Source organism: Onychostoma macrolepis, chromosome 20 (assembly GCF_012432095.1).
Source record: "Onychostoma macrolepis isolate SWU-2019 chromosome 20, ASM1243209v1, whole genome shotgun sequence".
NCBI lineage: Eukaryota > Metazoa > Chordata > Actinopteri > Cypriniformes > Cyprinidae > Onychostoma > Onychostoma macrolepis.
In genome coordinates, this window is record NC_081174.1 from 26,336,245 (window position 1) to 26,624,602 (window position 288,358).

The 288,358-nt window shown below is 36.3% G+C and overlaps 17 protein-coding genes, 1 long non-coding RNA gene and 1 pseudogene across 30 annotated transcripts in view; 6 read left to right on the plus strand and 13 right to left on the minus strand.

Moving 5' to 3' along the window:
- Positions 1 to 435, minus strand: part of LOC131526877 (DBH-like monooxygenase protein 2 homolog) — a 6,534-nt pseudogene extending 6,099 nt beyond the window's left edge.
- A 7,623-nt stretch (positions 436 to 8,058) lies between these two features.
- On the plus strand, positions 8,059 to 28,292 carry snx9b (sorting nexin 9b). 2 transcript variants are annotated; one of them, XM_058755635.1, is made up of 19 exons: positions 8,059 to 8,361; positions 10,586 to 10,672; positions 10,800 to 10,874; positions 12,591 to 12,689; positions 16,204 to 16,275; positions 18,682 to 18,844; positions 21,538 to 21,676; positions 22,474 to 22,555; positions 23,035 to 23,160; positions 23,250 to 23,367; positions 23,451 to 23,581; positions 23,721 to 23,827; positions 23,916 to 24,019; positions 24,604 to 24,681; positions 24,894 to 24,970; positions 26,335 to 26,424; positions 26,629 to 26,743; positions 27,293 to 27,384; positions 27,476 to 28,292. In XM_058755635.1, the coding sequence occupies exons 1-19, from the start codon at positions 8,350 to 8,352 to the stop codon at positions 27,521 to 27,523; spliced, it is 1,815 nt and encodes a 604-aa protein (XP_058611618.1). In that variant the 5' UTR covers positions 8,059 to 8,349; the 3' UTR covers positions 27,524 to 28,292. The 2 variants fall into 2 exon arrangements, with proteins under 2 accessions (XP_058611618.1, XP_058611619.1); XM_058755636.1 differs by lacking the exon at positions 16,204 to 16,275 and having other exon boundaries at positions 8,061 to 8,361.
- Positions 28,072 to 49,288, minus strand: si:ch211-203k16.3 (fibrinogen-like protein 1). The gene is made up of 9 exons (XM_058755637.1): positions 49,260 to 49,288; positions 49,042 to 49,179; positions 43,080 to 43,230; positions 39,695 to 40,208; positions 36,686 to 36,920; positions 33,423 to 33,560; positions 31,823 to 32,039; positions 31,470 to 31,665; positions 28,072 to 30,083 (listed from the first exon to the last, which is right to left on the minus strand). The coding sequence occupies exons 4-9, from the start codon at positions 40,037 to 40,039 to the stop codon at positions 29,937 to 29,939; spliced, it is 1,278 nt and encodes a 425-aa protein (XP_058611620.1). The 5' UTR covers positions 40,040 to 40,208; positions 43,080 to 43,230; positions 49,042 to 49,179; positions 49,260 to 49,288; the 3' UTR covers positions 28,072 to 29,936.
- Positions 47,267 to 51,391, plus strand: pomcb (proopiomelanocortin b). Of its 2 annotated transcripts, none has more exons than XM_058755638.1 (3): positions 47,267 to 47,398; positions 49,077 to 49,196; positions 50,171 to 51,391. In XM_058755638.1, exons 2-3 carry the CDS (start codon positions 49,077 to 49,079, stop codon positions 50,684 to 50,686), a joined length of 636 nt encoding a protein of 211 aa, XP_058611621.1. In that variant the 5' UTR covers positions 47,267 to 47,398; the 3' UTR covers positions 50,687 to 51,391. The 2 variants fall into 2 exon arrangements, with proteins under 2 accessions (XP_058611621.1, XP_058611623.1); XM_058755640.1 differs by lacking the exon at positions 47,267 to 47,398 and adding an exon at positions 48,814 to 48,932.
- Positions 51,392 to 51,993: 602 nt separating this feature from the next.
- Positions 51,994 to 89,605, minus strand: efr3bb (EFR3 homolog Bb (S. cerevisiae)). Of its 5 annotated transcripts, none has more exons than XM_058755059.1 (24): positions 89,516 to 89,605; positions 88,834 to 88,994; positions 72,860 to 72,936; positions 71,233 to 71,360; positions 70,967 to 71,117; positions 67,378 to 67,499; positions 66,389 to 66,538; positions 62,805 to 62,939; positions 62,400 to 62,478; positions 61,807 to 61,942; positions 59,921 to 60,079; positions 59,720 to 59,831; positions 59,483 to 59,534; positions 59,217 to 59,389; positions 58,838 to 58,913; positions 58,531 to 58,692; positions 57,540 to 57,671; positions 57,375 to 57,442; positions 56,781 to 56,908; positions 56,263 to 56,354; positions 55,887 to 55,935; positions 55,636 to 55,742; positions 55,461 to 55,510; positions 51,994 to 55,365 (listed from the first exon to the last, which is right to left on the minus strand). In XM_058755059.1, exons 2-24 carry the CDS (start codon positions 88,838 to 88,840, stop codon positions 55,260 to 55,262), a joined length of 2,451 nt encoding a protein of 816 aa, XP_058611042.1. In that variant the 5' UTR covers positions 88,841 to 88,994; positions 89,516 to 89,605; the 3' UTR covers positions 51,994 to 55,259. The 5 variants fall into 5 exon arrangements, with proteins under 5 accessions (XP_058611042.1, XP_058611041.1, XP_058611039.1 ...); XM_058755058.1 differs by having other exon boundaries at positions 89,423 to 89,596; XM_058755056.1 differs by lacking the exons at positions 88,834 to 88,994; positions 89,516 to 89,605 and adding an exon at positions 85,864 to 85,902.
- A 5,353-nt stretch (positions 89,606 to 94,958) lies between these two features.
- On the plus strand, positions 94,959 to 107,379 carry si:dkey-206f10.1 (adenylate cyclase type 8). The gene is made up of 18 exons (XM_058755054.1): positions 94,959 to 95,897; positions 96,090 to 96,239; positions 96,396 to 96,526; positions 96,759 to 96,870; positions 97,014 to 97,141; positions 98,118 to 98,276; positions 98,471 to 98,672; positions 98,799 to 98,984; positions 99,894 to 99,994; positions 100,113 to 100,317; positions 100,548 to 100,646; positions 100,730 to 100,902; positions 101,000 to 101,081; positions 101,223 to 101,381; positions 104,632 to 104,778; positions 104,863 to 104,955; positions 105,066 to 105,186; positions 105,636 to 107,379. Exons 1-18 carry the CDS (start codon positions 95,007 to 95,009, stop codon positions 106,061 to 106,063), a joined length of 3,567 nt encoding a protein of 1,188 aa, XP_058611037.1. The 5' UTR covers positions 94,959 to 95,006; the 3' UTR covers positions 106,064 to 107,379.
- LOC131526685 (uncharacterized) lies at positions 104,724 to 105,743 on the minus strand. The gene is made up of 3 exons (XR_009267516.1): positions 105,629 to 105,743; positions 104,992 to 105,134; positions 104,724 to 104,862 (listed from the first exon to the last, which is right to left on the minus strand). It is a non-coding gene; the product is annotated as an uncharacterized LOC131526685 (long non-coding RNA).
- Positions 107,380 to 108,336: 957 nt separating the features above from the next.
- On the plus strand, positions 108,337 to 124,675 carry parp1 (poly (ADP-ribose) polymerase 1). Its single transcript, XM_058755055.1, has 23 exons — positions 108,337 to 108,613; positions 109,338 to 109,500; positions 109,630 to 109,745; positions 109,829 to 110,043; positions 114,738 to 114,819; positions 115,221 to 115,337; positions 115,514 to 115,690; positions 115,786 to 115,960; positions 118,508 to 118,648; positions 118,903 to 119,145; positions 119,672 to 119,737; positions 119,853 to 119,985; positions 120,193 to 120,388; positions 120,685 to 120,813; positions 120,934 to 121,017; positions 121,128 to 121,250; positions 121,331 to 121,459; positions 121,552 to 121,650; positions 121,835 to 121,987; positions 122,445 to 122,572; positions 123,197 to 123,258; positions 123,569 to 123,683; positions 123,828 to 124,675. Exons 1-23 carry the CDS (start codon positions 108,491 to 108,493, stop codon positions 123,907 to 123,909), a joined length of 3,051 nt encoding a protein of 1,016 aa, XP_058611038.1. The 5' UTR covers positions 108,337 to 108,490; the 3' UTR covers positions 123,910 to 124,675.
- On the minus strand, positions 110,065 to 112,824 carry LOC131526684 (adenosine receptor A1-like). The gene has a single exon (XM_058755061.1). The coding sequence runs from the start codon at positions 112,385 to 112,387 to the stop codon at positions 111,221 to 111,223; it is 1,167 nt and encodes a 388-aa protein (XP_058611044.1). The 5' UTR covers positions 112,388 to 112,824; the 3' UTR covers positions 110,065 to 111,220.
- Positions 124,676 to 127,787: 3,112 nt separating the features above from the next.
- Positions 127,788 to 135,583, plus strand: lin9 (lin-9 DREAM MuvB core complex component). Its single transcript, XM_058756918.1, has 15 exons — positions 127,788 to 127,899; positions 129,013 to 129,045; positions 129,168 to 129,259; positions 129,702 to 129,806; positions 129,917 to 130,047; positions 130,352 to 130,477; positions 131,730 to 131,887; positions 132,106 to 132,239; positions 132,348 to 132,473; positions 132,979 to 133,080; positions 133,161 to 133,241; positions 133,328 to 133,453; positions 133,602 to 133,784; positions 134,423 to 134,520; positions 134,681 to 135,583. Exons 1-15 carry the CDS (start codon positions 127,869 to 127,871, stop codon positions 134,784 to 134,786), a joined length of 1,632 nt encoding a protein of 543 aa, XP_058612901.1. The 5' UTR covers positions 127,788 to 127,868; the 3' UTR covers positions 134,787 to 135,583.
- A 108-nt stretch (positions 135,584 to 135,691) lies between these two features.
- mixl1 (Mix paired-like homeobox) lies at positions 135,692 to 137,619 on the minus strand. The gene is made up of 3 exons (XM_058756919.1): positions 137,248 to 137,619; positions 136,942 to 137,150; positions 135,692 to 136,466 (listed from the first exon to the last, which is right to left on the minus strand). Exons 1-3 carry the CDS (start codon positions 137,345 to 137,347, stop codon positions 135,795 to 135,797), a joined length of 981 nt encoding a protein of 326 aa, XP_058612902.1. The 5' UTR covers positions 137,348 to 137,619; the 3' UTR covers positions 135,692 to 135,794.
- A 9,473-nt stretch (positions 137,620 to 147,092) lies between these two features.
- zpax1 (zona pellucida protein AX 1) lies at positions 147,093 to 152,549 on the minus strand. Its single transcript, XM_058754884.1, has 21 exons — positions 152,398 to 152,549; positions 152,251 to 152,327; positions 152,060 to 152,155; positions 151,850 to 151,974; positions 151,633 to 151,773; positions 151,458 to 151,556; positions 151,214 to 151,378; positions 151,049 to 151,145; positions 150,609 to 150,826; positions 150,384 to 150,537; positions 150,094 to 150,302; positions 149,900 to 150,017; positions 149,583 to 149,782; positions 149,404 to 149,518; positions 149,132 to 149,301; positions 148,948 to 149,060; positions 148,733 to 148,863; positions 147,767 to 147,956; positions 147,499 to 147,637; positions 147,331 to 147,430; positions 147,093 to 147,224 (listed from the first exon to the last, which is right to left on the minus strand). Exons 1-21 carry the CDS (start codon positions 152,421 to 152,423, stop codon positions 147,148 to 147,150), a joined length of 2,760 nt encoding a protein of 919 aa, XP_058610867.1. The 5' UTR covers positions 152,424 to 152,549; the 3' UTR covers positions 147,093 to 147,147.
- A 1,134-nt stretch (positions 152,550 to 153,683) lies between these two features.
- ttc32 (tetratricopeptide repeat domain 32) lies at positions 153,684 to 158,297 on the minus strand. The gene is made up of 3 exons (XM_058754885.1): positions 158,131 to 158,297; positions 157,794 to 157,960; positions 153,684 to 155,311 (listed from the first exon to the last, which is right to left on the minus strand). Exons 1-3 carry the CDS (start codon positions 158,244 to 158,246, stop codon positions 155,184 to 155,186), a joined length of 411 nt encoding a protein of 136 aa, XP_058610868.1. The 5' UTR covers positions 158,247 to 158,297; the 3' UTR covers positions 153,684 to 155,183.
- Positions 158,298 to 159,972: 1,675 nt separating this feature from the next.
- On the minus strand, positions 159,973 to 171,949 carry LOC131527237 (matrilin-3-like). Its single transcript, XM_058756185.1, has 6 exons — positions 171,751 to 171,949; positions 168,151 to 168,726; positions 167,096 to 167,221; positions 160,725 to 160,823; positions 160,422 to 160,491; positions 159,973 to 160,347 (listed from the first exon to the last, which is right to left on the minus strand). Exons 1-5 carry the CDS (start codon positions 171,905 to 171,907, stop codon positions 160,436 to 160,438), a joined length of 1,014 nt encoding a protein of 337 aa, XP_058612168.1. The 5' UTR covers positions 171,908 to 171,949; the 3' UTR covers positions 159,973 to 160,347; positions 160,422 to 160,435.
- Positions 161,549 to 162,792, minus strand: LOC131527239 (matrilin-3-like). The gene is made up of 3 exons (XM_058756186.1): positions 162,474 to 162,792; positions 162,139 to 162,291; positions 161,549 to 161,911 (listed from the first exon to the last, which is right to left on the minus strand). Exons 1-3 carry the CDS (start codon positions 162,685 to 162,687, stop codon positions 161,745 to 161,747), a joined length of 534 nt encoding a protein of 177 aa, XP_058612169.1. The 5' UTR covers positions 162,688 to 162,792; the 3' UTR covers positions 161,549 to 161,744.
- A 218-nt stretch (positions 171,950 to 172,167) lies between the features above and the next one.
- Positions 172,168 to 177,053, minus strand: laptm4a (lysosomal protein transmembrane 4 alpha). Its single transcript, XM_058757083.1, has 7 exons — positions 176,824 to 177,053; positions 175,825 to 175,945; positions 175,547 to 175,623; positions 174,512 to 174,634; positions 174,320 to 174,415; positions 174,140 to 174,238; positions 172,168 to 173,271 (listed from the first exon to the last, which is right to left on the minus strand). The coding sequence occupies exons 1-7, from the start codon at positions 176,947 to 176,949 to the stop codon at positions 173,197 to 173,199; spliced, it is 717 nt and encodes a 238-aa protein (XP_058613066.1). The 5' UTR covers positions 176,950 to 177,053; the 3' UTR covers positions 172,168 to 173,196.
- A 3,323-nt stretch (positions 177,054 to 180,376) lies between these two features.
- Positions 180,377 to 242,177, minus strand: mark3b (MAP/microtubule affinity-regulating kinase 3b). 4 transcript variants are annotated; one of them, XM_058755437.1, is made up of 19 exons: positions 241,326 to 242,127; positions 232,608 to 232,799; positions 232,019 to 232,072; positions 211,404 to 211,452; positions 202,602 to 202,667; positions 202,379 to 202,449; positions 199,260 to 199,316; positions 197,689 to 197,925; positions 197,189 to 197,308; positions 195,426 to 195,525; positions 193,191 to 193,303; positions 191,884 to 192,034; positions 191,597 to 191,808; positions 190,516 to 190,619; positions 188,579 to 188,758; positions 187,453 to 187,722; positions 186,607 to 186,633; positions 183,406 to 183,450; positions 180,377 to 181,906 (listed from the first exon to the last, which is right to left on the minus strand). In XM_058755437.1, the coding sequence occupies exons 1-19, from the start codon at positions 241,374 to 241,376 to the stop codon at positions 181,561 to 181,563; spliced, it is 2,445 nt and encodes an 814-aa protein (XP_058611420.1). In that variant the 5' UTR covers positions 241,377 to 242,127; the 3' UTR covers positions 180,377 to 181,560. The 4 variants fall into 4 exon arrangements, with proteins under 4 accessions (XP_058611420.1, XP_058611417.1, XP_058611418.1 ...); XM_058755434.1 differs by lacking the exon at positions 188,579 to 188,758 and having other exon boundaries at positions 241,326 to 242,099; XM_058755435.1 differs by lacking the exons at positions 186,607 to 186,633; positions 188,579 to 188,758 and having other exon boundaries at positions 241,326 to 242,091.
- A 4,396-nt stretch (positions 242,178 to 246,573) lies between these two features.
- clic5b (chloride intracellular channel 5b) lies at positions 246,574 to 265,237 on the plus strand. 2 transcript variants are annotated; one of them, XM_058757081.1, is made up of 6 exons: positions 246,574 to 247,203; positions 260,061 to 260,170; positions 260,538 to 260,663; positions 261,117 to 261,223; positions 262,324 to 262,505; positions 263,256 to 265,237. In XM_058757081.1, exons 1-6 carry the CDS (start codon positions 246,694 to 246,696, stop codon positions 263,418 to 263,420), a joined length of 1,200 nt encoding a protein of 399 aa, XP_058613064.1. In that variant the 5' UTR covers positions 246,574 to 246,693; the 3' UTR covers positions 263,421 to 265,237. The 2 variants fall into 2 exon arrangements, with proteins under 2 accessions (XP_058613064.1, XP_058613065.1); XM_058757082.1 differs by lacking the exon at positions 246,574 to 247,203 and adding an exon at positions 253,640 to 253,855.
- Positions 265,238 to 282,204: 16,967 nt separating this feature from the next.
- Positions 282,205 to 288,358, minus strand: part of runx2b (RUNX family transcription factor 2b) — a 124,888-nt gene continuing 118,734 nt past the window's right edge. For all 3 annotated transcript variants that reach the window (XM_058756776.1, XM_058756775.1, XM_058756774.1), the window contains one exon: positions 282,205 to 284,988. In XM_058756776.1, the coding sequence (XP_058612759.1) occupies positions 284,501 to 284,988 (488 nt within the window). In that variant the 3' untranslated portion in view covers positions 282,205 to 284,500. The remainder of the gene's footprint in view (positions 284,989 to 288,358) is intronic.

The window sequence follows — 288,358 nt, forward strand, 5'->3', positions numbered from 1 at the left end:
TATCAGTCTCAATCTTGAGGATGTGAACAACTAAGAAACCCAAATATAAGATAAAATATAATTATGAATGTGATTCAAAAACATAAAGAACAAAATATCAAAAGAATATAACTAGTTGTAATTTCACTGTTAGTGACTCTGACAGTTATCAGTCTCAGTCTTTACCGTGAAGTAACTGCCTTTGGGTCCAACTCCTCCAATGACGATATCGGCTCCAGTCATTCCTCCTTTGGGGCTGAAGCCAAAACTGACCCAGCCGCTGGTGTTGACCGTGAGCTCGAACAAGATAGAGCCCTGGATCTCATCAAATCCCCACTTCAGCCGCACCTTGTGCTCGAGGTCCAGGTGTTCAGAGAAAGGCAGAAGAGGGTCTTCTTGAGCCCAGGACCACTGGACTGAAAGCAAGAGCAGAACAAGAGATAATGTGACCATGTTTCCTTTTCAAAATCTGACACATGCTGTCTTTGTAAAATGTTTGAGAAGGCAGTGACGTGAAACTGTCCTGTAGTCACTTTATCAGCCCTCTTTAAGCTTTCTGTAAGACCTCCTCATCTGCTCTTAGTTCTCCTCTCACTCCGGTCTGGTGAATCAGGTTCCTCATCACCTGGTGTTAAAGCATTATTGGTAGATTGACTGGCCGTCGGTATCGCCAAAGCCCCACCACGCCCCACACTTATTAGTGCTATTGTTTAGTTGAGCTTTTCCGTGAATTCCATGCATCACCATTAGAGAAATTGTTTGAATTTGGTTTTCCATTTATTCTGTATTTGACTTTTGAATGACCTGTGCACGTATCTATCAGGTGATCGCTGCCCAATATATGTCCGCATTCACCTCCACTCTTCACTTCATTCTGGTGTAATCTGGAAGTGGTCATGCAAAGAACAATCTTCAATAAGTAAAAATGTCAGCTATACTGAGAGAGAGGGGCTCAAAAACGAAAAACTTCAAAGTCAACAGAGCAAAGATATGAGTTAGTCAAGGGGGTTCAAGTGTGTGTGATCATGAATGCACAAGAAATACCTCTGTTTGAAAATGATTATTTTCCATAGCAATACATGCAGCAAAATGTTGTTTTCAGCTGTTTGCTAAACAGACATTATCTTCCTCAAGGGGAGCTTGTGGGCTCATACAGCCGAATTGATCCACATTCAGATCTTAGGACTTTTTCTTACTCTCTTACATCTTACTGGAGATGTCTGAACTAAATGTAATAAAACAATTGGCACCTGACATACTAATTGAAATTACAGCTACCACAAACAATTTTAAAAAATCAAGTAATCGCAACCGACTGTGTTTGGTCTTGATGAGAATAGTAACAACGCTGCTGGCTGCTTCTGCAGTGTTGTGAGAAATAGCTAGTATATTTTCTTTTTTTTTTTTTTTTTTTAAATAACAAACAGGCATTATCATTATTGAAATTATTATTGCTAAACACAAATGCAATAAATTCAAGCAGCACATATTAAAAAGAAAGAAAAATATAAAAACAAAATACTTAGAAATAATAAATATTGAAATATAAGCAAATTATAACATAAATGTGTTTATGTATGTATGTGTTTATATGTGCTTATAAATAAAATAAATAATTTTACCCCATGGTATTCCTCCCAGGTCACAAGCCACGCCCATTTTAGGAAATCCACACTTTGTACTTGCTTTCCAAACATAGATATGTATAGATATCTGTGTACATATCTATGTTTCCAACCGGTGTTACGAGATTTTCGTTTCATTGGGCGAAGCATACATGAATATTCAGGAGTTTCCTCGGACATGCGCATGGAACTGAGAATTTTAGTTGAGACATAGGTGATAAAATATAAGAAAAAAATTGTGTGTTCCAGGGAAATTTTTTATATATTTCTTATTTGATAATCAATATAAAAGTAATAAAGAGAAAACTTATTTTTGGTGATGTTTCTGTATGTGATTACAATTTTTTGGAGATATCATGAAGTAGGCCTAATCAAAAGTTACAGCATTTGGAACCAAGGTAGTCATTTTGTTAGCCCTTGACAGTTTTGAATTTGAAGTAATGCCTCACTCAAGTTTAGTCAAAGTCCCAAACAATTAGGGTTTCTAAGTCAGCTAAAATGGGCCAAATAAGGTTGTAGCATCATATCTCTTTAAATGTTTACAGAAAATCACAATAACTGATCTTGCATTGCTGCTTCAACACTTATTGACATGTAACAATCATTTTTATTGGTCTGAGTTTTTTAAGGCGGGCAGGGCAGAGTGTTACATGAAACTTGTCAGAGTAATTGTAAGGTAATTGAGCCTGACATAGAAAATTTCATTAATCACTAATAAGGGTACTAAAGCAATTATAAGTAAGCTTACCAACAAAGCAAAGGTTTATGAACAATGTTTTGACATGCTTTTTCAAATAAAAAAAGTTTAATCTATAAAAGAAACTTTTATTTTTGTGAAAAAGGTCATTTTAGGTAGAAATGGCTGGTTAAGCTAAAATGGGCCACAATTTTCAGCTAAAATGGGCTGCATACACACACACACACACACACACACACACACACTTTTAGAGCTATTGATGGTGAAAATAGGTTTATAGGCCTAGATATGTATCCATACAAAATCTTAACAGTCTTTTAAAAAAAATTGCATTGCAGACAGTATGGCAAGAGGACAAGAAAAGGAAGGAAACAGAGAGACAAGAAGAGAAAGGGAAAGAAAGGAAGGAAGATGTCAGTAAAATGGGCTGCAAACACACACACACTTTTACACAGAAATTGAGGGTGAAAATAGGTTTATAGGCCTACTGTAGATATGTATCCATACAAAATCTTAACAGTCTTTAAAAAAAATACAAGCATACACACATGCACACAAAAGACACCAATGCACAGAAACACACACCTATACAAAATGATCAGTTCATTTTTAATTGCATTGTTTAATTAAATATTCATTCAACTTTCTATTTAATGAAATACATTTATGGTGTTGCTATGGCACACTAAAGACAATAGTGTCAATGTTAAAAATAAAATGATTTAAGCTGAAATTAACTGTGTTGTTCTCTTTTTATATTGGCCCATTTTACCTGAATGTTGTGCCGTGGGTCAAGAAGGTACCTGCTGATACTCTAACTCTCATAATTTTAAAACTTTTATACTTTTTCACATTTAAAAAATATAAATATATTTAAGAGACCCATGCTAATTTATAAGAATATCATTAGATCTCATACATAGCTTATTTGATGGTATTATAAGTCATTTACCAAAACGTGGCCCATTTTAGCTGACTTCACTCTATGCTTGTTTTATTCTACTCTGTGACCTTTCAAATGACACACGACTATCTGAGCTGTATGATGTTTTTGACATATTAGAGAGAAAAAAAAAATTCATATCAAAACTTTTTTTTTCTGTTTATCAGCAAATAACTCAGCACTACTTAGAGGAGTTAATCAAAGTGGCCATGCATTGTAAAGGTCAGTGTGGGAAGGCCAACCAGTTGGAGTGGTAAAGGAAATGACGTCCTGTACAAAATGTTGGTGCAATAATCAAAAATTGGTGGTTTATTGGAAGGTGAAAAAATACCATCAAGTGCATGAGGAAACAAAAATAAATAAAAACTGTACAAAAAGAAACAAACAGCAACAATGTGCTTTCTTTGGCTACACCAAAATGGCCCAAGTATCTAACATTGCTCAGTCCGAATCAGAACCAAAGACAAAATGTAAAACTGACTTCCTTTCAGCTAGCAAGCCTATTTATAGGCTAATGCCCCTCCTACAGGGCATACCAACTGGGGAGAAAACAAACAAAATTGTCTGTAACAAACAAATGAAATAATGTAAATATCCAGCACAACCAGACTTAAACCCTCCGAACAAGTAAAACAACAACCATTAACAGAAGATAGTTTACCAACAAATTAAATGGAAAACTAACTGTTCCTAATTTCTCCCCCCCTCTGACATCACAACAAAATGGCAGCTTCCACAGGAAGTGAGGTGGCGGTTGTTTTAAAAACCAGTTGGACCTAGATTAAGGGTTTGATTGTACAGAGTGTGAACCTGGAAATTTAACTGAACAAGGTTTGTAGAAAATTTATAGAAAAATAAATATAATCACCACATGTATTGTATGTACTGACCTTTTGTACTTTTTAGAAAAACTGTGATTTAAGGAAAACTATCAAGAGTTGAAAACTAGAACAAACACAGCAGTAACAAACTTAGCCTAAACAAAACAAAAACAATAACACTTTCCTGGTGTGTACACAGATGTTAATTTGCCGGCAATGTCCAGTACAAGTGAAATGGGTGTGTTTGTAAGTCCAAGTCTATCGAGTCAACAGGTTAACCTGTGACAGTCAGACTGTAAACTTTTAAATGACATCTATTTTGTGTTAATCTAGGCCAGGGGTGTCAAACTCCAGGAGACTCAGCCCTGCATAGTTTAGTTTCAACTCTAATTAAACACACCTGATCCAGCTAATCAGGCCCTTCAGGCTTATTTGAAAACACCGGTGGTATACACTCCAGGGGTGTATTCCAGAAAGCAGGTTATGTGACATACCTGGGTATGTTTGAGGCTAAGCGAGCGGATAACCTCAGCTTTCGGTTCCAAAATCAGAGGTTACTTTCAGGGTATGTAAGTAACCATAGCAACTTGCTCTCTGAAGATAACCTGCTCAGGAGCAGGTTATGTTCCAGGGTTAGTTCACTTCAGCGCTATCAGAGCATGTATGATCTACTGACGAGCCTTCAGTGGGTGTGACAGATAGCGCACAATATTACATATTATTACAATACAGTTATGTATATAGCCTACTATATATATATATATATATATTAGTTGTATGCTATTTTAATGATAAAGCGCTAAAATAAGTAATAAATGAGGTTAGCCTATATTGCTCTAATATGGTTATATTTTATTGGCATATATAACAGTTATCTGTATAAATTATAAAACACTACTATGAAAATGTAATGTTTAATTTATTATATTAGCCTATACATATATTTATTACATTTTATATTATCATCTCACACATGGATCGGCATTTTCTATAATGCATTTCTATAATAAAAATACATATCTGATATGACTTAATATACGGTATAATTAGCATCAAACAAACAATATAATTCTTATTCTCAAGGATTAAAGATTAAACGGAAAAAAAATAAAAATGATTGCAAAACCATCAATTAGGTGGCGATATGCACTAAGCATTAGGCCTACATGACCTTTGAACAAAAGAAGAAAGAAGCATTATGGCGCGCTTATTCTTTGCTTATTCTATGAGTCCGTTTCCATAGTGACTCGTAGATTGGTCGCTCTGTTGAGAATGTCTTGAGTCTTAATCAGGAACATACTCCGAGTTGAATGAACTTACTCCCGGACGTGTTTTTGGAACCACATACCTCGAGTAAGCAAGGTTTGGGGTTAATCAACCGAAAGTTCAGGGTTTATCTGACGGTAAGTTAACCATGCTTTCTGGAATACACCCCAGTTTAGAGGGACTACTTAGCATTTGTTAAGAGTTGATAAAAATGGTTGGATGCATTCGAAAGCTGAATTTCTAAGCTTTACATTTTACTTGCCAAGTGTTTAATAAAGCTCTCCTGATTTATTCAATTCATAGGTTTAGGTATTATTTACACATGAAAGATGCAATTGTATTGTTTTGATTTTGTACTCATTTTAATCATGAGAATCTGTTGTAAATGGTGCTATGGTGCTCTTTTCCACGATCGGAGCATGTTTCGTGAAATGTCAAGCATAAAGCCCATGTAAAGGTTTTTGGGGTTTTACGTGTTATAACTCAATGAGGAGTATCTTTAGATCTAGATGACAGATTATGGTGGTTTGGGCCCTTTTTAATCAAAAGAATTTTCTAAAAAAACTAATGATAATTATGCTTGTTTTATTTTACTAACTATATTTTTTTAGTTAGTATTTAGTATTTTTTTCCCGTTGGTTTTATAGGGTTAACAGAATATATATATATATATATAAGTAAATATATTTTCAGCGTTGCGCAAACTTATAAGGCCTATAAAGGAACTTATGCCGAATAATTTTGTAACAGTTTATAATGTTTTTATTAGTTTGCATGTTTTGTGCAGCCGACTGACTGAATGATTGCAGACATTCTTTGTGTAATGTTAGCATAAATCACAACAAACTTCAGCTTTTATACATTTATTTCAGTTAGTTGTGCTGTAGCTTATTAGTTATCATTTGAGTGCAACAACTGAAATAAACTTGTAGAATAAGCAACTAATTTGATGTTAGCAAAATTCTATTTACAAATGTTCATAAGTGTGCTTGGGCCTGTTGTTACTGTTTATACTATTGATACTGTTTTTTGTTTTTTTTTTACCAGCAGATTTAACAAGGGTGTTTACATCACACTCTCTTGTCTCCTATGGTGTCTTGTTTTGGTGCATAAAAATCTTTTTAGTTTGATAATATCAAACACACCAATGTTATACCAACATCTAGTTAGCAAAATCTAATTAAGGCCATAATCCAATCTTTATTCTTTAAAAAGTGCCTCTAATTAAAACCTAATTAAGAATATATATGTTTATGAAACTTTGACACATAAATTATGTTGAATGAGTATTTGATATGCATCAAAATAAACCATGCATTTGTATCAGTGATCACCATGATCATACATCCAGGTGTGCAACACATGGTCAGAGAACATATGACAGAGAATAACATCAGTGTAGGTTGCAAAACGTTTATTAGGCCACTGATATGGTGGTGAATGTTATTTAAATCATTACCAGAGGAAGATTGTTTAAAATGTAAAAGGTAACAGAAGAGCGAAGCAATAAATAATCGAAATGGTTGTTGGTGCACGTCTATCTACACTATTGGAAATCAGTGCAGATGTAATCATCCAGATGTTCTGAAATGGACCCTTAAATCTTGTGATAATCTTCATTTGTAAATTTATATTTGTTTGCAAAAGTTTAAATGTTTTATATTGGAAACATGAAAAAAACAACCCGAGAGGAGACAGTTCACAACCAGACAACATGAGGAATGCTGAATAGTCTGACTGGGAACGGGGCAAGTTAACACATGGATCATCACATCAGCATACAAAAAAGTCCACAGATACATTTATAAAGGTTTATTTCATTTGTTGCAGGCAGTGATGTATTCAACAAATGATAATTAATAAAAGACCGTTTTAAAGCATTGCAAGCTACAAATTAAGAGCACATCGAACTGAAATTAAGTAGCTGAGGTTTACTGTGCTTTACCCTAACGTTACACAAAGAATGCAATCATTCAGTCAGGGACGAAAGTTAGAACTAACTTATAAAAATATTATAAACTGTTACGAAATGATGAACAAATGCAGTTCAGGCATAAGTTTGTCCAACGCTAGAACATTACATTTACCTTTTTTGCTGAGATACAAGGAGCGTGAACTAAAATTCTCAGTTCCACGCGCATATGCCCGAGAAACTCATGAATATTCACGTATGCTCCGCCCACTGAAACCGAAACAAATTCGTAACGCATGTCGTTTTCACCGCTGTCATGTATTTTTGAAATACTACACATCTCCACTAGAGGCCGCTCTAAACTCACACATCTGTTGTTTCAGCCCGCCCTCTCAGGTTGAACTTGACGAAAGTTAAAAAAGCTGACAGAGTCAAAAATGAAAACATTTATGGGCACAAAAGCTAAAATATCTACTTGAACAAAACAAAAACTTAGTTCTTGTATTTATCCCTACTTAACATTAACATTTCTTTCTTATTATTAGTCTAAAAGGTGATCCTAAAAGTCCTACACTACAGTCTAACATACTATGGATTATATAGCCTATTACAATATATGTAAATATAGCATAAGCCTTATGCTATATATGATAATATAAAATGTGTTTATGTATACACTACATAAATATTATGTGTACTATTATTTTTAATAATAATAATATATATAATTTTTTTATTTTATTTTTTATTTTTTTGGTTATACACACACAGCAGCTGTGAGTTTTTTTTTTTTTTTTTTTTTTTCAGGCCACTCGATCAGTGAGTTTGTTTCCGGTTGTGTCTCTTAAGTGTAACACACACAGCTGCAGTGAAGTTGAACTGCTCATGACTGCTGGAAACGACGAGTTTGGATTTACACACATTTCTGACCCACTTCATTTGAGTCGGCTGGGTTCTAACAAGATAATAAAGTGTATTTGGTGATGTAAATGAACTATTTTGTGAAGGATCGTTTCTGACAGAAGAAAAAAATGTCTGGATGAAGAAGAGAGAGTTTATCGCCATTAAACTGCAGGTTTCTGTAATGACTGGTTAATGTGTGTATAATGGAGACGAAGGTAAGGACTTATTTGTCGTATTTTTGTTTTAACTTTGTGTCTGATCTGTTTGTAATTTCTTTGCACTGAGATCACACTGGGTTTGAACTGGCAAAGTATTTCCAAACACACGCCGATATATTTGCTCTTAAGTGTTTATAACCGTCACATGCATCATAACTGACCCGTTTAACACTCAGAAATGGGTCTAATATGTATCTTTTTGTTATTTTAACGATGTTTAAGGCTTTTTGGTGAACGTAGGAAAATATGGATCATTAAGAGTCTTGTGACATTTTAGTGAGGGCATGACGTCATCCGCAATGCATACTGGGATATGTAGTTAAATTTTTAATGAATCATTCACCAAGTTTGGTTAATCATAGAACCAACACACTAACTAATTACCCGCGTAAGTGAGAGCTTAGGTCTCTTAATGTAAATTCTCCTCGGGATAATATGTTAAGTCTTATGGGACCCATTAATGTGAGTCTGTCATATATCCATTTAGGTCTAAATACATACTCAGATATTGCTTAAAACAGATAATATTCCTGGTCAGTTAGTGTACTTTTAATGCCTCAAAAGTGAAATAGGTTTGTGGTAATTTCAGCATTTTTTTTTGTATATGTTTACCTATAAATGACCTCAAATAAATTTGCTTTTAATTACTTTTGTGTCTGTATGAATACTATGACTTAACCTTAAAAACAAACTTGCTTTAACCGTCACACCTTTAATTATAAGAATGACATTTACATTCATTTGTTTATCATAAACGGGGCTAATCTGAAAATTACATTATTTTTTTTTCTGTCTGTACCTTTAAAAACAATAGTATTTGTGTTCACAAAGTATGATTGTAATTTTAATTGTAAAACAATTTTTCCTGTTTATTTGACATAATCTGTATTGTAAAAAGCACTAAACAAATAAAGGTGACTTGACTTGATTTAAAATTGCATTCAGTTTTAATTTAGCTTTATTTAATTAGTAATCACTTTGTTTTAATATAGTCACCCTGCTTTAGTCTTTAATTTAGTCCTGCTCCCTTGATTGTCTATATGAGGATGTTTCTAATGATGGAGGGTTTCATGAGCTCACTGCAAGACTGCCATTATGAATGTTTCTGTTATTTGTCTTGCATATTATAATTTGTATTTCATCGCTTGTGTAAATGGTTATGCACATTTATGACATCAGATGATTCGTGGTGTATCCATCACTGTTTTTAAAGTGCTGTATTTCATTTGAAGTGAATTATCTCACACACAGACTCTCTATGTCTGAGAATCGAGGAGTCGTGGCTTGTGAAGTTCTACATAGAGAGCCTGTCTCACTGTTCATACAGACCTCACTGTTTGCCATTTCGATAGCTTCAGGATGTGTGTGTTTCTGTGTTCCCTCTATGTGTGTTAGAATAACGGGAGCTTTGTGGAAGGTTTTTTTTTTCTCAATGTACTGTGGAATTGATTCTACTTTGTGACCATTTGTATGCTTTTCATCACAAATATGTGCTCTGTATAGTTCTGTTCTAAGTTTATTATCTTTTCTTTCTTTTTTTATAATTGACCCTAAAAGTAAAGGAAAAGCAGGAAATAAGATTTTGCATTTAAAAAGCTAATTAATAAAGTGACTTTAAGAACCTTTCACCCCTAAATTCTTATTACTGAAAAAACATCCTGTTTAAACTAAATCTTTTTCTTTCTTTTTTTTCTTTTTTATTAAACTCAGCATTAATTACATTCAGAAAATACTACCTTTATGTGTACTCAAATGTACCCTAGAAATCTACTTCAATTTAATTAATTATCATTTTATTTATTTCATTACAGTAATGAAAATGAGGGTTTTTGTCATTGTGCAAAAATTGCAGTGGTCAAAATAAGCTTCAATTTCTTTATATGATATATAATTTAATGTTCTTTTTTATGATTTTGTGCTAAAATGACCCAGAAACTTCAACCGTTTTTGTGTGATTCACCAAATTGCAATGGTGACATTTGCTAATGTGAAAAGACATTAATTTGATTGATTATAATTTTTTTTTTTTTAAATCGCAGAAACTGTGTTAGTTAAATGTTAAACAGGTTAATGCTGAGGTCATGTGAAGTTAATGGTGTCCAAAAAAATCCAATCAAACAAGTCTAGCTGGTTCTGTTATATTAATAATTAATGATTGTCTAATACATTTGGTGTCTGTCTATGCATGTGTTTTATTTACGCATGTTTAATCTCCACCCAGGCACAGGTTTTATATGATTTCACAGCAGAGCCTGGAAATAATGAGTTGTCGGTTCGAGAGGGTGAAACAGTCACAATAACCAATCAGGTGGGTTTATTTTACTTTCATAACGTTTTATAACACCCGACTCTCCGTGTCTGCTCGGAGTTGTTGCATTTGTATGGATGGATCAAAACCTTCTTTCTAAATGTGATCCATTCTCTTCTGTTCCCAGAACATTGGTGGAGGATGGATCGAGGCAAAGAACTCCAGAGGAGAAGTCGGATTGGTACCAGAGGACTATATAGAGGTAAGCAGTGGTTACCAAAAATGGCTTTTACAAAGGTGACATACTGTATGTGTATTCTCTACTTTTGAAAAGCTTGGGGTCAGAAAGAAAGAAATTAATACAATTAATATATATTCAAATAAATGCTTTTCTTGAACATAAGAGACTTCTTTAAAAAAATAAGTCTTACTGACGGTAATGGTTATAACAAGATTTACAACATGCATATACAAACGTAAAAGAACGTTTATTTTACACAGTAGATACTTGGATACAACTCAGAAATATTTAAAAACAGAAAATGTGCATACTGAGGTTCTGATACTATCTGTTTATCAACTAATATTTCAAAACATTAGCTGATTAAGTACCTGCTCGTCTTTCATTCTGTGTGATTAAAGTATATAATGCAATTTTATTATTTGCTGTAATACACATCTGGCAGTGTTTTGAAACCAAACGGACAGAGAAACTATCGTTGCTGGAATGTGACCTGTTTGATCAACAGGAAGTGTTTTCTTTTCCTGTGGCCAGCCAGATTTGAAGCGTGTTAGTGTTGTGTTCATTTACAGGCTTAATGTACGGCTGAATGAATGTGCTTGCTTTATTTTATAATACTTGGTATTGAAAAATAGGATTTTCCTTGCTCTTTTAAAAATACAAGAGTTACACCAGTATTGTTTATGGAAAATTAAGCCAAAAAACATTGAGAAATCTGAATGTCCAGTTGTTTATCAGTATAGGTGCAGCGGTATCATTGTGTCAAAGTGCATCATACTGTGTAGCTGAACATAATCACATTATAGAGCCATCCTGAGGCAGTCGTGCACATGGAGACCTGGTAAACAGTTTACTCTCTGTATAAATAGGCTGTGGAGTGATTCCGCCTGCTGCTGGCCACAGACATACATTTCAATTTCCCTCCTGACCTGAACTCACAGCTGCACTATCGTACATGCACACGTGCTTCCTTCATTTCTCTGTTCTCAGAGCCAAACAAATGACTACATGTTCACACTTCTCCAAATTCACATTCTTTGTGCACCCATATTGTTGTGATATTTAATGCTTGGATTGTGATGCTTTGTTTTTTTTTTTTTTTTTTTTAAATGGAAGTAAAAGCCATTTCTTAAATGCTTATGAATAAAAAGTAGGAAAAATAACTGAAAATAGGCCTTTAATTAGTCCAGACTTTCATATAAAGTCATCTGGGGGCAATATTTTGTCAAATGAGTGCCTCAAAGTGAGCAAAATATTGCACCATACTAAACTAAAACATTAATCTCACATTTCGAGTTGACAAAGTCAATCAAGGCTTATGTTTTTTGAAGATTAAAATCTGGATATATTTAATCCTCAGCCTCGGCACCAAATGTGTCTGGAAATGTCACTTTTCTTTGACTTTCAACTATTTGGACTTTGGACTAGTTTGTCTATGCATCTACCAGCAACTGTAATGCATGAGATATCATATTCCCAGATGTCGAGCAAATTTTAGGGGTAAAAAAAATGAAAATAAATATTTTTTACAGTAAAGGTGATAATTTAAGAAAGGAAACATTATTGTATTATGCTAAAAACTATTATTATATACTAGAAAATCTAAAATGTTTTACAAAACTTACATTTAGTCTCAAATAACATAAAGATCTAAGTTAGTGTACCAACAACACCCTTATTTAATTCTGATTTTAAAAGGACTGAGCCTTGTGAATTTGTCTCTTCATGTTCTTCTAGATTAAACAGGCTCAACCTTTTACCTCTGGAGGAAATGCAGCGCCCCTCGATCTCTCGTTCTTTGACAGTCACACACCGGCCCCGGCCAGCACCGCACAGGTAAACCATCATGATTAAGATGGGTAAATTTCACATGTGAATCGTTCAGTCTGTTGACTAATGCTTCACATAAACTGGTCTGTTTTATTTATCATGTCTGTTTAACACACTTTTCTGATCATTCTCTGTGTAACACTCCTTCTCTGTGCTTTTCTCCCACTGTTTAACTTCCTGAGAGGAAGTGAGCAGGAAGGGAGATTTCAATTCCGAAGCATAAAACGTCTTACTCAGAATGTAAAAATGTGTGTGCAAGCAAACTCTTAAGACTGAGAATAAAACATCCTGTGTTGCTTATTCCAAGGATCAGCGAGGGGCCAAATGTGAAGGATGATGATTTTTTATTAACATACAGGATGAAGTGTTTGGATTCTCCCATATGGTAGTGAGGTACTGTGGGTTTGGCCTTCAGTGCTGAGACTGAAGTTTTCCTTGAGTGGGTTTTTTGGAGGAACCATGACTTGATCAGCAGCATTTTGAAGAGTGGGAAGCCTTTAGTTGGAGAGCATTTGTTTCCAGAGGCCCTGCCATTGGCTTTAGCTTTGAATAGATTTTAGCAGTATTAAAGACAACATGAAACCACTTTCATCTGACTTCCATTAAGTGACACTTATCAGAACATTCAGCAGGGGGTGAAACATATTAGAATGTTAGAATACTCAGGACATGTTGTAGGGCTGGATAATTAAGCGTAAATTAAATCGAAAACCGAAATTCTGAACCTCTAAACGACGTGATTTTCCCACGCCGGTTATTTAGGTTTCTCAGTCCTTTCCCCAGGGTTGCCAGGTCCGCAAAACAAAACAACCCTGATTGCTATTCAAAAGTAACCTAATCGAGTTTTTTCTCTGACTTTCCCCCTCCGTCGTGTGTCCCCTCCATCAAAATTGTGCTAAGGGCGATTGTTTTAATTTAAAAAACGAACTAAAAACAACCCTCAGCAGCAGCCCGAAGCAACAAAAACCTTGAACGCAGAGTCATCTGAACAACCAGAGCAGTGTAAAAATATGCTTTTTACTTTTTTTTTTCATGTGAAAATGTCTTTTTTACATTCAAACTGAAATGTGGCTTTTTTTATAAGACATTTTTATTTCACGAAATGTGTGCTTTGATTTCAGTTGTTCAAAATATTCAATCAATAACCATAAATAGTTTGTGTCCTTCAATTATTTTAAAATCACAAAGATAAGAAATGCACTCTTTCATTAGAAAAAATATAAATTTTTGAAAAACGCTTTTGACTGCAGTGTCGGACCAAGTCCCAAAACACACTTGTAGCCAATCAGCTGTAAGGGGCATGTCTTGTAATGATCGAGAGAAGAGAGCGCTCAGTTTGAGTGCACAGGACTGATATACAGTAAGCAGATCGACTATAGATAGAGAGAGATGGCAAATTAAAAAAGAGGAAAATATAGGAGGAACAAAGCATTAAAAAGAAGGGTTACAATCAGGCAAGAGGAAGGACACGCGTAAATATCGGAGTAGCTTTTTGAGATAAACTATTTTTTGATAGGCGAGTAACGTTGATTTTGCATTGTTTCACACAACTTATCTGTGTTGGCTTATGTTTGAATATGCTTGTGTGTCATCTCTGCTTGTTTCCACGATTGTCGTTGCCATGGTTGTGTACGTACGTGTTGGGCGGAGATATCAAAATAGGGGCGAGGTCCTGTTGAGGTATGGGTGTGTTTGTTTTGGTGCTTTCAAATATCAACACTGTTTGGCAAAAATCGCTTGGTGCACCTTTAATAGTTGAGCATATTCACAGTACAAACCTTGTCTGTGAACTATGAGGGAAAATTAATAAATAAATACATAAATAAAATAATCATTCATTAATCATAATCAAGGTAAAATATTCAGTTAATCGAGATTTTGATTTTAGGTGATATCGTCCAGCCCTAATGTGTTGTTAAGTTGTTGGCTTAAAATTGGCTCAAAATTATGAAATTCTTTTGATTATGAATTATGACCATAAATAAGATCAATGTTGAGTTCATGTTGTCTTCAAGTTCATCAGAACTGATCATGTGAAACCATCCCTGAGGACAAGCAGTTGTTTATGGTGTTATCTCAAAGCCTGAAGCTGATTGGCTGGTCAAGGGACAGACTTTAACCTAGTAGCTGTAGTCTGCATGCGCTCAATGAATCACTGATAACAGATGCGAAACCAGCAGCAATGCTAGATATTTATGAGTCATTGTAAAATGTGTGGCACAGTTAACCACAGACGTCCCTGTAGTCTAAAATATTAGTCAACTCTCTCTAGATATTTTTTATTTGTGGATCATCAAGTTAGTGAGATATAATATCTTGCTGTAATTGAGATCTGCATTGACAAAACAGCAGGAAATCCACATTAAAGCTTGTCCTGGCCAAAAACCACCCATTTGGATAGAAGATGATGGGGGGTGGGTGTGGGTGACGGTGACATTAATCGTTTTGTTTCTGTGCACTCAAAAAATATTTAGCCCTAAATTATGTTTTTGAATTTGGATTTCATTTGGATTATACTGTTTTAACATGAACTAATAAATTTACTATGATGCATATTTAATCATACAGAAAGGAAACAGACGAGAAACAGTCTGCACCTAAAAAAATTAATAAATCAACAATTTCCATTTTTTATATTATTAAAATAATCATATGCATATATATTGTGAAAACAATTACATTTTAGTTAAGTATGAACATGGTTAAAATATGGCTAGCTGTGGAACAAGCATTATTCTGTTGGTTAAAATGAATTAATTTGATTAATTAGGTTGTTAAAAACCTAATTAGATTTATTGATCAAAAATATATAAATTTGAATTGTGTATTTAAAACACATTCAGTTTATTCGTACAGAAATATTACCTGTTTTTTGTTGTTGTTGTTTACCTTTTTCCTGTTTCATTTATTTATTTACTTATTTAGTTTGTTAATTCCTGTAGGTTAAAATTGTATAATCCAAATGGATGGAATATTAGATGAAATTTAAATACATAAATATTAAATTTAGGCCAAAATGTTTTTTGAGCGTGTACCAGTGGAGGGCAGGATTGTCTGAAATTGATCATACTACAATAATTGGCTGGTGTGAAAACAATTTAAAAAATGGCGTAGCTGTGTCTGTTCAAGGTTGTACAGACAACATAATAAAAAACTGGTGTTTTTTTGAGTGCTGTGGCGTGTCATGTGAAGTCAAGACCTCTAAGTAATTGCTCGAGTTGTGGTTTCTTTTGATGATACAAGCATTTTTCTGAAATGCGTCAGAAATGAAGTGGACCCTGATGGTGAAGTTGCATGACTGTGTATTAGCACTCTGCTTTAAAAACTCTTTGTTTGATGAATAATGTTTTGTGCTGTTTTTTGAACTGTGTGTATTGTAAACCCTTGCAGGTCTCAGCTGGGCCTCTCTGCTATTGAAAAAAAATCAGTGGTTTGATGAAGAAGGTCTTGTCTTTAGGGTCATGTCAGGGTAACCCTTCCCTTTCAGCGCTTTATGATGATGTCCCGTCTTTCCCCTAAGGTGGATGTAGCTCAGCCGGAAACCCCAGTCACCCCAGTTACCCCAGGATTGTCCTCCACCTCCCCTGATGAGGTACCCTAAATGCATTTGGCATGATGGACGCCACGCATGCTCGATTTTGGAGCCCTCACTAACAAGACCAAAACCTAAACACCCTGTTCTCGGGTCTGAATGCTTTCAAATTGAATCAGACCCCACTGATCACACCAGACAACTGCAAATCACACATCGATCAAACTGATCAGCACTGTTTCAGCGAAATGGCTACATCACTGTCTATCTGCCAGCTTTTAAAACATAAATGCGATGATTCAGTCAACTACTGGATAGCTGCTTCTGATTTATGTTGCAGAATTTGCTTTTTATGTTACAGAAATTTTTTAAATTCTTTTCTATCTACATCACAGTTTTGTTTTTCATGTGTTTATTGTTGAACTGAAAGCTGGTCTGGTATCAAGACTTTTAAATTCAGACTGTGCTTTTAGCTACCTGCAAACAGATAAACACCAGGCCCGGCACCAGGATGCATTTCTTTATTGTAAAATGTTACAATTATTTGTTATTAAAGCATATACGTTCACAAAAATACTTAAATTAAACAGAAAAGCAAGCAGGTGCCTGGCAGCCAATACAAATAATTAATAACCGTTTCCTTGGCTAAATCCTGCGTTTGGACCAGGCTCGGTTGCAGAATCACATCACGGTGTGCTTCTGAAATTATTATCTTCATCTGTATAGTTAGCTATCTCTGTGTCGTACATGCCGCTTGTCAGGCATGAAAAACAAGCTTTATTTAAATTCTGAATATATTACCGTATACGACATGCAAGGAGCGCTCCCTTCAAATTTATTAAAAACTGTCACTCATTCATCACGATCTTACAAAGTTCCGTTTTAACCAATGAATGTGACCATTTAAAAAAAAAATAGTTTCATTGTGTGAAGTTGCGAGCATGATAGAACTCGGCGCTGGACAAAAAGCACCGAGTGTGTGGTTTCCAACCTAAACACCTCTGATTGGCCATTGCGTTGTAGAAATCAACAAACATGTTTGTGATTGGCAACTTTGCTCCCCTCTGCGAAAATGCATTGTAAAATCATTTGATGCTTTCCAACGCAGAATGGCAAATACACTGAATTGTTTGCCAAATCTAGTTCGTTACACTATTATGAAGAAAACAGATCCTAGATCAGGAGTTATGGACAGCTTTTCCATCTAAAAGCAATCAGTTAGACTATTTTACACGCTAAACTAAAGTCCGGCCGTCCCCCTCGGTCCAGAGGGGGGGGCACAGGGATGTCCGTGGGGGGGGCAAAGCCCCTCCAGCCCCCCCTCTGGCGCCAGACCTGGATAAACAGTATGATGAACTGAGAAAAAGCAGAAATGTTTAACACATTCTCTAAACAAAAATGAGCCCTTTATTGAATTAAGTTAAATGTAAGTCAAATAAGTGGAGTCTGAATCTGTATCGGCCAGAAATTTCCAAAACATTGCCTTCCAAATTCCAAACGCACATGAATCCACATAAACACACTTTCTAAAACCAGCCTTTCATCGCATGGTGCTACATTCTCAATGCATGACATGCGGTTTTTGCATGAGCAAATAAGAAAGTAGGCAACCAAACAGATAGTGTTTGACTCTGATGCATGTCTGTCGTCGACTGCGGTAAAATAACAGAATGATATTTGCAGCTATCATTTGACATGCATTTGCCAGAAATCGTTTGCCGTGCTCGGAGCAGTAGGTCAAAGTTTTTCAGATGTGATATTGATTATGACTAGATGATAACATGAATGAGGCTCGGATGATGGGTTTATTTTGGTGGCCAGATGATGATCCGGAAACACAGAGCTTATGGTTTGTGTCTCTGTGGCTCTGGGCTTTTGTGTCATCAAGGCTAGAGGTCCATTGGGAGTCAGTTGTTCAGTGTTGACAAGTTGAAGCGTGCATCAGGAAGGTAAACATCTCTTTCCTTTCAACATGTCCGTCTATATGAAAAAAATAGCTGCTCAAATGGAGTCTTTCACAATAATATAATAACAACCAAAGGTTATTAGAGTGCTTGTCGTCGGGCTTTTGTATCTGTTTTTTGAGAGTTTGACAGTTAAAAGGCCTTTTTCGCTCAAAACCACATCTGTGTACTTGTGTTATAGAAGATTAAGCATGTGCAATCATAATGCATACAATCTAAAGAACAAAAGAACACTCGACTGACCTCAACCAGCTGAACATTAATTAAATGATCATAAATTATGTTCAAGACAGACTAATTCTATGCTGTGGAGAAGATTTTGGGACTCGAGTGTGTGATGAGGTTGTGGTTAGGACAGTCATTTAGCCTTTTAAAATGATAATATTGTTTGTAAATGGTTCAAATGCATTGCTTGGTCTGAGACCACTTGTGAAAAGGCTCCGTTTTAATGCTTTTTGTTTCTTACAAATTGTAAAGTTGTTGTTCTTTTTCCTTCTTTCAGACAAGTAATGGTAATGACCCATGGGCAGTGTTTGACAATAATGCGTCTGGAGGGTTTTCTAATAACTGGGCAGCTCAGCCAGAGGGCACAGAGACCGGGAAAACCAGCAGCGATGCATGGCATTCTGGAGGACACGGGCATCCACAGGCCTACCAGGGTCCAGGTAACAACTCAAATAAACCCATGTTGGATTATTCGGTCTAAACCAGTGGTTCTCAAACTTCTTGGCTTCAAAGGCATGTCGTTGTCCACAACAACTTGTCCCTAGTTTTGTTTTCAAATTGGTTTTAATCTTTAGGACCTCATAGTTTTTGTACATTTTTATTAAAATTACAATAATTACATTTCAGAAATATTAGAAGTTGAATGTTTTTCACGGATCTCACTCTTTTTAACCAATCAATTTCCATAACTCTTCCAGTCATTCTTGATTTAGTGGGAAATAATTAAGGATAAGGGTTTTTAAAAACATTCACAATTACAATTTCTACCAAATAAAACATTTTAGAGCTTAACATAAACTCTAAAAATGTATATTAATTATATAAATGTGACCCTGAACGACAAAAAAAAAGTGTAAATTTTTCAAAATTGAGATTTATACGTCATCTGAAAGCTGAATAAATAAGCTTTCCATTGATGTATGGTTTGTTAGAATCGGACAATATTTAGCCGAGATACAACTATTTAAAAATCTGGAATCTGAGGGTGCAAAAAAATCAAAATATTGAGAAAAACGCCTTTAAATTTGTCCAAATTAAGTTCTTAGCCATGCATATTACTAATCAAAAATTACGTTTTGATACATTTACGGTAAGAAGTTTGCAAAATATCTTCATGGAACATGATCTTTACTTAATATCCTAATGATTTTTGGCATAAAAGAAAAATCGATAATTTTGGCTATTGCTACAAATAAACCCCAGCGACTTAAGACTGGTTTTGTGGTCCAGGGTCAGAAATGTCCATGGTGGTTAAAGATTTTATTAATTTAATTAAAAACTAGCACTTTTAAAATAAGGCCTCATATATCCAAGACTTTGAATCCCGTTTCTTCAAAGGAAAAATAAAAACAGTTGTTGAGGTGGTCAGTTGAAATAAGAAATATTTTATTTTAGTTGTTTTAGCTTATTTTATTGCTTATTTTATCTGTCTTATTGTGTTCCGGTCATTTTGGCCCGATTTCTTTTTTCTTTTTTTCCCCCCCGAAAATGTTAGTTACTGTTATCACATTGGACTAAAACTTACTGATTTTGTTCACGAAGGATATAACAACAAAAAGTGTGGGAACCTTGGATGTTATATAGCATAATTAATAATTTGCAGTAATTTCATTCTGTTAAATGTCTTTCAATGCAGTTTGTCTTGTTGCTTTTGTTTTAAATGGAAAACTGAACACTACAACCACAAGGCAAAAATACTTATCATAATGTTTATTCCTCACTGGGAGCTATTACATTCCTCTTTAATGGTTTCGGTCCAGCATATTTAGAAAACAAGAAGCCTCTGCAGCTTGTGAGGAGCCAAAGTGCTGCTTATTGTTACATGGATGTTCTTGGCAGGTTTTTTTATTACCAAAACAAATGACAAGAGCTTAAGAATGCATTCATAGTGGAAAACTAGCATACTGTGCATATTTTCTAGTATTTTTTTTTTTTTAAGTTGGACAAATTAACTTCTATTAATTTTATAAAAGGCATGAAAGATGCAGTTGATATTACTTTCATTTGTGATACCAAAAATGGAAAGGCAGGATGCTTTTGTGGAATGCGTAGTATTTAGCATACATTGTTGTATATGTAAGTATGAAAAAATATGAAAGTTGTTTTGCGAATAGTTGTGGAATATGTGGGCGTGATTCAGTGATCTCATCTGTTACTTTGAGTCATGTGTTAGACTAAAGTTCGCCAGCAATGATGTCATCTCTGGAAGATCATCAGTTTTGGTCCGTTTTAGAGTCATAAGGAGCTGAAATTCACCATTTCCATGTGCTAAAAAAAAGCAGCTTCTACAAATCTGTGTCCTATAAAGTCAAGCAGAACATGTGGATTTGTTTTAGAGATGTTTTCCCCTGAAAACGGATTTATTCCCACAAGCAAGATGACTCTTTCACCGAATTACACATCAACTCATAACAATCTAGGAATTAAATATGGTTTGATTTTTCCACTGAGCGCTTGTGCAATCAGTTTAATAGTTTGAAATGGAAGTGCATAATGCACATAAGAATGTGTAGAGGTGATATTTGTTGTCAAAAAGAAACTTATCGTAACAAATAATCTTTTCCTTTTCTCTGAAGACATTTACCCCTACCCATGTCTTATCGATCTCTCAGGTAAACCATGATATTCATGTGAGGGCTTTAATGTGGTTTTAATAACAAGCTGCATGAGCTCAACCGGTACCAGAAACTCTCAAGAATGTGTGCGAGAGTGTTTTGTAGGGCTTTTCTTGCTGTGAATTTTGTTGTTTATATAACGGCCTCAGTTTATGAGCATTTTTTCTAGTGTAGAGTCTTTTATGTCCCAGGGGTTTTATTAAAACTAACACATTTAAGTGTGTGTGTCTGTATTTTTCTTTTTTCTTTTTGTTAAATGGTCATATAAAAAATGACTTCATTTATTTTTAATACTTTTAAAATACCTTTTTTATATAGATTTTGTTTCACCCAGACTTTCAACAAGTTTTGAAAAAAAGGCAGTTTTTGCACAAATTACAACTTAAGATTCGTCAGAGTTTAGTTAGCATGGCTAGCATGGTCCTCCTGAGTGTGTTTGAATAACTAACACCTGGTTCTTCTTACCATGCTTTTTGTTTTGAAGTATGTTTGAAGTGTGTGTAATGACTGTTTATAAGGTGCAGAGGACGATGAGTGGGACGAGGAGTGGGATGACGTGAAGTCTTCAGGTGGCTATGCTGAATCTGAGGCTGGAGAGGGCGGGGCTATAAACCGAGGCGGAGCTCATGGTTCATCCATGAAAATTGCCCTCAACAAGTAAGTCAGATCAGGGGGTCTAATGCTGTTTCATGCATTCAGAGTTATTTACACTGTTAAAGAGATGCTAAACATGGCCAAAGTTTCAAAAACCGATTTGGACATATGATGGAGTATTTCTGTGTCAAATACAGTCCTTCCAGGTTTGTATAAGTTTCTGAAAGTGTTTTTTTTTTTTCCAAGCATGCTCCTTCATGACGTCATGAAGAGTGGAATTCCTTGTATGGGAACTTCCTAAGAAGAACGTCTCTAACAAAGTGTGGTTTTGGTTGTAAGGGAAAGATGACCTTGTTTAGCTTCCCAAAGAACCCACCGTTATGTGAACAGTGGATGCAGTTTGTTTTACCGGGGCAGCAATGGAGTTAGTTTCGGTCATTTCGGTGATGAATGTTTTATAAACAAGGCCCAGTTCGATCCTGTTCGATATCGTTTGATACTGAAAGATGGAGCTGTCCCAGTGATAAAACCGTTTATGATTCGGATTTACAGGCAGTAAGAAAAATAGCATCAAATTTCTGTTTTGTTGGCAGCAAGTGCTCGTAACTCTTTAGCTCCGCCCACAGCGTGCCTCCAGAAGCTCGGCTGTTTTTGGAGAGAATCGTAAAGCTGTATCTTTCTTTTATAAATATGATGAAACTAAAAACTCTTTGGAGATATTAAGAATGCAATACTACTCTATAGGTACTCAAGATTAACATGAGATTGAGCGAAACTGTGTGTGTTAAGGTCCCCTTTAATTTGATCATTTTTTAAATCATTTTATTACGTCCGTTGTAAAAAGCATCTTCTCTTTGCAGATTCCCTGGCTTCTCCAAATCAGGTCCTGAGCTGTACCTGCTGTCCAAACAGCCTGCCAAAGGAACCAAGTTGCCTGTTTACGTAAGCCACTCTTTAAAAAGGTCTTAAAGTCTCAATTTGCCTTTCCACAAATGAAATCCATAGTCGTGGCATTAAATGTTGCATGCACTGCAAAAAATGAATATCTTTCACAGAATTTTCCAATGCAAATATCTAAACGTCCTTAAAATACATTTACTTGAAATGCAAAAAGAAAATAGTTGAAGACTTGTTTTCTGAGAAACTGAACAAAATTAAGTGAGTTGATGCTTAAAACAGGAACAAACATCTTTCAATGAGGAATAAGAGTGTGATTTCTGGTTTAAGTTGATATTTCTTAGTACACTGGCAGATATATGTTCTTGTTTTAATCATAAACTCATTTAATTTTCATAAAACAAGACTTCTTATGTAATGTATCTGTTGTATTGAGAGTTTTCCACATACATGGCTCCATAAAGAGTTTTAATTGCCATATCGTTTTATATGATGTGAGTGCGTATATATATGCTGTATTTCAGGGGGGAGAGGTTGGCGCAGTGTGGGCGTATCCAGACTATCAGCTGGACTGTGTTGTCGCTGACCCTAAAAAAGGCTCCAAAATGTACGGCCTCAAGAGTTACATTGAGTACCAAGTCACACCCACTGTAAGTACAGAAACCATCACGTCTGCATGAACATCTCCATGTTAGTGATTCTAGCTGATGTTGTTTCATGTGATCCAATGTTTCCGCAGACCACAAACAAGCCTGTCAATCACAGATACAAGCACTTCGATTGGTTGTATGAAAGGCTTTTGGATAAATTTGGTTCAGCGATTCCAATCCCCTCCCTGCCTGATAAACAGGTGACAGGTGAGCCCTTTTATTACATTCTGTTTGGTGTAAAGAAGTTTAAAATGGAAATAACATAAGGTTCATTAATATCCTCTTTTTAGGTCGATTTGAAGAGGAATTTATAAAAATGCGCATGGAGAGGCTTCAGGGTTGGATGACGCGAATGTGCCGGCATCCGGTTATCTCCAGCAGTGACGTCTTCCAGCTGTTTCTCTCCTACAAAGATGAGAAGGTAAACCCTCTTTTTTAGCATTAAATAAATATATAGCTGTTGATTAATCTGTTTTTCTAATATTCAGTGAATTACTGTAGATTTTGAGACATGGCCTTTTGTTTTTGTTACAGCATCTTATTATAAATCTGTGTTACAGGACTGGAAAACGGGAAAGAGAAAAGCAGAAAAAGACGAGACAGTCGGGGTCATGATTTTCTCCACGATAGAGCCTGAGGGACTGCCAGACTTGGACCTGGTTGAAGTGTAAGTCCTACAGCCCACCTCAGGATCACTTCCCTGATGGAAAATCTAGCTGTTAATAAGTTCATCTGTGTTGTCTTGTTACTTTCAGAGAGCAGAAGTGTGAGCTGTTCAACCGTTTCACCAGGGCGATGGATGACGGTGTGAAAGACTTGCTGACAATAGGAAATGAACATTGGAAACGCTGCACAGGCCGTGAGTATGACTTATGAACACTCCATAAGCCTACATGTGAATATATTTATATAGAAAATTGTATGCGTATATGTATTTTTGAAAGAAAATAATACTGTAAAATAATAATATATTCAGCAAGGAAGCATTAAATGAATCAATAAAGCTTTACATTGTTACAAAACATTTCTAATTCATTGTTGTTCTTTTGAACCTTCTATTCGACCAAATCAGCATATTAGAATGATTTCTGAAGAATCATGTGACACTGAAGACTGAAAATTCAGCTTTACATCACAGATATAAATTACATTTAAAAAAAAAAATAATAATTTTTTTTTAAAGAAAAGTGTAATAAAATTTCTGTACCGTCTTTTAAATGTATATCACTTTAAGCTATTTCTGATATTTTTGTACTTCAGAAACAGGGGCTCGTACTTTACTGTCCAACTTTGAAAAACAAAATTCAACTGGAGTGCATTTATTATTTTATTTTATGTGTATATATATATATATAAAAAAAAAATCTCTGCAAATGAAATGCCATACTTCAAGTTTTAAGAGTCTCAAGCTGATTAGTCTTATTTCTTGTTTGTTTTTCTCAGCCCTTCCAAAGGAATATCAACGGATTGGCAAAGCTTTCCAAAATCTGTCCTCAGTGTTCACCAGCAGTGGATATGAAGGTATCTGAAACCGTTTGGTTCCTCTTACTAAAGAAAATTAATGAGAATAAAAAAATTGTTCTCTTTTTACCATCTGGCCTAGTTCTGAGAAACTGTGAGCATATTCTTGTTCCTTTTTCACTCACCTCACTTAAGATTTGACCAGCAGTCTTTGCATTATATGTTCAGCCATTAATATTTTTGTTATTCTTAATGTGTGGTTTGACTCGAAGGAGAGGCTACGCTCACAGATGCGCTGACGGCCGCAGGAAAGACCTATGAGGACATCGCTCAGATGGTGGCAGAGCAGGTATTTAAAAAAAAACTGTCTCAGTTCTCTCTTATATTAGGAAGTTATGTCTCGTACAGCTTACGTTATAGGAGAAGTGTGACTGTTTGTGCATTAAAACAGCCTTATATTATAAGCTGAGTGTCAAGATGCTTTTGAAAGAAGTCTTATATGCTCATTAGGTCTGCATTTATTTGATCAAAAAGACAGATAAAATACTTGTTTTGAAATATTACAATTTAAAAGAACTGTTTTCCTATTTTAATATATTTTAAAATGTAATTTACTTAAATTGATTTTCAGCCATTACTCCAGTCTTCAGTGTCACATGATCCTTCAGAAATCATTCTGTTCAAGAAACATTGAAACTGTAATTCAATTTATATTTTTGTGGAAACAGCGATACTTTTTTCTTTTTTTTTTTTTCCAGGATTCTCTGATGAATATAAGTTGAAAAAAGAACAATTTAATTAAAATAGAAATCTTTTTATAACATTAGCAATGTCTTTATTGTCAATGATCAAAAGTATTTCTTTACACAAAAAAAAAAAAAAAAACGTACTAATCCCAAACTTTTGAATAGTAATGCATGTAAGGTTATCACAAAATAATCAGGATCAGGACCCTGAAAGCAGCTGTATCGGTGGAAGGAAGCCATAGTTATGTGATCAACATTTATTTAGCCTTGTGTTATTTATCTTTAACCTTACCACTGAAACACACAGTGAATGAAAACTTGCTTGTTGTTTGGCCTCCAAACTGTGTCTGGTAAGTGGCTCTGTGTCGCCAGTGCAGCCTTGAATATAGCTCTGTTAACCCTTCATGTGATCTAGGACTGAAATGGAAATTGTCTTTAAAGATATTAAAATGAAAAGTGCAACAGATAAATACTACCCGTAGTGTTTTACTGTTTACACTACAAATGCAATATGTGTTTCTGAATGTAATTAGACCATAGAACCTTTTTTTTTTATTTTATTTTTTTTACCCTTAAATGCTGACTGCGTGTGATTTGGATCACGTCAAGTGTAAAGAGTCAAACTGAAGTTATTTTGTCGGTTTACATTGATTTCATTTAATTACATTTAATTCAAATTTAGCTGTTGTCCAATCAGATTAGAGGACTGGAACTGAATTGCCTGTTGTTTAATGATTAATTGAGTCTAGTGTAAGTAAGGGAATGCTATTTTCTCCAGCCGTTAATGGCTGTTTTAGTCCAGTTGAGTTCTGATTCTTGTCTGCGAGTGAGAGTGTTTTCGTGCGTCCGCATGCATATGTGTGCAAGTGACGCAAACGTTTTGTGAGCGGTTGAATGTAGTGACCCTGGGTGTGTTTGTGCACTGTCTGATGTAATCATTCAGTTTTGTCTGTCTTTCTATCTCTAGCCCAAGAAAGACCTTCACTTCCTCATGGAAACTAACAATGAGTACAAAGGTCTGCTGGGATGCTTTCCTGACACTATTGGAGTTCACAAGGTAAACCAGAAAGAGTGACTACTCAGACTAGCAGTCCTTATAGACTCAAACTCTGTTTTAAAGCTTAGTGAGCATCCTAACTGTCATAGAACCTCATAAGTGAGCTTTTTAGGCAGTTCACTAGGCTGTAGATTATATACAAAGATATGAAAATTGGAGAATTGATTGGTTGACTGTATTTTGAGCCCTCTTTCTTTCGCACAGGCTGCCATAGAGAAGGTAAAAGAAGCGGATAAACTAGTGGCCACCGGTAAAATCACCACCTCAGAGAAGATCATCATGTCTAAACGTGCCAGCACCATGTCACACGCTCTACAAGGTATGTGACCCCAAAACCACCTTTAAAATGATTACATTACTGAATAAGTCATAATTACACTAAGTCTTACATGATGTTAACACAACATTAAAATGCTGAAAACATAACTATAATTTTAACCCAACAGACACAAACAGAATTTTCAGCATCATTACTCCAGGCTTCAGTGTCACATGATCCTTCGGAAATCATTTTAATATATAATATTTAATATTTTTGTGGAAACCATGATAAATATTTTTTTCAGGATTCTTTAATGAATAGAAAGTTCAATACAACAAAACGTTTATTTTTAATAGAAATCTTCTGTAACGTTATAAATGTCTTTATTGTCAGTTTAATGCATCCTTGCTGAATGAAAGTATTCACTTCTATCAAAAGAATTGATAGTTTATTTTTTTCTATTTTTCACAAATGGTTTTTAGTTTAGTTTTAGTTCAGATATTTAGTTTTGTTTTTCTACCTATAAAAATTAAATTGAAAAAAGAAAAATCCTGTAAAATCAAAACTTTCAAGCGATGAATTTGACACATTCTGTCCTCTATGCAGCGGAGATGAACCACTTCCATAGCAACCGTATCTATGACTACAACAGGGTGATGCAGCAGTACCTGGAGCAGCAAGTCAAATTCTATGAGATGGTAAAATGTCCAAACAATAATAAAAGTTAAAGAGTGTTTCATAATGTTTGGAGATGTTAAACCGTTGGAATTGTTTTTTATGTTTTGGCAGATTGCAGAGAAACTACGACATGCTCACAGTCAGTTCACTACTATGTAACGGCAGAACGGCCGCCTCACTCGTTCTCTCTGTTCCTCTTATATGATTATTCTCGTTCTGTGTTTCTGTTCATGTTATCTGTGTCATGATGTCAGTGCCATAAAAATATCCTGTTGATCTCAGGCCAAAGATAGCGTCAATCGGTGGCCAAGCTCAAGTGTTTTTAAAAAGCAGCTACAGATTCTGACTAAAAAATATCAGATTAAATGGGGGGCTTTAATCATTATAGTTATGTAGTTGTTGATTTGGATGTTCCAAGTTCTGTTATACACAAAGAGATGTAACATTACATACTTTTATACAAGTGATCTAAACATATATTCTGGTGCATGCATGAGGCCAAGCCAAGTTTGATTGTGCCTTGTTTTGTAGAGAAAAACATGCTTTTTTTTCACTGCACTTTACTGTGGCCTTTCAGATGCATCATCCTGTTTGTTTGGTCACGGCCAAAAACAAGCCCAATCATTTTCTTTGGAGGCTTCTGGAGATGATAACAGGAGGGCTGGTCCTTTTTCCCCCATAAGAGACATTTTTGATGTTATTTTCTCTCTCCCCAAAGCCAAATTACAAACAGAGATCGTGCTCAGCTTGATGCTTCCACCTCAGTGCAATTATCACCAATTTCTTATCCTGTAAAAATGAAATCATACTCCATCTGATGCATGTTGTTCGTATATTTTTTTATGTATAGCAGTGTTTGCAAGTCTTTTGCACACAGAATTACAAAACAATTGAGATTATGATTTAATAAATACTGATTTGTATGCTATGCGGTGGATTTGTTTCTCTGTACGAGTGTCTGAAAATGAATGCAGTCTGAATAACAAGCTTGAGATGGAGGCTGTGTCTCAAAACCTAGCACGCTGCCTACCTAAATGGTGACTCTGCTTGTATAAGAAGGCTGTTTTGTTAACAGCGAAGTTGGTTCTTAAGGTTTGGAAACGGAGCCCGGTGAGTCAGCTGCGTGTTTATGGTGAATATGAATGAGGTTGTCTCAAAAGATGCGTTGTTTTATGTCTGAATGTGCTTCACGCACAAATTACACCAATGTTTTGTGTGATTTTGTAGTTTATTAGTTTCACATTGGAACAGAAATCATTTGCAGGTAAATGTATAATAACATACAGAAATAAGTATATATTTAAAATGACCAGTTTAACAAAGGTTGTAGGGTTTCCTGTTTATTTCACTCACTTTTGGCATTTCATAAACTATATATTTTGTGCTTTCAGTACAGTACTGTACATCATGAACCTACAATATTATTACAGGCATATTTCAAAAATGATTTTTTTTTTTTTTTTTTTTTTTGTGCTACAGTGTTTTTGGCTTTGGTTTTTGGCTTCTTCTTTTTTTTCGTGAGGCCTACAGTCCCCTTAATCAGGGGGCTTTTTACCTCGAATAAAACCCTTTTACATATTTTTGTATCGGTTCTCCACTTATTTAACCTTCATGAAAAACTAAAAATCACTAAACTGAAGTCTTTTTCTCTCAAAGTTTTTTGATAATGTCAGGTATTCTACATAATTATGCAAAAATTCTAAAATATTTGAATATTTAAAATTTTTTATTTTATAAAAGTATATACTACCAGTGAAAAGTTTGGTCAGTAAGATATTTAAGAAATTTCACTTTCCATTTATTAAAATATCCTGAAAAATACAATATTAAGCAGCACTATAACATTGATGAATGTTTCTTGATCAGCAAATCGGCTTATTAGAATGATTTCTGAAGGATCATGTGACACTGAAGACTGAAGTAGTGATGCTGAAAATTCAGCTTTGCATCACAGGAATAAATTATATTTTAAAATAGAAAACAGTTATAAATTGTAATAGTATTAAAATTTTTACTTTATATTTGGTCAAATAAATGCAGCCTTAGTGAGCCTAAGAGACTTCTTTCAAAAACGTTAAAATATCTTACTGATGGCAAATTTTGAACGATAGTGTATATTAGATTAAACGGTATCATTATTAATCATGTAATCACGCAATGATCCTATTTATCAGGGTGGTTTTTTTGGGGGGGGGGGGAATCAAAAGAGCCTTTGGTCACACTGTACGCTACAGAAATGAAATCTACTTTTAATACACATTTATAAAATAAGTCAACAAAATGTTTATTTAAATTTTAAAACCATGGGTATATAAAATATAGGCAAGTAACATACACATTAGAACTTACTGAATGGCAAACACTGACTTTTACTGTCTCAGCAGCAGTCCTTCTCTAGTCTTTGGTATACACCTAAAAAATGGTTTCACAGCCTCCTTGAAGACATTCAGTCCATGCACAGATTTTCCTCTGTTTCACCATGGAAGAATCCATCCGTCCTGTGTCGCTGTGGCTCTGAGAACTGTGATTGGCTGGTTGACGTACGGGCCCAAGCTCATTGGTTGGGCCTGATTCAGGGTGACAGATGCTGTCTGAAGGTTTTGGGTCGGATCATCATGCTGACCTTCTTTAGAGAATAATAATCGGAATCTTTCCAGGTGTACCACACAATACCGTCTGGACCAAGAGGGTTCTTCCCCTTCAGTGAGTAGCGGCCGCCCTATTCATCAGGATCACAGAACATCATCAGAGATCCTTTAGCTTCTGATTTGAGTATATCTTTACACTTTTTAAGTCTATGCATTTATTCATACAGAGAATGACTTGAACACACCTTTTATTATCAGTATGTTTTTCTAAATTAAAATTAATTTTGGTAATTTTGTGTGGTTAAAAATGTCTGGTTGATGTAACAGTAATGAACTTGAATGATAATAGATTTGTCATATGCCATAATTGTATTATTTATCTAGTTACACAAAAATGTCAGGGTAATATAACCAACTTGCAAAAACAATTGTGCTGTTCAAGTGGCAAGAAATTCATAAAACATCAAGTTATATCACAGACTCAGAGAGGACTTTTGTAGACCCTCATAACTTGTTAGGTCAGCATGTGTTGATGTTCAGGATCATTTGACCCTTTGAACTTTGAAAAATTAATTTGATTGAATTTAAAGATGTCAAGCAGTAATTTTTCCTAAATCATAAAAACTGTTTTAAAAAGTAGTTAAAAAATCAGGTTATCTCCAATAACCCAAGGCCAGAGCCATGAAATATATATATATTTTCAATACCTAAAATAAATGTTAACTGAAATAAAATAAATTAATAAAACTGAAATTTATTTTATATCACCTAGTTGCTGAGCCAACATTTCTCATTTTGTTTAATTGAATGAAGTACTAAAACAACTAAAATTAAATAAAATTAATAAATAAAATTAATAAAAAAACTATATAGACTTTTTTTTAAAGTAAAACAACAACAAAATCACTAAAAATAACTCAAATTAAAATGAAAGTCTAATTCAAAATATTAATAAAAATTATGATAGTATATCAGTGGTACTAGAATAACACTGCCAAAAACTCAAAAATAGCTACTTTAAATAAAAAAAATAAAAAAAAATTAAATTAAGATTATGCTAAAATATTACACACTTGCAGGTTAAGTGTCAATTTATGAATGATTCCAATTCAGTTGTTTTTTATATATGTGACCCTGGACAACAAAACCAGTCTTGTGTCAATTTTTTTAAATTGAGATTTACACATCATCTGAAAGCTGAATAAATAAGCTTTCCATTGATGTATGGTTTGTTAGGATAGGACCATATTTGGCTGAGATACAACTATTTGAAAATCTGGAATCTGAGGGTGCAAAAAAATCTAAATATTGAGAAAATCGCCTTTAAAGTTGTCAAAATGAAGTTCTTAGCAATGCATATTACTAATCAAAAATTAAGTTTTGTATATAGTTTAATATATATATATATAGGCAAACCAAGGATTCAGTGCCTTACTCAAAAACAACAGTAACAGCTCATGATTCAGCACTTCTGGGCCGTAAACCTTTGTGTCTATAACCAACAGGCGACATCATACCTTGTAGTAGATACCATTGAGGTTTGCGTAGAAACACTGGTTGTACCACCAGCCAGCGTGGGAGATCTCGGCACAGATGTTGCCCGTGTCAGGTGTACTAAAGCTCTGCTTGTCATGGTACCAGCTGAAGGAGTCCTCCACTGTCCCGCTGAAGCCCGACACATGCAGACGGTACTGAGTGCTCTCGTCCTCCACACTGTAAACATACACAAATTAGAAGTGCTGATTTTCCTCACAAACACAATGCTGATAGTTCATCAAGGGTTTAAAGTGTTTTCAATTAAAAGGCCAGATGTTTAATCACTATTTCCTTTTGAAGTCCTTCCAGTCAGTCAGTGATGGATGTTCCTCACCTGAAACTCTGATAAACAGCGTGTTTGTGTTTCCCGCTCCAGTCCTCCAGGTCGATACGGAGGGCATAGTCTCCCTGACTGGTCAGGTCATGGATGTGTTCATTGCCCAGCCAGTATTCGGTGTGCAGGTCTCCAAATCCCTCTTTATACTCCTTCCAGCTGCGGTCAAAGTTCACGGAGCCATCTTGCCTACGCTGGATCACAGTCCAGCCGCCACCTGAGACGTACATTATGCATGGGCTCCAGTTATGACCATGTTTTTATTAGGAAGGAAATGTAAAAAGAGTATACATTCAAGCATTCAACAATCAAATCTCTTTTTATGAGTTTAATGCACATGCCAAGTCGTTTGGTTTTCATCTTATGACCACTGCAATTATACTTATGGTCAGGAAGTGTTTTGTAGGTCATCAAAATGATATTTGCACATCCTATTTTAAGCCTCAGAAGGTTCCTCATGTGCCCCAACGGTGCTATTTCAGCACAAAACTGAAGTCTTATTAGACATAAAAGATAAGTAATTTAGATGTTCATATTCAGAGGTTCTTATGAAAGTCTCTACATTTTCCTATAAATGATATAAAAATAACCCAATGATTCATCCACAGCAAATTTCCAGCAAAACATTTCAAAATAGAGGACAGCAGGCCACAACAATAAGCATCTACTTTCACTGACAACATTTTCACTCCCCCCCCACACACACACACACACACACACACACAATGGCCAAAAAATGGTAACACTTTACAATAAGGTGTCATTTGTTAACATTAGTTAATGTATTAACTAATATGAACAAACAATGAACAATACATTTATTGCACTATTTATTAATCTTTGTTCATGTTAGTTAATAAAAATGAGTTTTTCATTGTTTATTCATGTTAGTTCACAGTGCATTAACTAATGTTAACAAGCACAACTCGTGATTTTAATAATGCTATTAATTAAATGAATGTTGAAATTAAAATTAGCTAAGATTAATAAATGCTGTAGAAGAATTGTTCATTCTTAGATCATGCTAAGTTGCTAACTAATGTAGTTAAAGCTGCAGTCCGTAACTTTTGGCGCTCTAGCGGCTAATAAACAGAACTGCGTTAAATTAATTATAGTTAATTCATATATTTGAATTTGAACAATTTCTATATACATTTTATAAAAATATGTGGTAAAATAATTAAAATCTAAATCTAAATATCTAATAAATATATATGAACAAATTAATTTTAGCACTGGCATATTTTGTAGCAGATATGATATATAGTTGGGTTTCATTTATAAATGTGTGTGTACATGTTTTAACTTAATATACATTTAAATATTATATTTAATTATAAGCATATTTACAAACAAGATAAAAAATAATAAAAAAAATATTTTTTTAGTAACATGCTTTGTATAAGTGATGATAGAAATGATATAGATAGTTGGATTTAATATTAATATATATAATTATTATTTTTCTTTTATTATTATTGTTATTATTATTATTATTAAAGATCATCAAGATCGTCAGCTGACCCAAAACACCGGATCTGTCTATCCTTATCGACGAGTCCTGGACAGTCATTACTGCACGTGTTGCGTGGTTTCTTACCGTCCGCGTCCATATCGCAGTAGACTTCCACAGGCATGGCCCCTAGTGAGGGCACTACGGTGTAGATCCCAGAGCGACGCACTCCGTTATAGTAGATGGAGGCACAGTCGATGGGGCAGTTCCTGACATGCTGCACCTCTGGAGTAAAAACACATACAACTATATTAACATAATTCATATAAAAAACATATATTGTATAAAGGGTAAGCAATTTCAGTTCTCATTAAACAACATGAGATGATGAAGAGGTCATAAGTTTGGCTGTCTCATAAACTGTGCTATGATTTGTCACCCTCTGTTGGTTCAGGCCAGTAACTTAACCATAGTTCAATACTAGCTAAAGACTTAAAGGGATAGTACACCCAAAAAAGAAAATTCAGCAATCATTTACTCATTCTCATACCCATAAGACTTTGGTTAAACTTCGAAACACAAATTAAGATATTTTAATGAATACTTGATCTTTTTAATCCAAGATAGATGTCAATAAAAGCCTAAATTAAATCTGCTTGTCATATAAAGTGATTGTATGTCTTCCTAAGACTTAAATTAAATGCTTGTATGGATTCGTTTTAATGACACTTTTTATTACCTTTTTGAATTTTTAAAGTTTTGATTATTGGTTTCTTAATTTGTGTTTGAAAGATTAACCAAAGTCTTATGGGTTTGGAATGTCATTTTGTGAGTAAATGATGAAAGGAACTTTAATTTCTGGGTGAACTATGCCTTTTATGCACCACAAGAACATTGAAAGTCATGATAGAAAAGAAAAGCTCTGCCAAGTTCTACTAAAATCGTGTATACAATATATTGGGCTGGTTTCCCGGACAGGGTTTAAATGAAGCCAGGAGAAGGCTTAATCTAGAATAGTTAATCATGGTTTAAAAAATGGCTTTCCGAAACACATAAGTACAGATCACTAACTCCTGGACTATGGAGTCCTGAACTAAAATAAACTAGATTAATTTAAAACCAACTGTGCTAATCTGAATTAGCACAACAGAGGTTGCCTATAAAACATGGAATGAACCAAGAAAAGCCTAAAATTGTATGTAACTGAGAAGCAAATAGCAGCGGAAAAAAGACTGCAATCAAAAAAACAAAATAAACAAACAGAAAAATGTTACTGAACAAGAGAAAACTTTTTTTAAAGCAAGCTAAGTAAACTGCACATATCAGGTGTCGAATAATGAAAGAGGAATGCCTAGAAATCTCTTTGTAATGAATTCTTGCATAAATGATTGCAATCAGCTGTTGTTCTCAGTTTTGCAACATTTTATTATTATGATTCCTTATATTATACATAAAGCAGCTGTTTGAAAGAGAGAGAGAGAGAGAGAGAGAGTCATGGTCAGAATTATATTGGCACCCTAAAAAATATGATCAAAAAGTAATTGTAAAAATTAATCTGTTTTGTTTGTCCTTCTGATCTTTCATTAAAAAATCTTTTCAACAAAATCCTATTATGAAATTTTTTTTTTTTAATCTAATACACATTAGCCACAATTATTTGTAGTCCTAGAAATTATTATGAGTAAAATCCCTGAAGATCTATATTCCCATTCATATTTTTTAGAACACCAGGGTGACTAGAACCATATAAATTATCCAGCCATGACTTCCTGTTTTTACAGGAATATATATATATAAAGAAATATAAAGAAAAACAAAGACTAAATTCCCTTAATCATCCATCACAATGAGAAAAAATAAATACATAAATAAATATATATATATATATAAATAATGTGCAGCAACAGATTGTTGAGCTTTACAAAATATGAATTCAAGAAAATACAATTTCAAGACTATTCAAAATAGTAAAAAAAAAAAAAAAGAGCTAAAGTATTGAATATTTTATTTCCACCATTAGGACAATAATAAAGGGACTCTAATCAACAGAAAATGTTACAAATTAGCCTACAGTATATTGTCTGTGTCTATATTGTCCTAATGCAATGTGAGGAAGATAGTTTGAGTGGCCAAAGACTCTCCAAGGATCACAGCTGGAGAATTGCAGAAAATAGTTAAGTCTTGAGGTCAGAAAGAATTATAACGGGCCGTGGTTGGATCTTCCAACAGGACAGTGATCCAAAAGGACCATTAAAATCAACACAAAACTGGTTCACTAAGCACAAAAGGAAGGTTCTGCCATGGCCGTCCAGGTTCCCTGACCTGAACCCTGTAGTAAACTAAAGAGGAGAGAGTATCAACATGGAGCTGGGAATCTGAAGGATCTGGAGAGATTCTGTATGAAGGAATGGTCTCTGATCTCTTGTCAAGTGTTCTCCAAAGTCATCAGGCATTATCGGAGAGACTCATAGCTGTTAAACTGGTAAAAGGAGGTTGCAAAAAGTATTGAATAAAAGGGTGCCATTTTTGTGGCCAATGTCTGTGCATTAGAGAAAAACACTTCTTTTAAAATGAGATTTCCCTTCCCTTCCATTTGACTTCTATGAAAGTTTAGGGTTTTGTGTGTGGGTTTTTTTTTGGAATAAAAAAACTAAATGGTTAACAGTGCAGATTTATTTTCACAGGCTGCTTTGTTCATATCTACCAACAGTGCCAATAATTTTGATATATAAAGAATGGAAACACAACGTTAATCTGAAGTTAAACCTGCCTCCTGGTAGGTTTAATTTAAACCTCAATTTAGTCCTGAAGTAGCTCTATTCTTCCTCCAGGAAAATCAGCCTATTAAATTCTGGACTAGACTAAGTCTAAGACTATTTAAAAGCATGACAGAGAAAGCAGATTTCTGTTAATCTGGTTTAAAGGGCCATTTTAGTCTGGGAATAGGCTTAATCTCTGTCCGGGAAACTGGCCCATAGTGTTTAAAAAATAAATAATAATTAATTAAATATTATATTTTCATTAATTATGGTTAATATTATATATATATATTAGAAATATCTTTGAAGATTACTCAAAGCTTGGAATGACATGAGGAAGAGTAAATGATGAAAAATATTTCATTTTTGAGTAAACTAACCCTTTAAAGCATCACAAGAAAAATTGTCATGCTAGAAATGAAATGCTATGCTTGTGCACTTTATGAGATTAAAAGGGGGTGTCCACACTCTTTTGACTGTGTATACAATATATATTCTGTTTTGGATGCTGGCAAGATGTTATCCCAACCAGGCTTCTAAACTAGCTGACAGGAACGGGCAAGTCCTGATTTTGGATACTTATTGGTTAAGAAAAAAATAATCATGCAGCTTTGAGATAAAGCTTTTCCAAATTTCCCAGAGGTGGCTTACCGGGATGCAGGGCTTCCTGTGCACTGAGCATTGGGCTGGTGCGGACTATGTTGATCATGCAGCCCGGGTTACGCCTGACTTTTTCCACCAGCAAGGAAAGGTTCTGAATCTGGGCCTGGAGGTCATAGATCAATGAGCCCTGGATGTGCAACAAGGTCGTGGCCTCTGCGTAATGATCCTCCAGCTCGTGCAAGCGCTGCTCAATAGATGAATTATTACGGTTCTTCTCTTCACTCTGTGAAAGGTCAAATAGACAAACATCATGACTCCCAATCAAAAAAGTGATGTGAAGAACAATTCTTGTTAGCTTTTGCAAAATGAGACCTTCTCAAGTGGTTGCAGTGTATTGTGTGTGTTTGCGTTAAAGGCCAGGAGAGGGAGAGGCAGACAGGATCTGTCCGTGTGAATCATCCCCTCGTTTAACAGCATGAAGAGCTTAAGGGTGCGTACTAATGAAGGCACGTGGAGAGCGGTAAGGACTCCGGTGTTAATCTCGTTAACCCTCGGGTCAAGGAGACTTTAGGCTGAAAACCGTCAAGCTGAGTTGGCCGGAGCGACAAGGAATTTACAGAAGCGCTAGAAGGGAACACTTACTGTACAACAAAGCACTAGCGATGGCATCAGATGGCAATACTATGGTATTGTGTACCACGGTATTTAGCGATTATGATATACCATGATATTTACATAGTACTCCAAGGTACAGTACTTTCAATAATACTATGGTACTACCACCCTTACAAAAAAGTACTGTAGTGGTGCCATGCTACACAACATGAGATGATAATACTATGGTATTGTGAAATATAACATGGTATTCAAATTCAAGTACATGTATTTAAATGGTGCTGTTATGGTAAATGTCCAAAATACCATGCTAAATCCAAGTCCAAAACATGGTAGTACTAAGATACCACGTCCAAAAAAAAGCATATGTAAAATATTAGTGCATAGTATGTTACCATGGTACAAAACTATAGTATTATGCAAGTCAACAAACCATGGTATTACCATAGTAAATGTCTAAAAACATGATAACCATGACCATAAAAACATGGTAGTATCATAGTACATATCTTAAACACAAAGGTTGTCCCATGATACCATGCCCCAAAAAACCATGGTATATGTAAAATAGTAATGTATAGTATATGTTTCCATGTATATCCTAAAACCATAGTATTTTTATAACACTTTATAGTCATGTCAACATACCAAAAACTGTATTATGTAAAGACCCAAAAATCATGGTACTAACTTGGTACTTCATATCATGTCCACAAACAATGGTATGACCATATGTCCAAAACACATCATGGTACATCCATGGTATTTTTTTTTTTTTGGTACATGCACAAAATTTTGCACATGACAGAAATCAGTCAAATTACATAAATACATGTTTGGGAAAATAAAGTGATTTGATTGAATAGCCTCAAAACCAAGTACAAAAAATGCAATACCATTGTACACTTGGGTACATTTTTATTAGTGGATACTGGTAACTTTTTAAGTATTCATAAACATAAACAATTACTGTATACAATTTGTCAAACTATCATTATTGATGCATCATTTATAAGGTGTTGGAGAAATGTTATAATTAGAAGAATAAGATAATTAGATTGAATAGATTATAAATAAATAATATTTGTAAGAAGAACAATTATAAATAGCTAATAATACATCAACAATTAATTTAATTATTCTACATTATATTTATAACAAATCGAGTGCATATGAGTCATATTTGTCCCTCTGGATGGGTCTGAGATCGAGGATGTGGACTTGAGTGTGTGAGGAGGACTGTATTTATGTTGATGTTCCACCCATGAAACCGATTCTCATGTATGTCTGTTCTTCATCTGTATTGACTCAACAGCCAATGCCAAACCTGTAGGTCAAGCTTTCTGGTTACCTGATTAAGGTAGTACTTTCTGGCCAGAAGTTCTTTTTACGCGAATGTAGTATAGACTTCATCCTAAGATTGTTTTACAGACAAAACTCTGTGGAAAAACTGTAGCGATGATATTTAACTACATTTTCATTTCCTTTGACAGTAGCTCAGCCAACTTTTGGCTCTTTTACATCTGATTCCTTATATTGAATCGGTTTGTCTCAAACAGCCTGCTAAAAAAACACAAACAAACAATAGAAGCCCAATAGAAACCATGACAGAAATTCCAATGGTTTCCATTAAAATATCATTATAAACCATTAGCTTTTTCCAGTAAAACCATTAAAAAAATTCCTTTTTGTAGTGTGTTTTGGGTATTATTCCAATAGGATTTAACATCCCAGCAATAGAATCCATCACATACCAGTAGACACCATTATAGTTTCCATTAAAACCAGTACAATTCCCATCATAACCATTAAAACCATTACATTTTCTATTGTGTTTTGGGCAGGGTTCTATTGTTTTTTTCAGCAGGGAGCAATTTTTTCATAGTTGGTATTGAAAGGTCCGAATCATTCTAATGAATCATTCCGTCCCTCCTAGTGTAGGAAAGTTTGAATCATTCTACTGAATTCGTTCGTCCTAAACGTCCCTCTCTCACAAGCAGTGTCAGAAATCCGAACCATAGGTTCATTAGAACCTGAATCGGTTCATGATCGTTCATCCTAAATGGCCCTCTTTCTCATTAGTATAGCGTCGGAAATTTGAAACATTTGACTGAATCGGTTTGTCATAAACTATCACTCTGGCATATCAAAATCATTTAAGTGTATCCTCTAGTTCTGAACGTCTCTCTTTAGAATGCAGCATTTTAAATAATCCTATCATTTTATTGATTTGTTGAGGCCTCAAGAACAGATTCAAAAAGATTTGTTAATACTCTACATGGCATATTTAGGTCTTACAGCAAGTACATGTCTTCTATTACATCTAATTTGGTTATACATTAGGGACGTTTCGTTGTAAATGTAGGGTACAGTTCACATTTATAATATATATATATATGGAAACAAGGTAAATCCCAAAATTTTCATGCATTCTTGACTCACCTGCAGTTCTAAGACTTTGACTCGATGACGGTGGTTGCGAAGCTCTTCCTGAAGTTCGGACACTGTCTCCCGCAGGGCCAGAATCTGCTGTTTGCGTTCCTCGTTCTCATGAAGCCAGTATGACACCTCATCCGTACAGCGGAACATGTCCGGGCAGCGCTGGTCGTCCAGCTGGGGTAGTGTGGCCATGAGTCGACACATGCCGTCCTCCAGGACCTGATTGCTGTATTCTCCACACTGTGCCGTACTGACCTGATGCGTGTGCAGTGAGTGGTCATCATCGCTCGCACTTGTTGCCAGAAACAGTACAGCCAGCAAGAGGGGCGAGAGAGGCCTGCCCTCCATGTGATCGCTTCGGCTGACCCCCCTTCCCACCTTGTTGGAAGGACCCTGGGGGAGACGGCCAGGGTACAAGCTCTCTGACCTCCAGTCTCAAGTCTTGAGGAGAACTTGTCACACAGGAACACGGTCTAGGTGTTAGAGTCACTGTATAGACTCGGTTTCTGATGCAATTCTGAAAACAAAGCCAAAATCATTAAATAAATCTAAATAAAGAAATATTGTGTTGTATTAGCAGCAAAAGTAAACAAACAAATAAATAAATAAAAATTACTAAATAAATATGTTTTGCTGTATTACAATCTATTTATTTATTATAATTTATTTAATAATATTTATCATCATTTACATACATAATTATTTTATTTCATGTTTATTTTTCTACCATATCTTTTTAATAATTTATTTATTATTAATTGATTTAGATATTTACTATATTTCTAAAATGTCTTATATTTAAATGAATAAATATACTAATTATTTTATTTCATGTTTCATCAAATTTTATTAGAATTGATTTATTATTTATTTAGATATTTATTAAATCTTTAAAATGTCTTATTTACATTTAATATACTTAGTTATTTCATGATTGTTTAAATATATATTTTATTCAAATTTCTTATTTATTTAGCTATTTACTGTTTTTAAATTTGTTTACTTATGTAAATATACTACTTATTTCTTAATAATTATTTACATTATTTAATTGTTTACATATAATTGTATTTTATAATTATTCATATTATCATATTTTATTAGAATTTATGTATTTATGCAATTGCCTTCTGGATCAATATTGGCTGCTTATTGGATCAATAAAGGTAAAGACACAAGAATATCACAGAGACATGAGAAATCATGCAAAAATTACGTGGACATCATGGCAGCGAGTCTATGTGCAAGTACCACTTACACTTTCTTCTGAAAGTAAAAATCTAATTTTGAAGCCACTCTCTAATTCTTAATCAAAGTACCTTGCTCAAAGATGAATCATAGTTCTGCGACCCACACACGTTATGACGTCATTAGAAAAAGTTTGGCGAGATTGTTCATGGTCTATGATAATAACAGTAGATCTTTTATTTTAAGCACTCGGCGGTGTGACATTTCAGTGCGCTCATGCCAGAGAACTATAGGTCAGCTGTCAAAAACCACACTGTACTGAAGATGCTCTCTTGGGTTTAGGCTTAAGGGGAAAATAACATGATCTGTCATAAAGTCTCAATGTGATATTTGAAATAAATCCCACAAACACATCTTTAGGCATGTCCCTGCTCTTATTAGAATTCAGCCTGGTTGTCCTGATTAAGGCACAGGTTAAGGTGCTTTGGTGGCCCGTGTCACTTTTCTATGTGCTTATGTAGGTTCAAGAACACGGCAGCAGTGAAAGCACTTAACCTGGAAGAGGATGGGCATACTAAAAATAGTCAGTGTCACATTTATTCAGGAAATACATCAAAATCTCACTGAAACAGCTTGAATGTGAGAGTGAAAGTGTGGAATAAATTAACTGCACAAAGCCCAGAGCTGAACCTTGAATTCCCAAATCACCTATCAGTCCACATTAGTGGCTGACCTCATTGACGCTCGTGTCTGAGACATGTTTTAACTAATGTTTTAATCTAAACCTTTCCTCCGAGAATGGAAGCTATTACCTATTAATGTCCATGGTTTTGAAATTAAATGCTCAACAAGCACATATGGTTTGGTGTTCAAGTGTCCATATACCATACAGCTATTCCATACAGCAAGTCATTTGTTTTTTATTATTTTGCCCCTCTAATTTCCTGTTCCATTTTCATGTTTCATTCTTTAATGTCTTATTTTACTATTTTTATTAATGTAAAATAGAATTAATATTTATAGTCATTAATGATAATTAAATAATAATTAATATAATATTGTATGTAGTATAATAATATAAATTTAAAATATGTATATTTTTAGTAATTTAATCAGTAGAATATATATATATATATATATATATATATAATATAATAATTAAAAATACCAATTATATATATTAAATATATGTATTTTAGTCATATAATTATTAATAAAATAAATGTATTATATATATATATATATATATATATATTTACTGTTTAATATAATAAATTATATTTATACATTTAATATACATGCATTTTTAGTACATTTTAGTACATACATAAAATCTAATTTATATACACACAAACTAATATAATATAATAATATAACCTACTTAAAATTATTAAATGATTAATATTATTATTCGTACAAATACACATATTACAAATTATTAATACATTAACATTTGTTTTATGTATATATCCAGCATTATACAAATAAAATATACATAAAATGTAATTTTCTGCATTGTATTTGCAATAACATTTTGGTGTGGCTTTAAGTATACAAATACATTACAGGGCAACTGTTTATGCAAAATTATACCTATTGTTGGAAACAACCCTTTGTTTCACCGTCATTTATAGTCTGCATGCAGAAACAAAACCAATGCATTTTCATGTATTCCATCTCTCCTGTCAATCTAGTTCAGCAGGTGAACTCAGAAAGAAAAACGTGCAGGGAATGCCTTGATCTGACCCGTACTTTGCCTTGAGTAGACCTTTTAATGCTTTAGTATCATGTCTACCAAAGCACCTCGTGTCTCTGATCCAAGCCTAGTGCACTAGATCCATCAGAGAAATGCTGAATATGCCAAACCACATTACAGAGCAATGCCTGAGAGCCTTGAGCATTGCAGCATGAATAAAAGAATAACACTGAGAATCAATCATATTGATAAAGCATCCCATGCCTTAGAAATGACATTTTGATTAGAAGTGTGAATGTATATCGGTTTGTTTGGAGGGCGTTTGATTTACCCATGACTCCACACCTCATGCATCACACCATCTCACATGAGAGATTTCCCAAACTATTTACAAAGCTGTTGACGCATTGCTGATACGCTGTTACGTGCAGCGGTAACATTTCCCATAAGATGTCATCAGCAAGTAAGCTCTACAGGGAAACGGTGACAAGGCTTCATCTTTACCTGTTTCAGTGGTCGGAGACGTCCTGTTTGTCTTCTGGGGAAATACAGACGTATGCTGCCATCCTCGCTCGCTCTCTTTCTACACCTTAAGTGTTGCAGGATGGCTGATACGGTGGGCATCTTATCCTTGTAATCCTCTATAATTGGATTCCTGATTAGAAGAAAGAGAGGAGAGACAATCCAGACGCTCAACTACAGCCACTCAGACTATCCTTACAGTATATGTCTGAACAATCACACAGTTAATGTACCAAATTATGTTTGTTTAGGAAAAAGCCTGCTGTATCGTATTTAACAAAATATCCAAGGCCTTTAAATGATCAACATGATCAAAAATTTGCTGAAAAGACTTGTACGCATTACGCAATCTACTACACTGTAAAAAGTGATAAGTTGACTTAACTTAAAACAAATTGAGGAAACCCGTTGCCTTAAAATTTTTAAGTAAATAATAAAAAAAAAAAAAAAAAAAAAAGTTAAGTGAACTTGACAATTCCCTTAACTTATTTTTTTAAATGATCATTTACTTAAAAATTTTAAGGCAAAGGGTTTCCTCAATTATTTTAAGTTAAGTCAACTTATCACTTTTTACAGTGTACATGCTTTCTGTCGTCTGATTAGTAAATGCTTTTTTTAGTAAATAAAAGGCATTTCTGAAACTTCCACTTGTCTTTTTGAAATCTTAACTGATTTTTATCAAGTAAATTTAAAAATAACTTTTATATTGTTAGTAATATTTCAAGATGAACACTTACTGGACTGAAGCAGCTTAGGTTTACGTGATTATCCATATATCCCCATATTTATAAAAATCATGACATCAGGCATTTGAGGAATGTTTATTTGCTCGTTTCTCAATCATCATTGTATTGCATTATATTATATGTTCTGCACCCACAATAAAAACTACAGAGCTTTGACTATTAAAATAAGAATTTAAATATCATATTAGATATAGAGTGACAAATTATATTTATGTGCATTTTATATAAGCAGTCTGATTTACAAGCTGTCAGAATTTCATCCATTTAAAATTTCAAAAATGCATATTTTTGCTTAGTTTGAATAAAATGGAAAAGGTCAGATTTTCGCTTTTAAACACAAGATGCTCTTTGGAACACTATCAAATATGTACAAATATGTTTGTTGTTGTTATTTGTAACATTGCTGGACTGAATATTTGAACCAAAAAAATGAATTTCAAAATATTTTAACTTTTAGTTTAATTTGTAATGGGAAAAAAATGCATTTTCTAGTGGTCTCTGACGTTTGGACTTTGCTGTATGATACTAAGTTAAAACTGTGAGTCAAGCGTTGCACATCACATAAGGTTTGTTGTGTTTGCACGGCCCTCTAGAGGCTCTGCTTCCACAGAGAGAGACGTTTGAGATCCTGTTAACTAATTATTCTGATCTTGTCAGCACATCTGATCTACAGTTCAGTTAAAATGCAGCATCTGCTTATCCAAAGCAAATTGCACTCAAGATAAACATTTTATTAGTGCAGTGCATTCTCAGTGAATCAAACCCAACTTTGCTGTTGCTATAATTTTTGTTAATGTTTTTAATGACATTTTATTTATATATTTTCTGTTTTCTTTTTTTATTTTATTTTTATTTAAAGCTTTGGTAATTTTGTTGTGTATCTTTTCTTTTTTAAATATGTTTTTATTTATTACATTTTTAATTTGTTTTTATAATGTTTTATTTATTAGTTTTAGTTATATTTGTACTTCAAGTTAAAATAAACAAAATGAGAAATGTTGCCTTGAAAACTAGTTGAAATAAAGTTTTTCATATATTTATCATTTTATTTCATTTCAGTGATACAAGCAATTAAAAAAATGTTTTTATAGTTTTAGAAATGTTGGGACGTTTTTAAAATTTGAATAAAATGAACATAACAAATGTTTAAACTGAGAAATTTATATACATTAAAAATTTTATACAGAAAATTAGCTCATTTCAAATTTGATGCCTGCTACAATATAGTTCAAATAGTTGGGATAACTCTCAAAATAGTTGGGATGGGGGCATGTTTACCATGGTGTAGCATCTCCTCTTCTTTTCAAAACAGTTTGAAGATGTCTGGGCATCGAGGTTATGAGTTTCTGGAGTTTTGGTGTTGGAATTTGGTCCCATTCTTTCAGTTGGTCCCAAATTTCTCCCAGTTTGTGGTCGTCTTTGACGTATTTTTCGTTTAATGATGCGCCAAATGTTCTCTATAGGTGAAAGATCTGGACTGCAGGCAGGCCAATTCAGCACCCGGACTGTTCTACTACGAAGCCATGCTGTTGTAATAGCTGCAGTATGTGGATTTTGCATTGTCCTGCTGAAACAGACGTCGTCTGGAGGGGAGCATATGATGCTCTAAAACCTTTATATACCTTTCAGCATTCATAGTGCCTTCCAAAACATGCAAGCTGCCCATACCGTATGCACTTATGCAACCCCATACCATCAGAGATGCTAGCTTTTGAACTGAACGCTGATAACACGCTGGAAGGTCTCCCTCCTCTTTAGCCCGGAGGACACGGCGTCTGTGATTTCCAACAAGAATGTCAAATTTGGACTCGTCTGACCATAGAACACTTTTCCACTTTAAAACAGTCCATTTTAAATGAGCCTTGGCCCACAGGACACGACGGCGCTTCTGGACCATGTTCACATATGGCTTCCTTTTTGCATGATAGAGCTTTAGTTGGCATCTGCAGATGGCACGGCAGATTGTGTTTACCGACAGTGGTTTCTGGAAGTATTCCTGGGCCCATTTAGTAATGTCAATGACAGAATCATGCCGATGAGTGATGCAGCGTCGTCTGAGGGCCCGAAGACCACGGGCATCCAACAAAGGTCTTCGGCCTTGTCCCTTACGCACAGAGATTTCTCCAGTTTCTCTGAATCTTTTGATGATGTTATGCACTGTAGATGATGAGATTGGCAAAGCCTTTGCAATTTGACGTATTCCACAATCTTTTACGCACTCTTTCACAGATTGGAGAGCCTCTGCCCATCTTTATTTCTGAGAGACTCTGCCTCTCTAAGACATCCCTTTTATAGCTAATCATGTTACAGACCTGATGTCAATTAACTTTATTAGTTGCTAGATGTTCTCCAAGCTGAATCTTTTCAAAATGTCTTGTTTTTTCAGCGCTTTGTTGCCCCCATGCCAACTTTTTTGAGACCTGAAGCAGGCACCAAATTTGAAATGAGCTCATTTAGTGGATGAAAGTGTAAAATTTCTCCGTTTAAACATTTGTTATGTTCTCTGTTCTATTGTGAATAAAATATTGGCTCACGTGATTTGAAAGTCTTTTAGATTTCATTTTATTCAAATTTAAAAAAACGTCCCAACATTTCCGGAATTCGGGTTGTAGTTTTTGTTACTGCTGCTACACGCAAGCCATTATATTTACAATGGACACTGTTACATTTGTGTTACAAAAACTCTTTATAATCACTTAAAATATACCGCAAGAGCATCACCAAACCTTGAGCAACTATGATGCTGTTTTTAATCACATTCAAGTCTCGTGTTTTTTTCCCCCTGAATGACTAAGAATTAAAGTCACTCTTTTCTTCTTTTTCAGTGTATTAATGTGAGTGAGAGTGAAATTTAAAAAAAGAGTAATTGATTTATCACAAGTTACCACGACAACACAACATTAGCTTTCCTCCATTGTTAGTAATTACATTTGCTGCTGATGAACCTTGGGGCATAAATGGGCTTCATTAAGAAAAGAAGAAACAAATAGAAGCGAAAGAATAATTGTTCAGCTTGAGCTAAGCACTTAAGGTAATGCACATCTGGTCAGTCTGATCGATTTGCACACCGCTTGTATGCTGTTCCGATTGACAGGGAATATGTGATGTAAAATTACGTCATTCCACCTCAATTTCCTGAGTTAATTTTTGAATTTAGTTTCCAGGTGTCTCAAATGACGATCCATAATTCACCTGCCGTGTCCTGTGGATGTTTAATGTGTCAAAAACACAGGTGTGAAGATGCCCAAAAAGTATGAACGGTTTGTTTTTTATTAGTAATTTCCCCAATGCAACCACCTCCCCCCACCCACCTCAGCAGAGACCCACCTAATCATCTTCCAGCCTTGAGGGGTTGCCATGCACCTGTGAGTATATAAGAGAGCAGAGCTCATTCAGAAAATAAGAGAGAACAAGAGAGAGAGATCCATTCACACACGCCAGAAAAAAAAGTGCAAACCCAGAGCAGTGGAGGTGAGCTTGATAAGAGCTGGAGACCCAAAGAAGAGTCAAAAGAGGAGATTCAGAACCATAGAACTCATCTATAAATTCAGAAAGGTAAGAATATAGAATTTGAATGACTTTGCATTTGAACCATTGAATCATTGGTTAGTACTGTATCTGCTTATAAAGCTTCATTTATAAACAGTGTCACAAATGTGTCATTTATATATATATATATATATATATATATATATATATTTTTTTTTTTTTTTTTAACAAAAAAAAATTATAAAGTTAATTAAACAGCATGCATGACTCAGAATTCAACTTCAGAATTAAAGACAAAAGCTATAGATATCGATTAGCTTGAAAATTGCTTTTTATTGGAAACAACTTCATTACTATTATGTATAAAACTGATTTTTATGGTAAGCAAAGCTATAGCTTTATAAACTTCCTCACTGAATTACATTGACAAAAATAAAAATTGTCATTTGAATTAATACATTTAAATAATGATTATTATTAATACTAATTAGTATTTCTGTTTTAATTATTATATTTAATTTTTCATTCATTAAATATTTTTGTTGTATTTTAAACAAAACATATATACTTGTATTTTTTAAAAAGTTCTTCAGATAAAATTATTAAAATTAATTTGAGAAGGATCTCAAAAAAGCTGATCTAAAAATGTAATATGTGAAATAATAGATTTTAAATAATGATTTTTGTTTGTATTATTAGTATTATTTATGAAATGATCAAATATAAATGTGTTGTATTTAATATACATTTTTGTATATTTAAATGTAATATTTAAATTACTATTATTTACAATTATTAATACTATTTACTATTACTATTTTAATGATTAAATAATTTTGATGAATTTAAAATAAAACATACATTTTGTATTTTTATTTTCGTTTCATTTTAAAAGCATATGTTTATGTGTGTTTCTATAATAATATGCATTATTCTATATTAAATTACTGGGGGGAAATTAAAAGAAAAATATTATATTATAAATATCACTCATTTGATATTCATGACCATGGTGAAATCATATCCAATAATGAAGAAAAAAAAAAATCTATAACTTGATCCACTTGGTCTGATTTATAAAGAATAAAATATGAATAGACCTTTTTTCCCCTGTGAAATGGTGTAATATCTAATAGGATCATCAAAGGCTTTTGACTAATTCTGAGTTACTCATCATCATCCATACAAAAAACAATTTCTGTGGACTTTCATGGACAATCTTACTAATGAGTCTCAAACCTGCAAGACTACAGTCTGTTAACTGCAGCTGATTTATTTCATCGCTGACGCAACACTGCGGCTGACGTCGTGCTGTGATATTAATGGACCTCACAGATCTGTGTGTGTCATGACATCATCATAAAAACCATAAAAGGTCACGTACGAATGAATAGAGTAGATAAAAGTCTCTAAGTTCACTTTCTTTTAAGCATCCTGAACAAAGTCACCAATTAGAGAACGTTCAAATATCCGTGCCCTAATATAAAGAAGCTTTTTGAAGAGACATCCGTCTCGTAACCGTACGTGACCTGCCCACACGCCGTGATTGTGTGAGGACAGTCTGAGTGACTCTGATCCATTCAGCGCAATCAAATCAAAGGTGATTCAAGTGAAATACCTGAGCAATAAAACTCGTCCTTGACTTTATATATAGCTCAGTATCAGCCGTTTTCTTTTCAGCTTTCCATTCTGAGTCATACGAATGATACCTGAGGGATGATCTTGTCTTGTTTCTTGTTTTCAGATGCTCTGTCCTTCCTGGCTTTTGGCTGCAGCAGTCTTGTGTTTTCACAGTCCATATGTAGACGGCCGCTGCTTGGATTTGATAGACTGCATGGGCCTTAAAACTAATGAACAAAAATGGGTAAGATTCGTTTTAAGGCATTAATAACATGACTTAATAGATCATATTAAAGATGCACACTACCATTTAAAAGTTTGAGGTCAGCTGAAAGAAGCTCACCAAAGCTGCATTTATTTGATTCAAATACAGTTATTAGTTATATTGTGAAATATCATTACAATTTTAAATTTTAAAATGCAGTCCTTAAATATAAAAATGTTCTTATATGCTGATTTGGTGCTCAAGAAACATTATGTTGACAACAGTTGTGCTGCTTAATATTTTTGTCGAAACTGTGATAGAATTTAATTTTTAGAGATCTTTGATGAATAGAAAGTTCAAAAGAAAAGCATTTATATGAAACAGAAATATTTTGCATTATAAATGTATTTACTGTCAATTTTAGCAATTTAATGCATCCTTGTTGAATAAATGTATTCATTTCTTTAAAAAAAAAAAATCTTACCTCAAACTTTTGAATGGTAGCAAGTTGTTAAATTATAGTGTTTTGTCTTTGCAGTCATATGTAGACATATTTATATAATTAGCAATCAAACAGATCACAAACCTAACAATAATTTGATGTCATTAAAATCTAATTAAAAAGCAATTAAATCTAAAAAAAAAAAAGTCATTGGGGAAAAAAATAAATAATATTTTGCACAGGTAAAATAAAGAAAAATATTTTTAGAAGCTTTAAGACATTATTTCCTAAGATAATTAAGCACATTTAAAAATACTAACACTAAATTAAGGTAAAAAAGTACATTACTACATTTCAGATAAATTAGTATGAAATTTTTCTTTCTTTTGTTTATATTATATTATAATACATATTCTTAACAAATGTTATGAGATTCACCCAAGTATGGTGTAATCAATACACCATATCAAATCAAACTATCTGAATGCACCATAAACAAATGATCTGTTAAGCTTTGTACAGTCACGAACAACATCTGCATCCTCTCTCGTTCTCTGTCCTGACTCTACAGCAGTGTATCAGGCAGTGCAGATCTTCCAATTACGGGAGAGTTTCTTCATCTGAACAGCAGAACCGTGAAGAGGAGCTTGAGGAAGAGAGCCTGAGTTTGGGTTTGCTCTTATCAGCTCTGTCTCCTGATTCAACCGAGCTCCGAGATGCCACTGGAGAAGCCCCTCACAACGACGAGAGGAGGTCTTACTCCATGGAGCACTTCCGCTGGGGCAAACCCATGGGCCGCAAACGCCGACCCGTCAAAGTCTTCACCAGCAGCGCTCTGGAGGAGGAGCCCGAGGAGTCGGCGGAAAGCGTCCGTGTGGAGCGAGGGCAGAGCAGCACGCTGGACGTTCAGCAGAGGAACAATGCCAAGAGCAACGGGAAGTATCGCATGACTCATTTCCGCTGGAACGCCCCACCTGACAAGCGCTATGGAGGCTTCATGAGGCCGTATTCGGATCAATCCCATAAGCCCCTGCTCAAGCTCATACGAAATGCCATTGTTAAAGACGCGCAGCAGTTCAGAGATTAAGAGAGAAGAGAATGGACAGAATGTTTGGTGTCAAAACATTTAAATGTGTAACATGCAACCTTAATTTAAAAAAACAAAACAAAACATGCTGAACCAAAAAGACTGTCCAATGTAGAAAAAAAAAGGAAAAAGAAACAAACTAGCCAAATCACTTATATATTAAAGTCAGGGGATATCACATGACTACGAAAGGCCCATTACTTAACATTTACAATTCATTTACATGCTCGACACCATAACTATCACCTCTGGGATTTAAAAAGTAAGCATATTCAGAAATGCCAGCTGAGATAGTTTTACTGTAATATACTGTACATGAAATACATTAAAATGAATTTGCAATGTTGCCAGCTGTGGATTTCTGTGTTTGGATGGTGAGTTTATCCTCGAGTCCAACAACTGCCAGTTTGTGGACTGATCTGGACTGATTCATGTTGGAGGCAGATAGAAGTTCACACAAAAGTGAAAATTCTGTCATTATTTAATTTCCAAACCTGCAGTTTCTTTTTATCGGCTGAACACGAACAAAGATATTTTAAATAATGTTGGTAACCAAACAGTTGATGTTAACCATTGTCTTCAATAGAATTTTTTTTATACTATATATACATGATATCATCATGGCTACCGTCAACTGTTTGGTTACCAACATTCCTCAAAATATCTTCTTTTAACAGAAGAAAGAAACTCGTCTATAATTTTTACTGCATATTATAACATTTTGATGTCTAATATAACATTTTTTAAATCTGGAGCTAAAAGGAAATACAAGCAGAACCATATAATTTTATAATAACTTAATACATTTATAATATAGGTCATAGCATGAAGTAATTCTTGGCTTTTGGTATCTGAGCATTTATACCAAAGACCAGCAAAAATAACTGGAGTATTCTAAAAATTCAATATTTAGTATTTCACTAAATACAATTTAAATTGAGAGGAAAAGAAGAAAATTATAGAGATATTTTCTTAAAAATGATAGTGTCTACAGCAGTGAGACTAAATGGACTTCAAATAGAGACTTTTGCTTAAATTTTCTGCTTCTCAGATGTTTCTCCTGGAAAAAAAAGGAAAGGGAATTGGGAATTTGTCTGTCAGCAATTAAAAGAAAGTCAAAGATCTCATTACAAGCTCAAAAATTTCTCATTAAACTCTTCCAAGACCAAATCATCTGATCGATTCTGCTAAACAAAACCTTTGAGCATTAAAATTGTCCTCTGGATTGTTTCAGCACCCCTAACTTTAAACATTAAAACAGTCTAAAAAACTGTCCCATTTCAAAGCTTTTAGAGTTTTGTGGCAAAAATGTCAAATGTGCACACTGCGTTGTATCGAAAATGTTTTATTGTCTATTTGCAGTTTAACCACAAACAAATCATGGGGAAAACTTTCATCCAGACAGAACGTTAAAGAAATGGAGACACTGGTACTGATATTTCATCAATGCTACACATGAATATAGCTCTCCATTTCAAGACTCCAGCTACACCAGAAATGACACTTGAAATGCAGAGAGATTATAATTAATGACTAACTTTGACATGTCACAGCCCAGAAATTAATTAACTTAATTCTCGCAAATATTAAATTCATTACTAAACTACAATGCTGAAGAAATGTGAGATGCATTTACAGAACTACTGAGCATTTATATCAGTCATATTATCGGGGCAAGAGCTATACTTCAGATTCATTTCAAGGGAATAATTATATTTAAAGAGCAAATGCATTTAATACTAATAATACTGAGAACAGCAACTGTCTACTACTTCTGTGATAAAGACACTACTGACTACAGGCATTATAGCATTTACTGCTTAGGTGTCTGGTAATTTGTGTTGGAGCACTATAATATCTATGCTCTATCTGTATAATACAAATTAATATTTAATCTGCTGTCATACTTGGCCTCCTGTTATATGGTCTTAAAAAACATGTAAAGTAGCACTTAAAACACATACTGTATGCAGCCACCAACTGATGACAAATAATAGTTGCATGAATCTTCTAGTTAAAGCACAGCAGTTCAGTTCATGGCACTGTAAAAATCCACAGCCATACAAAAACATTCCACACAAAAAATGGGACCAAATGCATACAACATAAATGTCTGTTAGCCGAACATGAACAAATAAATCTCACCATTTACACCACCTCAATACAAAAGCCAAAAAAAAAAAAAAAAGGCTTGAAGTATTTCAACAAATGATGAAAAATATAAGTATTATTCTTAATTTATTAATAGGTTCTTGACTATTGGCCAATTGGTGCAATTTTGCATAATGGACTAAAACTGTCTATGTGACCATGACAAGCTTTTTTTTTTAAACATTTTTAAACATTCCATAGAAGGTAGCTCAGGAGCCTCCAGTTTAAGCAAGAAAATAAATTAAAAAACTTAAAGAACAATGAACTCGTTGAGACAGAAATTAAAATAGTGGAAGACTTGTTAAATATGTTAGCTAACTAATCCGAAAAAAAAAAAAAAAAACTTGGATTGCAGATTAAAAATAATATAGAAATTAATATTGTTGCACTGCTTGTCTTGTTGCTATATGCAGACTGTTTTCTATGTTATAATGGACTATTTCGCTAAGTAAGCTAATCAACAAATAAGATTAAAGTGTTATGTCCACACTGTAAAAAAGAAAAGAATAGTTGAGCCAACTTAAAATTTTAAGGCAACCAGCTTCAGCTGATTTTTGAGTTTATTTTTGTGGGAGATTCTCAAATTTTTGTTGTATAAACTTAAAACGGTAGTTGAGAAAACTCAAAAATCTGCTGAAGCTGGTTGCCTTCAAATTTTAAGTTGGCTCAACTTTTTTTTTTTACAGTGCATATATTTACTGATTTGGTAAGCAGCCGTGTACTAAGCAGGATAACGTACAGACAGATGGTCAAAACTTCAAAATAAACCCCCGGCTGTATATTATCCTTTAAATATTCTACTGTATTTAGACACACAGATCAGCACTGAAATAACAGTCTCTGCATGATCTGGAATATTGTAGAGCATCGTGTAATTCAAACGACACAGCTGGGGGATTGTGACCAGGATTGTGATGCATGGCAATGCTGCCGTTCCTGATGGACTGTTTTTTCTTCATTTGTCTCTGAACCCTGAAGCTAGCAGTCAATCACAAAAACAAATCTGCCATTATGAGTTTTGCAAACTCTTTTAAAATGGAGACATGCTGCTTAGTTCTTCATGGGGAAATGCACACACATACGCACTGAGTTAAACCAGAGCAATCTAAAACAAATAAACAATTATTTACATATATTTATAGATCTTATAGATCTTGTCCGCAACCTTATATACACACAATAAAAAATGATGCTTGTGCTTACAAAATAAAAATAATAAAAAAAATAGTCTGATGCCACAAGACTAAGCACAATGTAGCAGGCTACAGACGCTAAGCAAATGAGTATGGTTAGATAAATAAAAAAGTGCTAATTAAACAGTTCCTTCAGCAATAGAGATCCTTAACACACTTAGCATGTAAACACAAGCAGAAGACAGACATCACCTCCAGCGATCTGAATGCCAGATATCTACAGAACACAGATTGCTGTGATAAGCATAAACTACCAATAAAAAGTTCATTTACTAAAGACTCAAACTACTAGGAACAGAAATTAGCACCAAGTAAAAATCATTTGAGAGACATTTTGTGCAACAAATGAGCCTCATTGATACTGATTGCACTTAGGTAGAAAGGTAAATTGTTTGATTTGTCAAAAGATGACAGTTTCCCCTTTTTCTCAATATAGAACTATGAAACTACACTTTAAAAAGAATACAGTTGAATCTAACAGAAATCTAACAGAAATACGGTCAAATTAATGACCATTTTTTGACATTATCACATTATTTTTATGACAATTCAAAACTATCTTCAAAGTCTTAATATTGTAATACGTTTTTTATTTTTTTTATTTAATACAAATTTAATTTTGTCATTTGTAATGTAAAAATGTGCAATTACTGTAGTTTTATTAACTAATGCCATAATTTTTAAGTGAAATCAGCATTACAATAAGCATAAATAAAGACATGAAAATTCCTAATGTGTAAATAATTTACAATTGAACTATTTTTATTTTCACATTAAATGTGTTCGACTGTCATGAAAATAATGTCACAATGTAAAAAAAAACCTTTTGTTTATTAAAAATATATTATTTCTTTCTTTTGATTTTAAAGGTGGAATATGACCCAGGTATGCTCAGGTCTTACACCTCTGTCCATTTGGGTGTTTGCTGCAAATACATATTTATGTTAGCTGATTTTATTATGGAAATGCAGCGTATGAAAGAATATGTGGAAAATATTTGTCAATAGGGAAAATCCTTTCAGTAGTAGTTCAATTGTGAACTGTCTACAGTCACCTTGTAGACAGGGAACAGGGGACAATACAGCGATGAGGTTTATAGTATAAAGGAGGGCTGACCTCTTAGTATTACTGTATTAAAAACATCAAAATATAATTTAATACTTAAAACCCTCCAGCTCTCTGCACCACTGGCTGCTACTGAAGGTTCCTGAATCCTGAGTTGAGCTGCACTAGTAAACGCACAAGTCTGGGAACTTCATCTCATAAACGGGGACAGAGCGACTCTGGGTTTGGCCGTAACTTGATGTGATGGTTCCAGATGGACTCGGAGGAGGCCTGCAAGCCAGAAAGAGTGAAAAGATAAGATTTATCAGCACAAACATCTTTCCGAGAGACGGCTGACGTTTAAAATGAGCCGTGCTGCAACCTACCTGATCGTGATTTCAAAGATTTGATTAAGTTTGCTCTGCAGCATCGTAGCCTGGGAGGAAACAGAAGAACAAGTATTAGCCCTAAATTACAATATTGAGCTGATCAGTGTTGGAGAAGACAACAACAGCACACATTTTCATGAAATAAAGGGAAAAGTGCTACAAGTTAACTTACTCTGGCACCACAGTGGGCAGCTATTTCCTCAAAGGGGGCCTTCTGGAACTTCTCAACAACCTGCCTCCTGCGTTCCTTCTCCTGTTCCTCTACGCCTACGCTATCCACTGGAGAATACACACATACTTTAACACCGCTCAGCTAGCAGAGAAGTTAACAAAGCAATAATGATGGAAACGATTGCATGCAGGTTCTGAAAATATCTGCAGGGACAATTTGGAAAAAATTCAATTCTCATTAAATCAACCTACCGATGGCGTTTTTTAGGGTTTCAAATGTGATTTCTTCAGCTGGTGTTCTCTGTAGGGAAAGAAAACAAACATCAGAACAATACTGTTGCCATAATTCAACTATATCTGATAAAACCTTACTCTGGGGACATCCATAAAAGTAAAAAAAAAAAAATACTGTAAATATATTATTATAAGTTATAACATTCTAATATATATATAAAATCTATAATCAAATGTAAACACATACATATCCATCTTTAAACCAAGTCCTGTAGTAAAATGTTTCTCCTCACCAGTAAGAAATGTTTATAAATTTTCCTGTTATGTCTTCATTCAAATATAAACACACCAAATGTGGGTTGTAAGGATTGTATATTTTCATGTTTTCATTTACCTCCTCTTTCTCTGGACTGTTTCTGGACTCTACCTCCACCTGCAGAGATATTGTTTCTCCAATGCTCTTTCTTTTTGACAGCCGGTCCTCATCTAAGGGAAGAGGGTGGAATTAATCAACTGTTTATGAGATCCATCTCTGTCAGTCGGCTAATAAGCAGAAACAACTTTAGACTAAAGCTAATCAGACTAAAGCTAATCAGTTAATCTGCAATGCAAATGCCTTGATTGCATTGGCTACAGCTGGAGTAGCTGCTTATCTACAATAAGAATTGCATTGTTTTCTGGAAAACAACATCAAAGGCACACGTAACGCATTAGGAGTGTGCCATGTGACGTTTTCAAGTCAAAAAGAATATTCAGCAGGAAACAATGAAGAGCAGCTATCCACTGGGATTTGATTGGTGTATGATAATTGTGCACAACTGAGACCAAAGAAAATAAAAATTTTCTTTATAAAGAAAATCAACTTTGATTTTACATGGTATATGATGTGGCACCAAATGCTCATCTATGCACCTGTGAACTGTGGGACATAAGGTGTAGCTAGTCGCTCAGTGTTGTAGCCGCTTCCTCCAAGAACCTCAGTTATCTTGGCCTGTTGGAACAACAGCTCTCCTTCCAGCTTCTCCAGTGTCTTAGGAATCCTGGGAAATCAACAGAGAACAGGCAATTTATGATAGCAAATTATAATATTGTGAAATATTAATTAATCAATTAAAAAACTGTTTGAAAATGTTCTATTTGAAAATGTCATTGATGATTATGGCAAAGCTGAATTTTAAGCAGTCAATACTCCAGTCTTCATTGTCACATGACCCTTCAGAAATCATTCTAATATGCTGATTCGCTACTCGAGACATTTCTCATAACACTGAAAACAGTGTTATCCTGCTTAAAATATTTTTGTCGAAATTGTGATATTTTTTCAGGATTCTTTGATGAATGAATAGAATAAGCATGATAGATGAATAGCATTCATTTGAAATATGAATCTTTTGAAATGTTATAAATATCATTATTGTCACTTCTGGTCAATTTAATGCATCCTTGCTGAATAATATTGAACAATATATAAATAAAACAACTCTGATGACTCATAGTTTGTCTTACTTTGGGTTTTCAATGAAGACATCCTCAGGTAACAGGTAAGTACTTTCTTTTTGTCTCATTTCAATCACCTGCAAAAAGGTTTGTACGCGTTATTCATCTAAAATTTTACTTCAATACAGTTGCCAATAACTGTTAGTGACAGAGAGACTCCAGAGTGGCACTGACCTCATGAACGTGCTGGCAGAACGCTGGCACTGTGGTGAGCTGACTGATGAGATTGAGGTAAGCAGAGGACAGAGCGTGAACGGCACAGCGGTTATACACCGGTAACGCCTCCTCACTGCTCAGAGCCAAGTCCTGGACAGAAAGCAACACAGGAAGATGTGAAAAAATACTGAAATGCATCACCACTGAACCATGTGGCTTATAACGAATCAAAAAACTACATGTTGAACATTCAAAAACTCACAAAGATGTTGACTTTCTAATTTAAAAACTTAAATGTCAGTATCACTTTGAAAGAAACCCTTGTGTCAGATTTGGTGACCCTGCTGTATATCCGCAGCTGTTAATTTAAGACCCTAATGCTTTATAGGATATCAAACAGAGGTGAATATGGGTAACATTAAAGCCATTGTGTGTGAAACAGAGGGAGGTAACAGATTTTGGTAACATCTTATGCTGCCTTGTCAGATTTGGTAATGCTGCTATATATCTGCAGCTGTTCATATCAGAGCAAAATAGTTTTTAGAATATATAATAGAAGAGATTAGACATCACCAAAATGAATTTGGGTAACATAAAAGCCACTGTGTGTGAAACAGATATTGGTAACGGTTTTTGGTGACCTCTAACGTTGCCTTGTCAGATTTGGCGACCCTGCTGTATATTCACAGCTGTTAATTTAAGACCAAAATGTAAAATAGAGAGGGTTAAACAGCACCAGAATTAATTTGTGTACATTAAAGCCACTGTGTTTGAAATGGAGTGAGGTAACAGATTTTGGTAACCTCAAATGCTGCCTTGTCAGAATTGGTGACCCTCTGTCCAGCTGTTTCTATCAGATTAAAAGGTTTTCAAGGATTTGACACTGTAAATTGTGAATTTTACAATACCAATACATAACCTTAAGGGTAACATATTCATACTAAAAACCACAAAACCTAAAATTTGATTTCAGGGGGAATTTAAGAGCGTAAACACAATGAGGGCACACCTGTAGAGCGAGCGCCACACGGATCAGGTCCACCACCACCTCTTCGTTGGCCAGCTCCATGCTGATGAGGGCCAGGAGTGAGTAGAGCTTCTCAAAGTGAGGCTGCACGCTGCTCTGTTCCTTACTGCACAGGTAGATGTGTCTATACAGGTGCTGGGCATGCTAAAATCAGAGAGATACCACTGTCAGCACACTTAAAACCCTTTGGACAAGCATGCATTCTCTCATGTAGACCCAACAGAAGCACTGACTTCAGATCAGAATGATAAAAGCAGGAAGTTGAGTGATGATTAGAGGGTTGTTGTACCTTTTTCATGAAGAGGTTGTCTTGACGTGAGCACTTGTCCACTTTGAGTTTAAGCACAGAGATATCTGAGATGATACTGCATGGGGAAAAAAGCGACACATGAAACCATAGTAGAGCTCAGTTTATTGTACGAAGAGGAACTCTGATTTTCTTACTGACAGTCAAATGACCTGAAAATATATTGGAACGAATTTACCTTATTTGTGACACATCTAATTCAAAAACTGAATATTGAATTCATGTAGAGCAGGGCTTGATTTTATCCAGTAGGTTTTGATGAGATAGTGAAAGGTTATTAGAGTTGGTTAATTCTACTTTTTCCCCACCTGCTGATATATATAAATATCTGTACATGTGTAAATCCAATAAAGATACCAACCTGATGGTAGAGAACTTGGGGAGGTTGTCATGGCGATCGATAAGGCTGACCAGTATTTCCAGCACCAACAGTCGAATTTCTGCATCTTCCAGCAGAGCAAATGAGAGTAGAGGGTCCAGAAAGGAGTTGGGAAGAGCTGTCAGCATGTTGGTCGTCCGGAAACCACATGTGACCTAAAAAGAAAGAGAGAAACATTATCTTTACAACATAAAATCTATGCTTTGATGCAATTCTCTTTCATGAGGTATCAAGTAGGTAGAGTTTACCTGTCTCAAGGACTTCAACAGCATGACTTGGATCATTCGGTTGCCCTCAGGCCTGCAGTAAAGACAGAAGTAAATACAGTATGTTCACCTCATGAATCATTTAAAGTCATTTAATTAGTTTCAAGGGTAAAACAGTAATTTTGCAACTGAATTATTTTGTTTGAGTCAGTTTTTTAGAGAATTTTCATTGACAACCATAATAAACATTAGGGACACAATAGTGGCTGCAGTACTCACCCTGAGCCTGTAGAGGGCAGCGTGAAATGCATGCCTGGAATGGGGATCTTTCCCATGATGAAGAGCATCACCTCAGAACGCTGGTATGTGGGTAATGTGTTTGCAAATGAGCCTGATTTCAAAACACACAGACCATAGTAATGAAAAATCAGAAAAATTAAATAAGATTGAAATGTGGGTCATGTTATGCTCACACACACACGATAGTCCTGATGACAGCTTCCTGTAGCTGTCTCTCCTCATGCTCCTTGATGATTTTGGTGCCAATGTTAGTGCAGTCGTAGGATCCTGTGAGCTCATAGTCCACACTGAGCCTCAGATGCCGGAGCAGCGTGTTGAAAACCTCCAACACTGTGGGGCCTAAAATAAGCAACAAACACACACATTTATAATATATGTAGACATGGTGTCCAATTTGTGAACATATTTCCTGAATGAAATCCGTTACTGTTTCTTACTAATTTTGAGGTGCTGACTCAAAAACATATTGTGCATTTATATTGTATATAAAAATATATTGTGCATTTCATAGCATTTTTGCTTCTGAAAGTCATTTGCAAGGTGAAGTCGTCTTGTATTAATCACCAGAAAATCTGACGCAAAAACAAGAGTCCCATCTTCCTCTGAGCCAGGTTACGACTATTTATTCAATTTTCAGATGATTTTAACATGTATAAATGATCCTAAAGATATTATATAATGCCCAATTCTATACTTTAAAGTTTAGGATTATGGCCAGTGACAGAAGAAAATGCAAACATGATCCAAATGTTCTCTGGTATGTGGTTTTACTACATCCAAACAGCGACTGAAAAGTTTGTAAAAGCCTGTTTTTATGTAAAGTTCTGTGACAATAAATGGAGTATTTGAAAAATTGTCAATACAATATTATATTGCATACAACAGAAATTCTTGCTGCAACTTTATAAAATTTTTCAGTTTAAAATTTGATAGTAACTCTAATATTTTTAAAAACACCTACCATTGAAATTTCTAAACAGTAAACACCATTCAACATTCAAAGCAAGACAGTCTATCAAACTATAGTCACATTTTGCTTCTCAAGTAAATTTTTCTTAAATATGTTCTGATGATTTTTTTTACAAGAAAACAAGACAATCACAGAATAAGGAAAAGCTTGTATAATTTAGAAGCCTAAAAGTCTAAAATTAAAAATAATACAAAATAATAATACTGCATACAATTAAACCTTGTATTACAATTACAACATTGCAACTACATAAAATCTTAATAAATAAATAAACATACATAAAATTCATAAATTCACAAAATTATACACACACACACACATTGGTATTTGTGGTTTACGGGGACTCTCCATAGGCGTAATGGTTTTTATACTGTACAAACTGTATGTGCTATTGCCCTACACAAACCCTACACCTAAACCTACCCCTTACAGGAAACTTTGTGCATTTTTAGATTTTCAAAAAAACACCATTTAGTATGTTTTTTAAGCCTTTTGAATTACGGGGACATAGGCAGTGTCCTCATAAACCACCTTCAAATTGTAATACCTCTGTCATACCCATGTTATTAAACAAATCTGTGTCCCTGTAAATCACAAATACCAGCACACACACACACACACACACACACAAAGTGCATTTTTTTAACTAGACTATTTAAATCTCCAAATGGTCCAAATGACCTGAAAATGAATCAGTTTTCATAGTTCCAGTTTAAAGCTGCAGGTGGCGTCGCCCCCCTTGGGTCAGCAGCAGTACTGCAAGAGGAGGTGTGAAGGGCTTTCATAAGAGATATTAGGCATGAGCACTGACTTGACGTCAGAGAGTAGAGTCGGGCTGTGAAATGTATATTTTTGGCTGAAATCTAGACTGGGTCAGATGCAATGTCACAGTTCTTTTCTCCCAGAAGAAAGGCTTAACGTCTGGGGGAGAGTGACCCAGATACTGAGCACAGGCGTAAAATGTGTGATATGCGTTACAGCATGTGCAAAAAGACACCAGTCTACTCCTGTGCAATGAGACACCGGCTACACTACTTAATGTTTTGTATATTCATGGTAGTGATTCACATTAACCAGGCTGTAAATCCATACTCACCAACAGAGCCACTGGCAGCGATGGCAGCCGCCTCCAGAAGGACCTCCACTATCCCAGCACGCACTGTGGCTGAACTCTTACTGTTGGCATCCAAATGGCCCAAGAGCTGCTGGATGACCAGATGAGAATGCTGGGACTGGAGGGAGAGAAAGAAAGATAGACAAAGAAGAGAGAATAAATAACATGGTAAAAATAATTATAATAAAAAAAATAAACGTATATATAGTATATATTACATATTTAAAATATTAATTTTTGCTTCACTACCGTAACCAATGCAAAAATACTAATATATTATTAAAATATAAAAAAGGTTAAACAAAGCTTTAAACATGTTCAGACAAACAGTTAGTGCCACCCAAAATAATTTATTATAAATTTAAAATAATACAAAAATATTAAATACTTAAATAAAATTAACAAAATAAATACAAATCAAATGGCATGTATTTCAAGTATTTTTCTTTAAGTTTTTTATTTTTAAATTAAGTAAACATCAGTATACGTTTCAATAAATCATTCAATTATCCTTTTTTTCTTCCATTTATTATTTTTTAATAATAACATCAAGCAAGCTTAGATTCTGAACCCACCTGAATGGAGTACATGATGATCTTAAAGCAGCGCACTGCAAATGTTTTGCCTTCCCACAGCGAGTGATTATCAAGATGCCTGCAGTGAGAGAACAGACCTTGAGCTTGAGAAATGAAGCCAAAAGTGACTGAAAAATTAGATTCACTCCACCCGCAGTGAGATTAATTAAAAAGTCATACATACTCGATAACTGAACATGTGTATTAAGTATTCTGAATTACTCTTAGTCCCTTATCGAAATGCCAACATTAAGAGACTAGAATTACAAGATAAATTCACTTAATCTTAAGTGGCATACAGCTATAACTTAAAAACTGAAGCAATACACACATAGGTTTACAAAATGAAATTCTCAACCTTTCATAAGCTAAGCTGACAGGCGCGATATGTGGTGGGTCTCTTACATAAGCACAGGGGTGACTGCGTTCTTGATGTTGCCATAGGCGGCACGGCCCAGCAGTTCCCGAAAGCAGCGCTCCGTCAGCTCGGCTGGGCTTTCTCTCTCCTTCTCACTGGCCTGCAGCGGGGAGGGAGAGCGACTGCAGAGGAAAACAGAAAGAGAGGGAGGCTTTTTGTTTTCAGCTCTTCTCAACTGAAGATTTAAACAGAGCTTTGGTTTCTGAGGAGAAGCTGAATAAAAACGTACTGACAAATAAAATGAGTGTTTACAAGTAAAAAATTATAATTTTTATTACCAATTTCTAATGGTAGACAAGGATTCTTGCACTAAAAATGTTTTCCTGCTACTGCAACTTTAAGATTTTAAGATGCAACTTTGATATTACCTCTATTATAATTGGCTAATCTCCACTTAATCCAAATTTAGTTCAAAATGTAAGTCTAGATTTTATCATAAATATTTTAAATTTATGTATCTTAAATATGCTCTGATGGTCTTTTAACAAGAAAACAGGACAAAACGGTTTAAAAAACACTATTTGCATAACTTGAAAATAATACAAAATATTACATACAACAAAAATTCTTTCTACAGCTATAAACATCTTTCAGTTTAACATTTGATAGTAATTATAATATTTTGAAAAAAAAAATTTACTATTGAAATTTCTAAACACCATTGTCTAGATTAGAACATTAAAAGCAAGACAGTCCAGCAATATATGCTACAGCAACTATAGTCACATGAATCTTACAGTTTCTTATTAGCTCATATTTTGCTTCTCAAGTCAATTTTTCTTAAACATGATCTGATGATTTTTTTTTTTACAAGAAAACAAGACAATTACAGAATAAGTAAAAGCTTGTTGTGTAATTTTGAAGCCTAAAATTTATACAAAATAATAATACTGCATGCAATTAAACCTTCTATTACAACTACAACATTATATATACATAAAATCTATCAGTTTAATATTTGATAGCAATTCTAACATTGTTACTATTGAAAACCCTTCCCTTGTAACATTAAAAGCAAGACGGTCGTGTAAAATATGCTACAGAAACTAGAGATTCATTAGTCTAGTCAAGCACTTAAACACATTTTGCCTTAAGTATATTAGGAATCTTAGGAATGTTCTTATGTTTTTACAATAAAGCAAGACAAAACTGATTAAGAAAATTACTTTTGTGTAATTGATTGAAAGTCTGAAATTAAAAATAATACAACAAACATTGTACACTAAACTTCTCAGAACTGCATAAACTCTTTCAGCTTAATATTTGATAGTAGTTCTAACGTTTAAGTAACGTCTTTAAAAACTTGTCACAGCAACTATAGTCACTTGAGTCTTATCAAGACTGTTTATCATACATACTTTGCTTCTCAAGTACATTTAATCTGATTATTGTACATATTTTGGTTCAAGTACATTTTTAAAAGAAAACATCAGACAAAACAGAGATTATGAAAATGCTTTTTTGTATAACGTAGGAGCCTGAAAGTCTGACATCATGTCTTCCTGTGTGAGCTTCACTGTGTGTGTGCGTGTCAGAAAAAGAGCTGAGGGTCTCTCAGGGTTTATCTCATCACTAATTAATCACACTGTTCCTCTGCCCTCACACACCCTGCTGTCAGTCAGCCTGCTGCTCCACTCACGGTCCCTCGGTTATATAACCACATGACGCTGGGCTAAATCTGCAGAAACTCTTCTCACCTCAGCTAAAAGCCTCCTGCCACACATCCAGAAGGATGCTGGACAGTTTAGTTGACCAGAAATAAAAGTACATTGTGTTTTAGTCCACTGCTGTGGTTGCACTAAACCAGCCTTGCTGTCCTGCCCATCTGAAATGTGCACATCTCTCAGGATGAGTTAATTATCAGCTGCCCTTTACATCAAACGCCAATTAGCACGTAGCAAACAGCAGAAAGGGGTAATTAACGTCTCCACCCGTGGTGTAATTATAGCTGCGTAGGGGGCGCATCCACAAGGAGCCAGCTTTGTTGATTATAATGGAAGCGATTCATAAGTCAATTCCGATCTCAAATTTCAAACATTGCAACTTTTTGTACTAATACTAAAATTTTAAAGATGTGCAGGTGCATAAATCAGCTGTAGCCATAACCATAACTCGTCATATATACATATACACACTATAGTGAAAAAAAAGTCACTGTTGCCAGGCTTATTAATTTGTGATGAATAATCTTGACTTGTTATTTGATTAAAAAACTACCAATCAGTTTGGGGTCAAAAAGTTATTTATTTATTTATTTTTTCAAAAGTCACAGTAAAGACTTGGTTAGATCTTGTCAACTTTCTATTTATCAAAGAATCCTGACAAAATGTATCAGGGTTTAAAATATTAAGCAGCACAATTGTTTTCAACACTGATAATAATAAATTTATCTTCAGCAGCAAATCAGCATATTAGAATCATTTCTAAAGGATCATGTGACACTGAAGACTGGAGTAATGATGCTGAAAATTCAGCTTTGCCACCACATTTATTTTAAATTGTATTAATTTTTCAGAATATTACTGTTTTAATGTATTTTTAATCAAATATCTTGGTGAGCAAAGGAGACGACTTCTTAAAAATTCTCAATATTTGACAAATTATAATTTTTGTTTTCAAATTTTTTTCTAATCTACTACTGAAATTTCTTAATAAAACCTAGTAACATTAAAAGCAGTAAAGTCCAGTAAAATATGCCTAACAGTCATAGGAAAACACATGAGGAAACTCAAAGAAAAATCACATGATCACTGCAGTTATCCTGGTGTGATTATGACCTCAGGCCTAGCGTGATCTTCCACTTGGCTCTGAGTTGTCAGCAGGGACATTATCTCAAACTATTTTCCTTGCAGGCACCTGACTGTAGGTGCAAAGACAGTGAGTGGCTGATTTTCACCCACACAAATAGAATAAGCTGGCAGAATGGCAGTTGAAATGCATGAAATGGTAGGATCTAGGGTCACACTTTATATTAGGTAGCCTTAACTACTATGTACTTACATAAACAAATAAGTACAATGTACTTATTGTGTTCATATTGTATTTCAAAACACTTTTGCTGCTATTAAGGTGGGATATGGGTAAGGTTAGGGACAGGTTAAGAGGTATGGGTAGGTTTAAGGGTGGGTTTATGTGTAAGGGATGGGTCAACAGTGTAATTATAAATGTAATTACAGAAATTAATTACAGATGTAATTACATAAAGGTATTATTAATAATACAAGTACAATGTAAGAACATGTATGTACACAATAAGTCCATTGTACCAAATGATTAATTTAAATTTAAGTACATAGTTGTTAAGGCCACCTAATATAAAGTGGGACCGGGTCTAGAAATCTAGAAAAGGGTGGGGCTTAATGGCTGAACCAATCACAACTGCTTGTAGTTACTAGATAATCAGACAGATCATATTACTTGGATTTCCATTTGTATACACGTAATTAGTAAATGTAAATGATGTGGCTCAATGGAAGATTCAGCCGTGAGAGCTGCCAAGCATCCCTGGAGGAAGACAAGTTTGTGTCCCATATGAGACAATTATTAGCCAGTTTAAGCCCAACACTCTTACCTCTCTGTGCCTTCACCAGACTGCAGATTGAAGAGCAGTGAGGGGACGATCTTGTCCATGTGCTGAGGGTCCCAGATGTTTGCCTGCAACTCATCGTTTACGGTCTTCCTCACTACTCCCTGTAGACCTTTGATGCCAGCCATTCGGATTCTGAGATGAGGAAGTGTTCAATTAGATGTGAAAAATGTGTGTATAGCATGTATATAGTGCATATTCTCTTTAATGTTCCCCAGCTATCATCTATCTATCCATCCATTATCCATCTACCAATTCATTCATCTATCTGGTCATTGTTAATCAATCAATCAATCAATCAATCAATCTGTCTGTGTCTGTTTGTCTATCTATCTATCTATATATCTATCTATCAGGGGTGTAACGGTACACAAACATGACGGTTCGGCACATATCTCGGTTTTGACATCACTGTTTGGTATGGTTTCGGTTCAGCAGGGGGAAAAACTAAACATTTTTATTATAATTATTTTTTTTATTAAACAGTGGTTTACTGAACAAATTGTTCTCTTTAAATAAATGTAATTATAATTACAGTTTTCTTAGGGATAAAAATCCACCTCAGTTTCTATTCTAAACTATAAAGAGGCCTTTTACATTACTATAAGGTTTTAATTTATAATAATTTAATTTAATTATTTATTTTTAAATATAATAATTAACAACTTTTAAAAAAATTGTATGAAAACATATAGTTCCACTCATGCAGTGGTTAAAACAATGCTGTATTTGTTCAGTACACATGCGCACCGAACCAAAAAAGACCTGTACCGAAAATTTTAGGCATGAATTTTACGTGTACCATTACACCCCTACTAACTAACTAACTAACTAACCATCTATCTATCTATCTATCTATCTATCTATCTATCTATCTATCTATCTATCTATCTATCTATCTATCTATCTATCTATCTATCTATCTATCTATAATGACTGCACACTGCTAGATGTGTGCATGTGTGTTTGCTCACTTGGTGCGGATGTCGGGGTCCTCATAGTTGGAATGGCACATCTCACTAAACCGTGACACAAAGAAATCGTAGCTGCGATGATACGAGGGGGTGTCCTCCTCGATGTTAGCAAACTTCACAAACTGTAAAATGAGAGCAATTCAATATAAATAAATTAATTACATACCTAGACAAACCAAAGCCAAATCAGGTTAAAAACCCATTTCCTTGAAAAGACTGCAAATGCTGCTCCACTCAGAGTGATTATAAGATGGTATTATCAAAGATTAAATGTTTATGTGATGTTGTTTTGTTCTACATTAACCCCAATCGATAGCACTGTCACCTCATCATAACACCTTGTTATTAGACATTAAAATACACCTGTTCTTTTAATGTCTATTCACTATTCTGACACCTACAAGCAATAATAATAAATATCCATATACTGTAGAGGAACAGGCTTCACTTGCATGGAAGTTAATTAAACTAATAAGATTAATACATTATTTTAAGATTAGGACAGTTTCATTAGAATTTGTTTCTAATCGGTTTCATTTCATTTGAATAGTTTGAAAGGTTATTAAACTCATGCATCATAAGCTGGGTTTCCATCAACCTGTTTTAATGCGCACTTTGAAGTATCGCATGAGAAACGAGTGATGGAAACGCCAAATTTCGAATAAAAATCCCTTGATTCGCAAAAAACGTTTTCACGCTCGCTTGAGGTGGTTTTTGACTTGTGCAAATGCATTTTGCGAATAAATTCCTCCAAGCGCATCAAAAAAGTCATGTGACTTTGCGCTATGAGACGGAATAACTTGACTAGCAGCGCGGACTGATCTCGTTCACAGCATCTGAAATATTGTTATGGTCGTTCTGAAATGCATCAGCAAAGTCTGTCATCAAAGTGTTTTACACGACTGTCATCAAGTGTCTTACACGACCGTGTTCCCAAACAGCAGAATTCACTTCCGAAAGCAATGACAGCATTTATTGTGTTTTGTCTGCTCGCTCTGAGGCGCAAGTAATTTTTCATATATGAAAATTATTATATTCAGTAGCTTATCCTAGTTTTCTATAGGCTATTTAATGCCAGTTTACCAGGAAGTGACGATTTTGTTCTCTTCGACTCGTTGGATGGAAATGTTTTATGCGATATTCTAATATTCACATATTACAGATTCAGATAATTGCATGTATATTAATATTTCAATGTACATGAACTACTATTCTGTTATATACAGTCTTAACGAATTTGTTTCAGTCTAAAAAGGAATCCAATCTTTTATCATTTGACAGGTTTAGCTTATTTATAGATTTCAGCTATCTTAGATCAAGATCACCAAAGTCATGAATAAAATAAAAATAAAATGCCTTAATATAGAAATGGTAGAGAACTGATAGATGAGACCCTGTCACCTAGATGATTTAATGACTCATTTTAAACTAGTGCCTGCATATCAAATCTGTAATTAATGAATAATTGCATCGCAAACTCTGGACCTACATTTCCTTCCTATTATGCAATTTGGCTTTTGCAGAACCCAATGAACCTTCAGAGAACAGATGTGAGTGCAGTTATGACTAACACATCTCTGTCCTAGCATTTCCAAGTAAATAAGGTCATTGTGAAACACCACTGAGAAATTAATCGGTTTAAAAGGGTTTTTTATATGTGACTGATATCTGCAGCATGCAGTAGCTAAGGTGGTTCTGGATGATACAGAATAAAATAAAACGGGTTAGTCACTCGCAGTTTAAGCATTGCATTTTATATGTTTAATGTGGGTGCATGTTCAACGCCCTAGATTACTCATTTTGATCTATAATTGAGTTTGATTTTGTTTCCATGTCCTGATTGCATTTAGATGGATGCACTGCAGTGTGTGTGCTTGTGCTGCAGTGTGTGCGCTCATCTGCAACGTTCATCAGCAAATGTTTTATATAAAACAAACTAGAGATGTTCCGATACCCTTTTTCCCTTCCCGATACCGATTCCGATACCTAGGCTCAGGGTATCGGCCGATACCGAGTACTGAACCGATACTGTGTATCTGGTTATACAGCTATACTTATTAGCCCTGTATGAATTGATACAATTATTTTTTGGTGCGCTTCACCATAGATTGATAGTCTGGCAAGTAAACGAAAAATATAATATATAATGTTTGGAAAAAAGTACACTCTTAACATCAGTCAGTCAAGCATTATAAATATATTATGATAATCAAGTATTATTGATAGAACTTTAGGAATTAGAATTAAAACTTGGTAACCATGTATGAATGCATATTAGTCATTTTAACTGAACTTAGGACTGGTGGTGGTGCTTTTTTGGTCATTCAGTGTTTCTGTAAAAATGGGGGAAAAACTATCAATAATACTGATAAGATAATAATCATACAATGAATTCTACTAAGAACAATATAAACGCACTAAGGATTAACGAGCTGCTGGATTCATGAATATTAATCACGTTGTCTGCATTGGCTCGAACTGATTTGCTGAAATCAAAACAGGGATGATAATAGGTGAGCGTCAGCCAATGGGATTGTCGTTTGCGCATTAGCTCCGCCTACTACCGGAGAACCCGGCAGTTAAACTGAAGAATTCCAAAGGAACTCCGTTATTTTGACAGAAAAATACAACAAAGAATATAGTTTACATACCATTCGGAATTGACGCGCTACATATAAAAGACTCTCTCTCTCTCTCTCTGCGTGTGAGAAAAAAAGCAAAGCGACGGCGAGTTGTCTGCTTCACACTAGAGCTTATGGTGCGTCAAATACAGGTGCGCTGCGCATTCATTCAGATGATCTGAAAAATAGATCGCTTGACGGAGAGCGAAACTCTGAAGCGCTCAGTCAGAGTGTTCGGCGAGTGACAATATCTGTGCTAAATTCATACATAGCCTCCAACTCACACACTGGCGAGTAAAATCTGATTATTTATCAGCCAGTGGCTAATATTAGACATCATTTAGTCGCCCAGGGTGAAGATTTAGTCACATATGCAAGTGATTTACTGGCAATGTGCTAGCACGTTTGTACTTCTTCTTCGCTGCTCTAAATAGTGGTTGCATGTGGCAACACAGCACAGCTTCCTGTGTTTGCATTCTGAGCAGCGAAGAAGAATTGATTTCCTATTTGCAGCATTAAGCAAAGCTAGCGCGCATAACTATAGGTCCTTTAAGAAAATGGTATCGGATCGGTACATGGGTTCAAGTACTCGCCGATACCGATGCCAGAATTTTTTGTGGTATCGGTGGAATTTCCGATACTAGTATCGAATCGGAACAACCCTAAAACAAACCTACACTGCACATGGGGTCCAAAATCCAGAGCATTAAAAGGGCCATATTGCACACATTTACAATCAGAATGTGACAAAAAAAAAAAAGTGGTAATTTAGTGGTAGATTTGTTTCTTACAAACTAATTAAAATTTTTGGGTAAACTATTCCTTTAAGTTTCTTAAATATCCCATCCATTTGTGATTACTGGATAAAGATTTTGTGAATACATTTTATAGAAATTGCACTCATGAAGACTGCAGTTCAGCGCAGTACCCTCCGTGTCAGTTAACTACAGTGAACAGTGTCTACACACCGAGTTTGTTCCCAGGATTTGCAGGTTGGGTTTGTCTGCCTCCAGGAGTTTCCGCACCATCTTCAGGAAACTCTCCACGAACAGGTTGATACTCTGACAGTGGCAGGCCATTAGCAGCTGGTCGAGGGCTTCCATCGCAATACACACATACCTGAAGAGACAAACACACACTGAATATGGGCAAGAGGAACAGGAGAAAGAAAAATGTGTGCATTACAAATCACAAGATGGGTATATAAGATCAGGCTTGTCATGAAGTTCAGTACCCATAACGGTGTCTAGCTACATCACGAGACAGTCTCTCAGACAGGTACGCTCCAATCCGATCCAATTTCTCTGGAGCTGACAGGGCATAAAAAGTCAGCTTCTCCATGTTGGCCTTTACCAACCCATCCTACAGACACACACAAACAGAAACAGAGATAGAGAGGAAAGCATCAATATCATTAACACAGCACACTTCAAACAGGGCAAGAAGTACATGGGCATGTTTCAGTCTGTAAAATGTGTTATTCAAAAGTTTGGGGTTGGTACGTTTTTTTTATGTTTTTCTTTGATGAAAAGGAATCAAAAGAACAGCATTTATTTGAAACAGAAATCTTTTCTAATATTATAAATAGTTTTACTGTTACCTTTGAACTTAATTTAATGCATCTTTTCTAAATAAAAGTACTTTTTAAATAAAACAAACAAAAAACTTACTGACCCCAAACGTTTGAATGGTACTGCATCAATGTCAAAATTCACATCTAATGACAAGGGAATTCAAGTATCAAAATTCTAATGAAAGAAAAAATATATTAATTTTGAGATTTGCTGAAGATCACATTTAACAGCATTGTTTATTAGACCTTTAAAATAAAAAAAGGGGAATTAAGCATGCATAAATAAACATCCATAATCAACCCAGATCAGGTAGTAACCAATATGGTACCAATATATTGTGCATTCCTACATGGGAAGCATATCTGCATTAAAACAGAAAGTAGACGGAAAGAACACACTTCCACAGGGTGACAAAACTACAGTCCTCACAGAAGAAAACTTATGCATTCTGTATAGTAACGGGAATATTGCACACAGCTGGTGACCTACGGTAGCAACAGTAACTGTCTTGAAATAAAGACAGTGAAGTTGTTACGAAAGTGTTGCTTAGATAGACGCAGCACTTTAAAAGTGATGAATTTAGAAATGCATCTTCTCTAAAAAGTCTAAGTTGGAAGGGACTGTCATCTTGCTAAACTCATCTATTCATTTGTTCCCCACATTTATTAATTTGCATCACTGCTAAAAATATGAAATACTGAAGCTAAAATCATGGTAGATAAACTTGCTAGTGCCTCACTGACTAGGTAAGTCTTGGACAATTAGTCAGCAGTTAAATAGACAAATAATGTAGCATACAGATTTACGGAAACTACTCAGTCCACCTATTTCTACGGACAATGAGTTTTTGTGCTGAAGAAGAAAGTTATCCGTAGGAGTTCTTCTGTAGCCGGAGAATCATTATAGTAATGTTCAACCCTTCTGGTTTTAACCCACACTGAACACTAATTTACTGAACTACTGCAGCGCATTAGACTCCCAAATACAAACTTAAGAAGGGATTTCAAATATCTCAGCTTTCAGGTGGATAGTTTTTGAGAAAATAACATGAAATGATGTTGAACTCAGTCTCAGCAAAGACTGAGTCGCTTGCATCCTCAGACACCTGCTTAGGTAATTGCCTCTTACACACTAATGCACTTTCTTTTAAGTGGTCTCGAAAAGCAAGCATTTGTCAAGAACATGAATGCAATTGCAAATAAGTGGTTTGAGAGGCAAACAAGGGCTGTTTGACTGTAAACAGACTCTCTGTGACGGATGGAGTTGAGAGAGAGGGAATGCTATCACCTCTGGGTCTTCAGGGAAGATGTTGTCCACCAGTCTCTTGTAGCGCGGCCTCAGCGCTCCACAACAACCACACACCCCTGCAGAGAGAGAAAAATCAAGAGGAAATGTGGTTAAGGATTCATTTCTGTAAGCAAAGTGGCATTGATTTTAGGAAGACAGCTCATTTCCGCCCACAAATGGCATCATAATAAGGGTTCTGGGTTGTCATCAACACCAGCGATCTCAAGACACTGACAAAGTGTCATATTCCTCTCGAGCCTGTTATCTTATAAACATATAACATTTCTTGAAATGGAAGACGAGCCTTTTCTAATCTATAATGTTATTGACCAAGACAATATTTGAAACATTTTTAGCTCAAAATATTCACTTTTCCAGAAATAGAGGCTATGACCTTGGATTATTAGTTTAGTGTGACAACAAGAGGGGAAAACAAGAGGACATCAAGCCATTAGTGGAAATTAGAGGAACGTTCACAAGGCAATGTGTGGGCTTGTGGACAGTCCTTCATGCAGGTCAGAAATGGTACAAGCTGCATCTGTCAAACACAGACAACCTTGAGGAGAATCATGCAACATATAACACATCGTCTGACATCGGCTGCCAATATGCAGAGAGAAATCTGTGATCCGATTGGCCCACACATCTCAGCAGTGATGAGTCACACGTGTCCCACTGAACAGCGTGACGGCGAAACAATGAACTTCTGGAGGCAAGCATAACTTGTGTTTTCGTCCACAGTACTGAAAACTGAAACTGAGAACTATGGTAAGATAAAATCCCTTTCTGAAGTCAAAAAACAGATTTCATGGAGATCTGGCTCATGTTGAGAACAGAAAGAGCTTAATCTCTGAATGACGTCAGCAGGGGGAAAATCTTCTGATCTGTGAATAGTTTTTCCGATCTGTTCCGCTAAAATGGTTGTTTGAGGAAAAAGAGCCAAGACGCTTCTATTTTTAGCTTCTGCTCCATTTTGACTTCAAAGAGAAGCTTTACCCCACTGCTCAACTCGTCTATTGCCTTCAATGTCCCCGTTTATGTTGAACCCATTTGTGTTACATCCTCATGTCATTCCAAACCTTGCCTTCCTTTCATCCATGAAACACAAAAGGAAAAGTAGAATACTCAGGCTTCTCTTTTGTATAAGTGACTCATTATTCACTGAAAATAGCTCTCCTATATTATTACTTTAGCATATTCAAATTATATGTAATAAAGGACAACAAATACCACTGGGCATTATTAAGTCAGTCTTGGCCATTTTTAAAATCTTGAAGCAAACAAGAATATAAAGGGAATGCAATTTTAAAGATGTGAGAATAAAAGACTGCAAACAACGACCGAAATATTTATAAATTTTCTGAAACAAAGCTACCACGTGACTTTAGAAGACTTGAAATATATTGTAATTATAAGTAATACATATTATCATACTGCCTCTTATGCTCACCAAGGCAGCATTTATTTGATCAAAAATACAGTAAAACATTAACATAGTCAAATATTCCATTTACAACCCAAATGTTGGGACTTTTTTCAATTTTAATAAAATGAAAACTAAAAGAATTTCAAATCACATGAGCCAATATTTTATTCACAATAGAACACAGATAACAAATGTTTAAACTGAGAAATTGTATAATTTTATGCATAAAATGAGCTCATTTCAAATTTGATGTCTGCTACAAGTCTCAAAATAGTTGGGACGGGGGCATGTTTACCATGGTGTAGCATCTCCTCTTCTTTTCAAAAGAGTTTGAAGATGTCTGGGCATCGAGGTTATGAGTTTCTGGAGTTTTGGTGTTGGGATTTGGTCCCATTCTTGCCTGATATAGGTTTCCAGCTGCTGAAGAGTTTGTGGTCGTCTTTGACATATTTTTTATTTAATGATGCACCAAATGTTCTCTATAGGTAAAAGATCTGGACTGCAGACAGGCCAATTCAGCACCCGGACTCTTCAACTACGAAGCCATGCTGTTGTAATAGCTGCAGTATGTGGTTTTGCATTGTCCTGCTGAAATACACAAGGCCTTCCCTGAAATAGACGTCATCTGGAGGGGAGCATATGTTGCTCTAAAACCTTTATATAACTTTCAGCATTCATAGTGCCTTCCAAAACATGCAAGCTGCCCGTACCGTATGCACTTATGCACCACCATACCATCAGAGATGCTGGCTTTTGAACTGAACGCTGATAACACGCTGGTCTCCCTCCTCTTTTAAAGTATTCCACAAACTTTTTATGCACTCTCTCACAGATTGGAGAGCCTCTGCCCATCTTTACTTCTGAGAGACTCTGCCTCTCTAAGACATCCCTTTTATAGCTAATCATGTTACAGACCTGATGTCAAGTAACGCACTCGTCCCACTATATGCACACTAGACACTTTCTATAAACACTCCCTGCAACAAAGACTCAACAAGATAATATATGTTTACTTGAATATTGCACTACAAAATAATGTGTACTGGAGCATTGCACTACTAAATCTTTTGCACTATGCGCTGCTTCCCACAAAATCTCTCTTCTGAACAATTTAATGTACAAAATATATATTTCCTGCACAATTTCATGTACAAATATCTCTTTAGCACTATTTCATGCACAGTATTTATGTAAAGTTCTTGTACAGTCTCAGTTTGTGTATGTGTAGTCGACTAGGTATAGTATTTATAGTATATGTATAGTCAGATGGTTAAACTGTTGTATAGCTCTATTGTTTTTCCTATATTTGCATTGTTGTGTTTATCTCATGTTTAACTAGTATGTAGCACCGTGGTCCTGCGAGACACGACATTTTGTTCCACTATATGTCCACACATGTAGCAGAATGACAATAAAGCTCAACTTGAACTTGACTTGAATTAACTTAATTAGTTGCTAGATGTCCTCCCAGCTGAATCTTTTCAAAATGTGTTCCTTTTTCAGCCCTTTTTTGCCCCCGTGCCAACTTTTTTGAGACCTATAGCAGGCATCAAATTTGAAATGAGCTCATTTAGTGGATAAAAGTGTAAAATTTCCCAGTTTAAATATTTGTTATGTTCTCTATGTTCTATTGTGAATAAAATATTGGCTCATGCGAGTCTTTTAGTTTTCACTTTATTCAAATTTAAAAAACGTCCCAACATTTCCAGAATTCGGGTTGTAAAACAACTGTTTCTATTTGAATATGTTAAAATGTAATTTATTCCTGTGCCTGAATTTTCAGCATCATTACTCCAGTCTTCAGAGTCACATGATCCTTCAGAAATCATTCATTTATTTGAAATAGGAATCATTTGTAAAATTATAAATGACTATCACTTCTATTCTAACTTAATGCATGCTTACTAAATAAATACATAAAAAAAGTCTTACTGGCCCCTAACTTCTGAACAATGCGAGGCCTCAAAAATCAAATTTCAGTTTGTTCCACACACCAAGGGCATAGAATTTAGTAGGGAATGCTAAGGACATGTCCCTACCAATACCCAGCAACTACTAAATTGTCCATAGCAATAATTTTGATCACAAAATTAAATATATGAGTATATAAACACTGCAATTTAAATAGGTCATACCATTGATATTACTGGAGAAGTCAAAGTAAATACGTTAGAAAACCGCATGCTTGTGACGCACATTTAACACATGGGCAGAGTAAGAACATATAAGATAGTGTAAGTTGTTAAAAAACATGAGCACCATTCAGCTGAATGACAAAGTTTACCCTCTTTAACGTTATGTTGTTATGCCATTTGGTGTTCATCTGCTTCGCCCATTTGCTCTTTTTACACTGACTATCACTTTACAGTATATAGACTAATACAAACAGATACAACAATAATTTCTCAAATATTTATTACAATAATTTACTTCAATGGTATGAGAAGACTGGATGCTATCAACTGATTTTCTATTGAACTGTCAGCAACTGAATTGCAGTGGTCAAACAATTTAAAATATAGCGAATTAAGCTACAAACTCGATTATAATAAACATTCCATCCAACATGCATTTTGAGGTGCAGCTCTTCATATTAATGGAGTGTTTTCACTAGTTAGAAGTACAGGAGCAAAATGATTCACTGAAAATGCATCTCAAAATTATTCACTCTTTCGAAGCGTTCCAATCGGATTGCATATTGTGAATAATTTGATTCAGATGGAGACTTCTTGAGATTCTTGCGAATCATTTGATTTAGATCGGGAGTTCAGAGCAGGTTCGTGAATCATTTAATTTAGCAAATTTAATTTATTTGATTTAGGTCAGAACTTCGGAGTGGGTTTGTGAATCTTTTGATTCCGATCGGAACTTAGGAGTGTAATTTCTCATTTTGAATGAGTCGCGATTTGCGAACCTGCTCCGAAGTCATGATCTAAATCAAATGATTGATTGGGACTTTGTGTGTCACAAATCATTATTCAGATTGAGACTACGGAGCGGGGGATTAGATTGGGGATTTAGATCAGAACCTTGGAGCGGAGATTATAACTACATTGATTCAGTTTGGGATTTAGAGAATTATTTGATTTTGATCAGAACTTTGGAGCGGGTTCATGAATATTTTGATTCACATCGGGACTTCGGAACGCATATCTTGAATCATTTGATTTAGACCGGGACTTCAGAGAGGGATCGCGAATATCCAGTGACTACTAAATTGTCCCAAGCAATAATTCTGATCAAACAATTAAATGTCCGTTGTCTGCCGTTATGTCAAACCTACACCCTTGCCACAAACAACTCCTTAACTACTCCTTCAGGGTTTATAGGTTTTATGATAATGCTGCTGCCACGTGAGTGAAGGAGAGCTGCTGCACTGCGCCGTGACTCTGTACCCACATGAACAGACAGAGATGGCACCACACTGACAGCCAGTGCTACCACCCCCACACAAACAGCTGTGTTTCCTTCTTGTGTCTCTCTCCTACACATTAAATCTCCATCTAGCAGATAAAGACACCGAGAGATGGTCTTTAATGCAGAAAACTTTATTTTTGCATCTTTTGTTATACATTGTCTGAGGCTAGTTTGATAAAGCACATGCAGTGTTATCTGTCACACCAATGAAGCCAATAAAGCAAACAAACTTTAACCTTTGTTGTGATAGGCACTGGCACACATGCTTGACTAGTCAAGGCTGAGGCTGCTCTGTTTTCACTGAAACTAGATCGTATGGTGATCCGCCACATGACCAGCTCAACATCTTAAGCAAACAAACCTCTCTACATATGAGTATAAAACTACACAGCTGACTCTTCCTTGACATAAAATGAAACCAATACACATGGTTTATACTTCTATTGCACCTGTTCAGAGTCTGTTCAGTTTATTCACCAACATCACAATTTGGTGTAAAATCTATATATGTGTTTTTGCTGTATTTAAAAAAAAAAGTAATAAATAAAATATAAAAATAAAAAAATAATAAAAAAAACAATCTAGGCTTAACAGGGAGGATGTTTTCTGCCGGCCAGTCGTTGACTAAATGACAAAATATGCTACTGTTTGGGTCAAGATTTTTTTTTAAACTGATACATTTATTCAAGGGTAAACATGAATTAAATTTTTATTTTCAACATGTATATTATTATGTTTTCAAGAAAAAGTTTTTTATACATTATTCATCACAAAAAAAAAATAAATGTCTTCACAAAAAAATAATATAAAATCTTTACAAAAAATATTTTAAAGACATTTTCTTTGCAAAACAACTATAACAAGCTGAAAATGATACAGCCAACTCAATTTATAAAGACACCTTTGCTGGAAAACTATGGCATACAATGCAAAGCATACATGATTAACTTAGTTGATTAAATAGTTTCCTCATCTATTTTAGCCTTGTTAGTGATAAAACAAGCAGAATTAACAACAATCACATCACAGAAAACCAAATACATATGTTTGCAAGACATAAAAACATGATGCACAAGATCAATGAATGTGAGATTTTCAATGTCACCGCAGCAGTGGCCAGAAATGCCAAATTACATATCTGAAAACTGGTCAGAAACACGTTTACACTGGTCCCGAAGCTGTGTCTATAGTTAATCTAGTGAATAATGACTAATTAGCGTTCAGCACTTCATGTAGTCACTGGTGTTCCCTAGTTGGGTGTTTCCTGGCTACATACAGTTTCTCCTTCCCTTGTTAATGTCTGGCAGGTTTTTTTCACACTGACAAATGATGTTTTTCACATACTGCACAGCAAAACACTACACTAACACCACTTATAATCTCAGACAGCAGAACAGCTCATATTCTGTCATTTATCAAGCAATCTTTCCTCGGTAACATACAAGACTATAGTAAGAGTTTAGCCACAGATGGGAATGAGTGAACTCTCTGTGCCCTTTTCTTGCACCAGAATCTGTGATGTTGACAGAACTGTCACCATCGATTAATCTGTGGTGTCAACAGGCCAACCAAAGTGTGTCACAGGGGCAAAGCTGTGGGGGAAATCAATACATCCAAACACATTCTCTACAGACTGATACTGAGAGAAGAAAATGCTTATTAAAAACAGACAGACGGAAGGAGATTAGAGAGGGAGGGAAGGAAGGAAGGAGACGATGCTAATGACGGTCACTCAAACAGTGGGAAGCATCTCCAACTGTTTCCTCCATCAGAAACAAATCTGCTCCTCTTTCTCATGCCGTGTGGCTTCGAGCAAAAGCATACATGCACCATCCTTTACCCAAATAAACAGGCTTTTAAAGCAAAAGACAAATGTATAGATTCAGTGCCTTTAAAAGCATCTATTCTTCAGGGCTAAAAATATATTCTGGGATCTGATCTGTTCAGGCATTGGGTTCATCAACTAAGCCTGATTTATCACAATGTCAGACTATCAGCATGCCATTCATATGAAATAGTCAATGACATTCATTATAACCAGGGTGAATATTGCTTTTCTGCAACACCTGCCAACATTAAGCGTAGAAATGAGCAGTTATAAAGAACCTAAAATAGAAGAAGACATATTACATTGTAGATAAATAATAAGTCTAAAGAAAAAAAATAACATGAATTGCAGATTTATAATAATGAAAAAATATATATATAGTTAGTGTTCGCCCTTGTTTCAAGGCCAATAGTTTAGACTAATAAACTAATCCAAAAAGTGAAAGTAAGACAGTAAAATATTAATGTTACAAGTTCAAGTTCTTAAGTAGCCAAATAGCCTTCACTTTAGCCACAACAACACAGAGCAACTATCAAGATAAGAGGGTACATGAGGATTAAATGCAGTTTTTCTATCACACACACACTCACAGACTGTCAGTCATCAGCAATCAGTGCTGCTCACACAAGGCATTTTTAGGGCTGAGTTTCAAGTCTGAATCCAGAAACTGTCTGCTTCCTCTCTCAGACACCTGCATAAATTCACAATCAGCACAGCATTCCCAGCTCCAACCAAGCCTTGATTATGTTGAGAAGGTTCCTTGATTACAGAAGAAGAATGTGTTCGCTGAGATTACTCAGGGTACATTCCAAACGCTCACCAGAGCCCTATGACAAAGTGCACTTTAGAGGGTATTCAGCCTATTACAATGCAAAATTATGGGATTACAAATCATAAGGACTGTGTTTGCTCAGCCCCACTGCAAATAACCCAGGAAAGAAATGTACATCTGTATATCAACTCAGTTTGGCAAAAAGATATTTTAGATAGATAGAATAGATGGATAGAGAGATAGAGAGAGAGAGAGATAGATATTGAAGTATGGTGATTTATATTTATTTCCCTTTTTGAGAGCAGAGCATAGCGTGAATCATCTGCCACTGGCCCTAACCTTACACACCACTGTTTGAAAGACACTGAGAATCAGTTGTTTCTACATATTAATTTCACTATAGTGAAAACTAACTACAAGTACAGAGTACATCTGCACAAACACAAGGGCAAACACACACACAAACAGCAATGTGAAGAGCTCAATGGGTCAGCATTAGGAGATGCTGTCCTGCCCTTCAGTGATGTTATATAACATGCAGCTAGAGCCCACATTCTTCTATTTTTACATGCAAGGAGAGGGGGCCGCCTCAGTAGACATCTCCAGTATACACACACACCTCTACCTAAAACCATCAGATGCCCATCAGAGACAATCACATGATTTCAAATGTCTAAATCCAACAACAATATATGAGTAATGATGAAAAATCTTTCCATTTCTACAATGATCATTAGATGAGATTAGACTGTCATTGTGCAAAGTACAATCACAGAGCCAATGTAGTGAATAATATGTAAGTGTTATAAAGTGTTATAAAAATCCATCCCATGTGTTGAGGAGAGCAAAATGGTAATTTCCTGGGAAACGGGTGCAAAATATCTGTAATATAAATGGAAGTTGCTGCAATCAGGAAAGAAACTCTTTCTATTGGTGTGTATCTTGATGTGCATCTTAGCATTTCCATCTAGCATTTTTTTATGCGATATTTGCATAAAAATATAATATAAAGTTTCAGGAGAGATCTCAACCATCTTAACAAACCGCTTACTGAAACTGTACTTCCCCAACATTTTGACGTCACACAGGTGAGATTATTTTCGTAAAACTGGAAACTTTCTATTCATATTTTTGAAAAGCTGCTTTGAATGATTGCAAGTGTCAAAAAATCATGATGAAAATGGTTTAACTATGACTATGTTTTAGCGCAAAAGCCTTAGCGGGACCTCAGGGGAAAAACAAAACCTTACGAGATTTATAACACAAGAAATCCATTAAGTCTCCCAAACTATAAAAGAGCAAGAGTGAGTTGAAAATCAGAGTTTAAGCAATAGTGACCATCTATGATTGCATTAATCAGTTCTCTTGTGACATGATCAATTGACATGCCATGCTAACTTGTCGTCACGAGGAGAATTGTGTCCTGATCGATAAACATCCAGTCGTAATGTGATTTGTTAACACTACAATCAGTAACCGCACTGAAGGGTCATCAAACGTGCTCTACTGTCAATGACCTATCGTCTAAAACCTCCAAGACAAACCAGCAGATAAAACAAACACACACTTAGAAAACTTAACAACATAAGAAACCCTGCGATCAATCAAACCTACCATAAAGCAATCTCATGACAGCATCTGTTTGGCAGCATTACCTCTTGGGTTTATCAGGAGTTACTGAATGTACTAAACAGAAGTCATGCCTGAGTGCTCAAGGAATGCAGTCAGGGAAGATTCTGGTTTGCTTTTATTACGCACAAACCCCTGCAGAATCCACACACACAAGCTCAGCGCTTACCATACATTGCTCTTGATGTCAGTGAAGCTGCTCTCTCTTCTCAATCCTTCCCTGCAGCGTCTTAGATGCAGCTGCAGAGAGATTTTTGGAGACACTGAGCCTACAAGCTCACACACATGCGGTCTGCTGCTCTGACGGCTGAAAGTGATGCGATACACAACGGGAGCGATCGCACATGCTAGTGGACAGTGATAGGGAAGCTATGCTGCTGGGATGACCTTGGTTATTGCGCCAGCCTGCGCATGCAGGTCTCAAAAGAATAACGCTCATTTTGCACGCACGAGTGTACACCTTCTGCTCGCCAATCACCACTCAAAGAGGGAGGGGCTAGAGAGAGAGAGAGAGAGAGAGAGAGGGAGCGAGTGGGATGTGCTCACATACTAGTGTACTGCTTATACAATGTATACTGCTGATTTTTAATACATGAAACTTGGGAAAATTTGAAATCTAAATATGCATTTTTTTTTTAAGAAACATCACTACAATGTCTTGTCTAGTCAGTATTGTCATATATTTCTGAAAATACTAAAAAAAAGTTGTTTATGTTGTTGTTAAGTTGTTTATGTTTTTGAAAGAAGTCACCAAGCTCACTAAAGCTGCATTTATTTGATCAAAAATACAGTAAAACAGTTATGTTGTGAAATATTATTACAATATTTTATTACAATAAAAGTTTTCTTTTTGAACATATTTTAAAATGTAATTTATTTATGTGATGCAAAGCTGAATTTTCAGCATCATTACTCCAGTCTTCATAGTCACATGATCCTTCAGAAATCATTCTAATATGACGATTTGTTTCTCAAGAAACATTTCTTATTAGAATCGACATTAAAAAAGTTGATATAATTAATTTATATAAATCAAAAATTGTTTGAATATTCAGAACCCACTGGCGTTTATGAGATCCATATAAATGTAAGAGAAATGGTTATGCTTTAAACACCTTTTGAAGCTAATTCTGCCATTTCAAAAATGCAAGTGTGGTCAAAAAAAATAATCATAAAATAAGTCAGAAAAGGTTTTTCCATCAGTTCCTCTGAAATATTGATTCAGAGAGGAATTAAATTCCTACATGACCCTGGAGTTTAATTCACCCAGGAATTTTCAGGGACATCTGAGAATAACACTGTCATTTCCCACTACAACCTGTAAAAGCTGAAATTACATTACATCCCCCTGAGAAATAATTACTGCCAGAATAGGGCTTTAGAGCAGTATGGTAGTATGCTTCTCCAAACATAGCCTTTGTCTCTCTCTCAAACAGCATGGTTTTCCTCCTGCAATCCATCTTCTCCTCCTACACTCTCTCACATATATGTGCGCTGTGGCGACACACAAACAGCACAGCTAATGTGTAGGCTTTCACACATGCTAAAAATCCTGCTGGAAGTGGCACTAGATTGCAAGAGATATGCAATACCACAATAAACACTGACAGACATCACGTTATGATTATATCTAAACATTGTTTTTTAAATAAAGCTAAAATAAAATAATAGATTTTATATATATATATACACAACAAACTTGCCCTGTCAAGTAAATAAAATACAATAAGTTTGAGTACTTGAAATAAAAATGAATATATACAGATGTGAAAAAGTTTTTTCTGTAACTTATTTCAAAAGTTAAACTTTCATATATTCTAGATTCATTACATGTAAAGTAAAACATTTCAAAAGGTTTTTTTTGTTTTAATTTTGATGATTAGAGCTTACAGCTCATGAAAGTCAAAATTCCAGTATCTCAAAATATTAGAATATTTCCTAAGATCAATCAAAAAAACAAGTATTTGCAAAACAGAAAAGTTCAAGTTCTTTAAAGTATGTTCATTTATGCACTCAATACTTGGTCGATGCTCCTTTAGCACAAACTCCAGCATCAGTGAGGTGTGGCATGAAAGCGATCAGCCTGTGGCACTGCTGAGGCACTATTGAGCCTTTAGCTCGTCTGTATTGTTGGATCGACTGTTTCTCATCTTTCTCTTGAAAATAGCACATAGATTCTCTATGGGGTTCAGGTCAGGCATGTTGGCTGGCCAATCAAGCACAGTAATATCATGGTCAGCAACCACTTGGAAGTGGTTTTGGTACTGTGGGCAGGTTTGGTACTCTTGATGCACTGACTCCAGCTTCATTCCACTCCTTGTGAAGCTCTCTCAAGTGTTTGAATCAGCTTTGCTTGACTGTATTCTCAAGCTTGCGGTCATCCCTGTTGCTTGAGTACCTTTTCCTACCCAATTTCTTCCTTCCAGTCAACTTTGCATTTAATATGCTTTGATACAGCACTCTGTGAACAGCCACCCCTTTCAGTAATGACCTTCTGTGACGTACCCTCTTTGTGGAGGGTGTCAATGATTGTCTTCTAGACCATTGCCAAGTTAGCAGTCTTCCCACGTTATTGTGGTTTCAAAGAACAAGAGATACCCGGAATTTATACTGTAGTGATGGTCATTTAATGAAACTCAAATGTAAATATTCTAATATTTTGAGATTCGGGATTTTTAACTTTCATGAGCTGTAAGCTCTAATCACCAAAAATAAAACAAAACAAAACTTTTGAAATGTTTTACTTTACATGTAATGAATCTAGAATATATGAAAGTTTCACTTTCTGAAATAAGTTACAGAAAAAACTTTTTCACGATATTCTAATTTTTTTAGATGCACCTGTATATATAACATTTATTTTATTTCACTTTTGTTCAGTACATTTAATATGTATATAAACAAACAGAAAAGAAAGACAAAAAACAACAAAATTGTTGAAATCTAAATTAAAAGTTAAATGATAATTGAAAATATAAAAATAAAAGCTAATTCAAAATACTACAATATGGCATATTATTATTATGGTTATTATTATTAACAATAATAATGATAATAATAATAATAATACATATTAAGAAATAATATAGTAGTATATATGTAACACTAAAAGTCAAAAATGAAACTTAAGATTCAGTCCCTGGTAAAAATAGCAATCTATGTTTTTAAAATGTCAAAGCAAATCTGACATTTTGGCAGATGTCAAACAAACAAAAAAAGAGAAAATACTTGACACCAGTTGTTGTGGAGCTGGACCAATTGTGTATGTACATAATGTTAGCAGACTTTTGATCAAAAATATGACATTAATCTGTCAGAATGGTTAGATCTTGAAAAGATATTAATCCACTAACAGCCGAGTGACATTTACACAGGAATTTGGCTTGGCTAATTAGCAACTAAACATGCTTAATTAAAACCATCCAGAGCACAGATGCCAAGTGTCAGTCACAGATGGGGTTTCCATGACGACGCAATAAATATATCTGCCATGATTTCAGCATCCAGGTACCTCTGTACTGTCATCATTTGCAATGAATTTCATTCGAGGTACTTTTGACTTCGGGCTAGTAAAAATTCATTTAGCAGTCACCCAGAATACCCTGGCAACCCGCTCGCTATGACCCAGAACAACTGCATAGCAACACCCTGGCAACCACCCACAACAACTTTCTTGCATCATGGCATCATGTCGAATTTTGCAGACAACACTTTTAAGTTTTGCACTTGGCTTCTCACCCAAAATCATACAATATTTACCTCAAAAGATTAAATCAATCAAGTTGGAAATTCTTAACCTAAGCATCTGTACTTAAAAACTGTGCAATGACATTATTCTACAGTTGCATCATAAGCACAATACCATTCAACTGAGTGAATCTGATTCTGTGAGAAGAATACATCAGTATCCTGGCAGAGACAGGACCTCTTACCACGACTCGGGCGGTGATCCAGCAGGGTACGACAGTCCAGTGCCAACCTCCGGGTGGCAACAGGTTCAGGGACAGCCATGGGCATAAGAATACCAGCTCCAACACTGACAAACAACTCTTAAAATCACCAAAATATCGTCCTTTGGTTATCTAAATAAACCCATGGATGAAAGTAATCAATGTAAAAGCAGCCTGCTCTCTTGCAACTCACATAATCCTCTAATGTGCTAAAATACAAAATGCAGACAGCAAATTAGCAAATTGATCCAATGCTGAGCATTCACCTGAATTAGAAATTCTCTGAAAAACCTTAACCCATCAAACACTACAGGAGTTGCTGAAATAATATTATCAAATCCTTCAAAATTTAGATTTTTAATAGAGCAAACAAAACTCCTGTAAAGCGCCTGGTTCTTGCTGTCTCTCAGACTTGAAGGTCTCTCTTTTTAAAGTTAAATCACAGGGTCTTTTGCATCCCTTCAGCTCTGGGCAGATTCCTGTGCCTTGCCACTGACAGCGTCTCCTCGGTCCGACAAACTCCCACACTCTCTTTCTCTCTGGAGTTTACTGGGACAATGACGGAGGAGGAATAGTGGAACTCATTGTGTAAGTGAGATGTTTATTAATGAGAGAGAGAGAGAGAGAGAGAGAGAGATGCCAACCAGCCAAATCCAAGGGCTGTCCTTCCAAACAGGACTATAAGTAGGCCCAAAAGGAATCTGTGCCCACAAAAAAACCCTCCACCAAATCCTGCAGAATGGGAATAACTGTCATTTACAAATGCTTACAGCTACAATTAATAGCACAGCACTCAAAATCTGCACAGAAAGAAAAATTACAGGTGCATCTCATAAATTAGAATATCATGAAAACTAAATGCTAAAATACTCATGCTAAAGATGAGAAACAGTCGATCCAACAATACAGATGAGCTAAAGGCTCAACAGTGCCTCAGCAGTGCCACAGACTGATCGCTTCCATGCCACACCTCACTGATGCTGGAGTTTGTGCTAAAGGAGCCCCGACCAAGTACTGAGTGCATAAATGAACATACTTTAAAGAACTTGAACTTTTCTGTTTTGCAAATCCTTTTTTTGATTGATCTTAGGAAATATTCTAACATTTTGAGATACTGGATTTTTGACTTTCATGAGCTATAAGCTCTAATCATCAAAATTAAAACAAAAAAAACTTTTGAAATGTTTTACTTTACATGTAATGAATCTAGATTCAAGAATATATGAAAGTTTAACTTTTTTAAATAAGTCACGATATTCAAATTTTTTGAGACGCACCTGTATGTTTGCATTCAGGCCTGACTATAAGAAACAGAATCTTAAAGATGCAATGTGACTGAAGTAGCAGCAGCTCCTTTCTTGTGTATTGGGTGATGTACATCCTGTTTATTAAAAAGAAAAGAAAAAGCAGGGAATAGGTTCTATCCATCGGTTGTTGATTGGATGGAGGCAAATCTGAATGCAGCTTGCAGATGACTGTTCGTAAGGACAGTGTTCAGACAAAACGGAAAGGTTCAGATAAAGGCACATTAGCGAAATTTTGTGAGAAAAAAAGTCCATTGTCTGTCAAGAAATGTATAATGCACAGCTCACAACTAAGTCACTTTCAAACCAAGCAGCTTTCTATTGGTCAGTGTAACAAGTATGCATGATTAATGTTTCATTCAAAAATCCCCATTGCACAGACTCCTACTGAAATAACTGGATTCAGCCCTGCAAAATTTCACAGAGCAACAGTAAATGTGACTACACCTTAAATGCTTTTAATGTTCTGCTGTTTGAGCTGCATGCGCTGAGCTAAAGATGATCACCGATAAACTGAAGCGCTCTATATTACCTTAACCAAACGCATTCTATATGAGATAAATCAGATATACATAAAATAAACACAATATTACAAAGTACAATTGCACAAAAGGCTGCAAATGCACAAGCGAACTGAGCTGTCATGAAGGTGTAGCTCTGTTGTGGACATGCTCAACGCACGCACAAAACACGGGTGCACAAAGATTTAACAACATTATTTACAGTAATGTTCACATAAAAATTTTATGTAGCCTTTATGACAGACTTGCCCTGCACATGTTGCACTTGTCCTTTTTGAAGTGATTCCAATTACATTTCAAGCATTTCAAAACCATCATGGCAAACCGCACACATCTGAAGTGTCCCTGAAGGAAATAATGCATTATTTATCGGCTTTAAGATATATCGCGCCGATACCGATAACAGAAAAAATGAGCATTTATCGGCCGATATCAATATGGTGGCCGATATATCGTGCATCCCTACTTAAAACCAATACGCCACCAGAAAGTCTGCCATTTTACCAGAAGACTGATTAATAAATGATTCATTCTAAATAATGCTAAATGATTAAATGCGAATGTAATTGAAAAAATTATAAGGTCAAAAAAGAAAAAAAAAGGCATCCATATGTATGGATAAATTGTTCATAGTAAGACAACAAAGAAACATTAGATTAGAAAATTGATGCGTTTCCATTTCATGCTGACTTTAAAAGATCTGCTCAAATTTTTCAGGAAAGTTTTAAGTTGTGGTGTTTATGCATTGACGATTTAAACTGGGAAACTGGCCATAAATGCTTCCATCAGACACACTGACGTGGACAGTTAAACACAATTGCATAACCTACTCGGCATGCCAACAAGCTATTTAAAAGTTTTTCATGTAACTCTTAAATAAAGCCAACATTTTATACCTGCAAACCTTCTCCAACAGCACAGCCAAACCTGGACCAGTATTCAAATCAAAATCACTTTAATTTACTATTGTAACCAGTTTCGAATATAAATAATGTAGTAACTAGTTTACCATGGCAATTGCAGCGATTCATTACACGTTATTCGATTTAAAATTATAGCATACAAATACATGTATGGACTTCACATGAATTGGACCCTGAATAATGTAGAATCATTGAAGCTCATACCTGTCATGATGACTTTTTACGCCAGATGTCGCTCTTGCACTCAAGCGGTTACTACGGCGCACCGGCGTCCAGCGGTACAAAGCAGGACTTCACGCCAAACTAAGACGCTCTTTTCGGTTCACTCACAGTAGGAAAGCCGCAGGATGGTGTGGGGCCTACCGCTGGAACACATAGGTGAGATTCAAAACAGATCCCGCTGCACTTGGGCACTGCGTTTACAGGCACAACTAACAAAAATGTTTCAGTTTTTGTGGGATTCATGATACCAGATAGGTTTGTGAATTTTTGTTTTGTTTTCATTATCTTTCAAGTCAGTTGGGTTACTATGAGCGATTTCTAAGAAAAACACAAATGTAAACATTTTAGTAAATAATCACGTTTAACAGCGTCTTTTCTTTTCATTTATTTTATAAACTAATTTATTAATATACAAATAATCTGAAGCACCTCTTTAGGAATTAACGTTACCGGTCTAGACAGGGTGTGTAATATTTACAGATTACTAAAACAATTGTCTGAACATGCTCTTTTGATATATTAACTCTATCATAACCATACGGAATGTAATTTCAAATTTTAATTTCCTCACCGCTTGTTTTCAGCTGCATAGTCTGGTAAATGGTGCTAACATGCTCCGTCAGTGAGCCAAAATAAACATGATAACTGACTCGTATTCACTCACTGCTTCTTCTGTGAATGACGGTGCTTCCACACACAGTGATTCAGACTCACACACTTCCTCTGAGCTCCTGCTGCACTGTTACAGGACAACTGCAGTGAGGAACTAGACATTTCCAGATGAATTCATTTTGTGTCGGTATGCCATTTTAATAATAATAATAATAATAATATGAATTAATATTAATAGATGATCACTTGAGATTAATTAATAATACATTAAGTGTTAGCAAATAATTTTTAAATGATAATAATAATAATTATAACTAGATTAATTCATCATGCATTGAAAGAAAAAAAAAACATGTTTACACTTTTACTATAGGCTAACAAAACCTATGAGGGGTTCGTATTTGTGTAGTCTTTCTTTCTTTTTGTTTTTTAACTGTACTTTTGATGTTTTGTACTGTTTAATTAAAAAAAAAAAAAAAAAACACAGAAATCAGAAAAAAAGATTTGCAATACCTGCTCCTAAATCCCGAATCAAATGATTCGCAATACGCAGTCCGTAGTCCAGATCTAAATTAAATGATTCATGAACCCCCACCGAAGACCCATCTGAATCAAATGATTCGTGATCCATGCTCCAAAGTTCCAATCTGAATCAAATGATTCGTGATCCATGCTCCAAAGTTCCAATCTGAATCAAATGATTCGTGATCCATGCTCCAAAGTTCCAATCTGAATCAAATGATTCGTGATCCGTGCTCCAAAGTTCCAATCTGAATCAAATGATTCGTGATCCGTGCTTCAAAATTCCAATCTGAATCAAATGATTCACGATCAGCTTTTTGTAGTCCCAATCTGAATAATTATTTGTGACACACGAAGTCCCAATCAATCATTTGGATTAGATCAGGACTTCGGAGCAGGTTTGCGAATAGCAAATCATTCAACTTGCGAAATGATTCATGAACCCACTCCGAAGTTCCAATCTAAATCAAATGATTCTCAATATGTGCTCGCAATAATTTGCAATAAGCACTCTGAAGTAGCCTACCGATCTGAATCAGATAATTCACTAACCGTACCAAAATCCCAATCTGAATCAATGGATTTGCGCTCCATGCTCCGATCTGAATCAAAATATTCGCAAACCTGCTCCGAAGTAATATCAGTGGCATGATCTATTTCAGATGCAGCTGAAATTACAACAACATGCACATATATTTAATTGTTTGAACTAAATTATTGGTAGGGACAATTTAGTAGCTAGCCACTATTGATAGGGACATGTCTCTAGCATCAATACTAAATTCTACTTTGTTTTAAATGTTTTTAACCCATAAGAACCCACGGTGACGCGGGTGTCACAAACACTGATAATTATCTGGAAAGGTCTTTTTTAAAGCATTATCCCTCAGGAAGTCCCTAAGTGACATATAATGAACACCCAGGTTTAGTCATGTGACAATGTGTGCATTTTTTGTTGCCATGGCAACATGTCCAAAATGGTGTCCTGTCTGGTTAGCAAAAAAAAAAAAAAAAATCTAAAAATTAATTTCTGGTTAAACCATATACCTGAAAAGGAATTTTGATATGTTACAAAAGAGTTGTTGTAAAATTTAATGGTCACAGTTATGTGGTTTTGAAATATGTTGTGGCAAAGCAAATAAAACTATATTACCTCTGAAAAAGGTTTTTGTTTTATCTTCCCAGAAAAGTAATCATTTTGATATATGTTGTGGAAAAGCAAATAAACAGAAAAAAAAAAACTTATTTAGCACAAAAAATTATAAAATGTTTTTTTTTTTAAATTGAGAAATAAACGCCCAATGTAACATATATGTAACGAAAAGTTTATCATAAACGCCCAATGTCATATATATGTAACATTACATATCTTTCACAAGGAGGGGTTGTATTTCAAAAACAACTGCATAAACATGTTATAAGTGGTCCATTTGGTCTGTTTTATATGCCCCATAATTTTCCAATAAGGAGAAATTGGTCTGGGTTCTTAAATTAGTTGTTGTTTTACTGAAATGAGACTTTTCTCCTCTTTAGGTTTCTAGAATCAATGGCAAAGTCTTCCATTAAACTTTAAATTCCATCAAAGCTAGATGAAGATATATGCTGATGAAGACACTCTCTTAATTGATGCCAGGCAGTTATGTGATGCATTGTAAAGCACAGCTGATACATCCACATGATGGCAGCATGTTGTATCTGGGCTTGACTATAGAAAGTGTGCAAGTGATGCAGATATATCCTCAGTCTATTTTCCTTAATCAATAGATTAAGGAAATTAAATCAGTATAATTTATATAACTTTTTCAATTGTGCTTCAGTTAAATTGAAGTTAACCAAAATAAATATAATATACAAATTCACCTAAACTAGCTTGGATACATCATGTTTCTAAATAATTTTGTGTTTACATTGGCCAGGAGCCCTATTCTTTTCAGATGTTTTCGGCAGAGCTAATACTCTCCTTCACCTTAAGTCACCCTCACCCAGTTTAACCTCTCTGCTACTTCGAGTATATTATCTTCTTTCTACTGTATATTCCCATCCATAGCATACCAGTCAACTGTGTCCAAGAATCTTAAGATGTATGCTATTCCACCATGATATAATGCTTACCATGTTTTAGCAAACAAGGTAAAAATTAGTGAAACACATCCCTGTCCTGTTTACATATCATCTTCTCAGTTTACACTTCATGGCAGGCAAAGATGGAATTGATCTACTACTGCTTAATAATTCATCACTTATGATGCTTCTTTTAAAAAGTCACAACTGCATAAATGGATCCCGCTTCCATAAATGAAGCTGTTTTCAATCAATTAAAAATCTTTTAGCAAAGATAAGGTGCATTTCTAGCCTACATTTTGCATAATTCATTTGGCAAGTTTGCCAAAACTCTTGAGGTTTGACCTCCTTGTGTACAAGAAAAGTAACTTCTAAGTTTAACACACATGGGCTTTGGCCAGGATCAGAAATAGCAGTTTTGAAGCCTTAGCTGGGTGCCTAGCTGCACGTAGGGCTCAGGATAGATCTGCTGCTGTTTAAAGAGGACTGGATTGAATCATGTGTGTATTAACTGATTAGTGAACTCTGGGAATCCCATTAGAGCCAAGCTACCATTGCTAATGCTGATTAAGTCCCTCTAGAGCCCACCATAGACCACAGTCCATGGCAAAATCTCATCTTCTCTCAATAATGAAGCTCCCATGAAAAGCACTCATCTTTTTTTATTTTTCATTTTCACTAATGTAATGTAGTATTTTCATTGAAAACGACTATGGCTTTGTATAACTTCATTAATTATGACAGTAGAAAGCCTACATATTATCTCATCCATGGTGACCATATGTGTTCAAAAGTCATATTATTTTTTCTAGTGTTTCCTCGTTTTCCTTATGCGAAGCTTCATTTGTGGTGATTGCTTAGGCAAGCATTTCATATACTTAGGTTTAAGTGTTTAATGAAATCCCTAACCCAAATATTCCTAACCCTTATTTTTCTAAGCAATCAGACCACTTTTTCTTAGTGGATGAATCATCAGATCGCACTAGCCAAAGTCTAGCAATTTGCAGCAACCACCAACAAACCCCTAATATCATGGCAAGTTTATTGCAGGACGTACGACTCCCGTTGCACTCATGAACATATCAAATTATAATTGAGAATGTGCACTAATTTAAGAAAGATTCAGAACGATGGTTATGGACAAACGTCTTCTAAAGAGTACAGTGGTACTACCAAATTGTGTTATTTTGGATTTTCACCATGATAGTATCATGCTATTCAATGCATCTCAGTAAACATGTCTATATAAGTATGCCTATACGCATTTAAATAAATTCTATTTAAAAAAAAAAAAAGTATACTGAAGTATAATGTAAATGGCATTATGTATGATGGAATCAAATGACAACAATACTGTATCATGGTATAACAACAGTACTTATTATTTGGCATTTTCTGATTTTATCTTGTGAGATCCCAAGACTTGCCCCTCATCAGGTCACTGTCCGAGGTCTTGTGCATAGTGCACAATTAGTAAATTCTATCTCAAGTACTTTATCCAGCTTATAGCCAACATTACCTGATCCTACTGACCTGCCTAGCTCAGTTCAGCCAATCAGATACTTTCTTTTGGTATCGTTTACTCCTCTGCCCAGCCTCTATATTTAATCTCTCTATTCTTTTAAATATAAATGCAGTGTCTAAGTTTAATGTGCCATGACATGGATTTCCATCCTATCTGCACTTATTTTGCATTCTTTGCATACAAATCATTACTAATTTACATTGTTTACCTCTTATATCAACGTATCATATTTCATAAGAGAGCTATTTACTGAAATATCCCAGAAGTGTTGATAAGGTACTGACCTCTGACCCTGGAAGGCTCTTGTTAGCTCAGGTCTTCTCTACTGTGCATCATGTGACGTCAGTGATGGATGCTTTGAGTAGCCAGGGCATGAGTGCTGAGTAAGTAATCCTATTTGCGCAACTTGAGCTTCCGTCTCGCTTTCGGCGTGGCAATCTGTTGATCACTTCTCAGCTCAATGAATCAGAAAAACGTGTTCTTCTGTCTTTTCTCCTTCATCGCCACGTTGGAATATAGATGGTGTAGGTATTTTGTCCATGACTTTCCTTTGCTGCATACTGTGACAATGCATAACAACAATACGTAGGATGAAGAGAATCAAAGGAAAGACTTTTTGATGGAGCTGAACAAGTGGATTTCTCAAAGAGCAGCAAAATGTACAAAGAAGCGTTGGGAGGTTTATTATCTAACAGGTAAGCAAAATAATTTTTATTTCCATTCTGTTACATGATGATGTATAAACCTCTTTTGTATATTTATGTATTTTACAGTTTTTATTTTTTCTCCTAATATGTAAGTTATAATATTTTCCAGCCAATTCCTTTATTAGTGTAGAATTATGTTTGACCAAATTACTGTATTTAGAATTTTATATAAGCATTTTGCTTTTGCTTATCCAAATCTATTATCTAGTTTTAGAAACACGTTAGCAAAATATTTACTATGATATTCAGCTTTAAGAAATCTGTAAACTGATCTATGCTTTCTGAGGAAGAGCTGGTTTAAGTTGGGATCTCAGGTGTGGGTGGGATGGGTTGTGTATGTTGAGATGGAGCCATACAGAAAGGGACTGTTTATAGCAGATAACAGTATTATGTAGCTCAGTGCTAAATCTGGCTCCCTCTTTTAGAGCACATGGTGACATCACAGGTCCAGTTTAACAGTCTGATGGTGTCAACAATGGGATAAAATGTTGTAACTTATTTAACTAATACAGTAAGCAACAAATTCTAATTGAAAATATTTTACTTTTCATTTCAGAAGCAGAAATGGAGTGCTTTCAGCTTCATAGAAAATACATATGATGTGATGTAATTCCCTTTTTTATCTTTTCAGACGTGGATGACCCTTAATGGGCCACCTAAACTCTGAAGGGAGATTCAGCGAGTCCTTAACTCTTGGGTAATGGTGGCAAGATAAACCTGTAAAAGCCATGGTAACATTCAGCGACACGACTGACATCCACAAGATGCAGCCACCATCTTGTATACCTACTCCACTGTCGCCAGGTTTGCGGCGCAAACAACTGCTGTGGCAAAACGCTGTGAAACATATCATCAGCCAGCGGGGGATGAGACAGCAGTTTGGCGTTGAGCCAGCCCGGAAAATTCATGTCACTGATGCCTATATCGAGGAAATCAACCAACAGATACGCAGCAAAGCATCACGGGGTATGACTAAACGGCGTTCCTCGGTTGCCAGAGTTCATCCATCGTTTTTCGGGGAACGTAGCAGTGCATCCAGTACTCAAACTGGAACATCTGCGGACTATGTCAGTGATGCTGACTTTTTTGTCCACTGGGGCCATATCATCCACGGGGTGTATGTGCCAACATTGAGACACATCTTCAAATCCAAAGACCTTGAGAAACTCTACCAGCGCCATTCCTCACATACTAGAAGAACCTCATTAGTTGTCACAAACATTATTGATGCAGCTGCCAAACTGCACCTACTTTTGCTCTACCTGGCCCTGGTGCCGGACAGTTCAGACATACTGCTAGGCTGGTGTACGGGGTTTTTCATGGCTTGTGCAATTGCCCTGTGTGTTTTAGTACTCACCTGTAAACGCTCACACTCCCCAAGATGGTTGCATTACGCAGGTATGGCTAGCTGGCTGTCACAGACTACTCAAGTGTTGGGTGGGCTGGCATACGGGTTGGAAAAAGACCAGTCCTGGTATGTACTTTTCACCCTGTTTGCCACATACACTCTATTGCCATTGCCACTGCTCTGGGCTATCGGAGCTGGCACACTCACCTCCATACTGCACCTCACTGCAGAGACAATACGTCACATCAGCGAAGTGGGACTGCTAAGAAAGGTAGAAATGGATGGGTGGATGGATGATAGATATATGGATGGGTCAATGACCAATTATATGGTGATGGATGTATGAGTTCCTTGGCTTATCAAGCGTATCATCTGTCGGTCTAGTTCTTTCAGTCACATCCATTTCCTTTCCCTTTCCTTAGTAAGAGATTGGTTCTCAATGGCCCTCTTGGTTTTTCTTTAGATTCTCGCCAAGGCTTTACTATACACAAGCATGAATGTGGCAGGTCTGTTCATTCATTACCTGACTGACCGGTCCCAAAGACAAGCCTTTCTTGAGACACGCCGCTGCATTGAAGGCCGCATGAAACTAGAAACAGAAAACCAGAGACAGGTAAAAGGACTTTAAGTCTTTATGTTGTGCTGAGATTCCAGTATCCTTTGTCCATTAACAAATTAGTGTTAATACAAATGATTGAAAGAACATATCTCGTATGTGTAAACTTGGTTTAATGAAAATACCTGAGGTCAGCTTTTGTGTCCTCCTCAGGAGCGTTTGGTGCTGTCGATCCTGCCCCGCTTTGTTGCCTTGGAGATGATTGCCGATATGACTTCTATGGATGATGATCTTGATCCACAGCAATTTCATAAAATATATATCCATCAGTACAAAGATGTCAGGTATCTCATAGCTTCTAACAAGGAATGTTTCAGTGCTAGAATTTTCTAGGTGAGATCATTTGGTTTTCAAAAGCAACACCTTAATGCCACTGGAAATATGTAATATGCAGTTTTGATACTCACGAAAAGATGTTTCATGATGTTTAAAGATGTTTTAGCAGTTTCACTTGTAATGAAAAATATTACTCAATTCTTACTGTTCATTTCTACACTCATTATCTTTCCTTCCCAGTATCCTCTTTGCGGATTTAAAGGGCTTCACACTGTTATCCATGAACATGTCTGCTCAGGAGTTAGTGCGCTTACTTAATGAGCTCTTTGGACGTTTCGACCGTCTAGCCGAGGTAAGCATTCAATTTATATGATTTTTTGAAGTTAGTGCTTCCAATAGAACTTTATCATTTAAGATCACTGACAAACACCACATTACATTTTAAAATTCACCTAAGTCTTGTTTAACTGATGATTCCAATGTCTGTATTTTTAGGAATATGACTGCTTGAGAATAAAAATCTTAGGGGACTGTTACTACTGTGTATCTGGGGTACCAGAGCCTCAGCGAGCACATGCCCGCTGCTGTGTGGAGATGGGACTAGCTATGATCAGCACCATTCGGTACAGCACAGTCCCATTCCTATATTCCCTGTATAGACGGTTTAAACGGCAACAACATAAACAAACGTTACTGCGCATGCGCGCTTTTGTGGCCCTAATTTAACTTCCGGTAGACATCCAAATACAATCAGTAACAACAGCTAAGTCCCTCTAGAGTAGATTATGTTTTGATAACAAGCAAAATATGTTTGCTACGTAAATCAGACGGACTGAGATGCAGCGATAACTACTTGGACGGACTTATTAAAAATGCAAATTCATTCTCTGCCAGCAGGAGGCGCTTTAAATCGGGAGAACTAGCGGTTTCCCCGGAAACGGCTGTTGGGCTTTACGTTACACAAAGCAACGCTGAGCTTACAAACGCTGCTTTATCAGGCATATAACATGCCAGATGAAATGAAAAAGACATCGAACATTTTCTAAAGACAGTGTTCCTTCAGAAATACAGTGATACAAAAACACCTGCGCCTCGTTTTGATTTTTAAACATGCGTTACGTGCTCATGTTTATTCAACGAAGCCTTTTGGAAAATCGGTCAGTTTTGATATCGTGGCAGGTCGCCACAAATAAATAAATGTATGTGAAACACATCCCACAGCACAACAACCTGAGCCCAACTTCATTACTCATCACTTTAACTTTAACTGCGTTTGTAGCCGGCGCCACTAACAAGACCGATAAACAAATACAGACCGGAAGTTAACTTAGGTCCAGGCGCGTGCGCCTGATGAAACGTCGATAACCAAAAGAGTTCAGGGTATTAATATACAAATATTGTGTGCTTTAGAAGATAGGAGTGCATGTCATGAACAACTGGAATGCTAGATAAACTGAACTTCATGTTGGTTGCCTAATTCTGGAAAACTGAATTTATGGTTACACATATATTTTTGTACTTAAACTAATATTAGTTTACTATCCTTCTGAACTTATTTGTACAGTAAGTCATCAAGAATCGTTATCTGTATATTCTTAGATCTGTAAGGAAACAACTGAACTTTGATATGGATATGCGAATTGGGATCCACTCTGGCTCTGTTCTTTGTGGGGTGCTGGGTCTACAAAAATGGCAGTTTGATGTGTGGTCTTGGGATGTAGGCATTGCCAACATGCTGGAAGCAGGGGGGATCCCTGGGTGAGTGACCAAAACGTCATAAATGAGATTTACCACAAGAAACATCATATAAACACATCCCAATGTTACATTGCCTCAAACTGCTCTATGCTTTAAACAAACTAGTTACCAATGCTGGTACAGTTTGACTCGGCTTTTACAAAGAACTGCAATTGTGTGTAACACTCTCTTTTGATTGTCTACATTGTCAACAGACGCATCCACATTTCACGTGCTACTTTGAACTGTCTGGATGGAAGCTACCAAACGGAGGACGGGCGTGGATATGAGCGCAATGAGTTCCTACGAAAACACAAGATTGACACTTTCCTTATCTGCCACAAGGAGGAGGATCTAGAAGAAATGGAAGCAGATCATTTAAAAACTCAGCAAAACCACCGCCCCTGGAACAAAGAGGTTCTATTTAGCAACATCATTAATTTAATATCTGGCTCTATGTCAGCAGAAGAAAGATATACATTGATGATGATTTACAATTTTTGTAAAATGGGTCTACATCTCTGGTGAACTTTAACCTTACAGATCTTGGCCTCCTTCTCCCAAGGCTCTTACACACAACTTCCTACATCCTCAGTGTGCAGGTCTACATCCAAGGAGATCAACAAACGGATAGAGCATGCTATCGATCTTCGCAGCAGTGAGCGCATGCGTCAGGAGCACATCACTTCAGCCACGTTGGTGTTTAAAGATACACACATTGAGGAGAAGGTATAAGGGGCAGGATGTGACCTGTCTGTTTTGTGGAAACAGTTGATTAGCTGTTAAGTTTAAATGGCAAACTTAAAAAAAGGGGTATTTACAATTGGTTGCACTTGGCATTTTTACAGTTCGGATCAGTGTTGCAGTCGAGACCAACTCATTCGGGTCTGAGTCAAGACTAAGGCTAAGGCTAAAAGAGGATAGAAGTCAAGACCGAGTCCACGACAAGATCAAAGACCATAAAAATATGGTCTTGGACTTGATACTGGGTCTTGTCATGGACGCAGGAGCATGTGAACTTGACCCTCTTCTGGTCTTGACTTGGACATGAATGAGTTTGTCTCGACCAGTGTTGGGGGTAACGCATTACAAGTAACTACAGTATGAGTTTCTTTTTACTTTGTTTACCATGTCTTGATTAACAGCTCTCCTGTCACTGTGCTGAGCCGTTGTGTGCGCTGTGTGAACATGACGCTTACTGTAGTTCTAGACTAAATGTCAACATGCATCAGAACTCATCTCACTTGCACAAAAACAGATGTAGGATACCTCAAAATGAATAAAAACAGGGAAATGCAAACTCAGAATATGACGCAAACCTGCAAAAATTAAATACGTTACTAATTGAATTTACATTTCCTTCAGCCTGAGGCTTATTCATTTCACTTTTGGTGTGAAAGGGCTTTTACATTTGCCAAAAATATAACTTTTACGTAACGCATTACTTTCCATAAAAGGTAACAAAGTAATGCAATTAGTTACTAATGTAATGCATTACTTTTAAAAGTAACTTTCCCCAACACTGTTCTCGACTACAACATTGCTTCAGGTAGGCTGTCAGATCATGTAAACTGTTTAGCAATTCAATTGATCAAAACATATGAAGTTTCTGACTTGATATTTTGCTTTATGGTTCAGTTCTCTCAGGTAAGGGATGAGATGTTTAAGACCAATCTAGTATGCTCCTTCATCATGTTTCTTCTTCTCATGGCCGTCCAAGCCCTCATTCCTGTACCCAGGTAAAGAGTCTAGTCAATCGATGTTCAGCACCTGAAAAAGATTGTATTCCTGTCACTTTTACAAACCACTGATATGTTAAACTGCCATTCCCTTTTTTCTTCATTGTCTTACCTACAGGTTGTATTACTGGACAGCATTGCAGTTCTGTCTGTTCTTGCTGGGATATCTCTTATTGCTTATGATGGTCTTGGCTGAAGAGTTCAAACATTCTCCCAGTGTCCTTCAGCAGTTCTGCTGCTGGATCCATGAAAACAACAGTATGCGGAACCTTCTCACTGTCACAGCTATAGCCATCAACTTTGGCATGGCTCTGTTTGACATGGTGAGACTTGCAAGAATTTGTTTTGTGCAACTTGGAACACTGAGCCCATAAAAGTTTGTTTTTTTGATCTACCAGTTTAAATGTCATCAGTTTGCCTCTATAGCGTGCATACATGTAGTAATTTTGGGTGGTGTGGCATAGTGGATAAAGTTCAGGACTAGTATCTGTAAGGTTGCTGATTCAAGCACCATTTGACATTCATTGTAATTCTTCATCTTATGATTATCCAGATGTGGTGTAACTCTACTGAGACAAGAGAAAGAAGCACCAGTGAAACAGAGGAATATCAGACCAGCCAGAAGCCACTTACTGCCTGCACGTATCCAGAGGTGTGACTTCTGTCTAAACAGTTCTGTTGTGAAGACTCCATCTCTGTTTTTGCATTTCATGTCTATTATATCTATGCATACAGTTCTTCGTTCTAAGTGGGGTGGTTTCTATGGTGACCTGTGCTGTGTTCCTGAGGCTGAGATCTCTCTTAAAGTTGGCTATTCTGTTGTTGGTGGTGGTGATCTATACTTACTTCATTGAAGTGTCCTTCCACATGCTGTATGTACATTATCCAGAGCAGGAACAGTCAGGCAGGTGAGTGTCTATGCTAGATCTCTAACATACTCTCTTTAAAAATGGCTTTAAAATACGTTCATATGGTTAAAATTTATTTGCATTTTATACTTACAAGGTCTCAATACCTCAGAAGAAAGGGAGTCTCAATTCTGTTGATGGCAATGTTTGTCATAGCTGTGTTCTACAATGGTCGACGGGTATGAGTGTTCAGTTTTGACTACACATTGCCCTGAAGCACTGCATTCTCCATTCCATATAACTAGCAAGGAATGGGAAAATGTACAAAAAAATGGAATATACATCCTTATTCTGTGGGTCTTGCTTATTCCCTGATTCAGTGGGAAGCAACAACACGCCTAGACTTCCTGTGGCGTTTGCAAGCTCAGCAGGAAGTGCAGGAGATGAGAGATCTGAGGGAACACAATGAGTGTCTGCTGCATAACATCCTGCCTGCACACGTTGCTCGTCATTTCCTTGAAAGGAACAGAAATGATCAGGTACATCAGAATCATATGTAAGCCACTATCAGTGATTATGTTAATTATAAATGTGAGTGGTGCTTGCCTTTGTAAAAATTGCTCCCATGATGCTAGGGTGGTCTTATAAAGAGAGAAAGTCTGATAGCTTAGATGAGAAATATCACGCCTTAACGCAGTTTAAAGGGGTCATCGGATGCAAAATTCACTTTACATGTTGTTTGAACATAAATGTGTACACATCCACCTTATAATGATAAAAATTCCACACAGTGTTTTTTTTTAAATCCCTATTTTAAAATCCCCTTTCTCAAATCAGGCTGTTCTGAGATTCCTATCAGAATGACCTAGTTCTGCACAGGCCCCTCCCACAATAGTTGATTGACAAGGCTGTCTTACCTTAGACCCGCCCTGAGTGAGCTGAGAGCTGTCCGCCATAGAGTGGGGGAACTATGACGTCACTTTGTAGGCGGATCGGCGGTTAGCATGAAACTGTTTCCCTCGACAAAAAGCCAATAGGATTTTCCCATACGCTTTTGGATTATCGCAAAAAATAAGCTCTGTGTTCAACCATAGTTCATGAAACTTACACGTTTTGTCCATCAAGATAATCTTGACAAGATAATATAACTTTGATGAATTTTGAAGCCGAAATAAAAGAGCCAGAACTGAAAAGCTAAACTTAGGCTATAAACGAACTACAGCACCATAGTCGCTCGCCTTCAGCGTCACCACCACCGCAATCCCGAGAACTGTTTCAAACTTATTTTTAACATGTTCAGTGAAGGATTTACTCTGTATATGAATTTTAATCCACGCTACAGGAACCGTTTCATGAATAAATACAAAACTAGAGACAAACTAAAACTGAAATGAGACATTAGTAATAAATAGTATAGTGAAGAAATGAAATAATCATAACTAAAGGACATTTAAAGCACGTATTTCTGTACATTTCGAAATAAGGTGCATTAAAAGTCAATAAATCCTTGATTAATATGAATATTTTAATTAAAAACGTATCCCCGCGTATTTAAATAACAGCAGAGTGAGCGAGTTTTTGGATATGGTAAGATTAAACATATTTAGTGAACAAAGTACCACATTTCAGCTCTCATTTTGTTAGGATTGGTACACAAAATGTTATTTAATCCGTGCTTCAAGGAAATCCTCAATCTATGTTTTCTAACCGCTTCATGTGGCCACAAACATTTAATTTTTACGTGCCTTTAAGCAATATGTATCATTAAAGTTTAACTTTCACCACGTGAAGCCGGCAAATGTGGTGTTTACATGTAATAATCGTAATATGCGTTTACCTTATGGTGTGGAGAGTCTCCGTGTCAGTAAAGCGATAAAACAAGCATCTTCAACTGGAAAATACTAAATTGATATACTGTTCAGCGCGATGACGTTTAATGTCTCCGACAGCGCCTGTAGTCCCATTTAGCAACTTGTTAGCAACCGTCTTTTTTAAGAAACAGAACAGCTTAAAAAAATCACGAGTGTGGTGTAACTGGTGTGTTTCATGTCGTAGAATAAAACATGAAAGTATCTTGAGCCTGTGTGAACCACGGACCTTATTTTAGGGATTTAACCAAAATCCCATTCAAAAAACCCATTGACTCTGGGACGTTGGAACCGGAAGCGCTAAAATGCTAACTCGCTTCCGGGTTTTCGCCTACAAAGTGACATCATAGTTCCCCCACTCAATTGTGTCGACTCCGGTGCAGGGGAAGACAAGATGTCTCCAATTAAGCAATTGAGGTGTTTTGTTGTTGGATGTAATAATGAACATAGCAGTTGTTATTTACTCCCGACATCTGAGCCACTGAAGACGCAGAGGATTAACGTTACTTTCGTTTTTGAAAGGAATGCGATGATCCTGGATCTGCCTAAATGTGTTTATGTTCACGTGAATCATTTGTTATCCAGCTTCATCTACAGAAGAAGTGAGTATTAGGGTTTTTTATGAATCTTTGCAAATCGCCTTTCCTAATATATGCTAGTTAGCAAGTTTCGCGGCTGAAGTTTACAGTCTGCTCATCACCCCACGGAAGAGAGGGGCGGGGTCAGCAGAGCTCATTAGCATTTAAAGCAACACAGACTAGAATGGCTTGCTGAAAACAAAGCTGATTTTGACAGGTTAAAAAGGGTGTTTTTTACACTACCATTGAGAAATTTTAACCAAAGTATGTTATAGACTTTTCATTAAGACCCTAAAGAATCATATCAACTTGTGGAAAATGAGCATCCGATGACCCCTTTAAGGTATCATTAACTTCTATAGCAATTTAAAGGGTTACTCCACCACAAAATGAAAATTTTGTCATTAATCACTTACCCCAATGTCGTTCCAAACCTGTAAAAGCTTCGTTCATATTCAGAACACAATTTAAGATATTTTAGATGAAAGGCTTGTGACTGTCCCATTGACTGCCAAGTAAATAACACTGTCAAGGCCCAGAAAAGTATAAAAGACATTGTCAAAACAGTTCATCTGCCATACTTTTCTGTGCCTTGACAGTGTTATTTACTTGGCAGTCAATGGGACAGTCACAAGCCTCCCGGTTTTGATCCAGTATATCTTAAATTGTGTTCCAAGGACGAACAAAGCTTTTACGGGTATGGAACGACATGGGGGGGGTACGTGATTAATGACAAAATTTTCATTTTGGTGTGGAGGAATCCTTTAAGGTATCATTTAGATCCCTAGACCTTTAAGCTATGGTAATAATGATGCACCACTAACAACTAAAAATCTGACTCGGAATCAGAATGAGCTTTATTGCCAGGTATGTTTACACATACGAGGAATTTGTTTTAGTGACAGAAGCTCCACAGTGCAACAGAATAACAGCGACAAGACAAGACACAGATAATAAAAAGAATAAAAAGAATAATATACAAATATACAAAATAGACAATGTACAAAATAGCAAAAAACACAATATATAATATAGACTATTATGTATGTACAGTTATGATATGTGCAAATTTGAAATGTAAATAAGTATGTGTGTTAAATATATAATATATTATAGTGTTGTGTGTTCCACGTTTATTGTCAAGTGTTCATGAGATGGATTGCCTGAGGGAAGAAACTGTTCCTGTACTGGTCGTTCTGGTGCTCAGAGGTCTGTAGCATCGACCAGACGGCAACAGTTCAAAGAGGGAGTGTGCTGGATGTGAGGGGTCCAGAGTGATTTTCTTAGCCCTTTCATCAAAAAAGACCAAATAAAGGCCCAAACTTCATGTTGTCTTTTTCTAGGAGCTGTATTCTCATTCCTATGATGAGGTGGGAGTAATGTTTGCCTCCATCGCTGGCTTTAATGAATACTACGAGCAGAAGGAGATCAATCACGGGGGAGTTGAGTGTCTCAGACTGCTCAATGAGATCATTGCAGACTTTGATGAGGTAGGACTTTGATGAAAGGTTGTATTTTTTGCTGTTGTTTTTCTCTTATAAAGCCATCATTGTTTTTGGTTCTCTCTTTAAAAGCTGTTGGAGGAGACATATTTTTTTGACATTGAGAAAATCAAAACCATTGGGAGTTGCTACATGGCAGCGTCTGGTCTATCACCTGATAAACAGGTAAACTATGTTTTAAAAAAAATTTGATTAGCCTACTTCATTGATTATATACATTTGGAATTTCCCATCAACTGTCTATGCACCAAAATTGTTCTGTTTTATCCTGACAGTCTCGTGTTGTAAATGACTGGCATCATCTCAGTGAGTTGGTTCTGTTCGCTCTGGCTATGCAAGAGACCCTGAAAGAGATCAACAAAAGACATTCCTCAAACAATTTCCAGCTCCGCGTTGGTAATGGGTCAATGAATAGACCTCAGAGTATATGCCATATTCAATGTGATGATTTCTGTGTAAATAGAAATAGAAGTAAAGATTTTGTACTGTTGTTGTGCACCTATAGGTGTTGGTCACAATACGTTTCCACAAAAGATGGGTCGTATGACAGAGTGAGAAGACTGTGTACTTATGTTTCTTACAGCCTTGTTTTGTTTCTTGTCACGTTCAGCAAGATTTTTAGCAAACACCAACTTCACTTTCAATCTATTCCTATAGCATTGAATGCCTTGCCATTTTGGACCTTGACAGACCCTGTTCGCTAAACACTTTTATTGTAAAATAATGTATTTTTTTCCCCATCTCCTTAAATATGTCAGCTACTCTGATTATGAAGTCTATACAGTTACCTGTAATTTATGGCAATAACAATGAGTATATATGAGTAACTTCAATGTACCTCCTAGGAATTGCCCACGGCCCTGTTGTTGCTGGAGTCATCGGTGCCACCAAACCCCAGTATGATATCTGGGGCATGACAGTGAATTTGGCAAGTCGAATGGACAGTACTGGAGTCAGTGGAAAGATTCAGGTCCCTGAGGCCACACGTAATATTCTAGCGGACTGGGGCTTTGTGCTAGAGTTGCGTGGTGAGATATACATAAAGGGCGTCAGTGAGAGAAAGGGACATGTCCGAACATACTTCATCAGCACTAAAAGGCGGCAGCTGTCAAGCAATGGGATTGCAGACAGAGGAAAGAACGGACGGAGTGGGAGGACCACTCTCGCCGCTGTGGTCTTTGGCCTTTTACAGGCCATTCACAGAGAGAAACAGAGAGGTACCAATGGAGGTTTCACTCTGCCAAACAACAAATTTAACAACTTCAAATTATGATATGAAACCCCAAACCAGTATTTACCATAACTTAATTGGACACTCAGTTGAAACACTGCCTTCATCTTCAAAAGGATACCTCAAATATCTTATAAAATCCTTATGTGGACTTGTCTATAGAACACAAGTAGAATAATGACTATTTTTTTTGTACCGATTTCATAAATACTGTATATTTTCATAAATTTCACTTGGGCCACACATTTGTGATCCTGGACCACAAAACCAGTCTTAAGTGTCAATTTTTACGAAATTGAGATTTATACATAATCTGAAAAGCATAATATGGTTTGTTAGAATCAGATAATATTTGGCCGAGACACAACTATTTTAAAATCTGGAATCTGAGGGTGCAAAAAAATCCAAATATTGAGAAAATCACCTTTAAAGTCGTCCAAATGAATTCTTAGCAATGCATATTACTAAACAAAAATGACGTTTTGATATATTTACAGTAGTAAATTTACAAAATATCTTCATGGAATATGATCTTTACTTAATATACTAATGATTTTTGGCATAAAAGAAAAATCTATAATTTTGACCCATACAGTGTATTTTGGGGTATTGCTACAAATATACCCCAGCGACTTAAGACTGGTTTTGTGGTCCAGGGTCACATTTAGTAAGGTTCTTGATACACTACATGCTTTGAAAATTTGCATATATATATATTTTACTCTACTTACAGCCATGTTCAGATAATCATGTGAAAAAGAATTTTTACAGTTTACAAGAATTTTTCCTCATCCATGCCATGATAGCATAAAAATACCTCATATGTACCATAGATACAAACTGTGCACAAACTGTTACTTCTTTGAGTTCTATGATCTCTAAAATTATTTTGTATCTCACAGGAATAATAAAGAAGATTCAGAAAATTTTTACATTTTTTAATGTCTATTTGTTTTTAAGGGTAAAATATAGTTTTATAATATAGTATAATAATAATCTTTACTTTTTCTGAATATAAGAGGGTTTTTTCTGATTTTCATTTATATTAATATACATTTTAATGCCATTACAATGTAAAAATACATGTGTAAAAGCCATTTTATGTTGCCTTTGTACTGAACTATACTGTTTTATATACCAAAATATCTACCACCTTTATCTACCAAAATACACTTATTAATAATCAGTGTTGTATTGAAAACATAAAATGTCATACTTAACACCCACACAGATTAACTGGTTTTATAGTCTTTTGTAGCAATTGCTTTATATTTCACTGTAATGTACATTGATAACACCATGGTATTCTTTCTTCTAGTACTATGCAACTATTTACATGCATTTGTATAATGAAACAATTTGCGCATATTAAAATTATGAATGAAAATAAATTAATATATTTGCCTTTTGTCTGTTCTTTTCTTTATGCTAGAAATCCAGTTGTGCCCATCCCTTTACAAAAGCTTTACCATGGTAACCACTGTTCCCGCCAAAAATATAGTTATTGACCACAGTTGTTTTTTTAATGAAGACAAAACGGTTTAAAATAAGACAAAAGTTTTTTTTTGTTGTTTGTTTTGTTTTTTTACTTTTTGACGCACGTAGCATGTATGGCTACCATCGTGGTATTTTATTTTTGTAACGAACACCTACTAGTGAACAGTAAAGATAAGAATCTATTTAATGCATGTTTTTGTATAAACCTTCTGTTATTTATTGGAAAGTTTTATGTCCATAAATGTAAATATACTAAATGTAAACCCCACTTTAACATCTTCAAACAAGAACTGAAGTTGTATACAATATCAATGTCTGTTAATAAGAAAGCTTTAAAAACTTCTAGAATTTGTGCCACATTTAAGATTTTTCCTTAATATATTTGTATCTCTATTTGTATGCCCTCTTTTTCTCTCTTTCTCTCAATTTTAAAGAACTTATATTTTACATTTATTTCTTTATCTATTAATCCTTGAGTATTTTATTTTATCTATTTATTAATTTTTTTCATTGAAAGGTATGTTGTTCGTTTTGTACATACTGTTCTTTACTGTTTGTTATCTTTTATACTGTATTCTTTATTATTATTGCAATAAAATAAAAAATAAAAACCTACTAGTGAACAGGATATTAAGTTTAGAAGTGATAAGTTATTAACGTTATAATTAAAAACATACCGCCTCTGTTTCTTACCAATGTGGACGTACAAGTCTTGTGTTGTTTAAGGTTATAAAATAACACTCTTAAACACTATTCACCAGTGGCGAGGAAACGTAGCTCTAAGTTCGATTAACTCCGCCTGCGCATATTCTCTACTCTAGAGGAATGTAGACTCGATTAGTTTGGGCTGGTATTCTGCGCGGGTGCTTCTGCACGCGGGCTGAGTGCTGTTACTCATTGCATTGTAGTTGTTGGCCTTTCTGACCACAATAAGATTGCAAACTTGTGCTTTTCAAAATTATAAACGGAGAAATGGCTGATTCACAGGATGACAAACTCTATAAAGCCGAATACGCGAAAAGTGGACGCGCCTCTTGCAAGAAATGCAAAGAAAACATTGCTAAAGACTCGCTGAGAATGGCCATTATGGTGCAGGTGAGGAATTATGTGCAACTTTGATTCAGTTATACTGATAGAATAACATATATATTTTTGGAAATGCTTTTGGTTTTGCATTTATGCTCATAAATGCATAATGTAATGATCAATGCGATTGCATATACACGTATGAATGAACGTGCCTCAGGCCCAGGATGAGTTTAAATGGTTCCCAGTCACGGAATGAAAGGAATCAGTAGTGATTTCCTATGGCCATTCGTTTACTCTGGCATTTAGTGATGCTTTGGGCAACATGAACAAGAAATAAATGTAAAAAGATGCATTTTTTTCTTTTTGCTTTTGGTTTTGTGGGAACAAAAAAACAAAAACAAAGCTGTGTTATTGCAATGCATTGATAATACAATAGAAACAATGTGTTTAAAGTGGCCAAATCTTATCTATTTTTAATTAGAATTATATGCACACTGACTTATTAATCTCAATGTTTACATTTGGTTGTGATAGACTACTGTAGCACCATTGACAAGTAAGAGTGCTTTAAAATACACAAAATAAGTGAAGACGTAATCTCTAAATTTTCAGCTATTATAGGGACAAGAATTACCATTTTTCTGGCTGCAGTGATGTTGTGTTTTTACGTGCTTTCAGTTTCACTTTGCATGCTTTTCATTCATTGTTCCATAATATTTGTGCTATATCTAGTTTGATATTTTTTATCTAGTTGTATTTTACTCATCTGGCACCTGTCTGTCTTTCACAGTCTCCCATGTTTGATGGAAAAGTGCCTCACTGGCACCATTTTTCCTGCTTTTGGCTCCGGGCTGCAGTACAGTCACCCTCTGACATATCTGGATTTACTGACCTCCGGTGGGGTGACCAGGAAAAAGTGAAGAAAGCCATTGAGAGTGGAGGTGCTACCGGAGGTGATTGTTAATATTCCTTTTGACCTAATCACTGATTTTGCTTTGTTGAGTTTGCCATATGGGCTGCAAAGCAGTTAGGCCTAAGCCACTAAATCTTAAATTAATTAATTAATCCTCATTGCTTTGCAGGGAAAGGAGAGCAGAAGGGAGCAGCTCAAGGGGAGAAGACACTGAATGACTTTGCAGTGGAGTACGCCAAATCCAACAGAAGCACATGCAAGGGGTGTGATCAAAAAATCGAAAAGGTACATATTCCATTACCTTTTGTTAAAGAAATGATGCTTTTTGAACACAAGAAGTTAATCTGTTCTTCCCTGCTGGTGTTCAGGACCACATACGTGTGTCAAAGAAGACAGTGGACCCAGAGAAACCTCAGCTTGGTCTAATAGATCGTTGGTACCACACTGGCTGCTTTGTGAGCCGCCGCGAGGAGCTATTGTTTAAACCAGAGTACAGTGCCGCCCGGCTCAAAGGTTTCGCAGCTCTACGAGATGAAGACAAAGAGGAGCTGAAGAAAAGGCTTCCTGCAGTGAAGAATGAAGGGTGAGCTTTTGATTTCTTATTTAGGTTGCTGTCATGCATTAAACTGTATGCTTTTTGCTTCTTTATTTAGACTTACCAAAAAAAATCAGTATAAGTATTTATTTAAACTGGACAGGTTTGTGTAGCAGTTTCTGCTTAGAAAGATTTAGCATGAATCCGTCATACATTTCAAAACATGAGCAAAGTATTATCTACAGAAGTCTATCGCAAGTAGGGTTACACTCTTAATTGAAGTAAAACAGAAACCGCAATATGACTTCACAATAAGTGTGATTATCAAATCGTAAAGGCTGTGGTTTAATTAAATAAATAAATGCACTCCATGTTTCAGAGTGAAATGTGTTTTACATGCACGTCATTCAGTATTTTCAGTGTCTCAGAGTGGCTCATTTCTGGATGTCTTGTGAGTTTGGGTCACTTATAACATTTATTTGGGTACACAACATGCACCAAACTTTTTCCCAAATTTATAATGAGAAGTTCGTATGAACTAGGTATTGTCAACAAAACAAAAGAAAGGCTCCCTATGGTTTTCAGCCAAAAAAGATTTGATTTGTAATGTTTGAAAATAACTAAATTAATACAGCCATACATATTACTATTATACTTTAAAATAAAAATTATATTATTTGTCTTAAATACTCTTTTTTTTTTTTTTATTATTAGTTTACAGTTACAGTTAGTTTTTTTATTATTTTACAATAAACATATGTACCGACCTGTACCAAAAATTTGTGTACCATTACACCCCTATACAGTAGTATATTTGATTCTGTTTAATAGCCTATTTGAATTTAGCAATAGTAATAATCATTATAAAAGTATATTGTTATAACATTGATATATAATCACAGAATTTTGGGCAAAATGGTGCAGCCCCAACAACAAGCACAGCAAACCAGGAGCTTTTTTTTTTATTGCAATTTTTATCAGAAAAATCACAATTAGATTTTTTTCCCCCCAAAATCCTGCATCCATAGTCTTAAGTCGTAATTAAAAATAGTATTTTCTCTCTCAAATTAAAGAATGTTTTTCAGAAATATAAAGCACATACAGTGCACTTACAAAATACAGGTCTGGTTTTGCACATTAAACCATCTTAGAATTATGTTTTCAATCCCATTAAGATTATTTTCAGTTTTATTGTTGGGACTAGACTAAGTGTTATTGTTCAGATTCATCTTTGAGTGTTATTCCCTCCTCCATTGTCATGCTGTTCATCGCCATCACCGATGCCCTTGCAGCACAGGAAGATGGCCTTGAACGCATTTCTGAAGGTTTTCATCTTGTAGGCATAGAGGAAAGGGTTAACAGCCGAGTTTGCATGGGAGAGAATGATAGCCGTTAGTAACAGCGGTAAAGGCACAGGACATGACGGACACAGCAGCAGGAAGCAGTTGATGATATGTAGCGGAATCCAGCAGGACGTGAAAAGGAAGAGGACCAGGAAGAGCGAAGTGGCCATCTTCATCTCTTTCTTCATCTTTGCTGTTCCCTCTGTGTTGGCCGCGCCGCCTCGCTCTGCCGCGATCCTCCTCATCTGACGTTTGACCGTGACGAAGATCTGCGCGTAGATGAGGAACATCACCACCAGCGGGGTCAGAACGCAAGCGAAGAAGTTGAAGTAGACCATGTAGGTCATATCCACCACAAAGACGAAGAAACAGTAGCCAGACTCGGGCGGAGGCTTGTGCCAACCCATCAGCGGCACCAGACCGATCAGGAAGGCCAGCGTCCAAGTGAAACACAAGACCAGCACTGCGTTGCGAGGTGTCATGAGCCGGTGGTACTGGAAGGGCATGAAGATGGCAATGTAACGCTCAATGGCGATCGCCAGCAGGCTAAAAATGGAGCTCTGGGTTAACATGATGAGTACAGATAACATTAGCAAACACAGATACAGATTGTGCCGTGGAATGCCCAGGTCTGTCATGATGGCGCAAGGGATCGCCAGTGAACCCACGCAGATATCCGCCACCGCTAATGACACCAGAAAGTAGTTAGTAACTGTTTGGAGCTTCCTGTTTAGTCCCACTGCAACACAAACTAGCAGGTTACCCACAGTGGACAGAAGGGCTATGACGAGCTCGGCTATCATGTAAGGCAGGTTTATGGATGCTAGGATGCTTGGCGCTGCTGCTGCTGTTGTTGTTGTTGTTGTTGTTGTTGTAGTGGTGGTGGTGGTGGTGGTGGCTTGGGTTAGTTTACCTTGCGTAAGTGTCGACATGGTGGATGTGGCAAACTGCAAAAAGGTGTTATTTTCATAAGAGGTGACATTCATGAAAGTCGTGTTGGTGAAGAGGAGAGTCGGCAGGAATGTGAAGTTGGCAATAGGCTGATTCATTTTGACCTGTAAACACAAAAGCAAAAAAGAAAGAAAAACAAGGATTGAAAATCAGATATTAAGCTTTACGTTAAAGTGATTTGTCTGTTCACTTCTATTATGCCTTTAATTTTCACCGTTTGAAATAATGTCTTCCAGTGTTAAAGTACCAGATAACCTGAATGCTTTCAACTAATGTTCTTTTATTATTTATCACTTCAATTTCCAAAATTGATAGTATGTCAGCTTACATTAATATATATAACAATAATGGTATTAATATAATTGGTAACACTTTACAATAAGGTTCATTAGTTAACAACATTAGTAAACATGAACTAAGAATGAACAATACTTCTACAGCATTTATTAATCTTAGTCAATTTCAGCATTTACTAATGCATTATTAAAATCACAAGTTGTGTTTGTTAACATTAGTTAATGCACTGTGAACTAACATGAACGACTGTATTTTCATTAACTAACATTAAAGATTAATAAATGGTGTAATAAATGCATTGTTCACTGTTTGTTCATGTTTAATACATTAACTCATGTTAACAAATGACACCTTATTGTAAAGTGTTACCATATATTCTGTCTTTATTGAAATTGTAATAATATACAGCATTAATGTAACATTAATATTGTAAAATATTACAATTTAAAATATTTCAAAATGATCTTTCAGAAATCATTATAATATGCTGATTTCCTATTGTTATCAATTTTGAAAACAGTGCTGCTTAATATTTTTGTGGAAACATACATTTTTTCAAGAGTCTTTGATTTTCAAAAGAACAGCGATTATTTGGAAAAACAATCTTTTGAATTAGTAAAAATTCTTAAATATTCTTAAAAGTCTTAATATATCAATTTAAAGCATCCTTGCTGAATAAAAGCATTGTTTAAAAAGTATTCATCTAAACAAATATACTTTAGTGTAACAAAGAAATAAAGTAGTTAAAAAAAAATTTAAATGTCATGAAATTATGAAACATCTATATAAAAAGTAAATATTAATGTACCTACCAAGTCTCTGTCGTTTGTTTTGTATATTATTGCTTTGAGAAGTCACTCGTCGCTTGATGTTGTTTGCCTATGATCTACCAGTGCATTTGACTTCTTTGGATCTACTTGGAGAAGTTCTTGCATCCGTTAGCAAAAGATGCCACATCTATATTCATTTTTCTCTCTCCCCGTGCCTCTTTTCACCCGTTGCTGTGAATATGGGCTTTTATAAGCCTTTCATTTTAATGGGAAGAATGGTCTTGTTTGTGTTTTTCCCTCTATAGGTCATCGATTTGACCTCTGATGCCCATTATCGTCACCCAAATGGGCGTTAATTACATTCTAGAGGGGAAATAGGCACAGTGGTGATGTTGAGATCAGCTTAAGTGTGATTAATTAATGATCGGCATTATGATGGCTGCCGGATGGAGGATCCTGTCCAGACATGACTGTGACTCAGGAGACTGATAATCTTCTAATGAGGTCCACTGATAGAGGAGCCTCTGGGTTATAACACACACTCACAGGTGACCAGATTCTCTCTGTAGGATTAACTCAAATCCACGAGGTGGAAAGGTTTTCACCATTTGGATCAGGTGTTAAGATCTTGGATCATGGATCAGGGTTTTTTTTTTTTTTTTTTTAAGTTTATAATGCTCCTTTTGATTTGATGTAATGGCATAATATAAAGTCAGTTTTTCATTATTATGTCCGGCTGTACATTGTACATCTATGTACACCTGATCACTCTGAAAGGGTTTATATGATAACTATACATTTAACCTGCTTATTACATGACTACTTACAAATACAGACACAACTATTTCAGTGTTATTTTAGTATAATCTATATAATATTAAAGACAGTATTATCATTTTTTTTTAAATATTAGTTAGCATTCACGTTTATATTTGTGGTTTTAATTTTAATTTTAGTTTAGTTAATTGTCATGTTTTGTTAGTTTTTTATTTTTCTAATTAGCTTCTTTTTTTTTTAATTAGTTGGCAAGCATTTCTAATTAATATTTTAGGTGGAAATAGTTCATCTAATATTAGTATTTTATTTTATTCAAGCTTTATTTGAATAAATGTAAAGTGATTTGTAATAGCTTTTGTTAACAAAAACAATGCTGTGTAGGTTATTAATTGTCTGGGTAAGTTTAGCAACATGATACAGAAGAAATAATTGAATGTCACAACTGACCATTTGGAATTAAATTTGAATTGAAATAATTTGTTTTTTATAAAGCATATTTAAGTAATATCTTTGGGATATAAATTTCAATATATTGTGTTTTCATAAAGTGTTTTATGCTCATGCGTTTGGTTGTCTTTGTTTAAAAAAAAAAAATCTTTCTCAGGAAGAGAAAGACAGATGATGTAGATGGAGGAGTCTCCAAGAAACAGAAGAAAGAAGATGAAAAACTGGAGCTGAAACTGAAGGTATGAGTTGTTTCTGATATCACATGGCTTGGATTATTGTGGATGATTTTTACCTAGTAACAAATGAATTTGCATCGATATAATATAGAGATTTTGATGCACGCTTTTCCATTATTTTTACTATCTTATTATCTTCCATTATTTAGTGTTTATTATCTTAAAATGATTATGTGGTGTTATTATTTTTTATATATACTGTATATATAAATTTTATTATTTGCATTGTGTTCTTTTTCTGTTACCAAAACAGACCTAAGAATTTTATTACATTAGTTGTGCTGTCTGTAGAAATGAGACTTGTGTTTTCTCGCAACATTTAACTGATTGCTCTTTGCTTTTTCTGTAAATTAGAAAGTATATCAGTTTGAAAATGCTTTTGTCTGGTTCTTGATGTATTCTAGGAGCAAAGCCAACTGATCTGGGGAATTAAGGACAAGCTGAAGAAATTCTGCTCCATCAATGACATGAAGGAACTGCTTATTGCCAACAATCAGGAAGTTCCCTCTGGGGAGTCAAATGTAAGTGTGCAATACAGGAAATGATTTGACCTCAAGCTCATTATCTGACTAGCAATTTCAATAGTAGCATCAAAAGTCTGATGCCAAAGAGAATCTTTGTCTATTTTCATTATTTTATTTTATGACTCTGTGTATCATTTCTCTAATGAAACTATTTGTGGCTGTTTAATTGACAGATCATAGACCGCCTTTCTGATTGCATGGCGTTTGGGTCCTTGAAGCCTTGTGAGACTTGCAAAGGGCAGCTTGTATTTAAGAGCGACGCATACTACTGTACTGGAGACATCTCTGCATGGACCAAATGTGTATTCAAGACTCAGATGCCTGATCGCAAAGACTGGGTCACTCCTAAGGTAAGTGCTGTAGATCTGTGGTAGTTGCATATTCACACCTGTATGCAGGTGAATTTCAGCACCTAACATGTCCTGCAAATGTTATTCTTCCTCAGGAGTTCAGTGAGATTCCATTCTTGAAGAAGTTTAAGTTTCAACGGCAGGACCGAATGTTTCCCAAAGATGCCCCTCCTGCAGCCCCCACCCCCTCGTCTGCTGCTGCTACTGTGACCTCAGCCACCCCGAGCGCGTCTACTGCCGCCCGTAATAACCTCACTGAGGTGCCTGCAGGTCAGTGACTGACAGAAACCTTGAGGAATACTCAGGTTTATTTAGTGGTCAGTCATTTTAAGTTTTTTGAACAGCGGTTACCCACGCAAATAACGATTACTTCAGATCTACACAGAATTACTGAAATTAAGAAAACACCACGTTTATTTTGTTATTTAGTTAGAATTCACTACAAAAATATTTGTCATTAGATATTGCATATTTTATATATATTAGGGGTGTGACGGTACACAAACATGACGGCTCGGTACGTATCACGGTTCGGTATGGTTTCGGTACAGCAGGAGGAAATAAACTTTTTGTTTTTAATTTAATTTTTTATTAAACCATGGTTTACTGAACAAATAGTTTTTTCGTTAAATAAATTCAATTACAATTAAAATTTTCTTAGGGATAAAAATCTACATCAGCTTCTCTAAACTGTAGGGAGTCCTTTTACATTACTGTAAGGTTACAATTAACAACAAAGCCCAAAATTCAATTACTATTTATTTTTAATTTTAATAATCAACACTCAAATTAAAAATTTGTATGCAAAGTAGGGCTGTCAATCGATTAAAAATATTTAATCGCAATTAATCGCATGATTGTCGTGAGTTAACGCGCAATTAATCACAGCTTAATCGCACATTTTTATTTGTTGTAAATGTACCTTCAATTAATACTTTTCAAGTTTTTAATACTCTAATTAACATGGGCATGGACAAATATGGATGCTTCATGCAAATGTATGTCTATTATTATTATTGAAACCATAGTCAACATAGAGCATGAAGACTAGACGTGTTTCAAAGGTCATAGATGTTTTTCAAAGAACTTGTTCATGTCTATTAGACACGTGAAAAAATTATTTCCAGGTTCCCGTTACTTCTCTTTCTTTGCACTGAGCAGTTTACTTACACAAACCTGTTTAAATTTTTGCATGACAGGGCAGCTCTTCTTCTGAACATGCAAAATTTACATATATTATTTATTATTACATTTGTTTGCCTCTCTGTGCCCACATACTGTATTTTGATGCAGCTAAATTCTCAATAAAACCGTTTTCATTTATATATTTTACTGTTTCTGTTGTCAGACAACGGAATGAATATGAAATAGTAATTGAAACACGACCCATTAAGACTACATAAAAAAAAACCTCTCCCTTCCAAGATGTTAATCTGCACAAAAATCCTGATAATCGAGCCGTCGTCTGATGAAATCAAATACACAAAAGATAAAGGCAATAGCTGTGCTGTGATTTCGGCTATACTTGCATGTAAAACTAGAGAAGCAACATAATAGATGTGTTTAACTGAAAGCGCTGCTCCTCTCCGCTGCTCGCTGAACAATGCAGACGCACAGAGAGAGAGAGAGGTGTGTGCGCACGCTGGGAAAGCAAGACCTCGCGCTCACGCAGCGAGTCTCACAAACTAAATAAGGTTTGGGTGCTTTTTTGAAGGGGAAAAAAGTCGCTAAAGGGGTCTGCAATGTTGCTAAGTTGGCAACACTGTGCATCTCCATTTCTCCAACTAGGGGTTAGGCCACGGGTCAAACAGAATATGCACGCTGCATTAATCGCGCGTTAATAAAATTAGTGCCGTTAAAATGAATTTGCGTTAACGTGTTATTAACACACTGTGAAAAAAATTTACGGTAAAAAACCGGCAGCTGTGGTTGCTGGAATTCTACCTTAAAAAATATGGTAGCAACATTTTAGATTTTACGGTTTTAACTTAAATTTACAGTTAAATACCGTAATTTCATTAACTGATATAATGTTAATATACCAACCTATTGAAGTACTGAAATCTGTTTTGTACCTTTGAAATACACTGATAACCACCAAATGCAGGTGGTGATGAGAAAGTCACATGATGAACCAAAGTCCATCACAAGCAGCTTTTAAATAATAACATATATAGATGGTGCACAGTGTCATTCACAAGCACTAAACACCATCATGGCGAGACTCAATATATTAAGTTAAGATCATATTCCATGAAGATATTTTGTAAATTTACTACTGTAAATATATCAAAATGTAGTTTTTGATTAGTAATGTGCATTGCTAAGAATTCATTTGGACAACTTTAAAGGCGATTTTCTCAATATTTAGATTTTTTTGCACCCTCAGATTCCAGATTGTATCTCAGCCAAATATTGTACTATCATAACCCATACATCAATGGAAAGCTTATTTATTCAGCTTTCAGATGATGTATAAATCTCAATTTCAAAAAATTGACACTTAAAGACACTTAAGGTTTTGTGGTCCAGGGTCACATTTTATCTTTAGTACAACAGCGAAAACAATAATAGCAAATTTTATTTTATTTACTCAGACAGAGAAAAAGTTTTATTTTCGTCTTGATGTTTACATTCTGAATTTTTTATGTTAGGTCCCAAAATTCATATTAAAATATTTTAATGGAAACCTGGCTGATCTGTAGGGTTTTTTTTCTCTTAAACTGATAATATGGCAAGCAAGTTAAGCGAATACTATTATATTAGGCTTTCAATTTTTATGAGTGTAAAGTTGGTTTTTCTCAATGTATTATCTAGATAAGCCTCTGACAGGACTGAAGCTGCTTGCTGTGGGAAAGCTTAGTAAGAACAAAGATGAGCTGAAAAATGCAGTGGAAGAACTGGGAGGAAAAATCACAGGCTCTGCCAGCAAAGCTGCTCTCTGCCTCAGCAGCAAGAGTGAGTGATGTTCTGTAACTCTTTTCCAAACCCTTGTGAGTTGCCTTGCTGTCAAAGTAGACAGAATGCTGACTGACTCAAATAAGTTATGCTCAGTATGATACAATACGAGGTTTGTGTGTTAACTAAGTGTCTTGTTTGTACTCGCTGACTAATATATTTGTCCCTTCTGGTTTGTCGCCAGCTTGTTTATTTGTTGGCGTGTCTCGCTTCGAAATTCATTAATAACTTGCTCTGTTCCTTTTTTGTCTCAGAGGAGATTGAAAAAATGAGTAAGAAGATGGAGGAGGTGAGGGACGCAGGTGTGCGTGTGGTGGCAGAGGGCTTCCTCACTGACATCAAGGAGTCCGGCAAGGCCCTCCAGGAGCTCATCTCCCTGCACGCCATCTCACCCTGGGGTGCTGAAGTTAAAGTTGAGTCCCAGGCTGCAGCCCCGGCCTCCAAATCCACTGGCGCTCATTCCTCCAAGAGTACTGGCAGAGTGAAAGAGGAAGAAGGTTAGAAAGATGCATTTCAATTTTCCAGTAAAACTTCTGATAAAGAAACATTTAAAAATGTAGCTCCTGTATGCAGATGCACCAGATGAAATTTTTAGGTTTCACTGACAGTGAAACAAAATCTGGAAGTGATTTTGAGCAGGATTTGTTTGGGTGAAACATGTTAGGCCGTGATATGATTAAAATTATAATAGCATATTTATATATGTATTATTAAAAACAAATAATGAAGTATATAATAAAATTTAATTATATAACACATTTTATTTATTGTATGTTATATATAAATATTTAATCAACATAAAATATATTTTGTGTGTGTTTATATAATCCACTGTTTTAAAGAAATAAGATTAAGTTTTTTATTTGAAGTTGTTGTAGTTTTGTTCTAGGATTGTTAGAAGCATTTTCAAATTCCATTTCTATACATTCTCAAATGCACTGACATGATTTTTAATTTGGAAATCTTAAAAGACAGTGTTATACACTCTTGCTGAATGATAATGCTGATTTCTTACTCTGGCAGGTGGAAGCAAATCAAAGAAAATGAAACTGACCGTGAAAGGAGGGGCAGCAGTTGATCCAGATTCAGGTGAGATTGAGTCTTTTTCCAAACCACTTTGCGATAAGAGTTAATCTTATATCTCTATATGTTTTTTATATATATATTGTTTGTGCAATGCCTTAATCATGATTTGATTGCTCAGGTCTGGAAAACTGTGCTCATGTACTGGATCAGAATGGGAAGATTTACAGTGCCACACTGGGTCTCGTGGACATCGTCAGAGGGACAAACTCATACTACAAACTACAGCTGCTGGAGGATGATGTTAAGAAACAGTGAGCCTAACCTATTTTTGTGATTCATTTAGTTGCAGATGTTTTTCATGAGGTATTTCTCTTATAAAAGTGTGAATACAGGGTACAAATTACTGCAAATTACCTTTTTTTTTTTTTTTTAAGTACAATTGTTATATGAGTAATACCTTATAATTATTTGACCAGACAGGGCCTTTTGTCTTGAGCTTGCTTGTGTTGCTTTTTCAGATATTGGGTGTTTAGGTCATGGGGTCGAGTCGGCACCACCATTGGGGGAAACAAACTGGACAAGTTTTACGATAAGAACTCTGCTATGGACAATTTCTGCAGCGTGTATGAGGAAAAGACTGGGAATGCCTGGGCCTCCAGCAACTTCACAAAATACCCCAATAAATTTTATCCTCTAGAGATTGACTATGGACAGGTGAGAACTGGAACAACATCTAGCCAAAGCACTATTGGATATATAAAAGTGTGATTTTTAAAAAGCATTGCTAGAATTGTGCATACATTCGTTAACATGAATTAGAGGCTGTCAGAAAGGCCCTTACTGTCAAAGACAATAAATAATCTCACTTTGGAAGTGTGCAGAGGCTTATGAATGAGTCCTGGCCTCCCTTGATAGAGAGCCTACAATGTAAACATAGTGTTACAGTATTAAACAAGTTGTTTATAATCTAAATAAAATGGTTATGGAGCTTTCTGCATATATTTACCCAGGACGAAGAGGCTGTGAAGAAGTTAACTGCGAGCGCAGGTGCCAAGTCCAAGCTGGACAAACCCATCCAAGACCTTATCCGAATGATCTTTGATGTGGAGAGCATGAAGAAAGCCATGGTTGAGTTTGAGGTGTGTTCACTTCCTCCTCTTTTTTTTATTTACTTAAAAGAAGATAGTAAAATAGCACTAAAACTGTCTATATTTGTTGTGGTCGTATATGTGATGATAATTGTGTAATTTCTCCTACAGATCGACTTGCAGAAGATGCCTTTGGGAAAACTAAGTAAGAGACAGATCCAGAGTGCTTACTCCCTCCTGAGTGAGGTCCAACAGGTTGGTTCTGAAAGCTGGATCTCAACCGTATATATGTATTAAAAGTCTGAATGTTCCCTTTTCAGTCTCCTTTATCCTAACTTTATTTTGGCTTTCATTGATTTCTGTAGGCTGTAGCAGATAGCGCTGCAGAAGCACAGATCTTAGATCTGTCCAATCGCTTCTACACACTGATACCTCACGACTTTGGCATGAAGAAACCACCACTGTTGAATAACATGGATTACATACAGGTACGACTTGGGCAACCATCTAAAGATTGTCCGGCAACAGTGTGGTGGTTGTACTCAGTCCTGTTGCATATCGATTATAGCAAAAGGTGCAGATGCTCGACAACCTGCTGGACATTGAGGTGGCCTACAGCCTGCTACGGGGAGGAGTGGAGGACAATAAGAAAGATCCCATTGACATTAACTATGAGAAACTCAAAACCAAAATTGAGGTAAAATGTGTTTCTCTGGAAGAGCTATCCTTCACTGTTACCATGATGTGGTGGTCATGTTGTAGTGATTGATACTGATTTTGTGTTTCTAGGTGGTCGACAAGTCATCAAGTGAGGCTCAGCTTATCCAACAATATGTGAAGAACACACACGCTGCTACTCACAACACCTATACACTGGATGTCGAGGAGGTGAGGTTAACTCTATAAAGCCTGCTGTATATGAACTTTTAGGGTTTTTTTAATAAACTTTAGCATTTTCAGTCTTTACAGAGTTCACTAGCGCATTAAATATTGCTTCATAAATGAATTGAGTACGCTATAGCTGTAAAATAACAAGCTTTTATCTCTGACTACTGCGTTTTTGTATTGTTAGGTCTTTAAGATTGACAGGGAGGGTGAGTCCCAGCGTTTCCGTCCTTTCAAAGAATTACACAACCGGCAGCTGTTGTGGCATGGCTCCCGCGCCACCAACTACGCAGGTATCCTATCTCAGGGTCTGCGTATCGCTCCTCCTGAAGCTCCAGTGGTAAGTTTCTGCATCCTCCATTGCCATTGGCTGCTTCTCTCTGGAAAAAAAAGAGAATGCGAAAACCTTTTTATTGTAAAGAAAAAAAAACTGTATTAGAGCAGTTTCTTTCTTAAAGGGGTCATGAAAGGGAGAATCAAAATGTTCTTGATATTTGCACATATAAAAGGTTTCAGAACCTCAAAACCCAAACTCCTTAAAATCTCCAGCTTAAAATGTGAATTATTCTTTTCTACCCTTCTGAAATGGCTTTTTATTTTAATTGCATGTCTGAGTGAATGAAAATAAACAGAAAGATGTTTTGTGAATTATTCTAAAACAAGCTGCTGGTTTTGCAAAACATGTTTTATTTAAAGATGCAGCAATGCCGAACATTTAGAATGTTAGAATATTTGGAATGTTGCAATACTAGTGTACTCTAATCATATGTATTCTGTTAATGTGATTTCTAATACAGACAGGTTACATGTTTGGCAAAGGTGTTTACTTTGCTGACATGGTGTCGAAGAGTGCAAACTACTGCCACACATCCCAGGCTGATCCTGTTGGCCTCATTCTGTTAGGAGAGGTTGCCCTTGGAAACATGTAAGAGATGCTCTTTTTGTCCTAGTTGTAAGTTAACATGCTAGAGTACAAATGTTTGGGGTCAGTAAGATTTTTCTATTTAAAGATGTCTCTTATGCGCACCAGTGCTGCATTTATTTAATCAAAATACACTAAAAACTGTAATTTTGTCAAATATTATTACAATTTAAAAGAACTGTTTTCAATTTTAACATTGTAAAAATAATTTATTCCTGTGATGGCAAAGCTGTATTTTCTATATTTCCAGAAGTTCCTTCAGAAATCGTTCTAATATGGTGATTTGGTGCTCAAGACACATTTTTATTATCAATATTGAAAACAGTTCTGCTGCGTAATATTTTGGTGGAAACCAAAAAGAACAGCATTTATTTTAAAAGCTACACATTACGAAATAAGTCTAATATGTTAACATTATAAATGTCTTTACTATTACTTTGAACTATTTATGCATTCATGCTCAATAAAACTATTATTTCTTTTAAAAGAAATGTACTGACCCCAAACCTTGAAACAGTAGTGTATGTCAACAGTTGGAAATTAGGAAGGCTAAGTATGTTGTGCCCTTTTATGATTCATTGTTGTCTACTCTAAAGATCTGATTGTGATTTTTGTTCTACTCTAAAGGCATGAATTGAAGAAGGCCTCACACGTTACGAAGTTACCAAAGGGCAAACACAGTGTAAAAGGTAAGATGGCTCTACATTCAAGTCAAGTCATCTTTATTTATATAGCGCTTTATACAATACAGATTATGTGTCAAACAGGAAAAACGTGTGCTGATGTTGCAAGAGGACAATAGAAAACAGTTTTTCAGTTCATTGTTGATTCAGTGCTGTCATCATCCAGCTCAGTTCAGTTCAGTTCTCTTCAAATAGCCAGAAAGAGATTTGATTTATTTATTTTTAGTTAAGCTGCTGTTTAAAATGTCCTAAACTCAAGAAATCCAGAAGTATGTTTCTGATAGAAACATTTGTAATACGTGTCTTCTGTTTGAAGGTTTGGGAAGAACTGCTCCAGACCCAAGAGCTACTGTATCTCTGAATGGAGTGGATGTTCCTCTGGGCAAAGGCATCAACACGAATATTGAAGACACAAGTCTGCTCTACAACGAGTATCCTTTTGTTTTCTGCATCATTCATTTTCCTTCTTGCTGTTGTTTATCTCTTGTTGTAGGTCAATGCACTTCTCAAATATATTTAGACAATTACACATTCTCTATCTTTCGCAGTTTCCCTTGACTCTGACTTTCCTCCAGGTACATTGTGTATGATATTGCTCAGGTTAACCTAAAATACCTGCTGAAGATTCGCTTCAACTACCAGTCCTCTCTGTGGTGAGACAGCGGATGAGATCTGTCCAGGTGGACAGGCTTTTGGACATCACTGAAGCCCACTGCTACAGCTTTAACACCATGACCAAGCAGCATATGGGTTGATAAACGATTAAATCAGTTCTCTAGCGCTTCGACAGCACGTTTCCTGTTGCTTTGTCTGTTAGTTTGGAGTAAGTTAAGTGGCTATATCTAAATTGTATCACTGCATTGTTGCAAATATTGATGGCTTTGGTACATATTCACAGAAATGATTGGACTTATCTGTGGAGATCTTTCTTATAAGCTACCAACGATGATAGGTAGACAGTCTTCCATTGTTTCATAGACTTTTTCTTTAATAGTTTTGCTAAACCTGGAATCAGGTTAACTGTAACACATCTAGTGTAAACATTTTTGTTTGTCTTCTCAATATTAAAAAAAAAAAAGAGAGAAAATGTACAGTTTTAGAAAACAAAATGTTGTAAGCTAGGATATAGCCTGCCATAAATGAGTAACCTTTTACTAGAATTGCCAATGTATGGGCAAATATTTTGTATGTTAAATCTGTTCTATCCCTGTTTTGCTTTTCAGTTTTCTGTCCCTTAAAAAAACGTACTTTGGCCAACTTAAATGGCAATGAAAAGCTAAAAGCAATGGCTGCTGCTGTACTCACGCACCTGTAATCTTTTTTGGTTTTTGGTAAACGCTGCTCCACAGCAGTTTTGTGGACAAGAAGCTGTTCGCATCCTGACAAATGTCTTCGCATCATAAATAAAACGGTTTTTGTCTTATGTTTGAAGCTCATTTATTGCTGTCAAATGATTCTGTTCAGTTTCTCAAACATTTGTGTATGAGAGAATCCAAAAGAAATAAAAATAAAAGAATATAATAGTGTTCACTACCATTGATATTTGAACTAAAATGTACTAGACTGATCCATTTCTGTACATTTGTAATTAAAATTGCTCCATACTCAGTACTACAGCATCTGTTCTGACCAAATCTTTATGAAAATGTATTATGGGTTTACCACGATAAAAAATAAGTAAAACTGAAGCTATGGCATGTTGGTGGATATTTGCATTAAGTCTATTAGAGTAACGGCAATCTACTGTTGGAAGTCCCACAGTAAAACTTTGTTTACACCTGCAGGAACTATAATACATTTTTATAAGTGTAGTTCTAGACTACCAAAAAAAAGCACCTTGTTATTGTGTATGTGTCTCTCTGACACTAACAGCCATGCATTCATGGTTTTTCCTGTGGTTACTATGATTTTGCAACAAATAAACTATGGCAGTGGTTCTCAACATTTTTGACGAAACAATTTCACTGTAAAAAGTTATAAGTTGACTTTACTTAAAAAAATTGAGGAAACCCGTTGCCTTAAAAATTTTAAGTAAATGATCATTTAAAAAAAATAAGTTATGTGAATTGTCAAGTTCACTTAACTTTTTTTTTTTATTATTATTATTTACTTAAAAATATTAAGGCAAAATATAAAGTCAACTTATAACTTTTTACAGTGTTCATAATAATGCGTTTTGCAATGAAATATGTGACCCTGTACCACAAAACCAGTCTTAAGTCGCTGGGGTATACAGGTGCATCTCAATAAATTAGAATGTCGTAGAAAAGTTCGTTTATTTCAGTAATTCAACTCAAATTGTGAAACTTGTGTATTAAATAAATTCAATGCACACAGACTGAAGTAGTTTAAGTCTTTGGTTCTTTTAATTGTGATGATTTTGGCTCACATTTAACAAAAACCCACCAATTCACTATCTCAACAAATTAGAATATGGTGACATACCAATCAGCTAATCAACTCAAAACACCTGCAAAGGTTTCCTGAGCCTTCAAAATGGTCTCTCAGTTTGGTTCACTAAGATACACAATCATGGGGAAGACTGCTGATCTGACAGTTGTCCAGAAGACAATCATTGACACCCTTCACAAGGAGGGTAAGCCACAAACATTCATTGCCAAATAAGCTGGCCGTTCACAGAGTGCTGTATCCAAGCATGTTAACAGAAAGTTGAGTGGAAGAAAAAGATGCACAACCAACCGAGAGAACCACAGCCTTATGAGGATTGTCAAGCAAAATCGATTCAAGAATTTGGGTGAACTTCACAAGGAATGGACTGAGGCTGGGGTCAAGGCATCAAGAGCCACCACACACAGACGTGTCAAGGAATTTGGCTACAGTTGTCGTATTCCTCTTGTTAAGCCACTCCTGAACCACAGACAACGTCAGAGGCGTCTTACCTGGGCTAAGGAGAAGAAGAACTGGACTGTTGCCCAGTGGTCCAAAGTCCTCTTTTCAGATGAGAGCAAGTTTTCTATTTCATTTGGAAACCAAGGTCCTAGAGTCTGGAGGAAGGGTGGAGAAGCTCATAGCCCAAGTTGCTTGAAGTCCAGTGTTAAGTTTCCACAGTCTGTGATGATTTGGGGTGCAATGTCATCTGCTGGTGTTGGTCCATTGTGTTTTTTGGAAACCAAAGTCACTGCACCCGTTTACCAAGAAATTTTGGAGCACTTCATGCTTCCTTCTGCTGACCAGCTTTTTAAAGATGCTGATTTCATTTTCCAGCAGGATTTGGCACCTGCCCACACTGCCAAAAGCACCAAAAGTTGGTTAAATGACCATGGTGTTGGTGCGCTTGACTGGCCAGCAAACTCACCAGACCTGAACCCCATAGAGAATCTATGGGGTATTGTCAAGAGGAAAATGAGAAACAAGAGACCAAACAATGCAGATGAGCTGAAGGCCACTGTCAAAGAAACCTGGGCTTCCATACCACCTCAGCAGTGCCACAAACTGATCACCTCCATGCCACGCCGAACTGAGGCAGTAATTAAAGCAAAAGGAGCCCCTACCAAGTATTGAGTACATATACAGTAAATGAACATACTTTCCAGAAGGCCAACAATTCACTAAAAATGTTTTTTTTTGTATTGGTTTTATGAAGTATTCTAATTTGTTGAGATAGTGAATTGGTGGGTTTTTGTTAAATGTGAGCCAAAATCATCACAATTAAAAGAACCAAAGACTTAAACTACTTCAGTCTGTGTGTATTGAATTTATTTAATACACAAGTTTCACAATTTGAGTTGAATTACTGAAATAAATGAACTTTTCCACGACATTCTAATTTATTGAGATGCACCTGTATTTGTAGCAATAGCCAAAAATACCTTGTATGGGTCAAAATTATACATTTTTCTTTTATACCAAAAATCATTAGGATACTAAGTAAAGATCCATGTTCCATGAAGATATTTTGTAAATTTCTTACCGTAAATGTATCTCAACTTAATTTTTGATTGGTAATATGCGTTGCTAAGAATTAATTTGGACAACTTTAAAGGCGTTTTTCTCAATATTTAGAATTTTTTTTTTTTGCACCCTCAGATTCCAAATTTTCAAATAGTTGTATCTCAGTCAAATATTGTCAAATCCTTACAAATCACACATTAATGGAAATCTTATTTATTCAGCTCAATTCCTCAAATCTCAATTTCTAAAATTTGACACTTAAGATTGGTTTTGTCGTCCAGGGTCACATATAATTTGTTATAAAGATTAAAAATAAATAAATACTCAGTTTACTTAATTTAGATTATTTTAATAAAATAAATAAAAATAAAGTTAATTTAGTAATTTGTCATCCTGAGGCCCCCTAATGGGTTGAGAACCTGGGTAGTAGTTTTTCCTAATGTTTAGTCATGAGGAAACCTTTCAAAGTTGTTTTAAAATGTTAATATATAAAAAAAAAAAAAATTAAATAACTTTAAAAAAAACCACCTGATTAGTCCTAATGTATTTTAGCATGAATTATTCTTGTATTTGCATACAACGTACATAAAATCTAAAATATTTTGGTAGTTTGAGCGTAGACTGTGGAGTGTTTGAACTGCCCTCTCCGTCCCACAATGCATCGCGGCACTCGGCCTTTGAAAAACCGGCGCGGCTAATTCAAGATGGCGGAGCTCGAGCAGCTGTTAGACGAGAGTGAGTAATAAAACTAACTCCTCACTAGAGCTTCATTACTCTCTTGCCGAGCATGTGTATACTTTTAAGGCGCTTTATAACGCATGTTATTTGACGTACATTTGAAGTGTTTTTCATTGTTGTGAGTGGTGTTAAAATAGACGCAAAGTTATTAGCGCTGGGGCTAACGAGCTAACAGTTAGCTTTCAGAAGCTACTACTATAAATAAATATCATACCTGAGGAGGTTTTCGCCTAACAATCCCTTTATAATGCTTTATTTAGGACCAAAACTAATCCTGCGGTTGATAATAGTAGTGTGGTGGTTATAATACGGATAGAGTTTAACTTCACAGACATTTATAGGGTCGTAACTCGATGACAGCTGCTGGGTTTTGTTGTTCTTGTCAGTGTCAGTCTGTTTGTGTTGTAAAACACTCTCCGTATAATAAATAAACACTTTCCATATGTTAACAGCACTCTTCATATGTTAAAAATACTCTCTCTATATGATGCAATACTGGTGTTTAGATTTTATCTGTTTTTTTCACAATAAATCTCAGTGGATTGTTTTTCCCATTGTCATATTATATGCTTTGTTTTTACTGCATTAGGATTGCGGAGGATGTAATTCCTCAGCTGTGCTGTTCGGTTGTTTGCTTTGATGTTACTTTATAATTATTACTGTTAATATTTGCAACAGTGGCCCAAATGCATTGTTTGCACATTGAACTAGAGCAGTGATAAAATGCACATTAATATAGTCAGTACTATAAGCAGTTTATGCTTACAAAGAGATTATTTGTGGTTTCTGAGTGGATCAGTTTAAGTAAAAAAACAACAAAAAAAAACATTATAATAATACATATATAATTTAAAGTTGTAATAGTAACTGCCCGAAGCATGATTAACATGTAGCATTTTTATTATGGAATTAGGCTTGTTATATTATTTAGCACCTTTAGTATCTTTGTGGAGTAAGATGAATATGAACTTAATTACCCAAGCCTTTGCCCTGGGTGTGTTTCATAAATTTAAGATTGGCCTTTTTAGATGTTTAATCATAATCATCTTTCTTTTGAAAATGTTACGTTTAGATATATATCAAAGTCATCCATTGTTCTTTTGTCTTCAGGCTCTTCAGCTAAAGCCCTTGTAAGTTTAAGAGGTAGGTCAGTCTACTGTTTGTGACACCCGCAACTATTGTGCTATACATTGTCACAAAATGCTGTCTTTACATCCCAGCCACAGCTTAGTAATTGTTGGCACTGTTGTTTTGCTTTTATACAGAAGGAAGTTTGTCTAATACTCTAAATGAGAAGAACAATTTACCAAAATCTCAGACCACCAGGGGACGGAGCAGTTATGTTACTGTGGAAACGGTAAGTTGACATTGATGCTTAATACTTGTTGTTGTACTGTTTGCTGCAATTCCAGGTTTGCTTACGATAGACCTTAGTCAAGGTAGCGCCATATTTAATTTTTGATGGGAATGAAAAGAATGTTCAGCAAATTGTACTTTTTTTTTTTTTTTTTTTTTAACAACAGCGATTGTTCAGCTGTTTAAATGGTTTTTTTGTGGGGGGGTGGGGGCTTTTAGTAGACTAAAATTCCATAAAATAGTTTTGAAAGTTATAAGTTGTTAAAAATTATGTGATCTAGGACCTTTGTACAGTGTGTAGAGACTGTAAGTCAATTTCGCAAAGCCTTGTTTTCATCTGCATTTAATTCAATAGGGTGCCTACCTGATCAAGGTCCATGGCAGCACCTTTGCCTTTTAATGTTTACTGTTCATAAATATCTCCTGTCTGCTTTGTCCTTCAGCCAACAAGGAGCTCAAAGAGGAGTCGACTGTCGTGTGAGGATGAGGAGCGGCCGCTTGCCTCCAGATCTCCCAGGAGAAGCCAGAGGGTCACCACTGTGCCTCAGGTGAGAACAGTGTCCAGGATGTGCTTTTAAAGATACATTAACCTATTGACATAAAGATCAGTGATTTGCATTTTTAATGACCAGCACAATTTGAATGTTTTCCTTTTCAGAAACTTACAAATGTCACAACACCAGACAAAAGGGCTTCACAGAAAATTGGACTGAGACTAAGAAACTTGCTCAAACTTCCCAAAGCGCACAAATGGTGCATCTATGAATGGTTCTATTCAAATATTGACAGGTATGTTCTGCAGAGCTTATATTTCCAGTCACTATGTACAGTTTTTGTGCTGTTAATATTCACATTCTTATTTTACTCATTTTGAGTATTGGAAAGTAGTGTCTGCCTTCCATAAATATGATATTGCATTTCCGTTATTAATAGATTATTAATATTAATAGACCTGGTAAATGGGCCTAAATGGTCTGCTTGACTGATTGCTAACTTGTATTGTGCATATATCAGCATTATATTGGCATATTGCTAGAACACTAATATTTTATGTTTTTGCCTTTCCAATTGTCATCTTTTTCACGTTTTTTAGGCCTTTATTTGAAGGAGACAATGACTTTTGCCTGTGTCTGAAGGAGTCTTTTCCTAATCTAAAGACCAGAAAGTTGACCAGAGTTGAATGGGGAACAATCAGAAGACTTATGGGCAAACCTCGAAGGTTAACTGGCTGCTCACTTTCAACCTTATACAGTAATAAATGCCCATAACATGTAGTGCTGATATCTTTGATTCAGATGCTTGTACTAGGGATGCACCGAATATTCGGCAACCGAAATTGCGAATAAGCGAAAAGACCAAATAAATTGTACCGAACAATGACATGACGCGATCGAATAGAGGCGCGCACTAATGCAGCAAACACGTCTGCAGAGTGAAATTATTTAAAACTGTCAGAGAAAGACGCAAAAATCATTACAAGCACGAAGCACCGACATCGAGAGACTGCATAGTGCTGCATCTCATGTCTCCGATGAGAAGAGGAAGGGGTAGTTGTTGCTGGTTACTATGATGATTGAAATCACGAAATGGCCTCAAACGATTAGTAAATAAACTGTTGAATGTTATATTTTCAAATACACGCACAGCGCCAGGGTTCAAAGTCTAAAGCGCGAGAAAAATCTGCGCTAAAACAGTTACTCATCATTTGCGCCGTAACATTTTTATCATTTTTTAAAGATGTGACAATGTGATACGTGCGACAAACATCTTCCCAGATTCGTAATGAGAATCATTTAAATATCTGCATGCGTGTTGTCAACAATTCTGTCAAAATAAAATCTAAGAAAAAGCAACAACTCCGTCAACATTCATAATTGTTAGTATTGTAATTTGACTGTTGTTCTGTAAAATAAAATAAGACAATAATAATGATAATAATAATTACTCTACAACAGCTCTATTAATACATTTTATTATAACATTCACACATAGTGTTCAACCTGGGATCTGTAATATATTCTAATGTTTTAAAAGAAGTCTCTTCTGCTCAGCAAGCTGCATTTATTTGTACAGTAAAAAATACATGCCTGATTCAAGAAGGGGGTCTCAAAAATGGCCAAAAAATATTATTTTAGTAACTTATTAATTTTAAGTTAAATTAAAATTGTTGGTATAATGTCTGATAGAATGTAAAAAAATCTTCAGTGTTAAGTAAATAATTTTAAATCGTTGATTTGTAATTGATTTTTTTATTTTATTTGAAAAGCAGGACAAAACAGTAAAAAGCACATTTTGGCTATTTAATTTATGCAATGGTGAAAAAAATGGCAAAACAGGCCTACGTGGGGGGAAAAAATGCGAAAAACCGTGTTCGGTATTCGGCCTTTGGCCCAGTGTTTTGTTCGGCTTCGGCCAAGAATTTTCATTTTGGTGCATCCCTAGCTTGTACTTATGTGTCTCATGTTTTTCAGATGTTCCTCAGCATTCTTCGCTGAAGAGCGAATGGCTTTGAAACAGAAGAGGCAGAAGATGCGTCTCCTGCAGCAGAGGAAAATCACAGATATGTCTCTATGCAAAGACCTGCCCGATGAGATTCCTTTGCCCTTGGTCATTGGCACTAAAGTTACAGGTGAGGATCTGATTATACATGTTTGATATCTGACACAATCAGCTGATGTGTAAGGAGCATTTTGAAATAGACTTTATGTCTTCAGATTGTAAGTTTAGTAAGAATGAACTTGATCCAGATTTTTTTGCTTATATAATCATATATTTTGCTCATTGTGCTGAAATAAAAAAAATATTTTAAATGAAAATATATATATATTTTTTGTCTTCAAACTGTAGCTCGTCTTAGGGGTGTCCATGATGGCCTGTTTACTGGTCAGATTGATGCAGTAGATACTAGTGCAGCAACGTATCGTGTGACCTTTGACAGAAATGGGCTCGGCACACACACTGTTCCTGACTACGAAGTGCTTGTAAGAAAATGACTGTCTTATCACAAATGGCCATTATAATTATAATTATAAAACAATAAAGTGTCATTGGATTTGAATGGCTAACACTCCCCAATGCTTTCTCTCCAGAGTAATGAACCTCATGAGACGATGCCCATATCTGCTTTTGCTCAGAAACAGAGGCCACCTCGTTTCCAGAATTTTCTGACCCCACCCCGCGGGTCCTATCCCGGCTCAACCCAGTCCATCTTAATGGTAAAATGAGACTGTCAAATGTGTTTTTTTAAATGGGGTTGTTAACTGGTGTGTCATTATCCTGAAATGTTTTGGAGGTCTGTTCTGCTAGGGTTGCAGGCAACAGAGACAAAACTGGGTTAAATGCAAATAATAAAATGCAATAACGTGTGGCTTGTTCCAGCCACAAAGTATTTCCTTTGGTGAATAATTGGGTGCCAAAAATATGCAACCATTTCAAAAGCCATTTAGAAACCAAACACTTAATTTTTAAAGACAGGTCTATGCCATTTTAATCATTTTGCATATTGTTGGGCTATTCATACATTTTAGTGTTTGATTTTAGGATATTGTTTTGTTTGCTTTTATGACAATTTTGGTACTGTGCAGGGTCACACTTCATATTCAGTGAACAATTTGGGTCCTGAAGCAAAGCCAGTTGAGAACCACTGACGTGAATAATAGATTAAATTCCACCAAAATGTTTAAGCAAAATAATCTTAGCCTCTTTTTGCTCTGCTCCCAGGATAATGACCCTCTGTTCAGTCAGTCCCCCTGGAGAAGTAAACTGACAGGAACTGATGGAGAGACACTGGGTGGCTTTCCTGTCAAGTTTCTTGTGCAAGTGGTGAGAATTGTCACTACTAATGTTGTCTATGTACTTGAATTTCCACAGAATTTCAATAGTTTGTTTTATTCTCCTGCTAGACACGCCTGTCCAAAATCCTCATGATTAAAAAAGAACACATAAAGCATTTGAAGGAGATGAACACAGAAGCTGAGAAGCTGGTAAGATTTTAAGCTGATATGGTGGTGTTTTTGTACATGTTTATTTAGTAGTACGCCATGTAAGTTCTTCCATTATTCCTCTGCAGAAGTCCTATTCCATGCCGATCGGATTGGACTTGCAGAAGAGATATGCCACAACAGTACTGGACCTGGAACAGCTTAATAAAGACCTCAACAAAGTCCTTCATGAAGTACAGCAGTTTTGTTATGAGGTACATATATTTCTTTTACCCACCCCAACACATGACCAAACTTGCTTTCCAGACCTTCAGTTCTGGTTTACTTCACAAAATCCTGGACGTAAAACATGCATTTAAATTCACTTTAATCCATTTTCCATCCATGACCTTCTCTGTTCAGCTGGCTCCAGATCAGGGCATGCAGCCTGCAGATCAGCCCAGTGAGTTGCGACGGCGCTGTGAAGAAGAGTCACAGGACGTTGTGCGTCAGAGTAATGCATTGCCTGATGGTGAACAGCGTGTCCAGAACCCCAGCCTCACCCAACTCGTCTCTCGTCTTACGGCACTCCTCCTGCAGATCAGGGTACCAGACTAAACTGTTTACTTCTTCACGTCATTTAACACATAGAACAATTTTACATTTTCTGAAGGAAGCATACCTTATCACTATAGTAGTTTTTCACCACAGAATTAAACATTCAAAAAGGTAATTGCGCCTTATGTATCTTTTTTTCCCAGCAATTTTTTTTTTTAATTCTGACTTTTCATCTCACATTTTTTCCTTCATTTCGCCAGAATTGTGAGTTTACATCTCACTTTTTTCCCCCTCTGAATTCTGAGTTTACATCTTGTAATTCTGACTTTTCTTTTGCCACAAAATAGAAAGGTAATTATGACTTTTTGACAATTCTGACTCTTCTTGTAATTCTGAGACAAATGTCCAAATTGTGAAATACGTTACCATTACCTTTTCTTATTTCTTTTGTTTTCTGTGGCGGAAATAATCTTCCACACTAAAAAGCATGTACTTAGAGCACAGACCAGGAAATTGTGAGCCAAGACTACCATGATGAAGCATGAAAAATACTAATCAATTAACAGCTCAGTTGCTCAACTAAGTTTTTCATTCAGCTCTGTCAAGCTCTTTCAAGTGCCTCAATGTCACATGCAAATGTACTTCACATTGAATCCTGACCATATTTCTTTCCTTATTTAATGCAGTGTTTGGCCGAAGGGGGAGACTTGAATTCATTTGAATTCAAATCACTCACAGACTCTCTGAACGACATAAAGAGTTCGATAGATGACTCCAACCTGAGGTAATACATATTTTGTTTTCATTTCTGTTGTTCTCCTCCATTTATATTACATTTTTGTTTTATTTTTGCCATTTTGAAAGTTCTAGTCACACCAACTTGCCGATACCATCTTTTAAAAAACTCAAGGAATTAATCACCTACAATGATCTGTTTTCTACAGTTGTTTTCAGGATAATGTGGAGATCCATGTAGCACACATACAGAGCGGGCTGAGCCAGCTGGGTAACCTCCATGCTTTCTCTGCCAACAACACCAATAGAACGTGACTGAAATAAACTTGCACACCTCCCAATCTCAAATACGGACAGCGACACGCCTCTTCAGCTTATCACTTTGTTCTTTTGCGTTCATTCTGTTTGACGTTATGAAAGGTCAGAATGTGTGTTCAGTAACTGTACCTGCACAAGTAGTGTTAAAATTCCCTGCCTGACGACACCAAAGTGTCTGAAGATGTTCAACTTGCTAGCAAAAAAAGTGGAGTGTGAAGTTGTTTTGTAGATGTAACTGTTTGATGTCATTTCAGATGTTGCTCACACTCAATTTGATATTTAAGTTTCCCCTTATTTTTATTATTGGTGGTTTCCAACTAGGGTGCATGCCGAATGGCACTCCTGATTGGTGCAGTTTGTTTGACTGAAACTATTTTGTATCCTTTTATTTCCTCTGTCTCTTTCTCAAAGTGTGTAACTTTGAGTGTCCTGAGAGATAAGGTACTGTTCTGTCTGTTTTAAACTGTTCTGTATGTTTTAAATATGTACATTGTAGATAACTGTACAGTTCACTCAAAATATATCAATAAATCGATCATATATAGGGTAATGTGGACATTTTTTGACTTGCCAGATTTAGGTATTTTTGCAAAGCAACCAATCTGTTTATGCAAGTCCTATAATAGACAGCTGTGTGCAATGAAACAGTTGTCTTGTCCTTAGAAGAAGAAATCACCCAAATGCCCCACTGGTGTATGTTTTAAATGCGTTAGTTTTCTGTGGGGTTGTTTTTTAACCTATAAGTGTATGCATGAGACAGACGTTTGTAAATAAATTGATTTCTATTATCTTCATGAAGGCTCAGAGTCTGTATTCTGATGTTTTTTTTGTTTTGTTTTTATTTATTATGAATGTAGAATGACTTCCTTTACACCCATATTGTGTCATTATCACACATAACATAATATACAATAATATCTGAAATATACAATAAATATCTGATTTTCAAACCTTAAAATGTTCTTCAAAGCTTCAGATAAAGTCTGTGAGTGATAAACTGAAACACTAAATAAACCCGTTAAAACCAGACATGGCTTCTCTTTCCCAATCCGAGTCGGAATCTGAGAACTCGACGGCTTCGCTTGCTCTAATGGGAGAGAAAGTTCCAAAACTTCCCGGCTGGCCCTTTACTGGCATGTTTTGGACAGAACAGGTGACATGTTTGGGGGATGATGAAGACATCATGAAGTTATTCTGTGATGGGAGAGGTGGAATAACAACCTTCATCTCTGGCCCGATGGTCTTGTTCGGAGGGAAGTTGTCATACTCCACCAAAAACTGCTTCATTGTAGACTGAGCATGGCTTGTGCTCATAAACTGTCCGTGTCCCTTTGGATACTGCTGTGCATAATTGCGCGGCACCACGACACTCAGGTGATCTGTCTTGATCTGGTTCTCCTCGGTTCTGCTGAACATGCACGGAGTCGTAGTTGGGTTGTACATGTCACCTTTCATGGAGCAGACCTTCTCATCTGAGGAGTTGATCAGCTGTTGACTGAAGTTGTCACTCGTGGCAAACTTTGGCGGTCTTTGTGTCTCCAGGCTAGTGTGGTTCTGATGGGTCGTAAACTGGTTCATAAAGACACTGTTGGTGGTCGGAACATTTCCACTGGTCTTATTTGGAACAGGAATTCCCACCTGGCGTCGTGACTTGGCTCTTCGGTTCTGGAACCAGACCTGAATAAAAAATTGGCATTGGTTTAGAAAGCTGATGCCATTAATAAACACAATAAAACCACACTGGCATACATTCAGACAATGCCAGCAAGTAGGGAAGACGGAGCTAGCTGTCACTTTTACTAAAACTGAAAGGTTGAACTGTGTTTTCAAGATGAGCATTTTTCATATATGTCAAGCTGGGGGGAGTAGTTATACAGTATAATTTTATAATTCCAAAAAAAAGTCTTACATGCTTCTGTACTGTTATAATATTATATTATATATAATACTACTTTAGATAGTATTTCATATTTCAAAACGTTTTTTTCTCAAAATATTTTTCTCCTTGAAAAATGCTTTTGATGTTTTTTTTTTTTTTTTGGTCTATACAGAAATAAACTTGCTCTGAGAAAAACTTAAGGGGAAAACATTGGCAACTAGCCAGGGAGTCATCGTTAATATTAAGCAGGTCTTTTTCTGACAGAAATCTCACCTGAATTCTCGACTCTGGCAAGCCGGTCAGTGCCTCAAGTTTTTCTCTTAAGTAAATATCAGGGTATTTGGTGTCCAAGTACACTTTCTCCAGGACGTCAATCTGCTGCTGCGTGAAGTTGGTGCGTTTTCTGCGGTGCGTAAACAAGCTCGCGCTGTCCGCTCTGGGGACTCCATTGAGGAACCTCATCCTGTCTTGAGTTGCGTAATCTGATGAGACAATGAGTAAAAATGATTGAAGTTAGACATATTGATTACTAGTTACTCTCAAATGCATTTCAAGAAAGATTCCTGCGTAAACACCCACCTGTTGTGTGCATGTTAGTCCTCCTTTCCAAATCCGCGGTAGGAAACAGCTGGAATTGTTTTAAGTGTCCATTCCCAAGGTTTCCATGCACGACTGCCATTGTGACCTAGTCCTACTGGTGTTCGGCTTGGAATGACTTGACTTACCTTCGAATGGCATTATATATCCAGTGGGCCAGCCTTCCTTCAAAGGTGATCAAAGTGAACTGATAGGCGGCATGACGCAGGTGTGAAGTTTTGACATTCGTGGCACATTTGCATCTGTAAAAGGTTCGTGTGTGAGTTTAATGGGATATCCACCCGAATACACATGGCTTGAAAAAACATGTACGTGTATTGTTGGATTGAGATGTTTTCATGATCAGCTCCTCAATTTGCAGCCTTGCACTTCCTGCAGACAGCTAGCTTGAGCACAATATGTAGGAATGCATCAGATGATTGTAGTGGAAATTGTCACTGATGTAAAATGGTTAATATATATATATACTACATACTATATATATATAAATATATATAGTGCATTTTTATAATTTAATTCATATTTTATATAGAGATGAAACATCATGAACATTTCCAAAAAATATGGTTGTAGTGGAAAAATCAGTATAATTTTTACAAAATAAATTTTGACATACTATTAGCAGAATTATAGAATTATAAATATCAGAATCATTTTAAAAATGTAGTAGCCTAAAAGTTTTATGATTGAAATCCATTTCCAACTAAGTATGATTGTTAAGGAAATTATGCCACTGATGTAATTTGTGTAAAAAAATCATAAAATTATAAAAATCAGTATCGCTTTAACAAAATATTTAAATATAATATGTATATATATATATATATTAGCAGAGATTTTAAAAAAGTAACATTTTTATATTTAAATTCATGTTTTAAGATAAAAATAATTCCAAGGGTATGGTAAAAAAGTTTGCAATTTAAATATAATAGTTTTAAAGTGAGTGCTATATGAGGGAAAAAAAGTTCAAATGTATTTTAGTAAAGAGCAACCCCTGGGACATAAAAGTCTCCATAGTCAAATAAACAAATTATTGAGGTATTTAAAAAAAAAAAAAAAAAAAAATTTAAATTTTTTTTAGCATTTATTGATTGTTTTGAATAGAATGGAACAAGCAAATGTCATAGATAAATTTGGCCCAGTGGCAGAAAAACCTGTAATGTTCATGTAAAGACTTTTCTTGACACAGCCTGTACATTCAGAGTCCAAAAAGTCTGTCTGTGGTGTTTGTCCCACCTGCAATTTGCACTTTAGACCTTGTGAAATGACATTTTGCTCCACCGAACACTTGTGTGTGGCTGAAATGACTATGAACTAAACTGAAGAAAACACATTTTGCAGCACTTTTGCAGTAATGCTAATGCATGCACTCCTTTAATCCTCTTTTGTCTCATTTTAAAGGCCTCCACTATGAACATTTTTAACTTTGATCAGATCCAAGACCACAATGATTAACTCACCTATTCACAAATATCACCATCTGGAAACATCAAACATAAGGCTGTGTCTTTTGATGGAACCAACCGTATCAGCTAATGATCAGCCGTTAACACATCGGCTGCCATCTATGATAGACAAAGCGTTCTCACCTCCAAAATACCATAGACAGAGGGATTAGCGAGGGACATTTTGCTCCTAATGTTACAAAGTTGTTGACATCATTTGTCTAGACATTTGTCTAGAGTTTTTTTCTTTTCTCTTACTTTTTTGAAAATGTAAAAATATCTAAATATACAAACATAAAAAGCTGGAAGAATGGTAAGAAAAAAAAAAACATTTAAAAGTTTAGTTTTCTGTTTAATAAATTATGTCCTTAAAAACAACACTTTTTTGTTAATGAACCTTCTTATTTTTGTTTTATATTCAAATTACTGTAACACTAACGCAAACCCACAAACAAACTTTTATTTTTTTTTTCTTTCATGAGATAATGTTCTTATGTCATATTTTAATCTTTGAACAATACTTGAGATGAATTTCATGCAAGTGCAGCCATTCTTGGCCAGTAAAATCCAACTTCGTTTTGGAGGATTTCATCAAACCTCTGCAATCTTTGGTTACTATTGTGAATAATTCAATATGCAAAAGTGGATTGTGGAATGTTGCATTGCATTTATATTAATATACCATAACCACTGCACAACAATATAAAATGAATGTGCAGTCAGCATAAAATGGCGAAAAGAAAGAAAAAAAGCACCATAATATGACTCAAGTCCCATGAAGGATACAATCTGAGGATTTGTTGCCCTGTGATGCCTGTATTTGCAGTATGTCCAAACCCTCCCACTGTAGAAAAATGTGCAGCACTTGTTTACACTAAAATGGAGCGTAACATTTTTGTCAGGAACATATTTACAATATGAATATCCCAGCATGATAAAATCATATGTTGGTCACTGACTACTGACAGCAAGACGGTTTGGGATCAAGTATGTCACTTAAAATATATCTTCATCAATATTCAGTGTATTGGTTTATAACCGGTGGCTTTCCCAAAAAGAAGAAAATACTTCATCAATGTGAATGCTTAAGCATGCAGTGATTACAGCAGATGTTATCGGAGGTGTGTCTGAAAGGGAGGGTGTTTTATTCAGCTCTGACTAATTGCTTCCTTTTGTTTTCACTCTGCTTCCTAAGCTTTTATTCCCCCTACAGACAAGCTTTTCGCTTCCAGTCTGCATTGTTACTGCGTTTAAAACTTAACAAGAAATCAAGAAATATGAGCTGATCCACAAACATTTATCATTTTGTGAGAGAATTGCAATTGTTGAGTGTTTGATATTTGATATTGGCCAAAAGAACATTCACACCAAATATCAATCACTTCTTTTGATCTTGGTCTTTTCTGCATTTTTCTCAAATCAGGGCATGTTTCAAGACTGGTTTGAAATGGTCAGCAAGATCATATTATACAATACACCAAGATATATACAGCACCCAAAAATAAAAGGTACATTATGTGGAAGAGGAAGTAGAAGTGTCACTGTCATAAGTCTGGCACCCAGACCACACTTCACCAAAGATAAGTGCAGAAGTGTGAAGCTCTCCACCCCCAACACACATAAGGTGCTTCACCTTTGAAATTATCATTTTAAAGCCTCTCCAAAATTCCAGTTTAACCGTATTAAGTTATTCCCTTTTGCATGAAGCATAACAGGAAAACCCACAAAAAAAATAGGAAAAGCTGTATGTTAATATAAAGAAATGTTGCATGAAAAAAAAAAGTGAGGTAAAACACAGCAGCAAAACTCATGTTTACATGTCTTAACTCCTCCAAATAATTTTGCTCAAACTTATTATAGTTTGCTTCCATACAGTGAAAATGCATGGTTGCTGCTGGCAAGTTGAGATGGAATAAAAAAATAATAATTTCAATTTAAAAAATTCAAATTAAATGCTACTGCTCCAAAGTGTGGGTAAGGTTTATTTAATATTTTCATTCTCAGAAAAAAAAGGTATAAAAGCTGTCACTAGTGCAGTACCTTTGAAAAATGTAAACATTTGTACTTTATTTACCCCTGAAGGCTGCATATTAGTAACTAACGTGTACATATTAGTAACTCAATGGTATATTTTACAACCTGAATTCCGGAAATGTTGGGACGTTTTTTAAATTTGAATAAAATGAAAACTAAAAGACTTTCAAATCACATGAGCCAATATTTTATTCACAATAGAACATAGATAACATAACAAATGTTTAAACTGAGAAATTTTACAATTTATGCACAAAATGAGCTCATTTCAAATTTGATGCCTGCTACAGGTCTCAAAATAGTTGGGACGGGGGCATGTTTACCATGGTGTAGCATTTCCTCTTCTTTTCAAAACAGTTTGAAGACGTCTGGGCATCGAGGTTATGAGTTTCTGGAGTTTTGGTGTTGGAATTTGGTCCCATTCTTAGGTTCCCATTCTCTAAACGACATATTTTTCGTTTAAAGATGCGCCGAATGTTCTCTATAGGTGAAAGATCTGGACTGCAGGCAGGCCAATTCAGCACCTGGACTCTTCTACTACAAAGCCATGCTGTTGTAATAGCTGCAGTATGTGGTTTTGCATAGTCCTGCAGAAATACACATCGTCTGGAGGAGAGCATGTTTTGCTCTAAAACCTTTATATACCTTTCAGCATTCATAGTGCCTTCCAAAACATGCAAGCTGCCCATACCGTATGCACTTATGCAACCCCATACCATCAGAGATGCTAGCTTTTGAACTGAATGCTGATAACACGCTGGAAGATCTCCCTCCTCTTTAGCCCGGAGGACATGGCGTCTGTGATTTCCAACATGAATGTCAAACTTGGACTCGTCTGACCATAGAAAACTTTTCCACTTTAAAACAGTCCATTTTAAATGAGCCTTGGCCCACAGGACACGACGGCGCTTCTGGACCATGTTCACATATGGCTTCCTTTTTGAATGATAGAGCTTTAGTTGGCATCTGCAGATGGCACGGCGGATTATGTTTACCGACAGTGGTTTCTGGAAGTATTCCTGGGCCCATTTAGTAATGTCAATAACAATAAGAATCATGCCGATGAGTGATGCAGTGTTGTCTGAGGGCCCGAAGACCACGGGCATCCAACAGAGGTCTTCGGCACAGAGACTTCTCCAGTTTCTCTGAATCTTTTGATGATGTTATGCACTGTAGGTTGTAGAGATTTGCAAAGCCTTTGCAATTTGACGTTGAGGAATGTTGTTTTTAAAGTATTCCACAATCTTTTAAGGAATCTTTCACAGATTGGAGAGCCTCTGCCCATCTTTATTTCTGACAGACTCTGCCTCTATAAAGGCTGGGACACACCAAGTCGACAGTCCGGCTACTTTGTTTGGTGTGGTCCACTTGTCGGCTCTCGTCGGGCTCACGTCGGCGGCAGTTTGCCCGGGGGCCGTCAGCGAGAGGGAGAACTCTGATTGGATGTTCAGTTTAGCAAACGAGTCAGTGCCCGAGAATTACAGTGAAAGTAATGAAAACGAGCACGTAAATGAAGGCAGTACAGACATAAGGCTGTTTAAATGTTACGTGATCTTTCCCAATCATTCTAATACGCGAATGTTTTCATAACAACATGAGCTGCTTAAAATGATCAACGTTACTGATATTCAAAATGGTAAGCAAGCGCTGATTTGTTTACGTTTCGCATCTGCGTTTATCTCGTATATATTCGTTTCGGTTTCTCCTTTTGAATGACCAATATATACTATTGATAGCTGCTGATATGGACAGTTAATTCCTCTCACGCATGCGTAGGACGCACGTGTTAGTTTGCCGTCGGCTGTGTAGTCTGTGCGGTGTGTTCGAGCGCAGCTTTTTGGTCCAACGTGAGGCGACAACACCGTCGGCTTTCGTCGCCGCTAGTTCTTTGAAGTCGGCTTGGTGTGTCCCGGTCTTAAGACATCCCTTTTATAGCCAATTCTTGATACAGACCTGATGTCAATTAACTTAATTGGTTGCTAGATGTTCTCCCAGCTGAATCTTTTCAAAATGTCTTGCTTTTTCAGCCCTTTGTTGCCAACTTTTTTGAGACCTGTAGGCATCAAATTTGAAATGAGCTCATTTAGAGGATAAAAGTGTAAAATTTCTCTGTTTAAACCTTTATGTTCTCTATGTTCTATTGTGAATCAAATATTGGCTCATGTGACTTGAAAGTCTTTTAGTTTTCATTTTATTAAAATTTAAAAAACATCCCAACATTTCCGGAATTCAGGTTGTAGTACCTTTTGAAAAGGTACCGCCACAGTGACAGCTTTTTCTAACACTGTTAGTGTTTGATAGAAGTCTCATGCTGACCAAGGCTGAATTTAATCAAACAATACAGTAAAATGTAATATTGTGAAATATTCTTGCAATTTAAAATAATTTCAATTTGCCTGTGGCCATACAGAGCCCAAGCATTTTGGAGAATGGATGGATGTTTTGTATTTGGATATATGTTAAAATGAACTTTCAGCATCATTACACCAGTCTTCAGCATCACATGAGCCTTCAAAAATCATTGTAATATGCTGAGAAACATTTTGTATTATCAATGTCGAAAACATTTGTGGTGCTTAACATTTTCATCAAAACTGTTGAACTTTCCATTCATCAAAGAATCCTGAAAAAAGTATCGATTTGAACGTCACTATCACTTTTGATCAATTCAACATCCTTGCTGAATAAAAGTATTCATTGCTTTAATTTTTTCTTTTTTAAATTCAGTACATAGTTTGATGGTTTCCCACTTTTTGTGTTTTAAGTGCTTTTTATCACTCCTTTCACAAATAACTGCTACTTTTCCAAGCCACCCTTTGATTGACAGTGCCACTATTCCATATGATGCAATACCAACCACTAACAGTCCATAAATACACATTTATGAGCTTTTCCCCTCATATTTTTAACTATTTTAAGAGCAGGACTGTTTTTTTTTTTTTGTGGGGGGTGGGTTGCCTCTTCCAGTAAGAATTACATGAAACATCAGAGCTGTGCCAGCAGTGCAAGAGCATCAAGAGGACCAAACAGTTACTAATTGCAATTGATATTTACACTGACATGACATGTTAATTTGTTTTGATATTCAAAAACAAATCAAAGTACAATTTTATAGACAATGACCTACACCTTTTCTCTGATAAACATTTTCAGCTTCTGAATTTCTGTATTTTTACTGGAGCCTACAAACATGTACAAAATTCTGTTTGGAGAAAATTCAGGCAAATAAACAGGCAGATTAAGAAAACATCGTAAGTTCAGCAACATGTGCTTTAAATACAAGGCAACCAAATACAGAAACTGCAAATAGGGTCAAAATAAATTAAAATATTATTCATACCATAAACCTGCAGTTTATTTTGACCTGTTTTTTTTTACCATTTCACTTTCTTTTCTGACAGACATTCAGAAGTTTGGTTAAAGGGAGAAAACGAAACAAAATGCAATGGTACAGGTCAAACACGTATATCTAGTGCAACAACAATTAAAATGCAGCACAGTGGAACACTGGAAATATCCTTTCCACCCTCATGCCATCCCATATGACTTTCATTTATCAGATGAACACAGAGTTTTAGGGAAAAAAAATAATGTGTATGGGACATCCAAAAATGACACTTCAAAAACTACACAAACTTAATATGACAGTATATATGCAACCCCTGTTAATGAATCAGTGTCTTCTTAAGTGAAATGATAGGCATATGTAATACAAATAGGCCTACTAATATTTTAAGCTTGACCGTCGTGTTCACTTTGTGTGGGTTCTGAAGTGGTTCTGTTCTGCATTATCTGGACTAAAAATCTTTGCTTGTGTTCATCTTAAGAAAGTCATAAACATCTGGGATGACATGAGGGTCAGTAAATGATGAGAGAATTATAATTTTTGGGTGAACTATCCCTTTGAAGAGCAAGATGTGATGCAGAGGCTAGGAACATATTCCACACAGTATACTAGAATATGTTGAATTAATGAGGAGAGTAATAGAATTAAAACATTAACATTTTAAAAGGCCACTTTTTTGTGTGTTGTCTATTCAACGTCACTGTCTGACAGGATAATTAATCTTTTAATTATTTATTTTGGGGCTTTTAGAGTTTTTTTTTTTCTCAGCAAATACTGATAAATAATTATTTGTTACTAATAGATTAATTAATGAGCAAATCATGTAATTGTTAAGATTTAAAAAAAAAAAAAAAAACATTGACAGTCCTGATTCCTACTCAATGTGTCATATAAATACAACTTATCCACTACCTGTTGAGAACATCACTAAACATGGATTACAATTAATTTAACAAACAATGCTTATTTAAACACTGAGATTTTTAATTAAGAAAATACTTCCACAAAAATATTAATGGTATTTAAATTCTCATCACTGATTTTATTTGCACTCAATCTTGTGCATTCAGCTAATATATTACACAGCTAATGGCTCTATCAAAACAGAACAAATAAACATTTTTTGGGAAAATGCAACTTTGCTACCTCAATATGCTTCCTCGGATTTGATGGTGAACTTTTGAAGCCAGACATTTACCTGATGAAAGTCATAAATGAATGTCAAATATGTGTGCTTGATGCATGAAACGATGGTTCTCACATCAGGCACGCATGTTTGAGCTTCCGTTTACCATATTTAATGTGCATAAGAAAATAAAAATGTAATGTACTTTTCAAGATGTAATAAAACTGAGTAAAAAGTACTGTTTTTTCCTTCAGAAATGTAATCAAGTAAAAGTACAAGTAGTCAGTTTAAATTGTACTTGAAGTACAAATCCCCCAAAATAATACTTAAAGTAATCAAGTAAAATTACTTAAGTATTTTACACCTCTGGCAGTTGCAAAAGTTAGCCAGCTTACATGATGTTCATTGTCAGATTTAGGCTAATACCAAAAAGGTGGAATCATGATTGGAATGTTAAAAAAAAAAAAAACAGGGTTGGGCAGTAACTAGTTACTTACTGTAAGATTACTTTTTGCAGTAATTAGTAGTGTAACTAATTAATAAGATTTCAGTAATATTATAGTTACCATCCATAAAACAGCTGTTACTTAATTACTTTTGATGCCTCAACCCCCGCTGATTTAAAATCCAACAAACAAATAATTCCTATATTTATTTTTATAATTTTCACAACTCGCACATGTATGTGATGTCCCCAGTGCAGCAGGCAAGCTTGGAACATGGAAAAGCTTACATTCAGCAGATAGAAATACTGCATTACATTGATTTTGTCAAGAAAAAAAGATCTGAACACTAAGTTGTGGCTTTACATCCCACCCACATCCCGCTTCAGCATGTGGTTCATTTTACTATAATTAAAAATCTTTTTGGAAAATTAAACTGTTTCTTACAAACTTGTGATTTGATAAAATACATAATGAAAATCATATGGGTAATGGAAAAATTCCAATTAGCTTCAAGCTACACATGACAATATAACACTTCTACTTGAATGTCACCAATCACTATTGACTGTTTGTAGTAACTTCTGACTGATCCAGTGTGGATTTTGGTCAAAGGATGAGGCAGAAAGATGTAACATTCTAGATTAATTGTGGAAGATAGTTACAACTTCTGTGGTGCATGAAAAAGTAACTAATTACTGTTGCAAGAAAGTTAAGTAACTATTACTTTTAAAAGGAGTAACTAGTAATGAGTAATATTACATCTTGCGTAACTAGCCCAACACTGGTCACTTGTAGTCTGTGCTATTTGCAGTGCACTTCTGTATTTGGTTTTGCATGTGTTGTCAAATTGAGGTTCTTAATTTCCTGGTGTTTTTCTATTTACAAGCATTTTCTTTGGTTGCAGCACATTGAGCTCTTAGTCACTGTGATTTTAGCACAATTTCATACCAAGTAGCTTTTTTAAAACATGGAATTAGTATTTAAAGAGGTCATCAAAATGAAGTTAACATGCAGGAAGCCATGATGTAACTTGCACATGACCAAAAGAAAAAGCCGACAGACTTCGGTTACTATAGGAATAACTTCAAACATTTTTCCATTCACTAGTGGATGACGGTAACCGAAAAAACTGTTTTTGAAAGTGTTTAATAAAAGACAAGTTTAAAAAAAAAAAAAAGTGCAGAGAAGCTGCAAGAGATAACCTTGCTATCAGAGTGCGCATAAATGTCACACCAGCTACTGGACCCAAGTTTAACTTTTCAAATTAAGACCACTATGACCTTATGCAGAGGCTGCTCACCTGTACTCTAGCTTGTGAATTCCAGGAAAACAAGACTAGTACTACAGGTATTCTCCCTTGGTATAACCAATTAGTCCCATATAGAACAGTCTCAATTACACATCAGGCTTGAAAAAATAATTGCAGGACACCAAGATAAAAAGCTCTTTGAACAAGACTTTATTAAGACTGAGAATCAAAACAGACTAAGAGCTTGAGAGCACTATTTTTCCTGAAGACAGCGGTGTTCTCAAGAATTGGACATTAGTGGCCTCTCTTCGTACTTGTCATGGGAACGGGGGGGGGTTAGAGAAAAAAAAAAAGTGGCTGTAATTAGAATGTGCAAGCTTATTAAGTGACTAAACAATGGGTAACTTCGGTGGCCATACCTTTCTTTTCATTTTTTAAAGGCATGGGAGATGGACAACGTCTCTTGCAGATGCCATCACTCTCAGAATCACAAAGCACAGCGTCGCAGTGCACAAAAATCTGGGGAGAGAAGTAGTAAGTGATGCAGCCCAAGTACACAAATCATGTCTTGGAAGAAATAAAATTACCTGATCCTGAAATACGACATCATTCTGCACAAAAGTAAACGTCTTGATTTCAAAGTGCTTCAAATGAGACGGGTATGGAACGCTGTTAGGAATGACAGGGTGGAAAACAGTCTCGTAACGGTCAGCCAGATTCACACAGCTGTTGAGAGAGAAATTTGGTTAAAAAAAAAAATTTTTTAATTTGCTAAAAGGTAGGACTGGTCAGTAACTTTAAGAGGTGATGTATAAAATGTTAATACTTTGACCCTAAACAAGTCAGAACTATTACCCATCTACAACCAAGTCCCATCTTGGAGTAGAATTCCAGTCTTCTTTCAGAGTAGCCCAACAGTTCTCCAAGACTAGCTCTATCTGAGGATCAGTGGACTGAAGCAGCGCCACCTCAAAGAACAGAGGACTTCTTAGGTACTGTACAACTGGGTAATCCTCCTTTACATAGAAGTTACTATAAGAGCCATCTGGGTGGAGAGGAACAAGAAAAAGCAACATGATTCACAAAGAGCACTTGTTTCCTTGCCAATTTTAGTAGTCCAATAGCCATTTTACACCCAATATTATATTGATTTTGGGTGATCAGATCAAATGATTGACGTATAAGCTGCTCCAACAGAATAAAACCACCCGTTAAGTAGAATTGTGGAAAGTCTTGTACTACTCTAGCCTGATGCTTCCTGACAGCAGCAGTGTAGTCACATTATGAACATTTGGACAAAGGGTTTTTAAGTGCTCAACTGACTACTTGCTAGAGTTTGGCTCCAACAATAAGAGGCCAAAAGTATACTTCGGTTTCTACGTAAATGCTAAAGTATACATACAATGCAGGTGTATAGCATGTACAGGGCCAAAGTTACGTGTACAATGTAGACGCAGCTTGCAGATGCGCTTCCATTTCAGTCTGCCTAGTGCACGTCCAGCACCTGTATTTGTACAAGCCACCTAGTGAAGTATACCTTGAAAGACTGCATGTTCAACTAAAAACTGAAGTATACTTTGGGGCTTAAACACAACTGAACAAGTTAATCAAGGTCAGTAATTGGTTTAATCTGGGTTGGAGCCAAACTCTGCAGAAAAGTGGATCTTGGGGTGTTATACCTGCTCAAGATTGACAGAAACAGGGCTAAAGTGTCTTCTGAAAAGTCTAGCACTAGCTACTCAGAGTTGATTTGCTTAAAGTTGTAACTCAAATGCCACCTGCTTGAATGCGGGACAGTGAAACTACAGCATTTTAGCCTACCCAGAGCAAGCCTCAGTACAACTTGCAGCTCTCCAAAACCAGTCTCTGGCAAGGGTTCATTTTCCCGTGGCTTTGTGAAGAAAGCAACCGTCTGGGTATCATTTAGCATGTAAAAGCAGGACATGGTCACACTAAGGAGAAAGAAAGTGCACTTTAAAAAGTGTCAAGACACATTAGCAGGCATGATACACAAACTCCAACAGATTCCATCTTACTGATACTCTGGATCAGGAGGACTAGCGGGTACTTCCTTTTTATTCTGCTGGTAAACTTGTAGCCCGTTACCCAAAGTGATTTCATTTTGATACATCACAACATCATCATAGAACTGAGGGAGAGATGAGAGCATAATATGGTGAGAGTTTAACAAATACTACTAAAACAAGACCAACTCCATACCGTTCTAGTGGTTCCACAACGGTTTGCTTCAAAAGAGAAGTAGGCGAAGCGATCATTGCTGAATTTGGGTTTACATGAAGGATCCCTCAGGGTAAGTTGACGAGGGACAAGCTGGGGAACGGATTCTACCTTCACTGCGAGGGCTGACATGGTGCCATTGCTAAAACACTCTGGAAAGTTTGTGCCAAAACCATTACTTCTCTAGGCTGATTGCAGAGGCCTGTTAAAAGCATTAATAACAACTTGAAAGAACACCATGTAAGAGAACATACCAGTCATGGTCATGGGAAAGTTACAAGCCAGGGAGAAGTCACTTAGTGTCCATTTGTTTATGGGCTCCCATAGTAACACATCAAGCCGAGCCCTCAAGGATGATGGGTACATCAGCTGAAAAGACAGAATTTAAAGCAGTCCATCTACGCACACAAAATAAAAATAAAAAATATCATACCTCAAACACAACATCAGATGAAAGGAAAGGCACTGCCAAGCTCATATGAGTGGCATTCTCCTTTATATCATACTCTGCTCTCCGGTCTGGAGTCATGTCACCCCTAGCCATCATAATATTAAAGTTTTTTCCCAGGTTTCCAAATGAAATTACGATGTAGAACTTCTCTTCGTCACAAGTTCCACTCATAGTTGGGAGAACTGGATGGGGGAATGAGCCATTGACAAATGACATTAAACACTTGGGTATTAGGAAAAAAAAACCCACAAAGCAACAGACACGTCTTTAACATCCAAATTAGCAGTATCAGCACTTACTGACATCTCGAAGGGTTACATCAACAGATGCAGTATGGGAGAATGGAGTGTATTCAGGCAGGATCATAAAACCAAACGTGACATGAAGAGTATAAACCGTAACAGTCAGATCAACTTGCTGAGGGGAGAAAAAAATTATTATATATATATATATATGATGCAGCAATAATTTCTCAAAAAAAAAGGACACTCACAGTTCTGACAACAAAAGCATCAGAGAAGGGAACTTGAAGTCTAAATGCCTTGGAGCCATTTTGAAAGCGTTGTTCCTGTATGTTGATGCCCCTTGCATTAGCCTCTGCCACAGTAAGGACTCCAGTGGAAAAGGTTATGTTCACCAACTCAGTGTCATAAAGGAAAGGACCCAAGAGTACATCAAACATCCTTTGTTCTGCATCAGTGACTACAAGAGGGAGATACATTTGTTAAGAAAAATAAACATTTTTCATATTCTTTGGACTGTCAAAGAACCCTCAACACTCACAGTCAACAAAGTGGGGTGGTCTAGGCATAAGAGGGGTCTTAATGGGGAAGAGGACTTTGTATCTTGTAGCATCCATGCCTCCTTCACTCCACAGTAACTCCAGCATTGGCTCAATGTTGTATGTGATATGGTACTGGTTATTTACAGCATGACTCTACAACAGGAGTTAACCATTAGGTTTAAGCACAAGAATTAACATTGCCAAATTAAAGCAAGAAACTAAACCTTGTAGTAGCCATCCGGTCCACCCATTGGTATTTTCATTACGACTTGATCTTCTACTACACTCAAAACATAGCCTCTAGCAGTCATTTGTGCCGAATCTATCTGCTTTCCATCTATTCCCATGAACATCCCAAGGAGACTGGTTTCAACAGAACTCATTAGTGGGTTAAACCGGGGGAAGTTCCAGGTGATCATCTCATCCGTAAAAGAAAGCCCACCTGTAAGAGAAGCAATAGATCAGGGTTCTTCCATCATGGTCTTGGAGATCCACTTACCTGCAGAGTTAAGCTCCAACACACCTAACTGATTTTTCAAGGGAACCCAAAGACCTTTAGGAGGTCAATTCAGATTGATTTAATTGGAAGTAAACCCTGTAAGGACAAGGAATGAAGAACCCTGTAAATACCGGGTCAAATGCTATTGGGAATAGTGTCACATACCAGTTGGACATGCAGCAACAGTATCCAACATGGTTACAGACCACTGTTTCTTGAAGTAGGTGGTCACCCTGATCATCTTCATGGGCACGCCATTCACCTGTTACAGCAGAATCAACATTGGTTCAAGAAAACTACTAAAAGCAGCACCACATTTTCCATACTCACATTTTCCACATAGGTCTCAGGCAGGTCATATCCACTTCGTAGCACCAATCGAGACCTGGTTGTTGTTACACCATATCCTGTCCTCAGGGCATCCTCCAACACCATAGCTTTTTGAGTAGGCGTGAAAAACACCATCCTCCAGATGTTGTACCTAGAGGTAACGGCCTGGAAGACGGCAGGCAGAGCTTGTTTGATCAAGCGGCATTTGCCATGCAAACTCAAAACAAGAGCTGAACCACCATACCTCAGGAACAGTATTGGTCCACTGGTCAAACATTTGTGTGCGGGGCACAGGCCGTCTACGCAAAGCTGTAATTTCTTCTGGCAATCGGTTAACAGAAACCTAGGAGAAACCATTGTTAGGATCTCTGAAGACTGTGGCTTGGTATGGGTGTAGCCTAAGCCAGCCATGGTTTTACCTCCATATAATTCCGAGTGCAGAGAACTTCACGGGGGGCCCATTGGTCATAGTGACAAGTCTTCGCCACCTCAAAGACATCTTGTTCTGCTTTGACACCATGAACCCGGACACGCAGGTCAACATCAAACACGTGATCATCCTGAATGCAGAAAGAACCGTTGAAGTGAAAGATGGCAGGATACAGCAACTCTTTAGGGCCAAGAAGAGCCAGTTACCTCATTCGCTGAAAAACAATTGAGGAGAGAAGCAAAGACTCTGTAGTTACCCCAGGGATCAGAGTCTATACTGAAACCACATTTGGCAGCCAGGCTTGAAGTTAAAGGTTCAATTTGGGAGCCATCTGAAAAGGAAGAGGACAAGGTTGTGACACAAATGTAGATTACCATTATCTTTCTTGGCAATATAACTAATTGCAGGTAACTTACTGAGAGCATCAAATTCAACTTGATTTCCAAGAGCTAGAGATTTGTCTACGGTTAACCTCATATAACTTCCCAGACAATCAGTCTTCAGGCCTGTTCCTGAAAGAAACCATATTTAAACAAAACAGAAGATTAAATTTTAATGGCAAGTTTGGCCTACTCCACCTAAACAAGTTCACATGCATAAGACATACGTTGGTTAAAAGTCTGTGCTGGCACCACATTGAAATTCTTCTGTGCCAAAACCATAACCATCAACAGCCAAAAAGTACTGAAAAAGAAATAAAACAAGTGTTAGAAAACAAACAGTAACAAAACATCTGCAACAGAATCTAACTTACCACATCCCAAAAAGCCATGTCGTCATCCTTGCTCAAAAACAGGCCTCTCTGCTTTCAGGTGGTCAAGATCTATGGAAACCACCACAATTTAAACCCTTCTAGTGTAAGAGCTCAAAATAATGTGCATGAAGCTCTCTGAAAGGAAACGTATAAATCAGCTAACTCTTGTGCACAGGTGATGCTTGCCATCAACTAAAGAGCAGGTGTCATGAGTTAACTATTATGCTGAAGTATTCAGAGGGAGGAAGTCCTCACACATTAATGAGTGAAAGCTGAGCTCTGCTAATGATCATTGCAATAAAAATGTAGTATTTCTAGGAATGTATAAACAGTGTTGGTTATTGAAAAGGTTAAATACATTTGGTAGATTTTAAATAGTTACTGCAGTGTATGCGATGAGTAGATTTTCCTTTAAGGTAATTTTAAACTTGAGAATATAAAATATAATGTAGATAATTCTGTTTAAATATAATTTATGATTTTATGTTTGTTTTTGGAGTTAAATATGTCCCAGACATATTCTTGACAGGTCTTGTGAAAGTCAACATATTTTAAAAGTTCACAAAGAGCAAAAAATAGGCAAAATGCACATTTTAAATAATGGGTTTATTTAAAAAAACAAACAAACACATAATTATTGCACCCTTTGTGACTGAGAAATCAACAATTAATCAAAGTATTAATCAAATCGAGTAATCAAATCACTCGTATCTTGAGCAATGACCAACAGGATTGGCCCTTTGCTCACAAAGTTTGAAAGACTACTAGCAGGTTAATAAATCTTTATCACTCTACATATAGAAACATTACAGTTCTCAGACAAGGCTTCAGACTTCTTAAGTGAAACGATAAATGCAAAAAAAAAAAACAATATTTTAAACTTGACCGTCGTGTTCACTTTGTGAGGTTTCTGAAGTGGTCCTGTCCCTTGCATTATACAGACTAAAAATCTTTTCTTGTGTTCATCTGAAGAAAGAAAGTCATAAACATCTGGGACGACATGAGGGCGAGTAAATGATGAGAGAACTTTCATTTTTGGATGAACTATTCCTTTGAATAGCAAGATGCGATGCAGAGGCTAAAACATATTTCAGACAGAATACAAGAATGTGTTGAATTAATGAGGAGAGTAATAGAATTAAAACATACAACATTAACCGCTACTTTATTATAAGAGTAGGCTACCCTACTGATCCCAGGACAATAATTTAAAAAATAATTTGCAAATAATATAACAATATAATATAACTATGTTGTGTAGTCTATAATACTATAGACACAGCCAGTTTTACTCATTGAAAGATTTATTAGTGACAAATACTAGAAATGATGAAAATAATTGGGAATCATATAAAAAATGACAAATAAAATAAAAACAGTTCACATTTCATTTATCTATTATAACATTGATGTAGGTTTGTTCGCTTGGCTGTTTCCTCATAAAGGTCCAGAAGTTTGTCAACTTTTTCATCAGGTGTCTTTTTCAATGATATGATCTCATAACGTTGCTGTCTTGCCGCCAGCCAATCGCTGCATTGCTGATCGTGGTTTCGAGTATCGATACATCTGCCCTTTTCAAGGAACACGAGAACGCGCAATAATCTTAGACAACTTAATCCAGATATTTTAATCTAATACGCAAATTCGTTTGAAGAACCAAATTAGCCAGAGATCAGTTATCAGGATTAGAAGATCCGGCATTTTTCAAATAATCTCAGATGTATTAAGCGACGTACGAGGAACGAGCCCCTGGTTTAAAGGATTGTTTATTTGGGGCATTTAGTTTTTTTTTTTTCTCCGCAAATATTGATAAACAATTATTTATGACTAATTCGATTAATTAATGAGCAAATCATGTAATTAAGATTTTTTTTTAATTAATTGACATTCCTAATTGGTACTCCATGTGTCATATGATGACATTATTAATACAATTTATCCACAACCTGGAAAGAACATCACTAAACATAAATTACAATTTATTTCACATACAATGTTCATTTAAACACTTTTTTAGATTTGTATCATTTAATAATAATAAAATAAAAGAAATCTTTCCCACAAAAATATTAATTGTATTTAAATTCTCATCACTGATTTATTTGCACTCAATGTTGTGCATTCAGCCAATACATTACACAGCTAATGGCTCTATCAAAACAGAAAGAATAATGAATAAAGTTTTTTGGGGGGGGGGGGGGGGGTTGGGGTGGCCGCAACTTTGCTACCTCAATATGCTTCCAAAGATTTGATGGTGTACTTTTGAAGCCTGACATTTATCTGATGAATGTCACAACTGAAGTAGAAATGTGTGTGCTTGATGCATGAAAACAATGATCATTGGTTCTCACGTCAATCACGCACATTTGAACTTCCGTTTACCATATTTATTGTGCATAAGATAAAACAAAAATGTAATATACTTTTCAAGATGAAATTAAATTGTAAGGAGTAAAAAGTACTGTTTTTTTCCTCCAGAAATGTAATCAAGTAAAAGTACAAGTAACCAGTTTAAATTGTACTTGAATAAAATACAAATCCCCCAAAATAATACTTAAGTAAAGTAATCAAGTAAAATTACTCAAGTATTTTACACCTCTGGCTGGGGGTACTCCAGGACAGGTTTGAGAACCACTGATCTAAGCCCTGTCTGTGAAACCAGGCCTAAATGTCATTTCAACTCATGACTGCATAATCATATGCTCTTGATTGTCCATGAGAATATAACTTCTAGTTGTATCAACAGTTTAATGAGCTTGATTATAAAATTTAATGACTAGTTCTCTTCAGTAGCTTCTCTTCAACTTTTCTTCACGGTCCAGTAGTGTCTGCTGCAAACTTTCTTTAGCATCTTTAAAATTAGGATTCAGTTCCAGGGCTCTCCGAAAGTCACTCTCTGCTTCCTTGAAAAAGCCTTAGAAGGAAAAACACATTGAAATCAAACAGCACACATTAGTGGAATACAACAGATTGGCAGAAAGCATGCTCTGAGAAAAATAACAAAACTTTAATAGGAATAGTTCACCCATGAATTTTAATTCTGTCATTAATTACTCACCCTAATATCGTTCCAAACCTATAAGACCTTCATTCGTTCATCTTTGTAACACAAAAATAAGAAATTAAAATAAGATATTTTTGATGAAATCCGAAACCAGAGCTTTCTGACCCTGCATAGACAGTAACGGAACTACCACGTTCAAGGCCAAGAAAGGTACTAAGGACACCTTTGAAATAGTCCATGTGACATTTATGAAGTTGAGAATACTTTTTGTGCACATGCACACGCATGCATGGTATTGTCATGAACTCATGACTGCACGCGCGTTGAAGACTGACACAGAAGAGAATGAATTGCTGAATAAAGTTATGTTTGTTTTCTTTGCACAACAAAAAAGGTTCTCATAGCCTTATAAAATTACGGTTGAACCACTCATGTCACATGAACGATGTCCTTACTACTTTTCTGGGCCTTGAATGTGTCAGTTGCGTTGCTGTCTATGCAGGGTCAGAAATAGAGGTCTTCACGGGTCCACTTGGATCCAAAAACCCAAGACCCGAGCAGGTTCGGGTCCAAAACTTCTACGAGTGCCTCGGACACAGGTCTGGTTCGGTATTAGCAGCCTCGGGTCTAGGGCATTTAAAATAAGTGTGCTTTTCCCAAATGGACCCGATTAGACCCGAATTCTTTTAAACTTTCCCGGATGCGTAGCCTACTTGTGCGTTCATGTTAAGTTCATTCTTGAGAAACGCACATAAAAAAGGAACATACGTTTGTAACCTCAGACATCCATCTTATAGATATGAGATCCATCAGGAAATCCACTCACTTCATTACGCTGCGTGTCAATGCAAGGCTTTTCTTTTTTGTGTGCAGAAGCCCTTCACCGGAGATGAGGTAAATAACATTGCAGATAAAACAAGATTTATTAGCAAATCCAAGATTTATTAACCTATCGATTTAATTTTTATAAAACTATCACGTTTATATTTCAAATCCACTGGTTACAATTGAAAGCCAAACTCAGAAATAACATGTATCCATCAGGCAGGCAAAAATATAAAGTAATAGGCTAATAAGTAAATAAACTGAATGAAAGTAATGCGGCCAAATCAGTCAGCAGGACCCCGGGATTTTTCCGGACCGATGTGGGGCTGCAGGCTGTGCACACGTCAATGACGTTTACATTCGGGTCCAGTTCGAAAATAAATGCGGTCGGGTCGGACTCAGGTCTAATTTCATCGGGTCTGTCTCGGGTCGGGTTTATCTTTTTAAAAAAAAGATTTAAACACGTCGGGTTCAGGTAAAAAGCTCTCGAAGATGAGCAAAGGTCTTACGAGTTTGGAACAACATGAGTGTGGAGTAATTAATGACAGAATTTTCATTTATGGGTGAACTGTCCCTTTAAGCTGGTTGGATGCTCTGAGCTGGTCTGAGCAAGTCTTGTTGGTCTCCCAGCCTAACCAGTACCCTAAAACCTCTCAGGTTGTCTTAAAGTGTTAGGCCTAGTTCACCCAAAAATGAAACTTCTGTCGTTAATTACTCATCCTCAAACACTGCTTTAAATGAAATCAACCAATCAGATCAATCTCTGCAGATTAGCGTCACACAAAGGAGGAGTTTGGAAAAATTAATCTTTGAACGAATTGTTTCGGAGTCATTGAGCAAACAAGGTATAAATATAAATGCATATTATAAGAAAATAAAAGTGTTTTTTGACCTTGCATGTCAACCTGTTGTTGAGGACTCCCAAAACCAAAATATGAACCTTTCATAACCCATAATAGGGGCACTTTAAGATATTTTTGATGAAATCTCAGAACTCTCTGACCCTGCATAGATAGCAACACAACTGAAATGTTCCCAGACCCAGAAACGTAGTAAGGACATGGGTAAAACAGTCCACGTGACATCAGTGGCTCAACTTCAATGCAGCATGTGCGTGCTTTCTCCAGAACATAAACAACGCTGATTATGTTGATTACTTTCTGGGGAAAGCACGCTCATACATCGTGGTACTCTCCAAAATGGTGTTAGACGGTAACTCGGGAGAAGAATTGTTGAATAAATTATGTTATTTTTGTTTTCTTTGTGCACAAAAGTTGTTTTATAGATGTCATTACTATGTTTCTGGGTTGTGTGAACATTTCAGTTGTGTTGCTGTCTATGCAGGGTCAGAGAGCTCTCAGATTTCATCAAAAATATATTCATTTGTGTTCTGAAAATGAATGAGGGTGAGTAATTAATAACAGAATTTTCATTTCTGGATTAACTAACCCTTTAAGCAGGTTTATGCGAATTTTTCACAAGCACTGACATGACGCATGAAGAAAATAGTTATAAATTTATCTTCAGCAACGTAAGCCCCCGTTTAATGGTTAAACTCTGTACAAACCCAATCTGTAACGTATCAATCCCCTGTTATAAAGTGGCACTTCAAACTGGCTGTTGATCTGTATGGCAGAGGTGTAGTCATCCATGGCTTCATAAAAATCCACCCGCAGATACTTCACCTGCCCTCGGTTATTATAGGCAATGGCCAAATCATGAGCACTGCAGTTTCTAGATAAACATAAAATGTGATTATTAGCGAAAACATGCGAGTATGATCTTAATTTATCAACTCAGTGGCAAGCAATCGTCTGTGCTGGACAGTTTACATGCAGTCTGTGCTAATGTTTACCAGTGTCCTCCTGACTAATTTATTCAAATAAGCTTTCGGTCGTTAATACCTGGATTTGGTGCAGGACTCGATGAATTGTGTGTATAATTCCTCTGCTGGTTTATAATTCTTACTATTGAACTCGGCATGCGCTTTTTGTAGGATCACGAGCTCGCTGTCCTCCATGAGACACACTACTACTAGCGATAATCAGCTCATGCATATTAATTAGTGCGTACTGACGTCTTACTTTTTCCTTCGACGTCCTGTCATTGAACCTAATTAATATTCATGAGAATTAGATAGTTTGCCAAGTAGATGTTTCTATGTACTGGCGGTATGCGAGCGCCCCCCTCTGAGCCGGAGTGTAATAATTAGCACTCAAACATAGTTTGAACATTATATCAAACTACACTTTCACTTTATGTATTTATTACGACGTAAACATGTGAAATAAACAGTTGTTTGTATTGCACCTTACGTAGGCTGATGCAGTGATTACCATCAATACAATAACTTACAGAAAATTCAGTAAACTGACTACATAGGCCTACTGCGTATTGCAACTAATGTTGTATCACTTTGCTAATTCTGCATAAAGCGCAAATATAGGCCTACCTGTAAGATTTCTAGCATATCTCCCCATTGTCCTTACAATCACAAAAACAAACTTTGCACAGAAATTCACCTCTGGGTATTTCAATATGCACGGCCTTTCAGCATACCATTTTTTTTTTTATGATGGACACACCTAACCTTTTTAACTGTGGTGATTTGCTGGGAAATTTCTCATCTCCATGCTCACCCTTGAGGTTAGGATGTGAAAATATTTACCAGACCTGTTTTTCGCCCAGTCTAAGACAGAATAGATGGTTTCAGAGACAGGTGGAAGGTGTGTGCACAGGGAATGCTTTGAAGAGAATGCAGATAATTCATGGCCACCATAGTGTGCCAGTCAAAAACAAGTCAGCAGAAATATTGTAGAGCCTATTTCAAAAAGAATTGTGAATGTTTTTAAGAGGTGAACAGTTTGAAATACACCAATGGCGCCAGGTGCACCGTCACCTAGATTTCAGTGAACTTCGAGACCTCGAATCTAATGATCCTTGCTCACCTTTATGACCCAAATATTGGTGTTTGCTGTGAGAATTAACATGTTACATTGAAGTCTCATGTGAGCAAAGCCTTGAACAGTCCTGATCTCTCCTCTTCAAAAGATCTCTTTCATTCTATCTCCTTGCAACCAGATGAATACTTTCTTTGTTTGCTTTAACAGGTGATCGAGAAATATCAGTTGATGTGATCTTGAAAATGTCCCAATTCCTGTAGGTTGTGAATTGATTTTAGATGGGATTTGGGATGAGAGGGATTCTGATGTTCTCGGTCTGCCTCAATTTGTGGGATGTTCAAATGTTTGTATAGCATATATGTGTGATTAAATAGATGAATGATCAGGGGAATTTCACAAAGCTGGTCAAGAACATGTTTTCGTGCAGTTCACCTGGCCAGTGATTATACGATTATGTTTAGTCAACGGCTAGACTGAAGGTCTACAGTTGGTCTGTAATGGTCAAGATATTGATTCAAGCACATCTCACAGTGGTTGCAGACAGACAAGTTCTTCACATCTTACTGTTAAACCTATAGTCTGTCTAGCTGAACTATGTGAAGATGATTTCTATAGGGACGCCTGTATCATTTCAATACACTGTGAGATATGAAATCAAGGCAAATATTATGAACAAAGAGACTTTGAGACTGTTGATTAAAAGTGTTACAAGTTTTAATATAATGAATATTACTGCTTGTTTATAAATATTGTAGACTTTAACTGTATATGAGTCTACATAAGATTAAACAATAAAAATATGAACATTCTTTCATTGACATGAACATAAGCAATAAAAATACACCTTTGATAATGATCCTTAGTAAAATTGGTTACAATACGTGGCATAATTTAGTCTATTTAAATGAAGAGATTTCTTTTAACCATTTCTGGGGAGCAAAAGAACATCATTATACATACATTCCAGCAATTAATGCGTGATTTAATCTCTTATTAATATTAATTACTATTTGAATATGGTTAACATTCTTTTTTTTGGTCAAAATGTGGTTTAAGAAACATCATCTGAACATCAGCCACTGTGATCCAGTTTTAAAGCTATTCATGTATCAGTGTGGCCCGTGATGAAGCTTCAGTGATGAAACAGAAGCCGTCTTGTTGTCTAGTGCTTCATATCCACTCCAGCAATCGCTGAAAGTTCACAGAACATGTTGACCCCTGATGAACAGAAGTAAAAATCAAACTTTTAAATGTTTAATCAGCATTAATCATGTCAGAGAATCAATGCTTACCAAGAAATGCTCCGTTACATGTGTCCCAGCATGTTTTCCATTTGTTCAACCTTTCTTATGACAGCAGCAAGTATAACGACTGTTAAGGTTAAAGGGTTTGAAATATGCTGTTTTCAAAAACAAATATAAAAGTAATAAAGCTCAGCAAATGATAGAATTAAGATTTTCATATGAATTATTCTTTTAAGAGAGATGATTTGCATTGCATTCATTATGGGAAATGTAGTTCCACTAAAGGCCCCAATGTACCTCAAGCATAACTGAAGAACGTTATTGACGTGTGATGTTATTTCGAAAGGATATGTTTGGCGTTGAGGTCCTGTAGGGAGGTTTGTGTCAGCCTCTGGAAAGCCAGTCGGGCCTCACACATGCAGGGGTCCTGAACAATCTCCACTTTCACCTCTTCACATCACAAACAAACAACAAACATCACAGAAAATACCTTGCCAAAGGGTGATTTGAATTAGGGGTAATTATAGATCAAATTATCTTCCCCATCCCCAAACACAAAGTGAAAGTTTCTTACCAAATATGTAACACTTTTCAACACAGTTTATGCAATGTTGTTCTTTTCTGAATTTCTTACAACATTGTGAGAGTGTTACATATTATGAGTTTACATCGATGTTGAATCAGTGTTCAACTGACTCAACATGTCAGAAATTACAAGACACTGACAGATGAAGTTTCCCTAGTGACTACAATTTATTTTAATGAATGATTTCTGCAGGATCATGACTGGAGTAACGGTTGCTGAAAATTCAGCTTTGCCATCAAAGGAATAAATAGAAAACAGATCTTTTAAATAACCATAGAATTTCACAATATTACGGTTTTAAATAGTTTTTTTCTGAAATAAATGCAGCCTTGGTGAGCATAAGAGACATATATATAAATAATTTAAAAAATAACTTTTTTTTTTAAATTTCTGAATAACCATGACTGAAGTAATGGCTGCTGAAAATTCAGCTTTGCAATTATAGGAATACATAAACAGAAATATTGTAATACTATATATGTTTTTATTTTAAATCAAATAATTGCATTGCTTGGTGAGCATTAGAGATGTTCTTCAAAGATTCAAAAACATTAAAATAAATTTTGACATAATACAAGACGACTTTCTGGTTAGGCAATGCCCACTTCATAATATAACATTGTGTGAAAAATACTAATATTTTAAGTGGTGCTTGTTTGATTTTTTTTTCTTCTCCAATATTCAGTGGCTATTGGATTCATTATTTCCAGTATCAATGTCTATTGGAATTTTTACCCATTTTTCATATATGTATCATTCCTGCCCACAGCACATGAAGTGGATGGTTACAGAAAACATGTTTGAATAGTACTTCTATAAACTCTTACGTTTTTTGGAACATGTTTTCTTGTCTTCTTGCAACACAAAACCCGGTGGCACTCACAGTGATAGGAAGCATCATCGTTGACACAAATGTGCTCACATTCATGACCCAGCGCACAGTAGTCCAGACCTGCAATAAGTTAAAACTCTAGAGCCCTGAAGCTAACAAATCTCAGCAACACATGACAGAAAAATGCAACTAAATTATTTTATAGCTCTAATTGTTCACAGTTACGTAAAATTCTCCTTAAGAGAATATTCCACGAGACAGTCATAATTCTCAGCTCGCTACAGAAACCTATCATAAAATGGTATGACAGCAATACCATTTATGAAGGTCTAAAGCAGAAAACTCACTGGCACTACCATCTCCATCAGCGTCACTGGCTTTGAAACATGATTTCTTGTCCTGCATCAAGACAAAGCCAGCAGGACACGAGCAGTAATATGAAGAACCGCTGGAGACGCATGTGTGTTGGCAGTCGTGGCCCAACGCACAGGAATCCACACCTGAAATAAGCCATAGTGCCGACCAAAAGGTGGGGGATTTCAGAATACATGTTGCAAAATTAAAATTTCTTTAAAATAATATTAATAGCAATCTGATCACAAGCTAGGTCTAATGCTTTAATGGAATATAATTTGATGTTTTTAGATCACAAAATGGTATAAATGAAGTCTCAGTAACTCACTAGCACTGCCTTCACCATTTTGGTTGCCATCATTCTCTTTGTTTTGGTCACCCTTGTGTACACTGCCACCATGTCCGTAAGCGCCAGCACCTCTAATGGAGCACGTTCGCATGTCGTCGTTCAAGACGAAGCCTGAGCGGCATTTGCAGTGATACGAGTCGCCACTGCTCACACAAATGTGCTGACAGCTGTGTCCTATTTCACAGGCATCCATATCTGGAACAAGCCATAGGACATCTACAGTAACACTGGCAATACTGTACAAGAAAATCTCCTTAAAAACAAACAAATCAAAACATCAGGAATTTTTACATTTTGGGGATTTGTTAAATGTTGTGGAAAATGTCATTGTGGCCGAGCTTATCATCTAATTTGAAGCAAAAAAACAAAAAAAAAACAATTAGACACTAACACTGACTCATCAATGAGATTTTCGGAAGTAATTGGAAAAATAAAACCTTTGACCTCTGTACTGTAAATAATCTTCTTCCCAATGAGTTAAAATGTAATACATAATATAATAATAATAATAATAAAATATATACTAAAATATGCGAAAAGTCTTAATATATTTATATTAAGACTTTTCGCACATTAAGTAAAACTAGTTAAAAACAGCAAGAAAGAATCTCCTGGTGCAGTCCTACAAAATACACTTACATTCAATATGTAATCTATGAAAACAAATCTGAATATTTGACAGTATTATTCTTAAAATAAATGCATCGTGTTTTAAGAATTTGTAAATGATATTTCAAATGAAAGATTCAAAAATCTTTTTAGTTTTGGATTTTAAACTAATTTCCTGGCATTTTCAAGCCAACACGTAACCATTATACTTATATGCCATCTGTTACATTTGCCACATGAAATACTATCTGCCCCTAAAAATGTAGCTATGGTTTGTCATCTGTCTCAGACGTACAGCACACTGACGTTATTGCTATACTGTTTTGACAATGAAACAGTACAGAAGAAGAAAGTCCACAGTAATTCAACAGTGACTTTGAAGGGGTTGAATCAGTGGCTAGAATTCCAGAATTCAGCTGCCAGTGAGCTGGATTGTAGGACAAAAATCATTACATTGCACACATTTAGCTAAATTACAGCTCTGTTCCCAGACCAAGTGAGCCGCCTTGAAACAATGTAACTTAAAGAGCAAAGACGGTTCCAAAACATCAGCTACAAGATCATGCTGCCTTCTAAAATATGATTCACACCTGAAATAAGCCATAGTGCCGATCAAAAGGTGGGCGATTTCAGAATATCATGATGGAATTTAATTTGATGTTTTTAGATCACGAAATGGTATGAATGAAGTCATAGTCATTTCTGATCGTAACTCACTAGCACTACCTTCACCATTTTGGTTGCCATAATTCTCTTTGTTTCGGTCACCCTTGTGTACACTGTCACCATGTCCGTAAGTGCCAGCGCCTCTAATGGAGCACGTTCGCATGTCGTCGTTCAAGACGAAGCCTGAGCGGCATTTGCAGTGATACGAGTCGCCACTGCTCACACAAATGTGCTGACAGCTGTGTCCTATTTCACAGGCATCCATATCTGGAACAAGCCATAGGACATCTACAGTAACACTGGCAATACTGTACAAGAAAATCTCCTTAAAAACAAACAAATCAAAACATCAGGAATTTTTACATTTTGGGGATTTGTTAAATGTTGTGGAAAATGTCATTGTGGCCGAGCTTATCATCTAATTTGAAGCAAAAAAACAAAAAAAAAACAATTAGACACTAACACTGACTCATCAATGAGATTTTCGGAAGTAATTGGAAAAATAAAACCTTTGACCTCTGTACTGTAAATAATCTTCTTCCCAATGAGTTAAAATGTAATACATAATATAATAATAATAAATAATAAAATATATATACTAAAATATGCGAAAAGTCTTAATATATTTATATTAAGACTTTTCGCACATTAAGTAAAACTAGTTAAAAACAGCAAGAAAGAATCTCCTGGTGCAGTCCTACAAAATACACTTACATTCAATATGTAATCTATGAAAACAAATCTGAATATTTGACGCAGTATTATTCTTAAAATAAATGCATCGTGTTTTAAGAATTTGTAAATGATATTTCAAATGAAAGATTCAAAAATCTTTTTTAGTTTTGGATTTTAAACTAATTTCCTGGCATTTTCAAGCCAACACGTAACCATTATACTTATATGCCATCTGTTACATTTGCCACATGAAATACTATCTGCCCCTAAAAATGTAGCTATGGTTTGTCATCTGTCTCAGACGTACAGCACACTGACGTTATTGCTATACTGTTTTGACAATGAAACAGTACAGAAGAAGAAAGTCCACAGTAATTCAACAGTGACTTTGAAGGGGTTGAATCAGTGGCTAGAATTCCAGAATTCAGCTGCCAGTGAGCTGGATTGTAGGACAAAAATCATTACATTGCACACATTTAGCTAAATTACAGCTCTGTTCCCAGACCAAGTGAGCCGCCTTGAAACAATGTAACTTAAAGAGCAAAGACGGTTCCAAAACATCAGCTACAAGATCATGCTGCCTTCTAAAATATGATTCACACCTGAAATAAGCCATAGTGCCGATCAAAAGGTGGGCGATTTCAGAATATCATGATGGAATTTAATTTGATGTTTTTAGATCACGAAATGGTATGAATGAAGTCATAGTCATTTCTGATCGTAACTCACTAGCACTACCTTCACCATTTTGGTTGCCATAATTCTCTTTGTTTCGGTCACCCTTGTGTACACTGTCACCATGTCCGTAAGTGCCAGCGCCTCTAATGGAGCACGTTCGCATGTCGTCGTTCAAGACGAAGCCTGAGCGGCATTTGCAGTGATACGAGTCGCCACTGCTCACACAAATGTGCTGACAGCTGTGTCCTATTTCACAGGCATCCATATCTGGAACAAGCCATAGGACATCTACAGTAACACTGGCAATACTGTACAAGAAAATCTCCTTAAAAACAAACAAATCAAAACATCAGGAATTTACCATTGAAGGTTTTGGGGATTCTGTAAATGTTGTGTAAAACAGTGGAAAATGTGGTAACACTTTACTTGAAGGGGTGTGCATAAGACTGACATGACACCTTCATAATCATGACATGACACATGTCATGAATATGAAGGAGGTTTTATGCATGTTTATGACAACTGTCTTTAAGTGCATTAAAAATGACATAACTGAGCGAATGACAAAGATGACATTATTTGACCAAACCCTAACCTAACCCTACCCCTAGCCCATAACAAAGACATCTCAAACAATGTCATCTTTGCATTAACTGAGTGAATGACACTGAATGACAGCTGTCATAAACATGCATAAAAACCCTTCATATTCATGATTATGAAGATGTCATGTCAGTCTTATGCACACCCCTTCAAGTAAAGTGTAACCGAAAATGTCATTATGACCAAGCATATTATCTGATTTGAAGCAAGAAACCAATTCAATACTACACTGACTCAACAATGAGATTTTTGGAAGTAATTGGAAAAATAAAAACTTTGTACTGCAAATAATCTTGTTCCCAATTATTTTTTCCCTACTTTTCACACATTTTAAGTAAAACAAGCTACTTTTTAAATTTGATCTTGTTTTAAGAATTTGTACATGATATTTTAATAATAAATTGAAAAATTTCTTTTTAGTTTTGGGTTTTAAACTTAATTTCCTGACATTTTCAAGCCAACACGTAACCAATATGCACCCTGCTCCATTTGCCTCAAAATGAAAAACTATCTGCCTGTAAAAATGTAGCTATGGTTTGTCATCTGTCTCAGACATACAGCAACACTGACACTGATGTTATTGCTATACTGTTTTGACAATGAAACAGTACAGAAGAAGAAAGTCCACAGTAATTCAACAGTGACTTTGAAGGGGTTGAATCAGTGGCTAGAAGTCCAGAATTCAGCTGCCAGTGAGCTGGATTGTAGGACAAAAATCATTACATTGCACACATTTAGCTAAATTACAGCTCTGTTCCAAAACCTAGTGAGCCGCCTTGAAACAATGTATCTTAAAGCGCAAAGACTGTTCCAAAACATCAGCTACAAGATTATGCTGCCTTCTAAAATATAATTATGGCCAAAATCTATTCATACATGCAACTAATTAAAATAGAAATCTTTAACAAATATTTGTGCTGTGTGTTTTTATTCTCATGAAGTCTTTTGTGTCAAGCCTCCTGTATGCCATATGTGAAGAGCACTATCTGTGCTACACTATCTGTAAAGTGTCCCAAATGCCTAGTTCTTTGAGTTTGCCTGATGGTTAGAATGCTCCCTATGTAGGCAGTAGACAAAGGAGCTCACACTGTTTGGAACAGAATTTACATCTTCATGTAACCTGTAACTTAGCACACACAATAAAATAAATGATATCATATGATATCAAGGAATACAATCAGAACAATAAGCTGGCAAGCAATTGCTAGCTAAAGAGGTTAGTTAAGTAGGATTGCTGGTATTGTCGCAATATAAGCATTCTCTATTATTAAGCTTAAATTAGTCATTGTTAGAGAAAATCAAATATGCTCGTACTAAGTATGTCTTCAAAATCTAAAGTAAAGCAGTTAGCATAATCTGCTGGCTCTTACGTTTTAGGGAACATGTTTTCTGGTCTTCGTTCAAAATATAGCCCTTCCGGCACTTGCAGTAAAAGGAGGAGCCACTGCTGACACATATGTGCTCACAGTCATGTCCCATTGCACAGGCGTCCATACCTGGAACAAGCTTTCATTACTCAACTGGAGTGAGGAGGCCACTCTAGCAAGAGTAAGTTTATGGGCAAGCAACTGTCTAGATTTCTAAAATTAAACTGCTTTAGTTTTAAGAAAAACAAAAAAATGCTTGTACTAAATGTGTAATGTGATAAGTACCTTAAAAGACACACTGGAAACTTTATGGGACTTTTATTGGGTCTTGTATGATAATATTACTCAAATGATATGCCCTTAGTTTGCATAGCATTTAGCATTAAATCAGTATGTTATGATACTAGCTGATAGCTGCACTAAGCAAATTGTTTGGACACTTTGAAGGCTTAACTAGCAAGCACTTTTCTAGCACAGCACTCAATTGAGCAATTTTAATGTCCAAAAGATCGACTCTTGCCCTGAAAAAGACAAACAATTTTAATTATCCACAAACAGTCAAATATTCAAAGCTCTCAATTATCAGAGGTTTCTAAGAAAAACATACTTGAAGTACACTAGTCTTACAACAACTGTGTGAAAAGACATTGAAAATATTAAATACCGAGCATTCCATTCCAAGATTCCACAAAAATAGGATGCAAAGCACATACATTAGATGATTCAAAGCATTCAAAAGAGCCAAACGTTGAAGAATGCTTCTTTGAATGATCGGTGGACTTTTTCAGCACTCGCATACTGAAGAACGATTTCCTTCAGAATGTGTTGCGATCCAATGATTCAAACTTCTGGAAAACAAGATAATTACCTTGAAAGTTATAATTCCAAATGATCAATGCATGGATTTAATGTCTGAAGTAAACTACAATTTTAAATTTGGTATTCAGACCCAACTGTTTTCCAGAGAATGAATCATCACCCACTTCCAAGGACTGATATATATCTTGTAAAAAGGAAAGACATATAGCCCCATCTCCCCTTTTTTGCATTAATCCTACCGCACAATGTCTCCCGGAACTTCGAGGTGAGCTTCTCAATGACACCGTAGGTCTCCACGTAGAACACATGGTCCTCAAGTGGATTGCTGGCCATGAGCTTCAGTGACTGCTTGTCAGCCCTGTCCACTCCGACTGCATAAATCTCAACCCCCGAAGCTCGTGCTGCAGCCGACACCTCCTCGACTTGGTCTTGAGGACGTCCGTCGGTGACAATGATGGCAACCTTTGAGATGTTCTTCGATTTAGGCCGCGCTCCTGACTTTTCTGTGAAGGCTTCATCCATGGCTTTCTTGATGGCCATACCAGTCATGGTTCCCGCAGCGAGGGGTTCGATGCGGTTGATGGCTTGCTTTATAGAGTCCTTCGTGAGATGGTTCTTCAGCAGGAACTCAATTTTGACCGTGCTGGCATAGTTCACCACTGCGACACGTGTGGCATCATGGCCAACGTCAAGAGTGTCCACCATGTCAGCCAGGAAGATCTTGACCTTCTCAAACTCACCTGGACGCACGCTACGTGAGCTGTCAATGATGAAGACCAGGTCCAGTGGGCGGCTTCTACATTGTGAATCTGTTGCTGAGAGTTAAGCAGAGATTGTTAAGCACTTCAGAATTTTTTCAATGTCGGCATGATATAATGAAGACTGGTGTGTTAGTTCATTAAAGGATTAGTAAAACAAACAGATTTAGAGTTGACATTATATGTTTTGAACCAATGGAATGGTAAATATGAGTAAAGCATATTCTTTGCATGCAAACAAAAGGATTAGTCAAATTAGATTAGTCAGTTTACTAAAAACTGAGTTTGGTCACTTCTAAAACAAATCCCATTGGATTTGAACAAAATGACAGACTTTGACATACTGGAATACTAGAATGTTTCTGGTATATGGAAAATTCACTTTTTCTGATATATATGGTACCCTACAGCAGGAATTAGCCATGACTCAGGATAATCGGGCTCTTAATTTCATTTTGCATTGTCCACCTTTGCAACAAAGAAACCTTAGGATCCCTACTGCTTTAATGTGAAGTGTGTCCAGTCCTTCTACTGAAGGGCCACTGTCCTGCAGAGTTTACGTCCAATCCAGATTAAACACACACGAACCAACTAATCAAGGGACTTTCGCACCCTAGAACTATTGGCAGAAGTACTCGCTTTTTGGCGTGTCCGCAATGCAGGAACTAGAACGTATTTCGTTCTAGGAACTCCATTTGAGGGAACTAAATTAGCTCCTACTTCAGAGTAGGGCATAAAACAGTTCTGCAGGAACTATCAGTGATGCAAGTGTATGCTGATTGGCCAAACGCATACGAAACACTGACTCCACAACATTTTTAAAGAGCCATGAAAAAATATTTACTCCACAAACGTGGAAAACAGCGATAGCAGCATTTAGCTACCTGTTGTCTGCAGTGATGTGTTCTTTTCTCAGCCTCGATGATATGTAACACTGCAAGTTGTCATTGGAGATTTAGTCAGATTTTCACACTCTTTCAATCGCATAAATTGTGTTTACATTCCATCTCCATTATTTCTAAATCTACAGCTCCGATCATGCATCCTCCATTCACCGGTTGTTGACGTTTGTAGATGCGTGCATAAAGACACCACTGTCGGGAAAAAATTGGGAGTTCCTCCCAAATGCGAACAGGAAAACGGCTCAAGGGGGAAACTGGTTCTCTAGGAACCACCATGCTGGCTATAGTTCCTAGAACTACATGGTGAGAAAATCCCTAAGGTCTTCAGGATTACTAGAAGCTTCAAGGCATGTGTTGGGGCTCAAGTATGCAGGACATTGTCCCTCCAGAAGCAGGACTGGATACCCCAGCATGAACAGATGGAGGGTTAAACGAAGCAGTACAGTATACATGGAATTATACCTGTCCTCCCTGTGATGGCTACCCTGCCGTGGGTAACAATCCTGTTTGGTGCCTCTGGTAATGATTCTTGTGGCACAGTAGACATTAGTAGGAACTGTGGTGGGGTGGTCTGAAGATATGCCTCTTGTGTCAAACTGGATGTTGACAGGGATGAGATCTTTGGGTAATAAGGTCTTAAACTATGGGTGGACATTGGGACAGGCTGAGGCGAAGCGCTTTGAGGATTTGTCTCTGGTATCAGTGTGGATGCTGGCAGGGATTCTAGGTAGCCACTTTGGTCATATGGCTCTAATGGTGATTGGGGTTGGATTCTTTGAGGATATGGCCCTCTTGAATAGGTGAACTTTGGCAAGGGTTGGGATAAAGTGCTCTGAGAGTACCTCTCCGGTGTAAGGGCGGATGTTGGCAGGGATTCAGGGAAGGTACTTTGAGGATATGCCTCAGGTGTCATGGTAGTGGTTGGAAGGGATCGGGGAAATGTACCTTGTGAATTTGGTTCTTGTGCCAGTGTTGACAAGGATTGTGGCATAGGTTTCTGAGGCAGGGAGAGATTCAAAGATTGTGAGGTTGCCAAGGTCATTGATGGCTTTGATTGGTAAAAACCAGTCTCAGGAGCAACCGTTGGAATGGTTGGCTGGTTATTTGTTGATTGCTCCGGAAGAACCACAGATTTTTCAGGACCTATATACGGTTGTTGTGGAACAACAATGGGTTGATTTGACACCACCGTTGACATGGCTGTACTTTCCCCTGATTCTCCTGTAAGTACAACTGCTGGTTCTGGATCTTTAACTTTTCGGCAAACTATTGGTGCCCATTCACCTCTCAGCTGCATGCGTGCCTCAGTTGGATACTGGTTATTATTTGTATTAAGCACCTTTGTGGCTGGTGTGTCTTTGAGCCAGTCGTGAACTTTGGGTTGAGAAGGAGCTGTGGGTCCTGGATAAGCTACTGGGATAAGATGAGGCAAAATCTTCCTCCTCTGTTTGTTAGGGACATCAGGTCCATCTAACCAGTATTTACTCCTGTATACTACAGACCATCAGAAGGTTGAAGTGGAAGAGGAAATTAGCCAAACAAAGTCAGTCAAACAAATACAACTGGCATTGTTTGCAATGCCCTAATTCCTCATTGTTAAAACATTTTACAATACATGCCACTCAGATATCACACAAATGCTTTTTTTTTTTTTGTAGCATTCATGCACTTCAAGGAATAGTTCAGAAAATCATCATTTACTTACCTTTCTATCATTTCAAACCTGTATTTATTTGTATCTTCTTCAGAACACGAAAGGAGATTTTTGAACAGCATTGGGGTCCAACATCGGACCCCAGGGACTATTATCGTTTGGACAAAAGATACATTTTTCAAAATATCATGTTTCACAGGTGAAAGAAAACCCATAGAGTAAACAACAATTTTCATTTATGGGTGAACTATCCCTTCAGTGCTTAAATGTGCATGTATTTTATTTCACATTTGCTATTATAAATGCATTAAGCAAATTTCTAACATTGTGCATTGCACTAGAAACTTCCATTCATTTTCCTGTTACAGCATGCACAAAGTCAACAAACAATTTTTGTAGTGCATCAAGGAAAATAATGAAACCATAAATGTTCCATTGCAGTGATGTAGAGTAGTTCAAGATACAATGCAAACATTAACTGAGAAACAATAGAACTAAGAAAGTGGCTTAAGATCCGGAACTTACCTGCTGGGTTCAGCGTCCGGTGTGGAAGCGCATGATTTCTTCTTTGTGCGTAACTTTGTGCTAAAATGTGGGATGGATTGTTAAAGTCATAGGATTCACAGAGATCGACCAGCAGAAGAGAGAGGCAATATACCAAACTCCCAATGAAGGACTTCATTGTTTCTCCGTTCTTCTCAAGTCTGCTTCAAGTTTGTGTGCGGTCCTCTCGTCTAACTGACACCAGTATGATTCCTACAGCATCCTAGACTGCACATTTAAAGGGTTGACAAGAAACGTGTCAGATTTTTGTCCAATCCAAATACAGAAGGGGGAGTCCCACATCAAATCACTTGTCATCTGACATTTTAGACTTACAGATGTAATAAAGCATAAGTAATACTATTGAACCAAATGTCCATTGGGGGAAAAAGTCTGATATGTTGTTTTGAAGTGTTTATTGAAGTAATTAGATTACAGAACATGTACAAGAAAAGAAACAGACCACAAAATAAAATAACATGCATCCATTGATTTATACAGCACTAGCAGTTTCCTTTTTTAATTCTATATCATTGTTGTTCATGTGAGGATTCTTTTTGCATGTTAACCAGCATTACCCAGTAGTTACCATGAAAACAGATCACTGTGACGGCTGCCAACATGATGGTGTACAATGGTTCAATGGATGGAAAAAACACACACACACACTAATTATATAAACAAGATAAAAAGTGCTTTGAGCTTTCACGTTTCAAAGGATGAAAGTCTTATGTCCACTAATAAAGTACACAATGGAAAAAAAAAATATATTTTAACCAACACACTGGATCGTCTAAACATATTTTAAACTAGCAAAACAGATTTAGGTGATTCTAAATGCAAGAGCCCTGTCAAGTTGTAGGGCAATGTTGATTTTCACAATACGTCCTCTACTATGACAATCAGGAAAAAACACAGCATTGAAAAGCATGGAAAAATAAAGATCTCAAGGTGGCAAGTAAAGTGAAAGCTTTCATTGGTAAAAATTTCAAACGACAGATTATCTGCCCCATCTCAGAAGCATTTCATTAGTGATTGACTATGAACTATATAATTCTGTCATAAGCACAATTTATTGCAGAGCCCGAGTCATGATGTCCACAAAAGAGCATGGCATTTCAAATTTCAGATACAACACCAAGTAATTAAAATAAATCTTGCCACAACCACATGATCTCTTCCCCAACACCGTGCCGCTTCAACCATTTTCCTATAGTTTTACAAAAATAGATCTGAAGTGATGAACTGTTACGAGAGTCATGCGAAAGAAAGAGTCATGGATAAGTCTATGCAAATATGTAAGCTGCTGATGTGATGAGTGGACGCTGGGAGTCTAAACGCCCTCCATGTGTTGGAATGGAAGGCCGGATCGAAAGGCAAAGATGGGTGTCTGCACTGGCTTTTACTGAAGAAACCAGTCAGGGGAATTCAAGCTGGCATGTAAGGAGGAGGAGGCTCCTTCGCTGGCATTGTCATGGCCATTTCATAGGTGGGAAGGATGTACTATGATAAAAAGAAGACGCCAATGAAACCAATCTGAAATCATATTTCTGGAAAAAACTACATGATACACTTTCATAGCAAAAACAATACAGCTGGGTTCGGTTGAGGACCGGTGAAAAGAAACACTGCTCAAAACCTCTTTCGAAGGCAAAGAGTGCCCTCTACTGTAACAGAGTGAATGCTGTATTTTAAGGGGCTACATTTTTACTTCTGAGGGAGGTTATGATGCTCTCCTTTTCAGAATAATAATAAAAATTAAAAAAAAATTGCCAAAAAAGGAAATCATTGTATCTGTTTCCATCATCCACTAGTACAACAGGCCAGTGTTGTTACTGTTAACAGAAAACTATTAAAAACATTTTTGGTAATTTAAATAAAGCTGAAAGAAAATAAAAATATTTGATGGAAAATGTGAATTTAAAAAAGTTAAAGTACTAAATATTATTAAAACTGTAAAAGAATTTAGGCTACATAGAAATTTTTTTTTTTGAAGGTACATTAAGTATTAAACATAATACTAAGACTTAAACTAAAATTAATATGTATAAAAAAGCTCATTCAATATTATACAGCTGTGCTCATTTTCTTCAGAAAATTGTACACTGATGAACTGTACACAACAAGACCAACTCTATCTCCATGTTTTAGGATATCAACAACAACATTGTACTAATCTAAGCATTACATCAAGTAAGTCCAAGTAAGACTGTATAAAGTATAAAGCAATGGATTGGTACAATGTTGTTGACGTTGACAATTTAATAACTAATGTATTTTCTCAAATAATATTATTTTTAGATTTATTCTAATTACAATACTCTGATCTAACATCATCTTTTCAACTCAAAGTAACTTAGAATGGACATACCTGAGGTGGGGTCTCAAAAGCAGGATAGACGGCAATCTCTGGAGTGTTCCTGTTGTTTATGTACTTATAGCAGTTCCAAACACAGTTGATCAGGTAGGCCTGAAAAACACACACACATTAAAATAATCTGTCTTACAAATAAAACAGAACAGATTCAGTGTTGTGTGTTCATATATCTACCTTAAGGACAATGAGAATGGCAAAGAAGATGAGCACAAACAGCAGGAGACAGCTGGAGTCCAGAGAGAGTAGGTTGTCTTTGTATGGGAAGTCCGGCTAAAAGAGACAGAGATGTTTTTAATTTAAGCGTTTTACATTAACTTCTAATGTCAGAGGCTTGAGAGACAGACGGTCAGCAGAGGGCAGACTGACCAGCTGGTCCAGGTAGTCCTTGATTCTGGGCAGATACGTGAGGGAGCTGATGGCCACCAGGCAGCTCAGCGCAAAGTCAAACAGCTGATAGCAAAAGAACGGGATGAGCCAGCCATCACGATTCTGCGAGAGGGAAAATGTGTCATGAGGTGGGTTTTTTCCCTTTCATTTTTAGACTGTTTCTCACCATTTTAATGCTGATGCAAACCTGTAAAAGTCCAGGGAATAGTGAATCATCCAGTTTTTAAGCAAATAAGAGGAGCTGTGCTGAATAACTAAGTTCAGAGAATACTTAACATGGAAAAGGAGCTATTAACAAGGCTGTGACTCTACTGGACCAATATTTCACTGCCTATGAGGCCTAAAATTTGCAGTCAGAGGATACTCAGGGTCTCAAAGACATAGTTAAAAGCTCCATGTTTACTCTAAGTAAAAAGCTCAGGTATGGAAAATATGCGTTGACAACTGAAACTACTACACAACAAAAGTTCACAGATCCAACCTGTTTTTTAAAGACGACTTCAAGCAAGACTGTGAAGTACAGATGAACACAGTGGTGAAATGCATTATTCTATTCTAGAATACATGACCACATCAAATGTTAGAGGAAAAATTTTATAAATTTCACTGTATAGCCTTTAACTGTCAAAGAAAATTTACAATGTTTAACATGCACTGCATTATATGCAATATTTGATATTGTGTCTTGACAACCCTTTTAACCCTCATGCTGAGCTCCGGTCATATTTATTTATTTTGTACTTTTTTGTGGGGATGTTTTTCTCTTGTGGACACTTGTAGTCTTTCTAGTCAAAAATGACCAGCCTACAAAAAATTGCTAATAAATTTCTTATGCTATAATTTTGCTAAGATTTAAAATATGGCGATAACATATCATACAAATTTTGAAATTAACAAGGAACAAATCATGTAAAAGATTTTCAGCAAAGCACAAGGGTTATTGGTGTCGATTTTATTTATTTTTTCAACAAAAAATAATAAATAGCACAGATGTACCCATTTACAGAAACTTACAGTAATGGCCCCATACACCATCATGGCACTAATGGTGAGCATAAGGAGAGAGATGGCAAAGCCCACACAAGCATTCTCTGTAGGGGTAACAGAGAAGTTGTTATTTTAGAGATTATAAATATGAATAAAATTTAGGAAAAAAAAACAAAACAAAAAATTATATATATATATAAAAATATTATAAAAAAACAGCACAAAAAGTATCATTATTTGGCACTGTATTAGTATTAAATATAAATTTACAGCATTTAATTAGCGAAAACATCCCATGAACGTACCTGACATCCTGTCTGAGGCAAAGTAATGCTCGATAACTTCATACTGTAGGTCAACAGTAGGGACGTTCTCGGGGTGAGTTACTGCCACAGTCAACAGAATACCCATCAACAGGTTCACCACCTTTGGAGAGAGATAACATTAGTAAAAATGTACAGCTGAGATATTAGACAATATTCAAACAGTAATAAAACCGAAAGTCTGAGCATTCACTATGTCATGTGACTTCCTGGGCATTTTGTTATTGCACTTCAAAACAGAGATCAAGGTCTTAAAACATTTCCTTAAAAATCTTTACTTAGAAAATACAACTCAAACAATAAAAAATGTGAAATAATCTGCTGAAATTAAAACCAGTCAATCTTAAAAGGAAACATTTGGTCTGGTTTTCTGGAAACAATGGAGCTACGATCAATTTAGGCTTACGATGCTTTTGGGAAACGCAGCCCAGGTCCAGACGTTGGCATTTAATTATTTACAACTGCATTTACCACTGACAGTTAAAGACAGATTAATTGATACTGCCAGTACCATTTTATCCAAAACTATTCATAAACCTTGCCAAGCCACACTTAACGATACTTCGTGCAAAATGGTAACGAACTGAACTTCAACCCTATGACAGTTTGGTGAATTCAACCTCCGGCCTCAGCTAGCGGTTAGCTGTCTACAAATAGATGATAAATAAACGCTTAATAATAATCGCCACATCATATTATCCTACTTCAATAAACAGATAAGGTTCTTAAAACGAGTTTAATCAACACATTGCACGTCTAAACACGTTTGCGTGTCTTATTTGTTAATAGTTCCATTTCAAAACATTGCGTTAGCTTAGCGGTGGTTAGCATCGAGCTAAAACGGCAGAGCCAGCCAAAAACACACAGACGCACTTTAAAACACAGACACGCCTCTAAACGACGGGAGGAAAGGATATTGATGTATTTAATTTATGTTTAAAACTACAAGACTATGTTTAATGAATGTTTTACGCCTCGTACCATATACCAGGTACCCAGGATGATGGTTCCAGTCCGCACGTGACAGCAGCCGCAGCAGCGCGCGCTGTACAGTCGATCTCGAGACGGTTTGAAACGCATGTCGTTCTCGGTGCTTTGAAGAAACATCGAGAAAAAGCGACGAGTCTTCCCTGTCAAAAACAACAGCTACAATAGCAGCGCTCGATCTTTCGTGCAAAACTCCCCCTGATGGATGAGAAACAATGGGGGCGTGGTCAAAGCTAAATCATAGCGATGCCCGACTCGTTCTTTTGAGTCGGATCTTTTTAATACATCGGTTGAACCGATTCACAAATTTGAAGTGGTCTGAGCAATTCCTTCAGGAAACATATTGAATGAATCGTTCACGAGTCAAACTGAACGTTTTTTACGGATCATCAGAATGAACATAGTGAACCGAGGATTTGACTGACGAAACGTTCAGCAATATATATATATATATATATATATATATATATATACACACACACACACACACACACAAAACAAGGCCTACATAAAATTAATTTAGAACCGATTCGTGGAAAGGAATCACTAACCCATCACTACTGAACCATACGTGGAAAATGGGGCGTGGCTAGCCGGATCACGCGTGGAAACGGGACGTGGTCAGAGTTTAATCACGCATGGCTGCGCTTATAATTATTACTGTATTGGTGGGTTCTGAAGGAGAGATCGCACAGGAGGAGGATGATGTGCATGAGCTCACCCAGCTGTAGACAGATGCATGGAAGTTCAGGGCTGGATGCTTTTCTCAGAAAAGCTTTTATGAGTTTGAAGAGCTGTTATATAATAGATAAGATGCTGGAAATTATGTAAGAAATCAGGTGATATATCAGAAATAGACAATGGCAGCTCGCAAATATATGTGTGACTGCTAACAACATAATTTTAGGTTATAATGTTGTCTGATCTTGCAAAAGACAATTTCTTTCTTTTTTTCACTAGACACTTTTATACACCTATACTGGTGAAAATAATAATATAAAACGTGGACTCATTTGACTAAGTTATGTTTTTTTATAATCTTAAAAACCACTTGATTTTTTTTTTTTAAATTATGTATTGACATATGACAAAATTAATAAATACAGACAAATTAATAAATTAAAATATTACATATTAAAAATATGTATAGAATTATATATACAGTGAGGAAAATAAGTATTTGAACACCCTGCTATTTTGCAAGTTCTCCCACTTAGAAATCATGGAGGGGTCTGAAATTGTCATCGTAGGTGCATGTCCACTGTGAGAGACATAATCTAAAAAAAAAAAATCCAGAAATCACAATGTATGATTTTTTAACTATTTATTTGTATGATACAGCTGCATATAAGTATTTGAACACCTGAGAAAATCAATGTTAATATTTGGTACAGTAGCCTTTGTTTGCAATTACAGAGGTCAAACGTTTCCTGTAGTTTTTCACCAGGTTTGCACACACTGCAGGAGGGATTTTGGCCCACTCCTCCACACAGATCTTCTCTAGATCAGTCAGGTTTCTGGCCTGTCGCTGAGAAACACGGAGTTTGAGCTCCCTCCAAAGATTCTCTATTGGGTTTAGGTCTGGAGACTGGCTAGGCCACGCCAGAACCTTGATATGCTTCTTACAGAGCCACTCCTTGGTTATCCTGGTCTATCCTGCTTCGGGTCATTGTCATGTTGGAAGACCCAGCCTCGACCCATCTTCAATGCTCTAACTGAGGGAAGGAGGTTGTTCCCCAAAATCTCGCAATACATGGCCCTGGTCATCCTCTCCTTAATACAGTGCAGTCGCCCTGTCCCATGTGCAGAAAAACACCCCCAAAGCATGATGCTACCACCCCCATGCTTCACAGTAGGGATGGTGTTCTTGGGATGGTACTCATCATTCTTCTTCCTCCAAACACGTTTAGTGGAATTATGACCAAAAAGTTCTATTTTGGTCTCATCTGACCACATGACTTTCTCCCATGACTCCTCTGGATCATCCAAATGGTCATTGGCAAACTTAAGTCGGGCCTGGACATGTGCTGGTTTAAGCAGGGGAACCTTCCGTGCCATGCATGATTTCAAACCATGACGCCTTAGTGTATTACCAACAGTAACCTTGGAAACGGTGGTCCCAGCTCTTTTCAGGTCATTGACCAGCTCCTCCCGTAGTTCTGGGCTGATTTCTCACCTTTCTTAGGATCATTGAGACCCCACGAGGTGAGATCTTGCATGGAGCCCCAGTCCGAGGGAGATTGACAGTCATGTTTAGCTTCTTCCATTTTCTAATGATTGCTCCAACAGTGGACCTTTTTCACCAAGCTGCTTGGCAATTTCCCGTAGCCCTTTCCAGCCTTGTGGAGGTGTACAATTTTGTCTCTAGTGTCTTTGGACAGCTCTTTGGTCTTGGCCATGTTAGTAGTTGGATTCTTACTGATTGTATGGGGTGGACAGGTGTCTTTATGCAGCTAACGACCTCAAACAGGTGCATCTAATTTAGGATAATAAATGGAGTGGAGGTGGACATTTTAAAGGCAGACTAACAGGTCTTTGAGGGTCAGAATTCTAGCTGATAGACAGGTGTTCAAATACTTATTTGCAGCTGTATCATACAAATAAATAGTTAAAAATCATACATTGTGATTTCTGGATTTTTTTTTAGATTATGTCTCTCACAGTGGACATGCACCTCGATGACAATTTCAGACCCCTCCATGATTTCTAAGTGGGAGAACTTGCAAAATAGCAGGGTGTTCAAATACTTATTTTCCTCACTGTATATATATATATATATATATAAAGCAAAGTAGCAAACAAATCCAGCTTACACTGTAAAAAAAAAAAATTAAGTTGTAAATAAAGTTCATTGAATAATTTTAGCAGTCTTTTTACTTAATTTCATGTTTAATTCAATGAATTACTTTCCATTTCTTTGCAATTAACAGAAAATGTACTAGAAATTTGTGAGTGAAAATTGTTTCTACACATTTTACATTGTTTGTATATTTTTACAGATTAACTCCATCCAATACAAAACATTTCTGGACAAAATGTTATGATTTCTACAACATTTAAAGTCAAGACCCTGACCGATCAAGACCCAGCCTGGAAACAAGCTGTCCATTTTAACTGATTTTTTCTTGTGAATCCCTGAGCTCATTTTTGCGGTTGTCAAGTAGCCATTTAGAGCAACCGGAGTCTTGCAAAATCCCTCTAAGCATGCTGACCAGTGGTTAAGGAAATGTTCATCTTTTGTGCAGAAATAGACCTTAAACCAGAAGCAGACCAAGACTTTATGATTGGAGACCCAGATTAATAAAATGACAACATCGTGACATAAAGGGTGAAAACAAGCCTTTTAAAATCACAGGACCTAAAAACCTGCAAAGTACGAGTTTATATTTGGTACCGAAGATCTTGTAAAACTCCCAAATTCATTTTAAGATCTTCAGCAGTTAAAACAAATGAAATGTTCCACCTGTTAATTCACAGACATTCAGCATTTACATGTCTGAAATGTGCCTCGTAAAACCAGTCCAACAAAATTCACTCTGCAAATCACTGATTTTCAGTTGTTTTAATGGAGACACTGATTAACCTTATTCTGTGATGAGTTACATTAATGTCCATAGTTTCCGACTCACAGCCAGACTTAGAAAAGAAAAAAAAAAAAAAAAAGTATATCAATATGCCGTTTGCTGCAAAACTAAGGTACATTATTTACATTCCAAAAAACAAACAGAAACATCAAAACAAAATAAGAATAATAATAACAAACAGTGCCGATGGTTCTTAGGGATGGGAGTGAATACTGAAGCCTAGAAATGGCAAGTTAAAGTTCTGAACTGTGTCCCAGAATGACTCTGTGGTGTGCCCCGGGGGCCGGAGCCAAAGCAAAGACATTTCAAGAACATCTGAAAGTGTTTCGTCATCTCCTCAGACATTTAAAAAACACTTTGTAAGAAATAAACTAAATACTTAAACAGACCAGGAAACAAAATGTTCCTGATCTCATTCTTAACGTTCCATTGCAGTAGCCCGTCTGAATCCGTGAGGTTTCCTGAAGTGCACTTGCTCCTGAGGCCGCGAGTCACCTCCTTGGCACCAGAATCTGTTGGATCCTGTCCAACTTCAGCCACGTCTAGCGCTACAAAACAACAGGTGGGAATATCCTGAAAAGGGACGAGGGTTGAGGGAAACAATAAATGGTTGGGAAAGCAAAGGAACGGATGGTGCTTTTAGGGAAAATGTGCAAATCAACTTCCTATCTAAATCAGCATTGGCCATTTTGTTTTGGCATTCGAGGGCTGGAACGATTAAGAAAAAATACTGGAGCGAATAACCATCCCTCATCTCTCTGTCTGGTTAAAATACACGCTTTCAGTCACCGATGTTAACTTTTTGGCCCCACAGGGCACCTACTGCAGTAGTGCATAAACGAAACAAAAAACAGAAATGAAGCCGTCATTGTTTTCCTACAGTTTGAAACCATCCCACAATAATAATAATAATAACAACAATATAACAACAATAATAATAATAATATTAATAATAATGCTTCAAAGATGCAGGAAATTATTGCCTAAGGCATGATTCTATACAATATTTTCAGTACATACTTTGTAAGTGTTTAAGGAAAACAATCCTTGTATCTGCTACTTGTTCAAAAAGAATGTACAGCTTGATTACTCTAGTTTTGTGCCTTAGTCCTTTTTGCTGCTTTTTCACATTTTCCACTTTTTTTCCTTACAGCTTCAGTTCGTTGGCAATTTTCGAGGCGATGTTCTTGAAAGCGATGGACGTTCCTGATATCCGCTTGAAGCGCACGCCGTTTAGCGAGAGGCGGGGCAGTTTGCACACCTCCATCTCCCATTGGACCAAGCTCTCGGCGTGGCCGTCGCCGTGGACGCACAGCAGCAGGAAGCGCTCGCGCTGCTCGTAATCGCAGTTGTTGGCGTCCAGGACTTTGCGGATCTCGCGCATCATCTCTGTGGGCTCCATGGAGGAGGTGGTCTTCATGCTCCAGGTGAAGCGTAGCGAGCGGGGTTTGGCGTCTTTATTTTCCTCTTTCTGATCCCCAGATACATTACGACTGCAAGAGACCGAAGAGAACAGTCATTTTTCATTTCAGGTGTATTTTAGATCAAGTTAATTGTTCATAAATAGCTTTCATTTTGTTTGTATGTTCAAAAAATGAATTGTATTTTAAATGTAGATGTACACTTACAATTAGAGTAGTGTAGATGTACATTAACAATTTATGTACACTTTACAGTTTTAATTAAGTTTTTACATTTTTTTGAAAACACCTAGGCAATTTCTTTTCTTCCATTAAGTACATCAGAATTGACAGAAAAGTTTTGGGTTAGTAAAAGAACCCCCTTTTTAATAGAATATACTACATATTTTTATTCAGCAAGAACATGACACATTAAACTGTTCAAATATGGTATTAGAAACATTTATAATGTTACAAAAGACTTCTATTTCAGATAAATGCTGTTCTGATAACCTTTCATGTGACTCTGAAGGCTAGATTAATGGCTGCTGGAAATTCAGCTTTGCATCATAGGAATAATTTATATTTACAATGTATTCAAATAGAAAACCGTTCTTTTAAATTGTAATATTATTTCACAATATTAATGTTTTTACTGTATTAATCAAATAAATGCATCCTTTGTGAGCATAAGAGCCTTCTTTCAAAAACATTAAAAAAAATATCTTACAGACCACAAACTTTTTTTATTAATGAAAAAAACACTTTAATTTTTGTATTCATAATAGTTTTTATTAACAATACAAACTTTTGTGTGCATTCTTGTGTTACTGTGATAGTAAAAATGTGACAGTTTATGCTAATTCTTGCTATTTCCTTTTGTGACACCTTTTGAAGCATAAAAACTTTTGTTTGCATTCACATCCTCGTTTGTTTCAGACCAAAAAATCAAGTTCTCATGCAACTTTTCCCTGTTTTCAGTGACAACATGCACTGAAGCACCTGAGTGCATTTGACATGCAGTTAACACAAAAAATAACCATGCAAATAAACAGAAACAGTGCAGTCAACAACTCAAGGGTGCAAAAATAAGAACAAAGAAAGATGTGTGTGATTTTAAACTATAAAATGTTTCCAAGCTCAGATTCAAATTCAAACATCATAAGAAAACCACTGTATGATGTTACATAGTTTTGTGTGTGGTTTAGGAGTGATTATACTATTTTAACAAACCCTGATCCCCAAGTATGAGTAATATTGCTGTGACCTTAGCAAACAGCACTAACAATCATGTTGTACTTTCTTCTTTTTGCCACAAGGGGGCAGAGCAATAGAGCTAAATGTCAATGCAAACAAATACTTACTGAGTTTGTGACAGATCAGAATAAATGAATATTCACACAACAGATTTTAACTAACAAAAGCCTCACTGTTTTTTTTATTATGCCAGATGCCAGTTTATGTATGTTTGTAGAGAATTATTTAACACAATGAGGTTAAGTCTGTGGAGTAATGTTAGGACTAAAAGGCAAAGAAATGATGGAAAATGATGGTGTAAAATCAGAACTGTAAAACCAAATGTCCTGTCTCACCTTGAATCCTCATACCTCCCGTTTCTATCGCATTCTGCCGGCACTCTTTAAAAACCAGGATGAAAAAGAGAAAAATAGTTTAGAGGCAAGAAAATCGGAGACTCAGCTGATCAAGGAAAGGAAGATAAGACAACAATAGCTTTTCAGACATCCTAGGACAAAAGAGAGAGAGAAAATCAAAGCCAATGTTGGAGAGAACACCAACAACAGATACAATTTCCTGTGTAAGTGGAGAGGAATATTGGACATGCACTTATAGTTGACCTGTGTGGAGAGATAAAATGGGAAAGGAGGAGACAGAGGGTATTACAGATACTGTACCCTATGATTCAGCTTCCTGTTCTAAATAGATTCCATGCAGTAGACACAACTGAGCTCATTTTGTCTGGTAAGAAAGTCAAAACACGATTTAAAAAGAAGGGTTTTTTCATAGTGAAAAAAACATGGGACATTTGCTTAAAAAGAAATAATGGGCAGTGTGGGGTCTTCTAGGCAGGGAGAAAAAATAGAGTTTTGAAATTAATTTTGATAATTAGAAATATTTGATCTTCATTTTTTTTATATATATATATAAATTAATATTTCAAGATATCTGCTGTTGAATTAAATGAGAATAAAGTCGAAAGCTGTTTTTGGCACACCTTACAACAAACCAAATGAAACATTTCCTTTTTGGCAGCTTCATTTCAAAATTCATACCAATTAACACATCCTTTTGAAATCGGTAAGATTTTATATATACTAAATAATTAAATACTTTTATTCAGAAAGGATGCATCAAATTACTAAAAAAGGTGACGGTATTTATAATATTACAAAAGCCCCCCCCAATTATTATTATTTTTTATTTTTTCGCAATTTCCACAAAAATATTAAGCAGTGTTCTATCAACACTGATAAAAATAAGAAATGTTTCTTAAGCAGCAAATCAGCATATTAGAATGATTTCTGAAGGATCATGTGACACTGAAGACCGGAGTAATGATGCTGAAAATTCAGCTTTGCGTCACAGGAATAAATTAAATTTGAAAATATATTCAAATAGAAAAAAAGTTGTTTTAAACTGTAATAATATAACTTAAAAAAATAAATAAATAAATACAACTTTGGGGCGCATAAGAGACTACTTTAAAAACAGCAACAACAAGTAAAAAATTACTTATCCTAAACTTTTGAATGGTAGTATATGATATATATTTGGGGAAAATATATATTAAATAATATATATTTTAGATACAAATAAAAAATCTTTATTTATTTTCAGTCTTAGGCAGCTGTGTTACAGCTCACCCACTGACACATCTGAACCCACTCTCCTGTTTTATGACATTAATGCTGCATACTACAAAGTACATTAAATACAGTAATAAATGGACATTAATCATCCATTATACAGAATAGAACATGTAAAAGAGACTGGGAGAGGTCATGCAACGGCGTGGGCATTGAGCAGCAGTCAGAGGAGAGGATGCTGGCGGATAAGTGCTCTTATGGGGCAACAATAAGAGGCAAACTGCCTTTGACATAGATCAACATCCACTGGGACAGATTCACTGCTGCATCCTGCAACGTCTGAAAGGAATATTATGGGTTTAATACAACTTATGATCTCTTGAAGAAACTTGTATATATCCTGGAATATTCTTTAAAAAAATGACCTATAACCTCTGTTATCTGTTGGTATCATAACAGCACTGGTGGGAATGAAAGCGCTGGGATTGCGAGACCACCTGCAGGAACAATACGACTGGGTGGGTCAAAAAGGAAGAGCTGGAATCAGAAGATCCTTGGAAAATGCTACTTCTAGAGGTGGATTCTGGAGCATGAAGGGTGAAACTGGGAAAGGGTGGTTGTTGCAAAAGGCAATCTTGGTACCTTAACTCCAGAAATCTTGTAAAGAACCCCTCTCAATCGCCACATCTGTCAGCTGCTAAATTAAGAGCCCAGTAGGGTGGCCTGAATTACACAACCAAGAGCAAGTCTGTTACCGTATCGCAGGAAATGCATTAATGTGTTGATTTCCTTATCGTCAGTGTAGATTGATATATAAAGATGAATTTTTAAGCAAAACACAGTATATGCTAATGATGACTTGTATAAATCTCACAAAACCTGTCATGAACATGTCCACACCATATTTTTACACAAATATAATAAATATATTTTAATTATAAAAAAAAAAAAACACATGAAAGAAAATAAAAGCTATTTTTGAACCATAATGATTTTTGCTAAACATTTTCATATAAATTAAGAATGTTTTCCTACCAAATTCTCATTACTGTAATAGAGAAAAAAGTTGTCATTACTGTAAAGCAAAAAGTATTTAATTATTACAATGTTATTTAATTATTTAATATGGTTTAAATTGTCAAGTAATTATTTCATAGTAGCATTTGTTGTACTGCCTTCAATTTAAAGCAGATACATTTTTAAAATAAAAATCCTTGTATTATTATAACTATATTATAATACTTATAATTAAAATGATATTACAACATTATATTACAATTAAAATGATTTTTTTATTATATATAATGTATGTTTGTATTACAAGACTCCAGATGCATTACAGTAATTAGAATTTTTGGGGAAAATATGTTGTAAATGTGTCATAAAAATAAATGTCATTCAATAAATAAATTATTTAAAATGACTTTTTTATTCTAAAAATGATTAATTTCCCATTTCTTTTAATTTTAGGGTTAAATATGACCCATGTATGTTTTTGTTCAGTTACATAAAAAATTAAAGCATTTAAAACAACATTATTTCATTTCAGAGGCTTTGATTCTTCATGGCTGACTGAAGAATACCATCATCGAACTAATGTTCCCACTACTGAACGCTGTAGTTTATCATCTAACTGTACAAAACACACACAACCTTCCTCCTTGAAGATAAAAGGTGTGAATGGAAAATGAGGATCTAATGTTTAAAACTGTAAGGAGTCTAATGGATCTATTGTGCTCAGTTGTAACCTGTGAACAGGCATGCATGGGTGATTAGTAATGTCTGTCAGGTGCTGCTCATCAGAAAACAGCAGAAGTCTCAGGCATGCTCAGTCGCACTCCAATTAAGAGACAGTGTGTCAAAGGTGAGTGACAAGCGATTAATCGAAAATGTCTTCACACTAGGGTTAAGAGTTAAACTTCATATTTCAGCGCTAATTAACTGCACACAGCCCATCGAGGGTCCTACCTTTTGGTAAACCTGAATGACATATTTCTACAAAAGAAAACAGAAAACAGAGACACCGATCAACATCTAAAGCAGATGTACCGTCTCTTGAGGAAATATTGGGGAATCTGATGCCACTGCCACTGATCTGATGTTGTCGTAAATAGTTCTAACATGCCAAAACTGCTGCATAACATCCAGTGTTGGGAAGTTAAAGCTACTAACTTAACTCATTTTTCAGTAGTTTTATAATAAAAGTGGATCTTTTTCAATTAACAAACCACTTTATCTATTCAAAACAACGAACTAATCAAACTATTACGGTAGCCTGTTTCCACCACAGAATAGTAAATAAAAAAGTAATTACGACTTTTAAAGCTCACAATTCGGACTTTTTTCTTGCAGTTCTGAGTTTATATCTCCCAATTCTGACTTTAGAATGAAAACCTGCTATTCTGAGAGGAAAAGTCAGAATTGTGAGATAAAAACTAACAAATGCAAGGAGAAAAGTCAGAACTGTAAGATAAGAAGTCATAATTACCTTTATTTTTTAATTCTGTGGGGGGAAAAACAGAATTGTGAGATGCAAATTCGGAATTCGGTGAGTCTATATCGTGAAATTTTGACTTCTTTTCTCAGAAATGCAAGAAACAAAGTCCACATTGTGAGAATTTCAAGAAAAAGGAGAAATGCAATTACTTTTTATTCCTTGGTGGAAACGTTTCCATAAGCGGTTACGTTCTAAAGCTCGTGTATTTCAAATGACCAAACTCCAAATGAACTCTTTCGTTCTTATTTCACTGAAAACCAAATTCCATAGGGAATGATGACTTGTTATAACTGTGTTAAGGTGAAGCGTTTGTTTACCTGCGCGTGAGCTTGGATGTGAGCTTCGTGAAGAGGTTTGTTGATCCGCGGCTCCGGGACTGTGAGAGCGGTGTGGCATCGTGTGATAAGGTTGGAGAGGCTGGGGGTCCGTTATAGGTGGCCGTGCGTCGCTCCCTCAACTGGCCTCCGTGGAAAGTGCTGCGGCTCAGCGTGCCTCGTGGGAAACGCAGGCGATCCGGTGGAGTCGCGCTACTAATGCTGTGGGTGGAGGCACCGGGGTTCCGCTGACTCGTCTGAGCCGCGCTCGTACTGAAGAGAGAAGAATCAGGTTCGCAATGTGATGAAATGGGAAAATCGGCAAACAACACTGGTTACACTGTTACAACCAGGTAGTCTTTGGACACTTAAAAGGGATAGTCCACCCTAAAAATTTTCATTCTATCATTAACACGTACTCGTATCATTCCAAACCTGGAATTTATTTTATCTGTGGAAAACAACAGAAGATATTTTGAAAAAATGAAGTTAGACCTTTTCTCAGGCCTAATTTATGTGATTGCTTTAAATAAAGCAGTGTTTTCTTGATTCTAAGTCAATGTATGTAGTCAGTTTCCTTGCAGAGTAACCACAGGTTTAGTTCCTCACATTAATTATGAACATATTCTACAAATTTGACTGGCTAAGTCACTATTATAAGTTTGTTAGTTTGAAATTTTTAAGTGACATATATAGTGTAAATGTTACATTAAATTTCAAACTAACGAACATCTATAAGTGTGACTTGACCATAATTTAACTCTAGCAATCTGTGCTCAGCAAAATTCTTAATCTGCACACTTGTTTCTTGCACACCATAACAATCAAAATAATAATAAACCATCTCCAGAGTCCTTTCACTAGTCATTTACTAGGTTAATGTTGTTTATATACTATATTAGTGGGTTTAGACACAAGGAAGCTAGTTAACGGTTTAAATGGGAAATGCAGGAAATCCTCAAACGTTAAAATGCAACGAAAGCTCCACGACGAGTCCTCCTGGATTGGTCGAGACACTATAGGGATGAGACGAGGGTGGCGGGAAAATCAAAGACGCAGACAGCAGAGAGGTCAGAGGGCGTTAGAGAGACACACTAAGATTAGAGACAGACGCTAAACTCGTCTTTACTTGGGCCTGAAGAGATCAGATGTGCCGTCGTTGGGCGGCAAGGTGGTGCGGCAGGTGTGTCCGGAGGCCGAGAGGGACGTGGCCTTTTGGTGGCGCAGACGGACCGAAGCCGATGAGCTGGCGAGAGCAACGGCATACGCCGTTGGACTCGTGCTGACACATCCCGACATTTCACTCAGGCTGGCCAATGGCAGGCGGGCAAATAAACAGCAGCGGGATGGATCAGATATAGTGTGTACGAAGAAAACAGAGCATATGAAATAAAAAATAAAAAACTTAGAGCAGAGAAGAATACAAAGAGAGCAAAGTAGGATACGGGTGGATCACGATGGTCGACTGGTCGTTCAAAACTGACTAGTTAATGTGAATGTGTGTCTGATGTAAACTCCCCTTAAAAAATGGCTAGTTTAACAGGATAGTTTACTTAAAATAAAAAAAAGGCTGCATCATTTACTCACCCTTATGTAACTCCAAACTAGGACTTTTTTTCTTCTGTGGAACATAAAACCTAATGAAGGTCAGTCAGGTCCAAAACAACACTGGACCCCATTGACGTTCATTTTATGGACTTAAAAAAAAAAAAAAAGAAAACTTCAAATATATATATATATTTTTTTTTTTTCTTCCCCAGAAGAAAAAAAATGTACACTACTATTCTGAAGTTTGTGTTTGGTAAGATTTAAAATCTTTTAAGCCTCCTATACTCACCAAGGCTGTATTAAAATAGTAATATTGCAAAATATTATTACAATTTAAAATGACAATTTTCCATATTAATATGTTTAAAAATGTAATTTATTTCCGTGATCCAAAGCTGAATTTTCCAGTCTTCAGTGTCACACGATTCTTCAGAAATCATTCTAACATGTTGATTTGCATATCATTAATGCTTCTTATTATAAATGTGGAAAACAATTGTGCTGCTTAATATTTTGTGGATCCCCAAGCCAAAGTTTTGAACAGTAGCGTATAAAGATTTGAAAATGACATGAGGATGAGTTAATGATGACAAATAGTTCACGTTTGATTGAACTACCCCTTTAGGACAAAGTCAAATCTGTGACTTTGAATTCTGCGTTTCCCTAATATGGGATTCGGCACATGTTTTGTCCCTCTCTGTGGACTGCATGGCAGACTGGCACAGCCAGGTTGGCCGTTGTTTTTTGTGATACGTCATTGGCATGAGTCAGCAGGACAGAGGCCTCTTTGTGAACTCAAAAAGTGTAATGCAGACATCCCAAATGTCCTGGCGTGCCCATATACATCTCATTCTCCATCTGTATTTCCAGATCTTCCCCCAGAAAATGCATCAATATATTCACGAATGCTTAGACAACACCATCATTAGAAAAATGATTAGAAAAATGCTACATGATAAGCACTGTAATTTTTTTGCTTATGATATGTCAAGTAAATAGGTAGTGGGACTGCACAATTGGGTTGATATTATATATGATTCATAATTTTTTTTATTTAATTGTATATAATTGGAATATTATATATATTATTATTAAATATATTCAGAATATTTTGACAAATACTGGTATCTGAACTGTAACTCAATAAGCATTTACACCAGACCATATCGCAATTTGAATTTGTTCATCGGTATCATTCAGCAATTCAGTCTAAGGTCTACATGATAAAGTAATGTAATGTAAAGTATTAAACCAAAGCTCCATCTTCAAAATACTGCACTGGAGAAAAAAAACAAACAAACAGATGAAGCTCCACAAACATTTATAAACCTGAAGATGAGAAAAACTGTTTTTGTGAAAATATCTGGTTGAGAGGATGAAAAGACGCAAGTTGTTCCTTGTTATCAGTCATTGTTTTGAGCAACACGGTGGCACTTCCTGTAAACTGGTGTTGTTTTTGAAAGGGAAAATAGAGATTCACAACCTTTGACCTAAAAATGAGAGGTCTCAGTGACTCACCTGTTCTCTTTGCCGTTCTGGATGACGGAGTGCCGGTCTGTGGCGTTCCTCTCACTACACACGTATGTGTTTCTCCTGGTCATACCGCTAGACACAGAATTGCTCTGCAGAAACACATATTATAGTGCGAGTCTTAATCAGTGACGCACTGAAATGAAACAAAAACTGAAACCGAAAGGAAATCATGTTTAATAATCAATTCATTCATTACGTTTATTTACTAATCAACACTAAAACAGAAAGTTGTACATAAAAATTTAAATTGCATATCAACTTTTTAATTATATACTCCAATTTGTTGTTAAAAAAGAAGCACTTTAATGAGCATTAAATAGCATCAAAACTATATTTATTATTTTAATTTTGCTATAAACTTGACAGAATTTAAAAAAGCTATTGTGACAACTGGATGGTAGGTGCACTAGTGAAGTTTTGTTCACGAATCAAATGAAAACAGCACTGACTAAAAGATCTTGGTTTAACAAAATATGGATAAATTAAAAACAATAAATTGACATTTCTTACAGCTGACATGTTTACCTGACATCTAACTAATTAAACGTCCCCGTTTCGGTCAATGATTTCAGTCCTTTAAAACTGTTGTAGCTGAAACCAAATATTCATTTTCAGACACCAGAACTGTGGTGAATAACTAATCTTAATGATTCATAAAACAACTATTAACAATAAAATAACAGATTATATAAGCAACTTGTTGCTCCATGCTTTAGCCTCACTGAGATACTATTATAGTTTCTAATATTTTGAATTTAAGTTTTAGTAATTTAGTTGTTTTTATCATTTTTCGTGTTATAATTTTTCGTGTGTTTTTATCATTTTTTTAAAATATGTTTACATTGTTTTCATTTTATTTCAGTTTTAGTTATTTTAGTACATCAAGTAAATTAAAATAAGAAAACTTTATTTATTTTATATTAAGTATTGTTTATTTAAAGGTTTGTTTATGGTATTAGTTGTAGTTCACTATATAATAACCCTGGTTCAGATTTGTTAGATTCTCTTCAGATCTATTTTATACAAACAATGACAATACAAAAGATCTTGGGTGGTAGCAGCTTACCCCAGGGGCACCGGCGCTCTTTTTGCGGTCAGGAATGTCGGCCTTGTTTGGGTTGTTGGCGTTGCCCAGCATGGGGCTCGGTGGAGCCATGCCACGGCTTCCAGATGAGCTGGACTTACGTGCCTGTGCACTGCCCTCCTCTTTATGGTCACTTTCTGCAGAAGTGGTCTGACTTCTCTTGGGGTAACCCACCGAGGGAATGGTTGGACCAGCTGTAGAGGAGAGGAATGGAGATTAGAAAGACAAAGACCTCACAGCACTATTCAAAATCCAAAAAGCATGCTCACCCTGGTCACTGTAACGACGCTGTTTCTGGTTGGAGGAGATGTTCTTTTGGACTTTGAGGTGAGATGGTGACTGGCCATTATTGTGCTCGCTGTTGGGTCTGGCCTTCGCCAAAGAGAGGTTACTGCTGGAGCTGGAATCACTCACCTCCAACTGTGATGACACAAAACAAAATGAAAAAACTGCATGAGACAGAAACATTCTTTATTATGTCTGGATGTATAGATTAGTGCACAGAGAGAGAAATGAGTGAATGCAATTGGCTAATCCAGTTTGATACAAGCCTGTAACATTCATAATCAGATGTCAAATATAGCCGTTGGTTTGATGTTGGGTATAAAGACTAGCCCACACTGCAGCTTATTCAGTTTTTTTTCTGTCTACCTAGACAGGAAAGGGTTGTCTAACCGACCTTTATGGGTGGGTAAATCTAAAATCGATGACACCACAATAATAGAGCAGAGTGCAACTAAGTGGTAACTCAATGAAATAAAGGTACAGCAATTTCCATGACAGGTTATACAGATGACGTCAAATACACCAGGGAAAAATGGTTACATTTTGTGCCTAAAATTTCCAAAGGTAGAGACTATAAATCTGCAAACAAAGCAAATGTATCGTTCCAAGAGTATATATTTATTACTTGCCGTGTTTGTGCCTTGAGGCTGAGACTAGGCGTCAAATCACACTAACATTTCTTACTCAGACACACTACTGTTCAAAAGTAAAATTTAGTTAGCAAGGATGAATTAAATTGAGAAAATGCGACAGTACAGACATTTAACAAAAGATTTCCATTTCATATAAAAGCTGTTCTTTTGGACATTCTACTAATCAAAGAATCTTGAAAAAATAGATAATATTTTCCACAAAAATATGCAAAATCAGTCATGATATCAAATCAGCATGATTTCTGAAGGATCATGTGACACTGAAGACTGGGAGTAACGATTCGGAAAATTCAGCTTTACATTATAGGAATAAATTACTTTTTAAAATATATTACATTTAGAAATAAAATATAATATAACAGCATTTATATTAAAATAAACTAAAAAAGAAAACAGTTATTAAATTGTAATAATATTTCACAATATTGCAGTTTTTACTTGATCTTTTAAATTTGATTAAATTCACCCCCATAAATGCAGCCTTTGTGAACATAAAAGACTTTTAAAAAAATGTTTAAAAATCTTACCAAATACCAAACTTTTGAACAGTACTGTATGCTCTCATTTAGCTAGATCTTTAACCCCCAACTGTGCATTGCAACCAAACAGCTCTAAAACATCATTGTGAACTAACTCACCTCAGTGGACTTCCTTCCTAACAGCAGGTAGGTAGCCGTGATTTCATCGTACTTCATCCTGGTTAGAGATTCGTGGATCTCCTCCCTTGAGTAACCCATTCCTACCATGATATCTGCAACAAACCATATACCAGCAGTCAATGTAGGATACTGTTACCAGCTGGTTAAGTGCCAAAATTGGTTGACCTCTAAGTTTTTAAAGGCCTTAACAGACTGGAGTAATGGCTGCTGAAAATTCAGCTTTTGCCATCACAGGAATAAACACGTGATGCCTTTTAAAAACAACTTTTTCCCAGTAAATTGATAAAAACGTGTGCATCTTGACTCTGTGTTGACTGATATATGAGAAGCAGAGTAGCCGAAAGCTGAGCTACATGCATTTTAGCCAACCTTGAACATCAAAAACAAGTTTTAACATGTTTATTCCAAATCTTCATGAATAATATCTGGCTACTTTGTATCTCAACAGCCCTCATACGTAAAAAATAGAGATCTAGTATAGTTCCTGGTATCCTTTTAGCTTTACTCTGAAAAAAGCGTTAAGCAACTCTCAATGTCGTCAGAGTTTCACGTGCTAGACTAAATGTGACGGCCTCGGCTCAATTGAGCTGTTCCTGCACTAGCTGCAAATGCTTTTCGGGACACAGAACTGGGGCTTAGAGATCAATGGAGAGTTTGAAAGGCAGACGGGCCTGCAGCAGCAGTGGAAAGAACAGGGCCCGTCTGACCTCGGATACCATCGACCCCTGCACTCTGCTGAAACCCACAGGCACACCAACCACAATCAGCGTCACGTTGAAGGAAGCATGCCAGACTAACAGCTTCTACTGAGCAAAAAAATAAATGGTGATCGACTCTTACGACATTACGCAATGCGCTAAAGCCAAAACATCTAAATATTTGGATCTCCCTTAATGGCTTTTGTAAACCATAAAGCTCTGGCTAACTCCCACGAAAACTCACTAATAACAATAAAATCATGAGCGGGTGAGGAAGCTCTTATTACGTCTATAAATTTGGATTCTGTTTTGTCTATCCAGCTAAAAACGCAAACGCTTACACTGTGACTTTCACAAACTTCAGTGCTCAAGAGTTGCCTTTAAATGTGCAATTAAACTGGACATTACTATTCAGGTACACTATTGTTCAAATGCTTGCGGTCAGTAAGATTTTATTAATACTGTTATTCAATAAATAAGTTTATACATTAAATTAATAAAAAGTGACAGCAAAGACAATCTTTTACAAATTATTAGAAATATATAGATTTTAAATAACTGTTGTTCTTTTGAAATTTCTACTCAAAGAATCCTAAAAAAAAATTAGGCAGTACAATTACAATTTCAACATTGATAACACTAAGAAATGTTTCTTGAGCAGCAAATCAGCATATTAGAATGTTTCTGAAGGATCATGTGACACTGAAGGATGCTGAATATTCAGCTTTGCATGACAAATTCATTTCAAAATATATTCAAATAAAAAATAGCTATTTTAATTTGTAATAATATTTTACAATATTACTGTTTTACTTTATTTTTGATCAAATAAATGCAGCCTTGGTAAGCATAAGAGGCTTCTTTCAAAAACATTAAAAAAAAAAACTCGACCCCAAACTTGTGAACAGCATGTCATTAATGACAAACATGTCAACAGTTTCACTAACTTTAACGAACTTTCTCAGCAAGATTCTATTCAAACTGTTGCTCCACCATGACAGTAGTTGACCTGAAAGAAAAAAACTGATTGTAGTAGAAAACAACTGACACTAATACATGTAATATGTAATATACACTTGCAATGTTATGCCAGAATTCAATGATGCATGAAATCAAGTTTGCGTAGCTAGGAGCTTTTGCATTCACATACTTGCGTTAAGCATGTTTTGCGCCTTAAACTAATGACCCTTTGCTTTATTTCTGAAAAAAAAAAAAAAAAACTGGTCTAACTGGGAAGTTTCACATTCAAGTTCTGCTTTTTTATTCAAAACAATTTTGTGGAAATGGCAGTAAGGAGCGTGATCATCAGTAATACGTAGCCATAGGACGGTGGTATTAACTTTACTAGCACAACCACCTGTAATCTCATTGTAAATAATCTTACAGCACTTTAAGTTCAAAATAAAAACAACAAAAATTTTGTGAATGTAAAAGTCACATTTTGGATTTTGAAGCCCCCTGACCTACAGTACTTTGTTTCTAAAAATAATTGCATGCAAGAATGCTGATCTCATACCGATTCTCTTCTGATCCGAGATGTCGAGCTCTGGTTCCACAAACGGCTTGAGCTCGTCCTCCTCACAGCCTGCGTTGATCCATCGATCCTTCATGATTTGCTGAAACAGACATATACAGAGCTGTGTGAGAGGTTCTGCAAGATCATAAATATGCAAGAAACAAAATACTTTTTTTTTTAAAGTGGGTCAACTGGAAGAATCTTGACACAAAATACAGTCTGTTCCCTAAAGCTGGAACAGATTTTTTGTAAATGTCGAGGTTTTAGATTTATGCATGAATTTATATAAGTTCTGGCAAGATTGTATCGTTTTGCATATCATTTCATCACATGTAGTGCTAAATAAAGTGGCCCATATGAAAAGACCACATATATATATATATATATTAGTGAGTGGTATAACACACGCTTGAGTGCACAGAGCCTCTCAAATCCTCAATTATTCATCAGCAGACGTCATTTCATTCTGAGATTCTTGCAACAGGACTATAATTCAGCATGTGTATTATGGGCCGTGAACAGTATATAACCTGCACAAACAATGGAGGCGCTGTTTCACTGGGACTCTGTGAGGACTCACTGTGTAAGTTTCAAACAGCCAGGGTGTGTCTGGGAATGAGTGTCATGTTAAATTAATTGGGAAGAGAAAGCATGCTGTGATGAAAGTGTGCACTCAGGCTAAAGGTTGTGATGGAGGGAGAATAGAGGGAAAGAGACGAGATGACATGCTTGGCTGTGTTTTTATTGGGAATGTGGAAAAGAGGTTTATGTGTTTTCATTAATCAAAGTGGCACCTTCTATGAACACTGTACACTCTGGAGTCACATTTCTTTTTTAAAACATTAGCTGCATAAATTGTTTTTTTTTGTAAGACCTACTGAAAATGTTCAATTAACCATAAACTAAAACAAAATTTATGAAAAGTAGCTTGTTTTAAACACATCAGACATTTATTTATATGTGAATCTTTCGATTTAACCCTGTTAACCAAATGAATGTAGATAAGAATTATTAAAGAATTATTCTCTCTGGATTTTGGTAAATGACTATAATTTAACATTTAAATTAAAACACTGACTTTATTATTTATTAAATCTCAAATTCTAAATATTTAATTTAGAATTTTATTGCTAAACATGATTTTAGAAGAATTTAGAATAAGTGATCAAACAAACAACATTAACCAACATTTAAATTAAATTAAATAGAATTAAAACATTATCAATTTTTCTTTTATGCCAAAAATCATTAGGACATTAAGTAAAGATCATGTTCCATGAAGATATTTTGTAAATTTCTTACCATAAATGTATTAAAACTTAATTTTCGATTAGTAATATGCATTGCTAAGAACTTCATTTGGACAACTTTAAAGGCGATTTTCTCAATATTTAGATTTTTTTGCACCCTCAGATTCCAGATATTCAAATAGTTGTATCTCGGCCAAATATTATCCAATCCTAACAAACACATCAAATGGAAAGCTTATTTATTCAGCTTTCAGATGATGTATAAATCTCAATTTCGAAAAATTGACACTTAAGACTGGTTTTGTGGTCCAGGGTCACATATAATAAAGAGGCTAAATCAATTTAAATTGTATTTATTCAATTACAAAAACCTTAAAATAAAATAAATAAATAAAACAACTATATTTAAAAAAAAAAAACCACTTCTTTTCACTGACCAATACAAACTTCAGTTATAGGCCCTATTTGTGTAGGGCTGCCATGTATCTTTACAGTTTCAGCACAGATTCTCACCTCAAGTGTTCCCCGTTTGACGGGGTTCAGCACCAGGAAGCGTTTCAGGAGGTTTTCACAGTCAGTCGACATGTAGAAGGGAATTCGATATTTACCCCTCAACACCCGCTCACGGAGCTCCTGCAGGTAAAAAGGTCATTTTGGCTGTAAAATCTGATCGGATAAGATCCGAAGTCAAATAGCCAATATATGCACACTTGTGACAGACATCTTAAATGCATTTTTATTGAATTATTTAGTGTCTTTATTGACTGTTACCACTATTTTATAAAAGTAATGAGCCACGAAAGGTACGATGCAATGACTTTACCATTCTCCTTTGCAGTTTGCTTAAAACAACTATAAAGCATAACCTCGTATGGCTTATTGCTTTAATAAATCACTGATTTCACCCAGGATTTTTCATGAATCACTACACAAATCCACAGCTTCTCAGTTGTATGACTCTCTGTGAATGTTCAGGAGGGCAAAAGTGACCTTTCAGGGCTGCGCACACTAACCTTTAGATTCTGTCCATCAAAGGGCAGTGATCCACTGACCAGTGTGTAGAGTATGACCCCCAGACTCCACACATCCACCTCAGGCCCGTCATACTTTTTGCCTTGGAAAAGCTCAGGGGCCGCATACGGAGGGCTGCCGCAAAACGTGTCTAGTTTGTTCCCAATAGTGAATTCATTACTGAAGCCGAAGTCTGCGATCTTAATGTTCATATCTGCATCCAGCAGTAGGTTTTCTGCCTGCATGAGAGAACAAGAGAAAGAGTGAGACAAAGAGTCATTTTTCATGCATATTTAATTTGATGATGATTAACGAAATGCAAAGGGAATTTATAATCTCATCACATGAAAATTAATATAATACTATAAATGAATTCAATATTAATGTATTTTTAATTTAAATATGAATTAAATGTTATAATGTTAGTACAATAAAATAATTAAAATAAAGAATAATGTAAACTATAATAATTTTTTTGGGGCCACTACATTTTTGTTTTGCATTTATTTAATTTACTAATATAATTTTAATAATAATAATAATTACATTTATTAAATTTCTTATATATATATATAATTTTTTTTTAATGAATTCATTTATTATATATATATATAAATTTAATAAATGTAAGATAGATAGATAGAGAGAGAGAGAGAGAGAGAGAGAGAGGGCTTTTTTGTATTGTCTTCAATTTATACACATTTAAGATATACACTATACTAAGATATACTGACTGATTGGTAAATAAATACAAATAAGTAAGTAAAAGTTACTAATAATCACAGTGATGAGAATATAAAAATAAAACAATAAAAAGAATAATTGGAATTATAAAATTTAAAAAAGCAAAAAAGCAATGGAAATAAATCCGTGTTCTAAAATTATTTTATTTTGGCTTGAAATGTGATGGGGACATTTATTAGAAACAGGTTTTTTTCACCCAAGAACATTTAATAAGCAGAGATCTTCAAATCTATGTTTTTTAGTTACAAAAAAATCCTAAAATCGACTGATTATTTCCAGGTTTAAATTCAATTTAGAATCCCAAACTTAGCACTTGACTGTATGCATAACGTAAATGACATTTCTCTAAGATGGTCCTTACAGTTACTACCTGACTAACATGCATTTAAGCAGATAGGTACAGAAAGCAGAAGAAAGACTGAAAGCGACAGCCAATAAAAAAGACCCACATTTCCACCTGGCTTCCTTCACACGAGTCATTTAGACAGCTTCACTCTGACACTGGCCTCATGCATCATTTACAGAGCATCAGTCTGGAAACAAAGCGTGTAATGGAGCATGGAGACTTGGAGGGGGAAAGCAGACGTAAGGGAGACGGGAGAGAGGAAGCTGCATCTTCAGGGGCTCTTGCTATTGTTCTGTCCTGCTCAGAGACATGGCCGCTAATTTGATTTAATCAACCGCTCCGTACCAAAGTACTGACTTAAGCACCATCTTGGTACAAAAGAAGCATCTACGTGCAGGGCTATTGAGAGAATACCAGTACTGGTAGAAGATGAACCTATAATTTCAGTCTTTTTATTTTGCTGGGACAGAAAGATGACCTTACCTTGAGATCTCTGTGGACAATGTGTTTTTGATGGCAATACTGAACCGCTGATACAATCTGAAGAAGAAAAGGAGACAAAGGAGTTTTAGATTGTGGAGAGAGACAGAACTGACTGGACGACAGACAGGGTGTGGTGTAACAGCCAATACACCACATTAACTGGCATCATGGCTTTTTCCCAGAATGCCATTGATTGGACGGGGGAGCATGTGTGCCGAGGTTCTGACACATGGTCCGGGATGATAAATGAGGGGGGAAAAGAGAGACTTGCTGAAACTGACTGCTCAGCACAGCCAACGCTTGGAGCTCCAAACCATCAGAATCTGGGTGTGAGAATATAGTACCAAATCAAAATATTATATACACTACTATTTCAAAATTTGGGGTCAGTGTTTTTTTTTTTTTTTTTTGGGAGAAATTAATACTTCTATTTAGCAAGGATACATTAAATTGATCAAAAGTGACAGTAAAATATTTAGAATCAGATTTCTATTTCAAATAAATGCTGTTCTTTTAAACTTTAAAAATAATCCATCAAATAAAAATAGGCTAAATGTATCGTTCCCACAAAAATACGAAGCAGCTGTTTTTTTCAACATTGATAATAATCATATGAAATGTTTCCTGAGCAGCAAATCAGCATATTAGAAAGGTTTCTATTTTAAACGAATGCTGCTATTGAGCAAGGATACATTTATGATATTGTAAAATATTTATATTTTAAATAAAGTCTGTTCTTCCGAATTTTAAATCAACAAATTCTAAAATAAAAATAATAATAATAATAAAAAGGTTTCCACAAATATGTTAAGAGCACAACTGTTTTCAACATCAATAATAATAAGAAATGTTTCTTGAGATTTCTTCAAATCAGCATATCAGAATGATTTCTGAAGGATCATGTGACACTGAAAACTGGAGTAATGATGCTGAAAATTCATCTTTGCATCACAGGAATAAATGACATTTTAAAATAAATCAAAACAAGATATAAGAGAATTCTTTCACAAAACGTCTACATGAACTGAAAACTCACCCCATCTATTTTCTAAATGCATGTGACAGATGGTATTGTAAAGGATTCATCCATGTATGTTTCCTTTTTTTGAGAGAATTCTCCAAACTCTTGAACGTTTGTGTAAGCTTGTCTGCTACATGACCAACAAAACGCTTGATCTTGATTATCACATTAGACACACAGTAAAAATAAATCATAGGTGACAAAAATGCCTGCAATTACATTATTTCTATAATTGCAATCGAAAATGAACAACATTTGCTTCCGCATGATGCAACATCCATTCCATTACACAGATCCTGACTTAATCTGCAGGCATTTTCTGTATTTTCTACACCGATTTAGAAGGAAAATCTGCAGTGGGGCCGAGATCACTCCCATTATATAAGCTAAAATATTTAATAAACCAACACTTACAAATTACAGATCTCCAAAAACATTACTTTCATAAAAACGACGTTTAATGTTTCTTTTTATATTGTTCACGTGTAATCCTCTCAAATTACACCTCATAATAATTGTGGATTTTCTCGTCTCGTTCTCAAACGCACAACATTCTGGATACTGTTTAATATTCATGCAGCTCTATCCGTGTCCCAGACATCAGATACGGGGACAGATTTCCATTTCTTTCTCCGGCTGGTGGAAGAATCTGGTGGTTTTTCTGCTCTGCTCAGAAATCTCAGCGGTGCTTCATGCCTGACCCAGATAAGCTGTCTCCACAGCAGCAGCACAGGGCTCAGACGGAGCAGAGGAGGATGGGAGGGAGACCCCACCGCTATGACTACAGATGTCTGCATCAGCTGCGGGCAAACCCACCGCCCTCGTCCATTAGACCGATGGGTCGCAGTGGGATGAAGGGAGGTTGAAAGGGGTCTTCGGGTAATTAAAAGGAGCAAATGATGCTGTCAGTGGGTGGCTGTCTCATTAGAGCTCTCTCACTCCACTCAACACCTGGAGCTTTTTTGTTGATGGCACATTTTGGCGTAAACGCAGCATCAAGCAACAGTAAAACCTTATGGTTGCCATCACTTTGTGTATTTGTCACCCATGATTCATTTAATATATTTAGCTTATGATAATAGAGGGAATTTTAAGATTAATGAAGAAGCATTCGGCTGGTCAAGTGATCTTAACATGGTGGTCATAATTAAACAAAATAACTTAAAATTTAAACTTAAATAATCTAGGACACCGATGTGACTAGCGTCATTTAAAACTATGATTTTAAATGATTTTCCTTTTTTTTTTTTTTATTATTCAATTAAAATTAAAACATTAACTAAGTAAACTAAATAAATTAACTACATAAAATAAAACTTAAAAATTATATAGACATTTTAAACAAAAATGCCAAAAACAAGAAAATTATTAAAAATTATTAAACTCATTCAAAATATTAACAAAAACTATAATAGTATTTCAATGCTACTAAAATATTACTGGGATGGAATACTAGCATACTGCTTACTGCACAGAAGGTAAATAAATAAATAAAAATATAAAATAAATAGCATCAGGTTATTATCATGGACACATATAGTTATTTATTTAAAAACAAACAAAAAAAACATATTTTTGTGTAAATATGGATTAACTTTTGAAAGTCTGGTCCAATAAGAAGATTATAATACAGATACATTTGTTTGGTCACAATAGAAATCGAATTGAGTGCAATGCATTGTCGTCTAGTATCTGCACAGTAAACATACTGAAAAAAATGCATTATGCCATTTCAAACACTCCCAGATTCTGAGATTTGGCAAAAAGCTCATTACAGCGCACTGCTGCTGCGATGTCAGCAAATGAATTTAGACGAGGACTTGTGGTGTTCCACAAGAGGTTCTTAAACTGTTCAAACCGTATTTAGTTTATGACCCCAAACCAAAAGTCATGTATATGGGCCACATTCGGCCCACTGGGAAACCCTTCACGCGGCTGCCACAGGATCCATCAACCGCCAATCAAACAAGCGTCACCCAATTGCAGTTCACAGCTTGCTGTTTCCAATGCAACCAGGAGGCGTGTGAATGGGCAGGGCGGCCCGGGTGAGAGCAAGAGGGCGGGACAGGGCTGTATCGAGTACACTGCAGTACTGTACCTGTCTAAATTTAGCTCTGGCCTCCTTCTCCTTCATTCGTCCATGCGCTACGAGGTAGTCAAACACCTCCCCTGTGGAGAGAAAAGACGCACATGGCGAATCATATAGCGCTCATGTGTTCTTGGTTTCATATGCTTCATTATGCAGATTTACAGGGCCGGTTGCACAAGATTACATAACATAATATGGAGCTCATAAGTCACATTAGCTTCATCAAACTCACCACCACTGGCGTACTCCATCACCAGATAAAGTGTCTTCTCTGTTTCTATGACCTCAAACAGCTTTACTGTAGAAAGAGACAGAAAAAAGGAAACATGACAATCAATTATAATTATCCTGCTGGTTTTATTGTTCCGACTCGAGTGCACCAAATTAATCTTTGTTTGTATTGTATGCTGATATGACAAGTTGTCTGGCATCATGGATGCAGCAAAACACAAAAGTAAAAGCTTTTGTTACTGACATCATGTCTTACGGACTAATTAACTCACTGTCATAACTTTTTTTTGGACAATTATAATATTACAATGCACTTCATAATAAGGTTCAATTCCTTAACAATATCACAATATGGTGATCTAAAAATAAACTTTTTTGTCATGATTTTGTACGTTTGCCCACTGACAAAGAAATGATCAGTCTATAATTTTAATGGTAGGTTTATTTGAACAGAGAGAGACAGAATAACAAAAAAAAAAAGAAGGAAAAATGCATTTCAAATAAGTATTTGCCCCCTTCGCAAAACATGACTTAGTACTTGGTGGCAAAACCCTTGCTGGCAATCACAGAGGTCAGACGTTTCTTGTAGTTGGCCACCAGGTTTGCACACTTCTCAGGAGGGATTTTGTCCCACTCCTCTTTGCGGATCCTCTCCAAGTCATTAAGGTTTCAAGGCTGATGTTTGGCAACTCGAACCTTCAGCTCCCTCCACAGATGTTCTATGGGATGAAGGTCTGGAGGAGACTGGCTCGGCCACTCCAGGACCTTAATGTGCTTCTTCTTGAGCCACTCCTTTGTTGCCTTGGCCGTGTGTTTTGGGTCATTGTCATGCTGGAATACCCATCCACGACCCATTTTCAATTCCCTGGCTGGCTTCAATGCCCTGGCCCTGATGGTATATAGCCCCGTCCATCGTCCCTTTGATGCGGTGCAGTTGTTCTGTCCTCTTAGCAGAAAAACACCCCCAAATATAATGTTTCCACCTCCATGTTTGACAGTGGGGATGGTGTTCTTGGGGTCATTGGCACGGCGAGTTGAGTTGATGCCAAAGAGCTGGATTTTGGTCTCATCTGACCACAACACTTTCACCCAGTTCTCCTCTGAATCACTGGCAAACTTCAGATGGGCTGTACACGTGCTTTCTTGAGCAGGGGGACCTTGCAGGTGCTGCAGGATTTCAGTCCTTCACAGCGTAGTGTGTTACCAATTGTTTTCTTGGTGACTATGGTCCCAGCTGCCTTGAGATCACTGACAAGATCCTCCCGTGTACTTCTGGGCTGATTCCTCACCGTTCTCATGATCATTGAAACTCCACGAGGTGAGATCTTGCATGGAGCCCAGACCGAGGGAGATTGACAGTTAATTTGTGTTTCTTCCATTTGCGAATAATCGCACCAACTGTTGTCACCTTCTCACCAAGCTGCTTGGCGATGGTCTCGTAGCCCATTCCAGCCTTGTGTAGGTCTACAATCTTGTCCCTGACATCCTTGGCAGTGTTGCCAATTTAGCAATTTCGTAGCTAGATTTAGCGACTTCCCCACCCCTTTTGAGACTTTTTTCAAAGGTTTAGGGACAAATATAGCAACTTATTGGACAAACCTTATCTAAGTTCTCATCTTGCCCACTGATCTGTATTCATCTTTATATAGATCAGTGAATTTGCCATTATGATGTCATCTAGTGACATTTAGCTACCAGTTTTAGCTACTTTCAGTTGAAATCAGTTGGCAACACTGATCCTTGGACAGTTCTTTGGTCTTGGCCATGGTGGAGAGTTTGGAATCTGATTGATCAGTTGCTTCTGTGGACAGGTTGTCTTTTATACAGGTAACAAATTGAGATTATGAGCACTACCTTTAAGAGAGTGCTCCTAATCTCAGCTCGTTACTTGTATAAAAGACACCTGGGAGCCAGAAATCTTGCTGATTGATAGGGGATCAAATACTTATTTCACTTATTAAAATGCAAATCAATTTATAACTTTTTTGAAATGCGTTTTTCTGGATTTTTTTGTTGTTATTCTGTCCCTCACTGTTCAAATAAACCTACCATTAAAATTACAGACTGATCATTTCTTAGTCAGTGGGAAAATGTGCAAAATCAGCAGGGGATCAAATAATTTTTTCCCCCACTGTAGATATAGATATAGACAGACAGACAGACAGACAGACAGAGAGACAGACAGACAGATAGATAGAGAATACAGTAATTTATTCCTGTGATGGCAGAGCTAAATTTTCATAACCATAACTTCAGTGTTATATTCTTATTATCAATGTTGAAAACAGCTGGGCCACTGAATATTTTGGTGGAAACAATGACAACTAGAAAGTTCAAAAGAACAGCATTTATTTGAAATGGGGAATTACATTTTATAAATGTCTTTACTAATATTTTTGATCAATTAAAAATGCTGAACAAAAATGATTTATAGAAAAAAGACCTTATTTAATGGTTGTGTTCATTTTTAAATATAATATAGTTCATTGTTAAACTCGTGTTGTTATAGCTATATAGCTGCAATGCAAAAAATGTGTAAAAGTAGAAATTAATATTGACCTAGATTAATAAGTGCAGTTAAACTACTGCACATTGTTAGTTCATAATACCTATAATGAATTAACTAACTGATGCTAGCTTTATTCTTTTGATTTCGGGATGTAATATGACCTGGGCATTTCTTCGAAAGTAAAGTATTTTCTAAAACCCTTTGATTCAGCATCCTAATCACTGTTTCTCCAGCTGTACTCTTAAAGCATCTAAATGAGCTGAAATGTAATTCAACTCACAGAGTGCCTGCAGAGCTCTTCCCTGTTGACCTACAACTGAACAGACATGAGCCGTGTCTCCAGGAAAACGTTACTGAAATCTGCTTGAGCTATGAGTGACGGGCCAGGTTTAAGTAACACTACCCGATGACACACAGCATCAAACGTGTACTCCCAACATGTATGCTAAATTTAGTAACAGCATAAATGCCAGCAAAGGCAGTGCTCTGCTTCTGCGATGATGTTCGAGTTCAGAGACACACACAAACACACACTCAAGCTTTTGTGATCTGTTAACAAAACTTCAACTATTCGGAAAATAGGTCATCATAAATCTGTTAGGCTAATATGCTTCTGCCATCATCTTAAAGGAATGGTGCGCCTCAAATTAAAATTGTGTCATTATTTACTCACCCTAACGTTCCAAATTCTACAATGCAACAAAAAATCTTTCTGAATAATTATTATACAACTCTTGCGAGTTAATGGCAGCTCATAACGATCATCTCTGATCATGTGTGTCAAGCTATGAAACGGACAAATCAGCAACACAAAAAAGCGCCATTACAGTAATCCATATGACTATATTTTAAGTATTCTAAAGTAATTCGATAGCTCTGTGTGAAAAACAGACTGAAAATTAAGTCGTTATTAATACACTATGCAACGTTTGGGTTCTCAAAGTAAGAGTCACAATTCTCTTCATAAGGAAATTTATATTTAATAATAACTTTTAGTTATAACCAGTCAGCCTACTAGATATACACACACACATATATAGTAGGGTACAACGTGGCTGAAGGCGCCCCGGGGTAAAAAGGCGCCTTTGATATTATTTTAATCTAAACCACTAGATGGCACAGAAACGTGGCGTAGCACTTTACAAAACATTTGCTTTTCAAGATGCAAGTGCACATTTGTCTGATCTTTGACGCGATCGCATGCATCAGCGCAAAGTTGATTCTATGCTTACTTGATCTAATATTTTATGTTTTTTAAAGTGTTGTACATTTAAGTAGCAAATTAGAATGCTAAAATTAATGCATTTATTTTGAGACAAATGTCTTCGTAACAATTTTCAATTAAATATAAATAATTAAAGTGACAGTTTTTAAATAACGAAAGAATATGTAGAAGTATGGTATTTGGGGTAAAAAGTGCCCCTGCTGTCGGGGCTAAAAGGCACAGTAATTAACATGATAATTAATAGATGGCTGACTTTTCCATGTCCATTGACATGACATGGTTAGATTCAGATGGTAAATATCATACATTATGTTGGGTGTCCATATTAGAGATAATCGCCATGTTTAGAATGAAACCATCATATTTAAAAACATGACATTAATCATATCATATAAAATATAATTTGTTGTTACTACTGTAAATCTATATTCAATTATTATGGGATCTCCTTCAATGCTTTCAGAATCTTTACTTTTTAAAATGATTTTGATTTACATTTTAATGACAGTATATTTCTTTTTTTCTTTTTTTTTTGTTCGAAATAAGCAGAAAATAGTACAAACTTTTCTAAAGTGATTGCTTTGAACAAGTATTAACTAAGACATTATTAAAAAAAACATTATTTTAGCTGAAGTATTTGTATCAATACTGTGTCCCTTTTACCCTGTGTGTGGGGTAAAAGGCCCCCCTTGCCACCTCATACATTTATAAGATTTTTAAACACAATAAACGACTTGTATGATTTACTGTCACACAACATCTGTTGCTCCATTAATGTTCAATACAATCATATATATGCAGGTGCTGGTCATATAATTAGAATATCATCAAAAAGTTGATTTATTTCACTAATTCCATTCAAAAAGTGAAACTTGTATATTATATTCATTCATTACACACAGACTGATATATTTCAAATGTTTATTTCTTTTAATTTTGATGATTAGAGCTTACAGCTCAACTTCCAACTGTCAAAATCAGTATCTCAAAATATTAGAATATTTACATTTGAGTTTGAATAAATGACCATCCCTACAGTATAAATTCTGGGTATCTCTTGTTCTTTGAAACCACAATAATGGGGAAGACTGCTGACTTGGCAATGATCCAGAAGACGAACATTGACACCCTCCACAAAGAGGGTAAGTCACAGAGGGTCATTACTGAAAGGTGTGGCTGTTTACAGAGTGCTGTATCAAAGCATATTAAATGCAAAGTTGACTGGAAGGAAGAATTTGGGTAGGAAAAAGTGCACAAGCAACAGGGATGACCGCAAGCTTGAGAATACAGTCAAGCAAAGCCGATTCAAACACTTGGGAGAGCTTCAAAAAGGGGAGAACTGAAGCTGGAGTCAGTGCATCAAGAGTCACCACGCTCAGACGTCTTCAGGAAAAGGGCTACCAAGCCACTTCTGAACCAGAGACAACGTCAGAAGCATCTTACCTGGGCTGTGGAGAAAAAGAACTTGACTGTTGCTCAGTGGTCCAAAGTCCTCTTTTCAGATGAAAGTAAATTTTACATTTCATTTGGAAATCAAGGTCCCAGAGTCTGAAGGAAGAGTGGAGAGGCACAGAATCCATGTTGCTTGAAGTCCAGTGTGAAGTTTCCACAGTCAGTGATGATTTGGGCTGCCATGTCATCTGCTGGTGTTGGTTCACTGTGTTTTCTGATGTCCACAGTCAACGCAGCCATCTACCAGGAAATTTTAGAGCACTTCATGCTTCCTTCTGTTGACAAGCTTTATGGAGATGCTGATTTCATTTTCCAGCAGGACTTGGCACCTGCCCACACTGCCAAAGGTACCAAAAGCTGGTTCAATGACCATAGTGTTACTGTGCTTGATTGGCCAGCAAACTCGCCTGACCTCTGATATCTATGGGGTATTGTCAAGAGGAAGATGAGAGACACCAGACCCAACAATGCAGATGAGCTGAAGGCCACTATCAGAGCAACCTGGGCTCTCATAACACCTGAGCAGTGCCACAGACTGATCGACTCCATGCCACGCCGCATTGCTGCAGTAATTCAGGCAAAAGGAGCCCCAACTAAGTATTGAGTGCTGTACATGCTCATACTTTTCATTTTCATACTTTTCAGTTGGCCAAGATTTCTAAAAATCCTTTCTTTGTATTGGTCTTAAGTAATATTCAAATATTTTGAGATACTGATTTTTGACTTTCATGAGATGTAAGCTCTAATCATCAAAATTAAAAGAAATAAACATTTGAAATATATCAGTCTGTGTGTAATGAATGAATATAATATACAAGTTTCACTTTTTGAATGGAATTAGTGAAATAAATCAACTTTTTGATGATATTCTAATTATATGACCAGCACCTGTATATATAGCACATTTTTTCATAGGGTGTGCCTTTAGCCCCGTTGTACCCTACTGTATACACACACACACACACACACACACACACACACACACACACACACACACATACATATATATATATATATATATATATATATAGAGAGAGAGAGAATATTATACTAAATATAAAAATAAAATATTATACTTATATATATATATATATATATATATATATACACACACACAGTATATATATTATATAGAATTGTTTGAAATAATTGTGTTTAATAGTAGAATTCCTGGTGAAAACTACATTACCCATGATTCTGCAAAAACTATCAATTAAAAAGCTGTATACACACAAACATACAAATGCAAAGCATTTATATACAAATAAACATCACTGTACTGTAGTTCTTTCCTTCATGAAAGCTCTTGTTTGATTTTTTTGCATCATATCAAAGTTTGTATTAATGTGATTTAAAGACTTAAAGACTTTAAGAATATCAGTGAATAAAGGCTTTAATTAAGCCTTTTCTCACATTAACTATCAAAAGACTTATAATATAGTGAAAAAAGTGAGTTTTGTTTGTTCGTTTGTTTTGAGCTTGACTGACATGCTTGATACATTACAAGAGCTGCATAATGACTTTTTAAATATTTCCACTGAAATTTTTCCACAGACCAAAAATAACAGCATACAGGTTGGAAACAACATGAGGGCGAGCGCATAATGACAAAACTTTCTTTGAGCGCTGCCCTGAATGTGCCAGGCTCCGTGTTTGACACAACCAGATCCACATCAACACCACCCACATCCTCTTCTAGCAATCCACTCCGCCTTTTTCCCTCATTTGCGAGAAAAGGACAAAAAGTGGGTCATCTCTGGGGCAGTGATAGCGTGTGACCAGACGCTGTACTCTTACGGAGTAGACGATGCCCAAGCGTGTGCCGCCACACAGATAACTGCAAAGGGCATAGCATGTGGAAGCGGAAGCGAGCGTTGTCATGACAACACACCGGATTCCTGTTTCCTGGAAAGACGCTCTACATTCTGTGAAATAATGAGTGCAGATGAAAGACAATCGAACGAGGGGCGAGCGAGGAGAAAGGCTGGCTTTCAGAGGTTATGTGAGGAGGCTGACGGAGGTAAATTCTGAATGAAGGAGAAAGGTTAGGAAGTGTGTGGGCCGTAGCTGGGAGTTTGCAATTACCTTTCCTCCTACTCCTCGCTTTTAACACATTACCTTCACGACGATGCATCAAACACTTTCACTGGTTCAGTCATTCATGTGAAACATGCATAATGTGCCAATGGAACAGACATGGCTAACGCAACACAAACTTACACAGTACAGACGTACTGAAAACAACAGTGCTGGGAAGTCTGATTCACTTAAACAAATCACTTCATTTGGACATTGTTTTTCAGTGACTAAAAGAAACAATTTGTATTGTATTGTTTTGGTCATTACTCATAAGTGTTCTCAGAAGTCTTCACGCAGTCTTTTGTGTAGTGAAATAGATATTTATCTAAATCCTGAAGTTTTTTGAAAATAGATTTGATCAAATCTGCCAAACAAAGTTCTCTTAATCCTACAAACACTACACACAAGATTTTGAACAAATTATTAATCAAGCATGATTCAAAACTGCAATTTGTGAAGTAACTACCATCTTCCATTCAAACACACAAATTTGTACACACTTTGCATGCTCAAAATGAATAAAGTTCATACACTACCGTTCAAAAGTTTGCAGTCTGTGAGAATGTTTTTCAAACAAATCTCTTTTGCTTACAAAGGCTGCATTTATTTGATCAAAAATACAGTCAAAATGTTGTGAACTATTAAAAATTCAAATGTAAAAAACGCTTTCTGTTTGAATATATTTTAAAATGTGATTCATTCCTATGATGGCAAAGCATTATTACTTCAGTCTTCAGTGTCACATGATCCTTCAGAAATCATTCTAATATGCTGATTTGCTGCTCAAGAAACATTCCTCATTATTATCCTCATTTTTATCAACAGTTATGCAGCTTATATTTTGTGGAAACTGCATTTATTTGAAATAAAATAAAAGCTTTTTTTACTATTTTTGATCAACTTAATGCATCCTTGCTTAAATAAAAGTACTACTTTATTTAACCTTAAAATTTCGAACATTAGTGCATATAGTGGCCTTTATATTTTAAGAAGGGAGTCCCTCATAATGGGATCATCATATTTAGGGGTCTTTGTCATCAGAAAGTTTGAAAACCCTTATGCAATTTCATACTGTCACCACTGACCAATCAGCATCCAGAACTAGAACTACATACTTTACAATAGAAAACAAGGGTCTCTCATGAACACAAACACCTGCTCATGTCCGGGAATGGCAGATGGAGGTCGCTGAGGGCCGATTAAGGTATTGGGGTGAGTGAGGGGCCAGGGGCCACACAGAGATGACATCATGAGACGGGTGGGGAGGAGAGGCATGTGCAGGCCGTCAGATGATGGATGCTCAACAATGGAACACACAGAGGCATACAGGAGTGCTTTTGTGCTGCCGGGAGGAGCCGCTCGGCCGTCTGAATAGGAGCGGTGTGGCGGCTCTGGGAAAAGCAGAGGGAGTTCCTGCACAGGGGATTAGAGAGGCCTCCACTACAGTCCGCATTGTGTGCCACATTCCCAAACATCTCCACAGAGAGAAACAGAGAGAGAGAACGCTTCTAAAAACAGATTACTGTAGGACAACTTACCAATATTTGGATGATTTAGAATCTTCATTATTCTTACTTCCCTGAAGAGCTGAAAGAAAAGACAGAAAAAACTCAATTTAGAGGATGGGCTGCATTTTTACTGGAAAACAACAACAAAAAGCAACAAACTAAAGTTTCTAAAGTTCCTGGTCAGTATATGCGTGTATATTAGGGGTGTCCTCAACTAAGGATTTCCATAGTCGAATCGGAATATTCGAATCTTGCTGATAGTCGAATCATATGTTTGGGGACGGGGCAAAATACATTACCAAGAGTGAAGTCAGACACTCGACAGTCATAATTACTGACGTTAACACACAGGGAAAATGTGTAACGGACCCCGCAGATACAAACGGGGTAAATAATGTTTTATGTTTTGATTAAAAGGTAGTTAACATTAAACCTCAGCGAAATCCTCAGAATTCACAACTTTTTTTTACAATAGTTCTCTCGTTATAATGTTACGTATAGCCTATGACATAGTTATTAATGTTCTGGATTTCTGTTTTGAGCTGCGTGCGCTGAAGATGAAAAGTAGAATGAAGCATATGATAGCATTTGTTTAATCAATGGGATTTAACTCATTTATCTCATATAGAATACGCTTCGTTATTTATGCAACATAACATTGATATTATGACTTATAGGCTATCTGCACAATGAACTCCTTTTGTGGACGCGTTCTTATTCGTGCAACAACGTGCAGAAACACGGCAACTAAACTCTAAAAATTGATAGCGTTTTATTATGATAGTGTTCTCATTATAATGTTATGTATATGACAGTCCCAGACATAGTCATTATATTATTATATTTTTACTGTATTTTTGATCAAATAAATGCAGCTTTGCTAAGCATAAGAGACTTCTTTTAAAAATTTTACAGACCCCAGACTTTTTAACAGCCTCTAAATATGGCTGAAGTTCCTCCCTTTAATGAGAATCCATGCAAATTTTGTTTTATTGTTCACCAGGCAAAAATGCATGTAGGAGAATTGAGAAAAGTTACAGTACACTTGCTATTCAATTCAATGAAAAAAAAGCTCACTTTTACCATTTCTATTCAATTTCCCTTACAGCTACAAGGCTTGTGCGCCAAAACTGAATTGAGAATGCCTTGTAATTCCATTTAAATTTCTGTTCCTTCATTCTCATCATATATCCATACATTAGCTCTCCTGAGCCTTCCAAAAACACTTTAGCATTTCAACCAGACTCTTTCAACTCCAAACACGCACCGATTATTTTCAAGAGTCTAGTATGTACGTCACACTGACGCATGCAGTAACACTCGAAAAGACTGAAAACGTGAGAAACAGTCAAAAGGTACAAAATGTTTTGTGTCCATTTCACAGAGTTCAATAGTCAGTAGTCATTGTACAAAAAGAAACTACTAAAAATCAATACACCACTCTGAGTGCAGGGCTAATTAGGCTCTTAGTCAGCCAGCAATGCTCTAAACCAGCAATCTATACTAAAGCACTAGTACAAACACTATTCACATGCTTCCAACATGTGGACACGGTCAGGCACATTAGAGACGCAGGATAAGCTGAGCTGACATCAAAGTGGACACTTGTGACTGTTGAACCCCAGCGCTGTAGTGCAGTAGCCTGCCCAAAGCGGGACAGATCCAAATGATGGCATCTTATTTCAACAGGCCAGAGAGCGTAAAAGACTAAATTTAGCTGTAAACACAGCCTGTGTCTTTGTACATGAAAAGTGGTAACACAATCTGTTCATGCAACCGATGTGCAGTTTATTTTCCACACAGATAGGACTGAATCTACAGTGCCAGAGCAAAAAAAATTAAAATTTCTGCCCCCATGTCTCTAAACTGAATCATGCAGTGAAAGAACACACTCTAAATGCATATGCGTTCTAGTCTAGACTTCACGTAATGTATGTGTGGGCTCTGTAGGGGTGTTTTAATTTGTTTTTGCAAAATACTCGATAATGTGAAATCACGAAATTATCGCAGACGCTATATATAGTACAACCCTAGATGACTCCTTCACTAAATGATGAGAGCAGTACTAAATCAGTCGAAAACACAAATGTATCGGTTTCTGTTTGAATCAGAATCCTTTACTGAATGAACTCCCTGAATCTGTTATAGAAGTAATAAATCATCTCAAAAGTCTCACAAACTTACTGTTTGAATCAGCATGAATAACTCATTACTCAATTAACTCACTGAATTTATCAGATAGGAAAAGAATTTGCTAAAAGAAAAAAGAAAAAACAACAACCTCGGGTTGAGTCAGTATGATGACTCCTTCACGAAATGATCAGAGTGGTTAAAAAGATTCACATACTCATCAGTTTCTGTTTGAATCAGCCGCCTGACAAAAGCAAGTTAAAGATCTTCCACAAAGACTTACAAATGTATGAATTATTGTTTGAATCAGTATGATTAACCCTTTACTGAATTAACGCACCAAAACTGTCAGAATGGTAACTAATTCACTGAAAAGACTCAAGAGCTCACGAGTTTTCAGTTTGAGTCATTATACTCCTTCACTAATTGATAAGAGAGGTAACAAATCAGTCAAAGACTCACAAACTCATTAGTTCCTGTTTGAATCACCCTGATGACTCTTTCACTGAATGAACTCCCTGAATCCATTGGAGCAGTAATGAATATTTCAAAAAGACTCACAAACTTATCAGTTAACCTTTGAACAATTATGATTAACCCTTTACTGAATTAACTCACCAAATCTTTTCAGAACGGTAATGAATCCACTAAAAAGTCTCCAGAACTCATGAGCTTTGAGTTTGACAACAAATCACAAACTCATCCATTTCTGTTTGAACCAGTCTAACCCAATCTTTTCCTGAATGAACTGAACAAACAAATCTTAAAGGGATAGTTCACCCAAAAATGAAAATTAGCCAAAGATTTACTCACAAGATTTATTACTTCGATATAAGGCAAGAGGATACTGAGATTTTTGCGCGCTTCTCCCCGGAGCTTACGTTGCGCATTACGTCATACACTCAACCGCCTTGTCGGGAACGCGCCTACTTGAGAGACCGGAAGCTGGACTAAACGGCTTATAAAGTTTTAAGAATCAACATTTTTCTTATACTAACGCATTGTTTCGCTTCAGAAGTCCTTTATTAACACCCCGGAGCCGTGTGGAGTAGTTTTGCGATGGATGGGTACCTTTTTTTCAGATTCAGAAACAGGTGCACCATTCACTGCAATTATACAGATTGGAACAGACAGGACAATGTTGAATATAACTCAGAATGTATTCATCTGAAAAAGGAATGTCAGGCATGCCTAGGATGACCTGAAGGTGAGTGAATCTTTGGCTAATTTTAATTTTTGGGTGAACTATCCCTTTAAGTACACACAAGTGTTTCAATTGATTTTGACATTTCAGTCAAGTTCAGTGAATGCTTTTGTGTACTTTAGATTTGTGAATATTAAATCTGTATTATTACTGACTGGTTGTCCATATGACCATGTTGAAATAAATATTAAAAACTAACATTGCAAAACATGACATTAAAGTAGTGAACAAAAAACACTAAAATAATGCTAAAATAAATTGGTTTGTAAGTTTATATGCAGAATTTGACCAAAAATTATCAAAGCATATAGACACAACAAGCAACAGCAACTACAAAACACTACCGGGAGGTTTCATGATAATCGAGGCCTGATAACAGGCTGACGGCATTTAAAGTGGCAAAACAGATTACCGTGATCACGGTCTGGGACTTTTCCTTATGACTTGCAGAAAGCGGGATGCTGGGAGCACATGTTTCAGAAAATACTGCACAGCAGTAGTTTCAGCCCGCAGCCACCAATTACAGAGCGCTAATTAAAGAGAGCGAGGTCTCCGCTAATGAGCGGAAGCCATCCAGACATAGATGGGCATGGTGTCTAGAGCAGAGCTGCTCTGAAGTGGAACATCAGCTGTTTAACATCTTCTGTGAATCGTAAGTGATGAGTCATCAGTAGTATCAGAGATGGGGATGACAAACTGTGGATGGACATCAGGAGCTTCCTGTTTAGATGTCAGCACAGCACACCGCTGGGAGTGTAAAACAATTACTCATCACTGAGCCATTTGCGTCACTTATAAGAGAAAAAGGATTGATGAATAAAAATGATTTATGGCATTATTTTTTAAAACATCTTAAGTGGCTCAATCTTTTTGTGCTGCACTATATATGGATAATGCTCTCAAAATTAGTCACAATAAAAAGAACTTTTAAAAAACAATAATTCAGATATTATTCAAACGTGTTATGATCAACAATAACAATAATTGAGATCACAATAAGATAAATATATATATAAAATCATAATTTATAAAATACTTTCTATTAGAAAGTGGCTGCCAAAAAACCTAGCCCCCTAAATTTCAACACATGAAAATAATTAGAGGTCGACCGATAGTGGATTTTACCGATAGCTAGGTTGGACCACACTGGCCGATACCGATTAATCAACCGATAGTTTTCAAAATGGATACTGAAAGAGAGCTAGTGCTTTACTATTTAAAAAAAGTGTACTGAACCATACTTTGTAAATGAATAAATATATTAATATTATTTACTATATTGATCATTAAAGTTATTTCATAGTTTGCTAATGTTAAAAGAAGAAACTTTAAAATTTAAAAATGTAGCCTATTAGTAGCTAATAGTGAATGTTGAAATGAACACACTCTAACAAGGAACAATACTTCTACAGTTTTCATTAATACTATGAATGGACTCTTATTGTTAAGTATTACCATTTAATTTAAACAGTCATACTTAAAGATGGCCATCTTTAAATACCTACACAAGGCCATAGCATTAAAATTACTTACATATGGATATTGTATGTGTACTCACACACTTTATTTGCTTCTATTTTTTAACACTTGATAATTATCTAATCAAAAAAAAAAAAGTTAGTCACACACCGGGCGCAGCGCTGCGTCTAGGAGAACTCAGAGGTATCACACACACACACACACACACACACACACACACACACCCACCAGACGCTTTGCGTTCAAATCAAGTGGCGGTCTAAAATAATTTATTTAATAACCAAACGGACATAAGTTTGCTTCAAGAATGAACATTGTGGCATAAATGAGTTTGAAGTTCGGTGTTTAAAAAAACCAAAAAACAGAGCAAGTGGAAAGAGAACGCGCGATCTGTATTACAGCTCTCTATATGAAGCATACAGACTTTATTAGAGCCACAGAAAGACAAACGTTTTGCTGAAAAACTGCATGGATTTTTGCCGATAAAAAATCAACTAAATCATTTTTGCCGATAGTTGTGGAAATCAACTATCGGTGCCGATTAATCTGCAAAACCGATGAATCGGTCGACCTCTAAAAATAATAAAACATAATAAAATAAAATTGTAAATAAAGTTCTAATTGTAGTATCAATTAGAACAGACTAGAAGAATAATGCCCTAAATTTTAACTTGTGAAAAAATCAAATGCAGCAAACAAACATATGGAAATAATAAAAATGAAAAAAATAATAATTATAAAAAATATATATGAATAAATAAATAAAGCATGTGAAGCAGGGCTTCATGTTTCCAATGAATAACTTCCATTTTAAATTATGAAAATAATAAAACTTATAGAAAAATAATAAATGTAGCGTATGTGTAATAATCAGATAAGACTGAACAATCTGTTTTCAGTGAACAATAACTTTTTATTATTTATGGAAATAAAAAAATAATAAAAATGTCAAATAAATAAATTAGTGTACGTGTAGTATCAACCAGGCTAGAAGAATGATGTGTTTACAACAAATAGTGACTTTTCATCTGTTCCCATCATAAAGCTCACATATCGCATGACTTCAGAAGAACTGTATGGACTTCTGATACATCCTTTTTGAAGCTTGAAAGCTCCAGTGCCCCATTAATTATAACTGCATGGAGGAAAGAATGACTAGGACGTTTGGAATGAGACAAAAGGTGAGAACCTATCCATCTACTACATCAAATTCTAGTTGGACTGAATGTGGACTCCTGTAAATAACACACTGTGTAGATGCCGGTCGCCGTGATTTTGCCAAGTAAGACATGTTCCTGGATCAACATCTTTTGTTGATCCTGGATCAACATTATTGTCCAAAAATATAGACTTAACCCAATCTCTACCCCTAAACCTAACCCTACCCATAATTTATTCCTAAAATCAGTGAGAAATGATAGCTGATTAACAAGGGTGTCGAAGCACCTAACCCTGATCATAAGCCTAAAAGTTATATTTCCTGAAAAGTTATCCCTCAATTCTGATTGGTTGATTGGAATGACGTTCCAGGATCAACAAAGATGTTGATCCAGGAACATGTTGTACTTGGTGAAATCACGCTCACCGTAGATGCCATGGTCTTCAACATCAAGTGCCTGATGTTGTGTGTGTAGGAGGGTAGCAGCACTGCAGAGAAAAGCTCTCTCTACAACACATGCATGCACTTTTGTAAATGGATGCAATCTTGTCTGTAATATGCCTATAAGCAATTAGCGCAGCATTTACATTAAGCGCTCTCATGCATGTGCGTTAGAGTGCACACGTTCAACATTGTGGCATTAAAGCAAAATTTCAGCATGTACTTTTGCCCATGTGCGCATCTCTCTAAAAACGTGTGGTTTTCTCACGGCCTGAGGTGGAAGCTACTTTATGTGTTTCACAATGAATACACTCAATGGTGTTCTGTGGGAAAACACACAGCACTGCTGAATAATTCACTAGAGTTTCACAAAGTGATGATGGTTCTCTTTGCAATCGCTGAAGACCCTCTGCCTTTGCTTTTAGTTCCATGGCTGGGAAAAGCACACCAAGATGAAGCTGCATGAATGTCAAATCATCAGACATCAGGAAGCAGAATGAGTCAGGTTGGTAGTATTTTAAGGGCAAATGAATGTTTGATCACTGGTTGGTGCCATCAAGGAATCTCAGAAGTAAGCAAAAATCAGTTATGGTTACATAACCAAAGAGCTTAACTCATTCAGATCTGGTACACTTTTTAAGACTGAATTTGATCCAAATTCCCAGTAAAAGCCCTATATTTTATTCTCAATGAATATTCTGTTTCACTTAGAAGTGCATACACACACACAAATTGTTGTAGGCTAGTAGATTTACCAAATAAACAAGTAACACACTGAATAAATTTTAAAACTAAATTATTAAAACATACTCCAATACTCTTAAATTACAAAAAATGAAATGAAATGTACAATCAATGAACCAGTGAATTCGGCTGAGGTTAAGAACCCATGAGAAGGGCCACAGATGCATGTTGAGTCTCATCGGCACAAACAGGCTAGCTTGAGAAACCACAGAAAACAGCTAATTCCTGCTCAGAGTTCCTAATGTGACAGGAAGAGGTTTTTGTCTGTGCTTTTCTATTCACTTACTAAAAGCCAAACAGATTAGCATAATCCATTAAAGTTTTTTGAGCATTAAATGTAGGCCTGTCAATTTAATACATTAGTGCAAGTAATTATAAAATAATATTCCTAAGGAATTATCATCAGAGCCACTGAAGTACTTGAATTAATCACCTGAGCCGCAAATGCTATTTGACTAATCACTCTTGAGATGCAGAAAATGACATGACTGTGTTTGATTGGCTGATGGCACTGCAAGAACGTGCACAATCCCAAACTATTTTGAGCTGTGATGTCAAAGACAGCAGAGAGGGGAAATTACACCCCAATTCATGATTTAGCTCTAAAAAAGAATCAGTCACTTGTAAAACAACAATACGACGAGATAATATCTTCAATAATAATTTAAAGGCTTTCAAAAATATTTTTGAATGGATGCCAAATAATGAAAAGATTTCTCCAAAATACAAAAAAAAAAAAAAAAAAGTAAAATTACAATTTAAAATGAGTGTTTTTATATGAAAATATTTAAAAATGTAATTTATTCTTGTGATGCTAAGCTGAATTTCCAGCATCATTACTCCAGTATTCAGAAATCATGCTGATTTGCTGCTTAAGAAACTTTTTTTTTTTTGTTATTTAGGTTGAAAACAGTTGTACTTCCACTTTTGTGGAATTTTTCAGGATTCTGTTATGACTTATTATTTTATACTTTTTAATGACTATCAAGTCATAAATGATCCTGTGTTGATGGCTCTGTGAAAGAAAAGTAAAAATGCAAGCTAATTTCCTGAGGTTACTAAAATAGCCCCACCCACCACTGCACAAACACCAATCACACGCTGGTCACCCTAGATACCAGCAGGCAACTGGCAGTGGAGAAACAGGAAACACTTCTGCAGTCCCTCAACAATCACCCCACACTCCCCTCCTCTCTCAGCACATCTCATAAACAGGAAGTCGCTCATAGAGACGCAGTGGTTTGTACCGAGCGAGAAAGAGAGGGCTGTCAACACTGCACACAGTTCTCACCACTACAAATACACATCTGTGGCACATGAGCTGCTGCGGTAATATAGAAGACACTTCACATGCTCGCCGTTCACAGTTATTTTGAACTCCATTGACAACGATAATGCAAAGTAATTAGACTGAATAAGAAAATGGGTGATTTTGGGTTATAAATGTCTCAAATTTCAATAGGTTCAAGTTCTCAGCAGACAATAATATTCACAAATAGTGGTTAGCACATTTTGTGTTGGGAAAGTGTTTACTTTTTCCCTTTACAAGCTGAAAACAATTTATTTTTCTACACTACATATACACAATTATTTGCATATTTAAATAATACTATTTAAAAAAATAATAATTTAAAAATTAATATTATGGCCAAAAATGACAGAACATTTTTTCTAAATATACAAAAAAATTAAACATTAAAAATTAATTGAACTTTAATGCATTAAGTGAAGTTATGCATCACATAATTATAATATACAGTACGAAAAACAATGCATATTCATATTGAGATTTGCTAAATTACATTTAATGGTGTTATTAAATTATTAATGTTTCTAAATATTATCTTTAACTCATTAATTGAGCATTAGATGGTAATCCAAATGCAAAAATGGGGGAAATAAGTGATTAAATATCCAGTATCTACAGTGCATTCGGTCCCACTTTATATTAGGTGGCCTTAACTACTATGTACTTAAATTTAAATTAATAATTTGGTACAATGCACTTGTTGTGTACATACATGTTCTTACATTGTACTTATATTGTTAATAATACTTTTATGTAATTACATCTGTAATTAATTTCTGTAATTACATATATAATTACACTGTTGACCCATCCCTTACACCTTAACCCATCCTTAAACCTACCCATACCTCTTAACCGGTCACTAACCTTACCCATATCCCACCTTAATAGTAGCAAAAGTGTTTTGCAATACAATATGAATAAGTACATTGTACTTATTTTTTGATGTAAGTACATAGTAGTAAAGGGCACCTAACATAAAGTGTGACCGTGCATTCCTAACTGGTTATTTGCCCGTTTTCCCTCTAAAATCAGAACTTGCAACCCATTTTCAGGTCACGTCATGACTCACGTTGGTCAAAAATACCAACAATACTGTCCACACACTGTCTACATGACAGAGAAGTAGAGATTTAAAAGTATCTACAGTGCTAGAATCTCTAAAAGGACAAGTAAGGTACAAAAACTCGTACACAAGAACAAACACACAATATTAAAGGGGCCATTTGATTACAGATTTTTTTTATTTTTTAAGAAAAACAATACATAAAACCCAACTGGGTTTACTTTAGAAGAGGAAGCATCTCTCTTTGAGCATTTTGACTTGATGATCTATCGAACAAGAATGGCCCTAAACCACAACAGGATGTCAAACTTAATGCACAAACACGTGCTACATTAACACACACACACACACACACACACACACATATGACTCTAGCTGTATTTCCCATTTTAGTAAACATTCAGAGCTTGTATTCAGTTCCTTCTGAAGCTGAAGGAGAAACATTGTCCACCTGATTCGGATGACTTTCGGACATTTATAAGGGGATAAAGTGAAAGTGGAACACGCAGACACATTTATGTAGAGAAAATAATCCAGAGATGAAGTGTTTGAGGCAGCTTTAAGCACTCACTGAAGCATCAGGGTGATATTTACTTCCTAAAAGATTGCATTTTCTTTTCCTCTTTTGATAAATCCAGGCTGCCATCCAACATATCAGGGCAAGATCCAATAAGAGCTTCCAATAAAAAATAAAAAAAACTGTGAGTCAAGATTTACCCTCACCTGATAATCAAACAGCTTATGGGAACCAGAAAAGTAGAAAAGGGACAAGTAAAAGTTATATAAAACACGTTTGGGCAGGACATACAAGTTTGGACACACTTAAGGGTGAGTGAACACAGACCTTCATCACAATTACCGAATATTATAATTACAGAACATTGTAAGATTCGCTCAGAGGGATCTCTCGGCTGGCCTAATTGGACAAGAGCCCACTTTCCCTCAGCAGCATGTTAAAGTGTTTGTGTCTTTAACTTCCTCCACGGCTCATTTCCCCGTTTAAGGTGCATGAAAACAGCAGTAACCGTTTCTCACATCGCTCCACTTCAGAGAACATGAAACGCTCTCAAATTACTCATGAAAAGAGATCAAATAAGTGCTTAGAATGCAGCAAAAACAAAATGCCTGCTAGGTTGTCATGACATACCCCCGATTATATTTTAGTGCTTCATTATGTGCTTGTTTAAGGATTGTTTAGGAAAGGACGAAATAAGCCTTACAAGAAACAGAGGCAATGACCACCTTGTATAATTTTCCTTAAGAAAATGTGAGTAGTGCTTGTTTCGAGTGATTGCCAGGACATTGCTTTGTGGTTGCTAAAGTGTTCAGTGTTTTTTAGTACACTAAAATGCAAACGTTTGGGGTTGGTACGATTTTATTTATTTATTTATTTATTATTATTATAAAAAAAAAAGTTCAAGTGCTCATCAAGGCTGCATTTATTTAATAATAAAATTAAAAAAATAGTAAATACTGTAATGTATTATTACATTTTTGTATTTTAATATATGTTTAATATATACATATATTTCAAAAAGTCGTTTTCAGTGTCACGTGATCCTTCAGAAATCATTCTAATAAGCTGATTTGCTGCTCAAAGATTTATTATTGTCAATATTTCAAACAAATCGCACTGCTTAATATTTTTCTGGAAACTGAGATCCTTTTTTTTCACAAAACAATTTATTGCTTGCTCTTTTCTGAGCAATAAATGAGACTGAGACTTAAAAAAATAGCACCACGTAAGCATCAAAAGCGACTTTTGTGCAATATTCCAAGCTTTCTGAAGTCATATAACTGAATTGAAACAGATTCAATGAATCATTTGATCCAGTTAAAAAAAAAGCTCCGAATGATTTGTACACAAATTACACAATTTGGTTCTCAGGAACAGATCTCGACTCGGATGCAGTCGTTAAAAACTTACTGGAGAAGATTATCAGTGAAAAACAACTTCAGTTTGGTCTGTTTCTCACACAAAACTATTGAATGACTTCAGAATACTTAGCAAAGATGGCAAAACAAGTCTTATTGACCACTATTCTATTCGAAGCTTGAATGCCTCAGCATGCATTCAGTACATTCATTCCATTCGACCAGTACAATTCATCAAAACTTTCCTGTTTTCAAGTCATGTGGGATTGAAACAACAAGAGGATGAATAAATGAACGAATTTGAATTTTTGGTAAACTATGCCTTTAATATTTAGTTTTAGGGGTTTGGTAAAATCCTCCTTAACTCTCTGTATAAGCAGTAACAATGTTTCCTGCCTTCTGCAAGCACCACTAAACAAACACAAAATAACAAGTCTAAATTTGTTCTCTGAGAAAACACAAAGTTTTTGTAGTTCTGTCACTCTCTCACTCCCTTTTCTAACACTTTTTCCCCCAAAAAAGAGTATGTCAGCATATTAGAGGTTTAAACAGAGAACGCTGGCTAATTACATCAGGCAGATCTTATGACAGCAAGTGCAGACATGCAAGGATATTAAAACAACACTTTAAGGACTTAAAATAGAAACTTCAAGATCTAAATATTTAGATATTCTTTTGTTCAAAAATATGAAGCGTTTAGGTTTAGATGTTGAGTTGTTTGTTTTAACGCTGTGCAGCGATCCTGGTGAATCAGTCTGCTTTGATCACAACCAACTGTTCACAAATCATTCATTCTGCCAGACGCATATGCAAGACAAGACGAAAATAACCAAAAGGTAGACTAAATACCAGCCGCAACAACATCCTGAACCCCAACAAGGATCAAAGAGATTTTTCAAAGACAAAATTCAAAGAAAAAACGGTGGGCTCAAGCACATAACAATGTACAGTATGAATTGACTTCGAAAGAGTTAAAAGATGTCAATCAAGTGAGGAAAGCCACAATTTTAGTGCACAATTGGTCTTGTAGCTTTAGCCCAACTCAGACAGGAGTTTGAATAAAACAAGGCTGTGTTTTTATTTCTCCCTCAAACAAGATTGGTAAAATCCCGGTGCAAATTACCTAATGTTTTTCAGTTTACTCTGAGGAAATTTGATCCCATGCAATTAGGAATGTCTGTGATTGTGGTGTATTATTCTTTTCTTCTAACCTTCCCTGAAAGCTTAAAGCTAAATATTTCAAACTAAATGCTGTGTTTCACTGTCTGGGGTGCCTTTATTATGAGTTTCAACATTCTTGGTGTTAAAAAACTATTTGTGGTTTTAGTAGAGCCAGTTAAACTACAAGTGACTAGTAAATAATTCCTTGCATACTTTCATAAATCTCTTTTATTACATACACTGCTGTTTTATGTTTTTGGGAGACATCTCTTTTGTTCACCAAGGATGCATTCATTTGATTAAAAAAACAAGATATTTTATACGCATTTTAAAAAATATAATTTATTCCTGTGATGAAAAGCTGAATTTTCAGCATCTTTACTCTAGTCCTCTTCAGTGTCACACGATCCTTCAGAAATCATCTAATATGCTGCTCAAGAACCATTTATTATTATCAACAATGTTGAAAACAATTATGATGCTTAATATTTTTGCGGAAACCAGGATTTTTGATGAATTGAGAGTTCAGAAGAACAGCATTTATTTGAAAGGGAAACCATATTCAACATTATAAATGTCATTACGCATGCATGTCTTATGTTGTTCGCTATGTCTAGGAAAAAGCATCATAAGCACCACAGACATTTTCTCAAATGTGAAGGAAACATGGCCTGCGTCTCGTAAGGTCTGCCATCTAATAACAATTTCCTATAGGTCAAGAGGCAGACAAAATGAAGAAAATGTTCCATCCTTCGACACGCAAACAGAACAATAACAAGAAGAGGAAAGACACCAGTGGATAAAAGTGAAGAAGAGAGCTTTAAGCCCATCTGGGTGGTGCTGCTGTCTGATAGGATGCGGTGTGGTCGGAGCGACCCTGCATAATCCTGACACCTTTGCCCTCTTTCTCTTCAACCCTGGGCAGACCTGGTGATTAAATGCATTTGGCACATGTTGCTTTAAATGCATTCAGCCATCCCTGTGTGCGTGTGTGTGTGTTTGAGGACTGGAAAGAGTGAAAGAGCGTAATGTGAAGGGTAGCATATCCCTTACTGACTCATGGGATTAAACTTTTCGCTAGAAATATTTCCGTGAAACGAGCATAAAAGCTCATCACAAAGATCACAGCAGAAATGATTTTATACCTTTCCTGCACTTACAAGAAAGTACCAGTGTGAACCTCACCAAATTTAGGGGTGGTGAACTTCACCTGAAAATGAATAAACAAACAAACAAATTATAAATAAGGAATAAATAGATAAATCCAATTTTCAATATCTGAGCATGATGTGAAAAACAAATATACATTACTATTCAAAAGTTCTGTTTTTTATTTTATTTATACTGTTATTGAGCAAGGATGCAGTGACAGTAAAATACATTTATAATGTTGCAAAACATTTCTATTTAAAATACGTGCTGTTCTTCTGAATTTTCCATTCATCAAAAACATCCTGAAAAATAGCATTTTAAAATATATTAAAATAGAAAACAGTTATTTTAAATTGTAATAATATTTCACAATATTACTGTTTTTCCTGTATTTTCTATCAAATAAATGCAGGCTCGATGAGCATAAAACACTTCTTACAATAACAAATTTTACAGACTCCAAGCTTTTGAAAAGTTATATATATATATATTATGGTTATACATATATATCTCATGTATAACCATATATCATGGTTATGTTTGTCTCACTGAATTTAATCTGCTTTTTTTTTTATTTACCCATTAAATGGGGAGTTTCATCGCTGTACTATACAGTTAATAATAGAAAAAAAGTAAATAATAGAAAACAAGGTCTTACAACCACCATGGTATTGAGATGATTTCAGTCAATATTTTGATGATTTCAAAATATATTTTGAAGTGCCATGTAAATAATCGCTGTATGTGAATATGGTAGTCACACAGCACTGTGCTATTAAAATCTGATACATCGTTGTACCATGTCGTTCCAGACTCTCACTTCCTGAGCTTTCCTGTGTATTTCAATCATTTTGATATGATGTTTGTTTTTAAAAACTGCACTGTGAATTGCTTCAATAATTGTACAATTTAAATGCCAATATTAGAGGAAAGCAGTGTGTTAATACCAAAGAAATTCACAATAATAAAAAAAAAAAAATCTAATCTGGCTAATGGGATAAAAACAGGAAATGGGAAGTCCATGATATCAGCAGTTGGCAAACCTTGAAGAAGAAAAAACAACAATAACAAAGTAGCCACTGGAAGATTTGCATGTCTGCCTAGAGGAGTGAACAAAAATTTGTGCATTTTACATCCTTAAAAAAGTAATTCACATAATCATGTTTCTTTATAGAACTTTCTACTTTCATACAGAATCTTTTTTTACATGGTATCCCAAAGGAGGACAGGAATAACCAATCCAGATGTTATGAAATATCAGGTCAAATCCAGACATAATAAGGCAAACAAGTAACAAATGGACCTGCACAGATGCATTGCTTTCTGGATGATGCAAGCACAAATGAGGTCAATGCCAGCGGGACGACAAGCCCGCAAAACGCTGCCAGACTGTAGAGGTTTTGTAAACATTCCCATTCACTCTCATTTTCCTATATGTAGCTGTGGAGGAGAACACCTATTAGGGTCCTATGATTTCCGTGATGCAGCCAACACACACGAAACAGTGGAATCCATTTACAATGTAACATGGAATGTTACGTGATGCTTGTGGTGTTTTCAGCTTTTCCTTTGATAAAACCATCATCATATCATATACACACACTTTATTTTAATATGGAAATTTTCTTCCATGTTTCCATGTAATTTTAGCAGTGAATCCTACTTTGTTTGCCAAAAATAAAAAGAATTGTTAAATTTTCATTTGATTACATTAAGTTTAAACTGTTAATGTTTTGTAACTTCATTTAATTATCACCGCTAATAAATTTGAATTAAATCACAAATCCAGAAACCAGACAACAGAATTTCTATAAATAAATAAATAAATAAATACATAAACAGAATTGAAAAATAAAATGAATTAACATAAAATAAGTAAATAAATTAAAAAACTTTTTTTTTTTTTTTTTAAATTGTAAGAATCCAACTGATTAGACTTGAATTTTGATTATTAAATATTTATTTAAACCAGTAAACCATTAAATAAATCACTAAAACAGAATCCAGAAAATAAAACAGAAAAAGGAATTTGGGAAAAAATAAAACGGATTTCATAGGGCCCTTAAAAATTTAATTTTTAATCTTTAATAAATATTCAAGGAACATTTATTATTATCATTATCAACGTTGAAAACTATTCTGCTGCTTAATATTTTGTTTAAACATCATACAATTTTTCATTGTATTGATTGTTTGAGGAATAGTTTAAAAGAACAGCATTTATTTGGCACATTATAAATGTTGTTACTGTCACTTTTGATCAATTTTACATGTACTTGCTAAATAAAAGAGTAAGTTTCTTTAAAAACTCTTCCTGGCCCAAGTGAGAACCATGAAGGAAAAAAAAAAAAAAACCTCTTCCGGACCCCAAATTTTTAAACTGCAGTGCAAATTAAATTTTTTGATTGCCAAGATTTAATTTAACCATTAAAACGAAATGCTGAAAAAATAAAATGAAATGAATTTGGGAAAAAAGAAATGGAATTTTGGAAAAATAAATGACACTTTATAAAACTCCCCTAAGAACTTGTCCTTTCCTCATGACCACACACAAAGGAGAGGCCGAAACATCTGTGCGCCACACTAGAAACAGGCGTATTTGAGCAGGTGTTGGGCGATGTTGCTTTAGACCAAATCCAAGTGATGTGATCAAGAATGAACTTAGGATTTAAGGCTTTCTCTCAGAGGAGAACTGGTGACTCATCCCATTTTCATTTTCATTCACATCCCTGATCTCAGATGTTCCTCATTCACTAGCTGTGAGAGAGAAATGCTGTATGAGAGTTTCTAGGATACCAGTGGCACAAAAAAAATCATCTGGGATCACTGAACGGAACTCTTACATGAACACCCACGTACACCCACACGCATGATCTGAAAACACGCAGTCGTGACGTTCACACGATTCTTTCAGCTTCCGCGCTCTCAACCTTGACTCTATCGCAGGGTTGTCGATCGCTGATATTCATACATAAAGAGGTTAATTTTAACGAGGAGATGGAACCAGCACCAGAGGCTGTCTTCCCACTCTCGGCGGTTGCGTAAGAGGTCGCACCAACGCAAATAAAAACAGCATCGGTGAGAGACGAAGAAGAAAAAGCTCTGGGAAACAGAGAAGTGGTCATTGTCTGTGAGAGGGCCTGAGGTGTGTGGGCGGATGCTGTATTTGAATATTAAGGTTAACGGCAAAGAGCTGTGTGCCAAATGAAACAGCGGCTCCAAGACGTGTAAAAACTGACTCAGTATTAAGTGTAGCGATTTTCTCTATGTCTAGTATCACTGCATGTCTTGAAATTGCACTGTAAGTGTCAATATGTGATCTCAGAGTGTTATTTGCTGAGTGATAAACCACAAACGAGTTGCTTACAGCAAACCATGAACATGAAATGAGTAATGAGTAACACAAAAGTGCATGGCACATGATTTTTTTATTCAAAATTATATATATTGTTAAAATAGTTATCTGGTTTTGCAAATGAACTCTTCATATATATATATATAAATAAATATAATAAAATGTGTGTGTGTGTGTGTGTGTGTATATATATATATATATATATATATATATATATATATATATATAAATATAATAAAATGTGTGTGTGTGTGTGTGTGTATATATATATATATATATATATATATATATATATATAAATATAATAAAATGTGTGTGTGTATATATATATATATATATATATATATATACACATACACACACACACACATATATATATATACACAAGGATATATATATATATATATATATATATATATATATATATATATATCCTCCTCCAAATAAATAAATAGCAATTTATATTATAATATTTATATTATTATTTATATTGGAAAATATGAATAAGCTACCAAGGTGCATCATCAATATTTTTGGTTAGTTGTCCCAGAAAAGAAAGACTATACATCTTAATTGCACATAAAAGGTAATTTTGTCAACATTTAGAAGAACAGTAGCATACAGATGGCTTGAAAGCAAACAAATATGAACTAAAAACCACAAAATTCGAATTGTGATTTGATACAGTCTCAAACGAACAACTAAAAACTCCTGAAAACAACCAGAAACATAATCAAAGGCACAGTCCATCCAAAAACAAAAGTTCTGTGATCACGTTCATACCCTCATGTTCATCCAAACCTGTATGACTGACTTTGTCTTCTGTGGAACACAAAAGAAAACAATTCGAGGAACGCTGAAATCCAAAACAACATTGGACCCCATTGACGTTCATTGTACAGACAGGCTTTTTTCAAATATATCTTTTGTATTCCTCAGAAAAAATAAAGTCATACAGGTTTATGAGGGCAAGCAAATGACAGGTGAAGTATGCCTTTAATAACCTAATCTATATAGTATTAATTTGACATTAACCTCTTTATGAGTGGAGGGACTGTTACGGACTACGATAATATGGGTCAGACGTTTAGATAAACGCTAGCACTGCCATCAAAGCCATTGTCTGGGCCAGTCCTCCACTGACGATGTTATTATTTAACCAAACGGGGTCATCGCTTCCCATTCACTCCCACATGTGGGTCTCATTAGAAAGTCCAGAGAAGAAAACAACAATCCACTTACACAACAAGCAAAACACTAAAGATCCCAGCACAGATAAACTGCCATTATAAAAGCTTGTTTTTGCACCTGATACTGAATCTAATGCTTAAGTGAAAAATAGTATAAGATAGAAAGACAAAGCTGAAACCAGAACTGAATACAAGTTCTTCCAGTCAATTGGAAGATAAAATAATCTGTGACCCAGTTTTGCTTGAGAAACCCTGGTCTCTACAGAAAGTAAGTGAGGAGGAGTGCAGCTACCTTGTTACTCGTAATTTGGCTGAGGTTTTTATCCAAAACGACTCGCAAGGAAAGTCTCTAAGGAATCAGTTCTTCAACTGCACCTATTGCAACCTTTATATTTGCAGTGTAGCATCTTACCCATTCAGATACCAATACCCCAACATCCCCTTTTGCCATAATAATATGAAAGATCAGACATGAGATATGAGAGCTCTGAAATGTCAAGCAGTGAAAGTGAGTAACGGCTGCAGGTTGTGAATCAGCGGTGATAATGACTCAGCCTCCTGTCCAGGACTATGCAGTACAGACGAGCAGTCATTACACACCGCTGCTGACATGAGTTATGGACAGAGATAGCAAACATCTTTGCAGAGGTCGAGACAAAAACATAATACAAATGAAGGGCTGCACTATGATTGAACAATACTAAAATAATTTGACATCAAATGTCAACATTTGAACTAACATTAATCATGGCATTTAGAATAAATTTGTCATATCTATGGTTGCGTGACTTGCGTTGGCTTAAAACATACACAAAAGTCTCGAGGTCGGTTTTAAATGGTTTTGAAAAAAGTCTCTTATGCGCAGTGTCACATGATTCTACAGAAATCATACTAATATGTTGATTTGCTGATCAAGAAACATTTCTTATTATCAATGTTGAAAACAGTTTTGCTATGTCATATTTCTATGAAAACCGTGAGACTTTTTTCAGTATTGTTTGATCAATAGAATTCAAATGAACAGCATTTATTTAAAAAGGAAATATATTATAACATTATAAACGTCTTTACTGTCACTTTTGATCAATTCAATGTGTCCTTTCTGAATGAAGGTACTAATTTCTTAAAAAAATCTGAACAGTAGTATAAAACATTATATATCCAGCCATATTTAAAATTATTAGTAGGCCATCATATCAGCCATTGGAAAAAAGAATTAACAGATGTTCCCACCTTTTGTATTCATTGGATAATCTTTTTAATGAATTTGAAGTAAAACTTGTCTAGATGTTCATTTCATTTATACAATTTTAGATAGATAGATAGATAGATAGACAGATATAGAGTCAAGATTTTCTTTTCCACCATTACTTTAAAGGAAATTTTGCAAACGAGTTACTCCTTTCATGCCTTCAATTAAAAACTCAATGTAAAGCAAACCAAACAATGAAAGATGCTTTTCAATACTAAACGACAGACCTTCATTAATCAACCTCAGGTTATTGAGGACATGACATCTTAATTGGAAATACATACTGGGAGTCGCAGTGGGCCGCATTGGGGCTCAATCACACTCAGTCTTTCCCTTTATGCCCCAAACCGATCACCACCTTCCCTCCAGAGACACAACCTAAGCCATGGGCTGTCAATCGGCTCGCAAATGGAAAACGGCCTAAATCAATGGCCTGGAAAAACAAGTGCCAGCTAATTATAGGGAAAAGGGCAGCCAGTGGAAGAGAACATCAACACCTCACATTGGCCTCAATGTGACAATGTGATCTATATGGTCCGTCCAGAGGAAAAAAAATAAAAATGCACAGAGGCCGGTCATAATTTTTTTGGCACAAAATATGACATCAGTAATGACAAACTCCAGAAGACCCAACCTAAGCAAAGAGTCCCATCTAAGCGCTCTGCTTTCCACTCTGCATGTGTGTAGTTATTATTCGAGCCTCTCATTCTGATTTCTCGGCTCCTGCTATTATTAGCTGCCTCTGAAATCCAAGTCCACTGAGGGTTCCTCCATCAGCTACTGCTCTCCCATCATGCACCACTCTGAACAGAAGTCCCTTTGATTTTTGGTTTGCATCTTGTGCTGATGAAAACAAATGTGTCAACTAATGCGAAATTAAAAAGATAACAACGTGGATTTTAAAAATAGGCAATAAAACAAGCGGCCCAAAGGCAACCGTCACTTGCAAAGAAATACAGTAATGCTATCTACATAGGTGGTTAATGTTTAATTCGCTCTGGAAGGACAAAAGGGGATTCCATTCTCGCACACTCTTGTCCTTAAACCAGTAAAAGAAAGAAGGATTGGGAGACTGAGAACGAGGGGGACAGGATTTTTATAGCTCAGCAGTAATCCTAAAATGTTTACCTTTTGAAGGCTGGTAGGATTAAGTTGTGTCTTATCAATTATTTTTATGGCCACCTGAAGGAAAAAGAGAAGAAGAAAAATAAATTTCATAGCCTTGTTCAATGAAGTCTTAGAGTAGCCAGTAAAAGAGCATCAATAATAGGATTTCATCTCTGCAGCTCAACTCATGGTGAATCTCATTAAGCATTCATGAACAAGTCTAGATCGTATTTCATCCTCAAACCAAAAGAAAAAGAGACACTATTTATTTATAATATTTCTATTTTAGAGATATTTTAAAGACCATTTAAAGACCAGTTTTCTTTCTTTTTTTGCATAATGACATTATTTTTATGTACACAAAAAGAAAAAAGGAAAAAACTTTAATTACTGTATTTCAGAGATAAATTTGCATCACAATAATCAGATTTTGGGCAGAAAATTGTAAAAAAAATCAAAAATCAAAATGTTAGCTATAAAAAAATGTTATCATACAAAGAAAACTGTGCAATATATCCAAATATATATATATATATATATATATATATATATATATATCAAAATTGTGCAAAAACCAAAAGTTCTCAGTTGAGATCTTCATGAAGCTCACCTCTCGTCCTGTGAGAATGTGTCGTGCCAATTTGACCTTGGCAAAGTTGCCCTTGCCGATGGTTTTGAGGAGCCGATAGTTGCCGATATGTGGCTGCTCATCGGCACAGGAGGCGATGGAGTTTCGGCAGCGAGCCCCTGACCGCCCGGGACGGGACGCCACTTCATTCCGCCCATCCGTGTGTGATGTGTGCTGGAGGCAGATGAAAAAAAGAAGATTAGTAAAGACAAGTATACTGCTTTTCAAAGGTTTGAAGTCTGTATGCCCCCCCCCCCCCTCTTGAGGATGCATTATATTGATCAAAATTGACATTAATAATTTCACAAAATATTTCAGTCTCTACAAAAATATTAGGTAGCACAACTGTTTTCAACATTGTTAATAATAAAAAAATCTTGAACCTACAAGACTGACTACTTATGACACATTCATGTGACACTGAGACTGGAGTAATGATGCTGAAAATTCAGCTTTGCATCAGGAATAAGTATTACAATAGAAAACAGTTATTATAATATTTCACAAAATTATTATTATTTTTTGATCAAATAAATGCAGCCTTGGTGAGCATAAGAGGCCTTTAAAATCATTACTAATCCCAAACATCCATATCATTTTGTGTGAATGCAACAGCCTTTCAACTAGATACAATTGTCAGAACATGTCTTAAAAAGTTATATCAAAAATTGTATTCATTTTGGAGATCGCTGTATACTTTATTCGTTGTGGTAGTCCGACAGCTGTTAAATGCCAGGCAAATGAAAACATAGAGAACGTCAAATACTGTTTGCATGAACATATTTGAACCCAACAACCTCAAAGAGGAGCTTCAACAAGGGAAATATCTCCATTTCCTCCCATCAAGGATATATATCTGTGAACCGAGCAGGTCAAAGAGTTTCAGTTGACATCTGTGTGTGCTACAGTAGAGTGCCTCTAAAGTTTCCACTCATAGGAAGGGAGATATGTAAATAAAGTACTTTGGATAAAATGTTAGACGATTTCCTGGATTTCTGCTTTGACTTCCTCTTTCGCTGAAAAACACTGGAGCTGCATCCTTTTAGAAATAGAGAAGGGCACTTTTACAAAATTAATGTTTTTGCTGATTTTGAGGACAAAGTATCTTCCTGCCAGTCAAGTATAACTAATAATTGGTCCTTTATAGAAATGGACACCAGCGTTAAATACGTTTTTTATGTGAATAATAAGTTAAGAATTTAAAGTGCTCACACATCACTTGCTTAGCAACGGATCCTCTCCAGTGAATGGGTGCCGTCAGAATGAGGGTCCAAACAGCTGATAAAAACATCAAAATAATCCACAAGTCATCCACACAACTCCAGTCCATCAATTATTAACTTGTGAAACGAAGGATTACTTGAGGTTTATCGTGCTGTTTTTATCAGCTGTTTGGACTCTCATTCTGATGGCACCCATTCACTGCAGAGGATCTGCTCCGATGAAGAACCAAACTCATTTACATCTTGGATGGCTTGAGAGGGAGTAAAATTTCAGCACATTTTGGGTGAACTATTTGTTTAAAATGATAAGAATGTAAAACAGTGAGTTCAGCTCCAATAATGATGATGTTATCATCTCAAACATCATTACTCAAAAGACAAAAACACCCAGCTACCTCACAGAATCAATAACTGTAATTGATGAGCGATGATAATTAGTGGCCATGGTTGTAGAAAACTATTAAACATGTCAGCATCACTGAGCAAACAAAAGGCAGAGATGACACCACCGGCTCGCACAGCGAGGACTCATCTATGATACGTTTTCAAGCAGCATGCCGTTCCATCTGGAACAGAGGGACTTAAATTAGCCCAAGAACTCCAATAGACATCTTAATAATAATATCCAATGTAGATGAACAGGCTACAGCATGCGTGCTAAAGAAAATTGAACAAGATCTCCAGGAAATGATGTATGACGTGGATGGAGACTGAAACAATACCTGAGAGGAGACAGATCGACAAGATATTGCCTGCATCACTGTGAGTCATGCTATTCCAGTCATGAAAAGACCTTAAGTGTAACAAATTTGGAAAGTACTAGAAGATCTAGCTCAAGATTACTTCATTTTGACATTCAAACTCCACAGGTTTTAGTTCAACTATGACATGACCATATAAATTATTAATTGATCTATTTTGCTCTAAATAAATAACCTTTTGTGTTCCACAGAAGACAGATTTGGAATAACATGATGGCGAGTATATGATCGTGTAAGTTTCATTTTGGGTTGAACTATTGCTTTAAAATACAGAATAAGTTTTAGGGTCCAAAATAGACAGCAGAAGCTCATAAAAGCCTTCAAATTCATAAAGCAGTGCTGAGACAATGATGAGAGCATCAGCACCATCCAGCAATGAATCACATGACATCAATAACTCTATTGAAAGATCGGCTTTTTTCAAATCAATACCCATTTAGTTGTATTACCAGATATGAAAGGAAAGGCAGGTGCCAAGATGTTCCGAAGAGCATCTTGAGCTTCATTTTGTACTCTGCACACAAAAGACTGCACATGGTCACTGGCGCACATTTATTTGATTCATGACCTATAAATATTGCAGAATCTTTTTATTCATTTTACATAATAATACAGATTTGTGTTACATTTTTGAAACCCTAAAACTTTGTTTATTTCCGACTATACACTACCGTTCAAAAGTTTGAGGTCAGTAAGGTTTTTTTGTTTTTGAAAGAATTTGGAAAAAAAAAAAAACAGTAAAAGACCGTAATGTTTTGAAAAACTTTTCCATTTTCAGTTTTCTATTTGAATTTATTTTAAAATGTAGTTTATTTTTGTGATGCAAAGCTGAATTTTCTGAAGCCATTACTCAAGTCTTCAGTGTCACGTGATACTTCAGAAATCTCTGATTTGGTGAAATAGATTTTTTTTAACAATGTAAAAGTCTTCACTGTCATTTTTGAACAATTAAATATGTCCTTGCTGAAAAAGAGTATTAATTTCTTTACAAAAAAAAACAAAACATTTTGTCATAAATCATCATTATACATGATGACAAATCTGGTTTTAATGTAGGTACATTAAAACCAGATGTGTCATGTATAAAGATGATTATACAATGACCATCATAATAGTATGGGACTCATTAAGCTGTTAGTTATTCAGTTACCAGAGTTCTAAGGACGCTAATAATGAGGAATAAGAGAATGAAGTCAAGAGCAATTACAGGAAATGCTCACAAAACTGTTCCCGATATGTGGAACAAAATACTAGTTTCCATTACCGATCCTCGAGCCACAACCATACACACAATCTATTAAAAGAGAGCCAATTACCTTCTTAATACATGCTTCTGGTCTTAATTTGAACTATTAACCTGTGCATGGTATTCCAAATTAAAAACTACTTGTCTTCATGATCAAATTCACAAACGTGAGTCTAATCCCAATGAATTAAATTAAGTTCTGTCTTATACATTTCTTCACTCGAAAATATGTAACGTAACGAGTGAAATGGGCTGCAAATGGCAAGTCACATTCAGTAAAATAACAGAAAAAGATACACCACACAGAGCTATTTTAAACCAACCAGTATGACAGAAAAGCCATGCACTAACATGCTAAGAAGCTCCACAAAGCACATTTTTAATGGTATTATGAGAGCATTCTGCCACCCTGTAATTTATGTGATTCATCTGAGCTTTGTTCCCAGGCTAATACTGAACCCTAAAATGAGTAATATGGCAGATATTGTTTGTAACTACAAACGGCAGACTCGTTTGATGAATAACATCACAGTAAATAGGAACTGGTTAACTTGATTAGATAAAATAAGGATACATTTACCATCTAAACAGGGGGATTTAAAAAGTCTGGTGTGATTTGCAGAAAAGCAGGTGTTGAATCAGTGCAATGTTTTCTTTTTTAACTAATAAGAGATTGAACACTTAAACCTTAAATGCATGAATGACTGCATTAAAAAAAGAAAATCAAGCGAGAAATCTGAAAGTATGTTAACTGAAGTTTGCAGAGCTAAATCATTTAAAATTATTATTTAGGACCAAGAGAGATCCTTAAAAAGACTGTGTCCTAAATTCTCCCTCTAGGACAAACGCTCACATCTAGGACATTCTACAGCATAGAGTAATATTTCTCTATCACAACAGGCAAGCCGCCTATAAAAACACTATTGTTGCCGATAAGATCTCAACATAGTTTCACTTTAAATGTCTCAATATCTGATGCAGCCACAGTATTACAATAAAATCAATCGAGGTTTACACCTTTTAAGGGGCTAATCACAATATGCATTGTGTTTCTGATTAATCATTTGCCAAATATGCTCTAAAATCTCACAGCCTGGACCAGATTCAATTGCATTATACATTAAAACCTTCCCGTGTCAACAAATCTGCTTCCTCTCTGACTCTGAATGGCTTTGCACATTACAAAAGGCTCATTACTAACAGCCTTTTCCCGCTATCCTAAATTTCATCAGCCTAATTAGAATGAGTAATTAGCACTTACTATAGTTATGCGGTGCCTCTTGACAGAGTGGGAGCCCTTCATTCTAGCATTGGCGATCTGAATGGCTTCGAAACTGACAGTCGGTCCGTTTTTGTGATGCTGACAGCTCATTGATCGCCTGGCACAAACCGATGCTCAGAGGAGCATGAAAACATTTCCGACACTTGTCGTTTGATGTCCGACGGGTGCAGAGGATTTGAGTTTTCTCTCTCTCTCTCTCTCTCTCTCTCTCTCTCTAACTCTCTCTGGGTAGCAAAGAAGGGAATAGTCGTCACTCAAGGACTAAACAGTGGTGAGACTGCATAATCAGGCAGGTAAGGTCTCCTCACTTATCTGTGTGTCCCTTTTCTAACCAATGACGCACAAGAGCTCCAGCACAATAAACTTCATTTATACAGCACTTTTTATAGATACTGCAACTCAAAGTGCATTTTAAACGAGTGGAGCATTCGAAATTCTGTTTTCAGGTTTTTTTTTATTATTATTATGGATATAATTAATACACTGCACATCACTGCAAAATGTTATTTTGTAAACTTGTGTCACGCAGTGTTATTTAATCTAAAACTATTTAAAGCAACATTTTTTTTAAATTCTTGTATTATTTTCATGCATGCAGTTTTTATGACCTCCTATTAAATGATCGATTGCTCACATGGAATATTTGTGCTTTTAAATTACCGGATGCTACAACTATCTATGTGAACTGCAAAAAAAACAGGTTACAGCTGAAACAAAAACTTAAAAAGGTGACCAGTTACATTGCCTGCACTTTTCTTATGTATCCATACAACTTTAAACCTGAAGTATAAGAACTGTCTCTAAACTTTGAAAAAACGCCAAATTCCACTGGTGTATATGACATTCTGAGTGGAACACAACAGTGTTTCACACTACAGGAAACATGGTTACACTGTAACTCTGTAGAGAAAATATTGTTTCAAAGTATCACTGTAGTAAAAATACAATGTAGCTAGTGCTGTCAAACGATTAATCGCATAAATTTGTTTACATAATATATGTATGTGTACTGTGTATATTTATTATGTGTAAAAAAATACACACACATGCATGTATATATTTCAGAAAAAATTTATTTTTATATATTCAATATATTTATAATATAAATTATATGAATATAAATATAGACATGTAAATATTTTCAAAATATATACTGTATGTGTGTGTATTTATATATACAGTCATGGCCAAAAATATCAGCACCCTTGGTAAATATGATCAAAGAAGGCTGTGAAAATTAATCTGCATTGTTAATCCTTTTGATATTTTATTTAAAGAAATTCACAAAAATCTAATTTATTAATGGGGGGAAATATCATTAGGAAATAAATGTTTTTCTCAAATACACGTTGGACACAATTATTAGCACCCCTAGAAATTCTTATGAGTAAAATATCTCTGAAGTATATTCCCATTCATATTCACAATTTTGAGCACTCCAGGGTGATTATGAACATGAAATTATCCAGCCATGGCTTCCTGTTTCACAGAAATATAAATAGGAGGGAAAACAAAGCCCAAATTCCCTTAATCATCCATCACAATGAGAAAAACCAAAGAATATATTTCTGATGTGCCACAAAAGATAATTGAGCTTCACAAATTAGTGAAGTGGCTTTAAGACAAGAGCTAGAGCAGTGAAAATTCCCATTTCCACCATCAGGGCAATAATTAAGAATTTCCAATCAACATAAAATGTTATGAAACTGGAAGAGGACGTGTGTCTATATCATCCTAATGCACGGTGAGAAGGAGAGTTTGAGCGGCTAAAAACTCTCCAAGGACCACAGCTGGAGAATTGCAGAAAATAGTTGAGTCTCGGGGTGAGAAAAAAAAATTGTCAAACAGCACCTACATCACCACATGTTGTTTGGGAGGGTTTCAAGAAAAATTCTCCTAGCTCATCCAAAAACAAACTCCAGCATATTCAGTTATCAGACACGACTGGAACTTCAAATGGGATTGGCTTCTATGGTCAGATGAAACTAAAAAATGAGCTTTTTAGCAGCAAACACTCGAGATGGGTTTGGTGAACACAGGGATAAAAAGTACCCCATGTATACAATGAAATATACTGCTGTATTGTTGATGTTTTGGGCCTATATTTCAGCTGGAGGTCCTGGACATCTTGTTTAGACACACGTCATCACTGATTCTATCAAAAATCAACAGATAAAAAAATCAATAAGTGACTGACTCTGTTATAAATCTTATAATGGGCCATGTTTGGATCTTCCAACCGTACAATAATCCAAACACAAACCTCAAAAACAACACATAAATGGGTCACTGAGCACAAAACCAAGCGTCTGCTATGGCCATTCCAATCCTATAGAAAATGAGTGGTGAACTGAAGAGAAGAAGCACCAACATGGAGCTGGGAATCTAAAGGGTCTGGAGTGATTCTGGATGAAGGAATGGTCTCTGATCTCTTGTCAGGTGTTCTCTAACCTCATCAGGCATTATAGGAGAACATTTAGAGCTGTTAAACTGGCAAATGGAGGTTTCAAAATGTATTGAATAAAAGGGTGCCGTAAATTGTGGCCAATGTGTATTAGAGAAAAACATTTATTTCATAATGATATTTCCCCCCATTTTAAATTCTTATCATCCAATGAAAGGTTAGATTTTTGTGCATTTTTTAAATAAAAGATCAAAAGGATTAACAATGCAGGTTAATTTTCACAGCCTTCTTTGTTCATATTTTCCAAGGGTGCCGATAATTTAGGCCATGATTGTATAATTATATATATATATATATATATATATATATATATATATATATATATATATACATACACACACACATAATAAATATACACAGAACACACGCATACATTATGCAAACAAAAACTTTTATTTTGGATGCGATTAATCGTTTGACAGCACTAAATGTAACATTATGACTAGCAGAAATAATGATACATTGTATCATTATGTAATCTGTAGCAGAATAATGTTACATTGTGCCAGTGCAGTGGAAACCCTGATACTGGAAATACTGTTAAATATTTTCATAATTTTTACTCAGTAAAAATTAAGTGGAAATACCGTACCACTGTAAACAAAATATTGTTACACAATCACTGTTGTGAAAAAAAGCGGAAACAATGTTTTTTTTAGCGGAAACAATGCTTTTCACACTATAGGAAACATTGTTACACTGTCTCTCTGTAGCAAAACTATTGTTACAAAGTATCATTGTAGTGAAAATACAGTGTAACATTAGCACTAGCAGAAATACTTCTATACTGTTTTGCGTAATTTGTAGCAGGAAAGTGTTACATTAGTGGAAATACTGTTAAATATCATTACATTTGAAATATTGTTACTCTGTAAAATTGTAATGGAATACTATATGAAATTGGTTACCGTTACAATGTTGCTGAAATATTGTTGCACTGTATCTTTGTTGTGATAAATGATTACACTTGAGCAGAAATAATGTTTCACACTATAAGAAACATTGTTACACTGTCCCTAATACTGCAGTAATACTGTTACAAGGTATCAGTGTTGTGGAAATACAGTGTAAATATCACTCTAGCAGAAATACTGCTAAACTGCATCGTTCTGTAACAGAAAATGTTACAGTGTATCAGTATAGGAAACACTGTTGCTGTATTGGAAATATTGTTAATTAGCAAAATTGTAGTGGAAATACTGTTACACTGTATCACTGTACTAAAAAAAAAAATGTTACACCCTACCAAAAACAATGTTTCACACTATAGGAAACATTTTTTACACTGTACCACTGTAGCTGAAATAATATGATATCTGCAGAAATACCGCTACACTGCATCACTCCAGCGCAAATATTGTTACTCTGTATCGGAAATATTGTTACAGGAAGCCGCATGAGGGTGACTTGACAGTTCTTTTGCGGAGTGAAGCTGCGCGTGAGAGTCACGCCGTCATGCGCCCTGATGTTTATTCTTTTAAAACTATGTGTCAGTTACACCTGCCTATGGAACGATGTCAAAACATGAAATCCCTAACTTCAGAGAATGTCACAACCGTGGGAAACACATTCACAACCCTGCTTGATAGTGTCATCATCAACATAGCGCGAATACGCCCGCCCTAAAGTTTAAAAGTGTGTGTGTGTGTGTGTGAATTTAGAGCCAAATGAAGGCTGTGAAATACAAAGAAATTCCGGTGAACCTCAATGGAATTCATACTCACGTTTTCTGTATCTCTCTCATTGACAGTAGGTAGAGGTGTTCTAGTTGACATTTTAATGTGTCTTTATCTCCAAAGTGGTTCCTGCAGTCCAAGTCTGTCTGATCACAGCAAGCTTCAGTTCGCAGTGTGGACAGCTGCCGGGCACCAGCCGATGAAGATCATGGATTCGATCAACATCAACAGCAAATTCCAGCACAAATAAAAGATCCAGATTAATGCAATAATTTATCCAGACGCATAACGGCACAACAGGTCACCGGTGACACAAAAAGGAGCAACTCTCCACAAAGATCTGGCAACCAACAGGTCATAACCAATATGCTGCGCTAGATTACTTTAAAAAACTTTGCCAGAAGTGCCTATTGTAAACTCAAGCACAAACAGTTCTCAGGCCCCTCAGAAACTGCACACAGCGTTCAGACAAGGAAAAGGGGAGGGGGGCGTCCGCTTAAAACCGGTTCTGGATCTTCATGTAAGCTTTCTGAATGCGCAGCTTCGTCCCTTGGCTCCAGACAATCTGCTCTAAATCACTCCAGGTTGATTAAATTCCTCTCATCCAGAAGTGTGGGGTTCGCCAGTCCAGATAGAGCTCAGTCCAAGATGGCTGCGTGCTGGCTGATGGTGCCAAGCCAAACCCAGCGCAGCGCAGCCGGAGGAAGTGAGGACAGAGGCGGCTGCACAAGCTCATTGGCCGGCGCGGCGCTGTTTGTTGTTGCTGGGGTGATTACTAAGGAGAAAAATGTACCTGTAGTACAAAAACCCGGCAAAATAACTTAGTGCTCCATGGCTGGATCGAACATCCCAGTGACGGTCTTGACCATGAACATGTAGGAATGTGGAAAACGTGTAACTAGTTTGGAAAAAGTCAGTGAATGCTTTACCATGTTTTTGAACATGTACCATAGTGCATTGGAGAACAAAGTAAATACTGTGGGGGAAAAAAAAATGAAAATCACTACACTAGTACTTTCTTGTAATGTTTACATACCCAGTTATATTAATTTATATAAATGGATTTATTTGCTATCTATCTATCTATCTATCTATCTATCTATCTATCTATCTATCTAGCTTTTGACTGAGGTTTCTTTTGTACAAGGTTGACAAAAGCTTAAATAGAGCTTAAGAAAAAAAAAACACTGTCATGCTGCATGGCAGATGGTGTCTGAACAAACTCAAACATATTATACCCACAAAGGCTATTTTGCTGGGGTTATTGTTTATGACATGAAAGAGGATGAGCTGCATCTTTAGTTGTGCACATCCTTTGCTGTCACATTATTCTAATGAAGAAAGAAATTAAACCAAATATGAGATTTGAACAGTGAAACTGAATTTCCTTGAACAAAAGTTAAGGGAACTTTCTCACATGATCACAAAAAAGGTTAAGTCTTAAACATCCTCTTCCCAAGTTTAATGGCTGGAGGACCACTTCAAAAAAATACATTTATGATAATAAATCACAAGGGTTCATAACTTTTGTCAGAAATTCCCTGATTTAAGACAATTTAAAAGTGATAAAAACAGTATTCAAACTCACAACCTGAACATTTTTCAATAGGCTATCTAAAAATAGCCTACTCAAACATCCCAAACATCAAAGAAAGTAATCCTGCATTGAATATAATTTCAAAAATATTTTTATGAAGTATACATTTATTAAAATAAATGTTAGAACATATGTTGGATATTTTCCAGGCTCTTTACAATGCAATTAACTGATGGACTGATACTAGTGTAGTACTGGATTGTTGTCTTCAATATACCTGATCACTCACTGCCACCCAGTGGTCATAAATGAGGATTTCCTATTTTGGTTGTGATTTATGGCAAAAATGTAGAATGAGGTACACAGGCAGAGTCGGGAGCAGCAATAAAGGATTAAAGAGATAAGACCAGGTGGTGGGAATTTTATTATTATATTTTTAAATAACTTCTTGTAATTTATAAAAACTAATTTTATAGTCCTCAAAAGCCCTCAAGAATAAATGTCCTCAGATAATACTTTCTAAAACAAATAGTGCATATTCAAATAACACATTTAAAAATTAAGATATAGCCTACTTAAATTAAATTATATTTAAAAAAAAAGAAAAGGAAATTATAGCCTACTTAATTTCCAGACATTCCAGGAAAGTTTTGAGGGCTTATGATTTTGTTGTTTAGCAAATAAGTAAGTGAATGAATACACACAAACAGGTAAGACTGGCTTTGTCATGTGTAACAAAAACAGAACACGGAGGATAAACACATCTGTGTTTAAACAAGCTTATTCCCTGGACTTCGCTCAGAAATGGCTCATAACAATCAGTAATTCACTTATGTGATATTTTGCTGACATATGTAGTAAAACTTTAAAACAAAATCTTGGAAAATGCTGTGTGGCTAACACCACTTGAGATTCAGGGCCGGTTGCATGAAAGCCCTTAAAGGCCTGTGCAAGAAACTGAAACGTGACGTGTCAATGTGCTCTGGTATAGTAGACACATGCACGGAAGCGATCTAAACAATGAGTGACGTATACGCGCGACATATTGCTTCCACGCATGCGTCTACTATGCCAGAGCATGTTGACGCGTCACGCGCCAGCTGTTGTGAACGCGATCAGGAGAGTTGGACATTGTGGTGGATCAGAGGTAAAAAATTATATAAATACTGTTCAGTTTCTTGCACAGACCGATTGTTTCGTGTCTTAAGACCTCAATGTATCGTCACGAGCCGCAGGGTTTAATTTGGTTTTGTCTGTGTATGTTTTTTTGACTCTCAAAGCCGTGGGTCCCATTGACTGCCATTATATGACTGACAGACTGCAACGGTTTGAGTTAAAAATCTTCATTTGTGTTCTACTGAAGAAACAAAGTCACCTACATCTTGGATGCCCTGGGGGTAAGCAGATAAACATAAAATTTTCATTTTTGGGTGAACTATCCCTTTAAGCTAAGAAATCCCTTAGTTATAGGCCTAAGGTTAAGGGAACCCTTAGTGTACGCCTCGGAGCGCGTATCACAAATCATTCAATTCGCAAAATGATTTGCAAACCTGCTCCAAAGTTCCGTTATGAATCAGAAGATTCGCAAACCCGCTCCGAAGTTCTGATTGAAATCAAATGATTCGCAAAACCTGCTCTGAAATTGTTCTAAATCAAATGATTTGCGATACGCGCTCCAAGTTCTGATCTGAATCAAAAGATTCAATCGTTCTGAAATTCCTATCTCAATCAAATGATTTGCTACCCGCCACGTTGTTTAAATAGCAAATGCATTTTTGCCCATTTGTGCGCTCATGGGCGTGCTGGTCTGAAAATGAGGAGTGTTTCCGCTAACAGTTTGCTTTGTACATTCAGTTTAACAACATAAAGTTAAAGAGGGTACACTTCATCTTTCAAATGAATTGTGCACATATGTTTTAAACACTTAAATGTAAGTTCTTCAAAGCACGCGGTTTTCTAGCGTAGCCCTAGGCTACTTTAAATCTCAGGTAATATCAGCGGTACGACCTATCAGATACGGCCAGATTGCAACAACAGTGGTTACGTACATACAGGTGCTGGTCATATAATTAGAATATCATCAAAAAGTTGATTTATTTCACTAATTCCATTCAAAAAGTGAAACTTGTATATTATATTCATTCATTACACACAGACTGATATATTTCAAATGTTTATTTCTTTTAATTTTGATGATTAGAGCTTACAGCTCATGAAAGTCAAAAATCAGTATCTCAAAATATTAGAATATTTACATTTGAGTTTGAATAAATGACAATCCCTACAGTATAAATTATGGGTATCTCTTGTTCTTTGAAACCACAATAATGGGGAAGACTGCTGACTTGGCAATGATCCAGAAGACGAACATTGACACCATCCACAAAGAGGGTAAGTCACAGAAGGTCATTACTGAAAGGTGTGGCTGTTTACAGAGTGCTGTATCAAAGCATATTAAATGCAAAGTTGACTGGAAGGAAGAATTTGGGTAGGAAAAGGTGCACAAGCAACAGGGATGACCGCAAGCTTGAGAATATAGTCAAGCAAAGCCGATTCAAACACTTGGGAGAGCTTCACAAGGAGAGAACTGAAGCTGGAGTCAGTGCATCAAGTGTCACCACGCTCAGATGTCTTCAGGAAAAGGGCTACCAAGCCACTTCTGAAGCAGAGACAACGTCAGAAGCATCTTACCTGGGCTGTGGAGAAAAAGAACTGGACTGTTGCTCAGTGGTCCAAAGTCCTCTTTTCAGATGAAAGTAAATTTTACATTTCATTTGGAAATCAAGGTCCCAGAGTCTGAATGAAGAGTGGAGAGGCACAGAATCCATGTTGCTTGAAGTCCAGTGTGAAGTTTCCACAGTCAGTGATGATTTGACCAACACCCAACACTTTGGGTGTTGGTCCACTGTGTTTTCTGATGTCCACAGTCAACGCAGTCATCTACCAGGAAATTTTAGAGCACTTCATGCTTCCTTCTGTTGACAAGCTTTATGGAGATGCTGATTTCATTTTCAAGCAGGACTTGGCACCTGCCCACACTGCCAAAGGTACCAAAAGCTGGTTCAATGACCATAGTGTTACTGTGCTTGATTGGCCAGTAAACTCGCCTGACCTGAACCCCATAGAGAATTTATGGGGTATTGTAAAGAGGAAGATGAGAGACACCAGACCCAACAATGCAGATGAGCTGAAGGCCACTATCAGAGCAACCTGGGCTCTCATAACACCTGAGCAGTGCCACAGACTGATCGACTCCATGCCACGCCGCATTGCTGCAGTAATTCAGGCAAAAGGAGCCCCAACTAAGTATTGAGTGCTGTACATGCTCATACTTTTCATTTTCATACTTTTCAGTTGGCCAAGATTTCTAAAAATCCTTTCTTTGTATTGGTCTTAAGTAATATTCTAATATTTTGAGATACTGATTTTTGACTTTCATGAGCTGTAAGCTCTAATCATCAAAATTAAAAGAAATAAACATTTGAAATATATCAGTCTGTGTGTAATGAATGAATATAATATACAAGTTTCACTTTTTGAATGGAATTAGTGAAATAAATCAACTTTTTGATGATATTCTAATTATATGACCAGCACCTGTATATTTATTTGTTTGATCAATATTATTACAATTTAGTAGTCGCTGGATATTTGTAGGGACATGCCCTAGGGTCCCTACAACGCCCTTGCAATAGGATATGAAGATCTACAGCGGGGAGTCACTTTTTTGCTGCTGGTATTTTATGACATAATCATCGAGCAAAGTTCATTTATAAGTGACCTGTCATCTTCCGCTGCAACAGGTGAGGGCTGAGGCTCGACTTTCCAACTTCTCCAGACGTCCTCGCAATTCTCCACAGTCCTGGAAGAGCTTTAATCATGGCCACAAACCTCCAAGAAAACATATATGAACAAATAGAAGAGACTAACGAAAACATATATGAGAAGCCGTATGAGAACAAGAACCCAGAGCCGAAATATGAGAATCAAGGCACGAGTAAGGAAATTCTAGAGGAACCGCTGTACAGCACGATCAATCAGCCGTCTCCAGACTATATGGATACGAGAGGAACATCTCAAGAGGAAGAAGAACAGCCTTCATCCCCCAGTGAATCAGGCGAACAGCTCGAAAGCGAGATCATGGTGGCCTCTCTCCCGAATGGAGATGTTTACGGATCTTCATCTTTTGAGGAAACTGTAGACCCATGTGATGACCAGCCCTCATTGGTCCACGATGACCTGCTCATGGCTTACAGTCTCCCAGAAGACGGATCTCCAGAACCTGAGGAGGTAGTTGACTACAGCCTGAAGGATGTGGAGAACAGCGCCGTGGAAGAGCCAGCTGCAGTTCTCGACCCGAATCAGCCTAATATTGCGCTTTTTGTCAAGGTAAGGGCTGTGGGTTTATGACATCTGCATAAAATAACCTGAACTTTTTATTTTAAGTAAAGAAAGAAGGCTTTAAAGTTGGCATTACGCGAGTCTGAAGGTCAGTTGGGTGTGGTTTGTCACAGCATTCATATTTCTGCCCACCTTTGGTCCTTGAAGACAATTGTGAAGACAACCTGAAAATGAATTGTTAAACCTTTGTTCACACGCCCAGTTTCTTTTTTAACACTGAACCCCTATTTTCCCTGAAGTATACTCAAATGTTATTTAATTTCAGCATGTTAAATCAGGTGTTAAAAACCAAACAATTTGTTTCTCTTTTTATGCCAAATTAAATAAAATGTATATATTTATATAAAAAAATTTAACATTTAATTTGATTTAATTTAACTTTATTAATTTGATATTAAAATATTAACAATTAAAACAATTGTATTTTTTAATTTGTAATTATTTTTAAGACAGTTTAGAATTAAAAATGACAAATTATAATCATCATAATTATTTTAAATAATAACAACAACAAATTTTGTTAAAATCTAATTGATATTATTATTATTTATTTATTTATTTTTAATTTATTTGGCATTGGCGTTTCAATCAAAACCTTATTTGGGAAACCCTGCACAAACTCAGCCCATAGCAGTGGCTAGTTATTTTTGGCATTATGAATTCATTCTGTTTTATGTAAATGAAAGATTGTTTTGACATTCAAGAATACAAAAAAAAAAAAAAAAAAAAAGTTTGAATGAAGAGAATGGATGTAAATATCCCAGAAAGGTTAAGGTAGCAGGTAGTTAATGATTCAACTGAAAAATCGATGTTAAGCACAATGACCTAAAATGGACAAAAAAAGATTGATATGATTCATTCAGGTAACATTTTCCTCTTGATCATTAACTTCAATATGGTTTTCAAAAGTTTGTGTGCTTGCTCACAGTCTGTATGTCAGAATTAGACATCCTGAACTGATTGCGTTTCCTTTGGAAGGTTCACTGTGACAGGCAAAGTGAACAATCATTAACTTGGGGATCCTTACAGTCATGGAAACAAGGGTGAAGTCCTGACCCGAGTAAATCAACTCATGGCTACTCTTTGCTTTTGATAGTGGAACACTTTAGTCTGAGTACATGATCACAGACTGAGCAACTGTGATTGTGGAATTGAGACTTTTTCAGACTCAAGTTTATATCACATTCCATGACAAATGTGTCAAACTAACAATGGCATTTTATTGATTCATAAATAAAAAATGCGATGCACTGACATAGATACACCATGGGGCGTGATAAACATTTTGCTCTTATTAAACCTTCAGAACAATTCAAACATTACATAACTACTTTATGACCACATATAGTCATAAAAAAGCAGGAATGAAGTAGTATAAGTTGTTGTTGAGCAGCACAACGCAAGGCTGCTTTTATTACCAAACCTACAAGAGAACTCACAAAAATGATTTCAAACAAAAATCCATAACTGCATTTGTCAAGTAAATGTTGGCCTTGGTTAAGAATTTAATCTTATTGGCTACGCATAAAGGCAGACGATTATGATCGAAGTTTACACAGCCACCAAATGTTACAGATGTTGGTGGTTACTGATTAGATTCAATATTGACATTTTAAAATGCACATTTACTTACATTTAGAGTATGCAACAGTTTTAACTCTTAAAAAAAAAAAAAAGTATTTAAAATATATATATTTAAAATTAAAATCTATTTATTCAGGGTCAAAAAAGATTCTGGTTTGACATTAGTGGGCATTTCTGGCTCTTAGATGTCAAGCAGTATCAGCAATGTTATAATCAGATAGAGGTAATCAGATCCTCCCACACAATTGCTACATTGATCAGAAGAACATCAGGCTGTAAAATATTCCTCAAGTGTGACCTTGAACATTTAAAATACATATTTTAAACAGTTTAAGCACTTAAGCTCAGCCAAAACACCCGGTCAAATGTGCACGATGCAGAAGTTAATTATTCACTGCAGAGATTACATTTAACCTGTTGGGAACTGAGCCATGAAAAGAAAAAGAAAAAGAGTTTGAGACTCATCTGTTACTGAGAATGTTTAGTTGGAGTACAATCCAGTGCCATTATCTAACTCCTATTCCAACTCATCTGGTGAAAGGTGATCTTCTGATGCACTCGGACACATCGTCAGTGATGTAACCAGCGGTCAGGCTGCTTGAATCAATGAGAAAATCTCCTTTCCCAGTTGTAAATGAATATGCTTTTACGTCAAAAAATAAGATATTTTATTTGAGATTTATAGTATGGAAAGCCTGTGTATTCTTGTCTGCATCAGGTTAAATTCACAACAATTTATTCATTATTAATTATCTTTAACAATTTATTAATTTATTAGTTATTCAGACAAAGTTGAAACAATTTTAGACAGATTAAAATAAAATGATATGCCACTTGCCAACTGATTCTTGTAGTGTTAATATTGTTATTTTACCAGTAGAGGAGGCTGTTCAGCCTGTTGTGATAAATGCTAATGCATCCACTTGTAGCACATAAATACATTTCCTGGAGTATGATGATGTTAATTAAGTTACAAATTCAATTCATGCTCAACATCTTTAATACTACGGTTCTTAATAAAATGTAAAAGCATAAAATGAGATTTAGGACAGACCTTTTTCAGAAACCTTTTAATAAATGGCACCATGTAATGTGGTCATTATATTTATAGATACAGCTGTAGCATGTTGTTTCCGGTGTTATTTTAGATCAGGGATCCTCAAATCTGTCTTGCGAGATCCACTTTCCTGCAGAGTTTAACAATGTCAATGTCTTCAGGATCACTAGAAAATCACAGGTTGGTGAGTTTGATCAGGGTTGGAGCTAAACAGGAAAGTGAATCTGAGGATCCCTAATTTAGATAATATCATAGTTTTTATTTATATTTTGAGTAAGTTTTTGATTTTTATATTTCCCTTTTTCGTTTGTAATTATAGTTCAAATAAATTGTGTTTTTGTCGCTTTGAAGAGCTTTTGACATGCGTATAAGTATGTTTGTGTACAGGTGCTGGTCATATAATTAGAATATCATCAAAAAGTTGATTTATTTCACTAATTCCATTCAAAAAGTGAAACTTGTATATTATATTCATTCATTACACACAGACTGATATATTTCAAATGTTTATTTCTTTTAATTTTGATGATTAGAGCTTACATCTCATGAAAGTCAAAAATCAGTATCTCAAAATATTAGAATATTACTTAAGACCAATACAAAGAAAGGATTTTTAGAAATCTTGGCCAACTGAAAAGTATGAAAATGAAAAGTATGAGCATGTACAGCACTCAATACTTAGTTGGGGCTCCTTTTGCCTGAATTACTGCAGCAATGCGGCGTGGCATGGAGTCGATCAGTCTGTGGCACTGCTCAGGTGTTATGAGCCCAGGTTGCTCTGATAGTGGCCTTCAGCTCATCTGCATTGTTGGGTCTGGTGTCTCTCATCTTCCTCTTGACAATACCCATAGATTCTCTATGGGGTTCAGGTCAAGCGAGTTTGCTGGCCAATCAAGCACAGTAACACTATGGTCATTGAACCAGCTTTTGGTACCTTTGGCAGTGTGGGCAGGTGCCAAGTCCTGCTGGAAAATGAAATCAGCATCTCCATAAAGCTTGTCAACAGAAGGAAGCATGAAGTGCTCTAAAATTTCCTGGTAGATGGCTGCGTTGACTGTGGACATCAGAAAACACAGTGGACCAACACCAGCAGATGACATGGCAGCCCAAATCATCACTGACTGTGGAAACTTCACACTGGACTTCAAGCAACATGGATTCTGTGCCTCTCCACTCTTCCTTCAGACTCTGGGACCTTGATTTCCAAATGAAATGTAAAATTTACTTTCATCTGAAAAGAGGACTTTGGACCACTGAGCAACAGTCCAGTTCTTTTCTCCACAGCCCAGTTAAGATGCTTCTGGCGTTGTCTCTGGTTCAGAAGTGGCTTGGTAGCCCTTTTCCTGAAGGCGTCTGAGCGTGGTGACTCTTGATGCACTGACTCCAGCTTCAGTTCTCTCCTTGTGAAGCTCTCCCAAGTGTTTGAATCGGCTTTGCTTGACTGTATTCTCAAGCTTGCGGTCATCCCTGTTGCTTGTGCACCTTTTCCTACCCAAATTCTTCCTTCCAGTCAACTTTGCATTTAATATGCTTTGATACAGCACTCTGTAAACAGCCACACCTTTCAGTAATGACCTTCTGTGACTTACCCTCTTTGTGGAGGTGTCAATGTTCGTCTTCTGGATCATTGCCAAGTCAGCAGTCTTCCCCATTATTGTGGTTTCAAAGAACAAGAGATACCCAGAATTTATACTGTAGGGATGGTCATTTATTCAAACTCAAATGTAAATATTCTAATATTTTGAGATACTGATTTTTGACTTTCATGAGCTGTAAGCTCTAATCATCAAAATTAAAAGAAATAAACATTTGAAATATATCAGTCTGTGTGTAATGAATATAATATACAAGTTTCACTTTTTGAATGGAATTAGTGAAATAAATCAACTTTTTGATGATATTCTAATTATATGACCAGCACCTGTATACTTTGTACTGTACAGATCCTCAGACCCCCCTCAGTACAGATCATGTTCCGGTAGAACCCCCCTCGGTAGAAATCGTGATCGCATTCCTTGTAGAGCCCTGCACGGGCCTCAAATTTAGGCCCTAGCCGAGATGCTCAGGCCCTAGCCCGGCACGTGTCCGACAGTTTAACAGAAGTACCGAGCCCGTCTCTTTTTCCCCTTCTTCCAAATCAGATTATAATACTGTTTCAGCTATTTAAATAGTTCAGTTTTGATTACTACTCAATTACTACTTAACGAAATAAATCAAATTGATAACAAAAACTCTCATTATAATCCGTGAAGATGCACTTCTCTCTAAAGGCGCGTCTAATGAGGAGACGGTGAGTCAGATCATCATCTTCATCTTTGCGACACTGACACAGAAAACACAAATTTATTAGTAAATAATTCAAATATCTCCTTACTATTTCCTCTGGACACATTCATGGTAATTACTTTTGCTGGGGCTTTGCGGCAAGCTTCAGCATATTGCGTGTATTTGAACGCAGAACTCTTCATCTGCGCTGACGACGCTCTCTCTGCTGCTGCGGGACTCTAAACACCGTCGAGCCGCTCTTCACAGTCGCGGCACGGTCTCGTGTTGTTTCCACTAGCACGGCAATTTTTTTCATCACTAATTGATGGATGTCTAAAATATAAAAATAAGGAGAAGCCTAAAACAGGCCCAAGGTCTGGCCCGCGTCTGAACTATGACGTGAAAATTGGCCCGATCAAAGTCGGGGCTGTCAGGCCCGGGCTGAAATGCAAGGCTCTAGCGTTCCCCTTGGTAGAAATCACGTTTCCCCGTTTCCACGCCCCCCTATCGTTGGGCCCGTAGAATCGTCCTAACTTTCTCCCCCCTTACGGCGCCCCTGTTAACCACAGTTTCTCACCAATTCATTTATTCAGAGAAACTTACAGTATACTTAAAGTTAATATTCACCTCAAATAACCTGATAGTTAGATCACCTATATTTGATTACAAGATGCAGTTAATAAATGTGCATTCAATGTTTTTCCCACATTAAATATATAGTCCAATGCAGCACTACAATTTTATTTTATAATTTGGCAATATATTTATCCCACAGGTGCTTACAATATTGGAGACAAGCTGCGTTATAATGCTCTGCACATGTAAAAGTAAAACCGCAGTCTGAAGCTACAGAAATGGACCACACACAGTAATAGTGGTTTACTTGTTGAGTATTGACATATAATTTTCACTCATATCTAGGATAGTCAGCTCTATTTTGGGAAGCCAAATGAGTGATCTTCATTTCACAGGTTCATATCAGTCACGTCCGAAAACTTTGAACGCAAATTCACGCTATAAACCAAAGCCAGCTCATAAAATATTTAACAGGGAATCTTATTCTCCTGGGCTCCACAAGATGATCAAATATAACCTGCTGTTGCCTGCCAGCGTGCTGCCTGTGACTTGGACCGCATTAAAATTGCATGCGGCTCATTCCTCTACTCAGAGTTTCTGGGCCATGAACATGTCACATAGTTACACATGGACAAGGTGGTGCAAGAGTTTAGTGGCAGAGACTCTAAACAATCTTTTTGATATGAAATTTTACGTGCAGTATATATATAATCAAGTGCCTATTTTAAAACATGAAACTTCATAGATGGTTTCAATGTCATCTTTCAACATCACAGTTACAGTTTTAATTTATTCTCATCTGTCACTCAAGCTCATCAGAGCTATTTGTGGCAGGGGCGGGGCAAAGTAAGCCCCGCCCCAACTAAAGCCTCTCACCTATCCCCTCTCTTTCACATCACCCGTGTTTGGGAGAGAGCTAGATTCACCTTTCATCTGGGCTCGAGCTGACATTACGACACCTGGTGCCATTGGCTGCCTGTCAAGAGCAGAACAAACAGAATCTAAGAGAGCGTGTGGCTGAACGCTGACATTTAACCCAAAATATCTGCAAAATACTGCTGAGAGGATGTAGGTGACAGATCAGGAGAGATACCTGAATCAAAGAAAATGTCTACAATGGGAGACGGTCAAGAACCTGATATTGAGTTGTTTGTCAAGGTAAGGAGAGAAATCTAGCATTAGCGTGAGCTTTATGGCATTATGAGGCTCTTTTTAAAGTCAGTGTAACTCAATAATTGTTCTAGAGTAACGTGTGCATATTTGACTAAGGTCATGACCAGGTTGTAAGTCGAGTAATGTATGATTGCCAGTAGTTCTTGCACACTGGTTTATAGATTTTCGGTTATGTATAAAGGTGGTGTTAAAATAATATTCCCTCAGTAATTCTCATTCTGATGTTTTTGTTAGAAATGCATAGATCTTAAAACTCCGACCCAAACCTATAAGATTAAGTAATTACATTTATATAAAAAAATATAAAAATGAATATAAAAACAAATATAAAATGGCTGAAAATCAAAGCATTTTGTCTAAATGAAACTTGAAATTTAAAAATATATATTTTATACTAATTTTAAATGCTAAAAGTGTACAGTACTGTAATGTACAAAATGGATATTCAATATTTGGATATTGATATTGCAATTATTAGTGTTTTAAGATTTAAGTTAACTTTAAGAAAATGTGCATTCACAATATTAAGTACTGATACCAATAAATGAATATATATATATATATATATATATATATATATATATATATATATATATATATATATATATATATATATACATATATATATATATTGTGCATACTATCAGGTTGATGCAAGATCTGCTACCATTACTAAACTACAACATTTTTCATCAAACACAAATGCAAAATAAATACAGTTTTTAAAAGTATTATCTATCAATACAAACAATGCAACAAGCTTATTGGATCTGAATATTATTGTAAAATGGCAGCAATGTATGAAGAGTCTTTCCTATGAGAAAGCAAACTTACACATACACTGCAATGCATTACTGTGTGCTGCAATTATGATTATATGATTAATGTGGATGCGTGTCATGTTTCAATGGCAGCCATGCTAAAGCAACTTAATTAAAAAAATAAATGTTAGAAACAAACAAATCCTCTTCCATGCACTAATCTTTCTATTTAACAATATTAATCCTGTACACAAGGCATTGTCAGCCAGTCACACCCCGGTCTGTTTACAGCCCTGAACTGCCATCCAACAGAGCAACCGGTCCTATAGCAAACGGCCTATTGTCCTGCGCTTTCTAGATCGTAGCAGCTCATTGTTCTGCATCCAGTTCTGTCTCTGTTCTGAATTTGCCAGAACGGACAGATGAGTGGAAATGGATGTGCCCTGACCTTACACATACCATCTGCCTCATTTATCTGACTGTTATACAATGTATTTTCTCCCATGATTCCTTCTGAACCGTGCAATGAAAACAAACTGTGTTAAAGTAGAAAAAAATTCAAAATAGAAGTATTTTCACTATTGGACACTGTATACCTAGTATATATTTCACAGCACACTACTTGTGTTCTTCTTACAACCAGGCCTGCAGTTAATGAATGAAGTGTGCATAATTCATATTGTGCGGGGTATTATATCACAGTGTAAGCTATATGGTCTCGTGATAGTGGTGCTGCTGTTTTGGGACACCTGATCTCCTCCACTGCTGAAACGTACAGTAGCAGTGTGAATGTGATTAGCATTGTCACTCACTGTTAACCGGGGTCATTTGTACTCTCTATAATGAGGAACATAAGTGTTTATCACTAAATGAGTTAAAGTAGTGCAACTGTGTAATGTGTAATACTAATTCTTGAGTAAATGAAGATTATGCATTTCAATTAAGATTTTAAAATGAGCATAGGCACATTTGTTCTTGCTGCTTGTCCCAGTTTAGTGATGTCCAGTCTAAAGCAGGGTATATCAAAAGAGAGACGGCGCCCTCTAGGTGGTCAATGGCGGTACTGCAGTGGTCTGATAATTATTGATCAGAATATGATTATGAACTAAAAATGTATTATTTTATTCAAATTTATTGTGAAAAAAAAAAAGTGTGTTAAACAAAAATAATACATTAAGATAAGTTTTTTGAAGCTAAAGTTTTGCCTACTGTAAATTATGTTTTATGTTCCTGACATAACTTAATTAAAGGGATAGTTCAAAAACGAAAATGAAAATTTATTTTATTTTCATCACCCTGATGTAGTTCCATACCTGTATGAATTTCCTCCATACAGCTGACAGTAGCCATTTACTTCCATAGTATTTTTTTTTTTACATACTATGGAAGTCAATGGCCATCAATTGTTTGGTTATGCACATTCTTCAAAATATCTTTTGTGCTCAACAGAAGAAAGAAACTCATACAGGTTTGTGACAACTTGAGAGTGAGTAATGATGACAGAATTTACATTTTTGGGTGAACTATCCTTTTAAGGCATTCACTTCATGAAATTATGGAATCAATAGGGAAATAGTTCATTTCATATATCAGGAGTAGAGCATGGCACTAGCAATGCTAAGGTTATGGGTTCGATTCCCAGGGAAAGCAAGAACTGATAAAACATAAATGTATACCTTAAATGCAATGTCAGTCACTTTTGATTAAGGTGTCTGCCAAATGCTTAAATGTAAGTGTAACCATATATGTCTTAGCCTTAAAACTAAAATTGCATATTCATATTCACCAGATTTAACAAATTATTTATACATCATGAAAGAAAAACCGTGTGCACAATAAGTAATTAATTGTTATGACCCTTTAGATAGAAATTTGCCTTGTTTGTTTTTACATGTCTTATACAGCTGTGATGGCTTTTGGTTAATTTGGTCATATCAGAAAATGAACTGATAACAAGAAAACAACATATTCTCTGGAAGCCGGCCTAAATGAATAAACACCGTTATTGCATTCCTGACATGGGTCAGACCCTCAGTCACCTCACAGATACCAAATACAGACATTGTCTATAACCTAAATACTAGGATAAATACACTGGTTTTACAAAAACTATTTTTTCCAATCCATTATATAGTGCAAGAAGAGAGATTGTAACTCCACTCATTCATTCCCCCATTTGAAACCGTGTTGGGGTTCAAAACAAAATGTTAATTTGATTTGACTTGACAGGCGTTAATAAACAGTTCCATAGATCCTATTACAATTTTGTTGTTCATAACATTAATTTTAGCTACTATATTTCATTTCATTATAACTACCTGTCACTGTATTTCTCCATCAACTGGTTAGCCAGCAGATCCAAAAGATTTTGTTAACTTATCTCTGTTCTACATAAACCAAACTATTACACTACTCAGACCTCGAGGATACACACAGACAGTCTTATAGCAGCTTTTTGCCTTTAACCCATATTACCTAAACTGTATTCACTCCTTAGTTTTCCCACCAGCCTTTTTTTGTGTGTGAGGGTTCTCTCTCTGGATAATTTGGTCAGTGACTTAGCCAATGTGTTTCTCTGCCGTCAAGTCTAAAATATTTACCTTTACCATTTGAATAACAAAGCGTTAACTTGTTTAAATTTAGACCCTCAGTTGAATTTAGACATGGGGTTTTAACCCATTATGGACGGCAATCTTCAATTTCACAAATCCAAATCATATAAACACTCATAAACATATTAATCCAGAGAGTGATTCAAATCAGCATTATAAAGGACAAAAGAAGTCATTATTACCCATAGCAGACAGAGCTGGATGACCAGTCCAGTTAAAACTCGTCCCATGTTCTGTATTCTCTTTTCGTTAGATTCCCTCAAAATGATCGACTTCGAGTTTGCCATTTCACTTAACCCATCTGTAATGATAAAACACTTATTCCAGAGGTTAGCCACACAATATACACAAAACAGGAACAGAATTGTTCCCCAAAATATAGAGTAGTCATCCTCACGCACAAACTAGACACATGAATATCGAAACAGCTCATATTCAAGGTTTGCTTTCGGTGTTAAGTCGGAAGGATTTAAACTTAACATTTTCCTGTCATTTTCACCCAGTCTCTTATCTAGTCTCAAAGATGTTTGCCTGTTTGCCTGATTACCCATCCATTCAGTGTAATGTTCTGCTACTTCTGTAGCCGGAGCCATTGGGCCCTGTATGATGTTGGAGACTAAAAATAAGACAGATAATTTTCTGGTCATAGAACAAGCAGCAATACAACTGTTTAACTATTCAAAATCATTGCTTCTATAGCTCAGGGACTGTATTATGATTTAAAGACCTCATGCTTCTTCAACAATAGCTCCTATATTGTTATTCATTATTTTTACAATCTCTTATTTTTTAAATGCATTGGGCAGTTGAAACTTTTAACTACCAATTGCCTGAAATCTGAAATGTAGAATTTTTGAACATGTCCTTTAACATCTGAGCATCTATGATTTGTCTGAAACACTGTGCTTTACTATAAATAGCTTGTTATCACTTATGACACAGGCTCAGATAACAGCATTTAGCTGACTTTGAATGAGAGAGAGAACTCTGAGGGATTCAGGACCGGTAGCAATCCATTTTTGTAAAATTTTAACATATTTTCATCGTACTATCGTTTTACACTAGCCCAGCTTAAAACTTGTCAGAAATTACATGCATTTTCAAATAAACATCTTTATTTTTGTCTTTTTATTTTATTCAAAGGTTTCATAACGTTAGTTCTTTTGCAGTCCTTGTCAGTACATTTACGTCAACTTGTACTTAGCCATTCACTTAGTTCTGGCCATGGCTTTGGAATTTCAACAATGGTTTTAAATCTGTCAGGGGTTATCTGACCCAGATTTGTTACTAGCTGTGCTTTCTTCAAATGAACTTTAAAACCCCTGTTTATGTTACTTGTTTACAACATTATCAGCTCATATCCAAACAATCATTTTTCACTGGAAATTGGCATTTGGCTATGATGCTGAGTGGCAAAATCTTTGCAATCCTACAGTAAAATTACTCTTTTGCCCAAACCAGTAATCAGTAAATATAGAAATTACGAATTTTCTCTCAGAACATATCTCTGTTACTTTTACAGCTTAAACCAGAGTCATGGTGGAGGCCAGCATGAGATAAAAAATAAATAAATAAATAACTGTTTTACTGCAGTCAAACACAGTCTTATCTTCTAAAGCAAAACATAAGTTTCTAAGTTTTTCCAAAATGCTACTACCAATTTTTGTGCCTGCACAGTCTTTTCACCAACCCAGAATTCTGTTCAATATGCCTTGTCAGGGCTTGCAACAACTATATAGGGACTAGAACAGATTTATATAATTCTTTGTCATTTAAACCTTCTATGCACAAATAATCAAATTAAATTATCAATCAGTTACTTCTGGGATTATTTTTAACAAATAGCCACTTTACACATCTGAAAATAGGCACATGCATTCAGAAATTTGTATCTTTCTGGTTCTTTCTTTGCAGCCAATCAAGTTTTTGTTTTAACTTTCCAATCAAAATCAAAGCCCAGACTGACCATTCTTTCAACGAATTCAGAGAATATCTTTAAGGTCAGAGCTTCAGAGCATTTACTCTCTTCAGTTTAATTATTTCTATCAGGACTAAGCAAGTTACCAAATTTGTCAGTAATATTTCTAGCACAGTTGAAAACCAAAAGGGATGATAGCAGCAAGAGATTGAGGCGGCAATCTTACCAATAGCACTTGACTTCTGCATCATGAAACTGCAAAGTATATTTCAGAATTTCCATATACTGGTCCAATCCAATTAGGCTCATAAAAACAAAATTTTAGCTCTTTTGGGGTTGTCCCGGATGCATCCCAGATCAATCAATCCTTGCCCTAAATTATAGATATGGATAAGAGTATTCATATTACAACAATTATTATTTTAACACTACTTTTGGTTACTCTTTTCCCTTACCACTGACCTGACCTATTCGCTAAAACTCGGGATGCGCCCCTGTCTGTAATGGTAGGAATTGAGAGTTGGTGGAGCGATTTACGACTAGAACCCCCCTTCTAGCGTCTTACATTCTCCCGGTATTTCATATACCTTCACACAAATGCCCTATCTGGCTTCTATGGCTCTCAATGCCACAAATGCACTTTTGACTCTACGGCTCTCAGTGCCTTAGAGAATGCGTTTTTGTCACAATCAAGGGAGTGCAATCCACTCCTTCACAATCATTAAAGCAGCAGCAGCAGGGGGCGCTATGACACTTTATCATTCTCAATCCAGTCTCTCTAGAACATGAGAACTGGTCTCCACCACATCTTTGGCTCATGTTATTGGCAATAAGATAAATGAAGACTTACTGATCCCTGGAGGTGATGTATATGTAAAGATGTGTCTTTGTGTTTGTAGGCTGGTTGTGATGGCGAGAGCATTGGAAACTGTCCATTCTCCCAACGCCTCTTCATGATCCTCTGGCTCAAAGGTGTGGTCTTCAACGTCACCACTGTTGACCTGAAGAGGTGAGAAGTTCTCTAATCTGAGATCAAATTACATGGAACATGAATAATCATATTATATGAATGTCAGTCACAAATGCCACGTCTTCACGTTATTAAATGACATTTCCATTGGATATTAAGATGGAAAACCCTACAAAATGTCATATCCAGTGAGTTATTAAACATTAATATTATATTATTAAAATATAATCCATTTTCCCTGTCAAAGGTCAAAGCAGGAAAATATAGTTTAGAATTTTATCCTTTGGAAAAATAATCTAATCTATTTTAAAATTATTCGAATGTCTACATTTTTATGCAATGCAATGCTGGGATGGTTGAGTAATAAAATTAAAAAGTTCATAAAATATTATTATTATTTATTTAGGAAACCAGCTGATTTGCACAATTTGGCTCCAGGCACTCACCCTCCTTTCCTGACCTTCAACGGTGAGGTGAAGACAGACATTAACAAGATCGAGGAGTTTCTGGAGGAGGTTTTGGCACCACCAAAGTAAGCTCGTTTTTACAAATACTCTTGAGACGAATCGTGACTGTATAGAAACTCTAAACCTGCGGTTCTCAACTGGTTTTGCTTCAGGAACCAGATTTCATCAATCATGGTCAAACACAGCACCAAAATTGTTTAGCATACAAAAGTAAACAACATTTAAATCTATTACAGTACTATTACTAAAAACGCCATATCTAGCATCACAATGCAAATGAACTGAAGAGGCTATCAAAGTTATTTTATTAGCATTTATTTTAAATTTTTGTTGTTGTCTATGGCCTATGAGAACAGGCCTACAGCTCATTTTTGGATCAAAACCCACCCGTTAAGAACCGCAGCTCTAGACTTGTTTTGAAATGTATATTGTATTAAACATCACATTAAACCACTGTGAACTAGAACTGTAAAGAATACGGACACATGTTTTTCTATGTACCTTTCCTTGTGTCCAAGGTACCCCAAACTTGCAGCCAGGCACAGGGAGTCAAACACAGCTGGGAATGACATATTTGCAAAGTTCTCCGCTTTCATAAAAAACACTAAGCCAGATGCGAATGAAGGTATGCATGTCAAACTGGATCAAACTGATTGAATGAATGAATGGATATATTGTTTTTTGGTCAGTACACTGAAACTGAGCAAAGTTAAATTCAGTTAACTCTATATGGAATCCATTGTACTGTAAACATCCTACATATTTTAGCACTGAATGTATTAGAACTCTTCTGGACTTGTGCTCACTTTTTTAAAAAGTGGTTGGGTTTTCAATAGGGATGTGTCAATATAGATATTTGGCTGATGCTTTAAGTATGTCAAATATTTATTATAATTTGTTGTGGTCGATGATAACCTATGATGACTGATATTTTAAATATTTGCAGTTTTGCCAGAATTTAAACAACTTACATATGGAACTTGGTACAGACAAAGAAAATGTCTGTTGTGAAGTGAATGTTTTTTTAAATAATAATAATAATAATAATAATAAATACACAAGAATATTTAATATTTACACTACCTTTCAAAGGTTTGGGGTCAATATGTTTTTTTTTAGGATAATTATTTTATTCAGATTTAAGATTCATTAAATTGATCTAAGGTCACAGTAAAGACATTTATAATGTAATAAAAGATGTAAATTTCAAGTTCCATTCATCAGAGATTCCTAAAAAAAAAAGACAGTTGTGCTGCTTAATATTGTTGGGGAAATAAAAAAAATAAAATATTTTTAAAAATTAAGATTTTTCCACAAAAAAAAAAAATCTGTTTTCAACACTGATAATAAGAAATCAATAAAGTACACTTGAAAATATATTAAAATAGAAAAGTTTTTTAAATTGTAATAATATTTCACAGTATTACTGTGTACACAGTATTTTTTTTACACTTTTATTATCTTTTTTTTTTTTTTGATCAAATAATTTTAGCCTTGGTGACAAGAGACATCTTTTAAAAAAAAATCTTATCCAAACTTTTGAATGGGAGTGTGTACACTGTCATTTTAAATGTATATATTGTACTAATATTATAACATTAATAATAATAATTAAAAAAATAAATAAATAAATGTAAAAAATATATATAATATGAAGAGTTTGTTTGCAAAAACTGATAACTCAATAACACACTGGTTATTAAGAAATATGTGATGTTTTGTTAGCTCTGCAGAAGGGTTTGACAAAGGCACTCATGAAGCTGGACGAGTACCTGAACAGTCCTTTGCCTGATGAGGTAGATGCTGACAGCATGGAGGAGGAGAAGGCCTCCAACCGCAAGTTCCTGGACGGGAATGATCTGACTCTGGCAGACTGCAACCTGCTGCCAAAGCTCCACATAGTGAAGGTGAGCTAAAGCGCTGAGGGGGGACTAGTCACTAGAGCTGGCCTGCAGTGTTTGGGGGTAAGCAAGGAGGCCTGTAATACCTGGACAGAGCTATCCGTTAGCATTCCCATTCATCTCAATGGCAGTTTTGGCAGAAATTTGCACTCGTGGAGGACAGTCAATGGAGAAGGTACAGTTTGCTGCCAGATGGTGTAGTTAGGGTGAATTTGCTAACCAGCAAAACCTCAAACCATAATAATCCATGTGATCTTTTAAGAAAAGCAATTTTAACTTTAAATCAACTCTTTGTAGTTGTGTATTTCTGTGACTTTGAAGTCCCCCAGAGTTAAGTGAATGGAATTCCCAGTTCGAAGTCTCTTGTTCTCACCACAGCTGCATTTATTTGAAACTGTAAAAACAGTAATATTTGTGAAATATTATTACAATTTAAAATTACTGTTTTGAATATATTTTAAAATGTAATTTATTCCTGTGATGCAAAGATGAATTTTGATCATGCTGAATTTGTCACATGATCCTTCAGAAATGATTCTAATATGCTGATTTGCTGCTCAATAATCATTTTTGTTATTTTAAAAGAAAACAGTTACTGCTTAATATTTTTCTCGTGGAAACTGTGAAACTCTGATACTTGAGTCCCCTCCACTTACAGCAGTGCAGGTCAAACTAAAGGCATCTTTAAATCTAAGTTACATTTGTATTTAATTGTAATTGTTCTCATTAATCTATTTTCCATCCACTTTTTTGCAGGTCGTTGGCAAGAAATATCGGAACTACGACATTCCAAATGATTTGACAGGCGTGTGGCGTTACCTGAACAATGCGTATGCACAAGAAGAGTTCACCAACACCTGTGCCGCCGACAACGAGATCGAATTGGCATATAAGGATGTGGCGAAAAGGCTAACCAAGTAAACAGATGAACAAATTTAACACAGATAGACTTGGGGGAGCTCATGTCTTGGGGAAGAGATGTTTTCCATGTAATTCAAAGCTGTTGATCCCGAACTACAAGTTAGCAGTTTCATTCATCCAGGGTCCTGATAATCAATAAGGACTGGTGCTCTGATACAATTATGAAATATGAATCCAAAATATCAGCTCATATTCACCAGCTCTCACTCATCTCATATAAACATTGTCCCAAGTGACTTTCTATTCCATCTCTATTTAAAGAGACTTAACATTACTGTTTTCTGTTGTTCTTCCTGTTGTATTCTGTTTATCATATCATGCACTGATTCTTGAGGCATGGAACAAAATGTCACGCAACTTTAATTGCATCAGAATGAATTAGAGATTTGTGTCACTAGAATATTTACTAGAACACATCATCACCTTCTGTCAGCCCAAAACTTAATTCCTCACAAAGATTTAAATATACATTAAACTTATGAAAAATCTGAAAAATGAATATACAAATGATAATCCAAATAATATTTTGACGCATACATTACCGTTTAAAATCTGAGGTTGATACAAATTTGCAATGTCTCTTATGCTCACTAAAGTGTTTAATCAAAAATACAGTAAAAACAGTAATATTTAAAAAACATTACCCATTTGAATATATTTTAGTGAAATTTCCAGTCTTCAGTGTCACACGCCCCTTCAGAAATCTTATAACATTGCCAAATATTACTTATTATTATCAGTGTTAAAACAGTAGTGCTGATTAATATTATTGTGGAAATAATTTAACAGCATTTATTTGAAATAGAAAACTTTTGTAAGTCTTTACTGACACTTTTGATCAATTTAACGTATCCTTGCAGAATAAAAGTATCAATTTAATAAAAAATAAAAAAACTTCACAAACCACACTTTTAAATGGTATTACAAACTTTTAACTTTTTTTGTTTAACCTATTTCATCCCAGTACTCAAGAATCGGTGCACCGCATAACCTCTCTTATTGTTTTCTATCACTCATACATGACAGCTGTTTAAGCATTTCAAATCTGTAAGAAATATTCACTTTCATCACCAATCGTTTTACAATATCTGTCAATATTGCTTTCTGTTATGTTTTTATTATTATTTGTGTATAATGGATAAAAAGATCTCATGTGAGCAGCAGGACCCCCCCGAAGGAGCACTCGTTTTTAAATACATAATGATTTAATGAGGTGCTAATTTAATGTGCCTTCATTAGAAGAAATGCAGTGTGGCAAATGCAGCATATTATTGCTGTTAATGATCATTTCTACATGAATATCCTGCTCTTTTAAAGCTACTAGCAGAGTTTCCGCAAATGGTTTAGAGAAAATTCTCATTTCTTCATTGCCTCATCATGTAATTTTCTTGTAAAAGTACAAGTTGTTCAGATTTTCCTCTGTTATTCCTCATAACTCATATCATTTTGTCTTCTCATTTCGTTTTAGCTTATCTCAAAGTGTTTAACATCAATCAATGCTGGATATATCATACTTAAATATTTATTCACAACCCTGTTTATGGGAAATGAACAAGCTAAGATGGAAAGGAGATTCACGACACACAGCGGTCCACCGAAATGGAGAATAAGGAAATCTGATCGGGCATCCATCCAGGTCTCCTCCTCTCCACTTAGCACTGCTGGAATATCATAGGGCCCATGATAGGTCCTTGTGGAGCTCCTGCTCTTGTGTGGTTTGGAAAAGCGTTTGATATGAAATGAGAGTGTGGCGCCAGAGAGGCCTATTCCGAGTGAAGCTCTATGAATAAAATAATATTTTCACAGTTTGACTTGCATTATTTCTTTTTCCCTGCGCACACGTTTTTGCTAATTGATACCGTTTTATGGAGCCGTTTCTAAGGAAATGAATATTTATTGTAATTGAATGATGAGTGCTAATTGTGCGGTTACGTTTCTGGATCATTCTGAGTGTTTTTGGACACTTAAGCCACTCAGAAAATGTATGAATGTCATTGTCTGTCTGTCTGTCTGTCTAGATACATTTTTGAAGATAAATATGCATGTATATATATTTGAAAAAGGTATATATATTTTCTTAATGTGGTGAAAGGGCTATTATATTAGCTGATGGTATGTCACAGACATCTAAACTGGGTTTCACTGTCCATTAAATGCAAAGAAACAGACTTTGATCTGATCGTTTCATCTATGGGCAAAGATGAGTGATGTCTGCTAACAGATTTAAACATGAGCTTTCAGGCCATGGATCAAAGCTCTCCCTTTGCTTCCACTCTCTCATTATGGCCAAAAGCCATCCAAGCCTGTCTCTATTTTTCCTTAAAAGAGCCTCAAATGTCTCCGAAGACCTGTGCCCGTCAGATTTACAATAGGGAATGGGACTATTTACCCGAAGTAGGAGCCATCCAGAAATAACAGTGCAGAAAAATAAATGGAGCCTGCTATATTTTTCCACACAAGTAAGAAAATATGCTATAGGTCTTGTGCCTTGCTGGTTCGTAATTAGTTCTTAAACATTCTCTGCCTTGGATCTCTGCATCCACATTCAGCGTTTCTGATAATATACAATGCGGCATTAATGTCAAACATGTCTCACTCTGGTCCAGGGCTGTAACTCTAATCTGTTTGTACAGACTCAAGTGATTCACAAGTCCTCAAGAAGGAGACCCTACAGAGACAGTGGCTCACTGTCTCTAGTCGATGCTCAAATTTGCGAATCATTTTTTTAAATTATTATTATTATTATTATTATTCATTTATCTAAAAATAAAAATGTCATTTAAACTGAGTAATATTTTTTTCTACCATGAAACAAAAGGAAATCGTGTGAGGAATGTCTTAGCAGCTCTTTTCCACACAATAATTGTACGGTAACTGTGCGTTCACCGCCGCCGCCGGCGAGAGCGTCAAAATTAGCTCTGGCCGCCCTGCCAATGACGCTGTAGAAAGATTCGTTGACGCTCTGACGATCGAATGCTTGCCGAAAAGGAAACAAGGATGTTGATCTTGTACACTGACCACAAGTAGGGTATAAGTTAACCTCATGAAATAGTTTAATTGTGAAAGTAAGAAAGTGATAGTGTAGCCTAAATGCAGTTGGTCAAATCTGTGTTGTTTTGAGCAAATGAATTGCATTCCTGCTGAAAAACAAGCATTCTAGCGTGAAAATGCTTAGGAACTAATGTGGTCGGAACCAAAGTTTACAGGACTGCGTTCTCTGCGCTCCTCTCAAGCGGAGGACTTCTACATTCTGACTGGTTGCCGCCCAACCACGTCATAGCTCATTACCATAAAGTTGACCTGACTTCAACTCTCCTCGAGGCCCTCACCATCCAAGACGCGCTGCGCCGCTCTCGCCGGAGCTTGCCGCCGGCTCACATTGAAAATCTTGGAGGATTCCAGAGAACGCAGTCCTGTAAACTTTGGTTCCCTTATCGAGTCGGTCTCTCGACATTACGTATGGAGAAACTCCTTTTCCTCAAAATGTTGAATCCTGATTGAATCACTCTATTGCTTTGCAATAGCCAATGGCGTCCGAGCATTTGCCTGATTGCCTGGTTTAGCCGCTATATAAGTGATGTCGGGCGCCAAAATATCTCAGAATCTTTCTCCTTCACCTGGAGCCTGTTTTTCGCCGTTGACCTACGCGACTAGAGTGGACGACGCAGATAGCTATCCCCTCTTGCGTTCCGGCGGAGTACAAGATACCGACAAGATGTCTCTTTGCCGCACGTTTGGCGGGCCCACTGACTTTCCAGATACACACAACGATTGTGTACTGTGTCTGGGCCGTGCCTATGCCGAGGCGGCACTGGAAGGATCGGATTGCCAAGCCTGTGAAGAATTGTCAATCAAGATCCTTCGGGCGAGGCTGGCCGTTGTTCGCAGGGGTAGCCCGCCGGCTCCTGCATCTTCTCTGCCCGCCACATGCAGAACTGATGAACATCCTCACGGAGGCTGTAGCGGATCTGGAGTTGGACTGGGCAACCCCTGAACAGCCGTCTAAACGTTTGATAGACGGATCTTTTCTCGACGCGAGCCGCCAAGCAGACATGCCACAGAGACCTGCCCCTTTCTTCCCTGAGCTCCACGAGGAGCTCACTCGTTCATGGCGCTCCCCTCACTCAGCCCAAACCCATGCACAGGGAACTCAGCTTCTCACGACAGTGGAGGGAGCGGAGAAAAAAGGGTACGCACGACCGCCTCCCGTTGAGGACGCTGTCGCGGCTCACCATTGTCCGTCATGGCTCACCGTGTTCCGTCCCGGGGTTGGAAAACCGCCTCATTGCCTTCTAAGTCATGTCGAGCCACAGCTCACATCGCTGAAAAGGCATATATCTCTGTGGGACACGCAGCATCTGCCCTCCACACGATGGCAGTCCTGCAGGTATTCCAGACGCGACTGCTGAGGTCCCTGGACGAAGAAGCTTCGGACCCAGAGTCGTTCCGTAAGTTGCGCACAGCAGCTGATCTAGCCCTGGCCGCATCTAAAAAGGTCGCCCAGGGAATCGGCCGCAGCATGGGCAGCCTGGTGGTTCTACATTGCCACCTATGGCTGATGCTTAAGGAAATGCGAGATGCAGAGAAGCAGCAGCTCCTCAACGCCCCACAAGGTCTCTTTGGAGTCGCGGTGGAGGCTTTTTCTGAGAAGTACATGGAAGCACTAAAGCAGTCGAAGATGCTGCCACACCTTCTTCCCAAGGGATCTAGCACTCCTCCCAGGTCAAGATCCAGATCGTCATCAGCTCAGCGATCGGCCGGATATGCTGGTCGCAAGCCTGAGCCGCCATTTCATCAGAGGCAGTTTAAGAAATCCCGCTTCGGAGCGAAGCCGGCACCCCGTCAGCAGGTTCAGCCTGTGGAGAAAAAAGAGCAGCGTTCCTGATGTTCATGCCAGGAGGAAGAGGGCGCGGTCCGTGCACGACAACGGGCCAGCGGCCAAGAGGGCCTGTTCTTGCCCAGAGTTCACTCGGCGGCTAGAAGCCAAGAATGTATGTTTAAATATTATGTTGAAACCGATAGGTTCTGTTGCAATAAACATAAAACATTACATGCCTCACCAAAAGAGCTCTTTTCCTCCACTGACTATTACCCGCAATATAAGCGAAACCTCTCCTTCGGGGGACGTTTGGTGGAGCGGAAGTTCGGGGCAGCCCAAGTTTTCAACGACAAATGTCTTCGTGCGACGCGCCGTGGGAACGTCACTTGTCGTTCCTTTAAGCACCGGTGTTTCACCAGCGACTGGCACACAGCCCTTGCCGCAGCTAACACCACCTTCTTCGTCATCGAGCCACTTGAGCGCTTGGGCAGCGCTCCCGTCGGCATCAGATTGGGTGATCAACACTATAAAGCACGGCTATACTCTTCAGTTCTCTAGCAGACCACCCTGCTTCGGCGGCGTGATTATGTCAGAAGTGTCAGAACAGAGCGTCCTGCTACTACGGGCAGAAATCTCCTCCCTCCTAGCCAAGCAGGCAGTAGAGATAGTACCCGAGGAACAGATGAAGTGCGGGCTATACAGCCGTTATTTCCTTGTCCTGAAAAAAAGACGGAGGCATTCGTCCTATTCTAGATTTAAGACCACTGAACAAGGCACTCGCGAAGCGCACGTTCAAGATGATTACAGTGAAACAGATCCTCGCGCACATTCAGCCCGAGGACCATTTCATAGCGGTGGATCTGAAAGATGCTTATTTTCATATCCAGGTGGCCCCTTAACACAGGCACTTTCTGCGATTTGCATTCAGGGGTGTCGCATACCAATTCAAAGTGTTACCGTTCGGGCTGGCTTTGGCCCCCCGTATGTTTACAATGTGCATGAATGCAGCGCTCTCGCCCCTGAGACTCAGTGGAATGCGCGTGCTAAAGTATCTCGACGACTGGCTGATCATCGCCCAATCAAGGAGTGTGCTCGAGGAACACAACAAACTCAAGCTCCTCACCCATCTAGCGGATCTGGGTTTGTCCGTGAACATGCAAAAGAGCACGCTTCAGCCCTGCCAGTCGATTACTTTTCTGGGTATGGCTCTGGACTCGATTATCAGAGCAGAGAATCCAGTCCATTCACAATACACTGGCCTTGTTTGCGCTAGGCAAAGTGGTTCCTTTGAAAACGTTTCAAAGACTGCTTGGTCTAATGGCAGCTGTAGCCTCTGCCTACCGACTGGGCTTGCTGCATATGATACCGTTACAAGTATGGTTACAGGACCGAGTCCCGCCACGGGCATGGAGAGAAGGGACGAAGCGCCTTGTCATAACGCGCTCATGTCTCGAGGCTCTAATGCCCTGGTTCGGCACAGCTATGTACGAACAAGGTGCTGCGATGGGCAGGGTGGTCAGATGGATAGTGGTGACCACGGACGCGTCACTGTCAGGCTGGGGAGCCCTCTGCGATGGCAGATCAGCGGTCGGGTGTGGGCGAGAGATCAGAAGCGTTGGCACATAAATTGCTTGGAGATGGAAGCTGTTTGTTTGGCGCTGCAGAACTTTCTTCCGTTTGTGAAAGACCACCATGTTCTAATCCGAACGGACAACACGGCGGTGGTGGCATACATCAATCGCCAGGGAGGAATGCGCTCGTGCGTCCTGCAGGGCTTGGCAAGACGCCTGCTCTTGTGGGCAGATCGGGTACTCCTCTCGATTTGAGCAGTTCATGTACCAGGCAGTCTGAATCGCGGCGCGGACATGCTGTCCAGGGCGGGCATTGTTCACGGGGAGTGGAGATTACACCCCCAAACAGTAAAGCTGACTTGGAGTCTCTTTGGCAAAGCGAAGATTGACCTTTTTGCGTCGGAAGAGAACGCCCACTGCCCGCTATACTTCTCGCTGACGACTGCTACCCTGAAAGGGGATGTGCTGTCGAGCCGCTGGCCCACCAGTCGGAAATATGCATTCCCCCCAGTCAAAATATTGCCGCTAGTGCTGCAGAAGATCAGAGAGGAGAGGGATGCTGTGCTTCTGGTAGCGCCAAAATGGCCCAACCAACCATGGTTTCCAGAGTTGGTAAACCTGTCGTCGGCCCCCCTGTAGCAGATTCCGCTGAGAAGGGATTTATTGTCCCAGGCGAGGGGCACCATATGGCACCCCAGGCCGTAATTATGGGATCTGCATGTGTGGCAAGTCAGTATGGAGTGAATCAGCTAACCGTCTCACAGCGTGTATTGCACACGATAACAGAAGCGAGAACGCCTTCTACGAAGCACCTGTATAATTTGAAATGGAGAGTGTTTGCGAACTGGTGCGTTAGCAGGCATGAAGACCCGATAAGCTGTGATATCCCGGCTGTTTTGACCTTCCTACAGGAACGTCTGGATGCTGGCAGTTCTCCCTCTACACTGAAAGTTTATGTGGCCGCTATCGCTGCCTCTCATAATATGCTGGAGGGCTGCTCAGTCGGTAAGAACCCCCTAATATTGCGCTTTCTTCATGGGGCGAGGCGGCTGAATCCTTCCCGCCTGCGCCAAATGCCAGTATGGGACTTTTTTAAGACGGTGCTGCTGCTCGCGCTAGCGTCTGGGAAGCAGGTGGGTGATTTACATGCCCTATCAATCAATAGTGTTTGTATGCAGTTTGGCCCAAACGACTGTATGGTCAGACTCACGCCTAAACTCAGCTACACACCTAAAGTGCTCTCAACCCCGTTCAGGGCCCAGGTTATCACTATACAAGCGTTCCGTTCCCCCAAGCCGAACACCGATTCAGTGTCACAGAAGCACACTCTGTGCCCCGTGCGTGCGCTGCGTGCTTATGTGGACAGAACTAGCCAGTTTCAAATTTCGGAACAGCTTTTCGTCTGTTTCGCGGGCACTAAAAAGGGTAGCCCGCTGTCGAAGCAGAGGCTGTCTCACTGGATTGTGGAAGCCATACGCCTAGCTTATGATTCCCACTAGGAGCCTGGCATCCTCATTGGCCTGGGCCAAGGGAATGTGTATTCAAGACATTTGCTTTGCGGTGGGCTGGTCATCTCACAACACTTTTGCGAAATTTTATAACTTGGATATTTCGTCCAATGGTCCATGGTTCAGTCCATAGTTTCAACTAGGTCATCTAGGCGAGACGGTTCAGAATCATACTTATTCTCTTGTGTCCGTAAGTCATTTACTAAGCGAAACAAGCACATATCCAGAAGTGTCCCCATTATATATGCCAGCTTATTCAGGTCGGCAGTGTTTTTCAAGCACCAACATGTTTTGCTGCTTTATTTCTACCCCTTATATCACACCAGTTCAGTGCTGCTTGACGGTGTGCAGGGAGGCGCTGACAGCGCTGGCGCAGTGTTGGATGAATGTTTCAACTAGGTCCGATACCCGACCTGGAGGGGGATGGGCGAGTGCTCTGAATGATCTTACTACTGCCTCAGCGCCTTGTCCTCTGCATCGGCTATGCGCGAGCTGGCCGGCACAGTTTTTTTCACACGGCAGTGTCTTATACATTCCCCATACGTAATGTCAAAAGACCGACTCGATAAGGGAACGTCTCCGGTTACTCATGTAACCTGGGTTCCCTGAGAGGAGGGAACGAGACATTAGACTGCCGTGTAGAAAAACCTCCTTACAGTCTCAATAGCTCTCTCTCAGTCGAAAGATTCTGAGATACTTTGGCGCCCGACATCGCTTATATAGCGGCTAAACCAGCCAATCAGGTGAATGCTCGGATGTCATTGGCTATTGCAAAGCAATAGAGTGATTCAATCAGGCTTCAGCATTTCGAGGAAAAGGAGTTTCCCCATATGTAATGTCTCGTTCCCTCCTCTCAGGGAACCCAGGTTACATGAGTAACCGGAGACATTCTGACCACATTAGTTCATAAGCATTTTCACGCTAGAACGCTTGCTTTTCAGCGGGAATGCAATTCATTTGCTCAAAACAACATAGATTTGACCAACTGCATTTAGGCTACACTTCAACCAGGATAGTTTGGAATGTAGGCAGCACACAAATTAATGTTAATGTTAATTAAAGACCTAGACGTCTCCTGTAAACTGCATGTTGAAATTAGACTAGCACTTAACCATGAACACAGAAAACACCACACAAAAGGCTTTTGTTGGTTTATTTCGTTAGCAAACATGTCACTATAATTGTTAAGTTCTTTCCATTGATCACTTTCTTACTTTCACAATTAAACTATTTCATGAGGTTAACTTATACCCTACTTGTGGTCAGTACACAAGATCAACATGCTTGATTCCTTTTCGGCTCCTTTAAATACAAGACCAAGCGTTCGATCGTCAGAGCGTCAATGAATCTTTCTACAGCATCGTTGGCAGGGCGGCCAGAGCGAATTTTGACGCTCTCGCCGGCGGCGGTGTGAACGCACAGTTAGTGTAGTCTCGCGTAGCGTCGCGTATCCTTCAGACTGACGGCTGAAGGTCTGGAATCTATGGTAGCTTTCATTGGCCAAGGCCCGCCCATGAGGCCGTTTGACCGACATGTCAAACAACCAATCACAGTTCGTTTCATTCAGTGTCACGTTTCGGGGCGTGGAAATGTCACTATAATAACAGATCGGTGTGTAAAACCCTTGGACATATTTTAAAGATTCTATGCCGCAAACTTTTCATATTTCACATACTTTTGAAAATCCCGTGTTTATTTGATCCTGATAAGCGTTTGTCGTCACAGTTGTAAACACGACGCTTTCTTCTTTCGTGTGGGGTTTGGCGTCACGGCATCTTTGTTTCCAGGTGGAAACAAATTGGGATGTTCTCTTTTATTCTGGATGGCAAAGGCAGTGACTGTAACTAAAGACTATAGAATACCTAAGACGTGTCACTCGTATAGTTTTGAATGGGGAAAATGCAACGCTCAATATGGCCGCTCAATCGCAGGAAGCCCCACCTTCTGAATGAAAGAGCCAATCACTAACTTGCATGTCCGAGAGGCGTTTCAAATATGGCCGCCGAGTGACATGACTTGTCTTAAACGAGACTTTGCTGTAACATCAAGCGTATTTTGCAGTATTAAATACGTATTTATACCGATTTCATCAGGCTTTGAAAATTCTTCAAAATGAACACAAAGAATGGCCTTCTCAGCTGCCATAGTTGCAACACTTGCGTCATCAGAACAGGGTGTTAAATGTATGGTTCAACGCAACACCGTTTCCGTTTAAAATACGTTTTGCACCGTTTTGTTGGGGCTGAACCAAAGACTATAGAACAAGTCTCTTTAAGACAAGTCATGTCACTCGGCGGCCATATTTGAAACGCCTCTCCGGCATGCAAGTACAGCTCCTATCTCTTTGAATGGGGAAACATCAAATTCTCCAAAACTGTTCACTATAAGCTTACGATTCTGTCAACAACTGTATCATAAATGTTGTTTCGTTTGCTCAAATAGCGTTATAAAAAGATTATTTTTCAGGCTAGCTCAGCCAGTGCACATGCGCTGTCGTCAGCGCACGTCTCAGAGCGTGGACTGTTTCTATAGCAACTAGGACTTCTAACGGCAGCTGCAGTGACGAGCTGACTTTACCGATTAGTGATTGGCTCTTTCATTCAGAAGGCGGGGCTTCCTGCGATTGAACTAGGCTATATTGAGCGTTAAATTTTTTCCCATTCAAAACTATAGGAGTGACACGTCTTGGGTATTCTATAGTCTTTGCTATTGAAATTTAATTGTAAGCTTAGTGAACAGTTTTGGAGAATTTTGATGTTTCACCATTCAAAGAGATAGGAGCTGCACTTGGATGCCCGAGAGGCGTTTCAAAGATGGCCGCCGAGTGACATGACTTGTATTAAAGAGACTTTGGTCTGAACGCCCTGATCAAATTTACGTCGTCGTCATACCTCATTCACGTTTCTCTAAAATAGGCCTATCCCTACTATGGCGGCCGAGAGAGCTCAATGCGCTGCAAATAGAAAAAACACCAGCAAATTAAGAAAACAACTTCATCAATTTTACAACACGCGCTGCAAATGCTCACAACACAAACAAATAAAGAAACGCACTGCAAATAGAAAAAAAACGCCAGCAAATTAAAGGGATAGTTCACCCAAAAATGAAAATTTGATGTTTATCTGCTTACTCCCAGGGCATCCAAGATGTAGGTGACTTTATTTCTTCAGTAGAACACAAACGAAGGTTTTTTAACTCGAACCGTTGTAGTCTGTCAGTCATATAATGGCAGTCAATGGGCACAGAATCTTTGAGAGAAAAAAAAACATGCACAGACAAATTCAAATTAAACCTTGCAGCTCGTGACGATACATTGATGTCCTAAGACACGAAACGATCAGTTTGTGCGAGAAACTGAACAGCATTTATATCATTTTTTACCTCTGATACAGGCAATGTCCAACTCTCCTGAGCTCATTCACAACATCTGGCACGTGACGAGTCAATGGCTCTGGAACATAGATATATATATATATATATATATAGATATAGATTTATACATAGATCCTTACGTATCGCAGCCCATAGAAACAGTCGCTAATGTGGCATCTATGTATACTGTATATCTATGTGCCAGAGCAGGTTGATGCGTCGCGCGCCGGATGTTGTGACAGTCGGACATTGAGGTTTATCAGAGGTAAAAATTATATAAATACTGTTCAGTTTCTCGCCTAATAATCGTTCGTGTCTTAGGACACCAATGTATCGTCACGAGCTGCAAGGTTTAATTTGAATTTGTCTGTGCATGTTTTTTTTCTCTCTTAAAGATTCTGTGCCCATTTACTGGCATTATATGACTCACAGACTACAACGGTTTGAGTTAAAAACCTTCGTTTGTGTTCTACTGAAGAAACAAAGTCACCTACATCTTGGATGCCCTTGAGGTAAGCAGATACACATCAAATTTTCATTTTTGGGTGAACTATCCCTTTAAGAAAACAACATCATCAATATGACAACACATGCGCTGCAAATGCTCACAACACAATCAAATAAAGAAACGCACTGCAAATAAAATTCTTTATTTGGTTGTGTTGTGAGCATTTGCATCACCTGCTGTCAAACTGATGAAGATGTTTGCTTGATTTGCTGGTGCTTTTTCTATTTGCATGTGTTTTCTGAAGTTGCAGCGCGTTGAGCTCTCTCGGCCACCATACACCTATCATTGGTGTTTTGTTTTCAATTTTAAAAATAGCACAAAGGCTAATTTCAAACGCATTTCTACAGGAAGGAACGCTATGAAGTGTTGTAAGCAAGCATAAACCTTTAGAAACAGTCCTTCTACACAGTGCCATGGTCACTGAGAAGAGGCACGTTCAAGCTCACACCGGTGCTCAACATTTTGCAATGGGGTGTCATTGTAATAAAATGTAATTAAACACGCAAATAGGCTATATGTTACACAAAACTTTTAGTAAATACTCCTTTCTGCTTTCAACGCTTCTATCTTTACTAATCTTAACATCTGGAATTTCCCAAAAGTATGAATTACAAGTTTTCTTTTTTTTTTCTTAAAGCGTTTAGCTTGTTTTCTTGCTATTATAGCTGACACTTAGTTTAAAAAGGTAATTTTAATTTAAAAGAATAACTGACTCCTGACCATTTTTGTGATTAATTCATCACCATGTTTTTAAACCTTTTCTCAATGCATGCAGTTGCAGAACATATCCAGCAGATGGAGGTATCACAGCTACACACCATTCTAATCACATTTTGACCAATGTGTCTGTGGCACAGCCAGACACACATATCTTAAATTGTACACAACAGTGTCCAAACAAAGGTTGGACTGTGAACCAGATGAACAAAGTATTATATTACCACAATCAGTGACAGTTGAGAATGAATCAATGTTTGAATGAGTGTCTGTTAGTGTCTGAGTGACTTGACCATATAAACAACAGTCAGTTCTAAAGCTTGCGACAGTAAAAATGGATATCGTCAGATTTATTGAGTATACAAAACCATATATTATTGCTGAACTTCTAAGACTCTTGCGAGTCACCCTATTTAGCCTCATTTTGGTTGTATGTTTGCAGTTCCTCTCTGGATTTCAGTAATATTTAGTTTTTAGGATCACATGAAAGTTTACTGTTGATTTGTGGTCTAGTAGAATGAACTGGTCTCCAGAATTCTGACACAAATGCATTATATCATTTTTATTAGGACAAAGTGGAAGAAACATAAATCCAGGTTTTTCTTGGAGAAACAAAATATCAAGTTTTTCCTCACAATCGTAATGAAGTTGCCATGTGACTGACATGCAGTGGGATTTGATGGAGATTGTTGATCTGACAGGCACACGCCTGTGGCTTCAGTAGAAAGCTGACGACCTAACCAGAGGGATTTCTGGCTCTGCAGAGCTCCAGTCTGGCAGACGAACTGGACATCAAAGCGGAGCAGTAGGGTTTAGTACGAGCCCTGTCATACAGAGCCGCTCCAGATTCACAAACACAGAGAAATCAGATACTTTTGGGGCTATTTTACAAATTGGGTGTCATTTGTTTTCCTTATACACTCTCAGAAATAAATGTACAAAAGCTGTCACTGGGGCGGTACCTTTTCAAAAGGTACATGTTTGTACCTAAAAGGTCAATTTTGGTACCTTAAAGATACATATTAGTACTTAAAGTGTACATATTTGAACTTAATAGGTACAAAAGTGCACCTTTTGAAAAGGTACCGCCCCAGTGACAGCTTTTGTACCTTTATTTCTGAGAGTGTATGCATATATGTAAAAACAATAAGTCACTGAATAGCTAATGCCAACTACTACCATGTCGATTTTTTTTTTTTTTTTTGTAAAAGTAAAAACAATAAAGATTCTATATATATTACATTTTATGTATTTCATTTGTTTTATTTGTTATAGTAAAAGTATAGGCTATGTAAAAACAATCATTGATTAGCTACTATTAGCTACCCACACACACACACACATACATACATACATGCATACACAAAGAGATTGTGTGTTCAGAAATTTGAACCATTATTTTTCAGCTTTTAAAATATTAAAAATTTTAATAATTGACTAATTAAACAACTGTTATAATTGCTATATTTCTAAAGCCATACTTATATCCCAAAGTGCATTTAATAAACAAACTATACAAATGATAACCTGCAAACATTAAAGAATTTTGACCAGATTTAACCCCTAAAAATGAGTTTTGTTGGCATAAATTGCTGTATTTAGTTTAAATCATTTTTTATTTAAATAATATCACTTACCTTTTCTTTTCTTTTTTACTGCACCTAAACATTATTCATATTGTACGTTACAGTTTTTTTTCAACTGCTTAAACACATTTTCAACACTTTGCCTCTTTTTTTCAAAACTGTACACACAAATCCAAGAACTGCACACACAAAATGCAAAATGCCTCACATCTCTTGCAAAATGAAGCACTGCATTCAAAATATCACAAACACATCTCAAAATCACATTTGCCATAATATTAATTCCTGTTAGATTTTTGTGTGTTACATAGAGAATTGTGTGTTGTGTTTTGCGAAAGGCCGAGAATTAGTGTATGGTTTTGAAGATTTGGTGTGTGGTTCTGCTGTTTGAGTGTCAAATATCAGAAATTGTGTGACAAGTAAAGATTTTGTGTGTAAGCAGTTGAAAAACTGTAAAATTCTACAGAATCTTCACCTTTTTTTTTTCATAGAATGACCTTACGTCGGTACAGGGAATGCACAAACTTTTTTTCTTGTACGAGACATTTATTACTCAGCTATATTTCATTTTGAATAATGGAGCCCGCTGTATTATTATTTTCCTCAAAAGTGATTGATCAAAGCCAGAGCTGTAGAAGAGATTTTCTTCATTAGCTTTTAACATGGAATCATATGGTGAGCAGAAAGGGTGATTACAGCCTCAGTAAAAACAGATTGTCATTTCAGTTTTTCATTCAAGTATGGAAATGTTGCTCTTCCTGTAGTGGCAGGATGTGGCTGCATGTGGAGACAGTTGCGCCTGAGAGGACTCTAATTCATTTAGGACATGACTTGGTGCCTGCGTACGAAACCGGGACAGCTGAGTTTCCTTCTCGGTGCTCCATCATACGATATATCTCTCCACATAAGAGCACAATCTGCTGTTCCTGAGCCCGGCTTTACCCACAGAAGCTCTCGCAAGTCCTCGGCTGTCAAGAAAATTCATTTTATCATTCAGCCATATAAATCATCGCAAGCTCCACAGGAAATCGAGAAAGTTTGACTTTCCAGTCATAAACCATAAAATCTGTCATTAATATAATAACATGCGTTGGGATATTTGGAGACAGGGCTAAATGAGTACCAGACCTGGGCATCGATAAAACGGTTTGGCTTGCAACATCGGGCAGGATTGCGCCGTCGTTTTCCAAACTACAGTATCAGAAATAATAGGTATAATGTCACCGGGACTATATGTCACTCATCATGAGAGCTCTCTGGAAACGTGATTTGACCGGTTTGCATTACCAGTTCATTAGTTCTCAATTAACACTCAGTCACCTCAAAAGGTTTATAGGGCCGTTTCTTTGACGAGAAACATGTCTTTGCTCCTCTGCGACTGGCTGAGGCTCAAGATGGAGTTTCTTTCCAAATATTTCACATTTTAGTGTTTGGCTCAATCCTATGGAAAAAGGCTGTTTTGCATGAATATTTGGCATGCTGCTGAACTCTGTCCATCATGTGCAAGTCGATCTTCACTGAGACGCTCACTTGTATTGAGCGGCCTTTGACAGGTTAGATGGAAGATAACTCGAGTCTCCTGGCACAAACCTATAGATTTAACAATGAGATCTATTGTTCATCTGGTAGCTGTCCATGGTACTGATATCAGAGCTGTTCGGTCCACAACTACCTTGATTACCATCTCGTGGGTTTGACTGGAATTTGACCAAAACTGCTCTGAAATTTCTTAACAAGACAGTATTGGCAAAATCATTGTTTTTTCATACACTGGTCAATATTAGGCTTTTTAGCGTTTCATAATGTGTTGTTTCAGACTAGTGGAGCGAAAACATCCAAAATACACTTGCAAGTGTTTATTTTATTGCACTTTATCTTTTTGCATCTGTATTTCAAATATATCACAGATCTTCACAGGCCATTTTCTCAAAATTAATTTTTTTCTCATGCACTGAGCCAGAAATTGCATCTTCCGTATAGCACTTACTAAACATTACAGTTATATTCCTATCTATATTCTTAAGGTTTTGACAAAGGAGTTTGTTTATATATAATTTATGATGAAAATGTTTTCTTTTTCTTCTTTTTTTCTGGCTGTTGACATTTTCTGATATATTGAGGGTTGAAAAATATATAACCTTCGACTCTAATATGTAAACAAAGTGAAACCAGAATTTGGCTTTATCCAATGTTTAGATGTCTATTCTAGAAATGTATGCAAAATATAGTGCATATTTATTTGCATTTTTAAACATTTCAGAGAAATTCTTACACAATTTTTATATATTTTTTTACTCTCTCTTTATATGATTATATGAAGTAGTATTTGCAAGACCCGCACAGAGCTCATGTTGAGTATGGGTCAATCTCTCCAAAAGACTAAATTAAAATACAGCAATGATATTAAAGCACTAGATGGCGCAGCTGAGCTAATGTGACTGCATCTGGACCTCCTCATCCTGTTAAATCAAATTAAAAACAATACTGAGATGACTTTGTTTGCATTACCAATGTATTGACTAAAATAATCTTAAGCTACTGGATGAGATCAAAACTTACACTACTTAGAACTGAATTGAACTTTATCACACTATTGAACAAAATTGAATCAACGTAAAATTCAATTGATTTGAATAACGGCACTATTGTCTTCTCTAAAGTTGCTTTATAGATGGGTAGAATTTGTTTCATAATTGATGAACTTAGTAACATTGACACTATCAGCTGAAATTGAAGTAATTGTATAATTGTTGGTTTTTATTTATTTTTGAAACAACTATGTTAAGTAAATGATAATTCTATTGTAATTTTGGGGTGGACTGTTCCTTTAAATTAATATTTACATTAGATTTGTAATTTTGTTTTAAGCATAAACCTCACTAAATTGAGTATATTTGTACATTAATGCAGTATATTTGTCCTTGTTTTAAGATCTTTATATTTTGCGTGGATTTATTTATTTATTTGTTACTTTTTGCAGTATTGTTGGCCACATTGCTAGCATGGCTCGTCTTTGGTGCCCTAACACAGATTGTCTGTAGAGTGAAGTTTGTCTTGGGTTGTTTGACACAGAGGTGCTGACTGGTTTGTGGGTGGACTGTCTCTCTCCTTGTCTTTCACTTGGTAAGACAGTAATTGAAAGATTGATGTTAAAGGGAAAACCTCGGGGAGTTTTTCTTGACCAAGAACAATACGGTATCAGGTACAGCACCCTCTCAAACACTCAACACACCCAACATTACTTCAGATTTCACTCCACCGTATTTAATAATACACAGTGGGGTCCAACAATCTGAGAGCACACTGAAAACCTTGGATTTTAAATCTAATTTAAACTTGGACATATAAAGAACAGATTTTTGATACATTTAAAACAAAGAAACATTCTGAATAATTTCTTTGTTATGAAGCCAGATTAAAGGAACACTTCACCCAAAAATGAAAATGTGCTGAGAATTTACTAACCCTCAGGCCATTCCGGATGTACATGAGTTTTTTTCTTTATCAAAACAGATTTGAAGAACTGTAGCATTACATCATTTGCTCACCAATGGATCCTCTGCAGTGAATGGGTGCCGTCAGAATGAGAGTCCAAACAGCTGATAAAAACGTCACAATAATGCACAAATAATCTGCATAACTCCAATCCATCAATTAATGTCTTGTGAAGTGAAAAGCTGTGTGTTTGTAGGAAACAAATCAATCATTAAAGGGGTTTTACTTTCATTTGAATCTTAAAAATTAACATAATGTATTAATGTATTTTTACAAGCATGCAGCATTTTGCTTCACAGTGCAACAATTGATGGACTGGAGCGGTGTGGATTACTTGTGGATTATTGTGATGTTTTTATCAGCTGCTTGGACTCTCATTCTGACGGCACCCATTCACTACAGAGGATCCATTGGTGAGCAAGTGATGTAAAGCTACATTTCTTCAAATCCATTACAATGAAGAAACAAACTCATCTACATCTTGGATGCCCTGGAGGGTGAGTACATTTTAAGCAAATTTTCAGTTTTGGGTGAACTATTCCTTTAAGAACCTTGTCGTCTCTGGCTCATTAATTGCTGGATGCAGATCGGAACATCTAAAGTGTGAACCTGAAACTTGCTTTTCCCACTCAGTTCATATTCATTGAAATCCCAGAAAGGCTCCTGGTTTAAATGGAGATGGATCACACTCTAATTATGCCTGTTATGTCTTCAAGTAATGTGTAACAGTCCCAATTTAACAGACATCAGTACCAGAGACACAAACGCAGCACTGAGGCCAGCCGTGAGCTTCCAGGACCATCCAAAGCAAATGTTGATCCAGACTTCAGTCCAAGTCAGTGCGTTCTACAGTAGTGCACAATCCCTGAGCTGCTTCCCAGCTTTCATCTCCGGCCAGGTATCTTCAAGGTTCATTGATAAGGCAATGAAACTGTATGTAAATGGAATAACCCGGCGCATGGACTTCTGGCCATTAGTCTTCCCTAAAGCCCCAATATGACTTTTAATCAACGTCAAACGGGGGAAAAGAGACAGAGGAGAAAGTTTAATGACGGAGATGATATATTTAAAGAGGAACAAAGTAATGCCAGGAAACTATGATAGAATACTATTTTCGAGACGGACGAGATCATTGCAAAAAATTTCTTTTTATTTCTCTTACAAAGAAAACTATTATAACAACATACAACAATCAAAAAAGCCAATTTCTTTCACTGTTGTCATGATAATTTCCCTTAAACCCTTTTTTCTATCCGTGGATAAAAGAGAACAGGCTTCACAGGGAAGAAAAGCGAGATAATTTAAACACAGATGTGCAAAGGAAACAAAGCATGCAAGAACCAGAGACAAATTTGCTACAAATTGCCCTCAGTTAACCTGTCAGATAAATACTAATTTACAAAAGAAGAAATGAGATAATAATTCAACAAAACTAGGGTGGTGTATTTACCTCCTGTAATATACAACATGGTCTCTGAACGTTGTAAACATTTCGTACACACTCACAGCTATTTCAATTTATAGGTAGACGCCCTGATTTGAAGCCGTTTCGCCGTCAGGATGGGATAACCGGGAATGCTTACCCAGATCCTGGGATGAATTCAAGCAACGGCCCTGATTTGAAGCAGCCAAAAGGAACCATGACTAGTTCTGCCAGAAACGCAATACTGAACCAATGTTAAGGTAAAGAAGGTCAGAAACACATCCAACTAAAGCTAAGAGCTTTGGTTTATTTTAATTTAATTGCTTAAATATGGGCTTTACAAGCCGTATAAAAAGCACTGCTTCAAGGAAAGCTTTCAGTTGTTTGGTGAGGTCTGTATAGTTCCAACTGTAAGGCACTCGATAAATATAACTCTGTTAGACGATTGCAGGAAAACTGGTATTCTGAAACGATAAAGCTCATTTGCACATTTCTGAGCTGATAATGAAGATTTTCATTAGCATAACTGACAATGTACCACCACATCAATGGAATAAAATGCAGCTACACAACTGGTCAAAAGTTTGGGCTCAGTAAGATTTTTTAATCTTTTGGTAAAACATTTTTTTTTTTTTTAAATGCTGCATTTATTTGATCTAAATAGAGTAAAAACAGTAATGTTGTGAAATATTACTACAATTATTATTATTTTTTTCTATCTGAATATATTGTTTAAAATGTAATTTATTTCTGTGATGCAAAGCTGAATTTTCAGCATAATTACTCCAGTCTTCAGTGTCACATGATCCTTTAGAAATCATTCTAATATGCTGATTTGCTTCTCAAAAACATATTATTATAAATTTTTTGAAAACAATTTGATATTTTTGTGGAAACTAATACATTTCTCTTTCAAGGATTCTTCGAAGAATAAAAAACAACAGCATTTATTTGTTTTGGTATGCATATAAGTGTCTTTACTGTCATTTTAGATCAATTTAATGCATGTTTGCAGAATATTAATTTCCTAAAAAATATTACTGACCTCAAACTTTGATTGTTTAAATACTATAAATACAACCCAACTTTAAAAAAAGAAGAAAAAAAAGAAAGGAATTTACTCCAGCTGCATTGTTGCAATGGGTAATATAGTGCCATAACTGAGTGTATTACCCCTCTTTTTTGAGGACATGAATTGCTCCAGTTATCAGGAAAAGAATATCCATGTACGATACATCCAGAAACCTTCAATATTCCCCCACTGGAAACCTTTCCCAGCCGCATTTGATTAAGCAACATAAAAGCTAAATAAATTATCCCAGCACATGCACGCTACTCAAGGAAAGCTTGATCTAGCACATTGGCAAACACTTTTGAGCATCCGTGGCTGTTTCTTTGGTTTAAAGCTTTAAAACAGTGAAAAAGCACTTAGCATCAAACAATATTAACTGCTTACAAATGTAGTGTACTTAGACACAGAGACCCTATTTCGTTTTAAACGCGTTCGACTTAAACATACAACTCTGTGTGATCAATTAAGGCACAGAAATTTAAATTACCCTAAATTAATTGCATTAACTTGAACATAGATGCTTTACAAAAATATTCCCTCTATGACTCAAGTTCCAAATACATTAATTAATCTATGGCTTTTATAAGTTACTTTAAATCCTTTTATCAAATACGTATAACTTAAATGCTTAAGTTAAAAAAGCACAAAAAGAGATATTTGATCACAAACTGTCATAAAGATGTTGTTCAGTGCTTTAAATGATATATTAAAAACATGCCAAGACAAGTAAATAATAACATAATGCTAATGAAGTACTCGATCCATCTCTATTCCTTCAATTCCAAATAATCCCACCTATGACAATGAATCCCAGAGGTCAAAAGGTCCAGAATAAGGTATTACAACAACAAAAGTCCAATGTAAAAAATACTTCCCTTTCAACAGGTTCATAAATACTCATGTTAGCGAGGGAAAGTAGCTCAGCGAGACAGGATGAACATCCTAGTAAGGTTTGTGCTTTAAAACCATGCTGTTTGTTTGAAGGTTCCACGCTCACGCAATTGTCCGATCAATATGGCCGCCACACGCCTTCGTCCATTCTTCCAGCAGGATTGAGAATAGTGGGGGAGTTGCTATGACTTCCGTCTCCCTCCACCCCCCCACCTCCATCGGCCTGGACCGGGAGGTTGGGGTTGACTAGGCTGGTTCCCGTGGATGCGCTAGTACAAGGCGGCATCATCCGGGTGGGCGATCGGTCTCCTCCTGGAACCATAGAGAACTGGTAGGAGCCCGAGGAGGCGCCGTAGTAGAGATAAGGTGTGCTGCTGCTCTGGAAGGGTCCGCTTTGGCTCTGGGTGGAGCCGGGGTACGGCGGAGGAAGGTAGGTGTGGTAGTGAGCACTGCCGAGGGACATGCCGGTGGTGACGGGGGTGGGCGTGTACGTGAAGGTGGCCGGGTAGTGCATTCTGGGACTGGAAAATCGGCTCTCGGTGAGTGAGGAGAAAGCGGGGAACTGACGCTCAAACTGGCCAGGAAAAGGACTCAAATCTGTTGAACCTACAGAAACAAAGGTTGCGGTTACTTTTTATAGAAGTATGGAAGAAGAACAATCATGACAACACAATTGAGTTATATTGATTTTCCCCCACTTCATTTAACTACAACCCTGTTTAACAAAGTGCATAAACATAGCCACTATGTTAAAACTGTTTTAAGAACTAGTTTGACCAACTAGAAGTCATGGGGTAATTAGTCTTCCTTTTTGGATTCAAATTAGACCAATCTACCTTTTATAACTGAATTGAAAGAGTTGTGATCAGTCTTGAAGAAGAAAAAAAATGTATGAATAACTTTTTAAGATAGAATAAGCAGTTTATGCAACCGGCCCCAAGAGTTAAAGGAGTTTAACAGAAGTTTAAAGGAGTTTTTTTTTCAATTATGTGACATATTTTTATTTGATTTTATTGTATTTATTTTTATTTATGTGATAAAAGCACATTACAAAACTGATATATTTAAATGTATAGTTTAAAATGTAATTTATTCCTGTGAAAACAAAGCTGAATTTTCAGCATCATTACTCCAGTTTTCAGTGTCACATGATCCTTCAGAAATCTTTTTTTCTTCTCTCGCTCTCTTTTTTTTTTTTTTTTTTTATATTATCAAATGTGAAAAACAGATGTGCTTCTTCATAATTTTTGTGGAAACCATGATACATTATTTTTTTTCTGGATCACATCATAATTGAAAAGTTCAAAATTATAGATGTTATTACTTTTGATCAATTTAATGTATCCTTTCTGAATAAATGTATTAGTTTCTTATAAGATATATATCAAATATAAAACTGCAAAATGTTTTGACAAATCCAGTGCATTTTAAACTAAAATAAGTAAAAAACAAACAAAACAAAAAAATTTAAATGACAGATTGTAGCTATTAAAAAAAAAAACACCATTACCTTTAAATTAGAGACATGCAGAGGAGGACAGTTTATCGATTAGTTGGCTTCACTTCATTGTGGTCTTTCCTCTTTGTCACAGACAAGTTCATGTGTATGTGTATTCATGTGTGCGGTTATATGTCTCAGTTCATTTGTGTCTCCGGGGTATTTGTATGCCTCTGTTTAAATTGTTCCTGTGCATACAAAAGTGTGTGTGTGCATCTGCATTGGTTGCCGCACATAAAACACAACTAGGATGCATAATCGGTCACACATTTGGAAACGTTTAGAGGGGCGCAAAGCAGTCTGCACTGTTGTGGGCTCCTGGTATCTTCAGTATTATAAACCAAGGCAAAAATTGTCCATCTGCCCTTCTGTCCTTAACATATTCTTATTTTCCTACAAAAATCAGAAACCGCTAATGGTCTGTAGCTAGCACTAGTGCCAAGGGGTAGAGGAACAAAAAGAAACGGCCTCGCCTCCCTGGCGCGGAGCTGTTTTCATAAATCACACGGCGTCTTTCTTGTCACCATGTCTGCGCCTGTGGGCCGACTGGGTGGCATGGTTAAATGTGGGCGATTTGCGGAGGCACGGCTTGTCGCTAACGCTAGTCGTGTCTCCTTTTCCCCTCTACGCCCATCCCCTTTTTCTTTTATATTCAAAATCTTTGGTTTGAGCAGCTGACGATAATGGTTCTCTCGCCTCGGGCTATACAGAAAGCCTGTGCTCTGAATAAGAGACTGAATGATAAAAGCAAAAAAGTTATTTACATACATTCTCTGCTAGTCACCAAAAATCCATAGACGAGATGGCGCTGGTCTTGAGAACAGATGCTATGTCTGTAAAACTAATGATTTATTTGGCAAGAATGATTCGTTTCAGGTGAACCAAACAATTATGGCTTATTTACAAGTTTAAGTCATGTCTACATGAGGAATGATGTCACCATTCAACACAGTGCAGTAGTTTTTACTCTTTGTTTGCTACAATGCTAAAGCTAAACCTATAACTTTCTAAATTTGACAGGCAAGTACATAAACACATATGCTTCGAGCTCGATTTTTGTTTTTTGTTTTTTTCGGAAATGAATCAGACCTATAATTCATATTGCAACCAGTATTGCTAAAGCTAAAACTATTTTTTAAAATAGTAACTGAAAAAAAAAAAAAATTAAATAGATTTAGAATTATTTAGAATGTATTTAGATTTTTACAATTACTATTTAATTATTTAGAATTACTATTTAAAAAATTTTTCCAAACAAAAACTAATAAATGACAAAAGCACATTAAACTAAAAATTGTAATTTAAAATAAAATAAAATATTAAATATAACATGCAAAGTGAAAATATAAAAATTAAAAAGTTAATTCAAAATATAAATATAATCTATGACAATACATAAGACTAAAATAACACTGAATGAAAATTTTTTTTTTCAAATGATGCTATAGTAGACTTTAATGTAATCTGTTGTCATTTACAGATAGTTTTCTATTTCAGGTCTAATACTGTTATGGCAGAGCAGCAGTATGAAGAAAAAAAAAGTTTGTTAAAGGTAAAGCGTATATTTTTTTCAGTGCTAAAATATACAAAACAGCTGGGTTTCCATCACCCTATTTTAATGCGCATTTTGAAGTATTGTGTGAGAACGAGTGAGGGAAACGCCAAATTTTGAATAAAAATGTAAGTTCTTTTTGCAAATTTGCTTGCTCACAGAAAAAAAAGTACACACTTTACCTTTAAAGCTGACTTGATCTGAATAATAATAACCCAAGTTTAATAGCACAAACATTAAGGTAACTCTATCGCCCCCTTGAGTACGGAAGTATATTACCACTGCGGCAACACAAAATGTTGCAAAGACTAATAATCTTGAAGAGTTTTGTATCTGCAATAGACAACAACAATGCATATTTGCTCTGTTACTCTTACAGTTAAGTTGCGGGAGACATCAAAGAGCAGTGTCCTTATCTCACACCAAACCTATTATTAACAAAAGCTTATGTGCCAGCATCAAATGAAAGGATGATATACCTAAACTAATTAAACACGACAGGCGGGTGGCAGGCGTCCAGAAGCTGGCAGCCAGCGCTCAGGTGAGGAAGATTCTTGTTTAATCACTTTAAGCCTCTCCTGGTTCTCAGGAATGGATGAGGGTGTAGTATGGCAGTAAACGAGAGAGAATGAAAACACTTACCTGGCACTGAATCAAACAGGTGTTTGGAAATGGAAACTCGTCTGTCTACATTTATTCTTTAAAGGGGACGTTTCTGGGTGTGTTGCAGGGCACACGAGGACAAATTAGCTTATGGGGTGCAAGTCGGGCACCGAGTGGCCTTCCATTCCCCAAAGGTTCTTTGGGAAGCGTAACGCTATAAAGCGGCTTTATTTGCTCACCACTGGCCTGTTATTATGTCTTGGTCTGTTATTAACAATATACTACGCAGGATCAAAGCCATGGAAAGAGGAGCAAAGGAAACC

Bases quoted from the DNA above. Each gene is read 5' to 3' on its own strand.
- snx9b (XM_058755635.1), top strand. The intron at 12,690-16,203 runs GTAAACCATCAT...CTTTCCCCTAAG, and splicing joins CCCCGGCCAGCACCGCACAG to GTGGATGTAGCTCAGCCGGA. The intron at 21,677-22,473 runs GTAAGTCAGATC...TTCTCTTTGCAG, and splicing joins ATGAAAATTGCCCTCAACAA to ATTCCCTGGCTTCTCCAAAT.
- si:ch211-203k16.3 (XM_058755637.1), bottom strand. From the start codon at position 40,039: ATGGAGGGCAGGCCTCTCTCGCCCCTCTTGCTGGCTGTACTGTTTCTG. The intron at 32,040-33,422 runs GTAAGAAACCAC...TGTACGTCTCAG, and splicing joins CTGCGATATGGACGCGGACG to GTGGCGGCTGGACTGTGATC. The intron at 30,084-31,469 runs GTATGATGTCGC...CCTGATGAATAG, and splicing joins TCAATGGTATCTACTACAAG to GGCGGCCGCTACTCACTGAA.
- pomcb (XM_058755638.1), top strand. From the start codon at position 49,077: ATGCTCTGTCCTTCCTGGCTTTTGGCTGCAGCAGTCTTGTGTTTTCAC. The intron at 49,197-50,170 runs GTAAGATTCGTT...CTGACTCTACAG, and splicing joins AAACTAATGAACAAAAATGG to CAGTGTATCAGGCAGTGCAG.
- efr3bb (XM_058755057.1), bottom strand. The intron at 57,443-57,539 runs GTCAGTGCCACT...ACCTTTTTGCAG, and splicing joins TCTGCCAGCACGTTCATGAG to GTGATTGAAATGAGACAAAA. The intron at 55,936-56,262 runs GTAAATGAAAAC...CTTTCCCTACAG, and splicing joins ACAGTCCAGAGAAAGAGGAG to AGAACACCAGCTGAAGAAAT.
- si:dkey-206f10.1 (XM_058755054.1), top strand. From the start codon at position 95,007: ATGGTAACATTCAGCGACACGACTGACATCCACAAGATGCAGCCACCA. The intron at 95,898-96,089 runs GTAGAAATGGAT...GTTTTTCTTTAG, and splicing joins AAGTGGGACTGCTAAGAAAG to ATTCTCGCCAAGGCTTTACT. The intron at 105,187-105,635 runs GTAATGGGTCAA...TGTACCTCCTAG, and splicing joins CAATTTCCAGCTCCGCGTTG to GAATTGCCCACGGCCCTGTT.
- parp1 (XM_058755055.1), top strand. From the start codon at position 108,491: ATGGCTGATTCACAGGATGACAAACTCTATAAAGCCGAATACGCGAAA. The intron at 108,614-109,337 runs GTGAGGAATTAT...TGTCTTTCACAG, and splicing joins GAATGGCCATTATGGTGCAG to TCTCCCATGTTTGATGGAAA. The intron at 119,146-119,671 runs GTTAGAAAGATG...TTACTCTGGCAG, and splicing joins CAGAGTGAAAGAGGAAGAAG to GTGGAAGCAAATCAAAGAAA.
- LOC131526684 (XM_058755061.1), bottom strand. From the start codon at position 112,387: ATGAATCAGCCTATTGCCAACTTCACATTCCTGCCGACTCTCCTCTTC.
- lin9 (XM_058756918.1), top strand. From the start codon at position 127,869: ATGGCGGAGCTCGAGCAGCTGTTAGACGAGA. The intron at 130,478-131,729 runs GTTAACTGGCTG...CATGTTTTTCAG, and splicing joins CTTATGGGCAAACCTCGAAG to ATGTTCCTCAGCATTCTTCG. The intron at 134,521-134,680 runs GTAATACATATT...TGTTTTCTACAG, and splicing joins ATAGATGACTCCAACCTGAG to TTGTTTTCAGGATAATGTGG.
- mixl1 (XM_058756919.1), bottom strand. From the start codon at position 137,347: ATGGCAGTCGTGCATGGAAACCTTGGGAATGGACACTTAAAACAATTC. The intron at 137,151-137,247 runs GTGGGTGTTTAC...TTGTCTCATCAG, and splicing joins GACTAACATGCACACAACAG to ATTACGCAACTCAAGACAGG. The intron at 136,467-136,941 runs GTGAGATTTCTG...TTTTTTATTCAG, and splicing joins TGCCAGAGTCGAGAATTCAG to GTCTGGTTCCAGAACCGAAG.
- zpax1 (XM_058754884.1), bottom strand. From the start codon at position 152,423: ATGACGACATGGCTTTTTGGGATGTG. The intron at 150,303-150,383 runs GTGAGTGTTGAG...TCCCTCTTGTAG, and splicing joins ACCACCCCACTTTGTTGACT to TCACTGATGCAGAACAAAGG. The intron at 150,018-150,093 runs GTGAGTGTCCTT...TTCTCCCCTCAG, and splicing joins ATGCTTTTGTTGTCAGAACT to CAAGTTGATCTGACTGTTAC.
- ttc32 (XM_058754885.1), bottom strand. From the start codon at position 158,246: ATGGAGGACAGCGAGCTCGTGATCCTACAAAAAGCGCATGCCGAGTTC. The intron at 157,961-158,130 runs GTATTAACGACC...ATGTTTATCTAG, and splicing joins GAGTCCTGCACCAAATCCAG to AAACTGCAGTGCTCATGATT. The intron at 155,312-157,793 runs GTTTGTACAGAG...TTTCCTTCTAAG, and splicing joins ATTGATACGTTACAGATTGG to GCTTTTTCAAGGAAGCAGAG.
- LOC131527239 (XM_058756186.1), bottom strand. From the start codon at position 162,687: ATGGATGCCTGTGAAATAGGACACAGCTGTCAGCACATTTGTGTGAGC. The intron at 162,292-162,473 runs GTGAGTTACTGA...GGCTTATTTCAG, and splicing joins AAATGGTGAAGGCAGTGCTA to GTGTGGATTCCTGTGCGTTG. The intron at 161,912-162,138 runs GTGAGTTTTCTG...AACTTATTGCAG, and splicing joins TGATGGAGATGGTAGTGCCA to GTCTGGACTACTGTGCGCTG.
- LOC131527237 (XM_058756185.1), bottom strand. From the start codon at position 171,907: ATGAAGTCCTTCATTGGGAGTTTGGTATATTGCCTCTCTCTTCTGCTG. The intron at 160,824-167,095 runs GTAAGAGCCAGC...TGTGATGTGAAG, and splicing joins GAAAACATGTTCCCTAAAAC to AGGTGAAAGTGGAGATTGTT. The intron at 160,492-160,724 runs ATATCCTTTCGA...CAGTCGTTATAC, and splicing joins ACAGGACCTCAACGCCAAAC to TTGCTGCTGTCATAAGAAAG.
- laptm4a (XM_058757083.1), bottom strand. From the start codon at position 176,949: ATGTTTCTTCAAAGCACCGAGAACGACATGCGTTTCAAACCGTCTCGA. The intron at 175,946-176,823 runs GTACGAGGCGTA...CTCTCTCCAAAG, and splicing joins TCCTGGGTACCTGGTATATG to GTGGTGAACCTGTTGATGGG. The intron at 174,416-174,511 runs GTCAGTCTGCCC...TGTCTCTTTTAG, and splicing joins AGGACTACCTGGACCAGCTG to CCGGACTTCCCATACAAAGA.
- mark3b (XM_058755437.1), bottom strand. From the start codon at position 241,376: ATGTCAACTAGAACACCTCTACCTACTGTCAATGAGAGAGATACAGAA. The intron at 202,668-211,403 runs GTAAGTTGTCCT...CTCTTTCTACAG, and splicing joins TCTAAATCATCCAAATATTG to TAAAGCTGTTTGAGGTCATA. The intron at 199,317-202,378 runs GTACAGTACTGC...TTTCTTCTTCAG, and splicing joins CCAGAGCTAAATTTAGACAG to ATTGTATCAGCGGTTCAGTA.
- clic5b (XM_058757081.1), top strand. From the start codon at position 246,694: ATGGCCACAAACCTCCAAGAAAACATATATGAACAAATAGAAGAGACT. The intron at 247,204-260,060 runs GTAAGGGCTGTG...TTGTGTTTGTAG, and splicing joins ATATTGCGCTTTTTGTCAAG to GCTGGTTGTGATGGCGAGAG. The intron at 260,171-260,537 runs GTGAGAAGTTCT...TTATTTATTTAG, and splicing joins ACCACTGTTGACCTGAAGAG to GAAACCAGCTGATTTGCACA.